At 44.7% G+C, this 288,358-nt stretch overlaps 13 protein-coding genes across 13 annotated transcripts; 6 read left to right on the forward strand and 7 right to left on the reverse strand.

The window, feature by feature from the left end:
- Positions 1 to 21,437: 21,437 nt before the first annotated feature.
- On the forward strand, positions 21,438 to 180,924 carry LOC128707190 (homeobox protein homothorax). Its single transcript, XM_053802139.1, has 14 exons — positions 21,438 to 21,519; positions 44,157 to 44,410; positions 53,416 to 53,557; positions 70,066 to 70,116; positions 70,280 to 70,330; positions 79,467 to 79,652; positions 130,176 to 130,302; positions 153,602 to 153,610; positions 164,399 to 164,497; positions 169,017 to 169,037; positions 170,920 to 171,071; positions 176,490 to 176,566; positions 179,223 to 179,281; positions 180,770 to 180,924. The coding sequence occupies exons 1-14, from the start codon at positions 21,505 to 21,507 to the stop codon at positions 180,922 to 180,924; spliced, it is 1,398 nt and encodes a 465-aa protein (XP_053658114.1). The 5' UTR covers positions 21,438 to 21,504.
- An 8,544-nt stretch (positions 180,925 to 189,468) lies between these two features.
- On the reverse strand, positions 189,469 to 190,289 carry LOC128708468 (exosome complex component RRP46). Its single transcript, XM_053803447.1, has 3 exons — positions 190,184 to 190,289; positions 189,875 to 190,110; positions 189,469 to 189,804 (listed from the first exon to the last, which is right to left on the reverse strand). The coding sequence occupies exons 1-3, from the start codon at positions 190,287 to 190,289 to the stop codon at positions 189,469 to 189,471; spliced, it is 678 nt and encodes a 225-aa protein (XP_053659422.1).
- Positions 190,290 to 191,500: 1,211 nt separating this feature from the next.
- LOC128710042 (neuroendocrine convertase 2) lies at positions 191,501 to 196,214 on the reverse strand. The gene is made up of 11 exons (XM_053805081.1): positions 196,005 to 196,214; positions 195,610 to 195,717; positions 193,492 to 193,750; positions 193,369 to 193,406; positions 193,194 to 193,270; positions 192,649 to 193,126; positions 192,479 to 192,579; positions 192,157 to 192,390; positions 191,928 to 192,092; positions 191,736 to 191,853; positions 191,501 to 191,662 (listed from the first exon to the last, which is right to left on the reverse strand). Exons 1-11 carry the CDS (start codon positions 196,212 to 196,214, stop codon positions 191,501 to 191,503), a joined length of 1,950 nt encoding a protein of 649 aa, XP_053661056.1.
- Positions 196,215 to 198,066: 1,852 nt separating this feature from the next.
- Positions 198,067 to 199,915, reverse strand: LOC128709459 (protein YIF1B). The gene is given in 7 exon segments (XM_053804456.1): positions 198,067 to 198,288; positions 198,608 to 198,870; positions 198,949 to 199,072; positions 199,144 to 199,502; positions 199,581 to 199,709; positions 199,776 to 199,866; positions 199,868 to 199,915. Coding segments are annotated over 7 exon segments (1,236 nt in total).
- Positions 199,916 to 200,709: 794 nt separating this feature from the next.
- On the forward strand, positions 200,710 to 202,080 carry LOC128708965 (uncharacterized). Its single transcript, XM_053803947.1, has 3 exons — positions 200,710 to 200,767; positions 200,827 to 201,879; positions 201,950 to 202,080. Exons 1-3 carry the CDS (start codon positions 200,710 to 200,712, stop codon positions 202,078 to 202,080), a joined length of 1,242 nt encoding a protein of 413 aa, XP_053659922.1.
- A 490-nt stretch (positions 202,081 to 202,570) lies between these two features.
- On the reverse strand, positions 202,571 to 206,829 carry LOC128707480 (WD repeat-containing protein 20). The gene is made up of 5 exons (XM_053802433.1): positions 206,431 to 206,829; positions 205,640 to 205,822; positions 204,741 to 205,570; positions 202,900 to 203,971; positions 202,571 to 202,630 (listed from the first exon to the last, which is right to left on the reverse strand). Exons 1-5 carry the CDS (start codon positions 206,827 to 206,829, stop codon positions 202,571 to 202,573), a joined length of 2,544 nt encoding a protein of 847 aa, XP_053658408.1.
- Positions 206,830 to 209,341: 2,512 nt separating this feature from the next.
- On the reverse strand, positions 209,342 to 235,863 carry LOC128708758 (inhibitory POU protein). The gene is made up of 7 exons (XM_053803738.1): positions 235,627 to 235,863; positions 232,135 to 232,191; positions 225,320 to 225,487; positions 212,006 to 212,159; positions 211,760 to 211,894; positions 209,926 to 210,157; positions 209,342 to 209,531 (listed from the first exon to the last, which is right to left on the reverse strand). The coding sequence occupies exons 1-7, from the start codon at positions 235,750 to 235,752 to the stop codon at positions 209,342 to 209,344; spliced, it is 1,062 nt and encodes a 353-aa protein (XP_053659713.1). The 5' UTR covers positions 235,753 to 235,863.
- An 18,197-nt stretch (positions 235,864 to 254,060) lies between these two features.
- On the reverse strand, positions 254,061 to 256,489 carry LOC128709460 (nucleolar protein 58). The gene is made up of 8 exons (XM_053804457.1): positions 256,445 to 256,489; positions 256,222 to 256,298; positions 255,516 to 255,953; positions 255,283 to 255,452; positions 254,976 to 255,206; positions 254,474 to 254,901; positions 254,335 to 254,406; positions 254,061 to 254,249 (listed from the first exon to the last, which is right to left on the reverse strand). Exons 1-8 carry the CDS (start codon positions 256,487 to 256,489, stop codon positions 254,061 to 254,063), a joined length of 1,650 nt encoding a protein of 549 aa, XP_053660432.1.
- A 522-nt stretch (positions 256,490 to 257,011) lies between these two features.
- On the forward strand, positions 257,012 to 258,048 carry LOC128710150 (NADH dehydrogenase [ubiquinone] flavoprotein 2, mitochondrial). The gene is made up of 5 exons (XM_053805190.1): positions 257,012 to 257,038; positions 257,148 to 257,273; positions 257,358 to 257,633; positions 257,695 to 257,814; positions 257,878 to 258,048. Exons 1-5 carry the CDS (start codon positions 257,012 to 257,014, stop codon positions 258,046 to 258,048), a joined length of 720 nt encoding a protein of 239 aa, XP_053661165.1.
- A 520-nt stretch (positions 258,049 to 258,568) lies between these two features.
- Positions 258,569 to 260,302, forward strand: LOC128709366 (ubiquitin-conjugating enzyme E2 G2). The gene is made up of 6 exons (XM_053804364.1): positions 258,569 to 258,611; positions 258,773 to 258,854; positions 258,919 to 259,037; positions 259,255 to 259,314; positions 259,381 to 259,461; positions 260,184 to 260,302. The coding sequence occupies exons 1-6, from the start codon at positions 258,569 to 258,571 to the stop codon at positions 260,300 to 260,302; spliced, it is 504 nt and encodes a 167-aa protein (XP_053660339.1).
- A 3,252-nt stretch (positions 260,303 to 263,554) lies between these two features.
- LOC128708237 (uncharacterized) lies at positions 263,555 to 264,814 on the forward strand. Its single transcript, XM_053803197.1, has 4 exons — positions 263,555 to 263,633; positions 263,703 to 264,140; positions 264,214 to 264,510; positions 264,642 to 264,814. The coding sequence occupies exons 1-4, from the start codon at positions 263,555 to 263,557 to the stop codon at positions 264,812 to 264,814; spliced, it is 987 nt and encodes a 328-aa protein (XP_053659172.1).
- A 794-nt stretch (positions 264,815 to 265,608) lies between these two features.
- On the reverse strand, positions 265,609 to 267,054 carry LOC128719555 (LSM12 homolog A). The gene is made up of 5 exons (XM_053813182.1): positions 266,874 to 267,054; positions 266,498 to 266,631; positions 266,168 to 266,287; positions 265,742 to 265,858; positions 265,609 to 265,680 (listed from the first exon to the last, which is right to left on the reverse strand). Exons 1-5 carry the CDS (start codon positions 266,995 to 266,997, stop codon positions 265,609 to 265,611), a joined length of 567 nt encoding a protein of 188 aa, XP_053669157.1. The 5' UTR covers positions 266,998 to 267,054.
- Positions 267,055 to 268,064: 1,010 nt separating this feature from the next.
- LOC128707549 (KH domain-containing protein akap-1) lies at positions 268,065 to 270,807 on the forward strand. The gene is made up of 4 exons (XM_053802506.1): positions 268,065 to 269,198; positions 269,321 to 269,708; positions 269,770 to 269,903; positions 270,748 to 270,807. The coding sequence occupies exons 1-4, from the start codon at positions 268,065 to 268,067 to the stop codon at positions 270,805 to 270,807; spliced, it is 1,716 nt and encodes a 571-aa protein (XP_053658481.1).
- Positions 270,808 to 288,358: the final 17,551 nt, after the last annotated feature.

Genomic DNA, 288,358 nt, shown 5'->3' on the forward strand with positions numbered 1-288,358 from the left:
TAAAAACCTGTTATAAAACGATCCATTTTGGATGGGTACGTCGCGAGCGAATTTTCGGTAGCAAGGTCGAATCGGAACCGAGGCCTGACATTAAAGGCTGTTGGTTGATGGTTCTGTCCGCCCGCAAAAGATGTATACATTTTTTTTGTTTTAGACAAATGCAATATTTCATCTCGCCTGTGAGATCCTTTTCGAACGGTGGCCAAACCTCTTGCCACCGCATGAGGATGATGACGATGCTGACGGGCTAGTTGCGCGCTCACGCGCCGGTCCGCTTACAGGGACATTAAAATATTTTTATGATCTAGTTTGGACATAATGATTATTATTTTCAATCGCTGTTAACAGCTCAACTGACTACGGGTGTCGGTTTTGGGTCCCTCTTCTACACACGCGATTCACGTTCCTTAATCCGCCACCACCGTTCTCCCAGCACGGCCGTTGTTGTTGATTTCCCCCTTTGCGGTAAAAGACGAACGCACACTGATAGCGGCTATCGATGCCGGGAACGGCAACTGCCGCTGCAAGCAAACAACCGCTGAGCCACGGCAAGCAAGCGGAGACTTCCCGTCGCAAGCAAGTGTCTGCGACACTAAAGGTTATCGGGATCCGGTGGTTCGGGATTTACGCTCCGGACACCGAACAAAACCGGCCGACGGCGCTCGCTCCGAACGGCGCAAAGTTTGATGAATGTTTAATGAATTTTAAATAAAACCATTTATTTATCTTGTCCCGTACTCCCGGCCACGACCCTCTTGGCTCACCCCAAGGATCTCCCAACGCTGTTAGGGAGGAGGAAATTTAAATTTTTGGTATAATTTTTACATGCAATAAAAGTCTCATCACTGCTCATCGCCCATCGCGAAAGACAGAAGAAAAGGCACACTGCTGATCCTTGCCGGTGGTTCCCCAGGGGCTTTACCCCTTCTGCTTTCTCCCACCCGTTCCCGTTCCCGATTTCGTCCAGTGTTCGGGGGTGATATGATTTTATGACTCATTAAACGCCAATTGCTTTTTCAAAGGATTAAGCAAACGCGTCCATCCGAGCGAATGGTTTTGTGAGGTGCGTTTCAATTTTCAAAGGCGAAGACATCATTCGTCCCGATCCGGTGCGCCAGTTTTGCTACCGCCAGCCGAAGATAAACATTTTATGGATTTGTGCGCTATTTTACCCCCGGGAGGGCAAGAATGTGAGTGTTTTTGCTCACAGGAAGCTCTGGGACGAGATTTCGTGCCGACTGTTGGCTGGCTGGTGTGGCCATTAATTGTCAGCATATGATTAGATGAGCCGTACGGTGGAATACGGTACGGTAGGGTGGTGTGTGCGCATACCGATTGCCATCGGAACGGCTTATTTTGTTATGAATTTTGATATTTTAATCGCACCGTATGATGCTGCAAAATGGTTGTAAATGAAACCGGGAACCCCTATTGTAAAACGGGCTAGACTGCAAGGTGGCCACGGGGGTTTCTCGAGAGGAACACGAAAAATGCGTTCTTAATTAGTTTAGAATTATCCCCGGGACGTGTTGGAGTTGGTCATAAATTTGAATTTAATTTTTAATGCTGTAAAGTGAAAACTACAACGCGTGCTACTCACAAAAATTATCCTTAGGTGTACATGAAGTTATAAAACTATTCTAGGTAAAATCGTTATGAAATCATGATTTTATTTCATTTTTGTTTTAGAAAAATGTTTTATTACATTGTGTAGCATCATAAAAGAGATTGAATAAGATTGATTCATATGCTTTTAACTGAAAGTCATTTAAAAATCAATTTCAACCGAATTAATTTCTGAACATCGTTCTGAAAAAAAAATCCAAATTCACCTCAATACGTTCTAGTTTCATTCGAATAGTATCCTGAAATAGATCCAACATTGCCGTTAAAACATAAATTTGAACATATTATTTGATTGTAAATCTGTAAATTATTGTCGTCTGTCAAGTTTGCTTGCAAAAAAACTTTTCCCAAAAAGAATCTTATGGACAATTGAAAATCAATTTTCCCGCATCATTCTTCAAAACTTAATTCTATTAAGCACCCCAAACATTTTTACCCAACGAACAAAATAAAATAAATTAAACACATTCTTTACAATGCCGTAACGTTTCTTTGCAACAAGTTAAAAACACATAAGTTTACTAAATAAACGCTGTTTCTAAAAAGGCACATTCCCAAAGCTGGAAAAAAGCGCGCGTGTCCTATCCGGGAACATTGGCTTGTTCGTTTTGCTAAACTCCGAAAACTTTCCCTTTTTCCCGTAACCGAGGGAAAAAAACTTTTTTGTCGTATTTTCAATTTTCACGCTCTTTACAAGCGTATTACTTTCATTATTTATTGCATTGTCGAAACTTTAACAGGAGCAACAACAACAACAACAACAGGAACGAGATACAAAACAAAAAACCTCGCCACTTGGAAATGCTTCTGAAATTGAGCCAAACTTCAAGTTCAATTATTACTAACCGCCTCGTAGGATTACTTTCGACACTGTTTTCAATTTGACGCTAAACAAGAACCGCTTCCGTCCCGTTCCTCTCGATCGGGTTCTGACCAGCACGCCCAGCTAGCAACCGAAATAAAGATAAAGCAAGGCTGAGAAAAAAAAAACAAGGATCCCTGTGCTGGTCTCGGTTAGTGTTCACCCCCGCACTGAGATCGCCACAAGACGTTACAGGAATTTTAAAATAGTACCCGAAACAAACCGCGCCAAAACACCAGCCCTGTGAGTAGCAAAGCGAAGAAGGCAATCCAGCGCGCACACGCTTTGGAAGTTGTGTTTAATTTATTATCGATTTCTGCTCCTTTCTACAAACAAATCGAAGGTGAAGCACTTTTGCCTCCGCTCTTTCTTCTTCTTAGGTCGATCGTCTGCAGCAACCTCGACGCAGGGGGGAAAGAACTGGGATGAACATACACACAAGCACACACCCGGTGTGTGTCTACTTTACTTCATTTTCTCTCCACTCACGCTCGTTAAATATATTAAAAGTTGGCAAAGTTTAAATTATTACGGCACCACGACGTACTGGCACCGTGGTGGGGGCTTCCGAGCCGCCATTTTCCTAGTGGCCGGCAGCCAAACGGCGGCGTAAGCAAATGGTGCCAATGCCATACATTTCGCTTGGCCGCCCATGCCGCCGTCCATCTTCCGCACCGTGGGCCAATTCTTAATCGAAACCAGTGTGTGTGTGTGCGCGCTTTTTTTTTTGGTTCAGTACCATTTGCGCCCCTGCAGTTGTTGTAAGTCCAATCGATGATATTTTTGAGTATTATCCACCTTCACCTTCCAACCCAACTCAACCACCACCCGCCCAGCTGGTGAGGGGATGGGTACTCCATTCCTTCTGGCGGGATGCTGATGATGGGTACCGTGGTACGTTCAGCTCGTTTCAGTGAACCGTTTAATTGCATATCGATTACCTGCTGTTATTTGTCAGTGCCGTACGCCTTAATTTTAAAATTTTGCCTTTCGGATTATTCGCTCGGTGGGGCCGCTTTCAACTCTGCATACCGGGAACGGTAATCGAAAGATTTAAGGAAAACTCTGTTTAATCTTATCCAAACCAACAACCCAAGCAAAAAAAAAAAATTACGCAAACCTCAACATGTAACTTCAACAAGAAGCTCAGGATAAGACGTGTACGGTCTTATAAGAGTAGAAAAAAACTTCTGGAAACAGGGTTTCTGGTGCAGGGTTTTCAAGATTCAAATAGATGCATAGTTGAAGGCATTCCAAAATTCGATTCTGCTCAAAGCAATCAGGTATTCAGTAGAATCTAGAACTGGTTAGAACTTTACCATTCAAACCTCGTAGCTCCTGGAAACTGACAGAAACGTCAAATCGGAAAACGTTGTTACTGTTTGAATATAGAAAGTAGGAAGAATTACTTTGCCTTCTTCAATATATTAGAGTTCATCTTGAGTAAAATGTAGAATTAGCTGCAACTCAACCACAGGAAATAGTAAGGAGAGTTTGAGATCAACTACGGTACATTCCAGATTGTTTTGAATAGAATCCAAAAATGGTTTCAGCTTTGACAGATCTTTTGAACTTTGGCAGTTCTGCTAGATCCTTGGAATCCTCATGAGATAAAAGTATCCGTCGTGTCAACTTGGTAACGAATTCGAATTCTATTTGCATAGGAAATTGTGAAGAATTTCATACCTAAAATAATCCAGAAATTACTTCATCTTGTCCAATCGAAGCATCGGAAACCCTGTCGGACTGTTTAAAGCAAAACAAAAAGGATTCCAAAATGGAAATGTTATTAAGTCGAACCGGACGATATACAGAAGCCGTTTATGTAATGAAAATTATCCTTGCCGAGGTCAACGAGCGTCTGTCCGCGATTCCATTCGGATGGGGATAGGCAGGGAATTATGTTTTTTTTTTCGACATTTTCTCTTCTTCGGTACAATTATTTCTTTCATGTGCCTTTAAGCGGGCCGGAAGGACGGTATCAGCATCGACCAGTTAGCCTCTTCCCGTGTCCCCAAATCTCTAGCACAGCATGTGACAATTTCAGCTTCCTGCTTGCGGAAGTGGAAAATTGCGGAAACGATATTCGCCGACATTCGAATGAGTTCTTGCGTGAAAAAAAAAACGGAAAAACGAATGAAAGACACGATGGCCCATTCCCGGCAGGTCATAAAGCAGAAAGTCAACTGCCCTGCTTACTCCTTACCTTTGGGTCCCACCGTTTTCCTACTGCCGGAAACTTTGTTTTAACGAGATTAATTTCACGACGACATTTCATCCCTGGACGCATCCATCCGCGATTCATGCACACTCTGGAAGGAACGGCGCATCCCGTTGGTGTTTATTCGCAGAACATTTAACATGCAGATCTGAGATGGAAAACTGGCCCCATTCTCCCGCAAAAGCGTATGATCGCTTATCGTATCGCCACATTAGAAGCGCCGAATGTGAACGCCTCGATTGTTTGACTTGCCGTCTTGCCTCTGAGCCGCTTTTTTGTGTGTGGCCCTGCTCTTTATTTTTTAGTGAATTCAGTGAACCTCGTGCCACCGGGTTCTGCGGGTGGAAAATGGTTCATAAAATGCAACATTTCGTGGTGGCATAAAATTATCCTCCTGTGCCGAGTTGTGCAGCTGGGGATTTTTCCTGGGCGCACGCCACGACTGCACGACGTTGATGGGTTCTCGTATCAGGGATTGTCTGGCGGCATTGTGGCATTGTGTCCGATTGTTTCCTCGGGATTGCGTTTTGCATAAATGCGTCGTTGTTGTTGGTGCTGTTGTTGCGATTTTCTCGAATCGGGTGTTGATGATGATGCCGGTGATTGCGATGATGTTTGCCATTCGGTCTGTATGGGTGTATGCGTGCGTGTCGGTGCGTATGCGATGTTGGCCAAGGAAGTGGAAATGAGTTTTTTATTTAAATTTCCTTTTTTGCCCCCGTTCAAACAAGGGGAAACACAAAGCGAAAAAAAAGAAAGAACCGAATGCAAGTTGGTGCCTCAAATTGAATTCATTTGCAAGCGAATAATGGCAGTAAAACGTACTATAAACGCTTGTACCAAACCGTCTGGTACACCGGCTGGTCTGCGGAGGCCCAGAGGACGCCAGAGAACACCAGCAAATTGGAAAACACGCTTACTTACTGCTTTGCTTTACCCTATGCCACAAAATGGTCGGCGTCTTTAGGGGGTAAAAAGAATCCATTCCCAACCGTTCAGCCACATTGCTGCTCCGATGGGACACAAAAAGCGTCACCAACTCTGGGAAATGGCTAAGGGCAGTCGGGAAAAATCGGATGTAAAAACAAAAATACAACAACACCAGGTGACGCCATCTGGCGGTAATAGACTGTAACTTTTATTCCCCAAACGTCAACCGGGAGTTGTCGGAGTTTTTCCGCACTTGATCCCTCGTTTGGCGCAAGGCATGGCCTACTGCGTGCCATGGATGATAGTACAGCGATGAAGATATCACATCAGTACGGTCTGTACAGATACCGAGAGCTGGTACAGCTGGGAAAACTTTTTTCACCCCCGCACGCACGCATACACACACACACACACACAACAACCAGCGTCGGAAAAATGGAAAACAAAATAAAATCCACACCCGGCAGCAACGCACCACCACTGTGCGCCATTTGCCATTTCGGATGCTGTCGTGGCAAAATGTGGAAATTTATTCATCAATAATGCGTTAAAAATGGACACTTAAATTGAATAAAACTGTTCCCTAACGGGGACTTTAGCCCAACACGGTCGTCCTGCGGTCCAGCGCGCAAGCCGCCGCCCTCGGTTACGATTGTTCTCACTCACCCTACCAGCACTTGGTGGACCCGCCAAGTAGTCAGTTTTTAATCACTGCTTTGAATAATTTAAAGGTTTATGGTATGCCCGACCCGGATGGGGAGATTCCCATGCCCGCTATCTGCACACAAATCCCTGTTTTTCCACCGGTTTTTCCGGATCTCAGATGTTTCGCTTCTTGGGCAATTGGTTGGTCCCTTTGGATTTGTGAATTCACCCCGCCTGGTCCTTCTTCAGTTGCGGGTGCGGGTTTTTGGGAAAAATCCTCCACTTCTCTCCACCCTGAAAGTTGATGGCGTGAAATAGCGTCTCCGCATCGGCTGATAACACCCTAAACCGTACTCCACCATGCGGCAGCACCTGGGACACCATGTCAGCATCCGGATGAGGCCACGCTCCGTAGCGGAGGAAGGCTTACGCTCATTACGAAAAGCTGACGCCAGCAGCACACGGTGTCCTTTTCCTCCCCCCGATCCCACCTTCACTCCGTTCCCCTGTAACCCTTCCAGACAGGATGTACAATTAGCTTCCGTGGTAGGGAAATACGGAGCGTTTGTTAGTTGCTACTGGTGCTGCTGGTTTCAAAATTAGAAACACTTCTTCAATCCGGTTGACAGGCGTGTTGGTGGTGTTGGCCACCACCTCCTCAAACCTTTCGCGGGCCCTCGGGAATCATCTAAAAAAAGGGGTGCTCTATAATGCTGGGCTCTCCGGTCGAAAACGAAGTCACTCGCTGCTTATTAACTTTACAACCATAATCCTAAAACAATTCTACGAATGCCTTGAAAGTAGGCGTGAAGGGAACTGTTGTGGGAAAATTGAGGGTGGTATAGAAGGAAGCCCTTCGCCGAATGACGCAAAATTGATGTATAATCAGAGCTCGCAGCAGCTCGATTACGCTTGAGCGAATGAAGCACAACCATTTAGAGCGTGCGATGCGGAAAAAGCCACTGGAAAAACACTTCCGGAACAGAGCAAAACATTCGCACCCAAGGATGCTTAGACATTGAAGGATCTCTCGAAAGTGTACCGAACAAAGTAGCACACAGACGCAGAAAACAGACAAGTAGAAAACAAAACACACAGTAGGCGTGAATGTGTATCTCATCGGTGAGATCTTTCCCTAATCCAGTGCGAGATATGGTGGCGTGCGGTGCTGCTTTGGTGAAAGTTGACATTGACGAGAGCTCGTCATGTTTTCTGCTGGTCCTCTCCTTGCTTGTCACAGACACAGGGTCGTGCGGTTTGCCGAAGGATACGTGAATTGAAATCTGCGACCATCGGTTTACTCGCACGGATAGCGATAATCATCATGCCAAACGAGGGAAGGCCCCAAGAAGTGCCACTTGAATGCTGTGGCGGACATCACGTGATGCGAAAGAATCTCATTCAGGATGAACGAGAGTGCTACAATTTCTGCTGTTGCTTTTCTTTCCATTCACCCCTCGCATTTCCCCAATGGTTCAGTTGTTAGTGTTACGCGTCTAATCCATACACGCGGACCGTAAGAAGCGGACCGACATGAAACGGTACAACACACAAACACACCCCACGGGCATCTGTCCTTTGCGAGTTTTCGCACTGGGAAAGGGGAGGTTTTGTGTTGCAATTTTACGACCGATTCCGGAACCGAAAATTGTCGTCAATTGATGCAGATAATCTACACCATCATCAGCATAAAATAAATTTTATATCGACACAAAGACGCGCGCACCAGCGTGGTCTGGTTCGTTCGACCTCGCGCCGTCAGCTAATAAGAGCACAGAGCTCCAGCCAACCAATAATAATACCATAAAAAACACTAACTTCTGGAGTCTCCTTAGGACAGAGTGCAGGGTGGTAGAGAGTGCACGGGCAACCGATCCCAGGATGCTACGATTTTCGCACCCAAACCCGGTTGTTTGACTTCCGTTTGTTGTTGGGTGCGCAAATTTCTGTCCGACTGTTGCTTTTGCGATCGATCGAATGTTTGCGCTGCCAGTTTGATTGTTTGTTTTGATGTTTTTCGAGATGGCCCCGAGCCCCGCACCAGCGTATGCGCCGGGTACGCGTGAGCTTACGGTGCGCTACGTGAATTGATAGTTTATTTTATTTTTCTTCCCTTGTACACACGATTATCCCGAATGAATTGTTGTTTGACGCGCGTCCGGGCGTGTCCGTACCAAAACGGGAGGGGAAAAACCGAACGCTGGGAAACTGGGTGGTGGTGTTCCTTTTTTCCCTACCCGTTAAGAACCATGGGAAAATTATGGCCGATAGTGCTGCTGAGGCCAACGGTTCGAGTGGTAGCGCGGTAGCGTTTAAAAGGCAGTTTCTGATAAAATTATGCGACATTTGATACCGCAGCGTAAAAAGGATTGCAAGGGCAGTTATGTGTATGTATCGAAGGAACAAAAACACTGCATTGAATGTGCACTTTAATTGCGATCTTCATTGCCTGCTTTAAAAGGGTACACACTGAAGTAAGCGAATCATTCGCGCGGATTGACTGTCGTTTGTCGAAGCGCACACATGTCGATTCGAATCGGTCTCTTTCAACCAATTCGGGATTTCAAAGCCTCGTTGTCTTTTACGTGACATAGGAGCCCTAGTGGAAAACGTAATTTTCAAGTATTGTTTATGACGTAAAAACGTGTGAAAAATGCACCAAAGAACATCCTAGAATTAACTTACATGTACCTCGCAATTCTCAACGAATTGTTACGAACGAAAGGAATTTTTAAGATCCTGTTACTCAACAAGCACATCATAATTGTTAATAAAACTTATTCAATTAGTTTTTATTTAGTTTTTTCAATATTATTGTAAGAAATTCACTTCAGAAATTTCCAAGTTCACTTTGTGTGTTAGCTGTATAACACCTTTGAATTATTATTAACTTAATAAAAGTAACTTTTTTGAAGTTCTGAGTGCTAGCTCACTTCACCAGAACGTTACTCAGGAATGTGTGAAATTAGTTTTCGTCAGTCGTCGTTAAATCGTTTAGTATTTATGCAGTAAGTTCATAAATTTATTCTATATTGATAAGTGTTCGTTGGCGGTCATATAATAACAATAATACTAAAAAAAAACCTCGTCCATGATGCAACCGTTTCGCTCGAAACCAGTAAAAAAAACAGTGTCCTTTCCGGATTCTGCAGCAAGGAACACTTTAAACACGCATCGTTAAAGCATGTTCAACAATATCGATTGCATCTCGAGCGGGACAGTTAACAACGGCGCGCGAATGGCCGGACAGAACACAACTATTACAACAAAACATCAAACCTGCCTATCATTTCCTCAACATGAGGATTTCGTGCGTTATCCAGCTACTTATCCACTACGGTGACCTCTCCAGCGCGCGCCACCCTCTGCATCGGTCAGCAAGTCACACCAGTCAGTCAGCCTCGGTCTCTTGACTATAATACTTCATTTGTCACCTGTCAACTTGTCAACGAAATCGATGGATCAATATCGATTTTTTCGAGCCTTTCGAGTCCGTCCACCCTTGTGTTGTGGTGAGGGTCCGGTAAGGATCCACCGATCCCACCACACGGGGCTTTCGTCCTTTCGGTGACCGTTTTGCACTACACACACACACACACCCTCACCGATGTGCGCAACTTATTCTGGTTAATAATCTGATTTTCGAAAATGTTTCTTTTTTACGGTTCTGTTTTTTGCCATCGATTTGATGCACCCCATGGCTACGAATGGGCAGATTTCTTCCAAAAATATGACTCCCGGCACAAGAGAGTTCCAGGGGAGCAGTTTCCAGGGGAGTCAAGAAGTGATGCATACATGATGGATCCTTGCATTTGTTTTATTGTGCTCCATTGTGTGTCTCTCTTTTCCTCTATCTCTCTCTCTCACTTCCTCTTTCGTGCCGTTTCAACGCCTTCACCACACAATTCGGGCGAGCTCAGCGCTAGCGCACAACATTTATCAATATTTCATCCGAGATCCGAAACCGGAACGCCGTCGAAAGGCACGTCAAAGTTCGATTTTGGATGAAATTTTTGTGAAGCCTACGGGCCAACGTTGCATACCCGAAAGAGGGCACACCTGACCTCGGGGGCCATACGCAGCTTTTTTTGCGCCGGGGTTTCCACTACCTTGTTATGTTATTCCGCTTTTTTAATGTGTTCTTCTTGCATGGGAGATTTCAGTTTAGCGATTTGCATTCAGTTGCAGTTTTTGTGCGACTTCATTTCTGACAACCTTTCAAACTTTGTCCGACGGGCCCGATCTCTTCCATCGCGATGATCTGGCTTCACTGACGACCTACTTTAATTCACCCATACAAACACATACACACATTTGGACAACCGAACGAAAGCGTCCAGTTCCGTCCTGTCGCGGGTCCTTTCGGTTCATTAATTTAGTGGAAATTTATGAAGTGTTTGGCGCGCCAGTTGATCGATTTTTTGTTTGGGAGTGTTTTTTCCCCGTGTGTGCATGTTTCAGTATTTTGTTTGCTCTATATCTGGTGTGGTGTTTTTTAGGTTTTGCCACAACTTCATGCGACTTCAATTTATCTAGTGCGCAACGCCGGTAATAGAGTTGCTCCGGTGTGTTGTTGTCTTTGGCGCTTATGGGTGTTTTGGCGCGAATCATTGACCGGCGGTTCGGCGGTTCGATATGGAAATGAAAGCATAAATGGTCAATAAAAAAAACCCCACACACTTACACACCGGCAGACAGACAGACAGACAGAGAGCCCAATTTGTTTTGGGGGCTCGCAAGCGGAGCTGGTACCGAGATTTTCCTGAACAGTGAGACAGCAGCAACACAGTGTGAAGCACGGTGAGCGAGCAGACACGGCAGCATTGTTAAGGAGGCTCACGGGTGAGGTGAATCGATAAAAGGTACCACGGATGGAGGTCGTGACGATGTGAAGGCACTTTAATAGGAATAAACGGCGAAAAATGTGTTTCCTTTTTGCGATTGTAATTGGGCTCATATTTTTTATTCGTAGTAGCGAGGAAAAATCGATACAAACGTTTGGTTGGATCGAGACGCGCTAAGTTTTGCAGTAGTGAATGATCTGGTGTTTTAGGTTTTCGGGGTAGCTTTAAGAATTGGGTAGACTTGGTGTGAAATGCCGGGCATAAATTCACAAAAACACCGCGACAACATTCGACTTCCGCTTGCAGCTGTGTGTTAAATAAATTAAGCTGAAACTTATTGTTGTTCAGTATGTCCCATAATGCTTTCGAGCACGATGTCTTTACAAATAAAAATATTATAGATAGTTTAGGATTTGGATTATTACATTTCAGCACAAAATGTTTATGTATTCAGGAGAAATATTATTAATTTATTTTAACCAAATATAACAAACTTTTCAAAGATTGGTAATGATGATTAATTTTAATAACAACTAGATCTAAATTCTTTTCTTTCTGAATCAAAAGAACAATAATAATTTAAATGATAATTTTATAAATGGTGAGAGACTGCATTAACCCTTTAAAAATGTTCAATGCTTAATTTAACACATTCAGACTAATTTGAGGCGTAGCCCTCGAGGATAACTATTAAAACTGTAAAACCATTTTATTCTGCACAGGCTTTCAAATCGCATCAAATACAATCAACAATTTAATGTGATATTCAAACATGGTTATAGCAAAATATTCACCGTTAGCTTAAGGATTGAGGTTTCGAATTTTTGCATCCAGCTGTGATATAAATATTAATAAACAGAAGAGAATTGTTATAAAAAGAAATCATTATTAATTAAAACAAAAAATAAGTTTATTGTTTTTCTAAAACCTTTCCGAACGCTCGCATTAAAGTATAATATTGCGTTGTTGCTCCACTTTTTATTATAATTGCCTGAAAATCAAAACAATTCACACACACACACACACACACACACACACACAAACGTACGTGGACATTTTTCACAAACAATGACTGTCGAAAAAGTGGCTCAACCACAAAACACTACCGAGCATTACCGTTTCTTCCGCTAGCTAGCCCGCTAGAAATGATGCTAGAAATTTCACCGACGGCCCAATTTAAACTTCTCGCCGCGTTTAATATTTCTTATCCGAAGACACGGCCAAAACGCGCTCTGTAATGCTCCCTTTCGATGCCTGCCAAAAAGCATGCCCAATAAACTAACGCTTCCCCCACGTTACAGGGCTACGGGCAATTATGGAAAAGTTTTCCACCACGAATTCTGCATAGATGTTCGGTACGTCCGTGCGTCATGGAACCGATTTTCATCCCAATTCCTGCGTTTTTGTGTGTGTTTGCAGCAGAAACACGTCAATGGTGGAAAAACAACACCTGCACCGCAGGAGCAGTGAATATGAGAAGTGAGCTATATTTGTTGTGCCATATATATATACGTGTTTTTCGAAGGTGGTACGAGTTGTTGGAACGCCTTTATGCCAGAAGACGCGTTGTGGAGGCACTTAGTTTGTGCAGAGGTCCCCGGCCGGTTAGTCGGGGTAACAAGAAAGCAGAAAAGCTAGAATATTGGAAACCGTGTCGTTGTTTTGCTGTTGTTTGCCATCATTTATGTTTATCGTCGCCCGGTTCGTCGGGGTGACTTCCCCTTTCCCGGCGTGTTCCAGCGCCCCCGAATGTCCCGGAACTCGCTCAAGTTCGCGGCCAATTTGGCAGAAGTTGGCTGACGGTGGTGGTTCGATAAATTCGGTGCGACGGTGGCCCGCGTGCTCGGAAGTGAAGCTTATTTGATTGTTTGCTTGGTGGAACTATGTGCCCCCGAAATGCCCCAACCCTCCCGAAATGCCCTTCTGATCGGAGTTTCTTTTGGGTTTACCATCCTGCCTATTTAACCGTATTCCCGTACGTACGTACTTCTAGCACAAAACTGGCTTTTTCATGCGTCATAAACAACAACAAACGGTCGGTTTTTGGGTGCTTGAAATTCGTATGCCGGCTGTGCTATGATTAAAACTTGCCATTTTAGCACCAGCACGACGCGTTCTGTAATTTTCTGCGCGCGTGTAATGAATGTCACATACGCAGACACGACTTGGAGACCGTGCAGCTCACCCTGATAAGACGCACGCTGGTTGAGATTTGTTCCGAAAATCCCGCGTTTGCAATGTGTCTTAAATTATCCACCATACAGCCCACCGGATTTGTCATAAGCGGAGAACGACGGCAAGCGAGAATGCGACCGTCTAACATTGAAGGGAAAGCACCATTAAACATATTGGCGCCATTAATCGTAATTCATTACTATGGCACACAGGGCGTTTTTGTGATCTTTTCGCTGCTTTATCGTGCGGCTTTAACTGCGCTTTCGTGCGTATTTTTGACAGACAGGTTTGTGGGCTGGGATAGTATAACAACACCAGCGCGAAATAAAAAACCGAATCCAATTCCCCATTGCCCACATGGTGACGTACGTAACGAGGCGAAAAAAAGCCAAATTCTGGAAAGGTGGTGGTTAGACATATGAGGTGGTGGTTTCAATATTTAGCGGCGCACAATATTAAAGCACATTCCTTTGGATTTCTGTGGCATTCCTTCACACCGGAATGAATATACGGGTGGATTGGGATAGTTGCTGTCCGAAAAGTAACAACATTCCGACCAATTCGTACACGCTATCTCTAATGCATGTGTGAAGGTCGATCATCATCTTCAGCGACGGCATTCTGGGTTGGTATGGCGCACGCCAACCATTCACCAGTTCGGAATGATCCACAGCTATATGTATGCACGGCCGAGCCATATGGGTCCAGAGGATGCTCGCGGGATAATAAATGCTGCGTTAGTGCACGGGTTCGGATCGCAAATGAGTTCCGCCAACTTCAGCATGTGTGGGGTACACTAACACCCGGCGAGTCCCGGTCGTCCGGGTACGGTGTGAAGGAATTGCAAGGTAAACACCAGAATCGTCCTGCTTTTTGGTCGAGGCTATGGTCACAATGGACGAGGGCACAGGACAAGGCGCAACAAGACAGCATATATTACAATCTGGAGTACAACATAGTGACGCACGACGACGACGTCGACGCCGCCCGGTGACATCTGCTATCTCGCTCGTGCATATGGTGTCCATGTTTTGTTTCACGATAGTGTTTGTGGACCCCCCCCCCAGTATATGTGGCCAAGTGCGTACGCTTGTGTGTGTGTGTGTGTGTGTTTGTGTACATATTTTCTCTTCCCTTCACACTCTGCTCTAATGTTTATGGATTGTTAGTAGCATTACTCTTGTTGTTATTGTTTTGTGATGTTGCACAGCATGGCGAGCCTTTTCCCCGTTGTTCGTTCCCCTTCGTGCCCTTCACACGCGTCACCACCACACAGGCTAGGGCCGAACGAAACGGACGGTCTGTTGCGTGCTCCTCCGGTAACAAATTTTCATTTGTCGTGCGCTATCATTAGATTTAAATAATTTTGACATCGTACATCACTTTCGGTGCACGGCGGCGGTGCGAATATCATCACCATCGCAACCGTGCGCAACGCCTGCCTGCTTGGTGGTGGTGCTGGCATTTCAGGTGGGATTATTATGGGACCACATAATATGACGACAGCAACACCATGATCGGTCGTCGTGCGATATCCTGAGTCATCTCGACTCGTCGGGAATGCTCCTTCTTGCACAGGAATTATATGTGTGCCCCGTTACCACAGGAGGGGGATGCAAAAAGTGCCATTGCACCCGCCCGGTGGTGACCGTGAAGCAATTATTTTTATTATTACAACTTCTTGCACTCGCTCGCTCTATTAAATGCTGCTGCTGTTGTTGGTGATGCTGGGGATAATAGTAATGATGCTGCGTTGGAAGAATGGAATGTTCTATAATTTCTTTTCCTACAGCGAGCACGGTGAGATAAGCGAGTTTGCCTAGCTTGGAATGGGGGAAAAGATTAAGAAACTGTTGCAGCAAAGGAACAGCCGAACTGCCGACGTTTTCTCCACATTTTCCGAACCTTTTCAAAGCTCCAAACTATGAAGGAAAAAGACTTTGCTTTATTTCCACTTTTTCCTGTCTTGCTTTCCTGTATGCTGATACTGCATTCTCGTTACGTTTTGGGTTTATTCATTCATCCTAACCCCCGGCCAACGGGGCAGAAAAGAAAATTAGAAGGAGTTTCCTTACCCGGGGTGTGCTTCAGGCACGCGAAATTGGTTTTCCTGTTTTTTTTTGCTTGCACCAGCTCCTTCTATTGCTTCTTTAGTTTGAAAAGCCATCGTTAACGGGTTTTCGTTCGCTGACGATGATTTCCGCCGGGGAGGGAAAGAGTTCTTTTCTGGAGGAGGTTTTGGAGCAAAAGGCGGAAAGAAATTGGAAAATAAGGAACAGAAACGCAAAGACCAGAGCCTCCGAGAGCGAAAGAGATGAGTTGTGTGAGTGTCAAAGCCGATGGTAAAGCAACAATGAGTAGAAAAATAAAGAAGTACACACAATCTCCACACCACTCTCCCCAAGAACCCAGGAAAAAGCCTTTGGAGCTTAAGGAACATGGTAATGCAACAAACAAAAAAACCACCAAGAAGGAAAAACGAACACTTGCCGACGCACCGCACAGTCGTCCACCCCCGCATTGCCGGTGCGATTGTATGAAAAATTCACATTTGCGCAGCTCTTATTCTAATATTGCAGGATCTTTTTGGCCGTTTGCGTGCGTATCTCTCTCTCCCTCTCACTTTCGGCCTTTTGCACAGACATTGCCTTCTCGTTCGCACGCGTCTTCATCTGCTTCCAAGCGTCTACTACTATTGCTTCGCGGATTTGAAGTGTATTAGGTGGCAGCGCGCGCGAGTGTGTGTGTGTGCTGTTTTTCTTTTTGTTTTGGTTTTTGTTGTAAGCTTTTTTTTGATGAAGTTTCTCCAGGGCCGCCTTTGATGCCGCCTTTCAGATTCGCCCAGCAAGAGTCAGAATGGTTCGGTGTGTATGTGTTTCTGTTATCCAATGTTTTGCGAACTCTTCAGCAGCATTCTTTCCTTTTGGGGCCGAAACTGGTTAGCTGGCCTTCTCTTCATGCTGTCGTCGTCATTTTGGCGAACACATTTTCTTGAAGCACCCGGGATGGACGGACGGACAAGATGATGTCACGCCTGACTGTGTATGAGTGGTTGCGACGCGACTCACAGAACCTCGATTTCTCGTCTGCTCTGAACTGGATGTTGGAATTCGCGCGCACGTGTGTGTGTGTGCATGGGGGGTGAATATTGACCCACCAATCTCTGGCCCATAACATCCTTCATTTCAATCAGCCGTATAAATAATCCGTATACTGCCATCACTTTTCATAGGCCCGATGTGCGCGGGCAATAGGCGGAGCCATTTTTTCAAAATGATACCCCGCCCCCCTATGGCTCAGCATGCGATGTTGAAAAGCAAGACGTGTGTACACAGGAACGGTGGTACACTGTGAGGAACGGGGACATGCGATGCGCGAAGAGAAAAAAGCGCGTTTCAACACACACACACACACACACACACACACATTTACCATTCCAAACACGCGGTCACGCATTCCACTCGTTTACTCGTTTCATCGCAGCGAAAATGTATTTCCGTCTCATGCATCGCTTGCATCACCAACACTAACAACACCCGTCACAACCTAGTGAGAAGCAGATGAGCTGCGGGTGCGGGCTGCTCACTCGGTGAGCAGCTTTTCACTTCCGAGCTGTCATCGTTGATCTCACTCGTCGGCTGATCCATGTTTTTGGCGTTCGTTTAGCGTCTGTGTGTGCGTGTGTGAGCGCGTGTGCGACCGGCCGGTGAAGAGGCGGGACCATAAATTTTCCTTCATCCTGCCGTCTCGCTCGCACAGTGCCCTGGGCTGGGTGTCGGGCTCTCTCGCTCGAGCATCCCTGGCAAATTGCCGTTTGCTCACCCCCACCCGCTGAGATGGAGCCGCCACGGACGGATGGACGGTGCGGAGATTCCATCCCAAGTATGGCCCAGCCCCCCACAATACAAAACCCTACAGTTGGCGGCAGAGGCTGGGCAGAGATAAATGTTGATTGACAGTGTATATTTGCCTTCGAACCGCGTACGACGTGTCCACGACCCGACGACGGGCGAGTTACCGAACCGTTTCGCACTGTGGCGCGCGAAAACATCAAGCACTCCATATATTTTGTATTTATATATATCTATATATACACACGATTTTAAAAATTTCGCAAAAGTGCGCACAAGTGAGCGCGAAGCCCCGCGTGACGACACTGGACCGGGTTGGTTTATCGTTCTGTTTGTTTGTGGCCCGCTTGCCTCCCTCGTTACCTCCTGCTCCACTTCAGCTTGCTCCTTTCGGATCACGTTGGAGCACGCGTCTTTCCGATCTTCCCGCCCTGTCCCGCACAGCTTCCACCGTTACCGCCGTCACCACCACTACCGCACACCACGCACGGCTCACTCCTTCTCACTGCGCTCATCTCGCTCCGCGGTGTGTCTCGTCACGCACACCATCGCAGCAGCGATCCGACGACGGTACGAGAATCGAGCCTCGCTGCCGAAGGTGGCACGAAGCGGAAGATTGGCCATTTTTGGGCCGAATAGCGGGCCGAATAGCAGGGTTGTTTGTTCCATCGAGGGGGTGTGCAAGGAGGAAGGCACGAGGAAGTGGCTCTCTCCCGAAACGCTCTCTCGCGACAGCGCTGATGGACGCGGTCTCGCACCACGGCTGCGCTTCCACCACACCCCTTTTTTCGGATGTGAGTAGAAACGCACGCACGGAACATTTTATTCCATGCACATTTGCTAGTACATCAATTTTGGTCGAGAAGAACCGCATTCATCATACTGGGGTCGCAGCCGCATTCACACTCTTCACTGCACTTCGCAACTGCTGAGAATTTGTTATAAAATAGTAAAACTAATCGTGGCTCGATCGACCATATTAGGTTTACTTGCCATTTTAAACCAACATCCTTGGGTTAGTCTTAGAACAATCCTCACGCGCACTTGTCTTCGACGCCGCCTTTGACAACTGCGCGTGTGTTTGCAACAGCCCAAGTCTCAGAAGAGCGAGAAGGCACGAGAAGCAGCCGTGTCGATGTGCGACAGGGATGGGAATAGAATCTCCGAGAGAGCGCCGGAGTTTGTCGGTTCTGTCGGTGTGAAACGCAGTGAAACGGTGGTTGCGGGGTAAAAATGGTTCCTTGGGTGGTTGGGTCGTTTCGACGCGTCATTTATTATCATCATAGCCAGCACACACCACACCACACTAGGCAGCGCGCACACAGGCAGCAAGCTCGCCCAGAGGCCCCCAGTGAGAGCGGAGAAAAGCAGCGTGCGTACGTGTGTGGTTTTGTGTGATTTTTTTGTCTTCTACTGCTGGTGGTTTGTTTCCGTCGTAATCTGGCGCAACCTCGCGCGCCTCGCGTTCTTCTCGTTTGAGGTGCCATCCGACCGTGGGACTGACACTCCCCGCGCGCGCGTGTGTGAGTGATTGTTTTTTTTTTTTTTGGTTTGGTTTTTCGGGGGCCACTTCGGAAAAACGGCCCAAAACACGGCCATCCAGCGGGCCAATCTCGACGAGCGCAAAACACCGAAAGTCCGACGACTTCGACGGGCAAAAAGGTGAACAAGCCAGCGTGCGCGTCGCTCTGGCGTGTTGGCCGACTGACCGGGAAAATATATTGCCGCCGCACGGTCGCACTGGGCTATGGAAATTAATATCCTCTAATCGGGCGACATAAAAACAAAAACATCTCGCGAATCACCCAGCAACGCGGCAACAGCAGCAGCATCATCAGCAACAGCAGCAGACCGCAATAACAATAACATCGCGCACAGCACAGAGGGTTTTTTGCGTTTGTTTATTTCGGAGGCTGCAGTTTGCCCTTAAAAGTAACTTCGTTTCGAGTCTGTGGTGTAACGGCCATTTGTTCATTTCGCGATCTTTTCGGGATATTCCTTTAGTGCGTTTATTTTGTTACCGGTGTTCTGTTTGCAAATTTTCCACCAATATCCTTTCGTGCTGTTTCGGTTTCTCGATCGGATCGGTGTGAAGTTTTGTTTTGTAATTGTTTTACGCCTTTTTCGTTAGTCTTCCGGGTTTATGCGGTTGCATTTTCGTGAGTGTGTTGTGTGTGCCGGAACGCCGCGTGTATTGATATTAGTAACAAGTGTCCTAGTACTAGATTTTCATTACTAAAAGCCAGTGTTTTGTGTGTTGTTCTACTCCTCTGTGTTTTAGTTTCGTTTCCCCGAATTGCATTCTGATCACCATCGTCATCATCATCGCTAGTGTGTTGGTTGTTCGGCATCCGAATTCAAATATAACCGGGTAACAAACAACGAAAATTCGCGTGCGTGCGTGCAATTCCTTCGTGTGACATTCGTGTTTTGGGAAAAGTGTGCGCATTTTCCAGCGAGAAGTTTGTTTTGTAATTTGCGTGCAAACCGTTCACCGCAGTACCCGTAACGCGGCCAGCCGACGGCAAAAACGGAGCCGTGTTCGCCCGGTGAGGAACCGAGCAGGATGTGATTTCGGTTCGTGTGCAACCTAGCGGGATACGTGTATCACCGTTTCCTACAACAGTATACGGCATTTTTGCAACCACCAAACCACCAAAAACAAAACGGAAAAGAATAATCACCAACAACAACTACTACTACTACTACTTGCAAGCATCGAAGAAGCTGGCTAAAGGGTTCGACAGTAGAGCGAATTAACACATTTTACGGCAAAACTATTGCTGGAGCAACTACTACTTACTTTTACTCCATCTACTATTACCACAAGCGCACTGATACGGAGCGACAGAGTCGGCAACTGAATGCTTTCATCACGCCTAGGAGCACACAATCGCCCGCGGTAACAAGAACAACAAAGCAAGGAAAACCCCCACTTTAAATACAGAAGGTATACGAATATATTGTAACACAAAGCAGGACACGCGGACGTCAAAAGCAAAAGCCAAGGTGTATACAACAGTTGGCCCGCGAGAGGAAGGAACAAAAGCGTAGCTTTATTTTTAAGCAAGAAAAAAAGTTTACCAAAAAACAACGATTCACAACACCCCCCTGCTCTATGCTGACCGCACCAACCGAAACATTATCGACCGTGTAGCGACGTTACGCAGCCCCCAAAACCCATAAAATACCCCGTGTTCCCGGCTTTCTCGGGGGAAAAAAAAACCAGGACTTCTCCGTGGAAGTCGAGGGCCGCAATGTCGATCATCCGGTGATCGAGGTAACCGAAATCGAGCCGCAGGAGTAACGCGGAGGAGTAAAACAAAACCAAGTAAAACACACATGGGGATATGCCTCCATAAGATGGCCGCGGTCTGATGTGAAAGTATACGAAACTGATGATAGATTTAGATGCGAGAAAGTACCTTCGGCTTGTAAGCGCCTAGGGCAAAAAGGGAGTAAAACACGCAACCACACACAGAGTGAAAGAGAGATATATATACAAATTATACATCTATACCCTTTATATATACACCGCAAAACCAAGCAACAGCCAGCAGTGAAGTGAGCTTTATTTGCCCCCCAGGAAAAAAAAAACGCACTATTCTAATCGTGTGGATCCGTTTGTTAACCAAATAAACATACACCAGCACACACTGACACGAAGAAGAAGCAGCAGAAGATCTTGAGGGGCAAGGGTGTGCTGCCGGCAAAAGGGGGCAGGAGTTGTGGCCGCTATCGCGAGGTACGCCAGATGATCGTGGTCGATCGCATCTGCATCGGAACGCATCTGTCGCAAACACAGGCCCCGAATCGGTCGTAGTAATGCATTCGTCCGGCAGTGATATTGGGCGGTGAGCGTGTGTGTTTGTGCACGCGCGCGTGTGTGTATGTTTGTGCGCCCCGGACGCATAGTTCCGACGGCAGCAGCAGCAGCCGCACGCCGGGAGATCCGTGTTCAAAACAGGGAAGTGATTCGCGCCCAAACGGCATGCATGGTGCCACCGTATAGAAGTGCGTTTATATATCGCGGTGCCTGCAGGGTGCGAAGAACCTGCCACTCCCCCTCCCCCCCACGTATGGATGCGTGTATGTGTGAAAAGTGTATGTGTGCGGTGTAATTGTGTGTATACGAGATAATAGGATCTTCCTGAGAGAGAGAGAAATAAGTAGAAGAATAGCGCAAATATCAGTTCGCGGTACACCGAAGAGTTATAGTAGCCTGTGTTCCTTGCGTGTGCTGCTCAGAAAGAAACCACAGAACCGGCTTGTCCCGGCTTACCTACATACCTAGCGCAACGGCGCACAACATTCCGGCAACAACGACGACTACTTCAACGATCTACACACATGGCACAGCCTAGGGTAAGTTGTTTGTTGGGGATGAAATTTCCTGCCTTTGGAGCAGAGTTAACGCTAGAGTTAAAACCCTGGACATATGAGGGTCTTTTAGACGATCATTCGCGATCCTCTCGAATCATCATATTAATGTCGGCACATTTGTGAATAGGATTAGGTGGTGGCACTCGCCTTGTCTGGAGTTCCTCGCGAAGAACCCGCCAGAACATGCGACAAAACGGTGTTGGATTTTTGTTTTTTTGGCCACTCTGCGGACCCGCGGCAACACCGCAAAATGGGACAGGTCAGATCCGTCCATCGCGTCGTTCGAGAATTCTCAATTTAAATGCAAATTTTCCGTACCGCCATAATCTCTTTCGGCGGAACAGGGCTCTGGGGCTCGGGCGGGATGATGTTATAAGATGTTTTTACACACATACACACTCGCGCGCAGTACACCTTTCTGCCGCCTTCTTTTCCCTTCCGAGGGCCTTAGAGATTCCAAGAACTGGCCGTCCGGCCAGGTAGTGTTTGGTGGTGTCCTTCTGCTCTTGGTAAATAAACCTCCAATATCTCTTCGGAGCGTGTGCGATGAACCAAACAGAAAGTCATCCAGAGTGTGTGAGAGTTTGTGCCAATAATAAAAACCCTGATTATCAGTGCGTGTGTGTGTGTGTGTGTGGGTATGTAAATGCCAGCGGGAGATGTTCATATTAGTTTTGGCAAGCAACAGCGCGCCACGACCCTTGATTAACTGCGGGCACTGCCAGCAGGAGTTCACCAAGGGATGGGAGGACTCCTGGCAAAAGAGCGATCCTCACTGCGATGGAGGTGATGGTGACCGAAAGGTGTACCGAAGAGAGGAATTTCGGTTGACCTCCTTCATCACCCCAGGTACAATCCCGCTGCTTGTCGGCAAAGTTCTGACTTAATCCCGCCGAAAGAAGAAAGCATCGGTGAAAGGCGAAAACAAGTAAAACAACACAAACTTGATTGGATTTTCGAAAAGCCCCTCAAAATGGCAAATACCGGGGGCGTAGAAGAGAGCTGATGGTAATTTCTTGGGACGAAGATCTACCTGAGGTGCCGAGGGACGACGGGAACACCCGAAAGGATACGCACACCAGGGATGATCTTACGGTGATCGTAAACTGGTCGAAGGTCACATTTGTACCGTTTGGTTTCGGGGTTTCGGGCACAAATGTAAAGCTTTTTCTGTGCAGCCGTTTGGTGGGCGAATGGCGAAATGACACTCACTCATAACACCATAAACAACACAAATTAAAAGTCGAACCGAGAAGAGTAAATAGCACGGGCATCCCTGAGAAAAAAAGGGAAACGTATCCAAAAATTAACTCTTTATGATGGTGATTTTCGGGTGATCGTAAACTTGTCATAAACACGCAGGACACACACATCCCGCTGTGGGCTCGCAAATCATTATGGCATGGTGAAGCTGTAGTGCGTGCACTGAAGCAAAAGCTACGTGCATGCCTTTTAAGTTTGTCTCCTGAGTTGCTGACAGAAGATATACAGAAAAAAACACCAGTGGAACGCGTTGTTGTGCGATCCTTGTGAGATGAACTCTCGAAATGGTGGTCGTGATGCGACGGATATCACATTCCCCATGAGAAGCAAAGAAATGCTCAGCGAATGTACTGTTCGTCTGCACTGAAAATCGTTGAAATCCAACCACGGCCTAATAATGATTATTTCGTGACGGCTGGATTTGGTGAAGTTTCTTTTTGCATTCACAGCAGACTTGTCCTCATGCTCGAGCGGTCCCCGCAATCAAACTCCCGCAGCAAACATGTCGTGTTGGATTGTAAAAATGATGAAACATGTAAAAAGGTTATATTTTACCAAGCGGGGTTGTGTTACGAATATCATGCGTTGGTTTCCTTCGGTCAAACTTCTCCACAATAAACAAGGCATTAGTGGCTGACAGTGAGTGAGACCTTCCGCATCCCTTTCGATCGCAGTTTAATGCAACTTTATTTGCACGCATTTTTATTGCATTGCCATCATCATCAGCATGTCGATATAAAACTGTGCTTTGCAAAACAATGATTTACCTTCGAAGAGCCTGCCATGATCGGTGCCTGATCGAAACTCTGATGTCTATTTCAATCATTCCGGTTGGTTGGCCAGTTGAGCGGGAGGGCCGCCTGGGCTTCATATTTTGTACCGCTCAATGACTTAACTACAGCTTGTGTGTATCGTTTTGCCCTAAACCGCCCTCTCCCACGTAATGTGCAACCGGCCGGAAAGCATTTTCTGTTCAAATAACTTCAATGCGCGGATTGTACGCACAGAACCGGTGATCAATTTGTGTTGTGTGTCCGATTGCCGTGCGCTGATGTTTCGCTGTGATCTCACAGATTCAATGCCGTGTCGTGTACTTTTTCCCTTGCGCTCTCTCTCTCCCTATCTCTCACTTTCTCTTGCCTGGATACGAATTAAACTCGAGAACCACCGGTTAACGGACGATGATGACGATGGCTTTTGAACGGGTAATTAAATGTCTAATAGGGAAATGCAATGCGAGCCGAGTGACACCGCGGGCCCGGGCGAAATTGAGAGATTGTCCTGCGTAACAAAAAGAAGCAAATGGAAATAAATCCCCTCACCGATCTGCCGAACGCCCACTTAAGCACACCAAACGGCGCACAGCATTTGATTGCGAACCGTGATGAATTATTATTACGTTCTATATTTAGTGAGTGTGTCCGTTACGGAGGCGAACTCCTGGCAAATCCTTTACTCTTTTCCACCATCCATCCGTGAATTATGGTAGATGTTGTTATAATCTCAAACTCCTCAACGAGATGTGTGATGTTTGAAGTTGTGTTAGCAATGGATTTCAATACAAATCCAACAATTCTCCATCGCCGTTTCTTTTGTTTTAAATTTTGCGATATTCTACGACATGAAATGTTGCGACGGGAATACGTTTTTTCCCAAAGTTTCATCTTCCCATTTGCTGCACCTTATGCGACGGCAAATATTCTTGCCCTCGGCAGTAGGCACGCACACCAAACTCATCCAAGCGACGGGATGGTTTTTCGCTGGTTGGGTAATTCTTTTCACAACCTTCTTAACTATCTCGTCTCGTTTTATGACAACATTTTCATAAAAACATAATTCCCTCCACATACACTGATAGCGGCAGCAGTTGTTGCTTCCCTATTTGCTAAAACGCTGCTGCTAGTCTTATGGGATGTGTGTTTTTTTGGTGTGGTGCCCTACTCTCGATGCTGTATTTTCCCGATTACTAGTAACCGTCAACACGTATAAACGTTCAACGCGAGAAAAACGAAGATCGTAACCCGGTATTGGCCATGTGGAAATTTGCGTTCAAATAGCTTCGTGTTCTTTTTTTCTCTTCCTCGCTAAACTCCGAAAAGATTGTGTTTGCATAGCATGCATATTTGTGAAGCGTCAATTTTCTGACGTTGACTTATGCCACGGCTTAGAGCCGGTAATGATTATTATTCGCCGCCCGTTTGCGTCTCCGTGCGGCAATTGGCAACAGATGGGCACGAATGGTTTTTTTCCGAGGGGGTGGATTTTGGTGCGTACCAGCCATCGTTGGATGTTTATTAATATTTAACTAGTTATGGATGGCAATTGTGGCCGAAATGGCCCCGTTCTGTGTCTAGAACACCTTTCGAAGTTTAAAATGTGATGAAATGCACGAAAAAAGACGGAATTCCCTGCCTGGAGCGGGAATGTTGGACGGGCAAGAGATGAGGCTGCGATTGTCGTATACATTTTAATCAACTTTAATACTGCAGCTGTGAGGCTATGCGTGGCAAAACATTGGGTTCGTTAGGAGAAGTGCAATTTTCTATCTATTTCGCATACGAAACCGCCATAAAAATGGTTATGGGACGATTTTGCGTCCCGCCCAAGCGATCGCCGTTTAAATAATGCAATTCACCGCGTAACTGTTCACTTGCCAGCCGGTTAGGACGCGTGAGATTGAATTCTTGACGGGAGTTGTAGCGCCTTTCAGCACATTGATCGTATATTTCTTTCGGGTTCCAAAGTGTTGTTGTCTTTCCAAAAGCTAGGCAGTGAAATAGTGGCAAGTAAATGATTTTACTCCGTCTTAAATCTGATTGATTAAGTGTGAAATGTGCTGCCGAAATAAAAACCCGGTCTGGCAGGCCCTTCAGGACGTGAATAATCAGTTACCATTACAATCATCGAGATCTTGTGTCGGTTTGTTTGCAATCGATGAAAAATAGTGATGTAGAGTGTGCAATCTGCCTCTGCCCGGCACTCTCCAATGCGTGATGATCCATGTTTAATGTGCTTGTGCGTGTGTGTACTCATGTGTGTGTGTGTGTGTGTGTGTGTCTGTGTATATAGAGATTAGCAGTCGAAAGTGATATTATTCAAACCGAAGTTTATTATAAATCATTACACCGCGAAGGTGATGCCAGAAATCCATCGGCAACCCAGAGAGGCGCATCCTAAAAATTAAAACGTTTCTAACATTTTTGTTTACGCAAACATTGGTACACCTCACGAAAGAATGCTCATTTCACTGTTGGTTTTCGGGGGGCCGGTTGTACCAAACACCACAAACAAATTTTATGAAATACAGCTCCGTAACGCGAGTACGACGGAGGCGAGTACCCTGTTTTTCGCTCGCACTCTGTCGAAAACATCAATCGGGATCGGAAAACGTGCAAGTTCTGGGTTTTGGAAAAACCAGACCACCACCAACACTCATTCGGTGCCATTAAAAGAAGTAATACCTATTTTTTTCCGACCGATTCCCTGCCCTTCAGGACTGGATCGGGACTTTATCGACACCAGAGGAAGGTGTGTTTAGTTTTTCTCCAAAGAAAACTCGTCTTGCGCTAGCTGCAATCCCGCCGGACAGCAGCGGCAGTTGAGGCCGTGGCGGTATTTTATTTTTGACTAACGATCGGGTGCGGGAGGAAAAGAAAACCCCCATACATATTGCGTGAGGGCCACTTCGGAACCTACTTACGACAAACAGCGGCAGCAGCGGCAGAAGAAGAACCTGTGGTTCTCACCTGCCGAAGGGTACCCCTGTGCTCGGTATGATTATTACGCGCGTGATCGATTGTATACAATCCTTGACGAGATAAACATCATGAATATATAAATTATTATTTGTTTAATCTCCCCGACTCCGGGCCTATCACTTCCACCGCCGGAGGCTGCATTTGAAAGACGCTTTGGTCGTCCCACCACGGTCGTCCCACTTTATCCGTGTCGATCCGTGACGAGTGGGAAGATTAGTGCGGGAAAAAAGGTGAAAACACCCATTTGGGGAAAGGTTTTTCCGTGTTAGAAAATAAATTCCACTGGGAACCATTTTGCTTCCTATCCGCCGGTGTTAGTGGGGATAAAAATAGCCCGGTCGCCCATTCCCGGCGATCGATCGCAATATGGCACTCGGGGAAACTCGGGGTAGCGTTAATCATCGACCGATCGCCGTCGTCGTGGCGGGAAAAGGCCAAAAGATGGATATTTGTTGCATTGCATCACTCGTGGTGCCACCGTGCCAACACGCTGCCACACAAAAACAGTCTCTCAAACACCGCCGCATTTCGTCCGGCGCGGAGAAGAAGATCGTACCAGATCCCTCCGAATGCCCTCCCTCCCTCCCTCGAATGCGAATGGTCCCTCCTGCACGGACAGCACAGTTGAAGATCGAAAACTCGGAGGCCCTGAAATTCAATTACTGCCTTCCGCCTCGTTTGCACGAGGAATCATTTTTCCCTCATCGCGCATCGCGCCACGTATCTCGGTGGAGCGATAATTCAAATGTTGCGGTTCGTCCACATCCACACGGTGGGAGGTGATCGGTGTCGAAGTACGGCAACACAACGGCTGTCGATGCTAAATAAATGCCGCCGTTTGTAATGGGGCCCGCACTTGGTGTACCGGCCTGCGCGAAAGACCTTCTTAATCCGGAGCACATTTCTCATCGTCATCGTCATCATCGGTCGCTTTTCCGTCCGTTTGCCGACGGTCCCGGGTGTTGTGGCGGATGATGCGGTGCGATACGGCCGAAATCCAGCCCTGCTCAACCCGATCCGAGAATCGTGCATTCTCTGGAGCACGCTTTGGCAAATGGTTCCACCCTCGGCACCGCAGCACCTTGTGTCTGTGGACTACACGGAACGGAACGCGGGTGCCATGGGATCTCCGTAACGCTCGGATGCCATGTCGATGACGATGGTGATGATTTGTCTGTCGTTTTTTGTTTGCTCTGTCTCTTGCTCATGCACGGGCGCGGATGGTGATCGCACACTCGCGCGATCGCGCCTCGCATGGGTGCCGGCTGGAAATGGTTCGAAAACCATTCCGACACGGCGGCATTCCGACGCATCTGATGCAGACAAGTGTCGAAAGGCTGTTTCGCGAATGTGCAAAACCCACCAAACCACAGGACCGTTGACGGAAATGGTCAAACACGAGCATATTAACCGATCTGCAAAGGGTGTTGTTTTGCTAATCTGTTCTAAGGAAAAAATGATTCCATTTGAAGGCTTGTAAAATCCATTCATCGGCGAGAGCAACACCGCTTTCGTACAAACCAATCTTGGATGCTTAGTGAAAGCTAGTGGAACACAGCGTCGAAATGTAAAGAATTGCATCCTAAAGAAAATAAAAGGAACAAAACCAATCCTAGCATAAGAACATCCAATTCGTGAACGACGACGACGACGGGGCTGAGAAGTAAAGAAACGAAAAGCGAAACTTACGAACAAAACACGATACACACAACAAAATACGTATAATTATGCGGTATAAAATGACAGTCGTAAAAGTTTATCGTTATTTGATGGTTGAAAAAGGGCGTTGATCGGAATGACAGGGTGTGATTCTAGCGCTTAAAAGTTCATTTCATTTGCCTCGGAGCGGAGGTTTTGTGTGAAGATGAAGCGCAACAACAAAAAACACATGCCGGGGTATCTCTTTCTATCCTCGGCCAGGATGCAGTTACGAGGACGAAGCGAGCAATAAAATTATGAGCTCAGGAACGAAGAGCCGACGAGATGCTCGGTCCGCTAAGAGGTCTAGGAAACGGACTGGGAAAATTAAATAATATGCAGTTAGGAAATTATTATATTACTGTGAATGATCTTTCATTTCTGTTGCTGCTTTGAGCTGGTCTTCGTGAGGCTGTGGCGCGTTTGAAACATTCGCAGGCGAAAGCTGCACGAACCGCGATGCCGTTTGTCGTTTTTTAAGCTGGCAGGTCCAGGTTTGAGGCAATTGCAATAAAATTCCTTCCAAGGTCGTCTCACTGTCTAGTGGCTGTAGCTCAAATTTGGTAGCCCAAACCGCGTTAGTTCCTGAAAGCGTTAGGAATGATTTGTGGCTGGCTGGAAGATCGATTGTGTGACAGTAATTTTACGTCGTTAGTGTCATATTTCTAATAACGCTAAAACCAATCGATATCGCACTTCAATTATCTCTCGTCCTTTGGCTTACATTGTCAACTATCGAGCCAACAGATCTTTTCGCACTCCCTGCTGCAACCACCAACTTTATCGGATGATTTGCACTTGTAATGTCCCTCATACATTCGGCGAATAGTTGAGAAGGAACACTGGGAAGGGTGGCGAATAGATTCAATCGAAACGTTTTGCACTGCCCTAGTAGCAGGTTCGGATTCCCGCGAGCACCCATGCAAAGGTCAACCCCCGGGTCTGGCAACCAAAACAAGAACCAGCGCCAGATCGCCTATCGCCAGCGGAATCGCGTACGGCGCGTAATGAATGCCCCGGTACCCCGGCGGGACACCACGCCACTAAAAATGGCTAGCGTTCACACGAACGCGCAGCAGGTTTTTGGTTAGCGATCGTTAAATCGCTGCCGCAGACCGTCTGTTACCATCCGGGGGTACCCCCATGGTGTCCCAGATGCAGATAGGGATGCCGGCGTGCAGGCGCAAAGGGTCACAGGAACAGGAAATAAATCTAGTGCCGACGACTGCAACAGTACCCCGGCCGGTATGACGTTCGGTATTCGGGAGAGTGTCGTTTTGTTCGGCCCCCTTTTTCGGATCGATCGAAATACCTCCCACGAGCGCGCCGGGTCAGCGAGTTAAAAAGGCTTCCCGACGGTGCTACGGCCTGCTACAACCGGTATGACATAATGCGGTAAAGCTAATATCTGTAAGCACACAGCCCCGGGCCCGGCCGTAATGTGTTGTCGAAACAAAAGCGGGTCACTCGAGCACACGGGGAACTAGGTGACAAAACATGTGCACCAACGCGGCAAACGATTCGGGACGTTCGGGAAGCGGGTTGTGATAATAGATCACGTAACATTGTAGCATCCGTCAGCCATAGCTGCGGACTGTCGGAATGGAGGCAAATGGTTCTCATATGCGGAGTCAGAGAAAAAAGTAATCACTATGGGCACCAAGCACCAGCTAACAAAAAGTGAAACACACGGGAAAAAAATGCACATAAAACAGGAATCTTTGTGTCCCGCGAAGATTTGGACGACGAGCCTTTCGTACCTGTGTGTCGCTCTGTGTTGTTTTGGTTGATGTTTCTTGTCGGATTTCTTCACCCTCGAAGCTCCAAACCGTGCCCTCTCCGTCCCAACACCACACAACACAGTGTGTCATAAAGAGGAATGCTTCGTTTCGTTACGCCGTTAGACGGAATGGCCTGGCGTGAAATGATTTTTGGGCACATTAAATCCTCCCAAAATCTGGGAGGCACGGTACGGACCGGTGCCCTTGCACCATCGGGGACCGTGGTCTCAGAGTTGTCGGCAACGAAGATGATGACTATAATATTTTATATCTCTCTTGCCTCAGTCGCGCTGTTCGTCCGAACCCGTGGCCGAATGCTTGATTTTTGACAATCCCCTTAATGACGTTCCCCGATGTTCCGAGCGGGGAAGTGATGTTTTTCGTCCCGACGGCGGTAAAGTCTTTTCGAGGGTGACTATTTTCTCGCGACCAGTGTAAAACTCATCCCGCACAGACAGAGCACCGGTCCGGGGCCCACCCAGTTCTAGAATGTGTATGGTTTTTATGGTTCTAATTCCCTTTAAGAATGATTTTTTTTCTTTGGGTGTTGTTGCGGGTTGTTCTTAGAATTGTATAGATATTTTTTGTGAGCGTTTATTCGTGTCCGCAAAGGTGTCGGAATGTATGTCAACGACCAAACGTGCCCATGTGATATATACCGCCGGAGTCGCTGACATACACCTGAGGAAAGGATGACGGGCGATGAGATTGTTGTTGATGGTGCTGCTGCTGCCGCCGATGATGATGATGATGTTGCTTTACCGAACCGATCCTTCGGCGGTCACTTTCGTGGAACGGTGGGAGGGTGAGTTTGTGTCCCCGACCCGATGATGGCAAAAGCCGTTCAATTCCGCGGAAGAACACTTCGCAGAGAAGGACCACTTTTGACGTTCCGATGACGTTTGTGACACTTGAAAACGGTGTCGGTGTTGATGAGCATGAGTGCGTACTTCGAACCAGCATCCGCCAGGGGTGATGCGATGCGAGACCCCTAAAAAGCCGTGCCCGAGCAACCGAAACCAGCATGCACGGCACACTGGCACTGCCGGGTCTGGTCAGCCTGCGTTGCGTTCGTTCGTTCACATCAATTGACGACAATTCTGCTGGCACACAGACCACAGTGTTTGGCGGCAGGAAAACGATGCACGCGCTAACGATGGCTCTCCATTTCAATTGATCACAATTTTCAAACAACCGGCCACCGCTACCACCATGCCAAAACCCCACGAGTTTGGCAGAGCGTTTGCCGTAACGAGCAGAACCAGAATCTGCTGTCCACCTCTGACGGAGCCCCGGAGTCAGGAGCGTTTAGTACGCTGTGCGGCTGAAACGGCTTCCGTTTTTTCATGTTGCCTATCATATTCAATTTTGAGCACTTTCCAAAATCTCGGCAGCCGCTAATGGTGAGATGCCGTGGGCAGGCTATCGGTCAACACCCCGGGGCCGGATACAGTGTCGTGGCTGGTGATTCGATGCAAAGTTTAATAGCAGAAGTAATCAGAACACCGCGAGATAAAATACTATTGGACGGATATATATTCTTCCATCTTACGGTGCCCTTACCGGTCGTGAACTCGTGCAGTACATGCATGAGCGACCTGATAAGACGATGATGATCAAAACGCACCAATCGAGTTGTTTGGGAGAGATTCGAACGCTGTTAAATAAATCAAACAAACCTAACATCGTATCTCGCGAATCGGCCGGTCGAGTGATATCAGATTTGTTGAATTATTTTATCCACGCTGCTGGTTGCTCCACTCCATTTGCCGCTGCCTGTCCTTTCGCGCAACCCACACGCTACGCTGGTCATTGCTAGGGCTTCCTGTGTTTCAAAATAAGCCCCACAACTGAAACGACGACATCGCTCAGGTGACAAGCAGAGGTGTTAGAATTGCTTGCTGATAACAACCGTACCGAGTTGGCACGGTTGGCCGATGATCGTGTACGCTAGACAAACTGGCTGTACCGAAATACTGGAGCTCCCCACGCTCCTGTTCCAGCAATCGCCAGTACAGTAGGTGCGATATGAAATCGTGTCTTGTGTTTGCGAAAGTTATCATTTCCAGGTCCCAGGCCTGTTCTAATCTCTCCCGGCTCTGTTTTTTTTTGTTTTTTTTGTTTGGTGAAGTTGACGCTGTTGTTGGCGGAAAAGAACCCTATCGAAAACCGTGTACCGTTGAGTCGAGCTACCACCGTCGATGAATGGAACTGATACGGCCAAAACCAACACTTTCGGGGCGCACCTTCCTCCGCCGGCTCCTCAGAAAACAAGGGGAAAGTTCCAACATTTTTATCAGCGATACGGCAGCGCTCAACTTGTTCGACTAATCGACTTTCGAGAAGGGCCCCAAACAGCTTTGAGGCTATTGAGAAATTTCGTTTTCCTGTTCAGAATCGATACACGGAGTGCGGCAAGAACGGCGAACGGGGGACCATCTAGATACAGGATAGGAGAGGCAATAGGAGACGGTACTCATTTGTTCGACGGGGCGAACGAGTTATCACAGTGATGATTCGCGTTGTTACAGAACAACATTCCAATTTGGCAAAACTTTTCGCCCAAAATCCGTTCTTCCATCTCTCCCATCTGGCGCGCTATGTGACGGAGATTGGGACCCGATTTGCGGGATCTCGGGAATTCTGGAAGATAAGTCTTGTTTCCGGTGGCGTTAGGGGCTTTGCAGGTTTCTCAACCGACTCCAGAATTCCTGAACCCTCCCCCGTGCCGATCGCTAGTGTAAGGTTGTGTTTGGTTTAATTCCCTGCAAAAGCTTATTAACGATGTTTGCGGGAGCGATGCGTGGGGTTGATACGGCGATACAAAAATTCATCCGAGCGAGCGCACGATTTGCCACTGCCACTTCAGCTTCAAACTGCTGTCAGTTCCAGCAGTTTTGCTGTCGTCTGGTGCGTTTTGCGCTCTAGCGACACAGCGAAACCGAGGGAGCCTATTTGCTGCTGTTGCTTTATTAGTTTTACGTCGAGTTGCCGTCTGAAGGCTCCTCACGGCGTTCGGCAACGGCGGGTTGCTGCCTGCGTATGGCATGTAAGTAATGAATTTCAAAATGGCCGGCACAGCGCGTACACCACACGGCCAAGGGGATAGAATTGATTGATGATCCTTTTTGGCTCCGGGAGCGCGCACGTTCCCTTCATTCCAGGACCTCCAGCAACGGCTTCCCTATCCTGGTGTGTGTGTGTGTGCGTTTTTTGTTCCATTTGTTGTTTGTCGTTCATTTTCCGTTTTCCCTTCGGTTGTCGGCTCTCTGTTACCAAGTTTGTTATCTTCCCTGGCTTTACATTATTATTCCCTTCGATTCGATCCATTTAACAAAACTAGGGACGACACTGTACAGCACGGCACGCATACGCATGCGTTCCGTTTTCGAGCGAATAGTCGGTCTGGGTTTTGTGCTCTGGTCGTGCAGGACTCGAGCAACACTACACCAGTAGAACGTGCGTTCCTTGTACCTTTACCTAGGACCAAATCCACCCTGTTGTTGGCGATTTCATTCACCGTACACAATTCCTCCACGGTGGCAAAACTCCAAACTGACCAATGCGACCGTGCGGCGTACACAAAAGGGTGTATGTTAATTTTGAGGCCCACTAGCAGAAGGGCCCTATTTCCTATCCGGCATCTCACCACGAATTGTGTTTCAACTTCGCTGCCACTTCGTGCGTCCTGGCCGGCTTTAAAGCCGGCCACATTGATTCGGAGTGTCGCATAAGGCCCACGTTCGGTGCTGTGCTGCTTGGTTGGCACTGCATTGCACAACGCAATGAGTGTGCACTTTCAGTTTCCCAACAGCTGAGTCAGTTCCGCTCGAGGGAACGCAGGACAAAACACAGCAGGGTTCGAACCGAGCGACGGAGATGAGTTGACAAATTTTATAGTCCGTACCATCACTGACGTGTCTACCCACGAATGTCCTGAATGTCTTTAAAAGCAGCATTAAAGAGTCCCCAGGATAGCGTGCATTGCGTGAAGGTTTCTCCGGGTCATGTTGCTGTGTTGTCCTATCCGTTCCTTGATTGAAATGGGATTTTTTGTGCCAAGTCATTCACGATCACGCATTCGTTTGTGTGAGAGCCCGGCGAGGGCGTAGACGGTAAGAACGCAACATTTGGCGCAATGAGACATCGAAATGCCAGAACCCTTCCCGTGCGTTGAGTCTCGCATAATGTTGTGAACGCATATCTGTAAGAATGCAATTTTATCAACCAACTCCATCTCATATTGATCGCTTGTTACGATCGAACAGTCGTGGGTAGCTCGTACAAAACGACGCACCATGCGTTCGACTATATTGTGCACAGTCTTATGTATAGAGCACTGATCGATAACATCCAACCGTTCAAGGCATGGCGTGTGACTAACACATTCTAGCGAGCATTTTTTTTTTCTAGTTGCCCCCTTTTACACCCTATCGATTAACCCTCGGTGGAACTGGGCGACCCCCACACACATACACACACACACACACACACACGTACCGTTGCAAGGGGTGGGAGTGAAGTAATTTACTAGTGCTGAATGGTGAGGTACGTACGCCATCAATGAACGGTCGATGAATATTTAATGTTGCGTGAATTATGCCTATTGGAAAGTCGTTGATTGTAATTTAGGCATAAATGTTTAAAAAATGTACAATTATTACCTTCTTTCCCGGGCTGGACCTTGATGGAAATGTGTGTAGAAAAATGTATCGGGAGAAGAGGGTCGAAACCCGCACAGGGAGGTTCATCCGTCGGTATCCCGATATGTCAAATTTCTTCACCCTACTACGACGGAGTTGGACGTACGCCATGTACGCGGAAATGCAGGGAACTCCTGTCAATGTGACGTGACACGCACGCTGGCGAAACTCTTGCAGAAATTCTTGGGTCGCTGAAAGGCAGTGGTAATTCTGCGAATTACCCAGAGGTCCGACCCCAAAAGCGATCGGGTCGAAACGATTCGAAAAGGGGCATAACCCCCCGGTTGGCCACCATTATGCAGGGGGTGGTTTGGGTGGTCCGTGGGTATAATTATTTCCTATCATTTTTGTGCAGGATTTGGCTGGACATTAATGCCCAAGTTCCGTCCGCTAGCGGGAAATGGTCCGCAACGGTGCGGTGAGTACTTTACGATGTTTTGCCGATATTTTATTTATTACTTGTCATCGCGCGCTAGCGTTCGGGTGCATCGGACAGGTGGACAGCGGGGTCTCAATATTTTATGGCACATTAATATAAAATTATTTCACGTACACTCCACGCGTGGTTTTATGTGCGATGCGGGAAAATGTGACTTTTGTCTGGCCCGTGCTTAGAATTGCTGCCACCTGTTCTTCCAACCTTGTGACCCACCGTAGAAGGGTCGTCTGGGAAATTACACGCCGTCCAATGTTCTCGCCATCGAAACGGTTGTCTCCGGCATGCCAAATAACTGCAAAGCATCGATATGAAAGGGTGGCCACAGAAATTACAACTCTGGTAAACATCCCCAAGAAAAAAAACAACAATATATTCTGTCCTGCAAAATAAAACCTGCCAAACCGGGGAATGGGCGGTATTTTCGATTCCGGTGCGTCGGATAATAATTATGCATAAATTTCGCGCACACGATTTTACACATTTTTGCCTCCAGTTTTGTTTCTCTTTTTCTGCTTTGTTTTAATTGTGCTTAATGTGCTTATACACACACACACACACACACACAGCCACACGCTCGCACCCAAACTCCCTCTAACCCAGCGGAATTCGGAAACGGCAAGAGATTAGCCACGCGTAACCATAGCGAAATGGTGTTTTTGCCTTTTTGTTTGGTTGTGGCCATATCGTTTTAGCGAGGAGGTTGTTGTGTTAGCAAAATTTTTGCAAAACAACCCCCCACCCCCGCTAATTTCCACCCGCTGGTGCACGGGAGTGTGGGTAATTAGGCGCATTTTTGGCCTAATGGATTTTCCCCGGATCAGGACAGGGCGCGTGGAGGGCCTCCATTGTGGTGAAAGATAACGGTGGAGAACGGGCCATAAAACTCGTCCTAAAATTATTATCGGCGCCGATCGGTGTTACGGTCGGCGGTGGCACGGTGAAGTGGGGTAGCTTAGCGTTGAAATAATTAGTTAATTAAAATAAAGTTCTCAAGTTATGTGATTTTGGGGCGGGTGGACAGGAACTCGGGAAGGTGCGGCGCGGTGTGCTGGTGACGGTGATAACAACAGAACTTTGCGATGCTCCGACACCACCAACATCTCCGCCAACCCAATTCCTGTCCGGTCCGGTTGGACATCCCACTCGATCCCGGTCTTTTGTAGCGTTTAAACACGCATAAGAGCAGAAGCGGCCAAAATTACACAAAATACATCCTCCCGAACCATCACCCTCCGCATAGCGCATGATAACAGAGCAAACACCCAATAAAAATTCGCCCAAGTAAACGCACCAAAGTCCCGCCTCTCGACGCAACGCGCGACACTCGACCGCGACGGAGAGTTTCTTCTCTCGCCTTGGGAACTCATTTGCATAATTTTGTTTTTAATAATCCATTACAATAGCTGCGGTTTTTTGCTAAAGCCCGTACGAAAGTGTACATGCAAAAGAAAAGCAATTGAAGTTTCTTTGGGTGAACTGAGGGCTTTTGTTCGAGAAATGCCGCCCACTCGTTCGTCGACTGGAATGCTGGGGATGCTGACGATGAAAATAACTTCACACCAAGACGATCTGAGTTGGATACGCGAGTTGAAGTTTTTGCTCGGGAGTTTTTCATTTCGCGCCCTTTGCGAAAGATGGCTAAGCTGTTTGGTGGGGATCGGTTGAGGGGTCCGGATCACGGAGGATGCCCAAAGAACGTAGAATCTAGCCGAAGGTAATACCTTTTGACTGGTTTTATTGAATTTCTCCGACCGCCCTCCTGTGCGTATGGGCTGCTTTGGTGGCTTTGTGCCGATCAACCCAGGGAAACTCTGTTAAATTTGAACGTGAGCGTAAATGGACTATGCCGGGCCGCGTCGGAATTTATTCAAAAACTTTACCATCGCCCAACGCTGGACAAAAGAATCGCCCACGAACGGACGGGCATCGGTTCCAGATATTATGGCACAATATATAATAACTCGACGGGTGCCTGCCGAAAGGAGGAAATTGGTAGGTGCGTGAAAGTGTACACTGTGGCGCTGTTTTCTTTTCCCTTCCATTATTCGCTGCAAGATGCGGCTGGTTTTAAAATGATCAAATTGATTGGACAACCCCAAACGGGTCTTCTGCCGGTATGTGTCAGTTGCACGCAGCTTATAGATCGCGATGGGTATTTTATTGGCGGTCTTTCAGAAGCTCGCAAACATCACTTTACGGGCTTACAAAACCATCGCCAGACGGCAAGACGCGCCCGGTTCCGACGCGCTGGCTCTCAAAAATCATAAGGAAAAGCCACATATAAAGGGCGCTAGCCCAACTCTTTCTCTCTCTCTCTCTCTTGCTCTTTCGCTGTTTGTAATGGTATGTTGAACCGTAAGCTGAAGGTCTATAGAAAATTTTGACAAGTAAGAGTGACTGGCCGATTTTGGTCGATCTTTTCGCTGCGATGGAGGTCGATTCTAAAGACAGCTTCGCCTGGTCAGCATCGAACAGGGCGAAAATCAATCACGCGCTTATACGGATCGTCGATCGAATCGAGACCCCCAAAAGAGGGGGTGACCATTTGGGCGTGCGTGACATGCCGGTTTAACTCCGAGGTCCAGAGAGGCTTCAGCAGGGAGGGTTCTCTTTACATACCCTCCCGCAATGCGACGCTCATTGTGTCCAGCGGGAACCATGGCCAATGGAATTTATTTGCAGCGTAGACACACATAGCGAGCGATGGAAAAGGTGTTCATGATTTGTAAAAATCATTCCCGCTTTTCATTTGCTCTGCCTTTCATCTTCCCCGTGGCCCGATGGCGGGAATTTGCGCACGATCACCACTTAAACCTGATCCTGATCCGCGGTCGATCCGCTGCGATCAAGCGACGACCGCGCTGCACCGCGCTGGCAACAATGTTCGTGTGCATTTAATCGAGCGATCAATCGAGCATGACCGGGAAGAATGTGAAGCGAGAAGGGATGATTCCCCATCCCACCTTGGCAATGGAAAGGGGATGAAGAAAGGGTGATCAACAGGCAACAAAAGCAGCTGGGAGAGTGTGAGCATGTGGGAGAGGTTGAGAAGGGTACAAAAGGAACATGGCGTGCTTCGAAATCAATTAGAGCTTTTTAAAGACTCCACACACACACACACACACACACACACGCTCGGTTCTTGGCCGAGTTTTGATATTTTCAAGAGCTGCTTGAACGGTCTGGTTAAAAGAAACACTCACACAATTCCACGGAATCTTTCATAGGTCGTAATCGATCCTGTATGCCCTCTTCCAATCCCTTCGTGCTCCTCCATCACCTCCTAACCATTGGTAGCGATCGTGCCGATCCGACCACGAATGCCACGATCCGGTTCAAATTCAGTGGTGCTCTGAAAAGCGAAAACAAAAACCATCTTCAAACTATATGGCACTTTAAGTAAGAGGGATGCGATTTAGAGGAATTGAAGTAAAGAAAAAAAAACATACACTCACACACTCTACATCCCATCCCTATTCACCTTTAAGTGGTCACCCCCAATGCGTGAAGAACCTTCTATTTCTTGTCGTGAAGTAGAAGCCAAACAGCGGTGGAAAAAAAATCTCCCCAAAAGCAAAACATAAAACACTCACTTCACCGAAAGAGGATGATACTTGTGTCTTGCCGGGGCTAGAGAGCGACACAAAAGCACCAAAGGAAAACATTTCAATTCGCACGAAGTGCTTCTTCTGGCTGCGATGGAGCACGGTCGATAGGCGATACTAAAAAGAATCTCCATATCAACTTGTAACCAGCCTGATGCTGGGTGGAGGGCGGAACACCATAATTGGCCATTCGGATGTGTCGGTTGATTGGTTGAAAATTGGAAAACTTCTTAAGGAAAACCCCCCGGCGTGAATTTCCCGGGCAGCTCCACGCATAAAAAACAACCCATCGTTGTCACTGCGTTTCAGATAATATGCATGTTAATGTTTGGTCTAGTGGCAGAGTGGGTGTATGTAAGTATTTTGGAGTGGTCGTGATTTTTTGGTTTGTACTGTGATGTCACCGCAGCCATTGGGGTGCGGCCAGACTTGTTCCGCCGGTGTGTGAGCGTGTCCTAATTTTATGCAAATGGTTTGACGGTCGCCCGACGGCGTTCTAGTCCTAATTGATATAGATACTGGGCACAACCAGCGATGGAATGAACCGGGGCTGCCGGGGTTCCCAAGACCTGGCAGACCGATTTCCTAGATGAGTCCGATGTTTCTTATCACGCCGATGCGGTGATCCTTGGCTGGGAGACCGTTAACTGAGGTGGAAAAGGTCAAAGGGATCAGTAAATGGTTGTCTGCCTTTAGCCGGCTATTCGTGCTATCCGGATGAGGGTGGCTCGGGTTTGTATTAATATCAATTACTCGACTATTTACTGTCCGCAGTTGAGAAACCCTTTCGCTCTCGTGCAGGAAGCGACATTAGGCGTGTATGTTTTGAAAGCGATATCATAACGGCTTTGCTTTGGGAAAGCGGAGTAATGGAGTTGTGAGTTTTGCTGACGTTGCGTGCGGAGCACTCACTTGTGGGTGTGGGTGTGTGTGTTCTTGTGAATCGAAGCTCTTCAAAAACCCCTTTCCCATTTTATCCCTTTTCGGGTTTAATCGGTCAAAGCAAATGACCTGATGGCATTCCCTGCTTTTTGGGGTGCACGAGCTGGAATCTGGAGCTGGTTGAGTCTTCACCATGTCCTGGGGATAGTACGGCACGAGTTCATTTGTACAGCAAACACTTTTCGGACCACATCCAATCTCGTCCCTTAGTTTGCTTTCGAAAGCGGGAACTCCACCCAACACCCAGACGGGGTAGTGTGTCGTGAGGGCGATGAAACGGGTATTGGGAAATTAGTTATGTCGTCGTTGTGTGATGTCGACGAAAAACATGAGATTTACCTCGCTTTCACCATCACCAGCATCGCCGAAACAGATACCGCCCGCCGATATGTGGCCCCGGACCGGGCTGCATACGGTCGCACAGATCCGTGGATGGATTCGAGGGTTTAAGCTGCTTGAAAAATGACTTACTCTCTCCCGGGAGACATTCGAGAGTGTCAAGTAACAAGCGCGTCCAACAAGGGGTATGCATGTGTGTTGTCCTGCATCCTGCACCGTCGCAGCGGATCATCCCGCGCGGTGATCTTTACCAGATATCTGAGGCAAAACATACAGCCACAGTACCCTGATGATGATTATTACACTCCGGTCTGTCAGCGTACCATGGCGACGTCCCGATCCCGCGGGCCGGATGCGTTGGGTGCGGTGGTTCTTTGGTTGCACATGTTTCTGCGCGCACCGCCGTAGAGGGCGACGCAAGCGATGGTTTGTCGCGATGACACCCCCGGTTCGCGACAACGACAACGATCCGTGGCGACAGCGAAGTGCGATACGATGAATGTGCGACCACGGCACGAAGAAGCAGCATCCACAACTGCATCCAACACTCGACAGCCCTGGTTGTCGAGCCAAATCCAATACGCACACAATATCTCTTCTGCATCTCTGGTGTGTCATCTGTGTTGCTCGGTTTTTGTTCGAAGGTCCCGAACCCAGGGTACTGTGGGTTGTTGTTTTCGAAAATGTCTTCCACCATCTCCCTTTCGGTGCGAGACCACGTCTCACGTTTCCTTGTTGATTATTTCCTCGGGCGAAAATCCTGGTGTCAAAATCTACCAGAACATAATCAATCATCGTTCCGAAGCGCGCTCCCAAAAATATCTTCCCAAAGTCCCTCCCCATGGCTTTGCTCCAATGCGGTGCTGTCGGTTTCTTCCACATCTTCCTTTCGTTTGCGTTTCCCAAATCGAGATGCTCATTCTCATCGGGAATGTTTCCAAGAATATCGTGGGCCTGCCTGAGGATCCTTGGGAAAACATTTGGATATCGCATTTTTTCTGCATAGCTAATGAGCGACACAGCGATAGCGCGTTCTTCTTGTTGGGGAGTTGTTTAAATTCGTAGCTCATTCCCCGGTTGCCGTTGCGATTGGTTGTTGGTCGCGATGTGAAGTATATGGGACAGTGTGCTCTGCATCACCGTATCCGAGAACTGGTTCCACCATCAATTTTAATCGAGTAGCATCCAAACTTTGCCCATCTGCTCGAGAAGATCGATGGAACCGCGCATGGGTTAGGAATGTCCGTCCCAAGCAATCATTCAAAGCTTCGCTGTAAATGTACGCTAAACTGTACTGTTTCACAAGATCCTCTGATACGCTGAATACGGTTCGCTTTCCTACAGCTCGTGTAACTGCTGGTGTAAACAATGGCCGGAAACAGCAGCTTTGCTTAAAGATGGCGTTTGCGAGATGCGTGAACGTTGCGACGCATCAGTACGAGCATCATCTGCGGTGAAATGAATTTGTTTGTGGAAATCACTCACACACGTCTGCAATACCATTGTTGGCTGCGTGGAACGGATGTTATCCTCTCGAGGCTAGGACACGTTTCTTCATCACCGTTCGCCTTGCTGCGTTTGCCGGTCTAGCGTTTAGCATTTCCGGAACATCGGATTTGTAGCATCCGCTCAGCATCCTTCCATTGCGAGCGGTGAAGGGAGTGGCGGCCCTTTTCGTGCCGCAGTTTTGATATCTATTTTTTCACCAATTCATTCCCCTTCGGTGCTACCCCCTGAGGCCGGTTGGATGGGATTTGGTTATTCGTGTATGTATATGCATTTCTGTTCTCAACCTCTCCTCTTTGTTGTAATCAAATGGGCCGCACAGAAATTCCGCTTAAATGCGGAGCAAAACACAAGCAGCAAAAGAGGAAAAGCAAAAGAAATCGGGATAATACAGCAATCTTTCAACCCTTCACGGTGGAATCGTTCCGACCGGTCCGGATGCGACCAGCGACCGGAGCGCTTTAAACCCATAGGAGGGCCAATTCAAAAACAGCCGATTGGCTCGGTGTAGACCCCGGCACAAGGGGTGGCAAGCAGCGGCATACCGACACGACGAGCACACACAGACAAAATTGCACAACAATACCGCCGGGAGATATGATATGCACAGTTGGCCGGTGCCGTGGCGTAGCATCTTTTCCCCATTACGCGGTCGAAAGCATCGAATGGCGAAACTGATTCAGATTTTGCACAATAAGGCAAGAAATAATAAAAGGGGTTTTTCAATGCTCTCTTGGGAGAAAACTGAGTGCGAAAAGCGGTACGCGAAAACCGTGCCGCGGTGTGTGCCCGGTACACCATTTTTCCGTCTTTTCTGGCTACCAGTACGCGCAGTTGCTTTTGTTTCACAGCGACCTCCGAGTTGTAAAGCGGGAAGCGCGAAGATAAAATGGAGTTTTTTTCTTCTGTTCATATCGAATTGATGATCAGCCGTTGCTTCCCGCATCGTTCCAAGTGGGGATGCGTATTTGCGCCGCTGGTCGGAAGTGGAAAAATCCATTTTCCTTCTACCCACCAACGCGCCGGGCATAACGATGCGGTGGGGAATTGGACCGAAAAACATAAAATGAATGTTTTTCAATTATGGCTCCACCCTTTCTTCCTCCCCCCGGCGAGTTGGATGCGGGAAATGGGAAAATGGAGTCTAAATCGATTCCGGCGCCGTACCGGAGATGTAAGAAGCTCGGCTCTAAACACTTACAGCAACAATTTTGTTATCCTGCTCTCCATTCACACGCACGCACGCACGTGCTCGTGCAGAAGAAGGGCCACCTTTTTTACTTAACGGAACTGGCAAATAAAAGAAAGGAAAAATGACAAATATTCAAACGACACATCTGCGCATTCGGAAGTACTCGCACTCCCTAACACGAGTTCTTTACCAGCCAAAAGGGGTGTTGCACGTTGAGCCATTGTAAAATCCTTGCACGTTTCGTGCAACACAAATTGAAATCGCGTTGCGTGTGGGATGCATGTACCATCAACATTGTCATCATCGCCGTCGGGATCATCGGTTGACGTTGTCGGGGGTCGTCGGAGCCCTTTGCGCTGCTACAAAAGGTTTTGTAACCACCCGGTGGATATAAAAGCAACCCGATTCTTGCGGTTCGGTAGTAAAATGGTGTAAGCAAGTGGCAAACGGTTCATACATATTAATTTTGCGAAAAGCCGCACGATTCCGATTGATTACAGAGCGGTGTTGTGGAGGTGGAGAGTTCTTCATCATGGCCAGCGCTCCCAAGGAGGAAGTCCTGGTCGATAATGAGGGTCCGTTTGTGGAGGTAATTGGAGTTTGTCGGTGTTTTGGGCGGTGGATTGCTAAAGTCACCCGAGATGATTCGGTGCGAACCCGCTTTTTTCCCTTGCGTCACGTGTTAAGAATGCGTGGCGGGTTTTGTGTACATCCCATCGGGATCAAAACCCACAGCAAGAGGATACGGCAACTTTTATTGCTCACAAATTGTTGAAGATGCCCTCCCGGCTGATCTATTGTGATGGAACATTATTATCCTCTTCATCATCATCATCATCATCACCGTGGCCGCTGTCGTATTCGACCATCAAATGCAAGATGTTCACTCCAGCAATAGAGCAGCACTTCTCAACACTCTTCACTCAGGCATAAAAGAAAGGTTAACGCTTTTATGGCCGAAAAACGCAAACGCTCGAGGTTTTTGGTCTAGTTCGTGCGGTCGTAACAATCCCAACACGGTGAAGAACGGCTTTGCGCTGGGTGATGGAATAGAAATCGGTGTTATTCTTTCTCACATTCGTCAGTATTTTCGAGCTGTTTGGCAAAGGGCGAAGTTTGAGGCAGGTTCGGCCGGTAGAAGATAATGACTTCGAGCAGAGATTTAATAGGATCAGCCACCCCGGTACTGCACGCAACATACGTTTGAGTCAATTCTTTCGCCCTACGTGTGTCCACTACACACTGGCACCACCAGAGGAAGAGTTTGCAAATGAAGCAATACTATTAGATCCCATCCCTTCCTTTGGGGGCCATATTTTATTATACTCTTCCACCACTTCTCGAACACACACGTGTGGTAACGCTCTCGTTTCTTTCCTTCTTTCACTTACAGTACGAAGATGGCCTGCATGGCTACGGGATGGACGCGAGTGCCGCCGGAATGTATGACCCACATGCCGGCCACAGACCTCCGGCGCTGTCCGGCCTACCACCACATCACTCCCCGCACCTGAACCATGCGGCCGCCGCTGCCTCGGTCGGCATGCACGGTTATCACGGTACCTCTAGTCATGTTTCACCGGCCTCCAGTCACATGGGCGCAGTGCAGCCCGACATACACAAGCGAGATAAAGAAGCTATCTACGGGTAAGTAGCAGCAGATTCTTCGATCAATCAGTCACCAGCCGAAGGAAGGAAGGAATTTCATTTATTAATACACGCACGACACCCCGGCCATCTGTACGATCTCCACGCTCGCGTGTGTCCAATGTGGCAAATTCCAGTAATCACATCCCTTCACGCCTTCTGCAATCCGGGGAGTCCGGTGGGAGCGATTGAAGTGTGAAACACTTCCCCGACTTCCGAAGTTGTGGTCCGCCGCAAATTGACTGCACCAGTCGGCCTCCAGACAAGACTCAAAACAAAGAACTCCTTCTCATCGGCGAGATCCGCGCTATCTGGCCAGCGGAGAAACATTCCGGGACAATATCTCTAGATCTCTAGATCAATTCGTTACGGATGCGGCTCTGAACTCCCCGGGTCTGAAATTAACCGATAAAACACACACACACACACACACACACGAGCGCTCCCGCGAGTCGCGAATAAAGGAGGATCCTTTCTTTTTCACACTTAATCGCATCTCAGTGGACATGGTATTGAGAGAACGTGCCACAATGAAGTTGATGGGCCAGCCCTCCCTAAGACAGACCCCAGGACAGACGGACCGACTAGATTGGATGGGAACTCTGCATTAAAAACTGCCCACAACTGGTGGAGGACTTTTCGAGGCAGGTTCGTCACATTCGGCTCGGCGTGTTAATACATTAAAAAGCGATAAATCATTCCGTTTCTGCTCGTGTGCCCAGCGGTCGTTGTGATGAAGAGAGAAACAAGCCATCGGTTCCTTCTCGCTCGCCATACCGACCAAGATCGGTCGGCTTTACGCTTCCGACGCTGTTTCGCATTGATGCCAGCAAGGATGTGCCAAACAAGCTGGCCGGAGTGAACAATTTAAGAAAACACGCATAATTACTGGTTTTATCTCGATTGTAAACATTTTGTAGGAAAATTATAACGTTTGCCGGTCGGACTGTGTTTTATTGGTTGCTTCATGCCGATGATGCGAGTCTGCATGGGGTTGCTCTTTTGCATTGGGGCCCCCCAAATGATCTGCAATCCGATTCTGTTCCTTCTCCTTGGGGGGGATTTTGGGGGAGGGTGAAGCAGCCCTAAGTTAAGAAACCGAGCGATAAACGACGATCAAGGATGAATCCGATTAGTTTTTCTTGGACGGATCAAAACCCAAAAACGGTGGACCGTTTCAGTTTGATCGCTTTTGGTGCTTTTTTGTTTCAAAGGGTGTGTGTTTGCAACGGTCATAACAAATTGCAACACGCCAGCTAATTATGATGATTATGAAATTGCGTAATAACACCTATTAAATTGGGCTCTCTTTCAGATTCCATCCAATTCATTCATTCATGTTGTGCGTGGTGTTCGTTATTGACAACTCTGGAATGCATGAGTGTGGAGGGACCACCATTATGCACATCAGTCGCACGGTGGACACACCGTGAACAATAAATTTAAACTGTGATCAATCTATTAAGCTTAATTACTAGTTCTGGATCGGTTTATCCGCCTATTTTTCGGTACACTTACTCGCAATCCTGATTTAGCTGCTCTCCTTAAGTTTTGGGCAAAACCGAAGATCATCCCACAGATCGTGTCGACCTTACTGAAAGATATGATGTATTCTTTATTCTTGTTCCAGCACAGATGGTTTGAGCCCATTTGTAGGTTTTGAATTATTCAACATCCCATCAAAAAGGACCCAAAACTCTTCAAGACTTTGCTTTCCCCCACATGTGTGTGACACACTTGGTTTCCATTTGTGGGTTGTTTTTGTCGATCGTGTCCCAGATGGAACTGAAGGGACAAATGTGTGTCGGTTCGCTGGGTTGCATATTGATTGTTTCGTTAGTTCCTGGTACCCTCCGAACTGTTGAGGTCCTTTTTTCGGGTGCGAAAGGGATAATTATGCCCGATAAGTATTTTGGTTGTCCGGTTTGGGTGGGTGGCTTCAAGGAAAGACATGGAGGGAAAGGTTCTTCTGGGGAGAATGGAATACAACGCAAACGCCACCACAATTTGTCCCAAAGGCGAGGGTGACGGTGAGTGGGGCGATGTGTGGGCCAGTTGCAAGCCGTTATTATCCCATTAGTGCGCGTGTGGCTGCACACAATCTGATCATCCGATCGCTACCGCAGCATTTTATTATACACATTATAATCGAAAACCAGCACACCCCCGAACGAGCCGCGTACGTGGTTGTGGTTGAGAGAGTGTGTATTCTATTTTTTGTTTGCTTGTGTGGTTTTTTTTTTGTTTCAATGTTCGGTTTTCGAACATTTGGTCGCTTTGAAGAGCAGTGTTTAGTTTAGGGGGGCTTTTTTCTTTATTTTATGCTCTACTCTCTTTCTCTCCTTCTCTCTCTTTCTCTCTCTCTAAACCCTACACCCCTGCCAGCCCTCGGAACCGTAACTGCTGTTTGAGTCGGATGGAAATTGATTAAGTGCTGGGCGTTCCGGGAAGGTGGCCAAGGGAGAGAGGAAAGGTGTGCCCGTTGTGTCCACACGAACGGAAGTGATCTTTTAATTTGTACACTTTTAATGCACACAACACTCCCACCGCATCGGAAACGATTAGGAAGCGAACGCGCTGTGAAAGTCATTAGAACATTGATGGATAAATGATGGGGTATGATGGAATGGATGTGCGGGAGGTAGGAGTTGCATGGGTGCGAGGAGTGTGAGTGTTTTACAAATTATTTCTCCACGACACCTGCGACAATGTGAAATGATAAGCCGTAATGCGGTATGATTAAATGACATATCTAATTGCTGTATTTCTGTTCGCTTGTTTACCTTCCCCCGATGCACTAATGCATCATTCTACGACTGAATGAATATTGATAAATCCCTGTTCGGAGGTGTATATTTAACCAAAACCAATCAAAGAAAGTTGTTGATTTAAATAAAGGGTAAACAAATGAAACAGCGAAAATGGTGCTCCATCCGTTGGATGTTATTAATATTTGCATTCTCCATCCCAATTGACAAATATTGACGAGTGCAATAACGGCCGGGGAAATGTGCAATCGGCGCAAATAAATACGTACCGGTTCGATAAGTCGTTTAAAACATCATAAACTCATGGTGTGTGGGATATAAACCCCACGTCACGTACACATGACACACAAACGACCATCGAAACGATGCCACGCGCATTAAAGATGCATTCGACCCGCGTAAACATCACTAGGAACAGTTGTAAAATACGACAAAAACCGTGTTCCATTTTTAATTTGACATTTGATGTTCGCCTGCTTTTTATAGCCCCTGTGGATCTAATTAACAAGCACAAGAACGGATGTACCTATTTGATGTATATGTTCATCCCGGGTTTTGCCGAGCCACTGGTTGGACAACTTTATCAAACTCCGCAAAACTCCGGTCCCGTCGATGCTGCGGATGGCCCGTTTCGTCATCTCATCTTCTATGCCATTTGATTGCCGGATCGATGGCGGAGTTTTATTCGATCGTTAAATGAAGAATGTCGTTTTCCCCTGGCTCGCACGCTCGCCAGCACGGTATCCGCATGCTGCACCGACCGAATGCGACGAACAAGTCATTAATCTGGAATTAATCGTCGTCCCGTTAAGCCTGCGATCGCATTTATTTCGGTTCGACGACGGACTCCGTGAGAACATGACGGTCGGGGAGCCTTCGACGTCAACTCTGGCATATTTCATTCACTCGGTGCTGCATTTCCGGTGCAGTCGATGGTCGTCTCACGGTGACAAGTGATGCTTCCCCCGCCACCCGGGGCTAGGAACCGGCCACAAGGCCTGGAGGCGACAACGGTCGGCAAACGGCGAGGAAAGGATTGCAGCAATTCAAATCACTCCAAACGGATTCCCTCACCGCTCCCCACCACTCCTTCCCCACCGTGGAACCGGTAACCGGTTCCGGGAGCGCGTACGGTATAGATGTGCCAGAATGTGCAAAACGAAACTGAGTCCGTTGCAGTCATTTTAAATGCCAAAATGCAATTCTGTTTCATTAAAAATTCATACTTTATGTATGACAGCAACCTTGTTGTCTACCAGCTCGGTTCGCAGTGGAAAAGCGATGCGATGAGGATGATGCTGACGGGCTGGACGGCAAACCCGAATGTGTTGATCTTTTCCCATTAAGTGGCATTTCGCGGCACTGCAACATTGGTGTAAAGGGTGAGAAGAGTAGCATTTTTGGGGTTGAACGGAATAAACGATCATCAGGGCATCAACATCGCGAGTCTTCCCGTTCGATTCTGGACCATGTCAGCTGTGTGGCTGTGTGCGTTGTTTGTTGGGCGAAAGTTGGTAGCAGGAGGTGGGACAAAAATTTCATCTTGCCGCGAGATCATTCCTCCGATGTCCAGTCCCATCCCTGGTCGATGTTTGTGACAAGGTTTCCATCGACTTCATTCCCAAATGGTTCTGGAGGTTCTGAAGACCTGAAGATGATGGCGAACAAGAACGGCAATCGCGACTTTGTGCGTTGCGTGTGGAAGATGTGCATCATGCACCCGGGCCTGCAATGATCGTACCGTTTACATGGTGTGCGTGATCGTGGAACGAATGATCGCGAACGAACCGCGTCCAAAGTTCACGCGCAAAAGACGATTGCACTCGCCAAGCTGCTGTTCTTTGTGTGCTGACGTTACCCGCGTCTTCCGTTTTCGCAAAAGGTACTCGTCGTGAAGATCTATTCACCGTACCGTGTCGCGTCGGTGCGTAATCCTGTAGCAAAAATTAGCAAAAACAAAACCCTCATTGCATACGAGTGATCCGGGGCGAGTGTGTCTATTTGCATCGAACTGCCATAAGGACAGCTTGACGAAGATGACAGTTAATCCAGTGGTGAAGGCAACGCGCGTCGAAGGTGTTGGACAGTACATTGGCGAAGCAATTTCGGATTTAATTTCCTCTTTTTTCTTGTTACTGCTACGTTTTATTTACACCTTCCACCCATCTCGCGGTGCATCTCGTTAGGCGCGTGATTCACTGGGTTTGCGCTCAGCCCGAGTGACAGGCGAAGAAACTGAGAAGGCTAATAAAATGCAGCAATAAAAGAGTGGAAGAACGACAAAACGGAAACCTCCACTCTGGTCGGCTTGCGGTGTACGCATACGTATGGGATGAATCTTTCCCCTGTCGTGGCAGAGCCTGGAGCTACCGATTGCTACTTACCCGTGCAGCTGCCTCCCGAATGTGTGCACAGTGGAACGCGACCCAGAGGAGGAGTACAATAACATCGTCAAGTCGGGCAAGATCAGCAATCCGGGGGTGGATAACAACGAGCTGCTTCCGTTCCGATGCCCCCACCCCCCCCCTCCCCCCCCCCCCTAGTTGCCTCACTCCTGACCCGGATGTACCGGCAACGCAAGGACATATTGGTGATGTCTTCGCGCTCAAGCGGCTGCTGTTGCTTCCAATGTCTTTCCGATGATCTCGCCGGATCAGATGCATCCGCTGGCAAGGGAAGAAAGCATAAGCAAAAGAAAGATTCTCCAGTGCATTCAGGGGAACGGTTCGATGGGTTGCACTGTGTATATTTACAGAACACTTTCCACTGACGTATGTGCACCAAGACCCGGGGCGCGTATGTGCACGGGTTGCGTTTTATTTTTTCAGCGCTTCAACAACAACACTCCAGTCATGCGTACTTACTTTTCCTTTCCTTGCGTTGGTTGGCCGTGGCTGCAGATGTGGATGATTTTTCAAACAAAATCTTTCCCTACCGCGTAGGCAAATGTGGCAGTCCGGATCGGTAGACATAGAGCGTCTTACGATGCAGGATGAGACATTCGGAAAGGATATGTGCTCTGCATTGCACAGGAAACGGTCAAGTAGCGTTTGCTTGGATAGTGCAAGAAGTAGTTTATTTGATTTTTGCGATGCTCCAAAATGGTGCAAATAATGCAATAACAGCCGGTCGTAGGATGCTCTCGCCGCTGCTGTGCGCAGTCTAGGCCGTGGCTGAACGGCATTCTCCGCGTGCTCCGAATACCCATGCACCGCTGCACTTCTGTTCGGATTGTTGGACAAACATACGTTGGTAAAATATCGTACAAATTATATAAACAATTCCCGTGGGCACGGTTGTGCGGATGCGGTACAATATTTAGTGACATTATCAAAATATTTACGTACGCTGGCGTCGGTGTCGTCGCCCGTACCACGGTTGCTCATTCCCAAACGCATGGCCCCCGTCGGTAGGATTTGTGGCCCGTTTTTTTTTTTCTTTTTTTGGGGTGTAGCAGACGACGCCACGGATGGTTGTGACCTCCTGCGGAAGTGAAACGATGCCACAACGGGTCGTGCTGTACCACAGGGCACCGACTTCACGTTGGCTGCTCAGTTTTTCTTTCTCTCCGGAGAGCTGGTTAAGAAGCTGCCACTAGACTTGTCCACCGCCTGCGCTGTGCTCCAGTGCATACCGAGGTGCATTCGGCATGTGTTTACTTGCGTGTGGGATGTAGTGAAGATCGCCTTATACAACCACAAGCACCCTTGTGGCGGAGAACGCGATGAGCTCGTCGGTTCTGCATATCTGAGCCGGCGGATTGCTGGAGCCCGCGCTTCAAGCTGCCGGAGTCTGCTCTGTTTCGTTCGGTTTGTTTATCTACACTAAACAACGTTCGACATGTACACACCGTAATAATGTGGTTGCTAGACGGGGCTTGTGCTGCCCACGCAACGGTGCACAAGCGGAGCAATACGAAGATTAGTGTTCTTGCCTTTTTTTTCGTTGTTGTTTTGCCTCCCCCGTTACTAAAATTCCACTCCAGAAGCTGGAGGTCCCCATTGACCACAAAATGTGTGCAGCTAGTAGTGGAACTTGAGTGCCTCCACACAATTGCATGCTCACGTGCAAATGCGCTGCTTGGTTTGGTGGAGTAAACATTCGATATAGACATCAAGCTGCACGGTGTGGCGGACCGGGCCACCCGAGGTAACCGACGAAGCTTTGTGCGGAACTCACCAAGCTAAGAGCAAGATTCTTGACGAATCCGCTCAGGGCAGCAGCACCTTGAGGCGACGGCCGTGTCACCAAAGCCGGACTTAGTCACCCTGGGCTGAAATTCCGAAGCGTACTCATACCCCACATGGTGACGGATGCTGTGTCACTTTGTCCATCAAATGCCGCAATCTGTTTCCTTTTTCTGGTGAAGGGTTTGTCTCCTTTTGCGCTGGAATGTTTTCATGCACTTTCCAGCACAACTTCCAACATTGTGTAACACCTGAAAGGATGCTGTTACCACGGCGTTTTTTTTTTTTTGGAAAAAAAACGCAACAACGGAGACGTTCAAAGCCGGGGAAACGAACCATTACCACTCGTCATCCTTCGACACGATCTCTCGGCACGAGCACACACCACGGTGACGGTGAAGCATAAAGGCGAACATCTGAAAGAGGCGAGATGCTTATCACACCCGTTTAAATAAATCCATCACATGAATAAGACCAAACATGGGTTTGCTCATGGGGATCGCATTCGGAGCACGAATGCGGAATCTCACCCGCACAGATTCCGATTTGCTGACCCGCTTTGAAGTGTGACAGCACGTGGAAGGAAAAGCACTTTCAGAACACTTCGGTTCGGGCCTGGTTCCACTTGGCTTTTATTGAGGGTTTTATCGCAAACATCTTTCTTCTACTCTTGTTTACGGTGTCGCGAAAGGGAAAAATAAGAATTTTGGGCACGATTGTGAGCGCGAAAAGTTGGGTCGGGAAAGCATTCAGTGTGGAATTGTGATGGAGTTATGTTGGAGAATTCATTGCAGAACGATCGCGTGTATCATTTTATCGTGGTGAAGCACCTGGATAAATCAGTGACCCTTCGTTACCTCCGGAAGGCGCGTGGTGTTAACGCATTGTAGGCAAGTCAATATCACCCTGCATGCTATCTATTCCAAAGTCCCGGTACCCTCATGTCGACCGAAACCCAATACATCGCGCCATAATGTCTTAAATTGTTCCAAATATGCTAGAACCCCGAACTTTCCGTACTGTACCGCGTGTGCGATGAATAAATGGAGTTAGATAAGGCACACCACACGCGGTGGTGTTGGGCCGAGAGAAAAATAATGGAAAGTAGTACAAATAAGTAAACACAGCACCCTGAACGCAGCCCTTTACTCTGAGGTGAGCGATATACGTCTGGGGGGAATGACTTTTTCGTTACCGTTCTCCAATGTGTGTGTGTGTGTGTTTTTAGGAACATTCTAGCTTCCTAGCAATCTCTGTAGGGAGGAACATGGCAGTGTATCACCAGGGAAGGACGCAAGTGGAATAGTAAACAGAAACCGAACGACTTCCGAAAGTTTTCGGGCCTACTCCACCGTGGTGCGCGTTTTTGATAGAAGGGACGTGATTCAACATTTGTCAAACGCATAAACTCCTAATGACATTGCCTTTCCCCGTACTGCGTGTGGTTTCCCTGGGAGAACCCACCCAAAACGGTGGATACATTTGACGGTGGTTATTTTGATTGTTGATCTCCATAGCTCACGCGGGCTGACGGGTTGTTCGCTTGTTCGGATTGCTTTATGACTTGGCACGGCAACCCAACACGGCAATCGGAAAGCAAACACACATTGCGTGGAAATGGGGGAATAGATTTCTTCTGTTCTGCCTCCACACACGATACGTACATTAATCCACTTTCGCTGAGTTTTCCAACTCGTTCGCTTGGACAGCACACGAAACGCATATATTTGGTCGTCTTCCGGTCTGGTTGTCGAGCGCACTCCGACACCGAAGCGCCGATTACGAGGCATATTTTTAATACAACATTAGTGCGGCACCCGAAATTACATGCGGCATTAGTGGACGTGGGGTATTGACGAGGTACAAATCGCGCGGATGAACTCGAGCTTGACCGTACAGCGGGAGTGACAAAACAGTTTTATCGCGCTACAAATGAATTTCCTTCCTAATGAAAATGGAAAATGCGGGCGATCCTTTCGGCCTCGGACTGTATGTTAATGATGTATGTTACTCACCTTATGCTTTTTCTCTCTCTCTCTCTCTTCCATAGACACCCGCTATTCCCGCTGTTGGCACTAATCTTCGAAAAGTGTGAACTAGCAACCTGCACCCCTCGAGAACCGGGCGTGGCCGGTGGTGACGTTTGTTCGTCAGACTCCTTTAGCGAAGATGTTGCTGTATTCAGCAAACAGGTACGTACGGTTTTACGTTAAGCATCGTTGCCGCAAACAATTGTGGTCTCCTGTTCGGTTGATGAGAATTCTGTAGCGACGATGTCTAGTGGAATGCATTCTGCTGACCACACCGGGGCATTGTGGTGCTCCGACATGATGTTTAGCACCGCCGCTTTCCGGGAGTCGTGTGCGTGTTTGTGTTGTTTTGGGGCAGTGTGATATTAATCAAAGTCACGGGCGAAGAACCATATGAGGTGCTTACCCAGAGGGAGGTCCCCGTTGATTGCCGATCAACAAAGTAATGCTTAATGCATCCCACGATCACGAGAGCACTCACACACAATGGGAGAAGAAAGGCACCCAACCAACCTCCAACCAGCAGGATGATCGTGTGAAAAGAAGCAGAAACGATCGATCATTCATAATCAACCGATGGTCGTATCGCAGCTTGAAATTGATGGCCGTGGGGTCCTTCGTCACACCGTCTCCCGTTTGGCCACGTCGTTTGTTTGTCATTTGTTAGCAGCAGGCCTGCAGGTCTTCGCCAAAACCCCATGCTCAGCGCCAGCCAGGCATGCCCGGCTGCTAACTATAGCGAGCAGAGCGGGGCAACAACTAACACGGCATTGCTCTCGGTACACCATCGCGACTTTGCCTTTTGGATGACCTTTTCACGCCACGGCCCGAGATGATGTGGCGTCTTGATGGGAGGCCATCCCGAAAACACTCCACCATGGGCATGGCGTTGGTAGGGCGAAGGGAATTGGATACGCTGCCCTGGTGTGATGTTCCTTCGTGCACTCCCAGGGTTCCCCATGCTCGTGTCAAACCATGCAGTTCGGGCGTTTATTTGCGTTTGTGAGCCGCGCGAAAGTCGATTAATTAACGGTTTTTATGCAACCCACTAGAATTCCGTGCGAGCTGCCGCGAACTCTGCACGGTGCATCTTCTTGCGTGCTTTGTTTTCTTTTAAAATCCATTTACCCATTTCCTGGCGCGCCCTGCGTAAGTGAGATGGATTTTCACGCACACCAACACGTGCGTTCCGTCTGGGCGCGCTGTATCGTGGCGCGTTAGCACGGGAAGCGGCAAACAGCCGCGACGTTCCTCCGATCCGAGTGAGATCGCACTTTTGGCGACACCGGAATGCTTAAGTGGTGCCATAGCGTAACGCGTCGCTTACCCCGGCGTGCGCCTGGTTTTGTGCACGGCAAATGAAAAAAGCGCAAGGTCGCGTCCCACCATCCGCAGCTCCCCGCTGTTGCAGCCTTCCAACAACCACGGCACGACTCGACAACTCGTTTGCGCTCGGTTCATTCACAGAGAGTGTGTGTGTGTGCACGGGGTTCCCGAAAGTTCCCCCAATAAACAGCTGCGGCAAGACTGGCGGACGGAGCGCGAAAGTCATTAAAATGTGCGGGCCCAGTTTAACGATCGGCAGGCGGGACAAGGCAACGGCGTGGAGGTGTGCGATGCAGGGTCGGTACCGTACCGAATCCACATCATTCCCAAGACACCCGAGAAACACCCCGATGGCGAGGAAGATCATTCAACATTTTATGTCATTCCTCAAATCGACGTGTCCCTGAGAGCACTCTTGATTCCATCGCCGTTGTCTCCGCGGGTATGTGTGTGTGTGTGTATGAATCGTATTTTGTGTGCACCAGGGGGGAAAACCATAACCGGTCCCGGAAAATCTTAACTCCCGGTCTCGTCGTGGCCGTGGTCTGGAAGAGAGCGAGAGACCAGGGATACAGACGAACCAGATCAGGCAGAGCGAGGGCGATAAAACGCGAGCGTGCGCGCGGCATTCGGACAACTTTATGGCCGTTTTAAGAGGCTGTAAAAAAGGTGGCAAGGCGTGTGCTATCTGCCCGATTCCCGTCGTGTCGACTGTCTTAGCGCGCCGACTCTTGCCGTGCCGAGATTCGGAACCTTGGTGTGTGTGTGTGTGTATGGTTGGATATTTGGTCGATATCAGGTCCTTTGCGACCTGCTGCAGTGAAGAAGTCGTGGTTGTGAATATCTCGCCACTCCGCCCCACAGGACATTCTATAGAACGCAGTTCCCCCAAGATTCGCTTTGGTGCTCTACGAAATTGGTTGTTCGTTTTGTGTTTTTTACAGTGATAGTTTGTGTCCGTATCCTGTCCAGGAAGAACCCCGAGTAGATCCAGAATGACCGATGGGTTGATACTCGAGAGGGCTCGCTTTACAGTCCTAATGGGGGATAACGAACACAAGAGGTGGGAATATTGATTGATTCTAGGTCATTTCTAGTCTGACCGTAATCAATCCCCCGGGGTTTTGCCGAGAAGCAGCAACAGCAAAGAAGACATGACGAGGTGTGGGTATCTCTGGCCATCGTACTGTCCGGGTCATTACCGATGTTGATGTTATTTTGTTATTTATTTCGTTCGCCCGCTAGCACTCTGGCTGCGTCATCAGAGCAGCATCCGAGACGGGTTCGAGATGGGCGTAAGAGCGCCCACGCCACTGTCTCGGCGCATTTGGAACGCATGTTGACCGTCTAATAAAGACGACCCAAGTAATAAGGTAAAACCGAAATTTACCTTCCAGTTTTTGAAGATACATGGCAGAAAAACAACACAAAAATCACTAGACGACACTCATCGTAACCGCAGATGGGCCTCGTCGTCACGCTTTGGAACTCGATCCCTACACACCCGGCGATGGCTGCTTGTCTTTTATGTGCTTTAAAGAGTCTTGCATTACACTGACCCGGTCGGAAGGGACAGATGGATGGATGTAGACGGCCTGTCGGAAGGTGTTTACCTCGGCACAGCCCACATCATTTCCAGAACAGACGAGCCAGGAGGAACCGAAAATCGATAACACAATGTGTGCATTGTTCAACGCCGTCTGGGCGACTATTGTTGTGTTGCGCGTATTTCGCGAATTCCACAGCCACACATTCCACAGTGCTGGACCTCTGTGGGGACGAAGCAGTACGCAAAAAAACTGTAGCGGATCATGATGTTCAGCATCAAGATAACGGGAGGACACATCACTACCGTGAGGCTTCACCTCTTTAGGGTACGATCGCGACACCAACTGCAGGTCAGGTTTACAATTTTTGGGGCGGTTTTTGCTCCCGTTTTTCTTTCGGCCCTGGCAGGCACGACTGCGTGACTGGACAAAAATGTAAATTTTGTTGATGACCCATTCCTTTCTGCGGGGTCCGTGCTTGGCTGGAACGGCAGGTTTTCTGTAGCTGATGGAGTTGAGTATTGTACTGCTGATGTGCGAATAAGCGTTTGTTGGTGTAATTGTCCTCTTTCGAAAGTACCAAGCTCATCCATACCTTGTCGTGGATTTCTGTTACTCATAGGACTCAAGACTACAATCGTACAATATTGCTCTACCACACGCAAAAGGATAAATTGTGAAGATCTCGTGCTGGCAGGTGCCAAACTGAACAAATCAAATAAAACTACCTTGCGAGTCATTTTAACAATCTTCCCCTGGCTGTCCGTTTTGCTGTCTACTCACGCCTTACAGTTGGATCGTTTTTCTCCTCATCATCCTTCAATGATTCATCGAACGTTTCGTTTAGCAAAAGAAACTCCAAATGACCGCAAGCGATAATTATAGGCTTGGTCTGCACTTAAGTTATTTTCAATCAAAAGATATCATCAAATTTCGTTTTCATTACGATCTAGCAGCATGGCCAGGTTCATCTGCATATTTGGCGGGTTCATTTGATATCAAAAAGGTTCGTCTCGCCTGTTCGCAGGCCTTTTGAATCGCTTTTACTCCAACTGTCGAAAACCTCACAGCACACGTTGGGACGTTTCGGGACGCTACGAGTGTTTCATCAGAATTATGATGTCGATGGTACAGATCTTCAGGTTGTCGATTCCATTGCAAAGACGCAACCAGGGCCATTCTTCAGGCGAACACATTCTAAGCGGCATTAGACGCAAATGTATTGCTCTTGCTGCCTACCGATCATTCGATGATCCACCCACCGTTTACGAGGCATCGTTTTGAGGATACCCACCGAGGAACATTCCGCGCTGGAATTTTACAAAGCCAAGGAAGTCCAAGTGGCGGAAGACCACAAAAACCAGGCATAACATGGTAAACGAGACGGTTAAAGAAAACGGAACGAAATAAAATTTCTTCCAGATGACACTAATCTGATTTTCTTCTTGATGCGTTTTTCAAGCTTAACACACATTCTTCGCTTTGGTTTGTTGATCTTCACCTTCTGTTTCTGGCCGTGTTTAGGTTTTTATGGGCAACAGCAGCGAAAACCTTTCGGTTCGTACGGACTTTTTTGGAGTTATTTCGTTGTTGTTGTTGTAGTCGGAAACTTATTTTCTTTCTTCACTGTTTTGCGCTCTGTTGTGATTGTTGCAGAGTTTTTTTTTCTCTTGTTACACCCGTTTTTCGCCCGTTCTGCTTGTTAGCAGGGTAGAGGACCCGCCACAGCATCCAGAGGTTGCTAGTTAGAAATGTTTGGACCGTCAGCTTAGCCGAAACCGAGACTGAGCGAACGTATAAATGCTCCCTCGGTAACCCTCAGCCGGGTTCCGTCCATTCGTGAGCCATTTGCAGTACGTTGGGATGCTGTTGTGTGTGAGTCGGGTTTTTTTCAATTTCTTTGGTATGTTGCGGAATAAAAAAGCGAATCGTTCTTTGCAAAGCGGGACGATATTTTAATGCCGTTTTGGTTTTTGGTTTTGTTCGGTCGGTTAAAGTGATCAATGCACGGATGGGTTTTCGTATCCAACCAACGCAAAAGGGAAGGGCACACATAAAAGGCAGAAACAGCAAAAATGAAATAAGAGATAAAAATAGAATAAACTTTACGCTTGAACGCACCATAAAAAAAGCACACACACATGTACACAATGATAGTGGCAACATAAGACAAAGAGAAGATTCAAAAAGAGCAAAACGAGCACGAAATTCGGTCGGAGTTGGAGTCGGAACCAAAAGATGTTTGAAATTTAAGATGATGTCGAAGGTTATTTTCACGATCACAGTGAAGTGTGTGAGCTAATCGAGTACGGGTCCGAGTGGTGCATTTGATTAAGGTCATACTTTGTGGGTTGATCAGTCTCTCAACCGCTGATCACCGATTGCCTTGAGCGATGCATCCATTTCGGTTAGAAATCTGTATCTTAAAGGCGGAATTCTAATTTACTATCACCACGATCGGTTGGAATTCGCATTCGAAGTGTTGTATACGACATTTTTCTGTGTTGGTGAGTGTCTTGATGATTTGTAGTGTGTCTAGTGTCGGCCGTAGTACGTTACGCATTACGTTACCGCACACCCGGGGTCACACAGAACCGCTCCAAGATTGCGCTGGATCAAATTCCACCGCGCAGATGATCATCTGAACAAAGGCCCTCGGGGGTAAATAGAAACACAACCAAGAGCATATGTTTCTGGCTGATCCGGTACATTCGCGCTTACGTTACCGTACCTCAAAACTAGAAGGATTCGCCCCGGTAATGGTTGGTATCTTCTCAATGTGCTCCTCAGGGTTGGTGGATCAAGACGATCAAGGTGGAAGAGACGAGCTTATACCGTCGTGACCCAACTCGTGAGCCCTACGCAAACGGCAAAAGGGCCGCAGGAATCTAGCCCGAACAGGGTGGATAGAAAATGGAACGTACGGTGTACATGGCATGCTGTACACGCATCCACCACAAACTGAACACTTTCCATTATGGATGCGTAGAGAAAAAGGAATAACCCCCTGGGAAGACTTGGCACAGAGGCGAAGGCATGAACGAGGAGGGGAACGGAGAACACAGATGGGATCAGTGAGCGGGAGAAATAACACAACACCTTCCACTGAAAAGGTCTGAATTCTTGGACCCGTGATCGTGACGACGAAGATTCGAGCAGCGAAGAGGCGTGTGCGATGCGCGGTACGGCTTTCGGGCCCTTGGCACACAATGGGAACACAGAAAGGGGGAAAATATCGAAGATTACAATTATGTGATCAAAAGAGACTTTCAATTTTGCTCTTATTCATTATGTCGGATCGGCCCGGTACCACACCGAACCCTATTTCTTTCTGCTCTGCTTTCTTCCTAGTTCTGGTCCATCATTTTCACTGGCGAAATGTGGAAAAGGGAGGGAACACATAAAGGGAGCTAGAGGAGCACTTTGGAGTGTGTATGTTTCACTTCACTGATGGTCGATGCGACCTTGGGTTGCTAGATATCTTGGGCTGCGTGCGTCACTGAGTTATGTTGTTCTGTGGCCCGTTTAAGTCTAGTGGTTTAGCTACATAATTTTCATTTTCCTATTCGATTATTTCTACCTGCCCTTAAGTTTTGAAAGAGAGAGAGAGAAGGAGCTTCAGAGCTCTTTCTCTCTTAGACAAACGCATTTTAAGCTCTTCCAAATCAACAACAACGACCTTCGCCTTGTGATCCACGTACGTTAGGCCCTGATGGTTTGGAACTATCTGTTCCATCCTTCCTATTGCCGGCAAATGAAATCCGTTGCGCTAGGGACGCGACCCTTTCGATCAACCCGAGGGGGTTCCAATTTGTAAAAGAAAGGCCCTAACCCGCTCGGCAGGCTGGCTGACTGGCTGCATCATGTGCAAACAGCCAAATGACAGCCCGGGCCGGTTCCCGCAGCGCACCGGAGGGCTCCGTTTCGTTCTGCCGCTTTTCACTTTCCTCCGGGGCGATCTTTTTCCTCGATGATCGTTGATCGCACGGGGTGTTAGCATTAGGGACCTCCTTAAGGGTTTTTTTTTTGCTTCGAGCATAGACTCTTCGACGTACAGGATGGGTCTAGGATTGGCACTGTGTTTTTTCCCCCTTTTTAGGCAGACCTTCTTGGGACCGGCAGTGTGTGGTGTTGGCCGAAGAAAGAAATACACAAAAAACGCTACAACAATCCACGGGGTGACATTGCTGGTGTGTGTTTGTATCGGGATTTTGGGACATTCGTGTGCCGCAGACTAGCCTTTTTAGGAATTTCATTATTTTCCTGCTCTTGGGTTTGGTTTTCGTTTCGTTTCATTTAAGTTTTTGTTACAGTTTTTTGTTGTTGCTGTTGTTGCCTCCTTTGTGTAATGCCTCGTTTTGCTTTCGATCTAGGCGAATGGAACGCGCGAAGATCACCCAAACGCACTGCTTCATTCTCCGGGCTGGTTCATTGTTTTTTTTTTCCTCTCCATTCTTCCTTATGAAAGCAGCTTAAGCTGCGGCGGATGGTTTTATTTTTCAGCATCTCCCCTACCCCCCCTCTGTCCCACCATCTTCCTCCTGTTGTGTGTAGAGGAAATGTAGGGAACATCCTTTTGCGCCCTCCCGGTGAGATCGATTGCTTTTTTGGCTGCTAAAGAGCTGAACGCGCGAGAAGTTTTGGCAAATGCAACAGGGGGACCTTTTGATTTTGTTGTTTTGCACAAAAATCGAACAAACGAACCACTAACGAACTTACGAACGAGTGAAAAAAAACCCATCTCAATATCCCTTGCTTATTTTCCCTATTAGCTTTTTTGCTCGCACGCTCCCTTTTACGCACAAGCGTAAGAAAAAATGATTAAAAAATATTAAAAAAAACTCCAAATAAACCGGGCTTTGTATACTTTGTAATGTGAAAAAGTATGTAGCAGTAATAAAACAAGATGGCATTAGGCCAAAAACACAACATGCTAACGAACAGGACGGGTCAGAGTCCGTTGCCGTCGGGTCTGGTCTGCGCTACTGTTCGCTATTTCTTTGAGACATTTTTTGCCACTCTTCAAACTGTTCTGCAGCGCAAGCTGAAACCGTGCAACTTGTGCATAGGGGAATTCCCTAGATTTTGCCTTCCAGTTTGGAAATGGAAGTGTACACGGAACGGTTGCTGTAGAAGGTACACACGAACGCATTTGATTTAATTATTGCGTAATGGTCTCTATGTGCGTTATGGTACGATCGTTTTGCGAACAAAATCGGTTCGATGGCCTCTTTATGTCTAATTGTTTCTTCCTGATGGTGGTACACCGTTCAATACCCCTTACTTATGCAGGAAAAATCCAAGGATTTATACAGTTCCCCTTAAGGAAATAGCAGTTTGTTAAGCTGGCAAATCTGCCAGATCATATAAAAACAGTAATGGTGACCAAAAATCTAAAGCAGTGTCAAAAATCCATTATCACTAACTGAAACCCGCAAAAGAAGATCTCGAACACCGCTCTGTGTCCGATCGTATATGTCCAGCTCGCCGTGACACATCCGGGGGACATAAGGAATCCTGGCAGGAATGAAGCTTCAGCCATCATAAAGAACACAAAAGCACCCAAAGCATTCCCGTTCGTCACTTCGTGTTCCTTTAAGTCTCTTTTCCTTTGCTTAGGGAATAGTTTACGTTCTACATAATGCCATGCGTTATTCTTCTCGTGTTAAGATCGTACGGTGTCCTTTCGATTTGCCGATGTCCCAGTTGGTAGTTTTGGGATTGTTGGTTTGAGAAATCTAATCATTCACAGCGCGCACAAAGAGAGAACCATGAATTCGATCTCCGGCCTGTTGGTGATCTCAAGCTTTTCCAGTGAAACCCAAACGAAACCAGTGCACCGAGTTGAGTGTTGCTTTGGAACCTGTCGTAAGGTTGGGATTTGGAAGTGTTTTGGACATTCCTAACATGTAGGGATGGTCTTCCAGGAATTGGGAACCATACAACAATCGCTAGCAGCACATCTTGTACATCTTTCAGGTTTTTCTCTATTCCATATCCGACAGCATGTTTTGCATCGTATTTGGAAGACCCGAAAGCATTAGAATTGAGAATTGTAAAAAAATCTGCCGAGGGAAGGTCATCTTGGTACGTCAAATTAATTTCTTATGGCCGAACACATGGGTTGTAGGATCCCAGAGTTCCTTTCTTCGTCCAGTCCGTTCCCATGGCGTAGTAAAATAGGATTGCTACACAAGCTGGGGTGCTGGAAACGCAATCAAACCGAGAGAAGAGAAAGAGAGAGAGAGAGAGAGAGAGTGGAAAAAAACCTCTGCTGCCATATGCCGTTTCTCTGCTGGTGTGCTCCTGTGTGTATCCGGCTGCCGACAACAGATTTCGTTGGATTTAGCTTTTCCTTTCAAACTTCACCCAAAGAAGCGGAGGCATCGAAATGGGCAAAACTGCAGCCTACAATTGCAGATGCCGATTTGCACAGCAACCACAGTAACACAGCAGGTAAATGTGGCAGGTCAAATCATCCGTCCTCCGTTCAGCAACAGTTCCGCGTGCAAAGGACCGGATGGCCAATGCTATTTGGCACAGGCTACCTCGATGTTTTTTTGTTATCTGGGTCGCGTTTCTTTGGACTTTTTTTTGCTCCGTCTCTGCTGCTGCTGCTGCTGCACATCTTGCATGGAAATGTGCACTTTCAGCTTCATTTGTATTCGCCAAGGACGACCACACGGGTCCGGGAGCTAAGGGGGAGATATTGTTTTCTTTTTTGTTACCTTCTTTCCGACGGTCGGAGTTGGATTCAGCTGGATGAGGTCATCGAAATCGAATTCGTCACGCATATGCCATATGTGTAGCTGGCCCAACTGCATGTGGTAACAGTCGTTGCCGAGAAGCAGAGGTCATTGATTGCAAATCTGTTTCTGTCTGAGAAGCACCAAATGACATTTAATTGGAGTTTTATTCCGTTACGTCTCGAGGAGTTTGAAGGAACGCTTCTCCGTTGCGTTCGCAGCAAGAGCAAGCGTTCGCACACCCTAATCTTCGTGCGTTTGCGACCGAGGGAAAGATTTATGCGTTACGTGAAATCGTTTCCTGGTAGCAAACGCTGGTAGCCCCCCGAGTAAGGTAAATTAATCACTTGACCACAAATAATTAGTGCCGAAAAACAAAAACATTCACACTGCACCGACCAACCAGCCAGCCGGTTGTACAAACAAACAACTTAAGCAAACTTTGCTCGAGTCCGGGTTCGGAAGGTAGAATAAATAACGAAATGGGTTGCTTCGAAATGGTTGCAATAAAACAGAAGTAAAGCAACGCAGCAACTGCTCACGAAAGAAAGGAAAGGCAAAAAAAGCAGCCTCCCTACGACGTGCATCATAAAAAGGCGTGAAAGTATGACGAGAATTTGTTTGGAAATTTATGCAATCATCAATGAGCAACCGAAGAGAAGAGCAGTGGGTCCGGGGCGCGAATGGTGCTTGGTCATACACAAAACACGCTGATCTCTTTCTCACACCCGCAACGAAAGGCTTTGAAAAAAAGGGAATGAAAAATCTGCAATCAATACTCGATCTACAAACAACAACTATTTACAACTATATGCACACTTGGCGCGATCCCCACACATGATCGCACGTGGGGCTCTTACACGAACACGGCGATGGGTCTGGTCCGGTCTGAAGGTCCAGAGACAGACAGCGCGAGTGAGACAGCGAGACACCGTATCCCCAACTCGTATGCCCAAGATGCCCTTTTTGATGATGGAATGTTTATTTTGGTTTTGAGGTTCTTCTTTTATTTATCTTTTTTTTTTGTTTTGTTCCCGTTTGTTTTAGTGCAGTCTTGCACATTGGATTTCGTCCGATCGTGGCGTTTCGCTCACCGTTTCGAGATCGTCCTGCGGAATGAGTACACGGCGTTGGGACCTGCAGCAGCTTCCGCGGCTGTTGGGGCCCGAACGATAATTTATGAGCCTCACTTACATCTATATACGTGTGTGGTAGTAGTGTAGCAGGCGCCATCCGCCTCCATCCATCCACTACCACCACCACCGGCCCTGCACCGTACTCGCGCACAAGGGTAGAGCATATTTTATTATGCCTATCTCGAAACGATTTGATTATTGTTTTGATCATAAATTTGACCAAAACCAACCCAATACCGAACAGCATTCGGCACCTTCTCACATTCTCTCACACCCGCATTAACCGGGTGGCGCCTGAAAGGAAGACGTTTTTCTTTCTTTTCTTTTCTGTTCCTCCCCAGTCGAAATGAAGATTGTTTAATGGTACGGTGCGGGTATTTAGTTTTCTTCGGGGGTTTCGATTTCTCGATAGCAATTAGCTGCAAGAGAGGGGACAAACGGGGCGCGTTTTTGGCAATTTGGGATGCTGAGCAGTGAAAGATATGTTATTTCCGGTTATCGACAGTCGATACACGCGCAGGATGATGAAATTAGCCCGCGTGCCTATTACTGTGCCTCCGTGCCTCGTCGTCCGTGTTGCCTGGTCCGCGCTATCGGATTAGGCATCGGAGAGCAATCCAATCGAATCCGAACTACCGATACCGACCATTAAGGAATCATTGTCGTACGGCATTTCGGTTTTTGCGGGCCGTTCGATTTCTGCTTCCGCCTGGGAATTAAGAGACCGATAGTTTTGGCCGTGTGTGCTTCGATAACTCTTCTGACTTCTGATGAGAATTCCGTTTCGAACCCGATCCATATCTGTGGAACAAAGCGGATAGAAGAACCAGAAGAAGTAATTACTAATTACCATTTCTGAATGCGTTTGGCTTTCGTTTCATTCCGATTTCCGAACCATTCTCGTCTACTTCGTCCCGTACCGATGGGCTTTGGGTACGGGAATTATCTCATCAGCAGGTCCGGCCTCCCGGAATAACAAAAACTTGTCTCGCTTGCTTTGCTGTTGCTCTTATTTTATACTGGCTGGTGCTGCCTAATGACACATTTTAATAACATGTGCCGAAAAGGGAGGGATCGTTCAAATCGCCGCATCGCGTAGCACTAATAAATGCTCATAATTTATGTAAAAGCCGTGTGCACCAGATGTGAACGATGAAGGCACCGGTAGGAAGGGCACATTTCGGGAGGTTTTGGTTCCCTTGGTGTGTCTTGATACGATCGTGCGTAGCATGAGAGATCCGATCGCCCAAACCTTCGCCGACGTATCCTTTCGATCGCAGAGCTGTTTCTGTTCTGTTCCTTGGTAGAGTAATTTATAGCTTATCCCTAAAACGGCGTTTTAATATACTTTAACACCCAAGACGTGGTCGGGGTAGGGAAGACACTCTCTAACAAGGTCGAAGCTAATCGGGTTGCCTGGTCTGCCCGAAGGTGGACAGTTTCTGAACTCGAGCGTTAAATAGCGGCTCCACCATCGTTAAGTCGATCCGCTTAAAGCACCAGCAACATTTGCCTGCCCAACACAGTTACACGGGACGACTTTATAATTGTTCCATGTACTGTTGGAGAATTAGCTCCTACCGCATGGAGGCTTCCTGAGTTACGGACGGTACGAATGTCCCCAGCGTGGTGAAGAATATTTGGAAACTGTTTTCCACGGGAATCACTACAAGTCACGGAAGTTCTCTGTACTGCAGGCCGCGTGCTTCATGCTTCGACTTCACATGTTACCCCCCATTACCCAGGATACAGCTTGTTTGATAACATCAACGAATAGTTTCGGTTTGCTCGCAAGTGGAATTCGTCTCAAACACGCACACTTGCCGTATCTGTAATCGAATTGCGGAGTGCTAAAATGCAATCGAGACAGAATGATATCTCGTCCCGGTTTGCAGCACTCCCGGAGTAGGGAAATTTGGAAAGCTAATGACAAATTACGTCTAATTGCCGTTCCGCATGTCGCAATTAATAGAATCCTTATCGAAAACTTCCTTTCGATTCGTTGAGGGAAGTCATTTAAATTGACTTTCAAATTATTCGCTTTCCCATAAAGCGGTAATATTCTCCGTGCCCATAAAATGGCAAATGAAATCACCAAACAAAATCGACACGAAACGTGAACAGATTTCTTGAGTCCCGGAATCGTTTCCGGCTCAAGATATTGGTTTGGGAGCTCGGGAAGAAATACCGGCACTGGCTACCAAACCGTACGCATTACGTTCTTGCCGTTGGCTTGCTGTTGCTGTTATTATTTGGTACGCTGTTGCAGAAATAAAGTTATAAATTTATTGCTCCGTAAAATAAGCACACACAGAGGGTCGAGAACACGCAACGCGCACGCAGTGCACAAAATCCATTAGGAATTCCTTCATCTCGCGCGGTGGATGATGATATTTCATTTTTCCTCATTTTTTACCTATTCTTATGATGGCCGGTGCAAAAAAGAGCCGGGCGGCGAAAAGAAAGTGCACTCAGCAGCAGCAGAACGCGCGGCTTATCCGTGAAGAGGCAAGAACTTCTGCGATTGTGACGCGCAGCCACAGCAAAACCATTACCGAACCCTAATGGCATCCATTTCCACTGGCTACACACGGGCCGAAAAGCCCGAATTCCCATGAACAGCGAACTTCTTTAGCAGAGGGAACGAGAAGCCTCACATAAGCTCCCCAAAAAAAGGATATTATTCGACTGTTTCCCCCGTTCAACATCGCAGTAATCCCTCCATAATGCCAACCTCGCAATCCCAATTCGACTGCGACCGACAACCACAGTCCGGACCGCGTCCCTGCAAAAAACAAATGGGGACGCTTCACGGAGGGAGGTCACGGGCAGGACTGGGGGAAGTGTGCGAATGAAGTTATGAAATAAAATAGTCCTGTACGGTTATGCTATATGCTGGGGGGGTGGGTTCTTTACAGAAAGAGGTTTTACTTTTGCCGAAACCTTGGAAGAAACCTAGCGTGGAAAAATGCGAATAGAAGCACAGACATTCGGTTCCCTCCGCAAGAGTCGATACGCCTGGTGTTAGGCCTGGTGTGGCCCTTTGGCTTTTGTCAATTTACCTTCAATTTGTAGCAAAACGGTGTACGCATTGGCAATTCCAATCCCGGCTCACTGACCCGTGCATTATTACGCCATGAGAGCGGATCAGCTTCCCGGGCGCGTGTCTTGCGTCTTCGTTGAACCTGGGCCCGATGGTGTCCCGCTGCGTATGTTCCGGCATATTTCGAATCGGATCCGGATCGTTGTGTCCGATTGGGTGGTTTGCAGTTCTGTTTTGGGGTTTTTCCTTCTTCCCCCAACTGTGAGCAGAAACTGGCTGGCAAAAATGAGAAGAAAGTATATTCAGTCGGAAAATGGTCGGGAATACTACTTTTATGAATTTCCTTCCTCGGAGGGTTTGTTGCAGAGTACGTCGTCGTCGTCGTCGTCGTTTTCCGTCCAGTTCCGGTCCAACTCCGAAACATCATCGCACAGTACAAATCCCCAACTTCCTTGTTCTGCGACCATTGTCACCGTTTGCTGGTGGGTTTTTGCGCTTAGATACGCATTTGGCCCCTTATTTCCGGAACCTCTTGCCACTTCTGGCGTTCCGGCGTACTCTTGATTTTGGGCATCCCTTTGCTACTCTTAACAATGATCCGGATGTTTCCTTTTTTTGTGACATAACACGGGTCCCGTGTTTCCGTTCCTGGTTAAGAAATGGTCGCTTCGGTGAATGGGAAGAAATGAAAAACTGTCACTTTCTTTATCGCATCGTCTGTTTGTATGTTTGTGGCTTGCGTAACATTTTCCTTCCCGGTTTGGTTTTCCATACGAAGCTCTACAGTGCCGTGAAAATCGGGAGCGCAATTTTTCCCTATTGCGAGCGAGTTATTTTATTTTTTTTGCTTACCAGCAGATGGCGGAAACCGTAACGTACAAATGTACTGCCGTAGTATTCTGTCAAGTGGGTGGGTACGGTGCGGGGTTTGCTTCCCACTTTCGGTAGCCTATTTTCCCTTCGGACGACTTCCTAGGTTGGTGTCCTTAATTTCCGGAAGGAACGGGATTGTAATGGCGAAAGGGAAAGCAATACGGGGACCGCACACTTCAAGTTGAAGGCCTATTTCTGTTTCCTGAGGCAGAAAAATATGGACCAGAGCAAACCCCGGGCCGACAATTGGATGACGGAGGTTTTGTGCCAGTTGAACTGTGAAATAATATTGTAGCTCCGTTAGGTCCGTTTGCCCTGTTCTGGAGAAACGGCCGGGTATCGGGGTCGGTTGGGAACCATTTTGGGGTGGTTTGGTACATCGTTGTCCGTATTTAACGAAGCGATGATGAGAGTACCCGATATGGTCGTAACGGGACCACTAGTGGGAGTATCTAAATCTGTGTGCTTTTCTACTATCAACAACCATCCAATGACTGAAGAAATGTAGTAAAGGCAAAAGAAGCAGCCGAGAAAAAAGGATATGACTCCGGAAACGACAAAGGACACAATTTGCCGAGACATCAGGCTAGACCCGGGGTTTTTCCGAACAGATAGTTGCCTTCCAAGTGCAGTGCCCAGGAAACCGGTATCATGTTTCCCCGAAGACTCATCATCTGGTGGGCAAGTCGGGACAGTTAAATGTTCCATTTCGATCGAAAGCAAATTACCGTTATGGGGACTGGACTGGAGCCTGGGCGGTAGCGTATTACCATGAGATCATAAGGCATGATGCTTCAGCATCCAAGTTCCTTAATCACCTGTTCAGAAGGTCGATAGCCGCTGTCGTTTGATGCTTTAAATCGAGCAAATGCCCTTTAAGGAAATTGCGGAGAATTAAGGTCTTCCATATCTTTTTTCCGGCAAATGACAAGAGGGCGCTTTTAAATTCTAATCATTTCATAGTAATGATACTTTTGAGTAACTTATGGGGCAAACTGTCCCCAGATCAAGCTTTAAAGCGACAGGAACCAATGGTAATGACGGACTGCGAAAACTTTGTTATCAAAATAAATGACTCTTTTTATTTCCTTTACGGCTTTTTTTTTTTTCATTCGTTTGATGCCCTTTAAATTTCCCTTTAAAAGTCGGAAAATGGTTCACGTGCTACGGTTATACCGTACCATCAGTTGTTATAAATCGTGATTTAGCAACAGTGAAGTTGTACGGACCGTATCTATTCTCTTCGTAATTGATGCGATTAAGGTTTTGGTGTACCAGTGGGATAAGGTGTCCAAAACATGGCTTCGAACATGGCTTTAAGAATGCGGCACATCTTGCACACAGTTACAGTATGCTAGCGCCACCGAGTCCAATGACTCTTCAAATGTGGGTAAACATGGCGTGAAGACAAAGCAACAAACAGAGAAAAAAACCTCACCCGAGAATAGAATCAAAATAACAAATCATCGTATCATCGTAGTACCGCTCAAATGTGCCACTGTGCGCTGATAATTTTATGACTCATGACTTTTACGACGGTTCCGTTAAAGAGGGCCAGGAGAAAAAAAAACACGAAAACCACGTCTCTTGCGGCAGGGTTACCCTGCTGTAGCTGCTGTTTGGTGTGCGCTCCTGGACAACGACGGTTTTTTGGAAGATTGAGGTCATAAATCCATGAAGTCTGATGCGCCATAAAAACGGGTGGCCACCGGTTGATTTTACTAACCGCGTGTGTGTGCACGCGGTCTGTGTGTTTTTTTTTTTTTGTTCTGTCCTCTTCCTTGGCTGCTTGTAGCTCAATCGCCCAACATGGACGGGGCGTATTTGTTTGACTACCAAAAATCACACCTACCTGATATTGCTTCCAGCTGATAATGTAGTATCGCTCCTCTCGCTGTAGTATCGTTAAGACCGTCTCGTTATCGTTCGTTATAATGTTTACTGTGTGTTTCTTCTTTTTTCTCATCCGTTCTCTTTCTCACTTGTGCTCTTCCTACAGATTCGGCAAGAAAAACCCTACTACGTAGCAGATCCCGAAGTGGACTCACTTGTAAGTATCATCATCAGCTGTCTGTGTACAGAACACAATGTTCCACTCCGTACGATCGCATCCACGCATAGCAATGAGGTCATACAATCGGGACAATCGCATCCATTTTTACCGGCCAATACTAATGAGTGTTTCATCCTTTTTCTTCTCCCTTTACCCACAGATGGTGCAAGCAATTCAAGTTCTAAGGTTTCATCTTTTAGAGCTTGAAAAAGTAAGTACTACACAAAATGACACACCATTAAAACAAAAACGATCAAAAATTGAAAACAGAAACAATCTTTGGAAGTTTTTGGAAGGAAAAAGTTTTCGTACTTCCGACTTTCCTTTTCTTCGCGAAAAGAAAATATCAAATAACTAAAGCATCAAAACATCCGGGATACGAGGACGAGAAACCCTTTTTTGCTTACATGTTTCGAGAAACCCTCTAATGCGCGGATTGATCGTTATTGATGCTTTATATTATGTTATTTTCGTGCCTGCACATGCACCAACCGCATTGTGTATCGGCCATGTTTCTAGCGATGATCTTCTCTTGTTGTTTACTTCTGTTGTTTTTGTTTGAACCACACGATCAAGAGATGATCTTAAGACATTATGGTTGTTTCACCTGATGCTGGGGTGGTATATCGATATTCGATTCGACCCCGCTTCATTTTTGTCAACTTGCGGAAAAAAAGGTTTAAAATACAATTTGTAACAGTCATTCAAGAAGGATGTAATATACAACCGTATTGTTTTCAATACATAAATACACAAACATTTGAATTAGCGATTAACTAGTCGAAGCTTCGGTATGAAAAGGTATTATATTGTTGTTAAGACAACAACAACTTCAGGATGAGAAATCTGATTAACCTGTTGTTTGTGGGTTTTTTTGAAAAAGATTGCATTTTCCAGTTTCTTCAGTCATATCCCCATGTTACTCGTACCCGTCGGTCATCAGCAGTAAATAACAGAAATGTGTTGATAGTGTTTGTACTAATGAAGCGAACGACATGACAATAACCCTGTTTCGCCCAATGTCACCAAAACAAAAACATAATCGAATGTGAGCGTCACATTAACCTTCGTGTTTGAATTATCGTCGTATGTGTTATGCTATTTTTTTCTCGATGTTCGTTAACAAGCAAAATGTCGTCCAGAACGCGGTCCAGATAGTCTATCGGTTTCTAATTATGAAATTAGAATTTGTATCTGTCCATCAAAGAGCAGCGCAATAAAAGCATTCCGTGTTTTTGTCCGTTAACTTTCTTCCCTTTTGTGGTGCCGTTTTGCTGCTTTGCCGTCGCACACGGGCACGCTAACGACATCGATCTCACTTTTTTCCACCTGTTTTAAGACAGTTCCCCAACGTAAGGGGAAAGGGTTCCATCCCGGAGTCCTTGTCCTGTGCCTGTGTGACCGTATTTATTAGCATCAATTGGGAAACTTTGTGCACCCAAGCAAATGTCCCGAACGAACGGCACGTCGGTACTGTTAAATAAGGGCAGGTCAAGCCGAGCCTCGCTGAAGGTAAAAGCTAAACGAAACTGAAGGGTCGACGAGACAGTTGCAAACTCGACTCGGGCACCAATAAACGGGGAAACACGGCTGGTAGATTGAGCTCTGCCGATAAGCCCGATAGTAACTGGCTCCAAAAACTTAAAACTTGGACAGGGAACTACGCATAAGAGACCTAACAAAATATGAAGACACACAACAATACACCGTTCCGTGCGTTTTTCAGCGTTGGCTCTTTTCGTGGCGTGCGTTCAACTTGAACGGCTTTTTATTATTTCAATTCCTTTCCCAAGGAACCACCGGCACATTCGGATGGCATCTGCGTGTGCGTGTGCGCGAAGGTGCGCGCGCGCCCGGCCACGGAAAACGCTACTACTTTTGTTACGCAGCAACCGGCAAACCGAACGGAGCTGGAATAGAGCAGCGCCTACATTTATTGACCATTGGCCGGTGCGGTAAAACTGTTCTTCCGGAACAATCGTTGGTGGAAAAGGTGGAAAACAATTGAAACAAAAAAAAACAAGGGGGACCAAGCGAGGAAGCGAACAACTTCTCTCAGCAACGAGTTCTAGCGCGCACCGGAATAGAAAATTGGTGAAATGAAATTCTAGTCATGAAAATGTTAATTAATTTTACTGCAACAAATTCGTGCTACTAATCTGTTATACATTTCATTATCATTTTAATTACACCGGGATTGTTTGGGAGCCGGTGGATTCGGCCGGAATGAGTTCTTGGTTTGATTCTTTGTTTGTTCGCCTACCTCAGCCCGGGGGACGTTGGTTGGCTTTTGAGGTTCCTACCCAATTTGTAGGGTGGGTTTAGGGTAACAAACGGATGAGTAGTAAATTATGTTCTTCCCCCAACCCAGCTGTTCAGCAAAGGATCAGCGATCTCGTAGTCCAACCACCCGTTGGATGGGCCGATGGAGAGTATGTTCGCGATGTTGTTCTCATTTGCTCAGCCAAACGCATGTACATTGCAATGGAATTTTGAGTGTTGGAAATTAGAGAGTTTTAGATCCCCGTTAATTCTCATTACTCTGCAGGCAGGTTGGAGCATCAAATCTGCTCCACACTGCAGGTTTTCGATGATATTTGGGTGCTTAATGTTCCGTTTAAAAAGCAGCTTCTCAGAACTGCTTCACAGCCATAACTCATGGGCCGGGACTGAACGTGACGGATCATAATTGTGGCGCCAATAACGACTTGGTGCAGTTGATGGCGCGAAAATAATCAAATAATCCCTCGAATTGGGTAGTTGATAATAGCAGTTGACCCTTAACCGTCCGCATGTTATTGAGCTGTTGAGCTGGCATAATCAAGCTTGTACTTGGCGCAACAACAAAAAATAAACATCGGCAACGAACAAACCCAAGGCGGGAAATAGTACTAGTAGTAGCAGCAGAAGAAGCAATTAGGGGTGCGCACATTAACTGGAAAAGGTCTCCCCATTATCAGGCGCTGATCAGCTGGTTGTGGATTTGCGCTACACCCATCTTCCGCCCGGTCGACCGTTTTCCGTTATCCGGCGCGATTCCGAAAGCACCTTGACAAGCATCGTCGATTGCATCGTCGGATCGGATCGGATTGAGCCCGATGATTGATTGCAATAATAATATTAGTATCAACCTCGTTTCGTGCCCTTTCCGTCGGGCCCCGTGTGCAGCGCGTCGCACACACAAATGACACTTTGATGTACCGACGCAATTTGTTGGTACGGCACGGGAACCGTTGCGATTAGAGACCGCGTCCAGCCTTTGATAAAGTGCAATCGTAGTGCAATCAGCTGAGCGAAGAGGGTTGGAGATGAAAAATCATCTTTCAATCGAGGTTTTGCTCCATGGATGTGTTTTTTTTTTCTTCCTCCATTAGACCTTCCCTTTTGTGTGGAGCCTTTTGTGATTAGAGTTTCCTGCTCTCACGGACCTCATGATTCTCGGATGGATCCGGAACAGGGCGCTAAGGGAGTGTGCCCACTAATGCTTAAAATATGTAGCTCCATTTTTCCATGTTTTCCTATTGGTGGTGAGTTCCTCCGGTTCATGTGCTTTTTTATCTTCGAACTGGATTAAACGCGTGTGCCCAGCTGCATGATGATGGTGTCCGTTGAAATTGGTACGGGACATGACTTTGCTCGCACACGGAGGCTGCCACAATATAGGACATCAAGGGAGGATCAATAAAATCTCCCGATTTATGGCCACGACACGACGAGCACTCTGCCCAACTCTGCCAGTTCCGGTACGAGTATTATCACGTACGAACCACGCGAGCTGTGTATGTGTGTGTCTGCGTAAGGAATGTCATAAAAATGTCGAATATATGACACACACCATGTACTGGGCCTGCTTTTTTAGTTGTTCAGCTCTTGCATCCTGGCATCCTTGCTGTGCAAAATGGATCTCAGTATTGTTGTTTTTGTTGCTTTGCGTGCAGCTTTCATCTCCTTTCCCAAAATTAAAAGGTGTCAACTGGGGGTCTTGTGGAGTGCATAACTTTTCCATCCTGAAAACCCTTTTTGGATGGTGAAATTAGTGTTGCGCCGTGTCGCTTTTGCCGCCTGCCGGTGCGAATTATCACGGGGACAATTAATTGGGGTCCCGAATGGACAGCCCCATTTGGCTGCATGTTTTAAAGTTATCCGTTTAATTTTGCCGAATGTCTTGGTAGTTGCGAATGCCACCTGTGGTGCGTAATTTTAGCATTTTTAGCCCTTGATTACACGCGATATTGTTAGAGGCCGCTACGGAAGAGCTGATTGCAGCACTTCTGCAATGGTGCTGAATACGAATGATTTGCGAACAGCATTTCACGGTACGGTTTTCCAGCAGGCAAAGACGATCAAGTACCATGATAACAGAGAGTCTCGTCTTGATCGTTGTCTTCCTACTAGCTTCTGGGAGTCGCACGTTGCTCTTACGCACCCCTGATGAGCATTCGCTTAGTGCGCTTCGTTCGTTTGGCTCGCTTGGTTCATATGCGACCACCAGCTGGCCTGCGCCTCCACCCGAACCCGTTCCCGCCACAGATCCGAACGGGCGGACATAAAATATGGATTCGATTCGGGTTCGGGTTTGAAACTCGAGCCGAAGGCGAATATTGAAAAGCTGTAATGGGTTTTTTGTCCCCTCCGGTGCGCCCGACAACGACACGGCGGTATTGGGAGCCAAAATGAATCAAAATAAATAAAACTACGGCGGCAAAACCGCAGCACTAGCAGGAAGGTGATTTTTGGTGCGCGGACGCGAAGAATATCGAATGTACATTTGAATACTTCAAACACACACGGGAAAGGAAAAAAAGCTCCACGGACACACGGAAGAGGGACACCCCAATGGCGGGTGGTGGCCACCCCATTCCCCACAAAGGAAAGGATAAACGATATCAGGAAAGGGAATATAGCATATAAATATTGTGCGAGAAACCGAATGGACTATCTGAAAGAAGACCGAACAAAACAAAAGCTGAAAAAAAGCGATCTCCCCCCAGAAACACCAAAAACAAAATAAATAAATAAATAAAGAACACAATGAAACACTACATGAATTCGGTTCGGCCGTTCGGCGGACGACGACGTTGGGTTCGCTTTGGCCACCCGCGGCCACCCAACCCGGGCCACCCCTATCTTACACCACCCGTTCAACCTCAGCCCAGCGCGCCGTCAATCGCAGGCCACCAAACAAAATGGGAAAGAATAATTTATTTCATTTCGAGCCTTCGATCGCGTCCGCTTCTGCTCCGTTCTGGTTCCAGAGCCAGCAGAAAGGGGCCCCCGCTATGGAGCTCGTTAGTTTTTGTGCGTTCTTCTAACATTTTCGGCAAAACAGGTTTACCTGTGCACTGTGTATGTAGACAGAATTTTTTGTTTTTTTATTTTGCATCTGTCTGTTTTGTTTCCATTTCGTTCACCGTACGAAAGGACAAACTCTGGTCCGAAGTCAGAGCGTTGCGCGTTTGCGTGTGTTTGTACCGATCGGAACGATCTCGGTGCGAACCTCGGTTGAAGTTGAATATGGGAAAACGGTACGGCCAGACACAACGCTTCACCAGTGCTGCCCTTTCGTACCTTTTCGGATGTTCGAGATTTAATGTTGTCCGCGCTTGGTGGGCACCGAAAAACCCTTTCAATGTTTTGATACGCAACCCGAAATGCTCTAGCCACCCGGCCGACGTTTTGGAAATGAGCTACCAAACCATCCATCTGCTGTGGTTTGGTTTATGTGCGTTGTGCGCTCCATATCTGCCACCAGCAGATAAATACTGCTCCGCCCGAAACCCCCCGCCGGAAAGATGACAGGCCAGGTTTGTCTATTTTTATGGCGAAACAATTCCTGAGGACTTGTTTGGGGCGGAAGGTTTGAGAAAAGCACTTGACAGCTCCGGTTGAACAGGTCAAAAGGGGTTTTTATGGGCACGGGATGACAATTTTTGTCGTACGTCGACAAAGCGCCGTATGCTTGAAATAGACGTACATAAAAAGCTATGATTGTTTACGAGGTACACCGCGTGTTCGTTGCGAGGAGTGTGTGATTCGTTTGATATCGGTCTTTGCATATTTCCAAGCACGGTACCGGTGCTTGGGCTGCTTTTCCATACACCGATAACATTTATCGTTGAAGTTTATTTGATTCACCTGCCCTGCTCTGCCCTAGAGGGCTCTGTAGTTGTTCCAGGGGAACCTTGAGAAGAGAAGAAGGCCGGGGGCTGTGGTAATGGGTGCTGAGTTAGAAAATGGGAGGAATGGTGTAAAGCGGATTTGGCACAGTGTTTCAAATTTCCTGAGCACCAAAATGGTGGAACGGTCTGAATGATTCCGTCCCTTAACACGGCCAACACGGTGCACGATGATAATCGGCCCCCGTTCGGTCGGGCGAATCCGTACACTCTTGGGGAATGGCTATGCGAGGGAATTTCCATTATTGTATCGCTGCGAAATGTATCTGCTCATTCTTTTTCCACTGCGTCTTTGCGTCTTTTCTCGTGGCACAGAAACATTATAAGTGTCCGGGTGCCGGTTCTTGCGTGTGGATTTCTTCTTCCATTCCAGCATTTCTGTGCCAATGCCAATGCGAGTTCATCTCCTTATCCAACCGCTGTCGAAAAGGTGTTCCCCCAGGTTTGGAAAGGATTTGCAGGCCCAAAACGCCAACAAAAAACTGAACAATCAATCCGGTTTCCACCACTCGTCCATACCAACCGGCCTCCTTGCGCATGACTCCTAACTTATTCTAAGGTGATTAAACTTCCCCTTTGGAAGCCTTTAAATTCTCCGGATCCCTCGATGGGGGTACCACGGTACCGGAAGGCGAAGGACAAGGTGACGGTTGTGTTGCCGTGGAATGTTTATCGAAAAATACTTTGAAACGCGCTCAAAACTCATTGACTCCTGCCCTTCGAAACGCTTGTTATTTCTGATCCCTCTCTGTGATGGTCATTCGAATCGAAGGTGATTTCGTGTGGAGAAGGCTTTTTTTCCCTGCTTTAATTTCCACCAATTGATTGCCGTGTTTCTCATACGAAGTCGGTGCATCAATTCGGTGCATATTTTTAACATGCCCACACCGTTGATGAGGTGTGCGTTTTGTGTGTGCCGAGGTGTGGTACCACATCTGACGCTTGGAACATCCGCCAAAAACCTTGGAGTGACTTGGGCCACGAAAGATCTAAATCCATTACGAATTTGATCGAGCGCAACACGTTTTCGTTTCCTTTTTGATCAGTGAGATGAGGTGGGAGATGTGGGATCTTTGTGTGTAGACATTGTACAAAGGCATACAACACACTTCTCAGAACGAACGATAAACTTATACAAGTTTTGAATCAGTCTGCCCAAGGTTTTTTTTCCCGGCGGATACTCCGAAACCATAGAGGTGTAATATAGGAATTCAAATTTGTACTAACACTGTCGCTTCACTATCAAACACTATCAACACGCTGCATTCGAAAATCGATCTGCTACGAGAAATAATGGACGAGAGAGACGAAGATAAACTGATGACAAATAAACCGGAGATGGAAACAAAAGAAAAAAACAAAAACAAAACATAGCATGCATCAAGTGAGAAACTTGTGAAATGCTTTGGAAATTCTAAATGCTTACACTCGTTCGCCGTTAAAGGTGGTGTGCGAATTATTTTTATTTTGCACTGAACGCGATCCCATCATTTCCGTTCGGCAGAACGGAGATGTCAACCAAAAAACATCCTGCATAAGGAATGTCAAACAATTACGCCAAGACGAACCGAGCCAATGGGCCAATGGGTTTTGAGGTACGGAAATGTTTTTTTTTGTACCGAAATTTTGCATCATATGCTGGTCGCTTGTATTAAAAGATCGAGATTGTCAGAGAACCCCCAAAACCGGCTTCTCCGGGATCACATTTGCCGATCAGATCTCAGGACAGGAGAGCTTTTGAAAAATTAACTTCAATTATCTCGCTCACTTCGTCACCTTTTTGGCGTTTGGGAATATTTGGATGCCCACAACAACGCCAACATGAAGCAGAAACCACAAAATGACAAATGGTGCAGGAGAGCGTGCGAGAAAGTCTCAAGAAGCATTTGATGACTCTCGACAATCGACAATCGCTTTATACCGTGAGATATGCTCAACATGCTGGCGATTCTGACGATTAAAGCCTTCTGACGTTTAAAATGTTGTAACCATACTATGGAACAATAGGTCAAGACACCATATTGGACACCATATTGGAGAACATCAAGGTTTTACTAACTTTCGACGGATTCAAACATAAATCTCCACGAATGAGCAGCTGTTATCGGATAACGCCATTCAACCATTCAGATCGTCACAATAATAATGGTAAATGATCATAAAAATTTGGTTTTATGAACCGATTTGATACCCAATAACAGTAGCAAACGAAATGGAAACGATCAACTCGTACGGTTTATTTGTGTTCGCCCGTACAGGAAACACGGGGATATGATATTGATTGAATTGAGTTTTTATTTACGCACCAAATACAGTTATTATCCCTTTTTTTGTACACCAGTATTGGTGATAAATTATGGCTTTGGGGTGGGTTCTGTTTGTTGCTGTTACTATCCACACATTTATGACATTGGGTATTGAGTTTTTGCTATCCATGATGATGTCACGGGATGTGATGGATGTGAAAACCTGCAACAATGATACACCTCAACAAAGGCTGAAAAACTAACATTTTAAAACACCGAAGCTTCGCAAAAAAACACACACGCAAGTAAATAGCCAAACAAAAACCCCTTTTCAAAATGAATCGCGATAAATAAATTTTACGCCAATCGAACACGATTGCGCAATAGAGATCTGAACGTGAACCACAACCAAAAACCTTCCAAAAGAATGACAAAAATGTAGCCAATATTTTATTTGCTGGTCGACAATATAAATATCCCATGCAGCATTGAAACACAACAAAACAAATAGCCAAAATGGCAAATGTTGGTGCATTTCGGGTGAGCCCGGGACATTCCTCCTTAATGCCCGGGTCTTCAATTTCCACCAGTGTACACACTGTTATGTGTACAGCCGGAAAACCGAAATGTGTAAACAAGCAAACATACAAAAAAAAAGAAGTATTTAACACAACATTCGAAGAACGATACCAAAAACAAAAAAAGCATATATTACAAAAAAAAAACACAATAGAAGATCATAGCGTCCTATGGAAACACGGGCCAGGCAGCCGGAAAAAGGCAAGAGAAGAAAAGAGAAGGGAAGAAAGAGCGAAAATGGGGTTGCAATACACCCTCCTCACATAAAAAAGCGCGCCAATATTGCCGTTACTTGCCTTTTTTGTGACACACTTTCCCTTTCTCTCTGCTTTCTCTGTTGTTTCAGGTGCATGAACTGTGTGATAATTTTTGCCATCGATATATATCGTGCTTAAAGGGTAAAATGCCAATAGATTTAGTGATTGACGAACGGGACACCACCAAACCACCAGAATTAGGCGGTGCCAATGGCGAGGGTAGAAGTAATGCAGATTCAACATCGCATACTGATGGAGCTAGCACACCAGACGTTGTGAGTACCCCCTTCGCGGGAGCACATGGTCCTATATTGGCGAGCTACAATGCGGTGGTGCACCCATGTTCGTAGTACGACTATGACCTTCTTGCAAAAACGAAGCGGGTGCTCACAATGCCCTGGGATAATGGCCAGAACTTCACTTGATCGCGCTGAAGAACTTTGAATAGCACAATAGAACAAAACTAAAATTAAAAAACAAACAAACAAACGCAAAAACTAAAAACACACAAAATATATGCTAAAGCAACTTATGTCAGAGAAGAGTAACCAGGAATGAGAAGTAATAAAACCAGAACAAAAAATCATACAAGAAAAGCTACGAAATTAAGCCTAAAACAAAACTAAATCTCATATGCATATACATTCTTCACACTTCGTTTACTTTTGTTTTTTTTTTTCTTTGCGAACAAAAAGATAATACAATGTCTTTTGAAACCAAAACCAATATAAAAGAATGGAGAGGAGAGATGCACAGAATCCCTGCAGAATACATTAACGGAACATAATGGCGAATCGAAATGAATGACCGTTTTTGGAGATGAATAGTTGCGAAAGCTCGCGCCGCCTAAAACTTAAACTTAAACAGAAAAGAAAAAAGAAAACCGAGCGTATTACTGTTGAAACCGAAAACATGGGAAATGATTGAAAACCCACATTTCCGTTTGCAACCAGACAACATACACAAATTACACGCATACCAAAAATTAAACAAAAAAAACAGCCAACGAAACAGATACACTACAACATCTCCACTCCATTTCCTTAACGTTAGAGCAGAATCAGGAAACAGAACAGCATAACAGCGAAACTGAAACAACAACAAAAAAAAAAACCTACAGTGCTACGCATGTATCGGTGCTGCCTACTTAGTTCGTATTGATGATGATTGCATTTATGATTTCTTTTCTTTTGTACTTTGCAAACTGCTTTGTACACAATTGCGGGCAACGAGGAATCGCGCTTAAGGTGCTGCCTGGGAGAAGTAAATATGTTCTCTGATCCCAGATGCCTCAAGAGATGCTTTACCCCGGGTCCGTAAGGATCAAGGGACGTGGAGGGAAGAGGAAGAAGAGAGGTACATTCACAGGAATGCACAATTGAGTTGCAATGCAGAATAGTAGTAGTAGTAGTAGTAGTAGGTCGGTTGGTACGTTCACCATACCAAGATGCCTGTTGGTCAGGTTTTTTTTTGCCAAAGGCAGCTGTGTGCCTGCACAATGCCCGAATGAAATGAGATGATTAATGAAGAGTTTTGCCTCACGTACAGAAGCTCCGGGAATTGCATTCCGAGACATAATATTAAAATTAAAAGCTCTTGCCCAGCACCGTCAGGGCGCAGCATGATGTGCTTGCTGTGCCGGGCTGGGCGATGGAGACCACATCAGCGGTCTCCCCAAAACTCCTCCGCCATTCTGAAAGCTCGAATTTGCATTCGAGATCTTGTTTGCTGTTGGTTCCATTTTTTGCGCTCCCCTTTAAACCTGTGTTTGATCTGTCTCACGTAGGCGAAGAACACGATATAGCGTGCGTTTATTATGGGTGAGCATGATTCGAAAAGCGGGGCAAAATTGAAGATAAAGAGCATACGCGCCCGACATGGCTGTAAAAGAGGCCGGAAAGAAGACAGGATGACCGATGATAGAATTGAGTGCTGTGCGCGATCAGACAGATCGAAACAGCAACAACTGCTACGGGGAAGAGTTTTGAACATGAGGTTGAATATTTCAAACCGATTAATAAAGCGCATAAGGGAAACTAGAAGCACAAGGACATGTGTTTTATAGCAGCAAAACCAGTAAGGGAAGCAGCAGCCGATGGACTAAGATGGAAAAGCCTCCGGAATAAATGATTGTTTTTGCACCTCTTTTTCGAGGATCGAGGAGGATTTGCTCTACTTGTGCAAAGAAGAATCCAACTTCTTTCACTTTTTCACTCTATGTGCAACGTCTCATACCTACATACCGTACAAGTAGAGCTCAGTGGCCGATAAATGCGTAGTACGTTGTTGGACGGTTGGAACCACAAACACACCATACCTTCCGCGAAGAACTCACGAACGGAGAATGTAATGCAGTGCAGAATGTAATGTAAAGATCTAAACCGGAAATGAGAGTCAGTGTAACAGTCAAACAGAGCCCGACAGATAAAGGCAGAAAGCATTAACCATGTTCTCCCCCCGGTCGTGTGATTGTGAAAATGTAAATAGTATATTCCCCGCGCATCACTAGAACTAGGCCAGAATTACACGCTCATACAGAGATGCAAAACATAGCATGCGTTTATAGTAGTAATGGCAGCCGACGGCAGAAGAGAGCAACAGCAGCGCAGTAGCAGCGACAAAAGCGAAGACGTTCAGCCGCGCCAGGAGAAGTGTTTCAAGCTTTCAATGGCAGCACGAGAAGGCACTGGGAGCTAGTAGTGAAGGAGGAATACAAATGTTAGCTAAACCGAAATCAGACTAATGCATCAGCCTGATGAAACAAATACGTAATTAGCGTGTAAGATGAGCAGACTGCACCAGAAGAAAGCTCGAATTTTGAATGCAAAATTTAAAACATTAACTATTAATCCTCATGCGTATACGTAACACAAAGGCAAGCCACTAAGGATGTTTAGCAAATGAAACTAATGAAAACCCAAGCAGAAAAACGTAAAAAAGAGCAGAAAGTACCAAAACCAAGAGAGTGCGCATACAATAGGAAGGCGTTTTGGCATAAAGATTATCTAAACCACATGGCAAAACAAACAAAAAAAGAAACATATTTAGGTCTAACTCGAAAAAAGAAACAAAAAAACAAAACAACATCAATCGTTAGGGCAGGATACAAATATGCAGCCACAGCAACACACCACAAGAGGCACATATGCATAGCCCAATATTTTGCAGCGGTTAGAAAAGCATAAAAAAAAACACAACAAGAAATAACAAAACACCGGCAAACAAAGCAAAACAAGAAAAAAGTAATACCAGCGAACGAACGAGATTAGTTTTGTAGCACTTCGTTTTTGCAAGAGGCCCATATAGCTCGCCAATAGTACAATTTTACCATTGACGTAACAATTTGGCAACAATATTTCGTATCCCACCGTGTTGGACCACCCCCCCCCCACCCCTGCCCCCTTCCAAATCTCGCCCTTCTTCATGTGATGAATCGAATCCTTGATTTATTGTTCTAATATGTTCCACTCATTCAAAAACCCATCATCTCCAAATCTTGTTTTTTTTTTGAGTTTCAGGTTGTACATTGCACGTGAAACGACACTCAGTGTAACATGTGCGTTTTTTCTACTATTTTTCTCTAACCTTTATGGAGTTATGGAATTTCCGCAATACAACCGTACCTGTTTTGACGCATGGTGGTTGTTTTATGGATTATTTCCCAACATGCCTGCTTTGCTAACATCCCATTAGCTCATGCATTGACAGTGATTGGGTTCTAAATGTGGACCACTCGCTAGTCGCGCTGAAGGGCCTCGGAATGTCCACCACCAAAGAGACACTCCAGCCCATTCGCTCCACTCATCTTTCGACAGCATGGTTAATCAATCTTCTACTTTCAGCCTGTCCTCATTCGTCTGCGTGCAATGTGATTGTAAAGTTCGAAGAGTCACCCTGTACTGGGCTTCTTTCGTCTTCCTACTTTTTCCCTCGATCTAAACACGGTTCGGAAACAAATATTTCACTGCCAAATTGTCACGTAATATTTATTTTATCTTTAGATGTAGATTTACTCCCCTTTTTACACAATAATTTGCATGACATTTTTAATGACTTCCTAAATGTACTAGATTCGTCTTGCTTCAATACTCCTCCAATTACTATTACTCGACGTCTAATGACTTATAAAGCCGGTTTGCACTGGCCATGTTCTTAACTTCTGACGCACCAATTAGCACATTCGTTTGTCTAATTGAGTGGGCCATTTATGTCAAATTATGCAATATTGCAAACCTTTTCTCGATTGACAGCCATATATTTGATGTTTTGGGGGTATTGTTTATATGAACAAATGATGAAGGTACTTTCTTATCTCTCAAGGGATTGAAGCCGCCATAAATGGGCTTATGTCTCCAATATTTTGTTCCATTTATTCTACGGTTTCCTCAACATTCAAGTCGGTGTACAAACATTTGATTCGATCGATCGGAGACCTAACTACCAGATACTTTCTCTTCTATGCAAACTAAACGAATGATCAAACGAATGTATGGGCTCGTGCGTACGAAGTGTTACTGATTTTTTTCGGTACCTTTAACAAACGATTGTTATTAGCTTCAACTGTGAGATTGCATCGGTTCTTGTCGATTACAGCAAAACACACGTAACATTTACTGCTTTTGAACAAATTTTCTGTTACAAAATGCCAAACGCCAAAGTGCAAAACGACAGGTCATAAACGTTTGTGTTTTGTTCATTTTGTCGAAAAAATAACAAAAGTCAAGCGCAAAACTAACTTTCTTGATTATCAAAATTCACAACATTACATGGTGCCACATTTGCACCACCTGCAAAACAAAACAAAAACCTAAAATACGTAAATTATGTGCGACTGACTTTAACACTCGTTCTCGTTCTCAAAGAGAGTGTAGGAATTGCATCAGTAAACAAAACATCACGAACGAATGGGCAAAGATAGGCTAATCTAAAACATATGTAGCGGGTAAGTGGACGGAAATATATGGTGGCATTGCGCAGCACAGCCAAGTGCGAATACAAGTATCCTCGCCCAGTTGTGGTTATGGAGGTCGCGAAAAGTACGATTAAACAATTAAACATGACTAGAGAATAGTACTGAGTTCCGAGACCCCGAGCTGGGCAGAGCTAATACGCTCGACAGGACGGGGGTGTAGGGCTCTGTGTTTTTGTTTTCTTTTATTGTTAGTTTGCGTACGGTTTTTTAGAAAGCGATACACTGCGTATCAAGGTGTGGAAATGAATCAAAATGGCAACACAGAAAACAAAAAATGAAAGTGAAACGAAGCGCAAAAATGTAAAAACAAAATAATACCCATTTAAGCAATTGAATGAGATCAAAACAGTGGTGGTAAAAAGAGTATACGATTTTTAAAACAAAACTCAGCTACAAAATGAAACATGCGGCAAAAGAAAACGAAACTAAACAAAACTAACTAATTCGAGTATTAAGCTTTACACTTTTGTTTTTATTTGTTTATCATTTTACTAAATACCATTCGGTAGAGTATTTTAACCGCAGGGGCCTAGGGAACACAATGCATAAACACACAAACACAGAGAGAAAAGGTAAATAATTGAACGGATAAGCATAAGCGTAAGAGTAATGTGTAAGATCAGGATAACAGAAGGCAGTATAGAAGCGGGTTAAGCAGCAATTAGACGATTGATATATCGGTTGCAAAGCATCCCCGCGATGATGCAACCAGCGTAAGGTTAGGAATTATTATCTTACCCAATATTCAATATATTTATCGCAAAACGGAGGAGCGAGGCGTAAATATTCCAACCAACAGGCCAGGCCAGGATCCGCAAGTCAGGAGATTATATTGGGGGCAGAAATTATTCTTCTGTCCTATGCGTCAATATGCATAGCTTTTGGGTTATATTTTCATGTTTTTTTTTTCCTTTTTGGAAATCTGTTTTACGCACACACTAACGCTCGCGAAGTTGGGAATGCATTTAAATAGAAAGAAAATGGAAAACGGCTTGAGAAACAGGTGGAGTTAGGTAAATCAAAAATAAGAAAAAAAAACCCGAGATACGGAACAATACCAACAAAATACATACGTATACCAAGAGCAACAGAACGATAGCGTGATTGATTGAAATTGTAAATGTATACCTAATTAAAGTATTTTCATAAAGAAAAAACATGCTAAAACCGATGCAGCTGATGTTGATACAACGGTTATGGCTTTGTTAAGCAAGTTTAGGCATATAGGGCATGGCGGTTAGGGTGGCGTACGATTTCGATGTTACATTTCTCCCAAACCAGGCCTAGGAACGGCGGTATCTCGGACACGATCGCTTCCGAATCGATCGTAACGAACGGCAGAACGGGACGCTAATGTACTCTTACCTCACTGTCCGGTGTGTGGTTGATGGCCCTACCAATGGCACGGAGGGAAATGTTTTATCCATGTCGAAGACTAATCAACACAAAGAAACGCGCGCTTTCCTACGCGTTGATGCTTGATGACGTGCCGCAGAAAGGTTAGGGAAAAGCGGGAAATGGGGAAGGAAAAGTACTAAACGCAACACAACGTATACGACGAATGGCTTTCATTTATCAGTGAATGAAAGCTAAACCAACCAATCAAACGAAACCTTTAATTCATAATTTTCCATCGATACTAACCATTTACAAGGGCTCGGTACGCAGTTCAACAAAACAATGTATCGACCACCCTCAACCCTTACTCCCCGTACTAAGTTTTGATCAGCTCAGTTAGCAATACTTGTAAGTATGTAATATATTACGTAACAAAACAAAATAATTGATTAATGGCGTTTCGCAACGCGCTACCGGACGCATTTTAATGCCAGTAGTATAAAACGAAGAAGCAGAAATGATTATATACGTACATAAATGTAGTTTGCAAAATGCTAAGGAAACTAACAAACCTGTAAATGGAAGAAGTCCCATTTCAGCAAAAGCTCCCCGCTCTTTACCTCCCCCTTTAGTGGTCCTGCCACCAAACTTTATCCTCCAATTGTCTCTCTCTCTCTCTCTCTCTCCAAGGATCCATCCCATTGCACACCAATCCACTTTATTCTTCCCGGGAAAATAAATAGAATCTCGTGATCGCTCGCTAAAGCTTTTACAGCAACGTCTGCAATACTTTCGTTCTTTCCTTCATTTTCCGCTGCAAGTTAAACATGTTTGAAAGCAACAAAGTATCACTTAGTTTACTCATTATGTCAACAGTGTATACGAGAGTTTGTTGGTTAGCGCACGTTAAATCTTTCTGTTTCTGCGGAATATAAAAAAAAGTTAGCTGAAATGAGTCGCGTCACTATGTAAACGTCAGCAAAGATAAGGTCAGGGTGTTTGCCAGCAAAGGTTTTACTCAAAACTGGGTATAGTTTCTTATTCGACACTTCTGTCAGGCATGTTTTACTTACGCCGCGCATATCTCTCGTACGGACTATTGGAAACCTCAAGCAAAACAGCATTTAGTACATACGCGATACGCAAGCGGTATTACATAATTAAGATACTTAACACCACGTAGTACACGCGCCCACAAATACGTAAAAAGCTTGTTCGCCGACCAAGCGAACAAGCGGCGAAGAAACGTAAATACGTAAGGTACGTCACGGTAAAAGGCGAATGTAAAGGCGAAAGGCACTAAATTATATAGACTGTGGCAGATTTTTTTTAGCAAATGTTATGTTTTTTACTCTTCTTGTCTAATATATTAATTGCTACAATTTTTATTACCAAACTGTCGTTTTTTTGTGTGTCTACTGTTTTGTTTTCTTCGAAATTAATAACGAAATAAACACTGTTATAAGATGAGTAACCGAAGATCTCCCTCGTGAAAGTGTGTAAAGGATACGCAAAACCAGATGGCGAACCATCTCTCCACATCTTCCATCTAGAAACGCACACGCATACCGATCAGAACTGCGAACCTGAAGCTATGTGATGTACAGTAGCCATATTTAGAGCGTAAAAGCGTGAAAACTGTTTCCCGATCCAATTCGTTGAAAATTGTAAAACAGACAAGCTCGTAGCAAAAGTCGAGAGATTGGAACAAAGTCATAAGCAGTAGCGAAATCGATTCCCTCAGCAAAATGGAGCAAAATGGACGGATGTGCATGGGGGTGGAAAAATCTATTTCTTCCTTCCGTTTCGTTCTTTCTACGAGTCAGCTCGAGTGCAAACAAATACAAAATAGTGAGTTCATGATGGAGGAGAAAACAACAAAGCTGCAAAAACAAAACACTCTAATCGCTCATGTAAATACACTTATTATACGTAAAATGCTCGAGCTTTGATCACAGTCAAGAATGAAATAAGAAAAGCATAAAGCAAAGTATGTAACCATGGACAGAGAAACAAAAAAGAAAACAAAAGAAACTCCTCCAGCGCAAGCGACGAACCCGATTATAAAAACGCAAAGGTACAAGCTGTTTCTTCCTTCCTTCTTGTCTTGTAACACGGATGGTTTAACTCGTTCGTTTCTTTTTGTACTCTCGCACCCGGACAATGCAAGAAAAGTGTGTGGAAAAACAATGCCAACCACCAACAACTGTACAGAAGGCCCAATTGTTGTCAGGAGCAGTGCAGCAACGGGAGTAGTTGATACCAAATGTAGTACAGAAACCAATGAATCTCCGTCGATCCAATTCCAATTACTACCACTTCAGTCTTATGCTCAATGCTGTAGGGAAAATGTAATCTAAACGATTTTCTTGCATCTGTTAAGAGGAAGGGGAAAAGGAGTAGAACAAAACAAAAGAACAGGACACAAGGAAGTGGCGAAAAAGGCTTGTACCGTTTAGGATGCTTTGTTTTCCTAGTTACCGATCCGCGTTTTCTGCTCCATTATATCCTTTCCTTTCACCACGCCCGGCCCAACCAATTCCGCCCTCCCACACCCCAAGCCCGTGTGGTCGGATTCTCGCTCCTTCCGACGTACAACACATTCCCGGGAGAGACGGGAGAGAAAGCGAGACGGAGATAGCAAAGGGAGAGTTTTCATGCAGAGTTACGAATCCTTTTTCCAGAATCTCCTTTAGCATAACTTTTTTCCAATCATCATATACCTCCTACATAATAGGGTATTATTAAACAAAACAAAAAAGGATTAAGCAAGAAGAAAGCAAACTGCAAACAACAACAACAACAACAAACAACAAATCTACGCGATATAACAAAGAGAGAAAAAAAAACGAAGAAAATACAACACAAAACCCTTCCATGTGCTTCCTATATTTTTCCTTCCTTCGGTACGTTTCCGTAAAATCGAATTACTGTACGAATACTTATGCTTTTCTTGATGCGCTTTTTATGTTTCCCATTCTCTCGCATGTTAGCTGATTTACTTTCCTCGTCTAGTTATTTTGATGAATGATGATGAAGAACGATGATGATGATGATTATTATTATTATAATTAATACTACAAATGTTCTCCTGATTTAAATTACTTATATGTGATCGAGTGTGAACCGATCGCATCGCAGGGTACGAGCGATTGAAACGTGGCGTAACTCATGATATTATGTATTTTGTCTATGAAAACAAAAAAACACAAACTGAAGCAAAACATTATAACTAATATTTAAACTATTTTTTGACAAAATAAATGTTTTGTTGTTGAAAATAAACACATCAAGAGCTTATTTATTCCTAGCGTTTGTAAATGGAAACGGCAAAAGATCATCGACCTGCAGGCGAGTTCCAGTTACGCGGTATCGTCCAAAAAATGAGAAAATCCATCACGCAACACTCGCCCCGATACAATCGTTTGTTCATTCGTTTCGTTCAAGAGTTGTAGGAGTGATAATGACCGGAATTGTTTTCCGGTTTTGTAGCCGTTCGATAGTGTCCAGCCAGTTATTCACCGCAAAAACTATGTTCCCACATCGATCTCGCATCAAAAGTCCACTGAAAAAGCAGAAATCCTTTTATCTCTCATCAAACGTACCTATCTACATTTGACGCAGCGCAACAATGTTGCACCAATACAACCTGTTTCAGTTACCATGTTACTGATTGAAACATATTGGGACGGGATTTTGTATCCATCGGCGGTTAATCGACGTCAAGTTTCGTTTAATGTCCCCACAGCACTGCGTCCTCCTTCTTCAACCGAGCCGTAAACCACCGTCAACGACACGCACTGCGTTTGAACGTTTTATGCTGCATCATAAAACGGTATCCGATTATGAAACATTGTCACAGTCGGATTTTTTTACGACACACTAGCTGCAGCTATCTTGTTGCGTTCGTCACCAGCTCTCTCGTCACCCATCCGCGATCCACTGCGCACTAATCGTCATATGTTCTACTAGCCCAAAACCGATCAAAACAGCTTAGAATGTAAGACCAAGAGAGAGCAAAAAAAAAAACGAACTGCGAAAGGATGCCCCCAACCCAACCAAACAACGTGCTGGTTGCACCAGCTGCCAGCTCTCCCATCGTTATCCGTGCTCATTTTCCGAAAACAGTACTCTTGAATGAGTCAGGTTTGAACGGCCAACCGGCGATCCTCCCAAAACGGTGATGAAGGCGGCGGAAGTTTTATGACTCGCGTGTGCGAGTGCGATCGAATCCCATCGCAGCTAATCGAAATCGTTTGATAGCCGTCATAAAATTTACAACCTCTTCACTGCTGCTTCGGCACTCGCTGCTCCTGCGGCCACATCCAGCACCCATTAGCTGGTTGATAGGTCATTTTGTGATGTTTTGTTTGGTGCTGGAGCTGATGCTGTTTGTTTATACTGCAAACAAGAGATGCATCTCCGCATACACTGCACTCACGGCCGTAAATGCACCCCGTTCCAGTACACTAAGTTGCTATAAAACACAGGTGGACAAAGTATGGCCTTTTTCAATCAACGGGAATTCTATGTGTGTACATGCGAGAGACCGGACTGTGTGGATCTGTTTCTGTAGAGTGTCGTCCCTGACATAGACAAAACTTGAACGAAGAATTTCCTTGTCACAGCTGCCAGCTGCCGGCACCTGCTACCGGTTCCTCCATAGGCCATTTGTTGTTTTAGGCCGGCAACAAGTAATAAAATTTACAGTCAATTTTCATCAACCGAGTGGGTAGAAGTGAAGAGCCAAAAGAAAAACCACACTCAATTGAACCATTCTGACTAGGCAATAATCGGACGGCAACATGTGGTAACATCTGCGGTAACATCCTCCCGGATTTGGATGCAAAAACATTGTTGTCTTGCAGAAATCCGCCCTCGTACCATGGGAAACCGGGCAGGAAAAAAAACCGTCAACTCATGCACGATACACAACTTTAGCACTTGAGCCACAGTGAACCAACACACCGAAATACTTCAACGGAGAAATTTGAACTTGTAGACAACTTGCTGGGTAGCACGAGCAGGAGGACACCATTTGTATTTAAGGGTGATTGTTTTACCGTTCGATGCGTTTTACGATTCACCATTCGATACAGATCGCAGCATAGCGCAACCAAATACGCAAGATGATGGTGCATCATCGTCGATCTAATCCTCCCCGACGGAGCGTTTTTATGACTGCGTGGTTTACTTCATGAACTTCATCCTTTATGCCCTTCAATCCTGCATTCCGCCAATGATGACTTGCCCCGTTGACCGAATCTTCATAGCTGATGATAGCTTCCGAAATGATGGGCATAAAAACCGAAGGATCAAGTTTTATAGCACCCCGAAAATCGGATATACTCACATACCGGCTTCCAGCACGAGTGATTTGAGCGGAGAGTGTGTTGAAAATCAAATCCGCAGTACCATCCTCTTTTACTACGCCAACCGGTAGGTGGAGGTTTTATGATTGGCTTCTTCGGGGAAGCGCATCAAACAACGAGCAAATTGTTTGTTTACGTATGGTTAGGTTTATTAGTTCGTGCCTTCAAAAACCGACCGACGGATCATGACCGAACTGTCTTGCCGGCTTGCGGTTACCGACGACATCGTAACATTTGACCGACAGCCGTGCACTTTTTGCGTGGTTGTTTTGTTTTCTCTTCACCCCGAAGCAACATTTGTTGTAAGTACCCTTTTCTGTTCATGACAACAAGATCATGTGCGCTGTGTCGATGCATGTTTGGATGCGGTTTTAAACTGCATGAAGATGGACACCAAGAAGAAACTCCCAGGACAGGGCGATTGGGCGAACCGGGGAGGGTTGAACATCAACTCCGGACATCCAGAGTTGCGACACGCAATTTTGATATCATTCCCCGGGTTTTATCCCCCTCGAGCACGTATTGGCCTTAGCGTTCGTGTGCAGCATGTTTAGTTTGTGGCGGTGCAATTATTTGCCAAATAAAATGCTCTTATGGCTTCCACTCTGGCGAATCTTCGTGTTTCATGCCGGGACGCACGATCACAAATCACTCTCAACCTCTCGATTCGACAAATGCACCCAGAAATGCGTATGATCCGGATTGTATACGGTGTGTTTTCGCTTTTTTGGGGTAGTTTTGTGTCTTCAGCCTGTCGCGTGGCCCTGGTTTTATGTTACACAAACTTGCATCCATGCGTGCATGCGTGCACTTTTTCGGGAAAAGCCTGACCCGAAACTGGGAGGGTTTTGAATTACGGTACTGCAAACGCAACCGGCGCAACCGGCCCGGTCTGCAGTTGGGTGCATTATGCATGTGAGCGCGTGCACGATCCGGCACGGCATCATCATCATCATCATCATCGTCGTTGAGCCACTTTGCGGCATCATGCAACCCGCCGGTATCGGATGGTAATTGATGTTTGGAGCTGTTGAGAGCAAGGACACATCGTAGGGCCATCGGTGGATGGGGTTCAAGAAAGAAAAAAGAAACACAGCCGCTCTGCCCCCTGCCCCGAATGCTCTGCAGGCCGGCGCTGCTGGCTGCTAATTTTCGAAACGGGATTCAATGTCACTTTTATTTGCCCGCAGGATGTATGATGTGACCGATACTGATCGTCTTTCGAGCATGAAATTGCACTCCGGACGCCCATTAGACGATGGGCCTCCTCGAGACCGGGGTGTGAAATTTAATGCCCGCTTTTCGGCGAGAACTGAAGCGAGTTCCGAGCCGATGGGGCTTTGGGGTAATAATTCAAGCAAAGAGTGTTTTTCACCTCTCTCCTACTCTTGCCTTTGTGCATGAAATTCATCCGACCGCATTGCTGCTTATTTTTGCATGCTTGCAGTGTTGTTTCAATTTTAAATACCCATCATCCCGGACCGGAGTGATTGATTGAGGAAATTGGCTGTAATCGTGTCCATGATCACGATGCAGACATTGTCGATTAAAGGAAAATAGCAAAAAAGCACCGGAAGTCCATCCTGAGATAGCGTACAAAACTGCGCACAGAAACTAGAAAAGAACTCATTTTCCTGTCCATTGGAAAATTGGAAACTGGAAGCCGAACCGGACTCAACAAGGACAACTCCGCAACGAACCGAACCGAGACAAAAACACCATTAATTTTAACGTAATAGCCACCCAGCTCGTCGCATTCTTGTCACATGGTTGGGGTGGCCTCCCCCACCCCCTGGAGAACAGCGCCATGGGCTTTTCGTGTCGTGTTACGGGGGACAGACATTCTAATGTCCACCGATAGTGGCAGAAGCGATAAATGGGTGTCCGAGTTCCTGGTGCTCCATCCAGTCGAAGGTCCCCAGTGTGGTCGGATAATTGATCGCTTGCCAAAGCGCCAGAACACGGGCGGAATGGTTCAATGAACGGTTGAACGATTTTATTTAGACAAGGAACTTTCCTTCCAATTCGCATGCGACTGGGAGGGTTTGAAGGTGGGCGTATGTCCAGTGGCGGCACTAGTGCACACCTCCATCCTTTGGCCGAAGGTTTGTTGTTTTGCAAAGCTAAAGAATGTCATTAAACTGTCATGTAGCAATAGCGTGTATGCGCTTGTGGGCCCACTTTGCAAAGAAGGGCGGGAAGTTGCCGCGTCTTATGGCCAACAATCGGCATTATGGGCTTGTTGATCATTCGGCTTCTTGTCGTTGTTGTCTTTGCTGGACACTCACCCTTCTTGAACGGAGGTGTCTCCATTGCGAGGTCGCTGCAATTCCATGAATCGTGAATCAATCTTTACGAATGCAAACAGAATGTTATCTCCTGACCCGTTTCATAAGTACACATGTTGGGTGTGTTTGTCTTTTGGCTAAGCCGGAATCCGAGGGTTCCTGCCTTATGCCCAACATATGTTTCGTCGATGTGAACGATGCTACACATTTCGAATGAGGGCAAAACGGCTTAATTCCCATTCGATAAACACGGCACTCCTCAAGCCCCGGACTGCTACCGGTTTGGTGCTGTTAGTTGATTTGTGCGGAAAAGGATTTAGGGCGATGTGATGCGCTGTGTGCAGTTCGTCCCTGTAAAGGTACTCGAGAATATCCTCCTACACTGCCCAAGACGGGGGAAAGTTAGTGATGTTTTCTTAAAACTTCCAAAGACAAGACACTTATCCCACTTTCTCCTCAACTAGAACTAACGCCCCCAGCGAGCATGACAAGCAAAAGGACAAATGAGTGTTGTCGCTACACATCCAATACTCATCTCAAAAATCGGGGAGTGTGTTCGTCCATCAAGAAGAGCAATCTTTTGACGGACAGATTACTTCCTTGTGTTGCGAAAAGGACACTTGACGTCCCTCTTGTTGCTGAATCGAGATGACCACACGTGGTCACGCTTGATTGCTTCTAAACGATGTCAAATCGGTCCAGAAACGATGCACGGATTGTATCACTCAAACCAACGGACAGACATCGGTGTAATGAAATTCCAAAACCCACTTACCACCAAACACTGCAGACACTGGATCATACTTCTTCGGGTTTGGGAAGAATTTCATTACCATTTTCCTTCACGGAGCGAATCGAATTTTCTTCCCAACATGCGAATCCTCATTCGCCGGTTCCGAGCACTGCACAGCGGGCAAAGCATCGCGACCCATGTTTTAGTATTCATCCAATGTTTTTGCACACAGTTTTGTCCCAAAACTGAATTACCAAGCAATTATCGAATTTCCGTCGGAATTCCTTAATCGTCTTCGGCTGTCGGTGGAAGGTTTCGGTTGCCCTTTTCGTGCGGCGAATGGACAGAATTAATGTCCCCAAAAATGTACCTCGAACCACGTGAACCACGTTCGAGCTGCAGATTTTCAGCTGTCAAAAATGTAGGGTTAGGAGGGTTGCTATAGCAACAAAACGGCTGCGTTCTAGCGGCTTGCTTTGTGTTTCGGGTGACCACGGTAGACCTGTGTGTCCTTTAATGTCCCCCGGGAGGGAGGGATATAGACGCACGCACCGACACGCTCGATCATACATTCTTCGTTCGTTCGGGCAAAACGTCATAATTTACAGACATACTTATGCTACGCACGTAACGATCCATGTGCCCACGGACGGTAAACGTGGCGTGGGATGCTGCATCCGTACGACCGTGCGAAGCAGAGGCGTAATAGAAGGTGTTCCGAGTTTTCCTCCAGGGCATTTGCTAAATTCTGTCCACGCGGGCACCTGGCACTGCCTCGCAAAACCTTATCCTTACCCTCGCGCGTAACGCATGACGTCCAATATTGTGATTAACGCTAATTATAACCGAAACACAGTGCTTAAATCACTTTGGAACTAATAACAATAATAATGCCAATCATAATTCCCAGCATAGTCCCCCACCTTCCCACCGGCACGCCAGGTTCCCTCTGGTTAACACCCGTAGGGGATTTTTCGCAGGGAACCCTCGCTAGATTGAAGAATTTTCCCAATCTCCCGTGTTGTGTCCTTGCTGAGGATATGACAGGAGTAGTACGACTCCATTCGATGACGAGAAGAAAACGAACAAAATTGCTATCGAACAGCGAGCTTCCATCCGGGTTCCCTAGGACACTACACTTTGATCTAGGATTCCAAGAAGAAAGGCGAGTCCCCAATCGACACACACTGCAAATGATTTGGGCCCAAGTTAGGTTTGCCTTGTATCCCCAACGAAACCGTGCTTTTCCTTTCCGATAGAATAGACCGTCTCCGTCACGTGACCAATTTTTCCAATTTGCCCGTCTCTGCTTCAAATCAATTGACCCCAACAACGACGACATTCCTTCGTAAATCCAGCATTTCATCGCTTGCGCAGGCCCTTTTTGGTCCTGGCATTAGAAGGCTGTACCGGCACTATACCACGCGAAATAACATGAATGGGAGTAAAAGTGTTCCACTGTACTTGTGGTGCCGGGAGACTTGAGAAGGAATTTCACCGTACTCCACCCGACACCTGGCAACGTTAGTTTTGCAGGATGTGTTTTCCTTGTACGAAGGCTTCCTTCGCATGAGGTAAATAGACGCGCGGGCGCTTTGCAACCATTAGTTTCCATTCTTTTTCGTTCCATCATTTCCACGACGTCGCCGAAGGAAGACCCGTTCCCGCGTGTTTCACCCTCCTTTAACACGTCACCCCGGACAGGAAATGCGCGGTAGACATGAAAATTATGAAATATGATCGCATCTTACTTCGGCTTTCACACTAATGCTTTTCTGATTCCCTTGGCCCCCGAAGCAATAGGAGAAAATTTCCATTATCGTCCTTTCCGAGCGACACCAGTTGTTCCCCAGGGAGTTTTGGCTTGCTTTCGTCGAGTTCGACGCAACCCACGGGCTTCGTAGAACGGCTGTGGTGTTGGCGTAACAAACTCATCCACTTTGGCCTAACCATTAGGCGGCACAGGGAAGCTGTTTTCGGGGCGATCGGGGCGACACCTTCTAATGGTGATGGAATAAGCGCATGCAAAGGAGTTGAAATGAAAGTCCCTCGAACGGAACAAGAATTGGTTAAGAAATTACAGTATTCTTTGACAACATTTAAAGGACTTTTGTGTTGACCTTTTATTTGTATCTCATTATCACTGCCGTTGCTTTTTTTATCAAAACAAACCACCGGCAAAAGCAGAAACTTACTGTAAAAAAAAATATCCACAAACTTCAAGTGCCTTAGTGTGTGGCAGGTTAGCAGTTAGCATGGCTAATATTAATAGAAAAACATAAGATTTCGATTATGCTACCACATTTCCGTACCTCATCGAGGAGGGACGCGTTTATGGGATGCTTTTTTCCTACTCCCGCTGTTGTTGTGCTATTGTTGCGCTATTGTTGTTAATACCACCGCGTACCGTAACGCGTTCCATCTTGTCTTCCAGTGCCTTCTCCCGGCACAAATCAATTTCTCCCCTTCGTCAAAAAAAGGAAAAACGGTACAGGGCCCAATCAAATGCAGACCCTTCCCGTACTCGGATGCTGCCGGAACTGCTGTTGTTTTTCCCTCCTCCTATTTCCTTTTGCTGGATTTGCTGCACAGTCCCAAAATCCCAGCCAAACCCCTGCGCCTCGGTTCCTCGGGTCGGCCAAAATTCTTCCCACAAGAATCCGTGGGCCGGAGGAGTTCTATTCCCGGGAGGAGTTCGCGCGCGCGACTCAGAGTGTGTTGCCTGCTATTGACTGCTGCGGTGATCGAAGTGGCAACGTCTGCTGCCACCGGTTATGCTATCTTTATTATTTTTATTTTTGTTTGGTAGAACACGGTGCGAAGAGTAAATTGACGCCAATTACCAGCCGGGCGCTTGCCACCCTCAACGCAGGGCATCCGTGCGCCATCTGCAGACGGCAACATCCTTGGTCCTTTACTGGAGGGGTTGCGTGTTTTTCCCCCTAACTGAAAACGGCCTGCCGGTCTGATGGGTTTTCCCTCATTTTCGACCGGTCCCAGGGGCCGGCAACGGATGGAGGGAGGGATGAGAGACTAAGAGTAAGCTGCGGCTGAAGGCTTCGTTTCGGGAGTAATCCGGCGATTGCGTTCCACGTTTGCAGCTGTGTTCCCCCTCAATCCGATGGGAAATCGGTCTCAAATGGCCTCTAAAGAGGGAAGCAGAAGCAGTAAGAAGGAATGTTAGCGGCCACAAATGCCACTGCGCCATGCCGGCGGGAACATTGGGCATTTGAATCCGACACCTACCCGGTTGATGAAGGGTGCGCTACTGAGTTCCAGCAACCAGCAAGCAAGACCGGTTCTGGTAGATTGATCACCGACAAGGGTGGGCCCGGAAAAGTGCCCTGCCACAGCGCGAAAAGTGGTATTGTTTCTGAGGCGTTATTGAAATATTTTCTTTACTACCCCCGCCAGAAGACATTTTACCCCGCCAGGACCACACCAAAACGGAAGTGTCCAGAAATGTAATTAAGCAGCGCGGAGAGCCCCTGAGCATCGTGCTTTCTCTCACTCGCAATGGGCAGCCGTGCAAATCTTTGTGGACTTTGGACACGGGATGCTGGAATCCCTCACCCGAGAGGGAGGAAAAACTTTTTCCACAACAAACAACGAAACAATGCGTAACGTTTCGTGGACGACAAGGGCAACAAACAAATTAAGGAACAAACTGTGGCCACGTTCGCTACGGCCGGTGTGTTTTTGTATGGAGAAACCCGGGAGAACCGGGGCAAAAATCTCAATTATTTTCATTATTAACATTCCCGTTCGCCTTGCACTGATAACCGTAAATCATTCCGGGGTTGTGTTGCTGGGCTAGCAGCTACACTACACCTATTTGCTGGATGATGGAAAAGTTTACCCAAAAGTGGTCACTTTGCTTTGTGCGGGGTGGAGTCTCCAGTTGCATCTGCGTCAAATGGGGATGGTGGTGAATTAGGTTGTTCCATTAAATCTAGTCCAGCCTCTAATGGGCTTTTCGTGCTAATGAAAACTTATAGCTATAGCTTTCATCACAGCACCGTAGAACGTGTCCGATACGGTGGATTTTGTGGTGTGTACGCATAGCCTGCTTTGAACACTAAATTCTGGGATGTTCCGTTTACTTAAAAACCATTCCCACCATCATGGCAAAAAGCTTTTGCCAGCTCTGCCCGGCAAGGTCGACGAACGGATACATTTTGTTGTAAAACGTCTCATCCCAGCCCACGTCCATCCGTACAAGTCTCTGGTACACATTGTCCTACGATGTGTATCGTGTTTAAATCGTGTTTCGGTTCGACTCGATCCCCTCCTCTTTTTTGGCCTTTTTCTACCATCATGTGATTACATGCGGCCATGTCACGGCGATAGAGGATGACATACAATTATAACACAATCAGATATTCATGAAAAAATCCCATCAGATAACACAGCACCGGCAGCAGCTTCCGAGGTTTGGCATTGGAGCACAAGGAAATGACTCCCAGAAATTGCAGTTTGATACTATGGATGTGCATCATTTGAATAAAAGCACATCGTATTGCTGTTGGAATCGGGCGACCAACAACGGGACATATTTTTTTTTTTTTTTTGTTTGTTCGCCCCGCAGTATCTTTACAATTCGTTCCATTTTTGATGGCTTTGTTTTTGTTTCGGTTTCTTGCGGCCCGACTTCCTGACAGCGGACATATCGTTTGTCCATTTGGTTTTATCATCCCAAACCATTCAGACGACCGTTCGACATTCGCTTCAATCGCAATTCCCAAAAACGAGCGGCCTTTGCTCAATTCGCTCCATTCGAATGGTGGACGACTCCGCGCCATTACCGCAAAAGGTTAATGGTGGAAAAATTGCTTTTCCCAAAGACATCGGAATACCAGCAGCAACAGCATTCGCGCACACCGCGCTGCCAAAGTACTCGCCAGTATCGCAAATGTCGCCGCCATTTACCTTTGCGCTGATAATGATGACGTCGTACGGAGGAATTGATAATGTTTGTTTCCAAACGTTTGTTTTTCTACTTCGTTCATTCGCTCGCTTTCTCGCATTACATTATCATTGCACATGCCAAGTAAAGCATTCAACGGCAAAGATGAAATTTTAAGGGACTTGATTTTGGAACAAAACGAAAATAAATAAAATTCTCGCAAAAAAAAGGCCACATTTTCCCCAAAAACCATCACTGGCACGACAACACTAATAAAAAAAAATGTCCTCGACCGCCGACCGTGCCACAACCTGTGTCATCGTGTTGTATCTGTGGACTGCCACCAGTGTCCTTGTATAGTAAACGACCGGTCACAGAGGATAAAGGGAGCATCGCACACGGGGGTGGCACTCGATTGATCAATGCCGCCATGAAGGACAGACCGTATAAAACGGCATCGGCCCTCCGTCCTCCGAGGGCCGGCATCCGTCTTTTGGGGTCCCTTTTTTGGCATCGCTCCAGAAATCGGTTAACTTTGGGGATGTTTTTTTTCCCATTCGTAAGGGAGGTTTGTCTTTTTTAATTCACCCCCACTCGTACTCGCAACGGCCATTGTCCGGCTGTGTTGTGTGGTTGTGTTGATCGTACTGCTTTTGCCGGTTGGCGCATGTGTTGTCGTTGGTCTCGGATCGGATCGGCATATGAAGTCGGCATGAAAAATCGATCAGGCCTCCATTCTTTACACTGCCACCGGATCGATTTTCCGGCCTTTGTTTCGTGAATTTCCGAACAGGCACACATTAAAGGCGTTCGGGGCTTTCGGCATAGGAGGGCACAAACAGCCAGAATCATATCTTCGCGTGTAACGAGCGCTTTAAAGGTGGTCTCCCGAACTCCCTGGCATGCAAAACACACCACTTTTGTCGGCTCTTTTGGGGCATCATTATTTTGGAACTTTTTTTTTCACCAAAATTATTCCTTCACCTATCTGTGACTGTAGGGGGTTTGTTAAAAAAATGGCCCTAAAACCCCGGACTGAACTGTCTGGACTGCCCGTGCCCGTGTGGACACCGAAACAGATAGCATAACAGCAGTTGATTAACTACTTCGGCAAATGGTGGAAAAGTGAAATTTCCCTGCCGGGTTTTCCGATGCGTAAAATTATCGATCGGCCTAGTAGATGGAACGGATCGACCTACCGGCCACGGACCGCGCATGAATGAAGGGCACGGTAAAGTTGCCAACTCATCTGCCCGGCCTTGGGCAACCGGCCCCCGGTATCGTTGGGCTGTTGCACACATACTACGGCACACTACGCATCGTCCCACGAAAGGTGTCCGGCATTTCGTACATGAACGTGCTTTGTCATTGTCACTACAAACCTTTCTCAATGGGAAATTTCGAAGGCACCCCCGGTAGAAAGGTGGCCATAACCGCCATAAATGGGTGGTGGTAGTGAGGAGGCCCGGAGGTAAAGAGGCCATTGTAGCTGTGTTCTCTTAAAGAGACGCACTACCATCACCACGTGGGTAATAAAGGAGGGCTGCGTCATAAATTTTCGCGCCATCCCTCCACGGAAAATGCACCGAGCAGCGTCGGCCGTTAGTTGCCTTCCTACAAACCACCAAAAATGGGTGTAAAATCGATTTTTCCGTTGTGTCTGGCAGGTCTTTGTCTACGTTTTGAGAAGAGACGGCCAAAATGAAGCACGAGCCCGGCCGACATTTCAAGAGACCCATTTTGCATGACGTAGCAGTGCGTGCTACGATAATGGCCACCAGGAATTAAAGATCTTTGAGTTGGGATGTTAATGCTATGAGACAAGGAATCCTCCATGCTTCGCAAATGATATAACTGACTGTAACGCTGCCCAGGAATTAAAGAATCTTGTAGAAAAATAACCATTAAATTTTGTCCACACGTCCAACAGAAAACCTTCCTTAAACACCGCTCTTTCTTCTTTCACGCGCTCGTGTTTGCCACTTTTCTTCCCGTTTTCCCGGGACACATTTGGTGCACACAACCAATTCCCACTCCCCGGATGTGACGTTTTGTCTAATTAAAATACTTTTCCTGCCTGAATGCTTTGTTTTTGAGCAACTTAAGCGTCTTCGAAAACCGAAAACCTTTTTCCGGGAATGGAAAACTGGCTACCGCTGGTCCACCGTGGTGTTCTTTGCATGCAAGGGCCCAAGATGGAAGATGCCTTTTTCTTAGCTTTTTCCACGTTCATCTACCGCCCTGCTCACATTCAACGCAAGATGGCGTATGCGAGGCACAGTTGGGGGAGTAAAACAGCTCTTTCTTTACTTTCCACGGAATCCCGAAAAACATGGACTCCGCTTTTTCCTTCGCGCGACAATAATCAGTATGTAATAAATCAAACTGGTGACGTACGGATCAAATAACCCCTGGTACCCCGGGAGTGGAACGGAAAAATATCACATTTTCCACGAAATTCGGGATGGGTGTGCCGCCGCGAGGTTGCAAGCGACCAGCAGGGCCGGGCCGGGGACGGAAGAAAACGAACCGAACCTTTAAGTGTGGGAGGCAGAAGAAAAAAGAAGAGAAAAATACACACACACAATTTCTAGTCAGCAGCCGGCGGGTGTGTTTCTCGTCAGCCGTGAAAGAAAAGTCGTGCAATGTTGTCCGCAGGGGGGAACCGGGTGGAAGGAAAGCGGCCGGTTCTGTTAGGAAAAGTGTGTTCCTCTTTTCTACACGGCTTTCACCATAGCACCAGAGCGGCTCTGGTGGTATTTAAGTGTATATTTTTGGGTTCCGGCAGCTTCCTAATACAGAAGGTATCCGGGCAGGATGGTTTGTAATCCCCGGACCAATGCAATATGCTTCCATGGCTCAAACTGTGTTGGTCGATGTTCGAGTGGAAATACCACAGCTACGAGATGTCACTGTCACTGCGCCATCCGTCCACCTGTCTATGTTTCTTCCCTTCGTTTAAAGATCGAATTTGGGCTGCGTCATGCAGTTGATCCTGTTTTTAGAGATTTAAACAAAAAAAACCCATTGGAACTCTTAAGAAGTTGCACTATAAATGGTCTTTACACTGTACGAGGTACGATTTCTCATCAAATAGAAAATACATTGTTAACAGATCTGTACATTTTTACGTTTAAGTTAATTATCCTAATGAATTAAATATGTTGCTACAGCCATCAATTATTTGCAACATTCGAACTTCATCGTACCTGTCCGTTAGCTGCTGCTGTCATTTTCATCCTCCAATAGAGACGACACGGACAGCATAGAAGAAAATCCGTCTGTCAGAATTACTTAAAAGCTGACAACGCAAATTTTACTACCATTGGAGATTTCGACCGACACTCGTAATGCTCGTCTAGTCATTCTGCTAGGATCAGCTACATCTTCCCTCAATCGAACGCTGCTGTCCTACGGGATGAACGCCACAAGACCCGTTCTCGGGAAGCAGATCAGGTTTAGCTGCACGGTTGACTAAACCACTGCCAAAACTCCGTGTCCCGAGTTTGGATCCGACCTCCAAAACGAAGCCAATCGTGCGGAGACAGAATGTCCCCGATGCTACTTCCGGACCGTCCGGACTTTCGTTCGCACACTATCCATTCCATAATTGTCCGGAGCGTTTTGTTGGGCGGAAGCATGCTCGGACAGACGATACGGACTTGGCGTACTGGTGTGTTTTGCTGAGTTGGCAGAGTTCTTGTGCCACGTTAGCTATAAAATTATTTTTCCATCCTCCCTGTCTCACTCCCCATTCAGAGAGGTCCGTTTGTGCCCAGAGTACCAGGGTTTTGTTACAGCAGGAAACCATCGTAGCAAGAGCATCAATCCTGGCCCGATGGCGCCCCAAAAACCCCGCAAGCATCGGTCGGGCGAAATTGAACGGACTGCTTGTCGTCCTACTTCAATTCGTCCCGGAGTTTTTTTTTTTTTGTTGCGAAAGGATGGATTACAACCGAACCGAGCGGACGCTCGGAATGGGACGCGGCACACGTGACGTGCAGGACAGCACGAACACGAAGGCAGCAGGCAGGCAGTAAGCAGTTTCGCGCATGGAAATAACCATTTTACCTCGAGGTGGAGCGCAAAATGGCGGCCTGCTTTTCGGGGCACGTCGTTATAGTCGTGTGTCGGTGTCTACGTTGGGTCGGTCTGCTGTGCTGGGCGGAGGAATATGGCCATCCATCCATCCGCTCATCCGTCCATCCAACTCATCCATCCATCGCGCACATTCGCAGTCCATCTTTTACCCCACCGGGTTCCTCGAGCTCCCCGGGTCTACCCACGTGTACGGTCGCCACCCATTCGCACCCGAGCACGAATCCGGACCTACCGAACATCATGTAATCGAAAGGAATTCCACCATTCCCGTGTACCATAATGGAATCGGATGAAACGCACATACAAACACACACATACACACGCTCGTCTCGGTCTCTTTCTCACACGAGTGGAGAAACAGGTTTGCGTCCCGTTCGCACGCACGCGTACGGTACCTCCAAAGCTCTTGCTTCGCAACTCGACTCCGCGCGAACGGGGTGTTTTACTCTGTTTCGTTTGCTTTCTTGTTCTCCACACGCCATTCCGAGCAGTGCGTTCCTTGTGTATCCTTCAAGTCTTCATCCTCCCATACCTTCAAAATGCCCCTCCCCACCACCACCACCACCACCACCTCGCTACCAGCTACACATGCAACATGCAATTGCAAGCTGCATTAGCTTGCACACACTGCACAAGCTCTTCTTTACGGCAAGAAGAAAAATTCAACACCACTATAATGGCGCTCCAACCGATCGGAATCTTGCCGACATCATCGGCCACGCCATCGACGACGACGCCCCAAAAACCCGATAGAGAAACTCGTCGTTGAAGCGAAATGGCGAGATCGTAACCGTGCTACACCGTCGAAAAAGCGTTGCCTTTCAGGATGATGGCGATGATGATGGCGATGCTGTTGCTGCTGCAGCCGCTGATGCGAATGATGTGTGCCTTCCCGTTCAGCTCGAGTGTTTATTGAGCACTAATATGCAAATTCAATCGAACAGTACTCGGCCTTGTTGCAACTTGGCTGAGGCGATTAGAAGCTGGCACCAGCACGGAATGCAACGATTTTGCATTGGTCCGATTGGATTAGAGCTTGTGCGAGATGCACCGCCACTGGCGGGAAGAGACCTTCGAGATTGACAAAGAACATCACGCTCTCGCGTCGTCAAAATGGATGATGTTGCAAATAATTAGATAAATTGCAGCAAACGTGTTTATACACACGATTCGATTATATGCAACGAGATGCGTTTCTTGTCTCACCCCTGCGCTTGTACACACAGCCAAACACACGTCATTCGATGTTTTGCAATATCCCCAGCAATAATATATACAATGTTCGGTTTGGGTTTCATCACTGCTGAATTTATCGTAAAGTTTATCTTTTTGTGAGATTAGCAATGCCCCGAATTGCGCTCGAACAGCAGCAAGCAGTGCCTGTTGGCTACTCGGAATAAAACACACAAATTGACAGTTTGAAAAGCTTGTGACTATCTGATACGATTCTAAAGGACCTGATCGGAAAACACTGATCCGATCGATTGCGTGCAATGCAATTCCTCTAAAAGTGCTCCATTTGCATGCCACTCGATGTAGCATCGAACGAACGTTCCTTCCCATAATTGGTCACAGGCTGCATGCATATCCCGCTGTAACCGATGCCCTGTGTCTAGAACACACGTTTGATTGCATAGTGTTATTCCTATCAGTGATAATTTGCTGTGCTTGATTACCGGACCTAAAACCCATTCGGAACTGCACCGCACGGGCACGAACATTGTGATGTGTGCATCTAAAAAGCCCTGTCAATTTTGTGTCCAGCATCCGGTCGGTGGTCTTCAGTGCCTCGCTCAGTGCCCCTGGCTGAGCAACAGCAGTCCTTTCACGCAGAGTGACCATTGGGACAGTGCAGTAGGGCAGAAGATAAAGCATAAGCAATGTTTAGCACCTCACCGGTGTCGGTTTTTCCGTGAGACGTGTGCCTTCTGACGAGATGAGGCAAGATGCAAGGGAGATGTTTGGGGGTTAAACATTAATTTCGAGCCCATTTCCGGAGGTGCTCCCATGTATAATGCAATGCGAGCGAGCTCCAACGGGCAGTTGACGATGACGGTGGCGAAGGCTGATGAGGCGCCTTCGGGGCTAGAGCGGTGAGACTAATGGGCTAATGCATAACGAATGGAACCCGAATTCATAGTCGTCGTCGTCGTCGTCGCAATGTGCACTCTATTCTGACCGGCTACATGTGTCTGCACGGACAGGCAGATGCAGAACGGCCGGTTTCGAGAATGCAATAAACTTCATCCGAAACCGCATCTTGCTTCTGTTTGTGCGGCCGGAGTCGGACACACCCGTTGCCCCAAGGCCACCTGAGCGCGTTAAACCATAAGAGCTAAGGCTCTCCCACACGGCTTCCTTTTCTTTCCACCGGTGATAACATCAACCCCAACGACACACATGTGTATGCACGTGAGCTGGACACGGTAGGGACACAACGTGTACAAACATTCGGAGAGGATAGATAAAACGCCACCACGGCCACTACCATTCGGATGTTTTCAGTTGTCTTCAGTTGGTTCCCGGGCATCCTTCTTCTGCGTCTTCTTGGTTTTGAAGGAAACCTTACGGAACGCAGCGGAAGACGAAGATGAATCGATGCAAACCTGAATGCCCGGGGCGCTTTCGGGGCATCTCATCACCAAGGATCACCAGGGTAGCAGGTAGTTGGGTGGACAGAAATAGAATTGCAAATTTATGCATTGAAAATACAAAATGCATCGACTTAAAGTAACACTGGTAGTAGTTGTCATAGTGGCAGTTCCAGCAACACCATCACCCTGTGTCACTGCAGCGGCGCGTCGCGGGGAGAATTCCATGGAGGCGGTTTTATGAGGACGTGGCCAGCGGTCCCGTGCTGCAGGAGCTGCAGCATATTTTACAGCTTCATTTGCAAACTTTCGGTGTGCCAGCTCACTGTCCCAGCGCGTACACTGACCGCTTGTTCTGTTTCGATGAGAAAAATGCTTCAAGAAACGCCGTTTCTTCAAGCTTTGTTTTAAAGGTTGGTGTTTGTGCGTAGCCCGAAGTCGCGTCTCGTGAGTTGGAATTTTAATCACATGCTTATATGAGCGCGGGCGCGCGCTTACACACACGTGAAGTGGTTGGGTAATTTTTGGGTGCATTTCGAGTGCATCTAGACGTTCGCAGAGATACCTTCGGAAACAAACGGCGAAGAGAACAAAAAAGGCAGGAAAGTGTTGAGTGGCAGAAGCCTTCTGCTTTGTGACATGAACGTGAAACAGTCCTCCAAATCACTACTTAATAGAAGAAGGCCTCTGCGGTACACTTGCTGCGGGGGACTTTTTTTGTTTTTGCTAAAGAAAGGCCGTATGGTGAAGTTATTTATAGCCCGAAGTGCTTAAAAATTCGTTTTGGAAAAATCGCATAAATAAACTCACCCTGTCCGAATGGGGCGCGATGGAAATTGAAAAACTTTTCACGCAGCCTTACGCACCCTTCTACCTTTGCCCCTGTTTTGCAAGGCACTGAAATCCGCCAGGTTCAATGCTTGCACGTACCACCAAACCATACAACAAACGACAGTTCAGCGGGGTGGGCATTTCAGTGTGTTCTTTTTATTTTGTTTCTTTCGTGGTGAGAAAATTGAATTTTCTTACCAAAGTTTAGGCGGTTCCGGAAAGGGTAGCCAAAACATCGGGTAGAAAACCTGCTATTTGATTGTGGTTCACAATACACTTAGGGGCTCAATATCTCAAGTGTAAAACCGCCACCGGCAGTTCGGCTTGAGCGGTCAAACGAAATTAAACCACTCCAGCCAACTGTAGCAGAAATCACGATCTTCCACGCGATTGGTAGCGAAAAGCAGGCGCAAAACCCCCTACCATTCGCAACGGTTCCCGGAGGGCAATTTCGAACTCGCATAAATTGTAAACGCTCCGAACAAATTGGATTACAATCATTCATATCGATCAAGCGCCCGGGTGCTTAATGTAAGTAAGCCTGCTCCTTTAACGGCAAACGAAAGGAGTGCCCGTTCGGGGTTGTTGCCGACATTAAAACATCGAGTTTTGCAACCGAAATCAGCGCTGGGCCGAGGGCATGAACACACCAACCTGAACGAAACATCATCGCATTTCCGTAATTTTATGAGTGCCCATTATGCGAATTTTATGTCCTTCTTGTGCCGCGAAAGCGTCCGTAAAACTCTCGAGCATTTCTAACCGGTGTTTTGCGCCGTGGTCTCGTGAGAGGGTTTTCACCCCTACGGGAGCACATCTCGCCATTGGGCAAATGCTTGTGTGAAGTGGTTCTTGTCTCCGGTCGTAATTGTTAATCAATTAAAGTAACTTAAAATTCGCTTTCCATGATGTGCAACTGTGCACAACATTCGATAATCGCTTGTCTCCTGGCTCGAGGAAATCGGGAACTAAGCTGGTGGTGGATATGTTTTTCCATTGCATAATTTATTGCATTTCCTACACTTGTAAATTTTAACTCTTCACATCGTGAAAGGTGTTCCGATTCCCTGTTACCGTGAGTGGTGGTGTTCGGTATTAAAAACCACTTACAGCAACAACATCGTACCAAAGCTATTGCGTGTTGAAAACACACTAAATTACATTCAAAAACATTTCACCTTCGCATAGAAGCATCGTTGCTAGCGATTAAATTGCTTTTTCATTGTAATGACTTGATAACACATGCTCTCGTGTGGAATTGCTTTCGCACATTTCGGGGCCATTCGGGGCCATTCTGGTCGGGTGTTATAAAATAGAGCTCAATCGGCAAGCGAAAAACTACAAATAACACACAGCAAACTATCTCTAGTTCTCAAAGGAACATAAAACCCTTTTCAATTTACATAGCTCTGCCAGTGCTCCGAAAGGACGGGCTAGCCAAATCACCCAGCAGCAGTGCCAGCAGTGGTGGTAGGAACGTTTTACGTGCACATTGTCCCTTATCAACGGTCAGCCAAGCCCATCCGGAAAGCAATGGACTAACATCGGAACATACGCACAAAAAAAGCCTTGATCTCATTTTCCCATCCACCAAAAATAAAACCAACCCCAAAATTGGTTGGAAAAGATCGATATCAATACGATTCGAAATGGTTCAGCGCACTAAATTCCTACCCTATTCCGATGGGACTGTACACGGCCAGTGTCCGAGTGAATCAACCTCAAAAATCGCTCTCGTGCCTCGGAATATAACGTCGATTGAGTTCGGGAGGAAATTGTTTCGAATGAATTCCTTTAATTTTTAACACCAACTCCGGAGGGAGAATTAACTCTGGACGTTCGCAGTGCAACATCAGGTCAACATCAGTTTGACTCCATCGTTTAGAAGAGTTTGTAACACTCACACGCACATATAGAGGAGGAAAATGACCTTACACTAGTGTCCGGTGATACGCAATTCGTTCACCTTGTCCCCTAGCTTCCAGAAGTCCAATGCACTTTCCAGGGTTCCAGGCAGAGTTCGTCACCGAAGTACCGAGCACGCAGTAGCAAACACCACGCAATCTATCGTCCTCGAGCATCCCGAACGTAACGCCTCGCACGCAATTATCAGTACGCAAAAAGGGAATTGCTGGATAAAATTCATCCAACCAGAGGGGATGAACATCAATCCTCATGGCCTGGATACTGGCCAAGCAAAGGGTACGGATTAAAGGGTGTACCGATTGCAGACGGCAAATGTCCCGGGCAAGTCCACAGTCCCGGTTTTGCAGTGAAGCGAATGTAATTCAAGTGTTACACTCAGCTGCCACGAAGTCGAATGGCGGGTGGTGACGGTTGTGGCGCGCAGTGGTGGATGAAGATTGATTGTGCTTCGGACCATTGATCAATCTGGCAGATCTGAACCAGTAGTGGCTATTTCCAGAATTTGGGGTGCAACCAAAAAACGGACACTGAATACTCTCCACTGTCCGGTAATTATTCTAATACCAAAGCCTAAAAATGGCACCCAAATCCTACGATACACAAAATTGTCCGGAAAAGGATTAGGTACGAGCCGGTCGGACGCCGGCCCAACCAATACCAATACCAAACGAGCCAGCCACCAGAAGTGTACATTCAATTATAAAATTATTTTACACTTGCTGCCACAGGGCCGTTACAGGCCGTTAGATTTAGATTACCATTTACCCGGTGGTCCTATTTTCCTGCTGCTCGTTCGTCCTCAAATACCGTATGCGTTGCGTTGAAGGACAAAGGCAACCGTTAACGATGCCATTTACGCGATAAAACACTTTCGTGATCCTTTTGCGTAGCGTTTTTTTTTTTTGCGTCGAGTTCCCTCTATATTCGAAACGTCGAGACAGGGAAAATCCTGAAATGAGGGACACGTTCAGGGATGGTGCCTGGAACCGGGGGCACCGACAGGGCATATTATCAAGTCAGCTTCTAGGGGTTGGAAAATGGGAAATGCACCCAAAATCTGCTTTATCTTTTAACCAAACACGCAAACAAACCAACTACCGACCATCACCACCGTGCGGCTTCAGGGCGCTGTCAGGATTTAGTCAACCACCTCCTACGCAAACAAACTACGTTTCCGATGCCCTTGTCGGAATTGTACGAAAGGGGATGCCCGGAGTTGAATATTTCAGCTAACGCCAAAGTGAATGCAAACTAACCTAAAAGAGAGCTGGAAAAAAAGGAAGCCACACTCCCTAACCAAGAGGGTCGGGCTGTCAGGGATGCTGTGGAAGCTGTGTAATATTATCCTCCCTGGATCACATGCCACAGGCGCAGTCCGCAAAAAGACACAGATCGTCCTCTGTTTGCATTACCAGCATACCCGCACACGGCGGTGGCGCTGGGGTCCCGTCATCCGTATTGTTCTGTTTTTCATCGATAAGGGGTAATTATGCTGAAAATTTGATACTCTCCTGAAGGAAAACGCATTCCAGCAAAACAGCCTGCAAGGTGCGGAATGAGGGTGGGGGGGCGATTTTTCAAATTTATCGACTTACGGACTGTTGACAGTGTGAAATGGCACGCGCAAAAGGAAAGCACACTCACAACGTACCTGGCGGCTCCATCAGATTTCGACCAAAAAATCCCGTCGTAACTCGCCGTGTCAATATCGCTCGATCGTTAATTGTTCTTGGTCCCAAAACATGCAACGCTCGTTGGACCCATGCTGGGCTCGTTGTTTGCTCATTTGTACGCGGAAAGTAAGCACCTACGCTGATTAGAATTAAATATTCAAATCATTTCATGACTGGCTCGGGGTTTACGGCCCCACGTTGGAAGGGCCCACGGTAAAGCTTCCCAATATTGCATGAATAATTGGTATTCATTTGACAATCACATCAGCGAAAGGTAGGCAAAGGGACACTAATCGACGCCTTCTACGGTCACCCGCGTGCGAAGCGAAGGCCGCATATACATCTTCGCCGTGGCATCAAATTACAAATTTACCTAACATAATTAATGCCCAAATTTAAACATTGCTTTCCCATTTTCTCGTACTCGCCCCTTTTCGTGCTCGCCTTCGGAAAAGCTCGTCGCATTCTCACGCACCATTCTAAAGCGAAAATATCGCCTCTCCTGCCATCCACCCCTGGTGTCCTTCCAACAGAGAGTTACGCTCCTAATGTTTTATTCGTTTACCACATTTTCCACTACCCGTAGAAGAACGCGGGCGAGGCTGGACAGGAAGGAGCATCCAGGAGCGGGGTTGATTTCACTTTTCATGTTAGAAATTACTTTACCCAGGCCCAGAAAGTCAGAAAGCCAAACGTCCCACTCCCAAATTCAGCCTCCCCAACCCGCATCCTTCTATCCATCGTCCGTTTGACAGTTTTGCGCGTACCCTCGTTATGTGTGGGGGGTCGAACGTCCATGAGGGTTGGCAGTGGCGGAGTACGGCTGAAATTGTGTAAAAAGGGAAACCGATATCAAATATTTAAAATGCAAATCCAATATTATCACGTTCTGCGTGGCAGCAGGCAAGCCAAACCACCGTCAAGGATTCATTTTTTTATCCGCCTCTTGTCGGTGCCACAGCCACATGGACATGGGGGCGGGCCTTCGTGCGTGCGTGCGTCCGTGCGTTTTGGCGGTATTTGCTCTAAGGGCGAGATCCGCAAAACTTCGGATTTTGCTGATTCCTACGCTTGAACGCTGAACGAGCAAACAAGCAACGAAAACAAAAAAAAAACGAACGGGAAAAGGGCTGACGTAGGACGAAATGCGAAAAAGGGAATAATTAGAGTAACGATGTTGGGCAAATGTTGCGAAGGCGGATCATCCTTCGCCCCCTGGATCGCCAGCAGCAAAGGCAAACAACAACAAATCAGCCAGTTCGCACCCGATGTGCGGGAAAATAAGGCGCTCGGGAAAAATCAACAGCACAAAAAATGGGACGGTCATAAGTCAAAAAGTTGACTTGTGTGTGTTTGTTAGACTGGTCTGGTTTTTTCACTATTCTCTGCGTTGATAAAATTACCGTTTTTCGTTTGTTTTTTGTTTCTTCTCTTAACAGTGAATGCGCTTCTAGTAATTTTTACAAACTTTTTTTCTTATCTCAGCCCGTTCTTTCTTTAATTGCATTCTTTGTTTTAAACATTTCTTTCATTTCTGTGCTCGCTTCTCAAGAAAGTTCACAATTATTTACCTTCTCAAAAACTTCTTCTTTTGTTTCGTTTAGTGGTCCAAAGAAATCTTTTATCCCTTTCATCGCATTGTGTTCCATTTTAGTCTTCAGATTTTTTTCCAAAAACTGCTTTCCACCAAATAAAACTTCTTTTGAAATTTGCGGCATATTAAGGTGGCCTAAAAATGGTGGATTTGCAAACGTTTTGCGTGGCGGACGCTATCAAATTCCCACCAGAGGTAGAGGTTGTGTATGATTTTTTTATGACAGCTTGGTGGCGGTCGGCACAATTTAGACCGGGGGAAGCAAACAGCTCGTCGTCTAACCGGGGCGTGCGCATGACCGTGTTGGCGCTAGAGTGTGATTATTATTGTTATTATATGGTATCCTATTATATTATCGGTATTAGTATTTTATTGTTATCGTGCCCTGAACAATGGCTTTGTTTGGCGGTGTACAAGAAGCACCTTTAAAACCATAAGCCGGGGGAAGTTGGGTGACGTTTACGGGGGCACAGGGTGCTGGAAAAGTCCCGGGGAAACCGGAGCACCGAAGAGAGCAACACAAACAAAAATTAACATAATGCAAGCCATATGATATTCGTGCGCTGCACGCTTCTTGCCTCGTTTGATACGCTCGATTTACGTGCTTTTTGGGTGAATGATCTGATTTGTGTTTTTGTACACATTGCTCACTCTGTGTGGGACGAAGATGGAATAATGGGAAGTGGTGGTTTTGTTGTTAGAAGAAATTTACTTCCTGCAGTTATTAAACGCATATAACAATATAAAAAGGGAAAACAAATCGATGTAACTTTGTTGATTGAATCAGTAAACTCTTTTTAAAAGACCAGTTCCTTTCGTTCGCCTAACTTCCATAAATCCCCAGCTCCGGTAATCAATAATCAACACCCTCATTTGTGGTTAAGAGTTTGGCTTTCTTTCCCAAACAAGGAAAGAGAGAAAGCGAACAAAAACAAGACGCTCCCAACCGTGTGGAGTAAATCGCTCGCTTGTCACTTTACCCGCAAACCGGTCGCAAGTAATTTTATTATCTCCCGGATTGTGCAACTTCGGCTTCCGAGGCAAATCCCGAAGTTCGCACGATGAATTCCAAATTAGCTTCTTGGGTGCGCCGTCAGCACCCGCCGCCATGCGATCGATCCTCCGGTGGAATTATTTATTGCCTCGCAATACATCAAACTGTCCGGATTTCAATCAACCACGCACCAGGACAGCCGACCCCCGTTACTACCGGCTTTCCATTGCATTATTATTATTCTACCTGATAAGACGCAGATTTGTCGAAGACGTACGCGACTTATCGGTTCCATACCGGTGAGAACCCAGTGGACCGGTGGGTTGCTTCTTACGCTGCCGTGTGCTGGCTGTTACATCGTTTTATCCTTTACGAAGCGGAGACCTACGAGCAAACGAACAGAATAAGCCACAGCATTCAGTTTGGGCCTGTCAAATTGAACTCCAAAATCTTGTGCGTATTACACATAGTGTGACGCCCGAACTGGCCAAGCAGAGATTGAGCAGTTCAATAAATTGGATCCCAGGCATCCCAACAAATTGTATCGGATTGGTCGGGGCATTGCGTTTAGGGAGCCGCGAGAAGCTACTGTGCACAGTCAGTACGGCTTGGACATACATTATTCATGATTATCCTCCTTCTGGCTGGCACATGACACCCCCACAGACACACAAACGCATGAGGAAATTGGAAAGAGGACATACACAATTGCCCAGAATACATCCAGTTTCACATCCATCCGTCTCCTAGTCGGTAGTATCTCCCTTGGCGGCAATTGGGTACACCACCACCAGCACCAGCAGTAGCGAAAATGTCATTAGGACGATGGTTTAATTAGGGAAAGGACTGTAATGCGTCCCGTTTCGTTTGCGGTCCGTCATCCGGTCCGTACAACGACGCTGACGATGGGCGACGCGGGTGCAAATGGCATTTGCGAAAGTGAATTTTTGATCAATTCATCACTTAGCCGTATCACTTTCCTTTCCTGCACTGCCGTGGTCTCCCTCCCCAAAAAAGGATGATCCTTCTCCCGAAGGGAATCTAATGTAATGTGTGTGTGTCGCTTGTAGATGTGTTCCGTGCTGCGTACGAGAAGTTACACCCAACCCGAGCAGAGATGCAACATCGAAACAACATTTACGGCAATGAACTAGCGCTTTCTGACGTTCGATACCTTGCAATGGGGGGTAGTTTACTAAATGGCTTTCCCATCTGGAGTACGCGAAACACGAAAATGTAATCATTTGCTGCGACATTTTGCGAAAGCAGAATTTCCAACGTAAACGGTTATCTATTAAGGCAAATGCGATTCATTACGCGGCATGGTGGAATAGTTTCGAAGAATTCCACTCAAGAATTGTGCCACATTTTAGCCACTTGGTTGCACTGCGCACCACGCTAACGAGCCGGAAAACGATCGTCGAACAAGATTGGAGTTCGCGAGATAAAAAAGGCCCCTCGCTAGTCAAAGAGAACAAATTAAAGTCCCCAAAATGCCTCCTTACGCCCCGCATTGCGACCAAAACGCATCACAAAAAAACACAATTTAGCGAAAAAAAATCCTCTTCACACGCGGAGTAAAACGGAAACCAACCAGGGTCATAAATTTCTGCATCATTTTCGACTGCATCCAGCTACCAGATGAGATTCAGAAACGGCTGCAACTCCACAAACCGCACAGTATCGCCATCATTGCCCATCACACCAAAAATCGCACACCAAAGATGCTTATTTGTTGCGGAGCGCTATGGTTTTCGTTAAACCTTCCGCAAACTCGTAATGGAATGATGCTCCGGGATCCCTGGAACTCGTCAAATTATGCTACAAATCATAAAACTCCACCATCCAGCCACCCTGTTCAGATTCAACGCCCGGGGTTGAGTTGTCGCTGTCGTAACGATCTTCACCCGATCTTCGCGTTGTGCGTTCGCTTTCGTTTGGAGTGAAAATGACCAAATCCGCGAGTTTGTTGTGAGAATACACATACGCAGGCCCCTGTTTTTGGGGAATATTGCTGAATGAACTACCATCAGCGGCCGCTTGTCTGTTGAGGTATTTTTTTTATCCGTCCTATACTTTATGGGCAAAAGAGCTATTTTTACTAATTTCTACACACATGTTCGCTACGCAAGGCTTGGCACAGTAAAATACACTCATAGCGTGGTTTTTATGCATTCTTCGAAGCGTCATCGAACGTCACCGGCTTTGGTTTGGCTAATAAGGGAGCGTGTGTGTTCTTTATTCGCTTTCCCAGCCACAACGCCGATGTAGCACACGTATTTTAAGAGAACTCATCCTCTCCTACCTCACTGAAGGTGGAGCATCAAACTGCAGCAATGGTAAAACAGGGGGTTTGTGTTTTTATTTTTATGGTGATTATTTTACGATCCCTTTAGTTCTCTCGGTCGGTGCGATTTGGTTTGGGAAGTGGTTTTGCGTTCCGAATGAGGAAAACTTGTGTTTATCGCCTTCGAGAAGTAATTTCCTTCCCAATAACCGTCTCAGTGGCTTCAGATCTTAATTTGTCTACCTTTTGTACTAAAATGTATATTTTTTCCATACCACCATTAAATCATATAAAAACGTCAAAATAAAAATTGTTCATTGCGCTTCGATCGCTACATTGTTGTGAGTGTGATGGGAATTTAAAAATAATAAATACTTTTGCAATATTTTACTTAAAAAAAAGCATTCAAAAGCACGTGTGAGTGAAAAGCGCGTGCGAAAAACAGCTGTCAAAAATGTGATGCTTGATGTTTGGAATAGTTTTGAGCGCAGGCAGGCACAGTGATGCGGATTTAGACACGGAATTCGAACACTTCAAAACCAGTAAACACTTCAGCTCTGCTCAAGCGAATCATCGTCATGCCAACGAATAGTAGTAACCATGGGAACTACGGATGTACGCAATCGCATAATGACAGCAAACGGCGTGCCTTTGCTGGTGTCGATTTGGCTTCTTTATGTCAAAACCTAATCTTAATATGACGTGTTTAGGGAGATAACTTGAAATATCAAAAGTGTGCGGGAAAAAAATACCTTCATCGTTAAAAACCTTGACGATGTAAACACAGAGCTCTACACACACACACACGTTCGTACGCGCGCGCGCTCTCGTTCCGGCACACACGCATTGATTTCGACCAACAACATGACTGATTCAAAACCTCCACCCCGTCGGGTCGACAATGGCGTCAATGAAGGAAAATGGAAATAAACGAAACGAACGAAATTACCCCATCAATAAGTGTTTGATTAACGACACTCGGGGCGGCCAACACGAGACCTCGGCATTGGGCTCGGAGGTCTACCCCGCGATGGCTTTGAAAACCGTGGCAATCTGCATCCCGTCCTCAAATGCCAGACGGCAACGGAAAACCTATCGTGCTGACTTATTTGCTCGTTGAAAGGCCATAACGTGAATCGAGGGGAGCCCAGGAAAGCCAAAGGCAAATGAGACTGCACAAATTCCCTTCCGTCTGGTTTCGGAATGTAAGAGTGTGTATGATCTTTTCTCCCTTGGCCTCTGTTCATGCGTAATGACTCGAACAGTCTCCTCGCTGCATTGCCTGGTTCCTGGAGAACAGTTCTCGGGAGCAATTTCATGCTTAAGCACGTTTCGCAGACACTAGTAAATGACAAAAAAACCCGACCACATACCACCGATTCATGCCAAATGTTCACTCACTCGGTCACACTTGACGTAGACCAGAAATGTACACCAACGCACACGCTATGTGGGTGGTGGACTTGGATATGTAATTACTGGCCGCGAATGGTGTCATAAGGAGTTCACTTCGGGCAGTTCGCGGGCAATCGAATATCCCCCGAAAAGCCACGATATACGAGTTGATGATAAGTGTCCAAAAGGGCTGGGAATAACCCGCAAGATAACCGCTAAATCTGTGCTGCTTAAAAATCGATCATGAAATTATACATTGATAAAGCCAATGCGAAGTAGAAGCGGGGACTAGACGACCGTGAGTGTTATGTCTTGACGCACGGGGGTACCCCAACTTCCACATCAGCTGCAACTGGCTTCACCGGAGACCCTATCAACTGCATCAAACAGCAAGAATTGACCAAGACAATTCGAGGTGGTTAAGATAGCACACGCACAGAAAATGTTACCCACTCCAGGGCATAATCCCAGCTTAATGCCCTCCCAAACACAATTCACATATTACGCTTAATCCGTGGACGGTTGGCGTCTCGGAAGTTTGCAATCCAAAGGTAAACATGTGGCTCCGGCATACCGTTTGCTTTAGAGTTTGGGCGACGCGAAGCACATGTCAGCGATATAGAGAGTGTAGCAGTCCCAAGGCAGCGTAGTATGTGTTTATGAAAGGTGTCCACTGTTTTCTCCTACTGGTCCTGGGGAAACAACACCTGTGGTGAGTTATAACAAAATATAGCTCCGATTATTTGACAGACAATTTCCGGTTTTCTTACGGTATCATTTTTTATATGTTGTGCAACAAATTTCCTGAAGGTACTTGGTCTAAATTTGCCCAAAAATCAAGCAATACACACCAAAAAAAATAATCCCTCTCTCGATAGAGCTTTGGACTGTGTGTGGTCGTTGTTTACTAGCCAGACAACGATTGTGTTGTCTATTTGAACTCCAGTACGAAACCCCTTCGGGAAGAGGAAACTAGACACATCACAACTAAGTCACTAAATTCGTATCACGCTATCTTGGAATAAGATCGGCAGCACAATTCCTTCTCGTCTTCTGCCTCATTGCCCACCCGAGTGCACCCGATTTTTGGAGAGTAGGGAAAAAAGGGGGGTCAACTATTTGCATTTCCAATCCCGCGAGTCGCTGTTGGAGGAGGGGGGACAATAGAGGCGCCAAACTCCTTGCCATTCCCTTGTTCCCATTGCCACGGAGTTGACAGACAGTGGTGGAATATATTGCTGGTAGCAAACATCATTAAATGCTGGGTACAAAAACCTCTCCAAAAAGAGGAAAAAATGTACAAAAATATATAATAAAGGTACAATGCATGTGTAACGGCGTGAACTAGAACTGGGGTTGAAGCAGTTGGGGTAAGGAGTCCCCACCGGCCAGTTTCTTTATCTACGAACCTCGCGCGCGCATTCCCGAGGCTTAGGAAAATAAATGTTTACTGGTGCCAGCAGCAGCGGTAGCAGCGGCTCCTACAGCATAGTATAAGCCATTTTTGGTTACAAAACGATTGTAAGCAGTGCACAATCGCGATAACGATGACGATGACGACGAGCGGATGGTCTTAGTCTATCCTGGGGACACACGATACGCTGCCTCCACTGGTACATGCTTCGCGTTAGCGGAGAAGCCTTCCAAACTGGAAGGGAATTCAAATCAACCCTCCTCCCGTACGATTGCTTCCATCCGCTGTTGACGCATGACCAGGGGCCACATGACATGACAAAGTCGGGCGGGGATGAAATGAAATAAGCAATGATCCATCATGATTGTTGCAGCAATTCGTGGAAAAGTTTTCGATTCATGTTTAAAGCTACTCATGCTATGAAATATGTTTTTTTCTGTTTCCTGTGAGTTTTCCATCTTGGGCCATAGAGTGAAAACTTCCAACTAGAGAGGCATCCTTGCAGGCAACATCTTTAAAAATTAACGAATCTTCCTGTTTTGGACGAAAAAAAAAGGACAATTATGTGGCCATTTGGCTGACAACGATGCTATCGGGCAGTGTCTGTCCAGCTCTGGCATTGTATTTCGCTTAGGCGGCGCTACACTGATCTTACTGTTTGCCAATTCGCTTCCCCGAATCGCTTTTCCCGCATTTCCCCGCAAGCTGAAACATTCTTTGAATGGAAGTTTGCTGTTACATTAAATGTCGACCTTGGCAGAGAGAAAAGGAAAAACCCCGAGTGGGAAAAAGCCATTACGGAAAACCCAAACGGCAGCACCAGAGACGCAAAGCGTTCGAAGGAGGGCGAAGGATTCATTTTCTGGCTAGCTTTTAGAGAGGCAAATAGATAGATGCACATAAATCACCCTTGCCTGGGAACGAGGATGAATGGATTCGGAACGGGGACGGTGGGACGGGTGGCCACCCCGAAACGAGGACGGTGCCAAGCGCAGTAGCACACGAACGGCATTATGGAATAAACCAAACTTCGGCAACTTCGTTACGAGGACGGCGTATTCGGCTGGCTGAAAAACAGGACGAAACCACGGCTCGGTCCACAAACGACGTAAGACGTAAGACGTTTGAGCTACCCGCGAGAATAGGAGAGTCAGGGAACAAGCAGCAAAATGCGCCGGTCTGCGAGGCCAACCGAGGAGGAGGCTGAACTTCACCGTAATGTATATAGAGAGTTTGCTGTTGTGCGAACGTCTAGAAAGACACTCCCGTCCCGGATGACGTCCAAATGGGGAAAGGGCTGCAACGCTCTCCAATATCCTCGCGAATCCGGAATGAAGCACATCTACATCAATAGATGATTCGCGTGTTGTATGTTGTTTGCAAAAACCCGAGCCGGAGACGGGTTCGGTTCGGCAGTCGGTCGTTGTTGCGCATGTGTCCCCCGACGGGTCTGTCTGCGAATGCGGATGGGGCCAATAGCAACGATGCGTCCCAGGCACCGGAGGACGAGGATTCTTGAAGGGTGACAGCACGGACGACTTTCTTCCTGTTCTTTCACCCATATGTGTACGTGTGCCCATGTTTGTGTCCTGCACATGCGCCCTGTCCGTGCGACGGAGACAACCCGGAGTCACTCTCGGGTTCGCACTGTCTCGCTTCCATCTGGACAGATCCACCTTGGTGGATTCTTTCACGGATGGTATTGCTTGGGAATTGTGACTAACGTATTCGGAGGATTTCTTACCGTGTCACAATCCGACACACACACACACTTGGGCCACCCCAGTCAACGACCCTGCTGTGCGATTTCGCGGGTACGATGGCGGGTGGCAAATTTCTCAGCAAGTACCTCTGGTAGTCTCAACATGATGGGATCCACCATTTGCCACATGTACTACACCACCCCACACCCTGAAGCAAGAGGGCAGCACTATGTAATGCAATCGTAATGAGGATACATAATATAATATTCTTGCCTCAGGTACCACTACTACTGCTTGGGCCTGTGACACAAGACGGTCGTCTTTGTACGGTTTACGGTTATCCTGTTTCATCACTCCTTTCATCTGCCATTGGGACAGCAGCAGCAGCAGCAACAACTCTCAAGCATCTCCCAACACGCCTAGAGCAGCGCACTGAAATACGAAACCAATCGAGACGGCCAAGGCTGGCAACTAGACGACAGACGGTGGCAACGCAAACGCAACGCGGCCATTGCGGCACTGGCAGACGTTTAATGAGACCACGGTCTTTATTAATCATTCATTCGATTTATCGGGCCCCGGGTTAAATCTCATTCGATGCGATGATCAGAAAAGGACGAATCCGCACGTTTGCGTACGACGTGTAATTAGGCCCGATGCTTCGATCCGATTGCGCTCTGCCTTGCATGCGTACTTAAATGTATGATTTTTCATCCCGTCCCGATAGCTAGCTGCGAATGAAGTCAGTCGCTTTGCTCTTATGCTCGCACTCTTTCGTTCTTCTGCCTTCATGCAGTTGATTCTCTTTGTGCTTTGTGCATTACACTGTGCGAATGTAGTTTCGATTCTTTTTTGTTTTATGTATAGCTCTTCTTTTCTGTTATCTTTTCCTGTGCTGTTCTTCTTTTCTTTTTTTCTTTAATTTCCTCATTTATTTCCATTTTTCCTCTCTTGTATTTTTCATTTACTTTTCAATCAAACAATTTCTTCGCCATTTCGGTTTGTTTTATCGCTGGTTCTCTTTCTCGCGTGTACGGTGATGCATTTTTTCCAACACTTTAATTCGTTTCTCGTTTTGCTGTTATTGTTTTGCTTTTGCTATTATTTCATTCTTCATTTTCTCGCATCTTGAACTGTTTCTCACTTGTTTTTATGTTGTTTTTTTTACCGTTCATATACTTCGTTCGTACGCATCATTTCGTTTCGATCGGAGTGCCTCGTACGGACTGTTTCGCTTTTCTGCCGTTTCTGAGCGAGCTGCGTTTGGAGCCACATTTTGTTCCTCCTGCGCTAAGCACTGCAGTCCTGCTGTCTGTCCGATCTCTTACCATCCCTCATTATCACCCTTCCCCGCAGGGGTGCATTTCCTCATTCTTCCCCCGCTCGACCACTGTAGGGGAGTGGGGGTTGAGCTTGAGGAGGCATGGTCAATTCTTTTTTTTTTATTTCATGCCTTACTCTTTATCCATTTCTCTTCACATTTTAAAGCCTTCTTAACCTTATTATTCCGCATCCAATTGCGTTTTGCGTCCCATCTCGAGGTCCCATGGTCCGAATGGTCACCTCGGCTCGTCGACGACGTCATCTCATTCCACCACACGGCTCACGGCCACCCTGTTGATCCACCCGGACCTGTGATCAGGCCGGTGCGCGCGAATAGAAGACTATCTTACCGGATAGTCGATCTTCTACCCCCCATTTTCTCTCGACTAATTTATGTGAATAAACTTCAACTCGCTGATTCTAATTTATGCGTGATGGTTTTACACGAAGCGGACCATGACACAGCCGTATCTGTTTTCTTCTGCTTTTCTTTCAACTCTTTTTCGGTCACCACCCCATTGGCTTTGCTGTTAGCCTGTTGGGCTCTTGCGCGGTTTTGTTAAACTACGCCTTCAACTTTCACGCGCCAAAGCCCCATGCGCAGCCGTGCGCTAGCGTCATGCGTTTCTGATTTGAGTTCGCCAGTGTGTCGCATCTTTAAGGGAGTGCGTGTGGGAGTGTGGAGAAATGGACCCCAACAATAGGAACTCCACCGGCAGAATTAAATCGGGGGTTGCGGTAAAAACAAGGGGAACCCAAGTTACAAAAGATATGAACTAAAGCTCGATCTCAAAGGGGTACCGAGAATGGCGCAAGAAGAAGGAAAAGCGCCTGAGCGTTAAAACCCCCAAAGACACCCCTTTAATACAAACATGGACCACTGCGCACCAGGTTTGTGTGCTGGTGTTGTGCTAAAGAAGAAGAAGGAAACGAAGCAAAAATGAGCAATTATAATAGACGGAACGATGGTGGACGGAACCGTCCGATGAGACCGTCGCTAGTATCCGACGGCCGAGTTGGAGACGCGCGAATACCACATTATTATGTGGTCCACCGTCAATCCTTCTTCGATGAGAAGTAAAATAAAGAGGGGAAGTAATGGAAGGGAAGATCAGTTCGAATAGCTCCACGGTTGCTTAAGCCATCCTCCAGCTTTAAGCCTGCAAAAACACATCTCACGGCCACATCGCACGAGAATGTCTGCGTGGTGCACGGAGTATAAAACGAGCTGCTTTACTTGTTTAACCGACGGCACCCGGCACACACGGACAGTCACTTGTGCCACCCAACCATATGTATAGCGAACGCACACGCAGCTTATAGCTATAACTGTGCATCACGACATCGTCACGTTATCCAAACATGCATAGCCGGGCGCAGCATCACACAGCCCGGTCACATGGTGTTTGGCGTCACCCAAAAACAAACACCCATTAGATGCACCACCAGATTCCACAGAATTCCAGGGGCAACTCACAAAAATTCCTCCAATTCACCACAAGCTTTACTACGCTATCCCAACCAGACGGGGTAAGGAAAATCGATTTTCTCTCCCCAGGTTTTAGTTGGCCATCAGTTGGGGGCAGGGAGAAAGCACTCGCCAAAAACGGAAGACCCATTTAGCAACCAACAGGGGTGCTGAGCTCGGGCTGGAGGATGTGCAAAAAGGGACACATATTGCTCCCCCGCACACACCGGGTGCGGAGGTCAATGAAGGTTTTATTCGTCATAAATTTTACGAAACGCACTTTAAACGACCAGAACACTCGGGCTGGTCGGCCCGAGTCTCTAGCATAGACATTACGCGATGTCCACCCTTTAAATATAGCGATACCTTTAATACTGGGCACACTTTAAATAGTGAACTCGGTGCATTGTGTGGTGAAGGTCGTCCGGATGGTTGTGTGCTGCACAGATTTTCGAGTTTCCGTTGTTTCGATCGTTAATTAAAGATGGCTCGAGGGCTGTTTTTGCATTTAATCAAACTGGTTCTTCCTGGACCATACACTGCACAGTTCAAAGTTCGCATGCTCACTCATTCCATTATGTTGATCTCCCGAGAGGGGTGCAAGAAATATAACCAATATTTTTTGTTTTGTTTGTCCTGCTAAACGGTAATACATCAACGCTAATTTTTCCATCTTGTAGACAAACATGCCATCTCTTATTGCATCTCTCACACACATGGAACTCGCAGCACTGATAACCGTTTGCCCTCGCGACAAGCTGATTATTTTATAGTATTTCGAAGTGCGTTGTGCGGCACAGGCGAGAAACTTTAAACATTCAATCAATCGGCTGGCCACTGGCAACTGGCTGTAATCGTAAATTATTGATGCATGCAGCAGGCCCATCGGTATCAGTGGGAAACCGATACGGCAGAATGAAATGGACTACAAAAAACAAGAACACGAAATAAAATAGAATCTGGATCATTAACTCGACAGAAAATGATGCTGAATAATTTATTTTACGACGACCGCACCGATACCCTGACACAAATGCCCTCGCAGTCGGATCTATACTCGCCCACACAGATTTAGTGGTTGTTGTTGGTACAGTCTTACTCTACCATTTCTTTTTTCTTATAGTCTAAGTAAACCACAACGGGGTGTCATCTGTTGAATTAATCAATTAAAACATTGTGTACTTTTAAGCAACCGATTTCGGGTGCTCTTTTTCAGAGCTGCAGAGTTCACTGTTTGTCGGACAGTAACAGCGCAAAAAAAAAATGCCTGAAACAGAACTTGTAAACACACACACGCCGTTAGCGGATGATCTAAAAAAATCAAGACAAAATCCCCATCGAAAAGGGGAAAAACTGCTCAATTGGGGCGAAGTTGTGCCCCATTCGGAACCTGGCCCACATGATTAAGTGTACCGAAACAAGAGCAAAGTAGTTGGTAGATATGCTTTTGCGTAAAACAAATAATTGTTCTGCGTGATTCGGCAGTTCGTTGGTAAAACGACACCCTCTCTTTACCTTTTACCTACAACCTTTCTTCCCGTTTTCCCCACCGTTGTACGCACCACAACTTACTTTGGTGTTGAACGAAAAATGTAGATGCGCGTTGTCAAATTGTGAAAAAACCTTACAACAACAGAAAAAAAACAAAACCATGAAAAATCCCGGGAGAAGGCACTTAAAATATTTACCATGTCACCACAGAACATTCAGCCGGCTTCAGCGCTCGGAAAAGATGCATGTGTGTTTGGTTGATGGGGCCGATGGAAACAAGAGGGGTTCGAGGGAGGGAGTAAGGAAGGGAAAAAACAAACAAACAGACAAACAAAACAACAATCATCACGCAGTGCTGTTGTTTTTCCACCCGCCCCACATATGCACTGATACATTCACTCACACTCGTTGAGACAGGCCGCCATTTGTACTGTCTCCATGCCGACGCCATGTTTTCTTCGATTTGTGTGTGTTTTTATTTTTTATTTTGTAACTTGTTTCGCACAAACCAGCTACTGTCACTCTGCTGTGCTGCATTGGTTCAATTTTAACTTTCCTTTTTGTTTTTAAACATCCCCCAACAATTGGAACTCAAAAACGAAAAGCAAACCACTCAAATACCAGAACGGTAATGAAGTTGAAGGATGTTTTCCACATTTCCATTCCCTTTTTTCCAATTGGTACACATTGAGGGGTTGAAATTAAAAGTGACACTTTCGAGCAGCTTTTCCGAGAGGAAAGAGGGAAAACCGACACAAAAAAGCAATATTAAATCGAATAAACAATCAAACATCATTTACCTGGTCGAGCGAGAACGGTTAATTTAACATTCATACGCTACAAATGTAGCGGAAATGCACTTCCAAAATGTGTCTAATGTTTGATGAGCGCCGTGTTTCATTGCACCGAAAACACTTTTTCAGCTTTTTTGTTTATTCGTTCTGGTTCGGGTTTATGTTTGTTCTTTTTCCATACCTTTTGTTTCTCACCATCGAAGCATATCGTGAATATATTCATGGAAAATGGTACAACACAATGTGCAAATCATTATGTTGTGCTCGCTTGTCTCTGCACTCTAGTTAAGGTTGGAAAATGGAATGCTTGGGAAAAAGGGTGGGCAAGGAAAATCGAAACGAATCCACCACACAGCGATTCGGCAGATGGAATCGATTTGCTTTTCGAGCTTACCAAATATGAGCCTCCACCGAAAAAAAAATAGCAGGAAAATAACTCATGTGCCGGGACAAACTGGTGGAAAAGACTTCACGCTCAGTCTCGCGTGGTACAGTAAGAAGAAAACTAAGAATGGGGGAAAAAGACACAGACAGGCCTGAGAAGATCTAAATTATAACTGACAGGCGGTTCGATGCGGTTGTCAAGGGAACGGCGCTGAAATAGCATATGAAAACCGAGACGGATTAACGAATCCTTCTTTTCAATAAGATCATTTCGTTTTCACACTCTTGATCAACACTCATATAAGTGCGCACCCGCGCCTAACTAAGTGTGTGTCTGTGTGAGTGTGTACCATTTCAATATGAAACCAGGCAATATAAATATCGCTGTCTCATCGTCCCACCCGAAACTCCAAGCTTGTACACCCGTACCGCCCGAAAGTCGGTACAGAGTTAAAAATTGAAAATTAAAATAAGCAAAATGGATTGAAACAAAAAACAACCGATACACTTTAAGCATTTCGAGCGGCAAAGCGGTTGGTCTAAGACTCGCTACAACTCCCCGTGGAGTTGTGCGCGTGCAAAGCGCTTAGGGGATGGAAATTTTCCCGCCATTCTGATACTGGGGGAAAATGTAGAATGGCCCCTTCCATTCCAACCGACCGCATAACGATCGTTTAGTCGCCACCTTCATCGTCAAATGGGGGGAGTTCTCTGGACGTCATCTTTTAAGAGGGTACTTTTTCCTCCCGAAAATTAAATTGCACTTTGGTGAGAAATAGGAACACACACACACACTCACTCAGCAGTAGAAGAAAAAAGGCTGTAAATAAAGAACCCATCTTGAGAGAAAAACGTGTGTAAATGAAGAAAAAACTTAAACAAGACTTACAACCCGAAACGTGAGGAGAAATCTTAGCAGCAGCTAAAAGAAGGTTCATTAACATCGAAGATCCCCCGTGTCCCAGAGCAGAAGAACACGAAGACGTGTAGTGCGAGCAGGACAAAAAGCAGAGCACTCACATACACACACACCAGAAAAATATAAGGAGCATAACTTGTCCCCTTGTCCTTTCGTTTCTCTTCGTTCTCCCTTGCGGTCAGCAACACCGTTCTCCCACGACACGTGGCATTAAAACATTGGAAAGCGATGTGTATCTATTGAAATTAGAAAATGCGACCCACAGCCTGAGTTATGTGATGGCAGCCAGGAAAACAAACGTGGGGCCCCAGTTGGCTCCCCTTGAACAAAAAAAAGGTAGCGAACAGAACAGGGTGGAGATTTAGGTGAGAGCTACAAACTCCGGCGCACTTCGTCGAGCAAGCGGGAAGCTGGGATGTAAGGGAAAGAACTAATAATAGAAAAGAAGATTCTTTGAACGTGAAGCGAGCGGACATTGAATCCAGAAGAGGAACGAAGCGTAGGAGTAGGAGAAGGAGGCCCTGAAGAGGGAAAAAAGAAAACATCAACACACATCCATAACGAAGCGCAAACGAAGAAACTGAAATTGGAACGGTTTTTTGATTAGAATTCTTTGTTTTTCCGCCTGCCCGAAAGCATTGTGGAGGATGATCTGGGAAAGTGGGTGAAGATAGAGCAGGAATCTTCTCTCTTTATCCATTCCGGTTCTAGGGGATCTACGGGAAAGGGTGGGGGAGGGGGGTTGTATGTGTGGAGGGGGGGGGGGGGGTACCACAGGGAAAGGATGGGAGGACTTTTTCCGGTTTTTTGGTCGCCACAGCGGAAAACGGCACAGCGGAATCCGAAAGCCCGATGAGCCGGAGCATTCGACGACGGGGACAAGGAGGAGGATTTGAGGTATGGGGTGATTTATGGCGGACTCATTTCCTCCCCCAACTCCTTCTACACTTTCCTGCCTTCGCCCCCGGTGGGATTTGAGGCTACGTTATGCCGGGGTACCGAAAAACCCTTGGGGAGAAAAGATGAACGCGTATGGCACCGGGAACGCTTCTTGAGAGCCCAAGAAATGGAAAGGCTCGGAAAATGATGCACACAGATGGAGAGCGGGCTGGGAGGCGGTGCGGAATGACGCAGGGAACCCGTTCTAACTCACAGGTGAATTTCATAGTTGACTGGTTCAGGCTCTGCGTTGCTTTTGCTCGAGTAAGAATCGCTTATTTTCGAATAGTCGGAGAATATCCCCACATCTTCGTTCTACGGGCTGTCACGGGTTTCTGGCTGTTGGGTTCTTTTATTTTCCCGGACTGAGGCCCTTGCTCTGCGGTGCTCGGTGCTAAGTGGAGAAAGTGCTCACAGGGGAACCAACAAAACAGACCGTCTGTTGAAGTGGAAGCCAGTGTGCGGAGATCGGAGGAGGTACCATCTCCACGTTCACACAGAGGACGAAGGTTTCCGAATTGAAGCTGTCCTACATAAATATGCGCTCAGCATCCTTCGCCGGTTGTGCCGATGGTTGTGATGCGGATGTTCCCGACCCGGGCTGCTGGCGCTCCTCGGACTCCTCGTCCGGAATCCCGCCTCTGCTCGGGCTACGGTTGTCTAATGGATGGCAAAACCACCATGGCACCCTGTATCCTGGGATTAGGTCGCTTACGCTGCAGAGAGACATCATCCTTCCACAAGCCATGCCATTGCTGTTCCATCCAAGCACGGGGTACTTTCTCCGGCTACGTAGACCACATTTCAGCACTCCCAAAAAAAAAGGCAAAAAGGCCCCCAACAAAATGGCGCTGCTGTCAGACGAAAAATCCCACTCTGTACACTCGTGCTGTTGGTGCTGGTACACCGAACTGTGCGCCAAACGCCATCACCTCCGTTATGGCCACGGTAACAAGGAAGCAGACGCTGGCATTGTAGGCAGCTATGGCACGGAAAAGGAGAGCCCGTTTTTCCAAATCAAACGCTCCTGTCATGTTTGCTAGGGGTGACACATTGTCGTGACATGCCTTGGGAAAGTATATTTATATTGGGTATCACGGAAAGGATGCAGCATGTTCTTTTATCTCCCCAAAAAAGTGTACACAGCGTGATACAAAAGAATTAAACCAAGTGCTATCCCAAACAAAAGGTTATTTACACTCATTCAACGCTACTCTACGCAATAATTTCTAATATTTCGATGATTCCTGATGAACTATTGCTGAGCTGTGCATACTAAGATCATTTGTTGGGGAATCTCTTAGAGCTCCAACTGGAACACGAAGCTGGACCACACTTCTGTTGTGTGTGGAACTCCCACCAACTACTAAGAAAAGCCTTCCAAATCTATAATTATATGTTTTATCGCCTCACAATAAATGCGTGGTTGTGAAGTGAAAACCCAAAGGGCTAACAACGTCCAGTCTCCGTCCAGTTTCAACGCGGCCCTGTTTGTTCGATGTTGCGGTATTCGTTTTATATTGTTATTATCATCAACGGGCGTTATTTGCTGCTAGTGCTTACTAGCAGCGTCTCATTGTCCAATATTGTTGTTGTTCTTATTATTTATCTCTCTATTTTTTCACCATTTCAACTCGTTAATCGCCGCATTACGAAAGGGCCCCTGCCAGGGGTACATCGAATTATGGTCCCCCGGGTTTTTTTTCGGGGGACTCCGTACGGTGCACCGCAGGACTCCGCACCGCTTGAATATCGCCCTGGCCCGCCGACCATGTGCCCGAATTATTACTATCCAATGGAACCGAAAGAAACCATTTAACCGAACCGAACGCCGAACAGGCTGAAGCGAAGAAGCAAAACGCAAAACAATATACACGGCAAAAGGAAAGGAAAATCCAAACCTGATCCCCGATCGGTATCAAGCGAGTCATTTTAACGATATCCCAGTGGGATACTAAATCATTGGATTTAGAGAGCAGGCATCGCTGAGGTCCTCCGTATCCCCCTCTTAACCGCGGGTCCATATCAGTTCGATGCTGGACGGATTTCTTTCATTCTGCCTGCCTGGCTCTGTGATTGTGATCTTCTTGTGCCGTGGTGCGCTTTCTTGGCCTAGCCTAACCAGAACCAGGCGTTGGAAGGCTTCATGGGGCCCCGTATCTTTTTGGGCTTTTTTTTTATTTATCCCTCCCTCCGTGGAACCCTCATCAACCCCGCTTTCCCTGCTAGTAAGAATCAACCCCTTTTTTCCACTGGCAGAATCTGGCCATCAGGGACGTCCTGCCGGGAAACGAATGTTTTGTTAGTTAGCGACCGGTGTGTGGTGGCGATCAAAACGCGGAACTCGTGCCATACCTGATTGTTATAATCAAAAGCAAAAGGAACACCATTTTCTACCCCTCACTCGCGGAAAATGACTCCCCCTGGAGCGCCCGCAATATCATGAGCACCGTTTGAAGAGGGTTTGAAGGTAATGGTAGTAGACAGAGAAATAGAATAAAAAAACCTTGGGATTGTGTTTATTAAATTCCACCATATTTTCTCCCCGCACACACGCAAAATTATCGCCAACACCACTCACCACGCAGCGGCAAACAAACCCCTCTTCGCATCTGTATCGAATCAGCGAAAATTTTCATTCAATTGATACGGCGAGGGCCTATCGCTGATTCGGGTTTTCCGGCGATATGACGCTAATATGCAATCGGGTGGAAAGGCTTTTCCGGACCGTACGCCTACGTACCAACCCGCGGATTACGGGTTGTATGTGTGCGTGTGCCAGGGTAAACAATTCAACGACGTGCGGTATCGGTTCCGTTTGCGCTTTTGCTCAAACAAACCCATTTTCCTGCCCCGGTAAAACATGTTGGGATGCTGCTGAGGTTGACTTTGGGAGCGGCATTTTGGCTAAACAGCACAAACTGGCTTGTGTACCGTGTACACAATAGACCAACCATACCACGCAAGCCGACAAATACGAGGGAGACAAGAGAGAACTGAAAACTCGCAATTTGACGTGATAAATTTCGCATCAATATTTTCTGCATCGCTGGCCGCGTGAATCGCGATAGCCCACGGATTACACCGGAATTTACTCCGACCTCACTGTCTGCAGCGCGATCTGAGCGAACCCGGAAAGCTGTCAATTTCGATTTTCAGCTCCATTTTCACCAGGCATCACGATTACGCATCACGCGCATTGTGAAACAAATTTGTTGCCCGATTGTATTGCTCTTTGTAGCGCAATTTACCGAGTTGTAAAAGTAATTGGAGTAGTTTAGCGAAAAATAGTTAGTAGCATGCTTGCATTAACTGGTTCAAATCGATACTAATCGAATGCTTCTTGCGTTCACCCTTTGTAGAGACCGCCAAGTTCATCGATATCATACACCGGGCAGCTGAACGACGATGTGCGGTCACCTGGTTCCGGAAGCACTCCTGGACCCCTGTCAGCACAACCTCCTACCGGAATGGATCCCGCAGATGCTGGTAAGTAGCAGTTCAAACTATTCTTCTTTAAGTCACCCCACCCCCATGCTTCTAATCCCTTATAATAATAATCACCATCATCATCATTATCATCACCATTACCATCATTGTCGTGTCGAAGTTAAGGGAAATTTTTTAACTGATTATCTGGGTATTAACATAAAAATTTCTAGTCAACAGGAAATCATTGAGACGGGGACCGTAAATTGCTTGGGAATCGAAACTTCTTCGGAGTTTCGTCGGAAAAATTACACTTATAGCTTTACACGCAACTCGTCTTTACCGATAAATGCTCTTATAAAAACACATCTTTAAACAAACCTCTTCCAAGCTGAATCATTTTTTTTCTCGTTGTTTATCAGTCACTTTAATATAATATTTCCGCCTTCCTTCACGCGCATCACCTTGTAAACCCGTTCCCACGAGCTTAACAATCTCCTGATTCATGGGATGACACAACGCAGTCCAATAAAGAGCCAACTCGTTCGTCATAGGATTACGACGGTGGTCATAATGGCAAAGTTCGTAAGATTCCCTATTTCTGTGACGACCGCATGCCTCACCTCATGGGGATATCGCTTGAGGAATCGTCTTGTGAGGGTAGTGTGAAGATAAGTTACGATCGTCACACACACACACACACACATACGCTTATAGTTAGTGACCGGGGTTGCAATTGTTTGCTTGTTTGTAGCCCCGGCAACATCAGTACACACCGTTTTGCCTATTTACGAGCGATGTTAAATCAAGCTGATCAGTTAAATATTAATGTTCAACACGAGAGTCAAACCGGTGAGCAACACACCAACTCCTAGAATCGAACCGCAAAGAAAAAGGAGGCAAAAGACAGAACTCTTTAGTGCATTGGAAGTTAACGAGCAAAGTAAATTAAAAAATATTCATACACACCCGTTCTCATTCTCAGCGTCTTGCGCGAAGTTTAATGTCTAAATGGTTTTTTTCCGGAGTGAGCACCAAACACACTAGCGGCATACGCGGGTACACCACCAACAGCGTTCATCTCAACGGCATTTTAATGGATGTTACTATCAATTTTATGGGAAAGTAAAAGTGTTTTGTTTTCCCCCGTCTCTTAACCCACTTATCTCCTCCCGTCGCCGCAGTCGGGCTCTCTCAAGGCGATCCAGTACGATCGGTTTTTATCATTCATTTTTTCATTCTTTGAAAAGATCAAGCGATCAGAAAGCAGGGGGTGTTGCAGAGTTTATGCTTTTTCCACACTTCCATCTCTGACGTCCTGCTCTGTTTAGCCTTTCCTCGACGAGTTGTTTTATTACTTTAAGAAAAATTAAATGCCTCTTCATCCATCCTCCTTGCCTCCGAGCTCTATCTTGCCTTCCGTTTTAGTGACGGTTTTTTCCTCGTTTCATCCCTTGTCTTAACAGCTATAAAACTGATGGTTGACGGATGTATAAAAACTTGTTTCCGTTTTTATGTTGCCGTTGTGGGTACTGCTCTCCACAGAGTCCCGCAGCGATCATCCCAATCGATCATCACATTTGAGGTTAAGATAATCTGTAGTTTGTGCTTGTAAAGCGGCGGAGGTGAGATGTGGTGTTGTTTTTACTTACTTCACTTGACACGTACAAAGGTGCCTCCGTAGCAAAGGAAAAAGAAGATAGGTTCAAGTAGGACTATTATTTTTTGACGAAAAGAAAAGTGTATCATCATCGCAGCAGTAAAATCAGCTGGAACCGATCGATCGATCGATCGCAACTGGGTGGATAATCATTTTCTCGCTCGAAGTCCATGGCACATTTTGTAAGGGGTTAAGGCACGCTTTCCCTTTCGTTCGTGATGAGTTTCAGCTGAAAACAAGCTGAAAAAGTAACCCAACAAGCCTTTGACCGCGGCACACAGAACACACCAGGAAAGACGTTGCGTTGTGCGTCGCCTCTAAAACCCACCAGACTAGTGCACATAACCAAACTTTGCAGCGTAATCGCGTCACCATTGGGCCCGCCATTCTCCCCCACCCTAGCTGGTCAAACCCCGCGGGGGGAATTTCGCATAGAATAGCGCCTATTCACGGTCAAGGACACAGCCGTGATGACGGATGAACACGAAATTCGGTTAAAAATAACGATCAAACACCAACTCCATAAACCGCCATCGTCCGGGGCTCCGAAAAAGTTCCCCAGTACCCTCGTGGTGTAAAAAATAAAGACTCGGGAACCTTGAAAAACGCGACACCGAAACTGCCAGACGAACGGGAAAGATGGATGGTTACTCCTGGTTCTCCTTCCCGCTTTTCACCACTCCGAATGGCGCTTCCCGGCGGCTCCTCCTGTTCTCCCTTCACCCCCTTCTCGAGGGCTGGAAAGGGGCCAGCATGAGGTGCGCAAAACGCACCCAAAAAAATGGCCTACGCCTAGGACCGGTTTCTGCCGAAAAGTATCTATTAATCAAGTTAAAGTGGAATCAGCTGTTATAATTCAGTCGGACATGACTCGACTGTCTCATGACTTGAACGTTGCGTTTTTGCGTTTATGCGGTTTGCGTTTCGGTCGTTTTCTATGGAACGTGCCCTCTGTCCCCCGGTTTTCTGCCCCGCCACCCACCAAGCGATTCCCGTTACTATTTACTACTAGAAACGTTACAAACTATTGACAATTCGTTCGTTATTTTGTTACGCAACCGGGCGGGCGTGCTGCTTGCGCTACGTGCGTATTCGCTTTTTTTCTTGCTGATTCGTGTCGAGTTTATTTTCAGGCGGACTCCCTCCGCTTAACACGGGGTGTCATAAACATAGCCGAATTTATGCCATCGGCCAGTTTAAGCGACAAATTAGAGTACGAGGTTTGTTTGATGGTTGGTGTCCTTTTCGTTGCCGTTTTGCCCGCTTTTCTACAAGACGTAAAGCGACATTCCCGAACGAAGGCTAAATATTTCATCGCAAAATCATCGAAGCACAACTGTCCCGTCCTCACTAACGCGCGGTCACCTCTCTCACCCTCGGTTGGGCGAAAGTGTTCGGGTGAAATAAATCTGCTCGAAACATCGTGACCGGGATTCCGCACGAGCAGGACGAAGCAGGGCGGAAATGGCAGGGAAACTCATTCGAGCAGACAAACGATCAATCATACCAAACAATGGAGGGATGATTTCTTTATTTGTTTGCTGGCTGGCGTTCATTCGCAACACGCTTTCGGTCGGTCGCCGGATTGACGTTTGGTCGACAAAGAATATCGACAAAATGTCACTCAACCTAGGCGCTCATGGTCAAGGATATTGGCCCTCGAGCGGTACCGCTTGCGAAAAGCTTTAAACCCCGCCGGGGTTTTAGCATATTTAGTATGCAAAACAAATTCGACAATATGCAATCATATGCTACACATGATTATGCGGATTGCTGAGTCGGGGAACCTGGGCTCATTGGCGTTTTTTTTTTTAAATTCGCCAGTTCCTCAGTTCGGACTCTTTGACGGTGCCATACACACAAACGGCCGCTGGATTACTGGTGATTCACATAAGTCATCAAGGGGACCCCGAGACTTCAGTGTATTCATGGGCATGGTAATGCATCATCAACGAAAGGTCTGGGTTTTTTCGATGGACGTGTTTGGACACATCATTCTACATAAATCCAAATTGGATGGCTGCGAACATTCATGAAGTGTTTTGCTGTTGTAAAATCGATTTAAATTCTCACCTCTAACAGTCAACCGTTCGGTTTCCGTTCGGTTTCCGTTAGGCTTCCGAATAGGAAGATGGTCTTCACGCTTCATATGCAATTTATTCTGCATTTCTGCTTGAGATTTGGTTAGGAAAGAGAAAAGACACGACCAGAAAAAAGATCCACGTGCAGTGCGCAGTAAAGCTAGGAAATAATTCAATCACACAAACCCCCTCAAGCGGATGCAAGACCTTGCTGGCTGAGTGTAGAATTATCGCTAGCTTGTGGTGTGGAAAGCAGAGCATTGCAGCATTTGGCCGGATGGTCCCAGGGCGGGAAGAAATCCCATATTCCAAACTGTCACATCATATTTCCGCACAAGACCTGCACCGAGATCAGAGTTTTGGCTGATGATGATGATGATGGTGCTGGTGGCGCTCTATCCTCCATCTACGTTCGAGGCATTTTCAACAAGATTCTCCAACTCAACCATGATGAAACTGCATTAGTCACGATGCACTCAACAAGCAACGACGACGAAGATGACGCTCTACCAGCAGATGAGCATGTTTTATATAGATAGAAAAACGCCCGGTCGGGCTAAAAATGGTTTCCCATCTCACTGTACGGAGAAGTTTCTTCTTTTCGACAACATGCCGTCCCATAACCTTACCCCGCAACTCTCTGCTACTCTTCGGAACGCAAATCGGCATTAGTTGAGGAGTCAGAGTCTCTCAAAGTCTTCATAAGTCGTGAATGGAGGGCAGTAGCCCTAGTGCTGGGTCGACCCATTGGCAGACGCACTCGCGTCGTTGCATGACGCGGCGACATCATCAGCAGCAGCGCCGTCCATAAATACAATTTTTCTGCATAATTTTACCTCATCGCACCCGGGGGGCGACCGACCGAACCGGCACGTGAAACGAAGTGAAAACCGAAAATTAACGGTGCAGGAAACGCAGGACAACACACACAAACACGAGACAGAAATGTCGCTTTACGTGGTACACCCGCATCGGCAGATGACATTCCGGGGCATCCGGGGAACCGGGTTTTACGATCCGTTGCGTTGGAGGTTTGTAGGGACCGTAGGAGTCACCAAACGAAAGTGATGCGAAATTCGCTCCCTCTCGCACGCACATCCATTTTGCCAGCTAGGTTGTGCTTAAAATGTGCGTTAATGTGTACCGTATGTGGTTGTTTTTTTTTAACCAAACAACGCCTTATCTGCCAACACATGATCACATACGTTGGCGTATTTTGGTCTCCACACCAACGATATGTGGTTGCATTGAATAATTTTTTGTCTACTTATTTCTCGTGTGAATCACGTTCCCAATGGAATAGTATCAAAATCTCGCAGCCTTCACATTAGGTGTGGTTAGACGCGAGTATGAAGTTACCTAGACCGCATTGTTATACACCTCAATAGTACTACATCCCATATTGACTCTAGTGATATTCGATACTCTAGTGATATTCGGGTCTGCGTAATAAGTATATGACAGCAGGTTCCATTGAACACTTTTAAAAGGAATCGCTGTTTAGTTGATGTGGATATACAGACAAAGATCTAGGAATATACTAATGAATGACGAAATAAAAGCCCAAACCCCAAACTCATCATCGGGCTTTGTTCAATATTCAGACATATTTTTAAAACGTTAACGTTTTGCAAATCAACATCCAGAATTCGGCGAAAATCTGTGAACCTACAAACATGAAGTTCTCATCGGGTGTTCTTTAAACAATTTACTCAAACGCAACGAGAGTTTTTTTTTCTATTACTATCTCTATTGATATTGGTTTTAAAATATCTGAAAATACTCTAAAAATTCAAAAATTAGAGTCTGATGAGCTTCGACAAAATGTCCGGCCTAGACCTCGTGAGGTTGTTGTGCCGATAAAGAAGAAGTCAGCCGGTCCGCATAATTGGGTTGCAATTTTCTCGCTGCTTGTTTGCTCGCAAATCAAGTAAAGAGTCCACACTACATTTTTACCCTTCTTCCCAATCACACACTCACACGCATGAACGTCCAGTTCCGACAAGTGCGTGTTAATGTTGTCGATGAAATGATTTTGACACTTGTGGTCAGCCGAAGCGAACCTACAGCCGCTTGCCAAGCGATACGAGCATCGGACGATGAAAACGTTCACATGACGACAGCATCAAAAACCATCATAATCATCGTTTCTACCCTCTTCCCGCTTCGGTAATACTTGCCACACTTCTACTCCTCAACAAATAAAACACTATTTCACCGGGGTGAAGTCATCAAAGCGAGTGTTTTGTGACCTCACGCAGGTGAAAAGAATGGACCTGTACGCGTAAACACAACCTACAGAACTAACGAAAAGTTTAAAAAGAAAAAAAAAACAGCTCAAACGTACATACACACACACCTTACGTCTCGCTGCCATCAACCTACTGCTTGCGTCTAAGCGGTTGATGTGGCCGCGGCCACATAAGGTTTTGTCTGTGGTTTGCACAGATGAAAGGCAAGATGACTACAATTATCGGACGGGTCATTTGGGACGGCCGAGCCTGACGGACGTCCCTTCACTTCGACACGGGCGGGTGTGTGTGCGTGTGTAAGCGTGTATTTTGGATGTACTCAGTCGAATGTCCGTTTTAATCCGCAGGCGAGATCATGAAACGGTCCTCCACCAAGGGGATCCCTGGCTGTATGTTGCTGGGTTCATTCTCCTCGCATTCCCCCATCGACAATAGGTACGGCTATTAGTTTTGATGATCTTGTATAATTGAAAAGCAATTATTCACACTCGTTTGCGGCTGGCCCGACCTGGTCCGGCTCGGTCCAGAGAACCGAAACCGTACGCAGTACGCAGTCATAGAGCGCCACAAAGCGCGTTTTTCTTCAAGCTTTTCTTTTTTGCTGTAAAGTCGAGGGCTTTACCTTCCGAGCACCGGTTGTGCGAACGATGGCAATAGAAAGCATAGAAAAGCGATGCTCCTTCCCAACGAACCACAAGATCCCCGTACCGTCGATTGAGTTCTTCATCGTCCATACCACCTTTATGGACCCCGATAGTCGACACGTACCTTGAACGATCGACTCGTAACAGTTTTATTCGATAGATCACCCAATGAATAGAGTTCGAAATTGATTTCATACGAATCAATAGAAAAGAAACCAACACAATGGAAAAATAGAAGCCCCGAATGCCCGATCCACGAGCCCCCTATCGTACTCAAACGGTCGGACGAGTGGTTGAGACTTAAACGAATGGGTCCGAGAAATCTCGTAGCAGATCCTAAAATTACCGGGAATTGTTCGGTGCCCAAAATTATCGTAAGCACTCGTCCATTATTATTTCATTTAAATGGATCTTGTTAATCATCCACCAGGGCAGCTGAAGCTCAGCTCGTTCGAAATAACGCTCGTCACGGACTAGCGGTAAGAATTGCCATCCTGCCACGAGTCCTGCCATTCGCCTTCCAATCATTCCGGTAATGATGGGTATAAAAAGGCTTTAACGTACTGTCGAACGAGAGAATGCGGACCATCCTTCAACTCGTCCAGAATAGAGGCTCAATTCCTCCGACTAGTTTCTTTTTTATTCCATCCCTTAAACTATTCAACTCCCATTACAACGCAGGCATAATCACCGGAATGGTGTCAATTGTTTCACCCGACATTTCATACCATTGCAGAGTAACTTCTCCAGACACTCGGCCATGTCCGGGCCCCACACCCTGTAGCACCAACCGAAATAAAGCACGGGAAGCCTTTTTATGACCTTCTGACGTATAAGAAAAGAAAAACTCCCACCGACCTCCGACACTGCACCGTTGTCGCAGTGCCCTGTTGTTATTGCTGTTAAATACTTTTATCTTATTATCAATGAACTTGGACGTGGTCGCACTTGGATATGTCCACAGGATGTGGGATCCTTCCCGGTAGCTGCCTTGCCGCCTGAACTGTGAGTGCTTAGTTCCTTCACTCTCTGTTCAACAGATGGCTTTTTGCGTCTTCCTGTCTATTACTCACAAAAACCCTCAGTCCGGTCGTAAAACACTCCCCTTCGGAACCCGATCGCGCCTAAATTCCGGACAGCTTCCAGCGAATGCCACCATCTAACTGCACGACAGCAAGACACATTTTTTTACACGTTCCTGTACCAGCCAACCAGTGCTATCGCTCACGTTGTAAAAGGCGACTAGAAGGTTGTAAAAATCTCATCACCGCGCATCAAAACCTCACCAGAGCTCACAGAGCACAGTGACAATACAACGGGGGACGGAAGGGATCAAACTAAATAATACCGCAGCGCAGCTCGTCCCGGTCGCGGTCAGCACCCATCCTTAAACGGTCCAGTTTATCAATCATCGGGCTCGTAAACATTCGGAGCATAAATTTTTAACAGCTTTTTTATTATCCAAAACCGTTTCGTGAAGTTTATCCCAAGCCGCATCGGTCGCGGTTTTTCAAGGGATGCGATGAAAAGCTGTGACTTGTCCGCTGTCTTGCCAGTGAAGCAGCCGAGCGCGGTATAAGCATTTTATTCATCGATATCACTAACGGATGCGGTGCACTGTCACGACAAAAGGATACCACAAGGCACCCGACAATCAACGACGATGGAGGTTTGGCGTTGGGATATTGGAAAGATCGTGGGAGTCGTCTGGGAAGGATAATATCTTCCCTGCATGGGGGATCTCTGGTTGGACGTGGTCGCGTGGAGACGTGTAAGAGGTTTAATAGCGGAAAGCGGAAAATTGAAACCACATCATCATTATCGCCATGTTGCCATCAGCGAAAGAATCCCCACGGTGGATGGGACTCTGGATTCGTGTCGTGCTCCCAACATCATCATCACCGACACCGACTCAGAATCTTTGTTGCCAACAGTCTCTTGCACTTCAATGTGCCATTGTGCGCGCTTAAGATGGTCGATAATAGATAGGGCGGTATTCTAACCGTCATTTCCGTCGTATAACTTCCGTCTCAGGAACCCCAACAGCCCGCTATCAGGCATGTGTGATAACGTAACGCAAATCGAGTTGTGGTTGTTGAGGTGTGTAAAAATGTGCTTCCCTTCCACGCGCATGAAGAAGAGTTTGATTTTCCGTTCAATTTCTTATCAGCCGGGGTCGAGACCGGGATGCTAATTTTCCCATCCGATACCGCGCGTTTGGTGTGTGGCAACTCACCGGTGGAAATTCGACTCGACCCAAAAGAGATAAAGTTTATGGCTGTTTGCCATATTCAATCGTACACCGAGAACGCCTGTCGATTGCGTCAATGACGCCAACGACGATGATGATAATGCCGATGATGATCATGATTAACATAAACGATATTGCCTCCCCCTATGGCCATCTTCCCAACCCCTGTGTCACGTTCCCAGCAACACACACTCACACACACATTTATTGATATCGTCCTATTGGCTTTGTGCAATCACTAATCACTATTACCTTTTTTCCTTCCTTTTGCAGATGGTGAGTTTCTGTTTTCGGTTTTTACAATGGATATGCTTTACAACGTATACACTCACTCGGCCTCTGCACGGTATCGTGCTGGGCAATAAAACGATACCGGCGAGCACAGACACCGTTGGATCGACAAGCAGTTCTTAGTGCGTGCGGACAGATTGAAGGTATTAATCGGGCTGAAAGACCGTAAACGTTGCCACAGCTGACGACGACGCTGGTGGTATATTGAGCTGTGTAAAACAATAATAGTGCCAAGTTTTCGCGCCAACTCTGGACTGGCGGGGTGGCCAGTACGAACCGAAAAACGCAATCATGCAATCGATTTCGGATCAAAGACGGGTCGCCAACACTTCCAGCGCTTGGTGATGATTCCGATTTTTATGGATTATCTTGTTTTTTTTTTTTAACGAACAACCATTTGAGTCACAATGTCATTTAGTAATCCATCCACCCTCATGGCACGGAACGAACTTATTCTCCATGTTTGGCACCGGCACAATCTGACGCGCTGTAATGAGCTCTTTTTAAATTTTATTATCTCTAAATCGTTTAATCACATCATTTGTAACGTCATTTAGTTTTAGACCGGCAGGGTCGGATCGAAGCTTGCTGGCACGATCGTTTGAAATAATCAACCGAGGAAAACAAAGCCCAGTTCGCCCGAATGTATGCAAACTCATGGACACGATTTGCCTAAGGGCGTTTTGCGTCAAGGGATGATTTCGGTGGAACGCATCCTTTTCGGCTTTAAAAGACTATCAAATTCCAGATAGGGGAACAATTTCTATGCTTTGTTTTTCCCGTTCAAATATGTCTACGTATGACCAGATTTTTTACCAACATAGCATAAAAAACCATTCGTTTTCCTATTTGCATTTACCACCAGTTCATCATATCAGCGGAAGGAAGAACATGACATCATCCCCATTAGAAATTCTCCCTTCGGCGAATACTTTAATTTATGCATTTAGCACTTTAACGATGGAATGATTTGAAAGCAACGCGGTTTTTATCTTAGCTCGCATTTCTTAGTTCGATAATCCACGCGGGCTCCTACCGCACCCCCTTGTCTGTCCCCGGGAGTGCAATGTTTAAGAGAAAAATCGCCAAATCGCATTGTGGAGAAGAAGCAACAGCTACAAATGCTCCCGAAAATAGACAAACAAACCCACCAACAGCATAATGCATTAATGCAATCATCGATGTAGTATCAGCAAAACCACTTACGACGCCCTTTCGACTTGTCAAATTGGATTAAAAAGCGGTCCGTTTCGTTCGTGCGATCGATGGAGCGTCCTTTTCTCTGTTTCGCCTTTGTTTTGAAGCGCTTTCCTTGCGCTAGAATGTTGCCATCAAATGCACCAAAGAACTCGTACTCATCTCGCGTGTCCCCCGCGTTCGTCCAAAAAGGACGACTGTGCGTATCAAACGGTGCCGCTGAGCCGGTGTGTGTTTCTTGTGATGCAAATCTAGTTTATTCAAATTTTGCCAAACCATCCTTTCGCGACGCTGTAACGTACACCCAACTTTTGCACCAACGGTAATGGATCCTTCTTTCACCCTCTGTCGTGGTCTCGAACCACTCATCTATTGGGCACTCCCCTTTGGTGGTGGGCGGATTGTTTACACAGAGCAATGAATGGCACAAAAGCCAAACAAAACAACAATACTCCTCAAACAATACGGTATCCTTGCCATGCCCACGGGCGTGGTGTTTTCGGGGCCATGGTTTTGTGTGTAAGTTCCCGCACCTCGCCGCAATTTTTGTGTTGCCCGGGTGTCCTTTTGTCGCTTTTGTTTGTTTCGTTTCGTAAGACCCACCAATTCTCGGAAAACAATAAAAACAATAATGGCACAACTAATAGCAGCAAAACTTAAATGCGTGTCTTCCGCCGTCGGCCGGGAACTTTGGAAAACCATTTCCCATTAGGGCGTCAGTTTTTTAAAAGGATGGCTTACTCAGGGTGCGTTTCCTGATCACCCCCTGCGCGGACGTACTGATCACTCATGTTGCAAATGAGTTCTTTGAAAAAACAAAAACACCCCGGGAGCAATTCATGCTCCGTTCAACGATTGTCGGCGATGCCGAATGTCTGTCTTGTTTCTTACCTTTTCTCCGTGGCTTGCTTCATTTGTCGCCGCAAAAACTAGTCTAGAGCTGTAAGCGATTTCCCCGCGGCTTTTCGTTGCGGGGCTGTTGAGCCTTAACGCGAAAAGAGGACGTAAAACAATGCCCTTATTTAGCCGATGGATGTGAGAAACGATCCTCAGGCCATTGAGCGCATCTCCGTAACAGTAGCAGCAGGTGGGTGCATTTGGTGCATCGAGCTAAGACAAGCGACGGTACGACAAGACAGCTCCGGCAGGTAAAACAAAGTCCGCATTAAAGGGCCAGGATCTTCCAACAACAGAGGCCTGACGTACACGGCAATGATACAATGATACAATCATCATCAGCCTGTATCTGCCGCTAAAAGTCCACGGATATATTGCGAGAACAATCGTGAATCTTGGGACGGGGAGGGAATGGGAAGGTGCAGAAGTGCAGCGACGACGGATCGCTTACCGAGCGGCATCCTTTGGACTATTTTTCGGCCAAACAAACCGATCACACTGCTATCCGCTGCAGTTACTCCGGCAAAGAAAACGAAGGATGCGCGGACAGACGTGGAAGGTTTTATTTGTTGTTTTTTTTTTGTTTCATCCCTAAATTGGAGAAATTGATTCCATGCGACAAACGGCGATGGTTTAGGGGCGTAGCGTGGTTTGGTGAATGGACGGTGGAGAAACTGGACAACTGGAAGGTTGCAAGCGAATGTGTGCTCGCGTCTCAAATTGGCGATCGGCAAACAACAGTCGCCGACGTAAAGTTTCAGGTCTCCGGAAGCTCTTTTTTCTCCCTTCGACACCCTGCCCACCGTTGTCGCATCCCACAACGGAACGATTGTCCTGCTTGGCGTGCTTTCACAGGGTTCTTCGGAACCTTGGAACGGGAACTCTTGCTTCCACAGGATGCTGTTTGAATGTTCCACCCGTTAAACATTTCCGTCGTTCCGGCGTACGGGTTTACTTTTATTACCGCTTTTGTGTGTGCGTGTTGTTGTTTTTGTCCCCATTTCTTTATTGTTAACTCTCTGTTCTGAGGTTTTTTTGTTTTATTCCCCGCTACCCGATCCCCCTCATTCGGTTGTGGCGTTCGCATTTTTCCCTAAAGCACTCATTCATCAATTCAATCTGCAGCTCCCAGGCTCTCGAGAAGGGATAAAATGAATCGCGTTTGCCATGCATGTGCCGTTTGTACCTTTTTTTTGTTTCCCCTGCGTTGATCGTCTTGTCTTGAGCTCACTGTTCCATCCCTGCAACCCTTCGACTTCGGTTTGGCTTTAGCTTTTGTCAATTGCAACCGAACCAATTCTTCCATTCATCGGGCGACGGATGAAACTAACTTTAGAGCGTCGTTTTAGAGCGCGTTTCCAGTGCGTTTCCTTTCTTCTTTCATGTTTTTTGTGTCTTAAATGCGCTTCCGTTCATTAATTCTTGTCAACAGCTATCCTATCTTTGATTCCTTTCGAGGTTTTCTTTTTTGAGTTTAATTTTTTTGTCCTTTTGTACATTTTTATCATCGACAAGGGACTTGCGAATGGGAGGTGATTTTACTTGCCAGATAAACCCGACTCTGGTGTTATTCCACGGAACTACCATGTCGGTCTGTCCAACCGAGGGAAGCAGGGCGAACGATTTCATTTCCGTTTGCCGTTCTACGGAGCCGTGATTCGAAAGCGTCAGTGTAAGCAGCAAAAGAATGAACAAAATTCGAGAGAAAAAAGTGTAAAACGATCGAAATTGCTTCAATGGTTTTCATGTTCTAGCAACATTACCGGTTGTATTATCTTACCCAACCTGATCCATTTGCTTTTTCCGGTAGAAACCTACTAGAAATGCTATTTTCGGGGAAAAACAAAACACAGAAGAAGCCAATCACAGAAAAACTACAACACCCAATCCAATTCGCACACCCATCACGATACCTGGCGCGGTTTTCGCTTATTTTAACTCTTTTCGCTTGTAAAATTTCCAATTACACGATAACGGACCAAACAATGAAGGGGGGGAGAGTGCGAGGAGACAGAAGGAAATGGGGCGAGGTGGAAATACAGTGCGCAATATACATAAATCACGGTGGCACGTTTTTGAGACTTTATAGTTTCGTGCGATGGAGCGATCGCAGTGCTTATTGAAGAAACGGGTACGAAAAATGATTCATTTTTACGTTTGTGTTTTTTTTTTTTTCACTCCCGTTATTTCATTCATTCTTGTTCACTTTAAACGAATCGGTTAAGCGCAGTTTTATAGTTCCTTCTGGTTCCTTCACCCCCAAGAAGCTCTAAAAGAGGGCCCACCCGTGCTGGTGGGACGCCGTCACCGAAGCGGACGCACTCCCCGAGGACGCCTCAAAAGAGTTGTAAAAATTGAAATATGGAAACCCATCAAAACAGAGTGACCACCACCGCAGACCGCCCCCATCCACCATGAGGGATGAGTATAAAGTGCGAACTGGCAAACAAAAAGCCATAACAAAAATGTATTACATTCTGCCAACGGGGTAAATCACATCCCGGTCTCGGGGGCTCATTGAGGGGGGGTAATACATTAACGTATGCCCTAATGATGTATCGTTTCTGCGGCTAAGCGACTATTCCGTGTCGTGATTGTTACACGATTTGCAACATTTGGCTAAATTTGCATCGCGCGCTCGCTATCGGGAGCCACTTACAATTGCCTTTAATGAGACAGCAGTTCTTTAAGTGAATTCAGTTTAATGTTCTTTGGGTCAAAAGTAATGGTTTGACTTAATATCAAGCAATAAACCAATACACGGGCATTTCGGATTTTTGGCCAAAAGTAGCAACATTATTTTTTATTCATGAAATCATGCTCTGCTACTATTATGAACACAATTGTACATGGTGGCCCAATTTCTAAACAGCAGCGCAAGAAGGCGGGCACATTATTTTCTTAGCCGTACGAAAAAACACACGTGATTGGCATTGATTATCTGACGGTATTTGCTAATATCTTATTTCGTTGCAAAACCATCTCTCTCCGGAGCCAAACCAGAGATGCAACTGCAACAGTAGCCGTTGTACTTCGATACGTGCTGTTGCCCGCCCCGACACGGTGCAACTGCTTACCTATGAAGACATTCCTGCTTCAGGGTTGGAAAGATTTATTTTCGACCATTAAAAAGAAACAGGTTTCGCTAAACGATTTGACCGCCCCGTCCCCAGCTTCCCACATCCGTACCGTGGCATTTGTAAATCCTCCAGCTTAGTGTATCTTAGCTGTGTGAATTGACAGTACGTAACGCTCCTTGGCTTCCTTTTGTGCCCACCCCGTCTGAACCGCCACTGTCCCTGCATGCCACGGTTAATTTCTAAATCCTAGTGCATTGCACTGGTCAGGCCGCGATGCATTTGCACACTCTAGCCTGGGACAGTCGCCGGCCGTTTTGCTTGGCGCCAGCATCACCACAACTGAACGATTATTTATTTATTCTGTGCTTTTTTTCGCTTTTGCTTTTCTCTTCAACCTCGCAACGAGCGAACCCTTTTACTTCTCGATCTCTAATTGAAGCCGAGACCCCCGTACAAATGTGACTGTTTAAATGATTCGTTTCATTAATCAGCATTATTTTCGATCCACGCCGGCATGAACATGCCGGTGCACCGGGCAATCGCTGTGAATCGCGAAATCGCACGGGATCGGATCCCCACCACAGCGGGGCTCACGGTTTCGATCGAAAGGATCTGATCTGATCGACCGGAAAATGGCCTTTGACGGCCGTCCGAAATGTAACCGTACACCTTGAACCGTGCGCCACTCCGGGGTACACTGTCAGGACGGGCGGCCGTACGAGAACGGTCGGCATGATGTTTGAAAAGGCCATTTTCAATTTCGTCTCGTAAACTATGTAATGATGATTATGAACAACGAGCCACGACCCACTCGGCTCGATCGATTCCAGTCCGTCCATCAGTGTGGAACGGTCGTAAATTTTCAGATGAAAAATACCATTTTCTCGCAAAACTGCGATCCATGCACAATGGTCTAGCGGAATTTGTGTGGTTAAAAAGTAAATATTCTTGGATTTTAAAACCAAGTGAATGTATTCCAAGTAGAATATGTTAGGGCAGATGGTTGTGCAACAACTACATTTAAAATACTTATACTTTCAATACAATCGTTTTGTTGTATATTTGATTTTTTTATTCATTTGCGCAACTTATTGTACTTGGCATGTTATTTTATTGTGCGGATAAGCTAAGTTTTTGATTGAGATGAAAGCATCAGTAAAATATATTTTTGAAAGTGAATACTATTACTAAACATTTCTTTAATTCAAATTATGCTACATCTTTAGAAGATCGGTTACTAGTGATGGCATTATCACGATGTCCAACCAACAGTATTATCACATCCAGTTTCACATCCAAACAAACATTAAGCAATAAACGGCATGTTCACCGATCAGCCTGGACCACTGTGCCGTGTTCTTTATCACACGGAACTAGAGATGCATGAGAATGGACGTTGCAACTCGCAAGCAACTCAGCAAAAATGACGGCACAAATTATTTCCCTATTCCATAGAGCGGAAGACGCTTCCTTCTTTTCTCATACTCCTTAATCACGTGAGAAAAGATTGAACTTTTCCCTTAGAAAACGAAGAAAGGGCTTTACTGCGCTTTGTGGCGCCCTTGTTCTTTTTCCTGTGCGCCACCATTCCCCGATTGGGAATGGTTCATACGGCACACGCTCAACTATGTATGCAGATTGCTGCGATGGGTTGCAGGGCAAATTATTCCATCCCGTTGAAAACTGTCTTCCGTACTTCGATGGGTTCGATCGATTGATTCTTTTCATGATCGGCAGCCCCCGGCGCCCAGCGCGACCACAACCGTACCGAGGACCGGGTGTTGAAATTGCCTTTAAAGCCGTGGAAATAAATCGCTTTTTCGCCAAATCGCACACAAAACGATAAAACGGTACCGTAAATTGCCAATCATTCATCCCACACTTCTAACTCCAACCTGACGATAGCCAACCAACATTACCAGTATGAAGCCGGGGCAAACACGACCAAAAGCAAAAAATGGCACTCCTTTGTGTGGCTGCGGCCAGTTCAGTTGTGTGGCCACCACCACGGGCATGAATTTGATTTTTCCTACAGCTCTCAATCGTTCTTCGCCCGTTGTTTCTTTCGCACGGAGTGGAAATTTAATCGATTTTCCCCAAACGAATCTTCGCTGTAGTGTGGCAGGCTTTTACACTACCACTACTCTCGGCAGGCTTTTTTCAAAGGGGTTGGCATTTTCGAATTTCTTTTTTCCCAACACCACATCACACCAAATCATCGCTAGTTCAATCGATTTCTTCGGCCCGATTGAAAAGTGAATTCATTCATTTTGTTTATCTTGGTAATTGATTTTTGATGGGCGCTCCAATTTTCATTGGGTCTGCATCTGACGGCATGCCGAAAGGTGCTAAATACAACAGCATAAAACGCTTTTTGTAGCCAAAACTAAATCAAATGTGCACTGTGTGTAGCTGTCGCCATCGAAGAAGCTTTTCGCACCTTGTGCGGAATCGTTATGTAAGTCATTTGTTATAAAATACCTTGCTAATTTAATCGATCAAGTAAATTAATAAACTGATCGAGAAAAAAATGTGCCACGGTTAGATGTTTTTTGCTTAATCAAGCAAACTAAATGGTCCACATTTAAGGATAATCAAAAACCTCCAGCTAAAACAGGTGTTCTAAGCCACGGGATGATTTATGTGTCCGCAAGCTACACGTCCGTGTTGGATGGGAACAACAAAAAAACACTACCCCTTACTACTATAACAAATTATAATTATAGGAATCACTCCAAAATGACAGACTGCACGATGCTGAGTTTTCGAGTTTTTTGCTTTTCATCCGCATTTCTGTGTGTGAGTTTTTTTTTTCATTCCCTCAGCAGACTCATCAGCCACCACCACCAGCATAAACAGTGGTTTTACATGGAAATAATTTCTTCGATTGGATGAATCATAAAATAACCTGTAATTTATTGATGCAAAGGCGATTAACTGGGGTATGATTTTACTTAATAGCCATCAGCTCTTCGGCCCTCTCCAGCTCCCTCCCCTGTCCTGCTCCACCATCCACACGACCGGCGGAGAGATAAACATTGTTAAACGAAAAAGGGAAACCGATCAAGCGCTTTGGTTGATCGCGAGCTGTTTTTGTTATTGTAGCTCAACTCACCATTCGCAGACAACGCGATCGGTTTCGATTCGAAAATGGCAAGCCTATTAGCGCCTGTGGCTTAACGACCATCGCGACACAACGTCGACACACAGCATCGCACACGCCCCTAACGCAACACACGATGGCTGCCGCGGGGGAAAATGCCGGGAACAGCATTCCGGTCAAAACGTCTTTTCTCATCGCGATTATTCCCCATATTGCACGACGTTTTCCGCCCAATTGGCGTTAAATTCGCAACTCCCCGTCTGCTGCCTACCGGACCCATTTTGTGCGAACCCGACGCAGCATGGCTGGCTGGCTGGGCAAAAATCGTGAGTGCAGTACACAACAAAACAAACAGTCGCTGACACGGCAACGAACACAATGCGTCGAACCGGTCGAATCGTTTTGGCCAATCCGGACCATTGCAGTGCGTCAGATCGGCATGATTCTGGTGGAGAAAAAACAGGGTGGAAAATAAACACGGAAATAATAATCATCCTTTCTTCCCCTGCTTCCCCACTCTTGCCGCAACGCCGGAGAAGTTTGCCGAGCAGCAAACGGCGATCTGTTTTCGAATCGATGATCGAATTTATTTCTCGTTTGCTCGGGTTTTCTGCGATGACTCGGGACGAATGTGAACCGACTTTAATTGAGTTCTAGTTTAGTGCAAGTGCAACTTCAACTGCATCCGTACTGCACCTGTATGAGGAGAAGAAACCAGAGGGAACCCCATCTAGGTGCTCGGATGCACGGCACATGTAGCACGATGCAAAACACGTTGGCCGCAGGCTACCCGCGCCATGAGCATTCGGATATTGAGCTCACCGTGTGCAACGTTTTAGTTGCAGTTTCCGTACATCTTTGTGCTGCGTGCGAAGCTGATTTGTTTCAGTTTCTTTTTTGGTTTTGCTCCACAGCAAAAAAACCTTGGCCCGGTGCGCGTTGGTAATATTTAAAATGCACAGTCGGAACTCCACATACCCGTGGAGCAGAGATTTGTGCTTTTTTTGTGTTCTTGCTTATCCTTCCTGCTTCGCAACCCAACCCGACCGAAGTCTAATCAAGAACCCGGGCTGTAGAGACCGTTTCTACTATCAACTTTGTATTCTCCAAACCCTGTGAAACCCATCTATATGCAAACGCGCCGGCACTATGATGGCAATTTCGAATGTGTCCTGGGGTGAAGCTCTCGGGGTTGATTGAAGAGTGCACTGTGTGTTTCGTTTAATACACGCTACATTCCTCCCGGTCGCAGCTGTAGCTGATGCAGCGTCGAAATGGGTTTCGGGTGGCAAAATCCTGCTTAAAACCTCCCCCCAACCCTACCGTGTGCGGGACGTGCCAAACACGCCGAACGAATAATGAGAGAATAAAATGTCCCACTTCCATTCGTCCCATCGGAGCTTTCAACGCCCTCGAGCGCACCTTGGGAATTGAATTCTTCGAGCGCAACAAAACGCAGCAATAACAACGGCAGCAGCAGCAAAAAAACCTTCGCAAATAACACATCCTTTAAAGCTCACTCAAATGACATAAAATGGATGGAAGACGACGGTGCACCGTTCGGCACCTGGAGGGCTTTTAAATGGGGTCTTGTGAGCCTGATTGACTTATGCGTCTTGCTGCAAATGCCGACTGATGATGCACTCCAGTTCCACGATCGCGGCAGATCGCGCCATACCTCATACCGTAAATAATTATGAATTCAAAGGAGGAGCAAGCCAGAACAGCCTAAAAGTCTAACGAAAAAAGAAATGAAACCAATCCATCGAACACCGACCTGGCCGAAGACGAATGGAACGCAACCACTCGATGGCACACTTGCCTGCCTGCCCTTCCCTTCCTGGCCGAGTGCATTTGACCGAACCGAAAGCGAAACAAACGCACAAACGAACGTTTAACGATGTGCATTTTGAAGACATTTAAAACAAAATCGTTTCGCGCGGACCGAATATGATACAGATAATGCCAAATTAAAATGCGATGTGCATTTCTTGCTGTTCGCTGATCTCGCAGCTCTTCGCTTCCACTTTCGTTCACACACCTCCTGGTTCAAGCTCCAAAGTTACAGTGCAACTTTAGTTGCTTCTACTGTAGGGCTTCCACGTTTTTATTGTAATGGCCAGCGGAATCGTTGAAGAGCCATTTCCATCGTGCCACTTCTTCATTCACGATCGTTCATTGTCGTACACCCTGAACCCAGGATGGTGCATGAATGAAGAGACGTGCGCTCTGGTGTGTAGCAAATTATAATTAGCATATAGATTAATTTTGCATTTCGTTACTTTTGGTTTTGTGTGTCTGTGTGTTTCTCTTCGTTATTCGCTTTATGACTCTACTGTTGTACGGGTTGCTCCTTCATTAAGGCTGTCCACAACCGTATTCGAATTCTGTTTACTTAAGCTACGGGCTTAAATGGAGAATCTATCAGAAAATTGCCCGAGAGCGATTGGAAGATGAACGGAATCGGTGCTCCAAAATGGAATGTGAAGCATCATTTTTTGTTTTAAATAAAATTGAATGTCTTACTGCAACTCTTAGAACTTTAGGTCGTTATAAAAATTTACAGTTTCACAAGCGATAGTATCTCAGAAGATCAAGGTCTGGCGAATACCTGGAAAGAAGTTCTAGTCTAAAGTCTAGTCTAAAAGTTATAGCCCAAACAATTAACACATCTTCTTTGAACATACGCTTTTATTCTATGTTCAAACGCTTATTTTACGAAAATCAAACGAAGCACGAAATCTCCCAGCGTATCCAAAATTTCATGAAAATCTGAGTACCTTGCGTAACCTCAGAAAAATTTCTAACTTCTAATGCGACATAAATTGCGGTCTAATTACGGCCCGTAAGTTACTTATTTGAAACAAATTCTACCATCATGTTTGGTAAAATCTTGGCTGTGGAAATTGTTGAAATGAGTTCCACAAATCATCGAGTGTGTCGACTTTCTTGTGAAAGTAGTTCCATACCTGTGTTTCAGGTCACTAAAAATAACTACTTTTGGTGAACTTCGGGATGAATTCCCTAATTTGTTTGGCATTATGCTTTCCGGATTTTTGAGAATGGTCTCGATTTCGGTCTGATTAGCACAATCGGAACGAAAGCTTTAGAGAACCCATTACTAATATTCATCAATTTTACCGTCCCGAGCATCGCGTTTGGACAGTTTTTCAAAATAAACCCTTAAAATGATGCAATCAACACCGATATGGCACCCCGCAGGCCGCGGCACACACAACGAAACGGGGAATCGAACTGAACGATCGTTTAACATCATTTGAGAGTTCCCTCTGTTTGGCGTTCGATGTTCTCGCTTTCTCCTGCGCCTTACCTGTGTTGCGTTAAGCGATCCCCACAATCGACAGTATAACAGGACAGTCCAGATCGGTAAATGCCTCGCCTTTTACGCACAAGATCAGAGGGTTTTCGAGCGGAATCTTCACCTTTACCTCGGGCAAGAAATAAAACGGCGAAGAAGTAAACGCATTTGGACGTTCAGACGTTTGGATTATCCTCATCCATCTTGCGGCACCCGACCAGGGGGCCATTCTTCTCTGATTCTCTGGTTATGTGTCAACCGCTTACCTATTTCGATGCCGCGCCGACCCGAAAATGGCTGCCGGCGCGAACCATCATGCCGAGACCCACAGACCTTATCGAATTATCGGTGCGATGGCACCGGACCCCGACCCGAACCCGGCCTGGACGTTACGTACGTACGGCGGAACGAAATGGGATGGAATGAGACAATTTTTTGAAGTGAATCTGTCCTCCTGCGTTGGTCAAGCGGTCAGACATCACAGAGACATTTGGCCGCTCGTTCGTCCGTACAGATCGGTCGTTTTCGGTCAATAGTCAATCGACGGTGCCACACATTTATACGAGAGCACCTCAAGTATGCACGCACCGCAGGGGGTTCAGTAGAAGAAAGGCAAGAAATACGGTCTCGTATGCCGAATGCCTTTACACGGTCACTTCATATGGCCGGCGGATCGGTGTGTCCGCCCGTTCCGATTGTTCGAATGCGTTCGCTCGCTTCGAGTGACAACCGTTTCTTGCCTGGTGCACGAAAGCCGGACGGTGCGACATTTGAGACTGACCATCGTTATTACAACGGTGACCCCTAGAGAGGAGGGCCCACCCAGCGGTGTTGTGTTTTTTTTACTCTTCTTTCTTCATTTTATTACGCTTCCTGACACACGGCATCATACCTGCCCCTGGGCCATGCCTGCGTTATCGGATCGGACATGTTTCGTTACACATTTCCATCCATCCCCGTTTTGCATTAAGCACTTGGGCGAGGTCGGCTGTTTTTGCGTTTGCGCCACCTGGAGCAATGATTTAAGAGCAAAACTCACCATCCCATTTGCCCGGTAGAGCCGACTCTTGAGCGTCGCCAGAAGGTGGACATGCAAAACCAACCGACATCCAGTGGCAGAGAGGTCTTTGTTCTTGCGCCAGCGTTATTTTCTGCAGTCTACGATGGTGGAACTGCCATGGTAAACCCCGTCAACAAATATCAACAGCGCCGCACGGTGGAGTTGTCCGAAGAATTGGCGAGGACAACAAACACCGGGATGGTTTGTTTTTCTTGGAGCGCAAGGAAATGTGCTCCACTCCACACGGAGGAGTTGAGTTGAAGTGGCGATGGGCACAACTCTACTCCACAACGCAGAGGAAACGCCGCGGTAGTAGCACGTTGTCCATTTTGTGTTGCACTCGCAGGAATAAAATGGAATTTTCGTTCCATGCGACCATTTTGCTATTATGAACCTTTTTTCCAGACGAAGCACCAACCTCACCGCAAGTGTCTGTGTACCTCCCTGCCACTATCAACAATGCACAGATCATTTTCCGAGAATTCGTTTGCGTAAAGCATTTCGGCTTTTGTGAACGTGAAAAACCCGAAAAACCCCCGAAAGTCAACCCCGACCGACCGGCGCGGGAAATCTCATCCGAATAATCTGTAATAACATTTTTGCCAAGCCATCCACAGCAGGGCCGAAGACCGTTTGGCGCATTCTTTCGCAATGCTGACCCCGTATCCGTTTTTATCATACAATCACATTTTCCCTCATCTGGTGCCCTGTGCCCGGGAAAGTTTTTGTGGACACAGAAAAGGACCATACTCCACACACCGCGTACACCGTACCACCAGCAACTTTCATTTACCCAAGGTATTACTACAGCCCGGGCATCTGAAAAGTCCGAGGAAATTGCTTTTTAAATCATCGTTTTCCTCCCTTCATACACACACATGCGTCGGGGACGCAATTCTTTTCTTCTCCGTCGACGGCCGGACGCGCCACCGAAGGATGCGACCAGCATGGTAGGAGCCCATCTTTACGTTACCTTGTGCTCAAGGATCGAAAAGCAATTGGCAGTAAATTTCGTTACGCTAAATCCTTGGCGCAATCGCCATAAAGCGTTATTACAATTTGTTTTGATTGACCACGAACGGAACCCGAACCAGAGACTGAGAACCCGGTTGCCCGGACCAGGAAACCAAAGCAGCTCGATGCCGGAGAAAGTTGCTTTTTTGATTAGGCATCTTTTACGTGTTTAATTTCGTTCACTCCTCATCCCACCGTATGAGCAGCCAGCGGTTGTTTGGGCAAATGGCTAATGCGATCAATAGCTCATACATCTAATGACAATGCCGATGGCAATTACAGGATTACATTCATTCTGGTGTAACAAATGAACATTGGGCCGGGTTGTGCAGGCCGGTGTTGATGCATTCGAGATAATTCCAATCGGAGGGAGCAGTCGACAAACTGTCAGCACTGGCGCGGAGTATGATTTAAATTATCTTTCAAGACATTGGCTTCCACTTAAAAACGGGTTGAGGTGCACACTAGTTTCGTTTTTTTTCTTCTTTCTATCGATAGCAGGGTTATCAGAGTTCCTCGGTGTGGCTTAAGATGAAGAACGCGATACCATTCTCAACTGTTACACTCAGATGGCTTCGGGCACGGCATCTCTATCTTATTAACAAGATAATGGGAAGACAATAGTCCATTGAAAAACCACAAAGTGATGCTCCTAGCAGGGACTGACAACTTGGGTGAATGGTTTCCAGGGGGAATTCTTCCTTGTTTTCTCAATGTTTCAAATCGCCCAATCACCGTGCCGATAATAACGGCTACGTTTCAATTGATACCGGTACCGATTTTCAGTTGCTTTTGCCATAATGACACGAATGAAAGGACAGAAATCCCTGAAGAAATAGACTTACAAAATCAATCCAAACCTACAGAGAAGGAAGTATCGAAGCCTCACATAAAAACAAGACCAACCAAAACGTCGCTCACCAGAACACATAAAGTAATTTTCAATACACTTAATGCTCATCCCTTCCCGGTGCCAAACCACTCGATGTCGTAACCGGGATGCTGGATTTGATTTGAAAAACAAAATCCTTCAGCCCGTGCTCTGTACATCTGCAGCGTGGTTTCGGTATGCGTCAAGGAAAAAGGACACACTGGGGTATCATTCCGATGCCCACGGTAACGGCCATTTGTGGGCACGGTGGCAAACTGCAATCAAACCAAAAAAGAAAAGAAATTGGAACACAACTTTAAGGTACTTGATTTTGTCCCGATTTCTTGTTATTTTTTTCTACTTTCGCTCGTTTTCCCCGTCAGGGGTTTGTTTTGGTTGTTTTCCTTTTTTATATTGTCTGCAAAATCCATTCCATTAACACCGTCACAGTTGAATTAATTGACGACTGGGACGACAACGTCGACAGCGCATAACATTGCAAACTGTTCGGATCCCTCGAAACCCAGGGGCTGAGAGGATGAGGATGACAACAACTAAAAGAATTATTTTTCCCCAATGTACCATTTCTTTTCGGCACGCAAGAAGGTATTATACGCCGTGAAAGCATTAAAAAAGCCAAAGCTTCGGGACGGTTAGTCTTGCGTGAGGAAGCAAACAAGACGGTGTTTGGAAAGTTAAAAAAATTCCACCGAAAATTTTCACCGTCGCTTTTCGAATGGGTAGGAAAAATCTTACCTTCAACCTTTTTCCCTAACCTATCCCCTACAAGCATAAAAAAAGCAACTCCCTTCCCGAAACAAGGGGGGCCTGGGTACAAGACAAGACGAAATTGACACATGCACATGAAAAATGTTGTAAAGCACTGTGCTCTTACTGCCACCAGCGGCGCACAGGATGAAATTCCACAGCGCTTTGCAGAAAACCGGGCGGATCGCGGGATCGGTAGACACACGCCCGGAAACAAATTCTTGCCGCCCCGGGAAGGTTCGCGTAGGCTGCGAACATTTCGATCACACGGTGTAAACAGCGAAATATCACCGACGGCCGTTGGCTGCCGGCCTACTGCTCGCTGTCATCGCGAATCACGCGTGTCGCCCGTTGGTTTGGCTAAATTACAGAACGACAATTAATACAGCATGCAAATATGGATAACACTCGAACATGCTGCGGGGAGTTGGTTTCTGTTTCTTCTTTCATCTGGTTTCTTTATCTCTTTCTTTCTTTCGTCTTTTTGCGTCTCAACGGTATATTTGCTTGTAGTTTTTAAATGATTGCCTTTCTGTGGCGGTTTTTCCTTACCTTCCGCTTCCACCGATGGATGGTTTGTTAATTTTTCCCGATCTTTATGTTTCTTCACCGCGTTCAGATGCGCTCCGGTCCGGTTGATCGCGGATGCGCTCAACGTACGTAAAGGGACAACCTCGTGACAACGGTCGTACACCGTCACTTCTTCACGTCCTCGGTGTATTTATTTTTAGGCCACCGACTATATACGCGATATGCACGCGAGTGTACACGAACGAGTGTAATGTGTGTGTATGTGCCACACGCAAAACGAGAGCCCAAACGACTCGCATTAATGTCGCCTGGCACGGCGACACATATTGGCAATAATGCGATGCTCTGCCCTGCGAAAAAGGCAGCTTTTTCGTTCGGTGTCAATATTAATTTAAAAGACTGCTCACACTCGCTTCATGCCTTCCGTCGTCGGGGATTTTCCTGTGCCTTGCTTGATGGCGAAGGATTCTTCAGCCCCGGTGTTCTTGTGGTGCCATCAACGTCACATGTCATCCGAATTAATTACAGAATTTTACATGGTACGAAAATATTACTACACTCCACAACAGTGAGGGCTGCTACGGGGCTGTATGACGCTATACGCTAAGACACGATCGTAGATGATCGAACCAAAATCAGGTTTTATTCTACCAGTTTCTCTTCCCGGGATTCGCGATATACGCGAATTCACCACGGCACTTTGTGGATGGCTGGAAATCACATTTTACAACAAAATGCTTTGCAAAAGGAGCGGATTTGTAAGTTTGCCACCGTAATAACAAAGTCCAACTCTCTGTCTCTCTCCAAACGTTGGCGGTTACATTGAAATGGATTGTGATTCGTTGGCAAGTTTTCGGATGATAGGGGAAAATAAAAGAATGCCTTCAAGGACTGTTTTTTCCTCCCTCAGCTCAACTTGCAATCTCATTTGAGACACTGGCACGAAAACTTCCAAAACTCCTTAATAAGGAAACAAATCCTCACAAACATAGCCGCGCCATTTACCGCAACTTGGGATGTTCTTTTGCAATGTAATGAACTTTTGCACCAACAACAGTTCTAAGAAGCCCGAAAAACAGAGAAAATAGCTTAAGCTTTACAGAGACCCGCTGTGGCAAGATTGAGAAGAAAATCCCTATCCAAAATCCCACCGCCCTCTGCCGGTTCTAGTGCGCGGTAGTAAAGTGTGTTTGCAGCAGAACGAAAAAAGTAGTTACTGTAAACTAGCTCACCACACCGTTAGAGCGGCAGCAATCCCGAAACAAGCCGAAGGGTACGACAAAACGACCATTATCACATAGTTTATATGCCAACAAATTTTGGTCACTGCCGGGGCCCAGCCGGGGTGCCAACTATCGGCCAACAAACACACAAGATAAAGGGTGTATCTGTGCAAGCTTCTTCTCCTAAGGTGTATGTGGTAGGATCTGTAAATTCTTCAATCTAATATGCACGCTCACGCTGCCATACATTGGGCCAGGGTTTGCAATGTTTGCCGTGAGTGAACCCAGGTGCACGTAACTGCTACGCGGGGTAGGTAGGTGGATGAAATTCAACCAATTGCGGAAAGGATCGAGAAGAATTTGCCCCAAGTTAAGACTGCCAAAAAATAAAAGGTTTCAGACGACACCCAGAACCCGGGGCAGGTTTCGTTCGCAAAGATTTGGGTTTAGTTTATTCGCCTTTTTTTACTCTTTGTTCCATGCTGTGCGTTCACATCTCTAGCGTGCTATTCCGAGCAGCAGCCGAACACTCTGTGCAATGCGCTCGTAAAGGATTTTTCATTTCGTAACTCCATGAACGGCACCAGTCGTAACATTCGAAAATGGATGGGTTTTAGCCCCAAAAACCAAAACCCTTGAGCACGAAAATGATTCCACATCGCAAAAGGTGTTTTGGGGGGATGATTGCTGTTTGTAACCTCCAGGCCATTGGAATGGAAGGACACCCCCACCTCGCATAGGATCCACACCACCTGTATACCCCCCAAAAACGCGTTGATTCTTCAACTTGTAATAGTTATTTCAAAACTTTCCGCCAAAATACCAAATAACTGCCTCTCCACCTTTGTGACCATCATCTATGAACCCGTTTACAAAAAAAAAGTTTCCAATCCATAGGACGCTTCACCGGTCGCACATCTTTGTTTTGGCTCGTGGCGGGAACAGTGGACCCAGTGGGCTAAAACACTTTACAGCTTGTTATGACGAGGGCGAAAGAAATGCTCAAAAATGATTAATGCCTGTTAGCCCGCGTTGCACGCACCATGGGACCTGGAAGCTGCCCGAGGACCACTGTCCGAATTTTTAGACGAAACGTCAGCGAACAAACGGTGCCATGGCACGTATAGGACGCCTATCTCTCTATCGCGCAGAAGGGTTTCAATCAAAATTTGGTATCGGTACTGTTGAGCACGGCAAAAGGGCAAACAAGCTGACGACCTTTTGCGGGTTTTTTTTCCTCAACCCTCAATTTTAGTCGAAAGATCAACGGACCCCCGTCGGAAATTGGACGGCCTAGAGAACCGTTGACGGGTTTGGAGTCTGAAGCCTCTTTTTGCTCGTTGTTATTTTCACCACTTCTTCGATCCGGACTTGGACAACGAAGATAACAAATACTGGTAAGATCCCACGCTGCAAGGTGCAAGCCCTGACTCGTGGCAGGCATAATGAACAAATAAAATCAAACACGAAAATTTATACAGAAAATAAAGCCCCCGTACGCAGCAATAAACCAACAGCCTTTTTCACGCGCCAAAGGTAATCAATTTTGGACAATGTTTTTTTACGAGGGTTGGAAGACGGTGGACGTTTCTGTACATCCAATGCTCCGTAACTTCTCCAATCATGTCCCTTCCTGGGGAGAGACTCGCTCGGACGCCAGCCGGCACTGTCTGGTCGGTTTCGATAGTTGAAAGTTTGTGATATTTTTTTTAGTTTCGTTTCCTACTCTTTACACTCTACTGATAACTCGCACAAGATTGACTGCCAAAGTATTCACCCATCATCTCCCCCTCCCTACGGCACAAGATTGGAGTTTGACAGGCCCTGGGTACTCGGGGTGCGATTCGATGAAGTAAGTGTTAAAGTTTGTTTGTTTGGTTGTGCTAGCGGACAGTGTATTCTTTTTTTACCAAAGTTTTCCACGCACTGATCACTCCTCAAATGGGCTATCTTGCAGTGCGTATCAGTTCATGCCTCCATTCTCCTCCTACCGTATTCACCCTGACTCACTGGGGCGGCTACTGACTTATAGCCATCGGTGTCTTTATCGTTTCTCAACTTTCCGGCCAAAAGTGTCAAAGCTCGAACGCAGTTGCTTCTTCACGATGAAACTTCCCAGTAAGTTTCTCCAACCGGGTCGTTTAGATACTGTTTTGGTGTCGCCAAGTAGAAAGAAGCACCCATGTGGGGAGACCCAGTTGGACAACCAATTCCTCCAAGGCAAACCATATCCGGTAAAAGTACCCGGTCACAATTCTCGAGTTCCGTTTGTTTACATCCCTCAATAGTGCTTATCAGATAGATTTTTTTTTGATAAGTGATACTTTGGACCGATTGCTCCAACCACAGGATCCGCATGAACGACACCAGTTGTAGCATTCCAAAATGGTGAAGATTCAAAGATCACATACAGTGAAGATCACACACACTCCTGGTTTACTGAGGTTGGTTTCTGCACGTTGAAGTGTTATTAGAACTGCTGCAATTTAAACATTGCTTTTCATCCCTCAATACAACGACATCCTTCATCTTCGAAGCTACATTTTTGGCAAATTCTAATACCTGTTCTCCCTTTGACTCCCCCTCCAGTCTCTTATTTCTTCTTCCTCTCCAAATACACACACGAAACAGCTGCCCCGATGCTGATTCGATCCGAACCGAACCAATATCCTTGCATATTGTGGAGGTACACCCGTGCCTTACTTCAACGGGTTTCAGAGTTTCAGTTTCACGTTTGAGTTTCCGTTTTCGGGTTTTACTTCTTCTTTTTTTGAACTTTTTCCCTTCTTCTGTCCCTCCTAAACCTGGCCCCTTTCCTCCGTTGCGCCAAGGTTTGGAGTGTGGGGGCCGTTCAGAAATTAGCATTTGTGCCTTTCGGTTGTGTTTTGTGCCTGATTATATTCTTCTTTCGGGCCCTGCTTGGTTGGTTCAAGCCCTGCTCTTGTTTCCTCGTGTATGCGTCCATTTCCTTGCCTTTTTTTTGTTAGGTTCGTTTGTGCTGCATGTTATTAGTGCTGTTATTATTGCTATTCGATTCTGGTTTTTATTTCATCAGCACCGCGCCAGAACCGTTCTCGGCCCCACCGAGGACAAGAACGCACACACGTGTGTGTGTGTTTGTAGGGAGGTTCGGTTGTTTGCTGCCTTCTTCTAATTTTGCCTCAACAAGGGGCAATTGTGTAAGCAAGAGGGACCTCGGGAGGCAAGTGGGAAGTTTAACTCTTCTTGATGGAATCACCGACGGCCCACAGCAACAACAACAACACCGTGCCGTGCCATTATTGGTTGGTTGGTTGCCTTATTTTGTTCGGTTTTGTTTTATTCGACCGTTGTTTAGTTCCCCATTTTAACGAAAACCCGAAAAACTCGCGTCAAAATGGTTCCCGGTGCGCTGTTTTCGTACCGACGGATTTCAACGTTTACCTTTTTGTTTTTGCTTGGAACGGTTCTTGCGTCCAAAAATGAGCCATACTGTCAAAGAAAACTTCCCCCTTCCCCCTTCACATACACACACATACAAGTTTTCTAATAGGGGTTGGATTTTTTTGTTTCACTCTTGTTGTTATTTGGACGAACTCACTTTACTATTGCTGCGGGGGTGACCGAGTGTGTGTACTCACGGAAAAACAAGGAATGTGAAAAGAACCAAAAAATAGTTCAAACGAACAGCACAAAATCCTCGTCAGGCAGAGGGCCACAACTTTTCATCCCGGTCACACACGAATCGAAAAAACAAAAGGCTAAATGAATTGTTTGCCTAGCTGCCAGTAAGACTCCATCGTATTCTGGCATGTGTGTCCGTTCTTAAGGCATAACGGTCGTCAAAACGAACGATGACGGTTGGCTGCCGCAGTAAAAGTAATGTTCCACTTTATGCCGCGATCACACCTGCCTGCGTAACGTTGACGCTGGTTTGGCAAGCGAATATAATATTGTACGGGCAAATCAGAACTTCCTCTTGCTAAGTGGCGAAAACTCCATCTAGTTGCCATCTCTCAGGAGCAACGACTCCACCTAGGGAACTCCACGAACCACCCGGGACGGCCAAACAGTGGATACGTTGCTTAATTCGTTTTTCTGTATCCCATTTTCCATCGACTTTTCCACAGGGGTTTAATTTTTCACCGTCGGCTCGAGTTTCGACCACTGGAACAGTTACGCATCAGATAGCGCAAATCGCAAGCTGATTAGCTAATTCTCAACTCGCGATTCTAGTAAAACGGGAAACCATCTAAGGAATAATTTTCTGCTTTCCCAAAAGCCTTTTCAAACACCAACAACACGCCCGAAAGTTTCATATGAGGTTGAAAAATTCAAGAAACAATCGCTGCCTAGTACGTATGTTGAACAGCAGGGGAATTTAACTACGCAAGATTAGAGAGAAACAACTTCAACATTATTATAATCTCTATGAAGTTGCTTCCACGTGCATGGCATCCGTGTGCCGGCGAAAATTCGCTGATTGTGTGAATAAAAAGAATTTGATTAAATTCTTTCACACTCATACACGTACACATACAGCTTCGAGTGCGCGGTCTTCGTTTCCATCAGGGAGTGGCACATTTTCCATAAAAATTACATCAATTTCTTTGGAGAATTTTCTACGACTTTCCCACTCCAGCCGTGGCACCCTTCGATGTGGAAAATTCACCGGCGAAAATTTGTTTTTCCGCAAGTAAAATTTGCTACACATGCTCACGCGCGTTTCGGCAAAAGGTGTCCCAAACACCCGGGTTCGGTACGGTGAGCGAAATAATTGTCCTGGGGGGCACAAGTTTAACAAATTTCCATAACATATAACTCGACGACATGGCGATGATATTGGTTTTGGGGAGTTTTTCTTTTTTTTCCTTCTACCCATTCCCCAACATTCCTTCAAATCATGTTATTTTAAACCGGTGTACGGTATGAAAGCCAATCTTTTAGCATTAAAATGTTCCATCCAATTATTATCGTCGTTCATCGCGCGCGAGTGTGCCGTGAATGGGAAGGATTTAGATGAAGAAACCATAAAACTGTTCCGCTGTTCTAGGTGGATGATTTTTCACACAAAATTGCCAATCTAAGCGATTAACTGTATTCCCATATCTGTACGCCCAATTGTTTCGCAACGAAACTGGGTAGCAAAAATTCTCCGTCCGTACCGTTCACAACACATACACACAAGAGTTGGAAGCTACTGTCTTCTACTATTTGTGCTGATTTACTATCAAAAACTTGCTTCCACCCCTTGTGTGTCAGTCTGCGTCGAAGAAAAGCTGGGAAAAATGGAAGAAAAAATAAAATCACCCTCCAATTCCAACAGCTACGCTCTAAATAGGCCCACTTCCGGTAGGTTTTAAGGCAAAGGTTGTTTTATTAATTTATCCTAACCATGGTGTAACCGTTAATAGGCGAACGGAAGCGACGATCAAATATTCACCAAAAATTCAACACTCACTGACAGCAAAAGCTACGAAAACAAAAACCCACCATCGTCCATCAACAGCGCTTTTTTCGATTGAAAATTTCATCTCCCACCGAAACCGAGTGCCTGGAAATGGATTTGTTTATTGCCAGCAAATTAAACAATAATGTTTGCCCATGATCACCACTAACATTAGCGTTTCCTTCAAAGAGTTACACGACCGTAAAGAGCAGTTGGAACGCAAAAAAAGGAAAAGAAAAGAACCTCGTGACCAACAAAAACTAACATGCAGAGAGAGAGAGAGAGAGAGAGAGAGAGAGAGAGAGAGAGAGGAAGAGAGGAAAAAATACACCGACAAACGATGAGATGGACACTTTGGGAAAATATTACTTAAAAACACAAGCGACCATTTCCTGCCAGGCCATGAGCGCCCCAAATGACATGTGGTTCCGGTGGAAAATCCCGCCTGGAAAAGCCGCACCAATGGATTTGATTGAGTTGTGAATGTTTTCATTGCTTTGTTGTTTTGGAATTGAAAGAGAAAACGCGCCAAGAAGCCCCAAGAAGTCGTTTTTCCCGCCGTCAAAAAAACACTTCTAACACGGTGACCCTCACATGTTTATATGTTTGTGTATATGTGTGTATGTGTGTGTGTGCGTGTTAGGCCAATTGAACATGCGAGGTGCAGATAGGGTTGGGAGGAAGAATTTTCCTATTTTTAAATTTAACCATCGATGGCAATCGTTGTCTACGCATTTTCCATACAAACACACACACACACACACACACACGAGCGAGCACCAAGGTGAACCTTGGTGCGTCAGACGATCATCAAGCAACGAACGCGTCAAAACGATCGTCGCTTGAAGCGTTTTTCGCGGAAAATGTCAAAAAGGTTCGTTTTCCCCGGACGCGTCGGAAAAATGCTTCGAAAATGTTACAACATCATCAGCCACGTTTGCTGTTGCTGCTGGAAGAATTTCCGTTCCATTTTTCCAACAACTCGTCTCTATCGTCCGTGTTGTTATTAGCTCCGACGGTTTTGAATTGTTTCTACTGGGTGGTGAATTGTATCGCCCCGAAAAAGACACAATTTCCACGAGTTCTACGAAACGGACCATTATTAAACATTTGATCATGCGTGTTGTTATTTGGACAAAACGCGGAGAAAGATGTATCGAAATGCTGGGGTCATCCAAATCTATTCCTGCCGGACAACCTTAGACAACAAACCAACATAAAAAAAGAAAACCCGACAAAAAACAATAAAAGAGAGGGAAATTAAACCACAGCAATAAACTTAGCGCACAGGATCGCAAAACAAAAGCCCCGACCAAAGGGAAAGTTCGGCACGATCGGACCAGACCAGAACCGGCCGACGACTTCAAACAGTTTTCTTGCTTCATTATTTTTTGGCGTTTATGCGTTTTTCCATCATCCGGAGCGCGCGTATTTTTCCGTACGGTTTTGGCTGCCGTGGTTGGGTGCGCTGCTTGTGACCACAAATACACCATTTTGTAACGTACTTTTGCGTTCGAACGGGGTTCTTTGGTGCGGCATTGCCCGTCTGATCTTTCGCAGACCAAAAGTCCGCCGTCCCTCCAGTAGTGTCCAACGCATGGTGCAACCGAACTGTGTGACACATAAAACCGTCCACGACAGTGCACGACGAGATCTATCTTTCGATCGTTTCCGAAAAACGATACGATCCCTCGCCATCGAATGTTTGGCCAAAGCAAAAATCGTTACATTTATGGCGCATTTACAATCGTGGCGCAGCCGTTTCCAGCCCCGTACGAAGCTCCCCGGGGTTTTACGCTGCTGAAGAAACGCTGGTAAATGAAAGAAAACACCCATTAGCAGCACCACTTGTGCTCACCGGCACATGGGGGTCGTCGGATGCATTCAAGCAGGCGTGATAAATCGAACAATGAGTAATCGATTTTAACCAGATGTTTAGGCGAACTAACTGACTCGGTGGGATCGGTTATTCTTACCAGCCTTGTTCCCGGTTAAGTTTAAGGGCAGTTACAGCCCAGTGGTGCGGAAGGCGAAACCGGGATCGGAAACAACCATTCGATGCAGACAAACAACACATAGCGGAGAAGTGAATGATTGCTTTCAGTAGAAGCTGAACGAGTGATGGTACTTTAGCAATATGGCTGGAATATTATAAAAATATGTAATTACAAACATTGTAGCATAGCCATTATAAGGCTTAAAAAACATAACGCTCAAAGTGATATAATTTTAGAGACATGGCAGCACACCAATACTACATGAAACGCATTTGTCAATTTAATATTGCCAACACTCTTGTTTGATGAGCACTATCCTACCTGAAGCGCGTTCATACGTAATGCACAATAAATCATGTGAAGATCCTACGATGGAACGTCCTTACAGTGCCCTGGATCCCGACACGTACCCAACATACTCCTGATACAGCGATACCAATCTTTCCATCTCTAACCGTCCTTTCTTTTCACCATTCTCATTCACAACAGGTCGATGGTGTTCGAGGCGAGAATGGTCATCGCCATCCGACGCCCGAGTCGATCAGTCCCGGCGTGTCCTGTACTCTTCAGTCTTCCTCGGCAGCCCAGGTAAGTGTCCCAAGCGTTTCGTTCTAGCACGGAAAATCGTACACTCCACCCAATGGTACTGATGACAATGATGATAGTGTACTTATCCCACACAACCACAATCACATCCACTGCTGGATATCCCCTCCAGGACATCCTCTTCTGATCCATCTCTACCGGTCTGCGCCAAAGGATGCCTACGGGCAAAGAACGTGGCCGTTACTCGCTCGTTGCTATACATGTGCATATCTGTCACATACCTTGATAGAAGCACACGTACAGTGTCCTAAACCGTACGGTGTGCACGTGTCTGCGTCCAGAAAACCTACGCCCGTGGTAGTCCTCCCACCTAGCCGGCTGATCCCTGTTTGTGCCGGTATGATCTGGCCCAAGTTCGTTACTCCAACAGGGCCGAATTTCCGTAGGGCATGGAACGTAAAATGAGATCCTTCAACAAAAGGGCACAATGAAGCGATTGAACGGAAACAGCGGTACAGGGCTATGACGAAATTTCCCTCGCTCGAGAAATAGGAGTTTTACACAGAGACCCGACGGGGACTCCACCGGTGTAGAGGCGCTTTTGTTCGTGTAGGCCAGCCGCTTAGGCTAAACGGTGAAACGACGCGCACTCGTCTGCATCCGTCATCTGCACGAACGTCTGAAATTGACATGTTACAGCGAAAGGTGGTTGAGAAATTACTCTTACGTGCGGGGTTCACTCCCACGTACGCAACCGTCGGGTTTTTACTATCGCTTTTCATTTTTACCACCCCGGCCCGATAATAGCACAACCAGCCCAGGAAAACCGACCGATTGCTGGTTTTATTTGGCTCTGCCGTTGGCCAGTTTTCTTTTTGCACAAACGGAAATGGAATACCTCGAACTACATACAAACACAAACTTCAGCATTTGGCAAGAGAGAACGTGCACAGACGAAGTAGCAAAAAAAGGGTGCATTCAACCATTTTGGCCACATTCTTAGGGAAGGATTCTTTACAAACTGGCACCATAAAGTGGTGGTTGGTGTCGGTGTGGGCTGCATACAATGCAGAGAAAACATCTCCGTGACCCTTTCGAAGCGTAGCTGCCTGTGGGCAAGTACACGTGTAATAAGTAGCCTACAAAACCGATCGGGGGTTCGCCGCCAGTATGCCGGAAGACTCTTTCGATCACACACCCCCGCAACATGGCGCTTGGGAGCGTTTTGCGAAACGGGCGCGGCAATTTCGCACCGGGGATTCAGAGATATGGTTGCACCAATCATTCCGCACCATCCCGACCGACATACGCCGGCAGGCCGTCAGTTGGCTGTGACTGACAGGATTTCAAAGTCAGGAAGTATTGTTGGTGAGTTTTTGGCGGTCGTTTCCGAGGGTGGATTGTTCCGGTGCCCCGTTCCGGATGGAGTTATGTTTTTTTTTTATTTCGTGTTGCTATGTACAGGAAACATGGCCCACCAGCCTGTGTTTGCCGGTTGGACAAGCTTGTGCAACTTTTGGGTTTTGGTGTTGTGCAAGATGTCGTACGGTGATATAAATAAAATCATTACACGGATGATGACTGAAATAATAATTCAGTGCAGTGCCGATGGATTGGTTTCTGTGGGCCTTTAAAGTGCCTTTTCTTTTGGAAATAGTGAGAGAATTGTACGTGTACATTTTTATTGTGAGAAAATATGCAAACTATCCAGGATTTAGGAAAAAATATCTCATCACTGTTATCTGATCGTATTATCTAATTCAGCTCATTTAATTACGAAAACACAGTCGGATATGTCAACAGTATCAGAGGCTCATAAATTGGACGTGGAATAGAAGTTTTTGATATTTTTAGAATCTACGATACCGTTTTGAATACGATCGCATACACAAACGTGTCCGCGATGAACATCACAAAATGAGTAGAAATAATCAGATAAAATGGGGAGCGGAGAAAAAAATAACAGGCAAAGATTTAAGCAAACACAAAACGAAATGAAAAACAAGTGGAAGACTTGGTGGTGGAGCAAATGCAGCAAGAAAAAAAGCAAAACAAAGCGTAAGCAAAAGTAAAATAGAACAAAACAACTTTAAAAAAGGGAACGAGGGAACAAAATGAGTGAAAAATTTCAATCCACCGATACGGAAAGAAGCTGACGCTGATGAGAGAGATTCATTGGTTATCGTTTATCGTATGCCCAGCACGAAGCAGGAACGAACGGTGCTGTAAGATTAACCGAGACATTTATTTTGCTTCCCTTTTTCCGTAAGGTCTATCCACCAAGGCAGCAGGTTTCCAGATCGATCGCTGATGGTCGGTGCGCGCAGTTCACAGCCGTTTCATTCCTTTTCCTTTTTATTCCCGCTAACCAATACGCTTTCCATGCAGTTATCTGGTTTTGTGTGTTCTTCCTGCCCTTTCGTTCTTTCGTTGCCTAAAACGACATGCGTGCCACTCCGAAGCCATTCGCCCATTCTTAAGGTGATCTTCTTTTCGCGTTCTCCCTTTTGGTACGGCTCCGAAATGGAGATCAACTTTGATCCATCTCTTGATTTGAATACATATTTGTTTGAACACTTTCCCAGCTCGCCTCGCTCGGTGATGCCTCCCGAAAGAAGTCAATTCTTGGTGGCGTAAGGAAGTCCCCGACTATGGCACTGGGGACTGGGCTTCAATCCACGACCCTTCCGCTCCGCTCATCTGCCTTCTCAGTGATCACCGCTCCCAAATCAAACCAGTGTGTGCATTCCATTGTACCTCTTGGGTGGATGAAGATGGAGGCAAAGAATATTACAAATCATTTTATATGGATGAAGAGCGAGCGAAGGGACCAGGAAGGCAATGTCGAAGCCATCCCTAGCCTTCAGTCCACCGGAAAGTGATCGCAGGCGAAGGAAAATACATTCTTTGGAGGATCGATGTTTGAGGCACGGGTTTCAATTTTCCGTCCAGAATCGTGGACCCCGCGCGGATGAACACAAGCACACGCAAAGAGATCGGTGGGTAGATTTTTCCAGACGACCGGCACTGGATTAAACCACGACGACTACAGTGGAATCGCAGTGGAGTCGTAGCACCGAAGCAATCCACCACGATGGATCTCGTGCGCGAGCTTCATTCTGAGAGGCCGAGCAATCGTTCGCTTGATGTGCTGTTGCGTCGGTTGTTGCGCAGCCTATTGTGACCATTTGCCGGGCCCGATATCATCAAATTGTGGCCCGATCGGGAGCTGCGAAGGATATGCCGTCTTGCGCCGTCTTGCGTCGGGACAGCAGGGGTCGGAGGTATTCTGAAATGTATTTAATATATTTGACAGACAGACGACGCTTAAGCGGTTGCGTACAGGTTTTTTGGTCTACCACCGTTTTCGTTATTTTGAATTCTTCCGATCCGATCCGATCCGATTGTTTGGGGGCCCCTCGTTTTCAAAGTTGGCTGGGGTCGTTGTGTTTTTTGCTTTGTGACTCTCCTAATTCGTATGTTTCGGAAGCGGGGAAAAAATGGCTGGGTGGAAAAGAGTGGCTGGTCCAGCTTCTTTACATTCTGTCAAACGTGTAGGTGAGCACACCGCAAGAACGCAGAAACTGCCGCACGACTCGCCTTGCACCGACTGTTCCCGCGGACGACCCGTGAGACGAAAGTTGAGGCGGCATCAAACATTGAAAGAACACAGCAAAAAAGCACACCTTACGTGTGCTACCCACGATATCGTCCCCCCGAAATCCCCAGAGTCCCAAAAATCCCAACAGAACAGAGAAGAAGAAAAAAAACACACACACCACAGTGCTGGGGATGGAATGAAATAAAGTCAGTTTTTGACGAAACAATTCATAAAAATGGGATGAGAAATCAAAAAAGCACCCAACCGTGACCGCACGGCCCGTGATGAGATGATTGAATCGCGTTTAAATTTGAATAAATGAAGCGAACCGAGGCGACCAAACGAAGACCAACAAAAAACTGGACCCATCTAAGCCTGTCCATTTCGAACAAAGTGAGACGCGGCCGTGTGAAGGCTTTTGCAGGATAAAAGGAAACATTATGCTGCGTTTTGGGGCCCCTAAGGCTGCTCAACCACTTCGAGGTCCGATTTACCATAAACAGTTTTTTTGCCTCTTCACTCCCTTGAAATTCACTCCTTGTCGAAGCTGGGATTTAAAAAAAAAACGTTCACAAGGCACAGAACAAATAACAACAACCGAATAAAAAATAATAAACCGAATTTTTAAATTAAATATCTACGATTTTGAAGACGAAGCGATTGTATGCGTACGGGACCACACTCACTCAGTTCACCTTCAACTTTAAATCACGAACATTCATCGATCGATCTTTTATTCGGACAAGGGACAAGGGATAAAAGGGAGGAAGGGAAGATAATGGAGAAACTAGAAAGAAAACATGTCCTGTCCAGAGATCTTCTTTATTGTTTGGTTTGTTTTTCTTACCTCAATCTCCCACTCACCACCCTTCTTAGTCTTCTATACGGAGCTGCTGTAAATCGCATTCCAATTATGAGGGGATGGCGCACAGTTTGGCTTTTTTCTTTCGTTGATAGAAGACAATTTCATACGGTCTTCTTCAATTTTAATTTGCATATATTTCTTCCAATCAAAAATATGCTCACTGATCACCGTTTAAAAGGAATTATCTAATCATCCGCCAAAGACCCCCAAAAACCATTTCGCACTACAACACAACATACCGGGCTTGTACGGATAAAATATTCGGCTGAGCGAATAGTGACTGCAGCTAATTTTCTGCCCAACAAATCAGAAGTCCCGACTCGGACCAGACGCCACCACCATTGACTGTGTGTGTGTGTGTGTGTGTTGTGTGGATGGAATAAATTTAAAAGATAAATTTAAGCTGATTTGTGTCGAAATGCATTCACGGCCATGTCGGGGCCTACGGGGTAGCGTTCCGGACATATGGTCGACGACCGGTGCATCGCTGCAACCGAACCAGCGGGTTTGAAATTCGATCAGCGATTCTCTCTCGTCTGTTGCTCGCACACCATATGCTTATCAAACCAAACGTCACATTAATAACACACTGTGGTCGCACTGGGTAAACAGGGCAAAAAACCTGGACCCAAAAGACATTACCAAATCTACACAATACACCACCAAAAACATCGCAAGTTTTGCATTATAGCGACCACATTTGGGCACTCCGATGGCGATGCCGATCGGAAAGCAATGTGTTCAAAATATATGCGCTTGATTCACGTTTCATCTGTGGGTGATTATCTACCTTTGGGAGGAGCCAAGGAGGAGCAGACTAGTCGTTGAAGCGACGAACCCGTGGCAAATTCCCACCGTTCGATCACCCCATTAACTTCCAATGTCCGATAAAACTCCACGCAGTGACCCTTGGGTACATTTCGCTTCTCCGCCTTCTTCGGGCCACCATTAACGCCACCGTCTTGGTGCTAACTTTGTCCGACCAGACTCGATAGTTTGCAGAATGTGTAGCAAAAACCATAACACAAACACGTCGTATGAGAAACATTTTAACCCCCTCGTATCATGCCGCTGAGGGTCGAGTGGGAGTCCTAGCTGACTAATGGTGATGGTGCACTTTTACCGTACAGCATTTTGGATGAAAATTGAAACGGAATGAAACAAATTACATCCCGAAAAACCGGGCCGCAACTTGTCCTTTTCTTTCCATACGCGCATTATGCTCACATCACTAAGCTATTTTTCTCTACGCAAAGGGATGTCTATTAGGTTGGAGGTTTATATTTTTATATTATCATTATTGCAACTTGCTCTCTTCTGTGCTTGAAATGATGGCGCTTTCGGGTGAGACGTGCAACGCTGGAGTGGAGACGTTTTAATGCTAAAACACTTCTCATAGAACTATTTTCAGCCCTCAACTTGCCGACTGTCAAATTCACACCCATTACATGTTGATGCGTATTAAAGCGTTACGTCTTTCAGTTCTACCAATCTGTCCTCCCTGGTCGCACGTCGCGATACCTACCCCACCTCGTAGAAGCTGCTTCTTATCCAACGATGCTGGGCCCCCCATAAACATAAGTTCTCTAGTTAATAATCTTTATATCACTCAGCCAGCACTAACCATCTCCGTCATGGCAGCATGGTTATGGTTTCCATTTCGAGAGAATTTTTGCCGCATTTTCCTTTTTTCCAAGGGAACCGTTTACTACAAACCCCACCACTCCCTCCCATCCCATCGAATACCGAAACTCCCGCCATTGCAAAACTTTCAAATCACACAACTTTCGTGGGAGAGCGTCGTGCACGACTAGTGAACACATATTTAACACATTTTACTGGCCGATTTTCCACACATTTTCCTGCACGCCTGTCCGCGGGGATACTGCACGGAACACAAAACAAGAAGCAAAAAACAAAACTCACTTTTTCTTTTTCACACTAGCGATGATTCGTTTTACTTAAATTCTTTGCGCTTTTTTTTGCTACCTTACATTACAGGTGATGCCAGCAATACCAGCATCGGCAGCGGCGAGGGTACCGGCGAGGAGGATGACGATACAAGCGGCAAGAAAAACCAAAAGAAGCGGGGGATCTTCCCGAAGGTGGCCACGAACATTCTGCGGGCGTGGCTGTTCCAGCACCTAACGGTAAGTCTAAGATGCACTGCTATGGCTCCGCAAGGCGCTAGCCGCGATACCCGACATTGCGTCTTGTGTTCTATTCCCTTTTGGCTGGTGAGATTTTTCCCGCCAGCCGTTAAGAATGGTTCAATCTAGATCGTTGTCTATTGCTGGGGCTTTACTTTACTGCAGCTTCCCATTGCTCCAAGAGGTCATGCAGCTTTTGTACTCATAGCCATTAGGGCCGTAATTGAAGCATCTCGATAACGACCGGCTTGCGAAGGATAATCGATACTCGTTGTACTAGAAGGGGCGTATAACCTCCCGCACAACACGCCAGCCCTGTTTGATTCCCGTCCCCCGTTGAAATTCACTTGTTAGAAGGCGTGAGACAGATGTACACTTTTTATACATTTTCTCTAACTGATATAAATGATTTCATTCTTGCCAAGCACTAAGATTACATACTTCTCTGATCAGCTATCTAGAGCTATGTAAATGGTTTTTATGCGTCTTTAACGAGGAAGAAGACACAGTAAAAGGTGGAATAACAAAGCAGTTCAATAGCAGAGAGACATATAAATGTTTTAATATAGTTATAAAAACGAATGAAAGGATGTAGGAAAAATTAGCTTTCATGAACCACACATTATTTTTCCAAAAAAGGGAGAAAAAACGCAAGATTGCACAAAGTCGATTGGGAGCGTCATTGTCGTTAAAATAGAGGCTTTTATCCTGATGGTTTACGGTTGGTTTATTGAGACATTTTAGGCTTCTGTTGAAGATGCTTTAGAGACACCTGTACTGATTTTTTGACAAACAAATATTCGACATTGGTTAGACTAGAGATTCTTTGTTATCACGTTGAACTCATCAGTATAGTAAAGCCTTCCCCAACATTTTCGAAAAGGCTGTGGAAAAACAAGTGAAAATCGATTGTAATTGTTATTAAAGAAATGTCACCTGTTTTCTTTTATGGCACTTTACTATACAGTATAGTAGCTGTATATCAAGCAAAGCTCAAGCAATAATATCGATGCTCACTTATGGCATTCAACTATTCTTCATGTAGACATGCAGTACTGCGTTTCTTGGTAAAACGCAAGTCCTTCAAAACTTTCCCAACATATCTTCGCATCTCGCATGGAGAAATACTCAAAATGTACGCGAATTCGGAGTTCTTCACGTGCCCCTCGTATCGAATCGTTCGCATCCTATCGCTCAAGTGATGCGTTTCAATTTCCTTGATGCGTTTCGTCCCGCTCGTCCGGTGACAGTTATAAATGTACTCGGAATTGACCCGTGACAATCTCCCTCATTGCGCCACTAACAAAAAGGGAAATGGGCTGGCTACATTAGGTACGAGACGACGAGAGTTGCAGCTTTGTGTGTGTGTGTTTGTGTCGAAATGAGAAACCCTGTGCAAAGCAGCATCACTGCAAGGATACGCGCAATCGACACTTGAAAACATTCGCTAATGCGTTCGGCAGAACGGCAAACGGAAGGCAACGAGAAAGTATGGCAGAAAGTTTTCTATCCAACAAAGAACTCCACTCTCGTGAAGAGCCAATCGATCAATCGGTATCAAGGGGTGGAATAGATTACGCCACAGGGCATGGTACAGATACGAGTGCTCGTTCGACACGTTATGTTGAAGTTTTCCGTGCGTCACACACTTTGGGAAGTTGGGAAAAAGGGTCTTATGACAAACACTGGTACACGGTAGCAAACAAAAATGCAGAATGGATTATTCTTCAGTAGCAGGACAAAAAACATTGAAATCTTTATGCGAATTCTGGGATCATGCCATTGGTGGGTTTTATCGAACTGACCTCCGGTCACTCACACTCTCACCTTAGTTCTGTTACGCAAATCATACCGAAATGATCGGATGTCAACAGCTCTGCAACAGCCCGATCAAGAAACAACAACACCAAACACACAATACCCGAACAAATAGTACCGACGGGTGACGGACTTCAGCAACGAAGACATTGCTATGGGGTGTGCAGTAGCGCTTGTGACTAACCCGCGAACCACTCCGAAAGCATATATGCGATGCAATAATGCAAATTTATTCCAACATCACATCATCCAGCATTTGTTCACACTTTGCTTCGGTAATAGGACTTTGACGGGTGTTTTGTTTTACGTTCCGAATGTCCGGGCATGCCGTGGCACGCTAGAAGTGGCAAGAAAATAGACCCTGTTTGCTAATTAAATCGTCGGTATGCCAAGTAGTGATGTTGCTGATGTTGTCTTGTCGTTTTTTTTTTTTGTTTAGTTGTTGCTTGTTACTCTTTCCTCGTCTGTACGATGTTCCGATGCTCCGCCGGTAACTACCCCTTCCGTATGGCCAGTGGTTCACTGTTAAATAAATCATTTGCCTCATAACTTAAGAGTCGTAAAAGTGTAATAAATTTCATCCATTCCCGGTGTATCCATCCCTGAGGGAGCTTCAGTGTTGGGGTGTCGGCAGACATCCACCCATCGATGGATGTCATCCAAATAAAGCCGGCTGGCACGATGATCGATATCGTATTTTTTGTGTATTATTAATTTAACTTCGTTTTTTATTGTTTCTATCAGTTCCGGTTGGAATACATTTTCACGATCGTTCATCGGTACTGAACGGTCATGGAGGGAGCGGGGGCTCGCTGTGGGAATTTTGAAAACAAAAAGAAAAACGGCTTGCACATCCCCCATCCTTCCGTGATCATCGTTTATGCTCATAAACATCATCACAAAATGTGTGATCTGCTCCCCTAACGTGAAAAATATACTTTTACACCCGAAGCTATCTTGCTCGCTTTTACTCATTTACTATCTATGGAGTATGTTTTTTTTTATATTTCCTCCTTTTCCTTCCCATCCGCCTCCTTCTGCAGCACCATCCGTTCCGCACGCGGCAGATGATCGTTTTATTGCATTTTCATTGCCGGAACGATCGATCGATTTGGCGATCAACCGGTGTTTTGTTTTATTGTACTCTTTTTTTCTCCACATTCACTGGGGAACGCGAACCGTATGAAGCCGAGCCGTTTAATGTATTTTTGTTCCTTCTTTTAGGGCTTTTTTTCTTCGATCCCCTTTGGGACCTAATTTTTACTACTTTACATTAAATTGAAACATTTGACATTAATCCAATGATCGGTTCCAAAAGGGTAAATCTTTTACGCTGCCTTGCCACGCATTGACCGATCAGTAAAGAAATGGAAATGAAGCTTGTTCTGGTCTTTCTTCCCGCCCAAAAGTCATTTTCCGTGCCATTGTGTACAATGACACACATAAATACGATCGATCGTACGATTCGATCGATCACTCGCTACACCTTGCACGATCCGTCGCATTCGAAACCATTCATCCCGCATGGTGCATATGATGCAGCGTTGTTGCAATTGTTCTGCTGCTGATGCATACTCATGGTAAATGCATTATGCCAGCTACCCACTCTCTCGACACGACTGATTTGTTCGCGTACCGAAACGAGAAGAGCTTCAGCTTATGCACGCCAAAACGCCACCCGCAACCCAGAAGACGATAGTGGAAGGAGGCTGCAGGTTGGCTTGCGTACTTGCGCTACCAGCAAGATACACAGTACACCGTTCGCTTTACTGCAGGTTCATTCTTGAACCTGGTGCATAAACAAAAGCAAGCAAAAAAAACGAAAAACAATCACCAATCGACTAATAGTCGTAGTAATACGGTACTCTCTGGCGGACAGTCCTCCCACCTTTCATTACACCATCCCGGTTCCCCAGACGATATGAGGGATGGCCTCGAAGGTCTTTACGGGTGCTTCGAGAACGAGTGTACGATTAAAATACAAACGGTCCTACAAGCGGCCTTTCAGACGCACTCCGTGCTGATCCGGTTCAAGAGAGAGAAAAACAAACCCCCAAAGAGACACCAACACGATGCGCACAATGCAGGGTAGGAGGCATCAAGAGGGCAAGGCAGGAACAGGCCTTTTTTGCTTATGCATTCCGCCATGGAATATCAATGACCGTCGACTGAACGAGCGTAGATGGAGCCTTGGAACATTCGCGTTCCCGGCCCCGGACTCTCGTGCCGGCGGAAGGATCAAGACGCGGAGCCATGAACCTCCACGAGGCATGCAGAAGCGAAGGAGTGGAACGAGTAACGGCAGCACCAGCCCTACCCCTCTCAACTGCCACCGAGTGCTTCGGGAGAATCCGCGATCCAACCGCGGCCTGCATGGAAAAAGGACTGATTTAAGAGCATTTTTCGTATTTTATATGCATATACATGGGCAATAATTTGCATTACATAAATATAAATGTCTAAAAATATTTGTCAGTCCGTATTGACATTCACGTGGAAGGATAAGATAATTTTTCACCCTTTTCACTCTTTGCTTTGCCGCACCGTCCAGAATGTTTATCCGAGGTATAACCGAAGGGTAGTAGGGGGAAGGAACGGTGGAAGTTGCGCGGAAATGGAGAGCCCGTGATCGTGGGCTACATCTGCTGATGCACATGCACACGCGGCAAGTCACAATAATGAAATCACAAACTTGTGTACCATCCCTCCCATGTGGTGTACATGTTTATTGTTTTTGGTTTTGTTTTTAGCTGTTGTTTCTACATGTTAATGTAACCGTGGTGCCGTACCCGGGTCAGGTTGCCACGGTGCACGTACGTAGGTTTGTCGGCTGTGGCGCTTTCGCGAGATCCTTGTAATAAGTGTGACCCTGGACACAAAGCAGTTGTACACTGGTACTGCGCACGAATGTGCGTGGCACGAACAGCCGATCGGCCGATGTTGTACAATTGAAAATTATTAATTGATTCATCACAAACGGCGGATCAAGGATGCTTGCATGAGATGCCGAAAATGGGAAGTAAATGAACAAAAAATTAACAATCCTCTGCTAAAAATAAATTTCTGATTCAAACATTGTGGTGGATGGTCTGTCTTCTTAGGTATTGCAGAAATTTGGGATAGATTCACAAATTGTCTTCTGGAAGACCACTAGCTAAGAACTAGCTAGAAACTACTTTGACAAAAATTATCGACGCAATAAATACATTCCATCTAGTTTTAAGCGACGATTAAGTTATAATGGTTAGTTCTCAAATTCCCCGACACGGTATCACGCTATCGGCAATAGGCAAACGATCTAATAAGACCATCCTCGTGCCGCAACTAAACGCCAATCCCGGCATCCTAATCGAGCTCTCAGATTTTAATTAACAAACAATCCAAAAAAGATCAGCCTTCAACGACGCATAGGGTGTGCCTGGGGTATGCTCGCTACATGCCTTTAATCGGGAAGGGTCGAAAAGTGGCACTTGAATTGTTGGTTTGCTGCTGAAAACACACACTTTATGCATTTGTTATATAAACACACACCACCTTACAAAATACTGATTTAATTTTGGTCTTTCTTTCTTTTTTCTCACTCCCTCTGCTTCCCGGCAGCATCCCTACCCATCGGAGGACCAGAAAAAGCAGCTAGCACAAGACACGGGCCTGACGATATTGCAAGTTAATAACTGGTAAGTGCTTCTACATACGAACTCCAACACGCAGAAGGGCGCCCCGGTAAAACAGTTCGACAGAAGTTCGAAACCCAACCTCAAGGGCCTCGTGGGCGAACCACCGTATGTTCGGCGCATTCTGTTGCAAACCCCTTTACACATACTAAAGCTGCCGCTTCTGATGCTGATTGTTGTGCTGTGAAAAACGTCGTCCAAATCCCTAGGCAGAAATGTTTGGTCTCTATATCGCCGGTATCGTAGGGTAAATTATAAGCCGTATGGGGCCCGATGAAGGCCAACACAGGCAAATTTGTTGTTTACCCGTGTTTAAAGCAGACACAGGCGCGCGTCCGCACCAGTTCAAAGGGAAACGGTATGTGTACATACGGCGGCACTCACCTGCATCCAACCTTCTCATGCGAGTGAAGTTTTCTTTTGATTCCTGCTGCGGTGGATCATAGACGGGGTCCTTTTGCTCGGAGCCCCGATGGGTTTTGAATGGTGCAATTGTTCAATTGATGTTTACAAACCGTTTAGCTATTTTCTCTTAAATTCCACTTCATGTCACCTTGTACTCGTATATTTCGCAGCGCGTGGACAAAGTTTTGCGTGAACAACGTGTTCTAACCGTGTGGCGTTGATTATTAGTACAATCAAGCCCCTATACTTGAGCAAACACCCTAACCAAAGCTTCAAATTGACTGAGGGATGTTTGATTGCTGCAGCGCGAGAAATAAATACCGAAGCAGGCGTGGAAAATATGACAGCTAAATCGTGTCCCCGTGATGAAAAAGATCCGGGAAAGCGCCTTTGTACACATTTACCACATTCCGAGAGATTAGAGATAAAAGCCTTTTTCCGGAAGAAGGATTTTTAAATGCTCATAAAAATATTATCATAAAAAAGGAAGTTAATTTTCCGGTGTTTCATGTCCTACGCAAATCGTTATTCTTTTTAAATTCCAAATATTAACCGTAAGCTTTGCTGTATACAAAAGAAAACACAAATTTGCTTAACCCCTTCTCGGCAGCATATTAGTTTCTAATAGTTTGTCCTACTGTGTCCTAACTCCTTACTGTCCTGTTGGGATACACGATGAAGAAAAGGCATAAATTTTCCCAAGCTTTGTCCTATCGAATTGGGAAACAATCATTTTCCCCCGTCAAACCGCATGCATACAAACACACATGCACACACATGTAGAGAGATGACCCTACGATATCCTGCCGAAATTCCATCCTTACTGGGTCATTTCAAATTCATACCAAAGTTCTTGTTACTTTCTTTCTGGTTTTTTGCTCTTTCCATAATTCTGATTCTGTCCCCGAATGAATGACCCTACGTGTGTGTCACCCCTTCGATGCGGATGAAAAGCAATTTTCATGTTTAACTTACGACGTTGCACAAACAAATATCTAAACAAAAATGAATTCCATACCCTGGCGTCCGCCCGTTACGGTCCGCCCGGTACTGGTCAATCTCCGCCATTTACCCGACTAACATCAACGACCGGAAGGAGAAGCGTAAGCCATCCAGCAGTAGGGAAATGAAAGTAAGAAACCAAACCGGGGTCGGAAAGGGAGAAAATACCCCCCCGGTCGTGGGTTTGGTAGATTCAGACCAAACTTCCACAATCACTAGATGAGGTGATTTATTATTGTTTAATTTCCATAAATCAAATAAACTGTGCAATCCAATCCGAATCGCATCCCCCGGTGCCGTCGCGTGGGTTTTCTCTGCGCTAGGGGGAAAATCCCTTCCATGCCAACAATTTCCACCCGTTGCCCGTTTTGTCGACCCGATAGATCCGACGGGTTTCTGGCAGCACGTTTTCGGTGGTACTGATCTGCCACCGATAGGAACGCCAAACCATTCCTATCCAAGATGTGTAATTCGGGAATGGAATTCTTACCGAAAACACGGACGCCTTGTTTTCTCGTGCCTTACGCTTGTTCTTTTTTTTTTTTTGCTGTTTCCATCCGCCAGCAGCAACCCCCACATCAGCGAAAGGAAGTAATCTCTTTTTTGGGAAAATTTTTGGGTTGGAAATTACAGATTCTTATCAGTATGAAACGCACCCGTCCACCTTTTTCCCCAGCTCTTTCTCATTTTCCAAAGTCGTAGAACCCGAAAACGAGAGCAAAAAAAGCCCACTCCTCCTTGTTCTCTTCCTGCCACCCCGCTACTCTCTTTATCCCACTATCTGACGAATACGGACGAAAAGAGTCGGGTTCAGGCAACCAGTCCTACCGAAACGGCGTGTCACACAGCGTTTTCCCTTTTGAATGTTTTATCACCTCGCGCGCTCGCATATAACCAACCCCCCCAACCCCCGTTCCCCTCTCTCTCCCCTTTCCCGTCAGCGGTTGTCCTTGGCCGGGCGGAAAAACACGACGCGATATCCTTCATCCCTGGTTCGGTTCAACTCTAATCATTTCACTTCACTTGATTAATGTGTTTGTTCCATTTTCTCGAAAACCCAACCAACCCCTACTACCCAGCGGATTGCGAGCTATACGTTCCGAGGCGTACAACAATTCCGTTCCGTTTCGTTCGTCGCGGGGTTCGTCGTCTGTCTTATCCTTTATCAGAACGTCGTTCTCGTCCTCGTCGTTGTTTTGTTTCTGTTTCTGGCCGTTCGACTCAATGTTCTTCTTTTCTTTCCCTTCCGCAGGTTTATCAACGCGAGGCGCAGAATAGTGCAACCCATGATAGATCAGTCCAACCGTGCAGGTTAGTATCAGAGTGAACCCGGAGGCCTTCGTTCTTCCGTAACCGTATCTTCCGCATACTACACGGCCGAACGGCTGCCTGTCTGCCTTGGTTTTGTCCTTATCCGCCGTACCGTAGCTAATGGTTGTTAATGTGTATTGTATTTACGTTTGTATTTGCGGAAAGTATCACAATTTTATCTCCGCCGAAAGCCTTAACATTTGCCCGCTCTGAAGCCCCAAGGATTGCCGCAAGACAATCGCAAGAGCATTCTACATTTATTTGCAACACAAACGAAACCCCCCAGGGTTTATCGAGGGAAATGGCAACGTTTTGAGTGTAGTAATGGATATGCCTCTTCATGTGAATACAGGCAATTATTTATGTTTAACATGAGCTATTTAAAAAGAGAATTCATTTTGGAATTCATCTTAAAAAACCATCTACATGCATTGTCCCAATTTCTGTAATACATCAATGAATGCCAGAGCACAACTTCATTTATCACTTCCTTATCATTGCACCTAATAATAGAAAAGCATAATACGATCTTCAATGGATCAGTCAAGCACTTTTAATTTACTAGCCTTACACGTTCCTTTCAATGTATCCCTCAGAACTCCGAATTTCCCAGTAACGCCCGATTTTACACCATAAAACATTGTCGCGGAGATTGCCGTTATCAGTAGCGAAATTTTCCCCGTCTAATGAAACAATCATTCATTCAAAAGCCTTTTCCAAATCGTCCCTTACTAATCCCTCGAGAGGATTGGTACTCTGTGTACTCCTGCCGCACCAAACCAACCTTAATTACCGTTCCGCGACGGCAGACATTTCCATTATTCATGAAGCTACAACGGACCACCAAACCGAGGTTTCGGGGAGGTTAATAATGTGAAATGGAAAATCTATCTCCCAGACACAGATTTGCGAAAGTATAAATTAATGTGACAATGAAGCCTTTTCCAATGAGATTGGCTCATTGGGCACCCATTGCAATCGGTCCAATATCGTCGAATATCTGAGTAGCTTCATGGCTTTATTTTATTTTTCGTTTTGGGAGGTAGATTTACTGCTAACGGCTATTCATATGAGAAGAAGAAACGTGTTTATTTGTAGTTGTTATTCTTTTCTTTCGCTTTCTTGAAAATCCAAATCTCCATAGTTGAAATAGCAGCGCACTAATGCTACTACACCACATTGCTTTTCTCTTTATGATACAATTTACCCAAACAGCTTGTCGAGGAGCAAATGATGGTTTGATTAGAAACACATTAGAATTAGAAACCCTTTCTAATTTCCCGACTTCAGAAAAATAAACTTTAGGCTAGTATTTTTACAGACATGTTTTCGTCTTGTATGGGATTCCTGAATGTTTCCGTTTCGTTTGTCGTCCTTCGTCCTCTCTTTTGTCAGGTCGTAATGTTGAAGTTAACTGAACCGCTCGTTCTTTTTCTTCTTCTTCTTCTTTTCTTTTTGGTTTGACTTCAGTATATTCTCCGATTTCAGTGTATACGCACCCGGGCCCATCCGCTGGCTATCCAGATGCGATGAGCTACATGATGGACGGCCAGGCACAGATGATGCACCGAGCACCGGGCGATCCAGCTTTCCACCAGGGCTACCACTATCCACCGGCCGAATACTATCCGCATCATCTGTAAGGTGCCACGAACCGCGGAACAAAACGATGATGCCGATGAGTGCGCCATAGTTGTACACCAACCAACAAGAAACACACCTTTCAGCCAGCGAGCGATCGATCCGATTGTACATAAAATAGGTGTACAGGCGCCAGCCTCGACACTTCACGATCGAAAAATTCATCCTCGATCGGACCGTAAAGGATGCGTTTATGCAAAGGTATGTGGATGACACATTCGATCATGATCTTCATTGTGGTCATCACGACCAGGATGCGATGTTAGTATCTGCAATTAATCACTTTGCTCTCTTTCGCTTATACTTTCAGGCAGAAGCGAAGCATTTAAGGCATACCCACACGAGAAAAAACACTTCTCATTCTATTCACACCCACCCATGTAAAAAGCCCCAACAAACACACATCGAATGCCCACCGCACCGGGTGTATGGAGCATAGATCGGATCACAGTGTAATAAGGATCATCAGTCGGTTGGATCGTGACGTGCAGTAGTTGAAGTTGATATCAACTCATCAACGCAAACGTGGCCATTTGAGTAACCAAAAACAAAAAAGAATGCGTAAAAAAGGAAAACAAACGTACACCGTGCACACAGGCATGCGGATATACATTGAGCGGGTTGCATCCGATCGTTGTTCTTACTATCGTCCTAGTGAAGGACCTTGGAAAACAATTGGACAGCAATACAATATGTACGATCTCATTTCGCTTGACTAGAGGAGGGGGATATGGACAGGACTGGTGCAGGGGATCACACTGTACGGTATCTTTAAGCTCATCTCTTCATCGTCTGTCAATCATCACGACACAAGTTGTTGTGTGCGCGTACTACTAGAAACTCAAGTGTGCTCAAAGTGCCAACAGTTGCCACTATTCGCTTGTTCCCGTTGCCATCGCCCATCAGGACCAGCATCCCGCGTTTGGGCGAGAAATTTCTGCACCTGTCCCCTGTTTTCCCTATGGGTGGAACTCCTCCACTGTGCTTTGTTGTGGCGTGCCGTACGTAAAAGCGATATTTAATTTCTACACTACCATTAGACGAAAGGCAGTTGTGTTAGGCATTATTGTATAATCCGTTACGAAAAACACGCTCAGTGCGCAAGGGTGAAAGTGATACACATTGTTAACACACAGGTTTGACAAAAAGGTGTGATTCCCACTCAAACATTCACACACAGCAGGAAGAAAAAAAAACAAAACAAGCAAAACAACTCATGTGATTGGGAAGTAAGCGATACGAAGCGTTCGGATGAAAGAAGAAGTAGTATAACAAAAGCAACAAAAAGAAGAAAAAAAGGAACATGTAAGAAAACAATATATAAAATGTGAATATCAGGACGTGAGAAAGCAGGAAAACGTGAGAATAGAACAGAACGGGACAGAATTAGTGTTAGTAAGCGAAAGGACAAAGCAACCAAGAGGTGTGTATACATAGGGACGAAAACTCACACGTGGTAAAGACGATTACTATGGAAATCAATCACATACAGACAAATACACGAACACACGCACCTGCACGTTGACAGGACAATTTTCAAAGCATACTTGGATGTTACCAAACGCGAATGAAGAGCTAAAAACAAATCGATAAGTGATAAGCGGTGTATACGAGACACATTTATTAGCGTGGGGGTTTTGCTAAAACGCTTACTATTCTTTGCAACTGTATCACTCACACTCACACTGTTACCTGCTCGGTTCGAATACTACTGTGCAACTGCTTCCCGCCCAGATTGATCGTGGGTATCTCACGCACACTTTCACCCTAGTTTAGTGTTTGGCTGGTTGCTTTGGTTTGGAACAGAGTGATGGGAAGTTCTAGGTGGAACGGTTGTTCTGATCCAATCCAATAATATGGGATCAAATGTTCTGGGATCACGTTTCTATGGTGCATCCGTTCTTTTGCGCTGCGAAATCCCTTTTGTATAGTAAACAAACAAAGTGAAAGGAAACTTTAGTTGGAAGGGTTGTTAGGCTTGGGTTTCTTAGAGAGTGACATGATCTGATCCTACATTTTGGAGCGTTTCTAGATCACTAGTTTGGATACATTTATTGTTGTTGGTTTATGCCACTACGTGATCTTCGCATTGCGTTCATGGAAGCAGCCATTGTTACAAAAATTGAACGCTAACATGCTTTATTTTTTTTTTAAAGAATAACAACAAACAAGCCATAAACCAAACCATCACAGAGCAAAACGGCTATTTACCAGCTTCTGATACGTTTTTCATCCCGAGTTGTTTCCTTTTTCCTTGCGCACGAGAGCACACTTATTTCGTTGCCCAGGGACGTGGGTTAACGAAGCCGTCAAGCGAAATTGGTGTGAAAATAATTTATGTAATTAATATACACAACAACAGTAGAAAGCAAAACAAATAAAAAAAAACCTTTCCCGGTGAATAAGCTGGCCGGCAGAGAGGTAGATGTACATTAGGGCAAAATCAGATCGGTTTTGAAAACAGCACCACTTAAACCCCAAAACATCAACGAATTTAATTAACGATAGACAAAAAAACCATGTACACAAAATCACGCATACAAACACACGTACACACATACATCATGTAAAATGACACGAGATTATGAATGGTATCCTTTCGTTAACGTTAGTTTTTGGATTAGGAAAGATCAATGTAATAAAAAACAAGGGTATGTAAGTACGATTTATATTAAATTCAAGCAAAAACAAAACAAATACGCGTGCAGGATGTGGAACAATCGAAGCAAGGCTAAAAAAGGGAGCCGAACAAAAGAAAATCAATTGTGCGATAAAACACAAATACACGACACATAAAAGCAAAAATGAATGCACAATGAATGAGGTTAAGAGCAGGTTGAGCCGCAAAAACTGGTAAAGTGAATGGTACAAGTGAAACAGGAAAGTGTTCAAGTGATTAGTAGACTTGTATATTTCACTTCTTATTTTCATGTTTAAGTTTTTCGAGCTCTTTACACCCTTTGGCGGCAAACGCTCAAACAGCATTTAGTTAAACAATGGCGCAGAAATATTAGAGCCAGAAGCTTCAATCTAATCTCACGCCATGGGCTCTTCACATCACATCAGATCCAAAAAGGGGGCCGTAAAAGTTTAGTAAATTGGCGGCCAATGTAAAGAAAACCAACAAAATGGCGATCGTAATTGATAGCAAATAATAGTAACGGTAATACCACTAGACCATAGGTACATACACACACACACCAGTATAGCCAAACCTTGGGAATGGCCAGATCATTATGAGAAGAATCCAAAAGCCCTACCACCACCACGTCCCTCCACCGGGGGACAATATCCTACTACTTCTACTTCTTCATCTCGCTGCAGCCGCATTTTAGGTGTAGTGATTTTTTTTTTTGTTTTTTTATATAGCTGTAAAAATGCTACCGTTCTGTAATGTTAGTTGTGTAATGATGTCGTATAATAATTGCTTAAGGCCAACCAAACCACAAGGCAAAGTTTTAGTTGTTAGCTATTATTATTATTATTATAATTAATGCAAATTATTATTATTAACATTATTGTAATTGCTACCCGGTAAATACTATTTTAGTTTCAATTGCCGTTCACCTTCACCCCCACCATCCGGATTAGAGTGATTTTTTTTTTTACCATTTCTTAATGCTGATATGTCCTACTTTCTCAAAATAATCCAATCCCTTGGCACCGTTACCTAACGCCACGGCCCATCCCTCATTCCTCGGATGTCACGCGCGTGTGTGACAGCGAAATGTAACAATGTACTAAGTTCAGTGTTATCTATTGAACGCTAAGTGCAGAAACGTATTTGTCGGATAAAGTGTCGGTAAAGAGCAAAAATGCTACATTCACGCTCCACAAACACACGCCCGGCTATCACAATCACAAAATCAATTGCTTTGGCTTGTGTAAAAAAGAAAACAAACAACCGGAAGGTTCTAAAGTTTTGTGCTGTAAATATAGTAAACCGGAAAAAACGGGGGATAACATGAACCGGAAAACGGTGGTTTAGAAAAAGTGTGCAAAATAAAACCGGAAAACACAAAAAGGGTAAACAGCAAATGAAACGTAGACAATTTTGCATAGAAAAAAGAGCAACTGGGTCTAAGTGAAAACTGTACACTAGTAAGTAAACGATTATGCCGAAGAAGAGAACGCAACACACACACACACAGATTAAGAAAAAAGAAAGAAGAAGGTGAAGAAGAAAAAAACTATATCGAACACAATCACTGAAATAAAAAAGAAAACCTTTCAACATTATTGCTTTATGGTTTTGTTGTGTTTATTTTTTTATGTTACTATGTTTAATTTTAAGTATCTCTATCGATCTTGTTGAACGCCCTTGTTTCTACCATTCACTATTCATCTTTTATTACATTATCTTTCTTATGGGATCATTTCTAATTATTTCTTTAACACACTCTTACATTTTTTTAACACTTTCCCGATTTCTCTTAAGATGATTGTTTTAAACACACACAAAATTCTATCGTACCGATAGCGGGAAAACACAACCGACAGGTGACACTGTGATGATCGTTTTAGAAAAACAGTTCAAATACGTACAGAAATGAACGAGACATTCGAGCATTTAAAGGGGGATATGTTTCTAATTGCTTTCTTACAATTCACTTTCAACAAGTACAGTTTTCATGTAAATTTCGCAGTTCTGAAACAACAGGAAAACAGTGTTGCTTGTGTTTGTTCTGATTTTGTTTGCTCTTACAGTACACTGCACTCTAGCATTGTATCATACTACATTGAGCTGAGCTGTAATTTTCGAAAGCAGTGATTAGTTGCATTGAGGCTTTATATTTACGGCGTACCGATCGGTCTGATAGACGGCGAAACAGGCAACCAAAAAATACTCCCACTTAACCACAGAACGATCACGTGCGATAGTTCACGATACGATGACCGCACCGCAATTGAAGTATACGAATTCGCATTAACGATTGGGCTTTTTTTGTACATGAGAGATTAAGAATTTATTGCAAAAACGAACAAATTCATATATACATATATTTAAAATCATATACATATACACGTATATACACGTAAAAACAGATATTTAATACTGAAATCCTCTCACTGATGAAATCGTGGTAAAGCACGGAACGCATCGAGGCAACACAAAGAAACAGTAGTAAAGCGCACGCTGAACCGTCTGTCTGTTAGATAAGGAGGGTCCTCTACTAGAAATACCAGGGATTAAGAGAGAAGGAAACCCCGGTTCCCGGCAGAGTGTGCGAACTGTTAAAAGCGAAGGAAGTACAAGTATCAGTATCGCAGATCAACAAGGAGTGTGTTACACTAGTGAACGATGCTTGGTTTTCCGACAGTCCGAACTAGCGAACTGTCGCAAGTCCACTAGCCGCCTTATTCAATGTATACGACAAGCCAGACATGGTCCTTCCGACCATAACATACAGCCTGGCTTGCACAAAAAAAACCGATTGTTCGAACAGAGGGATGCTTCTCAGCGCTGAGGACAAAACTGAAACGATATATTTGGTGCACGAGCAATCTACGAATGATGTTAAATGCAAATACTGCAACTTTTGGTTTTGATGGTTTGATTATTCATTGTGTTTTTTTTGCCATATTCTAGTGTAGAGATCTTAGAGGTACGCGTACACTAGTGTAATAAGAGGACAAACGATGCTGCATCTCCCACTCACAAGAACGCACGTATACATGTTGTAGTAGTGCTATCGTGGCTATTGCACCCCTCACCCCCCAGAGCATCATTCAGCATAAGTAAGGACATAAACCCGGATATTGGATAAGGAGCTAAACACACACACGCAGCAACACACTATCCATCGCTTATACAACACACACCTACCCGTTGTTGCTGTGTTTCTGTGTGTAAAGTAAAAGTTTCAAAAGGAAATCAGTAAACATTCGAAATTTTGATCTAAACCACACTACTAAGCATCCCTAACACTTAGCAAGCAATCGAGCTTGTAATACGATGATATAAAGCGTTAATGTTAAGGGAAAACTGTTAAAATAACAACACAAAATCTCACCAAACGCTGACTGCTGTGCAATCTGTATAGGAAACAAAAGGGTAAAAAGGTACTTACTTAATAAGCAAGCTAAGATTTGTGCAAAAATTCTAGTGTATTGGATGTATGTGACATAAAAAGGAAGTAAAACATCACAAAAAAATAAAACTCACAAAAACTTCTACTACGTCTATAAGCTACCGAACTACTACTGTCAAGGCTTTAGAGAATATGAATGTTTTCTTTTGTGCCCCTGTGCGAAATAAAGAAATAGCAAAGTTAGAGAGAAACAAGTAAGCAAAAACAAAACACAAACGAACACCTAACAACACAGAAAACAAACCACTGAAAGAGGAGAAAAACTAAGCATGGGACAAACAGGGGGTAGTGAATTGAGAACAGTAAAAACATACAAACAAACACAAGATGAAATGGAACAAGCCATCTATTTTCAACTCGAAAGCAATAATAGCGTCACGTAATTTTTAAACCTAACCCACGTGGCGTTCGGTGTATCCCAACGATGGATAATACACGATTCGTTTTTTTTCTCAATCGTTTGGTAAAAGAAAATAAGGGATTAGGTGCAAGATTGTTAGCGAGGTTTACAAAAAACTTAACCAGCGGAGAACTAAAAAACATATAGTGAAAAGGCTTAAGAAACAGGGACATAGAGTTTGAGCGTGGGATGGGGGCTACAATACAGCTATAAGTATGTATGTATGTGTAATGTACGTGAGCAGAAATACACTGCGCACAGTGGCGGAAAGGATGCGATATTTTAATTTCATTACATATCTTCTCTATCGCGCCGAAACGGTGAAAAAACGGCGCGCAGAGTACGGAGTACAGATAAGGTAAATCGAATTATTCGTCTGATCTCATAGATGCAGAAAACGATACACAGCAGCGCAACATGCGCAACTGGTGAAGACACTGGTAAAGGATAATGATGAACGTGCACGTGCGCATCGATTACTAAGTTTAAAGGGGCTTCAAAGCTTTAGGTCTCTCGCTTGGTGATTGTGGGAATGTTTGAATTGTCCCCCCCCCCCATTGTCTAACTACGTTGTTCTACTGCGCTGTTCCACAAAAAAAAACCTGGTAATAATCACATTGTAATGCATAGGACCGAAACCCGCAGAAGAACCACGACCCCACTCTTACATTCTTAGGTTAAGTGCATAGTAGTTTGGTGAAAGGATCACTTTCACACACATACACACAGGACACCGGACACAGAACAAACCTACATACACACCCGAAACCTACAATCGTTACGCAGGTATTTTTAAGTGTCAACTCTGTACATTTGGATCGACGACAGTAATTTGTGTGGAAGGCAAAATCAACGGAAGCGCGCCATGTGAGCACGCGTTCTTTGTCGTGGTCGAGAGACGAGCGAGCTATTATTTAAAGTAAAAAGAATGGAACAGAAACAATTTGTGTAATGATTGTAATAAAATTGTAGATAAAGTATAAAATTGTATACAAAACAAAAAAGATAACTTATTGAAAATAAAGTAAATTAATAATAACTGTCCAACATTACAACGAACATTGAGCTTATCCGAAAACGAACGAACTCAGCTTTTTCGTGAGATGTAAGTTGCAAATATGTTTGAGATCTTTCATACTTTCAATCTTTGGTTAAAATTTACTTGCTGCTTACTGACCGGTGGTTTTTTGGTAGCGGCGCCAGTTTTCACAACAGAGAACCAACCCTCCATACCCAAGACTGATTGTGCAAGATCGGATAAATAAAATCAAAGTAAATCAGAAATGGTAGGCCTAGACCTCTTGAGGTTGTTGTGTCGACATATAAGAAGATGAATCCTGGACTATGCTAACGAAGCGCCACTGTACTCCTGTACGATCAAATTCATTTAAACGAATCCAAGGTTCAGGATGTTGGACGAATTACAAAGAGTAACAGGAATCTCCTGTTGACGGCGACTATTCCGAGGTAGTTCAAGAGTTTTGACAAATTGGTTTGTTCGTAATTTGAGACAATAACATTAGTAACGAAATCCGGAGACGCATTGCTATGATCGTGCCTGCTCTAGGAAATCGTGCCAACCCTGTTGGGTTCAAAAAACTGCAACAATCCAGATCACTGGATTAAGACTCGAAATGTAGCATATATCACACTTTGACATGTCCATTAGATGATGCGGACTATCTTAGTTTAGGCATTATTTGAGAGCAGGGTATGTGTAAAAGGAGAATAAACCAGGAGCCAGTTGAAATTTGTGGCGATCTAACAAAAAACAATCTAACGGTGGCAAAGGTCACAGGAGTTCGAAGAGGATGAGGATGCGCTACCTCATCAAAGTGCGCGTCGGCGACCTATTCGGCATGAGACGTGGAGCAGCACTACGAGCTCGTTCACTTAATTAAGTAAATCCATACTTGCCGTAGATTGGAGGCAGCGTGGAGGTGGAGCGGAAGTGCTCTAGAGCGAGTTTCCAAGAAACGGGTGCGTGATATCGAATTTCATGTGAAAAAAATATTAGATGTGAAAACATATTCTTTCTGCTCTGCTCCGATATATTAACTATCATCTGTAACAACTTTTGTAATGTTTTGTGAAACCTTCCGATAAAAGTTGAATATTTTATCCACTGCCGCTCTGCATACACTCACCACCTGCTCGTATTCTTCAAAACTGAAACTACCATACACGTACGAGGTGACCGTATTCTTAGCGATGCTGTCGAATACAAACGTGAACGAGCTATGCGGTTGTTTCATTTGTTTTTGATCTGGATCAAGAATCATTACACCATCCTCCGTCATTATGCAGTGCACAGCTGCCACCGTAAAGTTGAGCTCCACTCCACTCGTTATCAAAGCCAAACAAGAGGCATTAATTGCACAGGCCAATAGCTGCAATATATAGATACAGATTATCCGTCATGTAATCGAGAATATGACTATTCCTTAGTTGGTTACTTACTCCACCCTTGTCGGTCATCTCCTGAACGTAGATGTAAACGGCACTTCGGCAGAAAGCGGGTGTTGACACAACACGCACGAACGAACGTTTGATAAGACTTTCCATCAAACGGTGCTGTATGTCCTCGTGCCCGGCATTCGATCGGTACTGTACCTCGAGATGACAATTTTCCGATTCAGCATTTCTTATCTTTATTTCCGCGGGACCGTTTGCAGCCACCATTACCTGTGTGGCACCTGGAAAAGTGGAACACGCAACACGAGATTATCACAGTACATTTTACTTCATACGTTTTGCCACAATACGTACCTTGTGAGAATGCTGCTGAACAGTCGGAACGCGACAACACATTGGTTTCACATATCATTCTCCGTAAATTAAGCGAATTGGCCATCGTTTTCGGTTCTTGCACCATCTCGTTGCAGCGTGTTTGGGAATTGTTGCCGGTACAATAACATGCCAAAGTGGTTTACAAACAACAAAGTGAGCGGTGCCAGGATATCTTTTCTGAGTTACTTTTGGCAACGCACATTTTTGACATCTCGCATTTGTCGGAAGTTCAAATTGACCGTTTGAACATGAATCGTTGTTGAGCGGAATTCCGACGAACACGTTTACGTAGACGATATTTTCTAATCGTGCATTCAGTTCACCAAATCACCCTCTTACAATTTCATCAATCCTTCTTCTTCAAAACTTCAAATACATCCCGATGCCACTAGATGTTCAAATGCATTCCTTTATTTGTATTATCAAAGATGAAATTTATTTGTTCACATAATGATTTTAGCTGCTGACGATGTTATTGTTCTTACTGTGTGTTTTTTGGTGATACTACTACTGCCATCGTTGCTGCTACTGCTACTGTTGCTGCTCCTGTTGTTAATTTGAGAACAGTATATTTACCAATTCGTTTGCATTCTTGCCCGACCGGGCTTAATAGTGCTTCGAAAATCATAGCTTGCAAGTGAAACGGTTTCAGTAAATATAGTTTGCATTGTATTTTATACGCCTATATACAAATTAATACGCTTAGAGGACGAATGATGGAGTTGATACGGACTAACAGATGGACAAAACCGAACCGAACGGAACCATTAATAGAATCTTCATGAGACACAACGGGATTTTATGTTTTCGTCTCCTTCATATAAATAGACAACAATCAGAACCAGTGCCCCGCATAGACACGCTTGTGTTTGGCTTCCCTTGCCATGAGCATCCCTCTCACACTTCCTTGTCACATCGCTATTGGAAAAAATGCGGACCAGCATTTTTCTCGTGCCAGTTCACCTAAACCTCCCTCTAAGTAGAAGGCCAATAGGTTGCTTTATATCTTGTGTTGTTCGTGCATTCATTGGTTAGATGTTGGAAAGCTGCTCTATAAGGTAAGATATTCCTTACAGCTACCCCCATGAACATAAATACTACAAACATCCATATGTATAAATATATATATAGATCTATATATGCGCAATGTTGCCATCCTGGACACCATCGGTGCGTATTTGGTAGAATGTGCTTCTGTACTGTTTATCTGTATGTATACGTGTGTCTGTCTGTGGTTATGTGTTCGTGTTGGTATGCATCTTTTCTGTTGTAATGCAGGCGGCAAAAGATTAAATTTTAATTGCCGTCCTTATCCTCGTGAGCTTTCTTTACAATGGCCAACTTGGAGTGTGGCGATGCCGGTGACAGTGTCTGGTACGGAGGATCTTTAGTACCGTGCAGCACGAGCGAAAACTCTTTGATCCATCCGGTGCGGCTTTCCTGCGAATTGAATGTGGCCTGGAAAAGAAGACACACATTAGCATAAAGATCATGACTAAAAACAACCAGAAATACAGTACAAAAGCCCTACCTCCAGCATCCAAGTTCCTTGCGGATATTCGCCCCAGGTGTGTGTCGTCATGAAAGGCCATTTCGTAAAACCATCCCGACGATCATCATCATTAGCCCGTTTGCTTAGTATCATGGATCTGAGCGAGTATTTAAGAAACGCGAAACTTGGTTAAAGATTCTCCCTTCGAGATCGTTACATCATCAACAATACCTTGTGCCCATTGGCGATGTTAGGAAAAGCTCCAGATCACCGCGCCTGCTAGCGTTCGCGGTAATGACGGCTTGCACGTGTTCTAGGTAGCGTACTTCCGTGTCGGTTCCTTTGCACGCGTTTGTCTTGATTGGCAGGTACAGTGAACCCGACGAAGGTATCCGGCTGGAAAAGAGAAGATTGACCACTTTCACATTCTGCACCCTACAGGCTCTAAAAAAAGACTTACTGCATCTGCGTGATTGCACCTGCCTCGCAGTGATATCGCGGCGGCACTGTTCTCCATTTCTTCGCCAACGCTACCATCGCACCGGCATCCAGTACACCGAATCCGAACAGATGGTTAAACTCTAATCCGACACCGTTCATCGTCCAGTGGAACCGGTTTTTGGCATCAAACAGTGAATTCCGCTTGGACGTCAGCACGGTAAGATGTTGCATATCGCGCCAGGACAAGGATGGACTGAGTGATAAGATAGCAACAGATAGGAAAAGGCGATTGGTACTACTAAAGAGAGAGACCATCTCAGTAATACCCGATGAACACTTACTTTGCTTCCAGTGCTAATGCGAAAACTCCTGCCGCTTCCGGTGCTGCAGCACTCGTACCCGAATGCGTTGTGGTACATTTGCCGTACAGATCCGTCGTGGCCTTTCAAAGCAAGAATAGTGACGAGGGTTATACAGTGGAAAACGAATTCGTGAAGGATATTCCGCTTACCACGCCGGTGTTTGGATCCTTCGCACCATTGCTGAATGTGCTGGCCAGCGTGGAGCTACAGCTTTCGTCATAGTGCGCATTCTGACCATCGTTGATGGCACTGTTGATCGATATGGTCCACATCGATGCGGCATACCCGTCACAGTTACAATCGTCCTCCTCGCCGCCATCTCCCGAAGCCCACACGTAAATGTTGCCCAACCCATTGCGGCCCTCATTCACACCCTGTACGATCGCTCGCATGGTTGCATTCCGTGGGCCATCGACCGTTTTCCCATCGTCTGTCGGTCCCCAGGATGCGCTGTAGATGTGTATCTTGTGCGGCTCATGACCCATCGAGTTTGCTTCAATCAGATCCGTCATGTACGGTTGGTCCAGCATCCGAATACCGGCTATTTTTGAATCGTACGCCACACCAACACCGCAGATACCGTTGTCCCGGGCAGCTGCCACCTCGCCCGCACATCTCGTACCGTGGCTGTACGGTAAGAACGGAAAGGTTATTCCAACCACATTCGCAATATCTCAACCCATTTATTACGCACCTATTGAACCAATCGTCCGTATAGCGAGGATATGGGAACGGATCGTTACTGCTGAAATCGTAGCTCGCTTCAGCATTCTGTAAAAGAACGAAATAAAAGCGCACACATCAAGTTAGCTAGATCCCGAGACGTCGCAGTTCTTGCCACGTGGAGAATTGCTCCATCAATTACATACATAATTAAACTTCAGATCTGCATGCATATAGTCAACACCTACAACGATAATCGAAAGAAAACACGACACATTAAAATAGATCCCGATTGTTAGAGCGCTAACCGAAAACAGCTGGCAACGTACCGTCGTCCATGATGGCGGTAGTAATGTTTTTCCCGGTAATGCCTTGGTCCCACGCAGCTAGTACATTTAGATCGAGTTTGGCTTTGCCGCCATTTTGCCCTGTATTTTTCAAGTACCATTGAAACGGAAAGTACGGATCGGTCGGTACATTTTCCCCACCGTATCCGGGTGCCTTATCCGGAATGTAGTTTAGCGGGACCGCATGTCGGAAGCCACGCTTGACGCGCTTAAATCCCGGTTGCTGTAAAGCCGTGTGTATCTGAAAAGGCAAAGGAAAATAGTAAGTTGAGATCGGACGGCAACGGAACGTCGGGCATTATTGCGGAGGAAAACGATTTGGTTTGCAACCATTTCATTGAATCTACCCTCATTCTAAACGCCCACAAGTATTTCAAACTATCTGCTTTTTTTTATTCAACCCTCGCGGCAACTAGAGGTCCTCCAAGGATTTCTCCTTCCGTGGTCGTTCTTCAACATCTTCCAAGAAATCTTTCATACATGCTGCAGCTTTTACGATGCCATTTTATGAAGGCCATGATGTGTAATCGTTTTAAAGATGGCCAAACGTTTATGACGCTTGGTGATTGAATTTCATGCCATAACTCTATATCCCTGACGGTGTTGTCCTTCGTGTATGCTGTCGTGCGCTGCGAAATCCGCTGCTACCATTACCCTCGAGTACGAAATCTACATAATTAAAAAGATAACACTATCAGCCGCTTCGTGTGCATGGCGGTAGCCCACGGATCAAGGAATTTATCTACATATCGAACGGATACAGCGATTAGAGCTACCGCGTTCGCTAGCAATCTAGTACCAATAATGGAAAACACCGTTCACATCACATCTAGGTCCGTTCACATCTAGTAGTCTAATTAACGTTTTCTCGCCTTTCTCCACAACCTACTTGCAGTCGCTGCGGTAACGTTCATTTACGTACGTCACTAGAAAGCGGACGAGACTAGCAACAACAAGAAGGAAGCGTTATCGTGGTGCTCTCGAAGACTCGAAATAGATTTACGCTTTCTTTTTGTTGTCGGCGCTCCGTAAGCAGAGTTTTCAATACGGAATCGATGGTTTCTATTGCACTGAACGAGCGGGAAATGATGGGTTGGAATCACGTTTCATGGTTCAAGAGGCGCGAGAGGGTTCGGGTTTCCGTGCGCTTTTTTCCTTCACTTCCCTCCAGTTGCCTTATTGCCCCCCCAGTAGATCATTTTTTTTAGCTTTAAGAACCTACGCTTGGTTGTACAAATTAGGATAAGGAAAGGAAAGGTTCGCACGTTGTTAAGACCACGATCACATGCACCAAGCATGCACGTTCCTTCGTTTGGGATTGCTGTACGTAACTGTAGGAAATAGCTTGTGTTTCTTGATTTTCTCAATCACGAAACTTTGTCAAAGATGTCATCAAATGTATTGAAACGTAGCGCTACAGCCACGAGGCAGTAATGTTCCAGCGAGGAATTCAATTTTCTTCATGTTGCCCTGGGTGCTTTGAAGAGATCATATCAGTGATCCCAATTTAAATTATCCCAATAATCTCGCTCAGGCTCTTACGCGCACCAGCAATTCCACAATACTCATTGCCGGAAAAATGTCCTGACCATTACAACTACCCGGCAAATATAACAACCCATACGAATTGTCAGTACGAAAACTCAGTAAACGTTAACTTTTCTGTATTCCGACATCCTTAAAGAGGAATAGCTCACTTTGCAACAGAGTTTCCATCACCTAATTAGCTGTTCATCTCGAAGGACACAACAAACCGGGGAGAGAAACAAATCCTATCGCAGTAGCCGAACGACAGCATGCGACGACGGTGTCGTGACGTAAATTGCTACGTGGGAAAAACGTTACGCTAATGGCAAGAAGGAAAGCAGGAGGGGAAAACGCTTGAAGGGAAGGAGGGGCGGGCGGTGATGGCAACAGAAATGGGGACGATAATGGAAAACAACATAAATATACACGAGCCGAACTTTGCGGCTGCGTCTATGACCCTTTACTGTTTCTCGTAACACTCTGCATGTTGTCTCCCTTCAATCCTCTCCACCCTCCCCCCCCCCCCTCCCCCTCCACTCATCCACCCACCCACCCCAAAACACACACACTTACCAGCGGTTCCTTTTTGAGCACTCGCGTATGGGAGATGCTTCGTCTGGTGCGTACCAACGGCAGGGTCGTATGCTTGAAGTGAAACTCCTTGCCATCGCTGCCAGGAAGCTGAAAGTAAAATTGTCACAATCAACAACACACGCACACTTTCTCACACGCTTCACAACCACACTCCACGACCTTTCATGGCCTTTTGTTGCGCCATATGTTTTGTAATATGAACTGCTGTTTTTACGTGCTAAAGGACCAATGGCTGCTAAGTCCTCGGTCCCTTCACTATACGATTTAACAGTGGCGGGGACACAATGAGCTTTTAATCTTGATGTTTAACAAAAAAAAACGCGCGTTTCTTCTCGGGCAGCGGGCCATGCTCTCGGTATTGGTCATGCTCTTACCTCCCCCAAATTCTGGAATCCATTCCGGGTGGCAATATCGTGCACCAACTGCTTGTCCAGGCTGCGCTTGAACCGAACCAGAAAGGAACTGGTGAACACATCGCCTCCTCCACCTATCTGCTGACCCCTGCTGTTGCTGCTGTGGCCAAGCGTTGACGCCGTGCAGCTTATACCGAACAGGGCCACCAAACAGACGAACTTGACGGACATGGCGGCTGCTTCAGGTTTTCGGGGAGTTTTGTTGGGCCTTAGGAGACTTTCCTGCGGTTTGGGTATTGTTGTGTTTCGGATCGACGTTCTTTGTTCGGTCCTCCACTGCTCTTATGGCATGAGCGTAATAATAGTAGGGACTTTACACACAGACACAAACCACACACTGCTGCTACTATTACCCGCTACTATTGCTTTGCTGCCGCAAAGTTTATTATCGATTGCAAGAAATCATTTCCCATTTGGCAGCTGTTACTTCCGCCCCCGTCGTCCGGATGATGATACCGATGTGCGTCACTTCCTGTGCGTTTACAGGTTTTTCCAACCCATATTCTAAAGCTCGCACAACAGCACGGGGTAGGATATGCTGGAAGTTAATTTCCACCCTTTATGCAAGGGAATTCTCAACTTTAAATTACGGACACCCCAAACACCGCACAAAACCACGGCCCTACACGGCCAACCGTAGACTGACGCGAATATGAAGCTTTTTAAAGGACACTCTTGGAAGCTCTGAAAAACACGCCAACCCCAACAACCCGAACTCTGAACAGTGAAACGTTTGTGAATCGACGTGTGGACCTTTTTGTGTTTCCCCCTCCAGCTCCAACTTTTTCCAATTCATGGACTTGGTGGAAAACTTTTCTACTGAGCGGCGCAAGCGCACACCGTTGGCGAATTTCAATTTCCGTATGGAGTTATACCTGTTACTGGCCGGCACTTGTTCCGGCGGTGAGGAAGGGTCCGGTCGGGGTTTTGGGGACAATACTTCCCATCTTGCTATCTCGCTGTCAATTGTCCAACCGTGTGTGCGTGCTTCTTGTTGGGATGGCTTTTTGGTGGCGGGTTGTGATTTATGAGCACTGTCGCGGCAAGGGATACATTTATTACAGCTAAGCTTTTCTGTGCCTGACAAAGGCCCTTTTGGCGAACATAAAAGGTAGAGGAAGAAGAGGGTAAAGACTCACATGTTGACGATGGGACCAGTGCAACACAGTCGACGGCAAAAGTCACACCGGGCGGCAGGATCATGTGTTTGATCACAAGAGCAGCTTGCCCTTAAAGCATCTTTAAGATATTAATCTGAATCACGAAACTACATAATGCTAGGTGTATCTTATTCAGTTGCATGATTCATAATTAATCTATGATCTGAATAAGTAACTTTGCATCTTTACACTGACGATGAATTGATTTATCTTTTTTTCTTTTCTTTTTCAAAGTTGAATGAATGAAACCACTAAGATTCGCATAGAGATCTTTGCAAGATCCGCAAAGATAACTCCTTAAAGTTTCTTGATGTACGAAGAAATCTTAGTTTTGCCCAGTTTTCGTGACTCTAGTTTCTGAAGGAATAAGCATTTTATTCACGCACCATGTAGCCATGATGTACCCAAGTACAGCTAGAGTTCAATTGTGAAAAAACGAAGTTTGATCAATCATTCAACCATCAATCATGAAAATCAACCATCGTTTGAGAGTCAATTATTATTATGAAAAGCTCTTCACTCAAGATACATATGAATGACTTATCTCTGCAGAACTAGTAAGCGCAAAACTAGTTGTATAACTCTAGAAACCTGCCCAACTCATCCGCAATTAGGCGATCGTGTCAAGAGAAAATTTAAATTAATTTATTAAATTCGTTGCAAATACCTAAGCAAGGTTGAATAAAGAAGTTTTAGTTTGTGATTTTGCGAAATAACTTAAAAATGATAACCGAATCTAATTTTGGATACGACGAGCATAAAACAAAATAAAATTGACTTACACATTTATTTCCATTAAATGTTCCACATTAAACAGCACTGTGTTAATCGTGAGTGGTGTGTGTACTTAGCGATTCTTTACATTACGCACTTGATACCACCGGCGTATCGTTCACAATCAGATGCACGGTAAGCCAAAACGCCAACAGCGGTTGAAGCCCGGTAACGAGGAACAGGAAGTAGAGCTTACGTTTGCGTCCTACGTTATGATCAGAGTGTTGGTGCTGTCCACCGTACGGATCATATCCAACGGCACCGTGCGTTTGGTCCTGTCCGGATAATACCTTCGCCTTCATGGTACGCAGCTACACATGGAATAACGGACAGATGTGGTTAGGGACACTTTGTTTTCTGTCTCTAGGACCAGACATGTCAAACAAACGGCTCCACAAGGTCTTTTAATCGATCCCCTCAGATGGAGGAATATTTGGAGAGCAAAATCGAAAATTTCGTTTAATATATCAATGAACCAGAATATATGGAATGTTTAATATTCGTAATGAACCAGACCATAGACTCGAAACCCGGGTGTGAACATTAACATTTTTTACATTAAAAACGGACTCGCGACCAAAAATCTGTTTGACATCACTGATTTGAGAAACTGCAAATCGCCGAACTTACCAGAAAAAGTGCTAACATAGCGGAGGAATACAGTAGTGCCAAATAGTATCCCATTCGTTTCAACAGTATCGTACCGGCTACGGTCACAACGATCGCTGCATACTTATAACCGGTCAGGGCAAGTAAATCCAACGTACTTAGCGACGTTGATATGTTTCCTATGTAAAGCGTCAGTGTGTAGATAACGATTTCAAAAATGCTGTATGCCAAAGCGCTAGACGCCTGGATACCCAACTGTTCCGAGGAGAATCTATTTTGCATGCCTGCGATGGAGAGTTGAGAGAAAGAGTACATGGATGGATTAAACGGGGAATCCGGAGTACATCAAACCAATCACTTACCCAATGCAATGCCCGCTAGGACCACGTAGGTTATGTAGCTCATTGACGGAATATACAGATCCGGTGCATTGATATCGTACCGTGGCTGAACCGGATTATCGTGATCGTACTTCATTCCCCAGTCCTGCATTATAAAAACAAAAACAAGCGTAATCCCCTCAAACACACACATGAAATCTACCTTCCGGATCATACCTTTTGCAAGAATGGGAAGAAAATGATTTTCAACTTGTTCACCACGTAGCTATTGTCCACCGAGAAATAATACTTCAGTTTAGACATTGGCAAGTACTTCTCGATATGGCTGTGAACAATCTCCTTGCCCTGGTCGGCTAGTTTCTGCCCATACTGCATGGCCATATCTTGGACGATGGGTTGCTGAAACATTGCGAACTGACCGCCCGCCATACCCGGGCCTGGAGCTGACTGTCCCGGTTGCCGGGGTACATTGTTGGGTTGTGCTTGTGGCTGAGGGATGTAGTAGTTTGGCTGCTGCTGTTGATCCATCGGGAATTGTTGTTGCGGTTGCGGTACATATTGCGGCTGTCCGTAAACTGTAACAGACGGAGAACATCACATGGTAAGGAATCGATCAGTTCATTGATAGTCGCTATTGCGTTGCTTTAACTCACGATTGTTAGGATCATTGGTCATGTACTGATTCGTCGGGATTTGTGATGTCATCTGTTGGTACGGAATGGTGGAGCCAATAGCATTTACATCGCTTACTCGTTTTGGCTTCTTGGACACCGAACGATGTGCTGCAAGATACGCGACGGAGGTGTTAAATGGTTTGGTAATGCTGGAATTAGACACCGCAAACTTACCGCGACCATCGGCACCAGCTTGAGCATTGAAATTCATGATTGCAAAAACACTATTCGCCCAATAAAACGATATTTTTCCCACAACCAACCAACCAAAAGCCAACTTGCCAGTTTTTAACTTGCTGGCTGACATATGTCATAATAAAGTGCTGTCATGAGCTGGCTAGATAAAGCTGCATTTACACTGCTCTGCTACCGAACACAGCTCTGCCGCATGTGAATCAGCCGCATGTGATTCACATGCGGTGAGCAATCGTGCTCACAGTTCTTACAATGTACGACAATGTAATGCAAACATACGGCATGTCTGTACGACAATATTTTTTAAACCGTGAGAAAAACGGCGTACAAAACTATTTTTCCACTTTGTTTCCTTGCATGCGTTATGAATTTATTATCACATATAGATGATCAAAAAGGTTTAATTGAGCTTGATTTATTATAATACAGTGGAACGCCAATTATCCGTGCTCGTCGGGACTCGACGGTTGTCGGATATCACGGATTACAGGCATATCAACTTATAATGGGTCATATAAGATAACGTATGATATAACGATATATTGAGCTAGAAACTAACTCAGTTGTCAAATTTCCAAAAACCGTGAATCTTCGAATCCCCGTTTGAGAGTTACCGTTTATCTCGAGGTCTACCTGCACCCCGCCTTTTTATACTGGTTGCATTAAAAAATAAAACATTGTTCAGAAAATCATCGGTTTTCGGTGCAGTATAAAGAACGATCTGTTCCACGAATTCCAAATGAGCCATCACTACCAGACGCGCACCACTCAGAAATGTCAGCTGTCAATCGCAAAACGGAGAAATAAACTCAATGCTGTAAATCGAGCTATTTATACCGGCGGGCAATCGAAAACAATTAAGCGAAAGCTGATAGGCTATGTTATTTTACGTTCTTCCAATTAAATTTCCAAAATGAGCAGCCGTAAAAGTAGACTGAGTCTAACGAAAGATCCCCACAAGGATAAAGATGGTAAGAATGTGTGGTGCTTTTTTCCCCTTTGTGTTTTATCCCTCGATCTTTCATCGTAGTGAAAACTCCGAATGCACGACGGTCATTGGCACGCACGTCCAAGGGCAAAATAAGCCCCGAATCGCAAAGGATTGATGAAAATTATGAAGTATCCCCGTCGCAGAGTAGCGACTACTCGCCCATGGTTCCATCGACGCAGGACAATTCTTTTCACGCCATCAACGGTGTGTCGTGGGAATGGAACAGCCCTCAGCGTTTGCGAGATCAGCAGCAACAAAAGATTATCGCAGCCAATAGCTACAAACACAACCCTCCACTCAGGCCAAAATATTCCGATTTGCCAGACAAGGTACCTAACAAAAAACCGACCGGATTCAACAAATTCATCTCGAAGCTAAATCTTCTAATGGAAAAGGAAAATATCGTGGATGATCAATTGAATACGGTCGTATCTGAACCGACCCAACAATCCGAGACAAATACTGTGACGGAAAACGAGAATGTTGCGGAGGATCAATTTAACACAGCCATATCTGAACCGATCCAACATTCCGAGCTTAATGAAGAATCCTGTTTAATCGATGAGTTTTTCATTGCAAGCGATGAAGAGCAGGGCTTTACACTAAGCACTAAGGGTGAAGACAGTGATGATGATATCTTCCAAAAACACACAATTGAAACTCCCGTTAAGAAGAGTGCCCCAACCGGTACTGATCTGGATGATTCTAAGCTGGACTTTTTGTTAATTGAAGCAAGTCAAACAATAGAGCAACGTTTAAACAATCCACCATGTCCTCCACCACGGCCAATGACGCATTCACCGCCGCAAATACAACAAGAGCCTGTTCCAAGACCAAAATCAATCCCATGCCGTCTCTCTATTCCAATTGAGATGAATGATTCGGACATGGATGGGTTCCTGATACAAGCATCATTGATGGTTGAAGAAAAGTTGAGCGATAGTTCACAGGAATCAAGTTCGAACAGTAACGCCCAACAAACAGTGAATCACCCAACATCCGGTATCACCAGCTATGCTCAACTTGATGGTCCAGTTCCGCCAAATGATGACGATAAACGGGACACAGCAACTTCAACTGCTGCAACTAAAGGTAAAGTAATTGCACCTTTTAAGAACAAGGAATTAATTAATTTTCTTTCTGGTTGGTGTGTTATGTTAAGGTTCGACGAGCGAGGCGATGTCACAAGAAGAACTAAAAGCACTCATCGGGAAGAAGCGACAAGAAGCGCTGCGACGATTGCAAACCAATCGATTGAAAAGGGGCATAAAAGGCACCAACTCTCACGGATAGTACTGGACCGAATAATGCTGGATTTTAAAAATCTGTTATGAATAATGATATAATATAAAGTATATAATATCCATCGTCCTTAACGTAGCGTGGACATGTCTTTCAACATCGGTGTACATTTTGTTCCTTTTTTTTTAACAGTGAGTTTAAACATCAGTAATGGCTAACTGATTTTCACTTACTATTCTCTTCTTAATATACATTGTTCTGATCATAAGACGAACAGACGAAGTTCTCTGGGTTGGTCTAAACAAGTTCAACAGCCTCCAACATGACACACAGGGAACTAAGCTTAAACGAAGTAAAGAAAACAGCTCCATTTGATAGGTTACGTACTTATCCTTTACTTACTCGTACGGATATTAAAATGTTTGTGTCTTGTTTTTATTCCGCAACATAAAGAACATGTAATAGGATTTTCCTTACTTTTGGATGGCTAGGAGAGAAGGGGAAGGTTTTCTTGTGAACATTCAATATTAACTTAAAATATTTACACTACCGTTCCCCCTGGAGGTGCCGAAGGTGTTGAAGATAAATGCTGTGGAATATTCTACCGACCGGGCCCGTGGTGGAATGCAAACAATGAATTATGATGGGTACCGATTTGTGTGTTGCGTTGAATTTCGCGTTGCGTTGAGATACGTGGTGAAATGGTGGCGTCATGTTGATGATGAACAGGGGAGAAACAGAAAATGAAAAAGAAACAAACAAAATGAGCATTACACGTTCGCTCCTTGGCTCCATCTCACGTGGGGGCATTTAAAACTCGGTCGGCCGAACCGCCGCCCGTAAGATGGATGCGGACGAAGAGCTACTTACAACAAAGCCCGGCCGGGCCCACGTGTACACGAACCCATCCTGGCACGCGGTCAGAAAGCAGTCCTCACGGAAGATCAGTGCCGTCAACCGTTCGTGAGCTATCTTTTTACAGATTAGCGGCTCTAATACTGGACAGTCGTCGAAGCGGGGACAGGCCGGCGTACCAATCAGCTTCATTGGATCGTACGACGAAACGATCCGTCCACAGGGCGCAAAGCCACCGGAACCGATCGCACCACCGCCGCTCGACCCTTTACTCTTCGTCAGCGACGACGTCATGATGGAGGTGAACGTGCTCGACATGCCGCCACCGCCTCCTGACGGTGAACCGGACACCGATTGGTTGTTACTTATGATGCTGCTGTTTAGAACATGATGATTGTTATTAAGACTATTGCTATTGCTGTTGCTGCTAAAACTTTTGCTGCCGAGCGCGATGATGCTGCGCTTGCTGTTGCTGCCACCGCCGGCCGTCCCTTTGCTGCCCGACTTACTGTCATTCTTATCACAGCTGCTGCCGCTGCCACTGCTGGTGCTGCTTGTACCACTGCCACCACTGCCGAAGCTTAAACTAGTCAAACGTTGCGTTATGGAGTTAAACGTACTGCTGCTAGAATGCTGCTGCTGCATGCCACCACCAGCACCTCCACTATCGCCACTTCCTCCCTTGGACTTTTTGCCACCACCCGAGGACATTTTGCTACCGCCAACGGAGGTGGTCGCGTTGGTGACCGGTGTCGTCGTTTCGGCCTCACCAGCATTGCTGTTCGCTCCAGATCGCTTTACAGTTTTACTATCGACCGATTCCTTATCACTGCTACTGTCGCTATTAGCTTTATCATCACAATTCATATTAGCGTAAGTGCTACTACTGCTAGTGGGTTTGATGCTGCCGCTATACAAACTATTATTTCCAATTGCGCCTAATGTAGGGGGGATTATCTGTTGTTTAAAGCTAGCATTATCAACTACATCCTCCGTCGGTTTGTTGCCTTTGGTGGGGCCACACTTATCCAACTTGCCCGCCACACTTTCACTCTCCCCGTTGGACAGCCCGTTTACCATCACTTCCCTGTGCAAATATGAGGAGAAACAGTAGAAACAATGACAATCAGTATAGGTTCAGCAAATAGATAAGGCACGATGATGTAGGGTTTCCGCAATAGGATAGAATACAAGCGAAAATGCACTACACAATCGAATTAGATGAATTCGGCTGTTTTTAACAGCTTCTTCTTCTTCTCGTTGCGAGAAAAAGTGTAACTCCCTATACTTGTCTCGATTCTCGACTCAACTCCCACTTTCAGAGGCTTACTTTCTCTGTTATGATTTCGACAATCTGGAGTCATCTGTTTAAACAGATTATTCAGAGTCTCGCTATAGCATACCAACAACAATCGGTGGATTATTGCTGCAGCACACTTTGCTGACTTAGAGGTAGACAAAGAAGATAAAGTTAGATATTAATGTACGTGCACAGTTTAGTGAATGGTTTGTATAATCATCTTCAAGAGTTAAGATTCAAACGAAGTTGGAGGCTCATAAAACAATTGTTTTATGCGGTTTGAAACAAATGATGTACAAATAAATGGTTAGTAACAAAACAGTACAATCCTGCTTATATGTAATCAAATTTGGTTTCAAAGGTGAAAAATTGTGTAACATCACAGCTAAACTTTTTTTTCGTTAGTACGGCCTGTCCGTTTCGCTTCACGTTAATAGTCACTAAACTGTGCACATGTATCAATATCTTATTTGCCGAGTCAGTAAAGAATTTGATTTGTGCTTCAGTATTATATCTACTGCGAAAACCCTGTAACTGCTGTCTCCTTGTTACTTACTTTTTGCCCGTATGGTTGGCTGATTTGACAACACGGCCGAACGATTGCCTCAGCACATCCTCCGTTATGTCCCACAGACATATCTGAGTATCTTGGCTAACCGAACCGAGCCGGTAGCACGTGGCCAGTCGGTTCTGTGCGGCCGCCAACTTGTCGGTGCATCCGGACTGCTTCGTTGTCGAATGTGCCGTACCGTCCGGAATACAGTACCCCCCAGTACCGTGATGGTGATGGTTACGCTGCTCACCGAGTGATACTTCCTCATCGGACAGATCGTCACCCTCGAGCGCACTGCTGTACGAGGTGGTGTACGGATCGAACGCTACCACCGACACCCACGAACGATGACCCTGACCGCGGGCGACCACCCGCTGTTCGTGCAGTGAAAACACCGTCACCAGATCGTCCTCACCACCCACCACGACGTACTTGCCGTCCGGGCTCCAGCACACGCACAGAAAGCCTCCGAAGTAGGACCGCGCTATCCCCACCAGCTCCATGTGCTCGTAGTGGAAGATGCGCAGGAAGCCGTCCTGCGACACAACGGCCAGATGCTGACCGCATGGCGAAAAGCAAAACTCGTTGATGCTCGCATTCTCGTGCTGGCCAAAGCACCATTTGTAGAGCGGGTTTTTCGTTGCTTTCGATTTGCTGGCCAGCACCACATACCCGTCGCCGGTTTTGCACGGCTGGTAAGTCGGGGTAGCCGGTGTGCAGGGTAGCTCGTCGTTATACAGATATATACAGCCACTTGCGTGAGAAACCAAAAACTGATTCTGAGATCCCGGTATCCACTTTAAGCAGGTAACTTTAGTTTTGTCGATATTTCTCTGGAAAAGGCAAACATGAGAGTTTTCGGTACAGTAACGAGAAAATTATCTATTTTGGGTGTAAATTACCTCTTCGTTGAATAATTTTCCCTGTTCCCGGCGACCTGGATGGACCAACTGTATCTGTCCGGTACTGAATCCCACCAGCAGCGGTGCACCTTCGCACGTTGCCGCCGTTGCGTTGAAGTCATGGCAGCTAGGCGAGGTTCCTTTGTAGAGCTTCTTATCGATAGGCTTGTTGAGGTCCGTTGCCTGCGTGTTGGAAGCGGGAAAAGAAGGAAGGTGGCAGAGGAAATAAAGAAATTGAAAATAGAAAGTATAAAAATTCTGGTGGAACAAAAAAAAGGCGAACTAGAAAAAAAGAACTGACTGCATGCAGTCATTCAATTAATTTAAATAAAGAACCGGCTTTTCAAGGACATTCAAGCGAAAAATTGTAAGCATGTAACAGCATGAACACACATTTTACAGCCTGCATATCGCCATCGATTTCCCTGATGAATATTCACTACCGTCAGGGGGCCTCCCAATACAAAAAAAAAAAACAGATGCATTATGTCATCCATATCTTACGATTTTGATAACAGCGAATAGCAATAACAACAAACAACGACACTATCTCACGGCGAAGGGTTTCTCACGGGGATACACCCCTAACGGCTCATCGGATTTTTCGTCGTGGCACGTTGGAAAATTTTGGCAAACAAAGGCGTGAACTGGCAAAGACTGTTTTTGTTTAACATTTTGTTGTGTTTGCTCCATTTTCATGACCTGATCTTATTTATTAAAGCCATTCTTGCAGCTGACCGATTCCATCGTGTCCATGAACAAGCACATACACAAGCACAAGCACACTTTACCTTTTTCGCACCCCGGTACGAGTAGACGTACAGTTCCTTGCCGTAATTGAAACATATCCGATCGCCCCCGACCGGTGTACTGTATCCGGACGCCGTCTGATGTTCCAGGCCATTGGTAAAGGATTGCTGCTTCGGCAGGGTGACACTATTGCTGGTGCTGTTGGTACTGTTGGTGGTCGCTCCGGCCAGCTGACCACCACCGCCGCCGATGGGTGGGGGCGGTGGCGATGGCAATGACACGATCGACACGCGCACCTGGGGACTGCTCTGATTGTTCTGATACCCGACACGATTGGGCCGCGAGTATTCCGACAGTGTCATTAATCTGTACTCTCCTTCGCGTGTGGCAAATTGCGTTTTCAAATCATCTTTTCCGCTGGTGTCTAATTGCACAGCCATCTTCGGTGCCGCGACTCAGGCTTGCATAAAGAGGGTGAATGTCGTCGCCACACAACTACGGCAACGTAACGAGCCAGAAACGCGCGCGCGAGAACACTTATTTTACCATTGCCAATCGATCATAAACAAATGTTTCTTGCGAAATTAAATACATTTTCGTCCCATCGGCACATACTTTTGGATACGTCAAACGTTATTTGATTACTTAATATCGGGAGCACACACCACTCACTGACAGCTGCGGTACGGGCAGTGGTGGCAGGCGGGCACGAATTCACCGATTAATCCCACCAGCGCGAGTTTCGTTGTCGCACGAAACATTTTTGCAACGGAGTAGCCCGACCTCTACAGCTAGTTAACGTAATTAAGTGTACTTTTGATTGATGAACTCTTGCCTTGCTGCTATTGCTGCTGCTGTAAGCACTCTCCTTCGTATTCTTTTTCTTGTGTCGTTATGATTTTTCCCTGTCAGTGGCAGTGCTCGGGCTGTATCATAATCGCAGATTTGACAGTTGGAGGTGCAAAGCAGACACGACAGTCAAGTTTTATTGCTATTGGCACGTGATGCACTAGACGCAACGATCTGTTTACAATAGTGCATTTTTACGTGTATTTTCACAAACTCCTTATTATGCGTATAAAGAAACTCTATCCATTTTCATTACTCTTTTTTTATCTTTTTTGTTCCGTTTATTTGTGGGTTCGTAAATAGTGTCAGATCGTGACCGAAAGAGCTACCTCCACTGCTCATGAGCTGCAGCTGGCGTTCGGGTACCATTGATCCGGGTGTCTGAATCAAAAATTAATCTAGGACCCAGCTCCCACCTCTTGTTATACACACAAATTCGAAATTTAGAGAATTAAAAATTAAATCGGGCTCATTGCTCAATTTGGTTAGCATGAACGGTTGATCCAACACTGTTCGTATTGCATAATAAAGTTTATTATATATTTTTGGTATCACGTTAGTTCTGCTCTCTCATTAATATAGTAATCACTTGGGACATTCAATTTGGCGATAATTAAATGTGATTGTCTTAACTTTGTTTTAGATCACATTCGAAATCGTTAATGAAATGTCAATGTTTTGATATCACCTTGAATTAAAATAAAATGACGTTTGGTAGTTTGACATATGCTTACCGTGGGGGTTTCCTTATTTGAATTGGCAGTTTGAGTGTTTTTTTTTTGTTTTTATCACCGATGGACTAATGTTGTTACTTGTTGATACAATAAAACTTCATAAATCGATTAACTATTCTCTAACGAAACACCAGATAGAAGACTCGACTGGTTTTGCGCGAAAAATCCTTAAATATTAAACCAAGCCATAACGATCGAATCAGAACAAATTAGGATACATTGCCCATCGAATCCAAGTTTCATTCAAAGCATTGGTTCTATGTTGAATGATTTATTATCAGATTTATTTTGCCTTTTTTTTGTTCCTCTCTAATGCCTTTTTGTATATAAAAATTACATTTTCCAATTTTATTGTTTTTTTTTCGTTTAGTTTTGTGTTACTTTCTTGTTTTATTATGTACAACTTCGCTACCACACAAATTACAAATAAAAAGATTCAAACCAAAATCACTGTAACGGTGTTTGCTTTTTTCTGTCCCTTGGCTGATGTTGCTGTTGATTTCTCGTCGTTGTCACTCGCAAGATAATCAATCTATGCTTTCTCTGTTTTGGTACATCATTTTCGCATTCGTGTGCTAAGTGTTTTCTCTGCTTTACCTTTTCCTTCATATGCACTAAGATGTTGCTGTTTTTTTTGTGTATAAGTTTTTTCTGTGTTTTTACAGCAAATATTCTACTTATCTCGCATTACATAAAAGTTGCTATCCGTCGTTATATTGCACTTCGTCGTCAATGCTCTTCCAGGTTCTCCTGGAAGAATCAAAAACCTAATCCCACACTATGCCAAGAGGTGGGGTTTTACAGCATACGCTCTCTGCACTGATCTTATTGCTACAATGCTGCTACGGATTCACGGCCGTGTCTCCTCTGTTTAGATGCGTGCTTGCTTTTATTGTATCGTAAAGGTGAAGGCTTAGATCTACATCAACTTAAAGAAAAAATCACAATCCTGAAGGAGTCGAAAACGAAACGCTCTAATCATAATTCATTGCTATTGCAATCTGTTGCAATCTTCTGCTGCTGCTGCTGCTGCTGCTGCTGCTATTGCTACTACTGCGGTTGATTGATGCCTATCTTTACTGCATTATTTTCATATGTACAAGACAATCCTAGAGCTATCTGTTTATGCTTCGATTGGTTCCCGGTTCTATATTATGTGTCGTAATTTGCCGCCACGCGTGGTTCGCCTGTTTTGTAATCATTGTCAGGCCTCACCTCCGGTATTGCTCTTCGGTCCGGGCAGCTGCCCGATTGCCCGTGACGTGCCCCTACACGCTCCTAAAGTAGACTAATATCCAAAACCAGCTACGTTGCTACCACTAGTAAAAGTCACACTATTCCCTAACTCGTGCTGTGCTTCCTGCGAAGGTCAGTGTTGGGCCGCAAACTTCATACGTTTCTGTTTCTGGCGCTGGTTGCAGAACCAGACGCGGACGACATTCTTCTTCAGGTCCAGCTTTTCCGCTATTGCTGCGATCTTCTCGCCCGAGGGTCTCGGTTGGACGGCAAAGTATGCTTCGAGGGAACGCTTTTCCGGTGCAGCAATGGAAGTCCTTTTTCTTGAAAAAAGACTCGATATAGATTACTTTTATTAAAACAACAGCGTTCTAAAAGAAAAAAGGACAGTGTGGTGAAAGGCAAGAAGCAGATATGGAACAAAAATCACCTGGAAGAGTGCTGCAATGGTGCGGAGACGCAATGAGAAAGGAAAATAGAATGCAATCTAAAATGGTTAACAACAAAACGAAAAAATAAAACACACACAAACAGAACAACAACTGAAATTAAAAGAGAAACAAGAAAAAGAAAGAAACAATTTTAACTGAATAATCAAAAGGACTTATGGACACACTGAAACGCACAATACGCCACTAACAATCTACAGCAGACGGTAGCAACAGAACGACAAAACAACAGGAAAAACAAATGGCTGGAATCGGAAACCGGCGCTACCTTTTTTTCTCTCCCGCCGGAAGTACGCTTGGTGCATCCGGGTCCCTTCGCTTGTTCTTGGCCTGGGCTTCGGCTTCCTCCAGCCACGCCTGTAGGATCGGTTTCAGTGCTATCATGTTGTTGTGGGACAGGGTTAAGCTCTCGAAACGGCAGATCGTGCTCTGCGATAGTGCACCGACGCCTGGTAACTTAAGGTTTGCTAGGGCCTTGCCAACGTCTGCCTGGGTCACACCTGGAAGGCGATTAGAGAAAATCAGAAAGAAAAATCAAACATCTTCAGGGATAGCAATTGCTGGGATAATTATCGAGTTTTGATTGGACAGGCGAAGAGATCGAAGCCGTTTTTTTTTTTCATCCAAATTAGAATATCTGGTGATTGGTGGACATATCCACGGCATCACTTCATATTAATTTGGGCAGTGTCTACTACTATATCTGTGTAATGTGGACGATCTAAGGTTCGGTCGGTCGGCAGTGCCTAATTAGCTTCACGATAGTGAATTCGAGCTCGAGAACTGCCAGCTTCTATCTATTATCTTGCAGGCAGTATTGGAATATCCTTAAATTTAGAACAAACCAGCTCATCTATCATCGTTGATGTCTAGTAGATCAACTACTAAAATAGACATGCAACAAAATACACCCCGTTTTAATTCAAACCCCTTCGATGAAAGTGATATTCATACAATTAGCTGCGTCTGTTTACTAGTGAGTTCGTATCCTCCAATCGAATTACTGATTCTCCTTTCCGTTTTAAAAGCGGCGGCATCAATTTTAGTACCACTACAAAACACCAAAAACACACTCAAAAGACGATTCTGTGGATGTTTTTATTGCTTCCGCTTACCGCCAACCAAGCAGATGGTTGCATTTTATGTTTTATTGTCAACCAGTCAATGATAAGTTATACTCATCGCAAATTACCCCGAAGGCAGATAACAAAAATCCACGCCGAGCAAAACCCGCAACGCAAGTAAGGAGTGATATTTTCTTATCCACGGAATTCGCACGGAAATTGGCTGCGCGATTTCCCTAGTGAACGATCGAACCTTTCGAATTGCAACTAAATTATGTGTTGCAAAAAAACCCTTCTGTAGGTGAGTGGCTTTTTGTCTATCGATTTACTGTCCTCTCTTCCCGTGCTTGGTTGCCCTTGGAAAAGAGCAGAAGTTACGGTGAATTATATCCTTCGAACAGGATGCTAGACGCCAGACCATACGATGCGTGTAATCTTTCCCGTGTTTCACAGCGGGAAGCGACACCAACCCTAGTCACCGAAGGCGATTTTTGGGTGTCGACTGGGAAAATGTTCCAACATAACAACCGTAGTGCGCGAAAACACCATCAGCAGGAGGGAACGCATAATTTCGCTCTAATAAACCGTCGCCGTCTGTGCGGAAGGAGCGAAATCAATTTTAACGTCCTTGTTAATGTTCCTTTTAAGGTGAAATTGTCGATTCGTGGCAACAAATTAGACTCATCCGAGCGGGTAGAACAACTCATCCCTCATCTTCAATATTTATCAATATTCATTAACCACGATTCCTGGGGCCACCGGTTCGTAGCGTTATAATTTAGATGACAAACATATAAGAGCCATCTTCGATATGCATATGCAAGTGTTTCATGCGCTCGCCACCGGGATGCAGTGGATGCATGAGAAATCCCTTCGCAACATTGCATTTTGCAAATCTTTGAAGCACCTGTGCCGTACCTCGTGTGTCCCTGGAATGGCACCAGGATCCAGGATGGTTACGCTAAATCTCCGGCTAGCGTTGATTAGATCTTGGAACTATAGCTATGCATTTGTGCAGGTCCGGTGATCATGTCTTACCTAGCTTTATTCGCCTCTGCTTAAACCGTTCGGCGAACGCTTCCAATTCCCTTGGATCCGTATCGGTGTCCGGGTGCAGACCGGCCGCTGCCACTGCGGCCGCCATCGCCGGATGATGGGCCCCCAGGAAGCCATCTGCGAAGATTGCATTATATGTTGCATTAGAAACGCAACTCCCGGCCGCGCCCGGGTGCTCCCGGTCCGCGCCCGCATCCGTACTACCTGGCGTGTGGTTTCCGAGGTGACTGCTGTGATGGTGGCTCATCATGTGATTCATGCTATGGTAGGAACCGTGCAGCTGGTGATGGGACGAGGTGATCGGCGTTTCCGCCATCGGTGTCAGCGTCGTCATCGACCCGGACGGATCGAGCATATCGATGCCGTCCATCGTATGATGCATCTGTGCAAGGAAACGAACGAAACGGAAACGCCATAATGAATGGATCGGTTAATAATACGGGAAACATTGAGTGTACTACGGGAAAGTACATTAATGGCAGGCAGCATAGTTAAGAACATTGTTTTCATGATAAATTCATAATAAAGCGTGAAAAATGACTTCAATTTCCAGCTCAAGGTAACTAAAACAATATTTTGATATGAAGATCTTTTTTTCTAATAAGTGTTAAATTAAAAGTGAAACGTAATAAATTAAACCAAGAGAGAGAGAGAGCTGCCAGCTTAAGATTAAACGCAGCATTAACTTATTGGTAAAAACCAACTAAACTAATTCGCTCCATTATTTCAATCTACCGCTATCGGCCGACCTTGATATTCTTGGGAAATGCTTGTCTGCTGTCAGGAAGATAATTGATTCAACTCAGACATTCAAACATGTGCATTGTCGACTTTACAATTAAACCGGATTAAAACTATTATCGATTGTTCTACTTATTTATATGTTTGTTCATAGTTCCTGGTATGTTTCCTAGTACATAGATTTATCTTAGACGAATGGTTTGTTTTAAGATTTCAAGACAAAGTGTCCCAATTATAGTTTAAATGAACCATCAATAAATAGCATTAAATCTTCCACGTTAGAAATTCATATAAACTCTGGAGTTTTATTTTTTATATTTCAAATCTTTGTGCAACGACCCAGAAATTGTATGTGTTAGCATAATAAAAACCGAACGCTAATAGTAGACAACCAAGGCTAGTTGAATAAGTTACTCCTGTTTAAAGACAATTAATTAAAACAAAACAGAAGCTGTTTACCATAGCAAATTATTCGCCGTGAAGCTACGCCTCTTTGCCTGAATACTCAATCGCACCACAACTGCTGGAGCAATTTTAATTCGCCCACTTCTTAATTACGAACCATTTCATTTCACCATGCCCACTAACTATCACACCACCATTAAAAGGATGAACAGGCATTCACAGGACGGGAACTGGATTATCCACAACGAGCCGAGCCGATATAACTCATGGGTCTCCCCGGCACCGGGACCGGGATGCATATTAAAACGGAACCGCAAATATGTTCCCATTTGCGGGCACATGACCGACCGATACATGGGTTCGGTATTATTTGTAGGGTCATTTTCGAAGATGTATTTTCTCCGGTTGGTCAAAGAATGGAACTACTCCCGGGCAATTTCAGCGCTTCCCGTTTCGTATCAACGCATCCAACCCGATAAGTTTATTAATTTATGCCAAACGGTATGCCTATAAAAGTTAATTGATGTGTACCAACTACGCAAACTATTTATAATGTTTTGCCTACAGTGTCCATAAATATGTTGGCCCACATTCCCAAACACATTTCCTGTTCAGGAGCTCTAGCTAGCAAGAAAAAACATTGAAAATCATCGTCGAACCATTGTGACCCTTCGTTCGTGGCTTTGTGTCAATGCACCGGCTGAAGAGGATGCATTTCCCGGAGTACTCCCGGACAGTGGTGACTTTGTGCAGTGAAGCTTGTTATTTTTGCGCAACCAATTTGGGCGATTCTGTTGCCGTCTGTTTGTCCTTGCACCGTCGCCATCTTCCCAGCATCCAGCGGTGGCCACATCTGCCGGACTCCCGCAGTTGCCTTCGACTTTCTGTGTCTGTTTGCCTTTCATTAACCTTGTTTAACCCCTCTACTCGAGCCAGTATTCGTTTGGCGAAAATCGAGATAAGAAGTGTGCGGAATTGCGCGGGAAACCTATTGGGAAAATGTTCGCTGCCTTTGAGTACAAGCAACAGGAATCTAGTTGGAAAGCGGATTTCTATCTCTCTGCATCCAAATGCAAAGGGAAGGAATATTCACCAGTCCAAAAGAGGGCGATAACCACCACAGACGAACCATGGGACGATTGATTCCTGCTTCCATCTTCGCTCTACTTAGCCGCTACAGGAGCGAGGCAAGGATCGTACTCGACACGGAGAGCATACGTCACACATTACGGTGGTAATTTGTAAATAATGTCTATTGAGCTCATGGTGAAATAAAGGATAATAGCAATCGAATTGGTTTGGGGTGCGATGCCCGTAAAATCCAAAGACCCTTCGGAGTTGTTGCACCACTCTCGAGTGGCCTTCGAGAAAGAGAGCGAGAGAGAGACTAGATCATGTTTTAATCTCATCACAATCGAAGGAAAAGTTATTCCCAAACGTTTTAACTACGTACAAATTACAGCCAAATCGACGGCACAACCTGCCACACAAACGGCAAGGGGTGTAGCCGATAGCATAACCGATACCGTTAGGGCGCAACACCCTTTTGGCTAGGTCTCTCTCAGGATTTTGGGTAAAGTTTTCCCGCCACCTAGAAAATCGGAAGGGCGGTAAATTTATTCATGGCCCGGAAACAAGTTGGTTACGGATAATGCAAAAATATTGTAGGACACCAGTTGATCAGTGCCGACGCCGCGTCTATCCTTATGGCCTCGATGGTCTTTGTTATTTTCCTTTCCATCGTTTTGTGTGTTTTGTTCCACCGAAAAAAAAAACTAGTGGAAAACCTGTTTCCCTTTGCGTCACGTTGCGCTCTAAGAGGGAAAATATGTTACCAGATTTTCCCTCGCACGCCTATCGCATCGTTGCGTAGGCTCTTGGTTGGGCCGTCTTGCTCAATGAGACGGTTGGACGGTACCACGACAAGTCTCTTGTTTTGACTAGCCTTTCAAAACTGTTGATAGTGTCTTTGAGACGGATGCAAACAAAAAACAACCTAGTCCTCTCTTCGCACATCAACTTTTTTCTTTCCAATCAGCGGATTTCTTTGCTCGTTGTCTCCCTCGTTAACACCATTGAAGAGCCCGTTGCGTAATGGATGACAGATCAGCAAGGAAAGAGCATTTGGGATGGGCCACTTGAATGCTGACAGATGTTACCGACCGTGGGCTGTCGTGGGCGTAAGATCATTCGCATACACACGCGCAGATTATCGGCTAGCACTTTTGCCAAGCAAAGGGGGTTGACGGTCATCTCGTTGGCGGCCAAAACACGCACAAAATCATACTTTAATCGTATTTATTACTACTATTGTATCCTCTTCTGGGACACGGTAACGTAACATTTGTAATTCTTTTCCTGTTTCACTTTGTGTATTTGAATCAAAACACATTAAGATGATGTTTTTGGCTTGGTTCGATGTGACTACGATCCGACGGAAAGGTCAATCCGTCAATCCTGTTGGTAGAAAGTTAGAATGGACCATGTAAGCCGGTGCACGGAAAGCCGATTACAGGTAGTCTTTGCTTTCAATCCATTTACGAAAGTACTCACGCAATCTTAAAATCAGCCAGAAGTGCAAATGTGCTATCTACTGTGGGTGAGATTGATATGCTAAGTGGTATTTACACAAAAAAAACGCGAAGGAAAAATTGTTGATCCGCTAGGAAGTCAGTTTTTTCTATTCATAAGAATGGTTATTTAAAAATATAAAGTTAAAAGCTAAATAATAGCTAATGATGAAAGAGAAAATTGTTGCTTTGGAAATGGGACGTTCGGCATAGTACACTAGAGAGGATGGAACTAATAGTGAATGCCCCGAAAGGACTCACATATGTTGCTGAGACATCGGCTTCTCAGGAGGGGTTTTGCCCCCGTATGTTTGGAAGGACAATCGAACTCACTGTAGTACAATGATTTTAACTACCTAGGCTGGTCATGTCATTAGAAAAATACTGCGCGACCCAATCCCCAAAGGCTGTTTGACCGTCTAAGGGCCAAGTTGAGATAAATAGTTCACCAGAAAAGCCGCAACAGACAACAGCGCTCCTCTGGAACAAAGGGGGTCAACTCTTCTACCAGGCCAAGACCGAGAAGTTGGAAGGTATTCTGCATTGGTTTTGCTATGTAAAAACCAGGACTGTTACAAGTAAACCAACGATTATAGAATATAAATCTACTATATAAATTATGAGTCTGTTATAGTACGATCGTTAATCTAACAAGACCAAGAGGCTGTCCCAAACAAATTACTAAAATTAAGTATGTCTAGTTGTGTTAACAATCTAAAACAACAACTTAATCAACCACAAAATCCGCCCTCTTTGAATTTCTCAGTTAATCGATCAATTATTGCTTGTTTTCCTCTTAACTGCTTTCTACAACGCTGCACTGTTGGTTATCCGCTTCCGTTGGTTATCCGTCCGTAATGAATTGTTTTGTAAATTAATTACACTCATCATATGGCTGCCGGTCGAGCGGAATGCTCATTTGTCAAAACCCAGCATCCACCCTTGCAGTTGTCGACTGTTGAAAGCTTGCAACCTCTAAGACACGCAGCCCGACCTAGACAAAACCCTTAAAAGTGCTCTAAACTGATGAGCCTCATTAACTTGGCACGGAGCAATTATTAATCTGTCATAGTTGAACTTCAACAACTTACTCCCGAACAATTTCGTGACGCGTTTCCGGGGAAAAGAAGATTAATCATTTTGTCGCCGACTATTTGTTGCAACGCGCAACAGGCGAAAAACCTGTTGTTTTGCGTACGTTTTCGTCTCGCATTAATTCCTTTACAACGATTCTTAACCGAACCCGTATCGGAATACGCTTGCACGAGCTCATTTTCACCTGCTTTGAGACGGGCGCTAGAATTGGAAGCCGCACCGGGACACCGCGGGCGACTACAATCCGGACTCTAATTGAAATAAATGTATCCTTTACGAGGGGGCGATAATTCGATCCATAAATTACAATTACAACAGCGGACACAAACACCCACCGACACATACCCAGAAACCAAGGTAAATAGAAACAAATGCATACCTTGAGAGTAAATTTTCGTCCTGATTCATTTGCCCCGGCGAGACGTCCCTCATTGCAATGGGGACTTGTCTTTGATGTTACGTTGGTGCTGCTTCAAGTTTGTTTTTGCTACAACGATTGTTTTTATATTCTCTCGTTAGCACACCGCCCCTCCTTCCCTGCCCATGAAAGGCAACAGAACAACCCAAGAAGTCACCCTCCATAGTCTCGTTAGTGATAAAATACTCTCCCACTGCCACGGGCAGTCGAAATGAGGTAGGAAAAGAAATACGCACACAAATCCCTCCGTAGTTTGATTGTTGTTCAGCGAACCGTGCTCACCACCAGTTGCCGTGAACGGAAACCACATTACACCACCTGACAGTTTGGGTGTACGAAACGATTCTCTGTGCTTCGGATGCTCTTGCAAAAGAAAATTGCCCAAACAAACCGAGGCGAGGGGTTCTGGGAACTACATTTTTACCATTCTTACCGAACGGAAAGTACCATGAATCTTGCCAGTCCCCAATATACTGCTGTTGCCACCCTCATGCTACGCCTGCGGCCAGGTGTATGCGTGAGGAAAGCGCATATACGCACGAGCCTTATAGGGGACCACTGACTTTCGAAATGGCATCTCATACCACAGTTGTTGGGCGGGATACATCACACCGCCAACAAATGGCTGTTTCCGATTGTTTGGAAGTTTCATTTCCGACACATTCCATCCATCCTCGGGTCCTTGGGAACTTTTTGTTGCAGTAAAAATGCAGCCATCTCGCATAACAAAGCGCAACTAGCTGCTAGCGGGAACACTAAAACACTGGAAGAATGGGAAGAGTATAGGGCAAAACGGGCCACATAAATTGTTGCCAAAGAAATCGAAAAAAAAAACAAGATCGCTGACCGTAATCCGACCGGTTTTACGATACTTAAGACGGTCTAATAAAATGCCTCCTTCAGTCGAAATTCCTTTCCCATTGGGCACGGAGATGGCATGGAAACACTGAGGTGGTTTTACATCTTTATTGGAAAACAGAATATACACTGTTTCGACTGGTCGTGTCGAATGGCATCTTTGACCCTTTTGTAAGTATGGGCAATGTGTACGACAGAGAGTTCCACACTAGTACAGAAGAATCCTCTTGAAAACTCCGGCAATCCTACACGAGACAGAGCAAAACCATTTGTGGATATTTGTTGCTGTTGGATGTGCTTCGCCTCTTCTTGGTTCGTGTTTTTTTTTTTCGTTGCAAAAGTATATTCTTTTCTACCTATAAAAGCAATTGAGTTCTCCCCGGAGTGCATAATCTTCGATGTACGATGGGTATGTTTCCTTCTTCTTTGAACGGACTAGATATCCTTCGGTACGACCTGAACGTGTACTATTATGTTTCTTGTTTTGACTGGTAGCGACTGCCTTTATGTATTTTGTCTTGTTTTCCTGCCAACTCCTCTTTTTTGTCGTTATTGCCGTTGTGTTTTAGCGCAATCTGCTCAAACAAAACAGATAACACTTGCTCGCTTTTCCCCTTTCACGGTCTATTTCCAGCACAGGTTGCCTTTCAGGACAATGCTTTCAACCCCTGCGTAAGATAAACCCCCGCTTTCGGATGGATTTATTTCCACAGGGGTTTGAGACCCGGGGTAATTCTCCGGCAGTCCCATCTCCCGTGCCGAACCCGGCAATTAGATCAAGCAAAGCTACGAAGCAGGCGATGAAGGAAGGGTGAATGTAAAACAGCAAAAAGCGCATCTGTCCGCAACGCATGCTCGAGTGTCAGCGACGGCAAAGTAGTGCAAAGTGCACAGATTGATAGACAGGGAAGACAAGATCATAGAAATCCTATTAGCGAACGCATCATCAAGTGCTTACAGATCGGCATACACTGATATACAAGGGAAGAGGTGGATTGTGAGGTTACCCGAGGGCGGAGGGCAATAAATCTGGCCTATATGTTGTGTTGCTTCCGTATCAAATTGAAACTTATCTTGCGATACCGATCAACAATCGGTACAAAAAAACACTTTGAACTGGTACTTACAGAATTCGCACCAGATGAATATTTTTATGAGGAGTCTTGAATTTGAATGTATCTTTCAACCGGATAAATGACCCTGCAACTATACTATGTGCATTCATGATGCTTTCTAACATTTGAAGAATTATAAATAACAATGGTATCCAATGATCAACTCAGCTAAACCGGTATTCACAACCGTAGTTTAGCATCACTTCTCATATCTTCTCATTACTCTTTGCTAAACTTCTCATAATTTAAGCTCAGCACTGGTAGTTCTTATCCTTAGCTGAGCTACTCGCTAGGTCAACTCTTGGCATGTAATGGACTAAAAGAGTGTTTTCAACCCTAAGGGAGTAATCATTAAATTACCCTCACGCCCGCCAAAAATGGATTGGCCAAAAACTCCTACAAATATGACAAATCCTTCAACTCCAATCTTCTCCGGGCCTTCTATTAAGCACCATTAGATGCAACATAAATCAGCAAAACAAATTGTGTAGTGTAATTTAATTTAATGCTCTTCAGTTTTCAGCAATTAGCTCAACATTAAAGTGCGATGAATTGGATGAAACAAAAAAAAAGGTACAGACATAAAACCTTTGCCAGTTTTTTTTTTGTTATACCTGCTTCTACTGTTTTCATCACCAATTCCACAATTGTCCATTCGGAACCGGGCGTTATGATATTTTCATTAAATGGATATTTCTTCCGCCCTGAAAAATAAATTCCTTTCCAAGATCTTTGCTTAGAGGGTGGGTGAGCCTTTTTTTGGCACTTCTTTTTTTTTGCTTTCATACTATATACACTTGTCGTCACGTCGTGAGCAGCAACAACAGAGGCACCGGTCACCCTCTCGGTTCGTGGTCCAGGATGATGTTTTTTTTCGCGCGCCTCCACTTGTGTTCTTTATTTTAGAAACTCATTCTCGTTTTGATTCCGTTTCAATTTATTTTATGCTACGGATACCTTTTTTATCATTTCCTTTCACTCTGTGTGCGTGTTTTTCCTCTTTTCTCCAATGACCAAAACATATAAAACAGATAAAACGGCAGCGAATCGAAAATGGAACGAGATGCCATTGAACGGAATGGCCTGAACATGAACACGATGCCACGACGTGTACATGGCACGGAATGGCCATTTCCGGGCATCATTCCGGGCCATGATACAAATGGCAGAAAACTCGCAGCATAGAGCAAATAGAAATCCGGCCCCGATCTGGATCCGACGATGGAGTTGGGACGAACAATACCAGAGACACAATATGCACGTTGTGTATTGTGCGTTCGGGGAGTTTGGCCGGCAATTGGGGGAAGGGAGTGACAAACAAGGTTCGAGTGGGGTACGACGCGCAGACGCACTCCGGACCAATCATCCCGTCGAATTCCCGTCCATGTCGGCACAGTTGCTGCTTCCGGTATGCTAAAAGGCTTTCCAAGGGCTTCCCTTCGGCTCGCCCCACCTAGAGCGGCCAAACCGGATGGATGACGGGTGTTTCGACCCGCTTCGATTAGTTTCCGGCCGGAGATGCTTCGCGCGCACAAGCACAATGCGGAATCGGACCAATAGAATAGATTTATTCAAATGATCCTGTCTACTGCTGGCGGAACGCGAAACTGTGGTAAATGTGGACGAGAAACGTACTACTACCGTAATGGAAGCCTCTTTCCCATGCATGAAATCGTCGCGCACACTCGCCATCCGTTCCATCCCGTGTCGACAGTTTCGATTTATTTACGCACCAACGGGGACAAACGCACACATGCTGGTGGATTGTTATTATGTATTGTTCATTTGGGGTTCATTCAGATGCTTACCTTGGGCTAGAAGGAAGGTCCCAACAATGGTAAGAACCGCAAACAATTTCATCATCATCTGCTAGCTCAACTGCCGCCATCGTCAACTGTGTCCATCCGTTCATTGGCACTCACGCAACATGTAACGATTTGATCCCCATCTTTTAAAACCTCCGTGATAAATCATCATTGTATGTTCGTCAAAGTTTTCCTCAAACCGAATTCCCTTTTCGAGGTGCAACCCGTTTCGAAGACCGACAACGACAACCACTCTACCCACTCGGAAACGATATCCATAGTAGAGCAGCGTCGCCACTTAATTTGTTTCATCTTTTCCACCCGTCGGGCTTCACCGACTCTTGATGTTGGTATCGATTTTTCAAAATCCCCACCCGGCCTGGCCTGGCCTGGCCCTGGTTTCCCTACCGTGGCGTGGCTCCTCCACCGTCCTACTACTCGTCCTAAACGTCGTCGACGGTGCCTTCGTCGTTCATTACTTATTTATGAAGGCTTATGCTTTTCGACAACTCCTGAGGTTGCCTGGGAGTACATTCGAGCAACATTAGTATATTCCACCTTGCCCCTGGTGTCTGTGAGACGCAAGATGAGATTTGGTTTAGCTGCTAAGCAAGGTAGCACCGCCACAGCACCGGGACTCCCGGGGTTATGCAGGCTTTGTGGTTGCGCTTTGTAAAGCTTGCCACTGTTGTTGCCCCGAGTATTCGTCTTACAAGACGCATTGATTAGTGCGTGCACGTTGCTTGGTGGGTTGAGCTACAACGTGCATAGGTGTATGGATGTGTGCATGATTTGGCGAAGGATTTATGAAGGGCTTTGTTGGATATAAACAATGACTACACGTATAAACAGAAGGAAACACAAACAATTATTCCATTCGTGGAGCATGTTGCAACCTATCAACCACTACCACTATCCCGTACGAGTTTCCATGGTTGGACATAAATAGCAACAAGATGCGTAATAATACAGGCTGAAACATGCTATAAGTAGCAATGAGAATCTCTGGTATACAGTGTAAGTCATGTACAACCGACCTATGTAATTCTCAGAATACGCGATCAGAGTGTACCGGCGGTATCGTGACCAGCGTACACCCACCTCGAAGGATAGTCGTTCTTTAGTGCTAAACTGTAATATTACCAGCTATTTTGTTACTTCGGCAGGTAAAAATATTACCTGAAGAACTATAGACATAATAACAACCTTCAGGTCTAACATCGCGAAACATCAACAAATATCTAACCTTCAGCCTTTTGCTGGCCATTCACGGCTCTATTGTGAGAATATCATTCTTAAAATAATGGCACAAATAAACAAAAATAACGAACCGTCTGTTTTAATATTGTATTAATCGAACTTCAAACAAACATTTCACTTTCCTGCTCTAAGACACAGCTTCTATGCACGTATTAGTAAATAGTAACAAACAGAATAGTCGCACTGACCAAAAGCCTTCAAATATCAAAATGCTTTTAAACAACTAACAAAGCAAGTGCTCATAACAGTGTACCTTAATTTCACTATTCATTGCCATTGTCATTGCCCAAACAGAAACATGGGACTTGGGCACTCGGTTGCACACTCGCCCCCTAACAAACCGATAGTAAAAAAGAAATAAAAACAACTATAAAACAATTTGCAACGACGGTACGACCAAACGCTAACCGTGAAATTTGTGTGTGTGTGTGTGTGCAATCGACGAGCCGGGCGACCGTGGGGACAACCACAAATACGAACTACCGCAAGTGCGAACAACGCGGTTCCAAACGAAACCTGGCCGATGCCGGTGTCATGTAAAGTGCAATTTAGGTTTGTTTCTCATTACCGTAATTGATTTTGTTTGTGATCAATTACAAGCGAGCGGGAAGGAAGTCGATCGACAAGAGCCGTCCTGTGTTACCTCTCTTCTGCTTTAAAAGGACGTTTAACCAAAGCAAACCGCCTTATGTACCGACAATCATAAATATCAATTGAAACAAAATATCTTTACACTCCGGTTCGTTGGGAGTGTGTGACGGGAGTGACTGGAGAGGGTCACGTGCCGCACACGTGGCAACCGTGCGGATAAGGCCACGGGAGAATTGAGATGTCGTAACGCGAGTTTGTCGCGTCACCATCGAGCATGGCGCACACACCCATTGGCGCGAGCAAGCGACTGGCAAAGCGACTGCCGGTGCGAAAGACAAGAGAGTCACCAGCCTGTCGGACCATGTCGGAAGGTTCGACTCTCCCGGCAACTTCCCCCATTCTCAATCAGCGTTCCTCTTCGAAGTCCTTGAAAGACACTCTTCGCACTGTTTGATCGGCCGCACACGCCATCCATACGCTTATGATAAGCGGGAGCACATTTGAAAATGCTTTATCAACACAAACCTTCATTGTTGCGTTATATTATGCATTGAATGGGCCCTTTGGGGATGGAACGGAACGGCTACCCTCCCCCATTGGTCGAAATCCGTCGAACGTTCCAAATTCCCCAAAGGTAATAATGGGTACGTTTTTTTTCCGTTGCATTGTGCATATATTCCGGGTTTCTTTGCGACCAACATGCGAGACCCGAGATGCGGACCGAGGGAATTTGTGAACAGGTCCTATCCCTTGTTTCCTTGCTTCATTGTTGGGCATCAAATGGGTGTTTGCCTACGGGATGAAGAAATCTTCTGTCGGACCCAAACGCCCCGACGGCACACTGTTGGGCAATTGAAGGTGGGTAATTGTAATAAAAGTGAAACGGATGGAAATGTACAAGTGCCATGAGACAAAGAAAGACATGGCAGGGTGAAACATTATAACGCTTGAAACTCCCTGGCCCTACAGGCCGGCGTGTGTGTGCAACTTCTACAAATGTTTAACACATTTTTTGTTCTTTCCCTTTTAGTTTCCGAGTTTATTTCCCGTTCGACGTTGGTGTCTCATTTGGATACGGACTACGCAACCGAGGGAAAATAAAAACCCATACACACTTGTTGTTGCGCCTGAGTGTAGCAAAAAAGCCTCGCAGGGGTTCAATCGTTGGCACTCGACCGCTTTTGGGTAAGAAACGTGCCACGTCAATCGTGGCAAATTAGAATGGGAAACGCACAATTTCCTTCCAGCGATTTTCCACCACCCACCCTTTCTTCACCCTACCGTTGGTATGTGTGTGTGTGTGGAGTGGGTGGTTAAGGCCCAGGGCAAAAATCACATTTGTTACGCCACCAGTTCGTTACGGTGGTTAGTAAAGGCCAAACAACGAACCAGAAGGAACAGCGAAATGTTCCGAAGGGTATTGTGAGGTACCCGCTGACGGAACCGAATCGCCGGGAGGAAATTGAAAATTATTTTAATCCACCCAAACCGATGAAAGGGCCCAATGACGCCTAGACGACTTTCAAACGGCGACAGCAACGTGGAAGTGGGCGAACACAAGATTACGATTGGTTTGATTGTTTAAATTTCAATCTTACAACAACGAGCAGCGTGGCAGCTGGTTAGCGCGGGAGCGTGTACCCGACCATCTCCTGGTGTGTTTATTGTTTTCTGCCGAAGGGTACGTGTAATGGGATAATTATAAAACCGTTGCAGTTTACGCTCCCGCACTACCCAATTGCTTCGAAACAAACGCTACGATTACGATCAGCTATCATCATTGGAAGCTTCTAATCGTTTGTAATTATTGTGAAAGATTTAGAATAATCCTGTGCTTATTGTCCTGTACGACTGGAAATAAGTATTATTCGATAATTCTAATTTGAAATCAGTCCTTTTATGAGCGAAACAACTTTTTATATTAGTGATTGGTTGAACCTTTACAAACACGCATTACGTGTCTTTTATGTAATGCAGAGATAGTGTAAAGAGTCTACAGAACAAAAGAGTAAATTACGTCTCATTAGGGTAACGCTCTCTACAGAAATCTTAAGTGAAGCAAACAAATTGATTTATTCGACATCTGATAAACAATTAGAGACCTCGTCACATGTATAGATGCGAATAGTTAGAACTCGGTTTGGATGGATCGATTGGAACCAACTTCAACCAAACACTCTGGAACTATATTTTATATTTCCTTTCAAAATGAATATCCTTGTACAATAGTTGTACTCTACAGCTGTAATATTTGATAACCTGATCGGAACAACCGGACGACCGGAATAATTGCCTAACTGTTTGAAATTCTTTTTCTTTGAAATTCTTCGCGGAGTCAGATCGTTATAAATTTGAATCCCTATGTTTGTAGAATGGGTTTCGTTTTATGTATTAAAACCGTACACTAGTTTTTATATGTTTTACTCACTAATTGTGCTTCCTAACACGTGTAATTATAGACCACGTGTTCGGTCAACTCATGGAGACGCCAGGTGCTTTGTACCGATGCGTTTTCGTAGTCATAATTTTGGCATGTTTTAACCCCAATTTTAATATTTAATTTGCAGTCAATAAAATCTTGTTTCATTATTTTACTTAAAACATTATGATTGGAGAAGCAAACACAAACTATAAATCATAATTGGAAAGTATCCCAGGCCTTTGCAATGGTTTTGTTCACCTACCTGTAGCGGCCTCTGTGGAGGTGCTCCCATCCCGTGATGGTACATGACGTCATGCTTTAGCTGCGTGGCCATCTGTGGATGATTGTTCTGATGCTTGCCAATATCGACGGCGGCAAGCGCTTCCGCTCTGCTCAAAATTCCATCGTTCAAACCGGAAAATATGTCTCCCTGAAACGAAACGATCAAACCAAACGAACGAATGAACGACTGGTGTGTAGCAGCGCAAAGTGTTAGATCCATCTGCATAATGTATGTGCTCCAGGGTTCCGTTCCCGACCCGTTCCGAAAAGGATCGCCATCCTCGAAAACCCAAACGAGAAACAAAACGATATTTTCTACACAATTAAAAATCTACACGCTCCCGTTCACCATAAATTTCCATTCTTGTGTAATGTGTCCGTTCTCCACGGATGAGAAACCCGGTAACCGACCATCTGACCATCAAATTTCATGCTGACGCCTTTCTAATTAACGTCAACAGTCCCAGAGGAAACATTTTTGAGCAGCAAAATCAAAGGGTTAATTGTCACTTTTCGGTTTGGTGAAGCTGATGATGATGATGACGGCATTATAGGGGCCCAGCAAAGACTCAAATGCCCTTGCGCAAACGCAGAATTCCAATCCATCGGTCGATGGCCGGTAGGGAGGGAAAACCTTATTAGTTATCTTGTAATAATTTTACCACCATATTGCCAGCTGTCTCTCGGTGAACTTGTCAGTTCACCGTTTCAGATGTAGTCAGGAATGGGACGAGCACTTAAAACCTGTCACATTTCGATTTTAGAATCAGCTTGAGGGATTTAACCCTCGCTATCATTCCTTGTACCATCGGAAGGGTAATCTGAAATGATTTAAGACCACAAGAAAATGCTACCTGTGGATGGATGCAGAGTTTTCAGAGAAGTTTCCTTGGATGCGAGGCACGAAATATCTGAATTAAAGTAATTTAACTGAAAGATCAACACATAAAGGTGCTTAAATGTGTATGACTTGAATCAAACTTGTTTAGCAGCAAAATCTGGCCTAAAAACAAGTTTTTGACTTGAGAACACCCTTTTCTCTTCTGTTCTTTGTAAGTTGTAGTCTTACTATTATTATTACATTTCCGGTCATTTGTACTGATCGCTTCAAACATATTGATATCACAAGATCTCTTACATTCTTATATTACTCTTACAAGATCTCTTACATTGTGCTATTTTGTAGTTGAGGTATAGTAAACACATATTCTTTATCGGCAACAACAACCTCTGCAATTTCTGGCATTTTGTGACTAGGGACTTTACCCATAGTTGGATAGTCAGTCCTGCGTACGGGGGACTGGTCCGAATGAGATTTTGGTCCGGTCCGTTCGTGTGAAGACCGGCGCCGCTACCTTCATGCCATTGAAATCGAATGTATCGGAATAAAAAGCTCAAAAGAAAACGGAAAGAATACAAAACTGTTTTATCCGGTCAATCAAAATATCTACCTGTCCCTATATTTATGGGTGGATGTCTTACCCATAAATTGATTATGGACAAAGTTCCAAAGTCCAGTAATACTGTCAAACAATAACAAATCCTTTGGACATATGCACCAACAATAAATCTTAACAAACCAATAAGTCAAAACTCGAATGAAAATCTCCACATAAAACTTCATCTGGTTATCCACCCTACTTATAACAACTCCGTTACCCGATAACTGGATTTTAAGAAGCTTAACCAATACTCCTTGAGCCAATTTGTCATTCCTTTAAGCACTGCGGAGCGGCACAACCCCAAAAAATGGCGAGCAAGAGCAGTGTGTAGGAAAATCCATCTTCCGACCACGTACAATCAAACCTCAATCAAACCAATCCGAGGAACCATGCTACCCCAATCCATTGGTGTCTTGTACACGCCCGATATGTTCCTTCGCCTGTGGGGACTGTACCACAAACGCCACTCCCGTAGTTCGAAGCCGATGCACAAAACATGTATTGGCATTAGCAATGGTAATCCTAATTTAACGGGAAAACTTTCACCGGAACGCGAGCGGGAAAGGTTTATCGTACGAATCATTTGATCCAATTTCAGACGAGTAGCAATATCCCACTTGTAATTTTCGTAAACCACCTCGGGCTGCGGGAGCATAACCAGGTGCGTAAGACCCGGGCCGTTTTTCGTGCTGAGGGAGGTGGGTCAAGCAGGATCCCGAGTTTCGTACACGGGACACACACACACACACGCTCACACGCCAGATGTTTGATTTTTTGATGAATGATGAAGGTTTCCGGGTTTTGGGAAGTAAGGTGAAGGAAGTATGCCGCGCTTCGTTAATGCCAACCTGTCGAATCGATTCCCGGACGGTACGTATGATGCCCGCTCGTCCACCAACCAAAGCCACGCGACCGGATGTTATTTGTGGTTTTTCTGTTGCTGCCCTTCTTTGTTACACAGGCGATTTGTAGTTGGACCCTGCGTGTCCACTCGAGCTGAAACCCCGAAACAACCACGCAAAGTACATGGTTTGTGATGGAACTATGTTTGAACTGCAACATATGCCACTGCTTTAGGACAATAAAACTTATGTTCTCGCTCCCTGTCCTTATCTTTTTTGAACTAAATGTACCCTTTCTTGTAACAGTGTACTTCTATTTAAGTGACCCCCTGAAAGGAAGGAGTTGAGTTTTACAGCTGATAGTTGCCTACCGGTAAAACGTTTATTGTTCAAGATCGATATCAGCAGACAGGAGGCGTTGAGTGCCCATTGGTTTCTTTTCCCCCTCTATCGTTGACGAATCCTACCCGGCATTAGGAAATGAATCATTTTCCTGTCATGATTTACCATGGGGCAATTATTGTTACACACACTTATCGTTTCCTCTCGGTACGAACCATAAGAGAAACATTTAAAAAAATCTTTTTTGTACGAGTGTGAAGAACCTTACTTTGATGTGGAAGCAAAAAAATCGCTTCTTGCTTGCAAACAGGTAAAATACTCCGGTGGTAAGAAAGTACGGTGGCAGTACATTAAACGCATCGACATTCATCGTGCGAAGTGCTACATAAATTTGTTAATTATCATACAAAAGCACTTGATGTCAAGAATCTCTCACCCCGTTCGTTCCGGCCACCGAAAGGGGACAGAGAGTGCACCTCTTGTTGTTACCCCACCCCACCCTTTCACCTTCCCTTCCCTTCTCTCGAAGGATAGGGCGAAATTTATTCCGTGCCCTCGGTGCTCAAGATACGTAACACATTACCGTGGTGACCCGAAAAGCAAGCAGATCGTTGCCGCAACGGCCCGGAAAAGTGGGAAAAGCGAGAAATCATCATCGAGCGAAAAGACAGAGGGAAATAAAATCCCTCCCGAAACCGAAGAAACTCCCGGGGTCGCCCATCGATGAACACAACCCTCTCGAAGGACAACCGTCCTTGGTGGGATTTAGGGAGCGAAAGCCCATTTGCTCCGGGAAGCGGGAAGGAAAGCGGTAACAAAAAGAAAAAAAGGGTCCGTGTCGTTAACACGGCTCTTAGGCTGCTTCGTATACGTACGCGTGGTTATATGGAGAGCAACAGCGCCCATACCCATCAGGGAGGCCCGGCTCTATATCATGGTTTATTTTCCGCAGTGAGTTTATTTTATTTTTATTGAAGGACTTCACCCAACAGTAACAGGTGTATTTATAGGTTTATGAAAAAGCGGGGGGAAATTGCAGCTTTTGATGGTGGTCGTTCCCCGTCCCGTTTCGTTCTCCGTCAGTTCTCTTCCATCGTCCCTCCATTTACTCGGCGATTCATCAAAGAGGACCCTAGACTCGGTGGTGGAAAATTTTATTTACACTTGCTGCCGCTCTCACACGTACGGGACACGTTCGGGAACTCGGGCTATTATTTGCTGCTGAAACATATTTTCGTCCCTTATTATTTCAACATTGATTTGCTACCGACCTCGATATCCGGGCAGCGGACTGTACGAATGGTTTTGCAGTTTTCTCTAAATCGATGTCAAAATTTCTGCGTCATCAAGTACGCGCCATGTACTATGTATTGCAGTGGAAAAAATAAACAACACGGACACCCCAAATACATCCGTGTTGGGCTGAATTGATTCACAAACGTTCACGGTGCGTCGAAGTGGGCGAGCGTATAATTTGGATAATTGAAACATGTGCCGCCAACCGGATGGAAAACTGGATCGGACCGGGTTTCGTGAGATCCCGGGAAATAGGGATACCCTCATACCAGGGAATGAACCCTTTTGTTCCTAGCCTTTGGGGTTGGAACATTGTTCCCCGTTTTCCTCTTTTCACTCGATATCCCAGTAAAGCCCTTGTCCAGTATTGTGGACTGAAATATATTGCTCTAATAGTAAAGTAGGGTCCAAGGAAAAAACGGCTTCAAATACATCACGATACACGTTAAGCAAAATACAAAAATACAACTACGAACAACTCTTCGTCTGACCGAAACTTGCAGCCACCTTGTCCTCGATGGAGGAAGTTCGTGGCAGGTAAAACATACGAGTGACATGTTGGCCAGTTTGGTCAGACATTTATTATTTTTACCACCTGTCACAATCGAAAATATTTCCTCGACCTGTAACCCTCATGCGTCAAAATGACCACACACTACGCTGCTCGATGGTCTGTAACGAAATTTTGATAACCGCATCATATATCATCTGTATTTCAAGCCAAATGTGTTCTAGGAACCGGTGTAATACCATTAAACAATGTCAATACGGTACTCTGGCTGCGGTACTGCCACGTGTCATTGTCATTGTGTTTGTCACCGTTGGTCCAAAACACACGGTTGGTCAAGACACGGAAGCCTCGAACCATGACCAGCAGCGATGACAGGTGGACTAACATAGGAAGCGCAAGTTTTCTCACACCACGGCAAAGACAACATTAGGATCAATCTGTCAACTCATTGTTTTTATTTTCGTTTTCCATTGTCAACACCTGTCTCGTGAGTGGAGTTCACTAATGTACTTTCATACATTCCAGTAGGCGCTTCTTATTGATTGAGTTATATGGTGGTGATACCAACCTACACTTATTGTAAGCAGCTAGAGTAAAAGCCAGTCTATAATGTTAGTACATGAGACCGTTAAAACAAATTCTAAGCATTGTCCAATCTTACAATATAAATATTTTTAACTAGGGGTCTGCACGAATATCTTAGCTAAAGCCTTAAAGCTGCCATACGAAAACAATGCTCAATAATTACTAGCCAATCCAGGAGTTGGAAGATCAATGCTTCTCTTCCCATTGCTATCAGTTCTTCATCACTACAAAACAAGGAGGGCAACACAATGAAACACCCATTTGAAATTGTACAAATCTTGAACAATTGAGGTGTAGTAAATTTTAAATATGTAAAGCAATTTTAGAGAAACTGTCACCGAACATGACACACGATGTACTATGACGTTTCAACGGATAATTTAAATTTTAGTAGGATTTTACTGGTGTACTTTTGCAAACCATTTCAACTCGATTTTGTTATTTTTGGCTTTTACTCTGAAAAGTTTACAGATTACATATTGATGGCGCCTGAAATATTATTCCTCATCATAATCAAGACGTTTTAAAACCAGTATTGATTCACTTTGATTATTTTACGTTGGCAGAATCTATATCATTCTGTGATTTTTTTAAACTTTTCAATGCACGAACATTATGTAAACTTCCATAACATGATCATATGATTGTAATTATCAGTACGTAACAATCCGTGTACTGTTGCAATACTGCACGTACAAACAGCATTCAATGGATAGTAACCCAATTCCGGATGAGAAAACTGTTTCCCGCAATGTTTCCCAGCCGTATGACATATGTGTCATGAAGGGAATAACACCGGAAAGAACTTAACGTTATCCCACTCGATAAATGTCAACTCTCGGCACCGGTGACAGTCGGCAACGACATTCTCGATCAAACGACACTTAAAACATTACAGTAATCAATAAGGAAAGCGATAAGACTGCACAAAGTTGCCATGAGCAAGGTTGAGAGGGGAGAGAAACAAAAAACAAACCAGCCCCAAACGTATCAACTGTCGAAAGAAAAACCTGCCATGTGCTCGCTTCTACGTTTTCTTCCATTTGCCTGGATGGAGACGAAAACACTCCAACATGATGGTGGTGTTGGTGTGTGCCATTTTGTGTTGGGCAGCCCGAGTCCGATCGATACTGTGCTGTCCCGTGCAGGCCAGCAGAATAGGAAGCTCGGTACGGGTACGGAACTGAGATCACGGACGGGAGTAACAGTAAACTTTACTTCCCGAAGCGAAAAGAGCAAACGCAGAACAAGTTCGAACAAGTTTGTTATTTTTTGTTGTTGTTTTCTGTTGAGTACATTTTAGGCCTTCTGGGTTTTTTTTAAGACTCCATTTTACTGGTTCCTAGGCAAGAGGATCCTGTCTGGAAGTTTTCACCAGAACCTTGGGGTAAAAACAAAAACAAAACCTCAACATTTTCAAGGGTTGTTACTTCGCTGCCAGCGTCATGCGAGGTGCTTTTCCAGGAAGCGTTTTAGAATTCGTCAAAAACGAGCAGATATATAGCAAAAACATAAGAGTATGGCAGGGGTTTCCGTTTTCACAACTCATTGAAGTTCATGTCGATGGAAAACTAGTAGCACATCGGAAGAAAAATAAAAGTAAACAAAAATACTTTACACTTGTTTTTTGTTTTGCTTTTTGGTATACGTCTAACTTCACTAACCGTGTTTGGGTGGCGTCGTAAAAGGTTCGTTACTTTAGTTTGTCCGGCGCTGAATGGACAACGGATTGTGTGTACCTGTGTGGGGTAGGAGAATCTAGTGCAAATATACTTACATTATGCCTAGGTGACCAGGAGTTACACATCAGCGATGCATCCTCCAGAAATCGACTCTGAGAATGGAATGTGTAAGCAAAACACGAGAAGATATTATAAATGTGGCATTTACAACATAATTAAATAAAATGTAAAGATGGTTTCATAAAATGAGAGCCAAGGTGTTTGCATTGAGCGATCCACGTTGTCCCCAAATAAAACATGAATGGATGGATACACCTGAGTTTAGCTGCTGGATAGTGTATAATATATTAGTTGGTACGGTTTATCTTATTATACTTAGTGGTTTATTGGCGCAAAAAAAATTATTTTGTTTTTGGAGCTTGACTACAATGTACATACACTCACAACTAATGCCTTTATTACCTGTCGTTATGGGTGTTAAAGGTACTTTATCACATGGTTGCTTATTAGACACTTGGATGTTTAATGTTTTATGTTTATTAATTAATTCGTCCAACGGGAACGGTGTAACGAAGATGTAAACACATACAATAACATTAAACGCAAAGAGTTTTTACATTGGGATATAGACATTGTGAAATCGAACTGGTTTGAACATCGCCATGAATTGCCTAATCATTGGCTTAGAGCAATGATGTATTTGAATAACCTTCAAATGGACGTTCAAATGTAGGACAATTGTAAGAAATTGGTAGCGATACTATACTTTAACGAATGCTAGTTCTTACATTATGCCAACCCAGAACTAATTGAAAGAATGAGATTAAAATTATTTTATTTTTTAAAAACATGTCCACTATTGTACACTCAGCACCACAGCCAACAATTATCACCATACGGAATGTGGCATTGGTAAAATTTTCTCAAGTGCAGCAATTTGTTATTTCCAGCACGCTTAGCATCAGGAAATGGATCACTACTTCCTGCCCAGTTCACGTCTGCTCAAGCGTAAAATCAAATTTTCATAAGCTGTTCAGTACCGTCAGCTAACCCATCCGCCAAATCCCATGTTCTGTTATCCGACCCGTGCGCCAATCCTTACGTAAGCGTGTCGCTCTAAGTGCAATTGCCTAAGAGTGTTATGTCCCCAAGCACGTCCCCTCTACCAGGCCACCACAGTCAGGACGCTTCGTGTTGATGATAATGATGGTCGATTGTTGCCACCACGGAGAACGGGGAAGAACGAAGAGGTGGTGCTGCGGGAAAGCAACTCCGTCATGGACGGACATTTGGCCGGATTGCCCTATTTTGGCGATGAAATAGCAATGAATAACCAATGCACGGACCAACACTGCTGTTACCTATGCGTTTGCAATCGAACGGATAGAAGGTGGGAAGTGGCCACCGAGAAGGGTAAAAGTGAGATAAATATCATCGTACGACGGCGCACAGGAACGCGCACCAATGCGGCCACAATTAGTGCGGGGAATTGGTCGACCCCGTAAATGGCTCTTCTCGCTTCATTAGCAAAATTAACAAAATTAATCAGTGTCTCCCACTGCGTTCGGCCGTCAATCTTCGTCTTTTGCCACATGCTGGTGCTAACGCCACTTTCAGGTGCGGCGCGTGTGTGCGGACCACGAAGAGATGGAGAAGATCACAATGAGTTATGAAAGAAATTTGTAATTTTTGGTCGATTTGCCGCAGAATGAATTAAACTAAATCTAAAATGAATTATGTAATTTGACCCTAATTTTTTAAGCAATCTACGTCTAAGCCTGAGTGTGAGCCGTTGCTGTATTATGTGTTAATGCAGAAACAAGTCCTAATTAAATCATGCTCTACAAGGAACAAAAAGCTATTCGTCAAAACCCCAAATAATGCTGTGGGACTCTTTAAAAAACAGAGTAATAAAACACATAGGATCGGTCAGAAGGACACGTTTCCACCATCAAATTGCGACTGCTGGAATGACAAGCTTCGATATTTGCGTTTCCCGCATGAAACCCGTAAAGTTTCATTGTCCGCTGTCAGGTTGGGTCCGGTTCCGGAGTTGCTGGTCCGATTTATTGTTACACTAAATTGATATTCTTGGCTTTAATTTTTGCGGTCCGGTGTTTTGATGGTCGGTACGTGGCCCGCAAGTTCCTCACGTGTAGTGCAACGTGGAGTAGTAGCTGCCATACCACACCGGTTCAATTGCAGTATAGCTGTAGATGGGTAGGATTGGTTTCGTCGGGCGCCATTTGTCAGCATACCAGCGAAATAATTACGAAGCAATGGGCATTTTTATTAGGTGATTCTGGCAACTGCTGATCCCGAAACGTGATCCAGTAAACCAGCTTACTTTTGAACCCCATACGCTATGCAAATCAATGGCGACCCGTGCAAAATGGATGCTGCACCAATCGGAAAGAGAAAACTGAACGGCCAAATAAATCAATTATATAAAAAAAGCTATACGAAAACCGTGAATATACGATTCCCCAAAGACGGTAAGTTGGCCAAGTAGGTGAAATTCACTTAAAATTTGGTCATTACCCGGGGTGACAAAACTACCAAACATAAAGGAACCCCATTTACAGGCGGTGCCTACTAACCAGGTTTGGAATTATCCGTGGTGTAGGCAAATGACAGTTACAAAATGTATTTTACATAGTAATTCAAAGACCGAAATCGGCAAAAAACAATGCAAAAGTAATAATTACAATATCCCCCAGTTAAGCGGGTCTCTTCTTTAAGTAACGACCCTTCTAGAACATGCCTGACATCTCTGGCTTACTAGATTTATTTTACCACGTAGCCGAATAATCAGTCATCGCTATGGTGGAACGGTCCGGATGTGATTTTGTGTCGGTCTTTTCATGAGGAACGGGGCCGCTACCAAGTATTTCACCGGGCCGTCCCGCAGGTCGTGCTTTTTGCAAATAAAAAAAATTCCCCAAGTTCCAACAAAAAAAAAACATTGTTCATCTCTGTGACAATAATAAACCACTGCGTATAATAAGGAAATCCTTACCCGCCAATCATTGTACTGTTCAACAAAATCAGAAGTATCTGTTATCCGTATCCGCCTAATAGGCCAGACTTGTGTCCCAATGAGCTATCCACTATACCATATAGTCAAACATTTGTACTAGAGTACTGGAGTGCGAAAGACGGTTATTGGTATCTTCAAAGATAATATTAAAAATTTGCATTGTTAATTTTATTTTGGGCGCGATCCGGTGGTGTTTTGGCGGCAAAACCCCTATCCAGATCGAACTGACGTGGTAAAACAAATCGATACGGCCTGGCCGTTCTAACGAAAACATGCATTGCTTATTAACCTGATAGATTAAATCTTGTCTTGGAAAAGGCTTGCTCAAGGCTGGTTATTGCAATGCATTAAATTATGCTTCAAGTTTTTTCCCCGCTTTATGCTCGCACAAATCTGTTACAAATCACTGTAATGTTTTAGTTAGGATACTTTGTTGTTTATTTGCAACGCGATTTATAATTCCATATGATTTTATTGAAATATTCATAAAATTTGACATCAACAAAAAAATGAGCAAAAAATTGAAATAAAAACTAAACGAACTTACCGATGGGTTCGCCATACACCGTCGCATCTGCTCGGGCCCCCTGTAGGTGGGGCTATATCGACCGGGAAAGCAGCTGGGAGTACTCATTTTCATTTTATCGGCTGACGGATAAACGGGCATACTCATGCCGGTAAACTCGTCCTCCAGCTTTAACGCCTTGGAGGCGTCTAAAGGCGTCGGTGAGTAAATCTTGACGTCGTTGTAATGCACTGTGGACACGGCACGAAAGCGGATGTTAAGAATACGCGTACGCGTTCACTCCTGTCCCTTACGGCAAGTGCGAGGAGCTAACACCTTCCTCGGCTTGCCGTATAGTTTATCCTTTTAGTATCCTTTAGTTTCCAACACACAACTGGAGTAAAGGTATTCTACTTCGCTTTTAAATACACTTTGTACGCGCTCGAATACAATTTTCACTGCCTCATTGATTGCCCTCAAACAAGGTCTACAAACGGAGAAAAGTAAATTAAAAATTAAAACACGATTAATAACGTGGTACGGTAGTAAAAAAGAGAACGTTTTAAGATCATATGATGAAATTAAATGTAAAACACATTGATGAGATGAATGAAAAGTTCATAATATCACCGCTTATCCTTGGTACTTCGGTATTATGACATATGAAAAAAGTCAGTTACAGTTCATGCGCGTTTCTAGTTAATGTCATGAGAATTAAATTCAGGAGCCACGAAGTCATAAGTTATACAAAAATCTCAACTGAAAACACAATCCAATTGAATACAATATTTCAAAACACTCAAACATACAAACCAGAATGAATCAGAGAGCGGTACATTAAAAGAGGTGATAATAAAACGCCACTCAACAAAAACGGATTGGAAAACATTTAATTGAGTGCCACCTTTTTTTCCAATCCGAGCGGAATGCGAGTAAGTTAATTGCGTTTTTTTCGCGGCACATCGTTAGGATAATTTAGTGCCACCAGTAGAAGCCCATGCATGTATGTGATAAAACCACATGGCATGGGTTCGATACCCATATCCAACCGATTGTGAACCGTCCATTGTAGTGTACTTTCAAGTTTGTGAGTCCTTCATAAGCAAGTTGCATCATGCACACGTTTCCAGTAATTCTATCCCTACCAATGCAAATTGAATAGCGTAGCCACTAGAGCAGGAGAGCAGATCTGGCTGAGTGCATTTTTGTGCAGTTTTCCTTTACAAAGCTGCTCACTGTTTCATCAGAGTTTAACATTCGCATCACGCAAACATGGTACATGATCACGCAAAAAACACGCATCGAGAACCCTTCTCTTTCGGGTATTCTGTATACAGCTGGTTTCTCAATCACTGTGTTGAAAGTTTCGCGTACAGGATGCTACAACCAGTGGCAGTGAGCAGCAACCGTTTCGATACAGATGCCATAACACCGGGTAACTCGCGCACCACGACAACCACTCGTGGTTTTCGCTTAGATTTGTGGCCGTTTGCTGTTGTTGCTTGTTTCTGTTTTATCTACGCTTGGTTTCGCACTCAACAACAACAACAACGACGACCAAACAGATTAATTATTGATGCTTTTGATTAGGGGTCATGATTATATTAACCATGCCATGGTGGTCATTTTCGGTTGAACCAGTTACCGACGCCTGCTGTAAACAACATCCTCCAAAGCAACAATGCTTTGAGTGTGAGTTTTTTTTTATGTATCGCTTGTATTGATATTGGTAAAGTTTGCTTACAATTTAGTTCGTCCTTCGTGTTTCTTCGTGTTTTTGTACAATGGTCGTTCCCTTGTGAAGGGCGGAAAGGGCCTCGACACCTTAGACAGCTTGAAAAGAAAATTATTCACTAATGAGGAACGATTCGATAGTGATCATGTACCAACAGTGGATTGGTAGATTGAGATTGTTCAACATTGCTATCGATTGTTAGAAAAATGTAACAATGTTTTGAACTAGAAAACAACCAACGAGTCTTTGTGAATGTACGCGGTTGTTTTAACTATAAAAAGATTGATCGAAAAACGAAATGCCGCTACTCGACATTCAATGTATGTAAATTGATTCTTCACTAGGCGGCGGATCTTGATGCCTTGTGCCATCTCCTTAACAACTTCAAAGCCGCAGACTATAACTCAGCTAGGGGGAAACTCTACATTCTAATGGATTTCGTTTAATCACGTGCAAGTCTGTCAGACTCGTAAGAATAGCAACAACTAAAGTATAAAATAGGCTAGATGAAGAGAACTGTCAGAGCACTACTTATGAATTGACGTCAATGAGATGGGCTAGTTTTTTTTTGTATTCTATATCTGCTCTGTTTGTACATACCTTTAAAACGCTGATTTAATAAAAAAAAATCACATTTTTATAATTCTGATTGAATGATGTCATTTCGAACTTCGCGTTTACTATTTTCAAGCGATATCAACTTGGACTGGCTCGACATTCGCTACCCAGGTACAGTCGAACCGTATGAATTTTAAAGCATCACCTCTGTTAAAAAACTGCAACAAAGAGCCAAACTTGCAATGTGATACCCCCACGGTAAACGAGCTCGGACCAAAAAGCCCCGAAGCACAGATGCGTATACCGTTTGTTCTGTCGATTCCTGTGCTGTGTGCTGTATATTTTATATCTGCATCACGCGTTATCCCCGTTCGATAAATTTCGGCTAAAGGTTTCGGGCGTTCTGTCTAAAATGTTAGAACTAGACTCCAACAAAACAAGCACATATGAATCGAACCAGAATCCGTAAAGTTCACGCGGTATGTATCGTTTCGCATTGCCTAAACAGTTGCCGAAAACCGCCAAGATGAAACGGAATTCTGCTGATGAAAGCGCCTTGTGCGTAATGTTTCATGTCGTACCATTGGTATACCGATCCGAACTATGTATGCCGTGCCGTGTATTCTTCTAACCCTGCTCAGTTGTGCGCTCTTGTGCATAATCAATCATTGCGCGAGCGGCGGAGAACCACTGAGGATGTTTTATAAAGGACACGTATTGTCTCTTGGTTGTGATATTTGATGCGATGATCAATGATACACACTGATAGCTACGTACGTTGCTGTGCGATCGAACTCTATTTCCAATAGGAGATCTAACACAGAAAATATATTGTCATAATTTGATTTTCCTTCAGTTCCATAAAATATAAAAACTTATCAGTAGTCTGATTTATTGTAAAGGTAGCATATCGCTATAAAAAAATCGGATTTTATAGCTCATAAATACTATTTGCAATAAATTTCTCTTTTCTATTATCAATCTTAAAGCCGCTCTCGCCCACGACACCAGCGCAGAATACGTTGCTGAGGGGAAAGAGAATCAAATGCATACGGTACGGAACGTCCGTTTCCATTGCATTGTTTTTCACTTTTATGGCAGCCAATTATGTTACGCTCGTGGCGGTATAGCAACCATAAAAATCGTTACAGAACAATCCCGCGATGCTGCCAAGAGCCAGCTATGCTTTTTTACACGCTACTGAAAGAGTTTTCTTCTGCTCTCCATTTCATACATTTGTTGGCCTCTTGCTCCTTGTAGAGCTTTTTTCGGGTTTCGTTTCCCCAACATTGCTACAACATCGCCCCCGATTGGTTGGTAGCCCCTTGCAATAGCGCGGCTGTATGTTGGCCACCGACCAGAATGCATTTATCATCTTACAATTCCACCTTCTCGGTGTCAGCATACCGGGAAGAAATAACCATTGCACCGTTTGAAATATGTTTATGGTTTGTGGTACATTCGGTACACGTGTGGCTATAAATTTCTTCCCGCATCGTAGCGCTTTCTTACAGCCAAATCTCTTACGGGGGTTTGTGCACGATTGTGTTATTGCCGAGTGGAATTGTTTGTTTTTTTCTTAATTGTTTGTTTCCAAAGATGTTCAAAACATTTTAAGCACTTCAATAGTTTTATACATACAGTCCGATGCAAACAGGGAAACCACATACTCAAGCCTTATTTGTCAAGATTATCTGCCTTGTCGATGAACTACTTAACCGAGTTGCTAAACTTGAAGGGATGGTAAAAACGATATTTTGCATGCATTCGATTTGTTGATGATTTCTTAAAGCATTTGTCAAGCATTTCACTCCGAATAGGCCTCCAATTTCCTACTGATTCATTTTATTTGGAAATTCCATGCTATTGAGCAGAGTCTTTTGATCGAATTTCATGTCGATGTTTCAGTTAAATTGCTTGTATTCGTAGGTGTTTGAAATATAAGATAAGATCCCGATGTCGATTTCTAAAAAAATGAAGATTATTGCATAAAGAAAAGTTATATTCTGTTGGGAGAAATTTTCTGGCAGGTCTAACATATTGCCTATCATGAATGAATTCATTCTTTAAAACGAAGAACTCTGAGAAATGTTTTGAAGATTGGAATTAAAATCAATTGAATCCGTTAAGAAAAAATAAGTTTCCTCAATTAGAACGTTAAACGATGGTAACACGGAAACGCCGTAAAATAACCGAAGCTCCCTCACAGTGTTGACAATTGTTAATCAATATTCAATAAACTGATGCAGTCTAACCGAGTGGAAGTAATTATGGTTTGCGTGTCGCGTGATGGATCTTCCGGAAACTTACGCCCCATAGTACACACCAATCAACCGAGTACTTTCCGTAACTGTATTTGGCCATACTCGTTGTTTGATCAGTAAAGCGATCGAGGGTGTGTTTGGGTTGCAGTTTTTCCTCGTTCTAGCGTCCAATATTACCTGTCATTCGAAATTAGTTCATTTTTGCACTCGATGCTAACATCAAACGCACAGGTCGAAGGGGCACATCCCGTCACATCCACACACACGTCTCGCACATCGCAATCACAGAAATGGAGAATCACCCCATTTTTTGTATCGAAAAATGGTGCCCGTTAGCAAGCAAATAAAGAAAAAAAAAACAAGCACACAGTTACAGCAAAAACCACTCGCAAATATTAGCTCATTAGCGAAATGTTCAATCGGTTACGTAAGCTTCAAATTCCATGTTTTTCCACCAAACCCTTTTCCACCAGCTTTGCGCCAATGGACCAATTGTACATACACACATAAAACATTTGGAGAGATGGCAAATTTAAAAGCATCACAAAACGAGAACAAAGTACGATTGTGAAGGGATAGCAAACAGAAGGAGAAAAACGGTACGAGGACCTTTCGCGTCCCCCGGTGTCGTCGAAAAGGGACGTGATTTTGTCCCCAACCGGGTCCACACCTATCCCGACCGGACCGGATCGGGACCGGTTTCCGCGCGTATGTATAAATGAGTAGATGTAAGCGGCCCACCGCTTGGCGCGTTCAGAAATGCATAAATTATCGCGCAAAAAAACACAAAAATCTAGCGCCCTGATGTCGTCTTTGTCATCATCGGCGGTGTCGTCTTCGTCGTCCTCGTCGTTGTGTCCGCCGTTTTGCCTATCCTGCCTATTCTACCGACTTTGCCATTTTCCTTCCATATTTTTGTTTTTCCTCCCATGCGGTTCGGAGACCCCCGTCGTCGTGCTCGAGACCCAAGCCCACACTGTTTTTTTTTCGGCTGTGCTTTAAGTCACCGTTTTCAAAACAGGCGCAATGGAGCACGTGAAGCAAAAGCGTTTAGGATTAAATATTCAGCGCCGTATAGAGAGTCACTGATTCCACCTTTAAAGTAAAAACCGTGGCACACATACATCGTACAACGGTTCAAGTGAGGTTATACACGATTGCTAAGAAATCAGTACAGAAGTTTTGGTGTTTAAAATTTTAACCCACAGCTTCTTGCCTGACGCTGATTGGGATATCCGCTTGTTGGAATTGTGTAAGAGTTTTGGAGGAAGGCTATTTTTAAGCAATTTTATTTATTTAATTTTCTCTCTAGAACGGCCAAGCGGTATAGGCTTATTTTACCGCGTAGCCGGCTAGTCAGTCCTAACTACCGGGAGACCGGCTCTTGATGGGATTTTCCCTTGGTCCTGTCGTGTAAAGACCGGTGCACCACCACCGGACCACACCATTTTTAGTAATTTTATGTTGGTGTAAAATTCTGCTTGGTGTAAATTTATTTTCATATCTTTCTAAGGTCTTAAGCAAGCTCTTGCGATACGTGTAAGTCTCGTTTCTTATTTAAACAATTTTTTCCTTTGGCTAAAAGCCATGTCGATAACCAAGAATGGAGTGATTTGGGCCATCGTTAGAATATAATGCGGGAATTGTCAAAATTGTACTGGTTTTCTGGTATCTTTGCAAGTTGAAATGAAATGTGATGAGGTAGTTGAAAATCTCTACTCAGATTCTGTTTCTTGATCAAACTGACAAATCTTTATCAAATGTAATATTGTACATGTCAGAAAGCTTTGTAAACGTGTGATTAGAGAATACTTCACATAGAGTAAGTTTCACCTTGCAAAAGCTCAAGAATACAGACAAGAATTCTCATCTTACCCACTTACTTACTTATTCGGATCACAGCCAAGTGCCGTCCAATACTCCGGCCTATCTGGCGGGCAGTATCTAGCATTTACCTAGCTTCCTCTGCCCTTGTGGTAGACCTAAACGGACCTTGACTTTTTTTTTTAATTCCGTGAGAACGGAAAGGTCAATTTACATTTTTGTTTCATATAATTTTATTTTTATTTGAAATATGAAAACTCTGCATTTAATTTTAACTAAATAAAGCAATAATAATAAAAGCAGATTAGCAAAAACAACCTTGTGTCAATAATTATTTAACAACCAACATTCAATTCCTATTTACTGAGCAATTGGCACGATCCGTGTAATTTAATCAATCGGCCAAAGTTATGATTGACAATTTTATGTATTGTAATAAGCATTACAAGCAATTAGTGACGCCCTATGGCTGTTAGTGGCTGTAGCCCTCAACACTAATCAACTTAAAAGTATTGCGCTCCAATACACTTGACTTAATTAGAAGACCGGCCTAGAAATTACTTCGGCACGCTCGAAACGTCAACCATTGTCAAACGAGTTGCAGTCGTTCGGACATGAATGACAATTTATTATGATAAATGGAAATTTCAAACCAACACAACAGAACCATATACTATCCTGCCCTGCCAATTGCATTTGGAACGGAATCAAATTGTACGTTTTAACTGGCATTACCAAACCACAAAAGGAAGTTTGCAGCAATATTAGACAGCTATATCAAGACATTCGAGCACTCGAGCCTTCGAGCCTTATGCGATCGATAATGTTGGCCATGTTAATATGACGTAGGGGATTGGTGGCAATGGTAGGAGTGTCTTTTTATGGGGTGAACTTTCCTAAGTAGCGGTTCTAGTAATAAACGGACGACTAGCTACGGTACAGCACAGGTTTATGATTGGACAACCGTTCGCAATAATCACCATTCCCCTACCGTAGTACCTGGCACCGCAGCGGGGCACTGCCAGGACCGTAAAAATACCGGAGTGGCTGTTACAACTTTACAAAGCCTAAGCCTAACTCATCCGAATACTCCCCACAGCAGCACTGTGTCTGAGTTCTCGTACATACTCCATTTTCTATTGACTTTCCTGACGGGTTCGTTGGTGCCTTACTATTCCATCGACATGTGTTCCTATCCAATCGGGCTCACCAATACACACATACACAATTAAGTACAAGCTTCATCCCATAGGAAATGGGAGATTGAAAGGATTTCGCTTTGTGTACGAAATGCTTCACTACACAACACATGCAAATAAGCGAGAAAATGATGCATTTTAGGCAATGGTAATTATTTGCTCACAAGGCATATGTGGATGGAGGCGAGAGAATATTGATCATCACGTACGGTACTGCGGAGGAAGTGGGACTTTAAGCACTGTCCTTCCCGTAAACGTAAGTATCCGTAAACCCATTGTTGGAGCATGAAGAGGTATTAAGGGCAGATGCGCATGCGTCTGCTCGGAACGCACATAGGATACACCGACATGCTGACACATTCGTCGTTTTCCACTTGCTGAAGCTGGCCACATACACACTGACAATGAAAGGGATTTAAGGCAAAGCACAGGGAGCTGAGGAGCAAACCGAGGGGTTAGCGTGAAGCAGCGTGTAAATCAAGCGAGCGAAACGGAAATCGTGAATCGGAAATGGAATGTCGCTCGTTTTGGCGTAGCGACACGGAAAACCTGGTCGTATTAATTATGAGCTGGTGCCATCTTTTTACGATCGCTACCACGCATCTCGTGTTGTTTGCATTTCGATGTCCACACACACATGCACACACTGTACGGGAATCGGCATAACACAATCAAATTAATAGAACCATGACAAATTTATTGATTCGGCAAAATGTGCACAAAATATATGAGAATAGTTCCATGGAAGATGAGGACCTTTCATGGAGAGTTAACAGGATCAAACAGGATAAACTATGTTTTTTTCTATTTTTTTATAACTTTATCCCAATAAGGATTATTGTTTTCTAATTTATAATACAAGAAATACGGCTAACTGTGATTGCCGACAACATAAGCATGTTAAAGATTCGATCTGAGCCAATACTGATACTGAGTGATACTGTGCCAATAGCCAATAGCCAATACTGAGTGATACCGTGTGTGTAAACTATGATTACAATACCCATGAAAAATTTGTTGTCAATAATCTTGAATGTGTGCTATTCTTGATTGTGTGATCGGAACAACTCAAAATCATGTCTGATTTTGGATGAAATACACTGAACTGGAATGTCTAATCAACAGGATGGCCCGGTGGAATAGCATCAGTGATGCTGATCACCGTAAATAAAAACAGAATCATCCAGTCATGAAGAACTCCACCAACAACTGCTCTGAGGTTCCTTGTAATTTGAAGTTAAGTATTTAGGCATAGTTTAAGAACAATAAACTTTCTTCCGCTTTGCAGACTTAAGGAGAGCTCCATGTTAGGTGTGTTCCTAATTGCTGTGGATAATCCTAACTCAACTTAATCCTAATAATCCTGAGATCGTTGTCATAATGTTTATTTTTTCTACTTTTCGAATAAACTGATGAGGTCTCAAGCGGTTGTTATATGAGCTCATTCTAGCACACGGTTAGTCGTAAATTAAGAATAAAATAGTTTAATTGAACAATTTCATGACTGTTTGTCAAAGCCATTGCAATGGACGAGAATTTAATTCCTAATTTGTGCCATTACGACGACCATTAGTTCGTATGGTCCAAAGAAAAATATATTGCGTTATATATTTCAATATTTGTAACCACTATAACCTAAATGGGACTGTCAATTCAGCAAAAAGTTGTCTTAATGAAAAATAAATCAATGGGATGTAATAAATGTCAATGAACTGATTCAAAAATGTAATATATAAATATTAAGTACAGCAATAGGTAATGATAAATAAGTTAATAAATAATCAATTCATTTGAATCAATTTGAATTATAACCATTGTATAAATGAATGATAAACCCAATGTTAAAACGATTTGTTTCGATCAAAATAAATCTAGTTATTGTATGATTACATTACCTTATGCGTGATAGTATGAATAAGCCCTGCGCTTACTATACTTAAAAAAATGCATTTAGATATATCCATTCATCTAACGACATGCGCCACGTTACTCCGAGCTGATTAAATTATGGTCAATACCAGCGTAAATGAAGAAAAGCACAAAAAAATATTGTTTAGAACAAGGAATAAAATTAAAAACAAAAACCCACAATTTACCATTGACAGACTAACCCTGAATTTATTCTACTAAACCTGTTGCCAGACCTACACAACGATTGGCAGCATTTATTAAACATGTATCATTCATTCATCATTCAGTGAGCATTTATTGAGGGTTTTGCGGTTTAAACCATGCATCAACCTCATGCAACGTGATGACCACCCACCATCATTCATTTACCCCAGATAGGCGTTTTCTGCTTTGACTTAGGTGGGTTAGATAAATGTTTAAATGATCTTGCATAAAAGAAAATAACACGCACGTCTGCCATATACACTAGATGTCTGTTATGAGCATGAATCGTCCAAGAAAAATTGAAGACAAGCTCGAAACATTAGAAAATAAATAACTATTTCTATAAACCAGCAGCTTTTAGTTATGAGTTTACTGATCATCTTTTGTTTGGTGAAGAATTTAAATGTTTTAATCACTTTCTTTCGACACAAATAAGCGGATAAAATATTTTCATCTTCATTATCGAGAGGTCTAGATTTGCCATTTTTGGATTTCTTTGAATTTATTAACCCAAAGCTGAATAGTCAGTCCTGTGTTCAGTGTGTGGTATGCTGGAACCGGCCGTGTTAAAGTTCCAAGCATCCATCTTATTCCAACTTGTTGGCAAACATATTCAGTTTAACTTTTTGTATTTGCTATTTATCATCATACAACGTTGTTGGTTGTATAGCAGATTAAATTATCTCGTACAAAGGTATTGGAACCGGTCCTGTCGTGTGAAGACCGACGCCGCTACAAATACACCACATCGGGCCCCCCAATGACATTTTCAAAAACAAACATTTTCACAATCGACTTCATTGAAAAATAAGAAAAAATATGTAAAAACCACTGCTAAGCATTTTAGATTTGACTAATTGTGTTGATCAATTAAATTGTAATAAGCAAGTTAAGTGTTGAAACATGATGTTTGATACTGATCAATAAATAAACACATTTACTCTTATCACCAAAAACACACACGCATTTGCTCCGTTTGTGTTGACCATGCCTGCTCACTTTTACCAGCCACGTGTGTTTATTTAAAGTAATTTGTGCGCACACGAACAAAGTAAATACATTTACCAACATGAGGTTTTTTGATGGTACAAAAAAAACTTGATACATTTATTTAACATCGATACTTCTGTTTCACTTGTTATCTTTAATCGATCGGACAAAATGTTTTATAAACAGATTGGCAGTAAATTATTCTAACGAGACGCGACAAAGTTAAACTGGTTCAAAGCATCTAATTATAAAAACTGCAAACAGCCAGTTCAAAACACACATTTTAGTGTAAAGTACAATTGGAACAGCTTAATAGATAGAAAAGTTATACAAGTTGAAGCAGATGAAAAAGGATTTTTAGTTTGTTATAAAACCAGTCGTACCAAAAGTAGAAAAAATAAATTAATCATACAAACGTTACAACAGCTAAAAACAATTGACAAATTTCTACAAGAACAATGCTAATAAAGAAAAAATCATGACTAAAATGGAGTTGTTGTTGAATTAGACTGATTGAGAAGTATTATTTTGCCGATAGTATTTTAAGATTTATCTACGTTATCACTGCTGGCGATATGAAGACCATATAGCAATCCATAGTTAATTAGTTTTTCACAAAAGTCAAATAACGAGCTCGTCACCAAGACACAGTTTGTTGTATCAACAAACTAATTAAAATTTAAACAATTCATTGATGATTAAACTGTTCCAGTTGTTGTTGAAGATCGTTATTGGCTGCAAGCATTGTCATTCGAAAAGTCCTGTTATAGCGCTTATTATTCTATTAACATTATAAACACTACTTTCACTCACTTAAACACTGGTTGTGGTCGATATAAACAAAAGCAAAATTTTTGCCTTCGGGCATCACTTAAATACTGAATCGAAAGCAAATACAGCGTTGAATCCTTTGATAATCCATCAAACCATCGCTTCTCAGCGGGAATAATACACATTGCACGCGACGGCACCGAATAACCTTCCTACACTATTGTATTATGCGTCGGATTGCTTTCGAGGTGAAATTTAAATGAAATGCTGTCCACAACAATACTATCGTCCCTCGGAAACGTCAAATCCGATCCGCGCCAAACGTCAGGCTCGAGATGGCATCGATCGATCGAGTAGCCCTGTTTCTGTTGCGCTGAACACTAATACACCTTTATTCCATGACAAGCATGCGAGGGAGGACAGGAAGGCATGAGTGAAAGAACGCCTGTACTACAATAGAAGGATACGCACGCGCACCAGCAGCCCCACTGATTGTAGTCCGTGCGTTCGAGTATGCAAATCATTTGTAGGAATCGTTCAACGTAGTCCTTTCTTCTTCTTTTTTTACTGCACTCGTCGCAACAATCACCGTTTGACACACCTGTCAGACTAGATACAGTGATTGCTTCGATTTCGGACAGATTTCTTGATCCATCCAAGTCTATTCGGTTTACTTTCAGCTTAAACAACGTTATGGTGTCAGAAATAATTTGATTCAGATAATAAACACGGATACACTTGTAGATTCGGTTGCTGACACACGTACCTGTTTCATTATCACTGGATCGATTTAATTTCACCAAACAAATTCAAATGAACACCTCTCGAATATCAAAATCGAAGCGAAAACGTATGACGTGATCACAGGAGCAGGAGATAAAATTTCATACCTCTAAATTCCGACACTAATTTCGTTCGAAGGATTGGCCTGTCAACAAAACTAAGCAACGGCCATAGTTGACAATGCCCCCCTTTCTTCACGTTTAAGCTAGGACGATCCGATGTTGTAGTTTACGTACAATGTGTAACACATCTCACGGTGCTGTTCGTGTCTTTCGAGATGGTCAAGCTGTAGGACGAAGGAAAACATTCACACACACGCACACATCCACACACACACACACACACGTCCCGTGTGGCGACAGGTGAAATCCGTGCGACGACAACAAGGAATCCCCCGAAAACTTCCAAACCAAACCCGATAACACGATTGTTGCAACTGAATGTAATTTTCCGCGTTTGTATGAGGCGTACCGCAGCAGTAGCCTCGTACACAACAAACACAACGTCAGGCACACGAGGAGAAGAGTAAGGGAAGGGAGGAACAAAATCGGACGAGAAAAACCCCGGCAGGACATTCACACAGCACCACCAGACGGCAGAACAAAACACAACGAACAAACAGTTAATGTGAAAGGAGCCCTCGAGGGAGCAGGAGAAGGGACGTACGGAAGAGGCCGGGTCGATTTTCTAAATGGGCTAGGGGGTGAAGAATTGAACCGAACGATTGGTCGGAAAAACGGTCGGCGGGAAAGCACACACACACACACTCGTTGTGAAATGAAGCGAGAGTGAAAGAGAGAGAAAGAGTGGGAGAAAACTATTTCCTCCTGTCGTTTCGTTTGGGTGAGGGTAAGAGGGAGGTGGGGACTGTACGTTGGAAAAGGACGAAATACACTTCTAAAAATATATTGCAACTCTCCGTACCAGTAACAAAACCCTTTCATCCCACCCACCCCACCCTAACTTCGGGACAACAATAGAACATGACAACTTGGATGTGGATTGAAAGCTTCAACATTTTGGAATTAAACGTGGATCTAAAACAGTAAAAGAATAGTGCTAATGGTATGGATACCATACAATTCCTTCGAAAAGGATGGTTGAGAATACTAGTTTTCCCCCACATCTCTTCCCGCCTTCCTCCAAACAATGTGTGAAAGTGAGAGATATCTTTGTACGGTAGCGGCAAAAACATCAACAATGAAAGAAGCAAACCTAACGAGAACCTCCTGCTATGTGAGGTTTTATTTTCCACCTGATTTTCCACATGCAAAACAGGGTGGAAATATCCTTATTGCCCTTTTGTATTGTGTGCAGGAAATATTTATAAGTAGGCGTTGCCAGAAAGGATCGAGATTCGTGTGAAGGCTCTGTAGCCGTACTGCTCTAACCATATGCGACTTTGGCTAAGTGATAAGGATAGCAGAACGATGAAAGAGAGAACAAAGAGCCAGCGATGAAACAAAAAGGCTGTTCAAGCGAATAAACCAATACGAACTAGGGTGTAAGAGTGAGAGAGTAGGGAAGGGGTTTGGTCACGGCGTGATTGCTCTGTGTACGCATGCGCCACACGAAAGGATACGGCCGCACAACCTGTCTCGCCCCTCCAACCTGCTCCGCACTCTTTTTCTACGTCCGGAATCCCGAGAGCTTTTCACGTTCATCGGTCAGTTCGAGCGCGATGGCGCCAGCTAACCCGGTTTTTTGTTTGTCGCGCTTCAGCACATCCACATGCCCGGCGCGCGTTTTCGATCGCGCAAAACGAAACCGTCAAACATTCGCCGTTTTGCTAACTCCTGGCCAGAAAACGGAAGCCAGGAAATTCCTCCTGAAAGCAGGACAGGAACGAACCACGTCGCGCGGGACAAATAAAACGGTACAAATCTAGCGTGCAGGCTAGGAAGGAGGCAGCTTTGTGGGGACGTGGAAAATCTGTTCGATTTCGCTTCACATCACAATATCAATGGCACAACCCGTCCTGCACACAACCAACCAACCTTCTCCTGGAGGTCGAGAAGCAATCCGAGCTAGGGGATGGGACGTAGTAGTGGAAATGAAATGAGATGACAAAATGATTGGTCGGAATGCATATTTCAAATCTTATGCTAATGAAAAATAAAATCGTGAAATCTATCCATGCCTTTGCCGTCAGACAGATACACAAACACGTACATAGCGTTGGGCCATTATGGGATCCTCAACTATTGCGAAACGGCGAAGGGACACAACAACGAATTGGGTGGTGTTCGCAAAAAAAAAACTGCCGCTCACTGTTGAAAATGAAGCGAGCGAATGAAAATTGGATCCGAAAGCCGTAAGAACGGTAGTGGTGCTAGCGGAAGGGGAGGGAGGGGGTATCCAGCCCCCCACCTTTACTCCACGAGCACGAGTCACACACAACCCTTCCACTTCACGATAGCCGAACAAGGTGCTGGAAGGAACCCTTGCAACCGACATCACAGGTCACCGGCTGAATACGTTTACTGAACGTTCGATGCCGATGGTTTTCCATGAAAGGAGTTCCGTTCCGACGAGTTTGGCCTTTGCCCATTCTAGTCGGGGAAGGACTTTATACTCATCCCGTAGAGGAGAAATATTCCATTGGACCGTTTAGTGGAACAAATGCCGACGGGATCTGTCCGGTGTGTGATGGCTGCCAACCAGCCGAAAAGACTCCGTTATCCGAAAGGAAATGAGATACTTTCGAGAATAAGGGGTTGATCTTCATGGTAAATTAAATACCATCTCAAATAACAATAGTCGCATGGATCTTTTGACCGTTTTATTACATTATGTTGAACAGGATTTTTGGAATTTTGGAGCAAGATAAGAAAATGCTTAATTTTTTTGATGAACGTAATACTTAGTTCAATTTATGTTTAACACTAAAACTGCTTGATTTCGACTGATTCCACACAATGGATTTTGAAGCAAAATGATTCTAGGTAAGTTTATCCGTCACTTTTACATATCTTTTCGGAAGTACGCATAACCTAAAAAAAATCTAACCTAACAACCTAAGGCGTTAAACGTAAAAAAAACTAACAGTGTAATGTAAATAAAATTATAACAAAAAATAAGATTTTTGACAAATGTGACAATTTTGCACACAACACATGAACTACACATTTAAAAAGGTGAGATTTAAAATAAATTGACCAAAAAAAACAACTAATCACAGTAAACTTATAAAGGTAAATATGAACAAAAGACGTATTTTCAACGAAAACATCAAATACAGGAAAATTATGGAATAAACTTCATGTAAAGAGTAAAAGAATCCAGAAGCAAAATAAAGCTATAACAGACTGCATCTTTAACTGTGCAAAACAAACAAAAATAAAAACAAAACTACACCTTCAAAGCGCTAACACAGACTAGAGAGAAACCGTTTTTCACCATCGTAAATTTTCATATTTCATGCACAGGAAGGTTGCCGCTTGCGGTTAAACGGTTGATGACACCCGACACCCGATATGCTTTAGATGATAGTTTGGTCTTTTTTCCACATTCCCAGCGCCTCTCCTCTATATAAACATGTGGATGCCCAGAAGATGCGCCACCTACCATACTCGGAAAATCTCGTCCTTTCATTCACCAAAAAAGGAAAAAACAAAATCAACAAACCTAACCTATGCATCTCGTCGGTGATCATGTGGGCACATGAGAGTAACACGTGTCTTTTGCGTTCTTGAACTGCTGTGCAGTGCGTATGTACTCTGACACAAAAAAAAAACATCTAAGGAGGCTAAAAAAAGCCAAAAATTCTGAAAGCTTCCGTGTCTTTCGCGTGTCCAGGTGAAATTTGTTACCAAAATTAAAGCCAAGCTGCGCCAAGCCAGTGCTTAATGTTTTGATTTTCTTCCATTTTTGGATCTTCAGAATCCTATGCGAAATAGGACTGTAATGCGTAAACAAAAGATTTTTTTTACTTCTAAAAAACAACTAATTAGATAATCTTTTTCAACCTAATTAGCATTACTATATATGCAAAATTTACAAAAAAATTAATAAGTTTGACCTTGTCGACAAAAAATATAACAAAAAACACTGAAAGACAGAATACAGACACCGTAGTAAATAATAATCAAACCAAATGTTTATCACATCATGTCTTCTCGCTTGCAGCTAGTTAATTCCTTACTCACCCCCAATACCGGGCAGTAAAGAGTAGCTACACCGTCGCCGTGTAGCCCCCTCCAATTGCACCTCCTTTCCGTCCTCGCCTCATGACACCTCCGGGGATAAATCGTGTGCATCGGGCGAGGAAGAATGTTTTGTTCCATCACAGATAATGTTCGATCATTTTGCCGCGTGTGTCTTAGCACCGATAAGGCTCACAAGCATCACTCAGCTGGGAAATTACGCGCACAACCAGAACCGCCTCGATATGAAATTTGCTTGAATTTTTAATCGACCCATTCGCCACTCGTGACCCAAGTTTCCCTTTTAGTAGACGAGTTTCTTCATGGGAAGCGTTACACTGTCGTCGAAACTTCTTATTCTTACCACCACACACCCGTCCGCCAGTCGAAGATGCGTCGTTCGTCGACACTGACTAACTTCTCTTGTCATTGTCGGTGTTATTACTACAGTAGAACATCGATTATCCGGCGCATGATTAACTTGCGGGTGGATTATCCGTGAGCTCGAAAATGACAACTAGTAAAATCGTTTTGATTTTTTTTATCGATTAACAGTTATACCCGTAAGGGAATCGAGAGTTTTCTTTAAAGAGTTTATCGAGTGAAACTCCTTGGAAATTGTTTAATATTAACATAGTCATTAACGTTCAATTGAAGCGATTAAAAATAACTTCTTATATTATCATCGTTGACTTTTCATTATCTTCTTCAAATATTACACGCACTAAGCTGAATTTATTTTATTTGATAATTGGTGGAAATCGTTTAATGGCCCGCAGTCACCCGGATAATCGACGTTCTACTGTATTACTGACATTAGTGATAGTAATAGTAGGTACACCTCTTCAGCTTCGCATACGTACTATAAAAAAAAACAATTCCACCGCTTTCACTGTTACGATTAGTTACTAATTTGCAGTCACTTTTCAACTGCTGCCGGGGTTCCATTTACTAGTTTCGCCATCAGTACACGGTACGAAGTAAAAAATATCGTGCTCTCTATCAACCACTTTCAGCGCCAGCAGGATTATGATTGGTAATGGTGGTAACACCAGGAGAAAATGCGTTTTCATTTAGTTCCTTGCACGGTTCCGATTTATCGATTTTTGTGTGCCTTTTTCATTTTGCTCTTTATTTTATTTCTTGTTTTAGAACAAGTGTTTCAGGTGAAAAATCCTACTCATAATTTGTAGGCATATGGCCTCATTTGAATTACAACGCGCGGATATCTAGACAGCGGATGACGACATATGAACTTTGCGGAATCGCTTATTCCTGCCGTCCTTTCGCCTTTAGCTTACGTTAAAATTCTCACGCCATTTCCCCTGCATGTGCTGCCACGACAAGTTTTTACTTCCCCTGCATATTGTCGTCTTAGTATTGGTGAGATGGCTGCTATTCTTACAGCGATGTTCAAAACAATCGCTATTTGTTTGTTCTCAAGCTTTTCTCTGTAATTCCCTTTTTTGAATACCCAAATTAACAAAAAGGTAAAAAATGCATACAATTCTATTTATATATTGTTTTCAAATGAATATTCCACTTTACAATTATGTTAAACGGTACAGAAGATTTATAATTACTTCTAAAGATAATCTTAGCAACTGTTCTCTTTTACACCACGTTTGTAGTGTAAATAGTGTAAATAGCGAGAGCGCCTGAATGGTAAAAACATCCCAAATAAAAGATTTTAATAAATTCTGCGAGTTAAGTAAGTTAAAAACTTGACTGAGACTCAGCTATTGGCCTGCCTAATATCTACTCTTTCTAGCAATCTGTGACTTATCCATTTGACCCATGTCAGGGTAGTAAATATTGCCTACAAAAGAATCAACGATATTCAGACAGGCATGATCGAATCGGTTGGTTTGGTCATACACTCTAAAGAGTGTGATGGAAAATAATAAATGATGTACAAAATGTAGCACTGCCCTGCATTGCCTTTCCTTCGCATACACCCATTTGGTAAAGGAGAGACAAAAGGCTGAAAAATAAGATTACAACCTCTTCTTCCACATTACCCATAGAAGAAACATGTATAACTATTACGTAACTTTTAAAACCTTACCAACCATTTTCGCTACATCTGGTTTTACTCATCCTCTTCTTCAGTGGCTTTTTTTGCTTTCGATTTTTTATTCTTCTTTCCGGACGCAGGCGTTTCGTCACTTTCGGCTATCATACTTTCATCAGCCGGTTGTTCCGATTCGCTCTTGCTCTTCTTCTTCTTCTTCTTCGCGGAACCATCACCCAGCTCGGGTTCTTTCTCTACGACGGATTCCTACGAGTGAGGACCAGTTAAAATTATTAAAAAAATGTTATGAAAATCCACAATGATTTCATTATGAAAGAGACCAATTCCTTACCTTCTTCTTTTTCTTTTTCGTAGCGGATCCTTCACCCATTTCGACCTCTGGAGTTTGCTCCATATCAGCATCCTATCGAAAAAAGATAAAAGACCAGTTAATCTTCCCTCCACGTAAGCCTCTCGAAAATGATGATTACCTGTACTACTTTCTTCTTCTTCGGCGAAGGTGCATTTGCAGCTTCATCATCTGCTTTTACTTTCTTGGAAGAAGACGACGGTAGCGTACTGTCGGTGGCGACTTTGAATGTTTTCACCTCGCTGACGGCGTGGAATTTCTGCAGCTTTGCCTTCGCCTTCACGCCGGACAGTCTTGTACTGTTCCCTTCCTCCAGCATGCGGAGTCGGGTTTCTAGCTTCGCCCTATGGTCAATACCTAGCTGCATTGTGACATCATCACCGAATGCGTCCACACGTGTGGCCAGTGAAGCTTTGGCAGCCAATGATCGAGAAATACGTCCCTTGTTTTTGATACTGGCTGAACCGACCATGCTGGCGTGATAGATGAGACCATACTTCGGTGTATCTTTCTTTGTCTTCAGCGCACGGAACAGAGCCTTTTCCGAACCTATATAGCAGATATGAAACAGGTTTCAAATGACATGCTTGCTTCTTATAACAGAAACCTTTCTTCTCACTAACCCAAAATTTGAAGTGTTGAGGCAGGAAATTTTGCCAAATTTACCAACGACCCGGAGTGTGCAATCAATCTAGCGCCTACGGTTTCTCCGACAAGGACTGTCAAATTAGGTGCCATGGCCATCATGCGAGCCTTCAGATAGTCGCTCAAATGTGAACGATATTCATTGATCGAGATGATCTCATCGCAAAGACTTTGAATGTTTGTAATGTCGTCTTCCGAAATTTCCGTACCTGTAGAGGATATTAAAAACCCATATATTTTCTATACGTCTACTCAGAACAATAGAAGATGTATAGAAAAACTTACCCATTGAAATTTCAGCCGCTTCCTTTACCTTCTGTTCAAGCTCGTCCATTAAAATATCGGACAAATCTGTATCTGCAATGTTGTCCCTCATGCCGATCAATTTGATGACCTTCACGTATGCTACGTTATCAGTCAGAATCTTTCCCAACTCTGGGAAATGCCAACCGTACCTTTTGACGAAGAAAATAAAGTGAACTAGTGTTCCACTGCTAACGGTGGATGCGATTGCTTACCATTCTCTCACTCGCATCATGTAGTTGTTCAGCTCCTTGTCCAGATCGTCCAACAAACTTTGAGCCTGCACGATCATCGTATCGATCTTGTCCGGTGAGAACTTAAGCTTATATCGGGAAAGCGAATGGGCCAAACCAAGTGACATGGCCGTCATCTCCTTCTTCGGCAACCCAGACAGCAAGCTTTCCGATTGTGAGCGAATGCAACGCATCAGTTCCTGCACCGATGTATTTGCAACGCACTGTAACGCAAGCTTTTCTTTGATCGCATTACCAAGCTTGGCATCAGCAACGAGCAGCTGGTTCTGTACATCATCTACCACCAACTTCTTGAGTGCTTTCTTTAACGACTTCGATAGTTTCCCCTCAACAGCAGCAGTAGCGGCCGAGAGAGCTTCCGTTGTATCGGCAAATTTTTCAAAATGTTTCAACTTAACGCTGGAAATATATTTCGCAGACAAATTTAACGTAATGAATGGTTAACTAAATTCTAATGGTAATAAACCAAAGTTCAAAAGGAATAGAATATGTGCATGAAGACAAAATTTATGCATCTGTTCGCTTGCGGATGATAATGTGAATAATTCATGCTATCGTTAATATTAGACGCGACTAAAAATTCCACCATTTACTTTAGATGGTCGAATGGAACTTTGCGTCTGACTGTATGTAAAAGCTTCACCGGCTTGGTGAAATGACAACTTACATCTTGTTCGCCTGTTCTGGAGTTTCGAACTCCAGGTACAGATTGTCGATCTCCTTAAATTTGTTGTCATCCAGCAGCTAAACGAAAGCGGAAAACAAATGTTTCATAACCATTATAACCTCAACACACGTTCTCTATAAGCTATCCGACATGGCTTTGATACCAGCATATGATGCTTTCTTCAGAGCCTTGACCGGTTCACGAACTAAACTGCATTATTTACCTTGAAGATGGCATATCCTGCTGGTGTTTCGTAAAGTATAAACATGATGCTATACTTTTAAACCCTCGTCAACGCTTTAAAATGATTATGCGGCTAAAATTTACTGATTTAGGCCAGATTCCGACGCGCTCACCCTGGATAAACCAAACCAATTCAACAACGTGCTCTCTGTCTGACAGCTGCAGGCCGCATGCATCTGACAGCATCATTTCGGTATTCGTTTATGACTAGCGGTTGTAAACTAACGTGATTCTGCTGAATGAAGAAGATCTGCTGAAAGATGAGGAGATGGTTATCCCTTTTTTTCTATAGTAAGCAGGAAAATCATAAAAAATGTGTTATATTATAAATGTTAAACCTTCCGAAATAATCCCCTTTAAGCAATGCTACCATTTTATTCCCTCTTTTCCCACGAGAACAGAAGCTCATTTGTCAGTTGTCAGTTGAAGAAAACACAACATTGGGTAACCAACAGCTGTCAACAAAAGAGCAATTTTGCGACTGACCAATTGCTCTAGCGGTGGTAGAAAATTCCACCGTCCTAATCGATTGTCCGGAACCGCAGTAATGTTGCGCTTGTTCGCTAACACCCTGGTAAGCGAGCGCAATCATCATTTTAGTTTTGCAGCTCAATAGTCCGCTGTGGCTCTTGTGTTGATAGCGGCAGTTCCGATATTACATAAGTTTCCCTACTCCTTTGCAGCGACTCGGGGCCACCCGGCCTCTGAGCACGTCAACGGTGAAGCTGAGTGACAATTTGTTCGTGCATCGTGATACTCCCGAAGATAATCCGAGCATTCTGTTTGAGTTTACTGCCGATAATCAGAAGGTATTTTGGGCCCAAATACTTCAAATCAAAAAAGAGCCGATAAGCTATTCCTACTGAATAATGTTTCATCGTGCTACGTTGCAGAGAGCCGAAGCCATTTTGAACATCTATCCAGAGGGACACAAACGGGGTGCTATGATTCCGCTGCTGGACCTTGCCCAACGGCAGCACGGTTGGCTGCCAATCTCGGCCATGCACAAGGTGGCCGATATCCTGGGTCTACCCCATATGCGAGTGTACGAAGTGGCCACATTCTACACAATGTTTATGCGAAAACCGACCGGAAAGTATCACATTCAGGTGTGCACTACTACCCCGTGCTGGTTGCTAGGATCCGACGAAGTGCTGGAATGTTGCAAGGTAAGAGAAAGCAAAAAAAAAAAGATGCAGAGGGCATAGTACCATTCTTAATCTATTTTAGAAAAACCTGGGAATCGGTGTTGGAGAAACTACTAAAGATGGTAAATTTACTATCTCCGAGGTGGAATGTCTGGGTGCTTGCGTAAATGCTCCGATGTTGGCAGTGAACGATGATTATTACGTTAGTACATGCAGTCACATGTTCTGGAGAATTAAATAGTAATGCTTTGATTTCTTTTTGCAGGAGGATTTAAGTGTAGCTGATACGGAAGAAATTTTAAAAAGTCTCAAACAGGGACAACAGCCTCGCCCGGGACCACGCAATGGACGATTTGCCTCTGAACCAGTGGGTCAGCTGACCTCACTTACCGAGGAACCGAAAGGTCCTGGGTTTGGACTCCAGGCAGGACTGTAGTTTCGCTAAACGTTATTCTATCGCGTCCTAGTTGAAGGAATAAAAAACGCAAAAAGCAATCACCTGCTTTGTACAATATATTGAATTACAGTTACAGTAAGACATCACAGTTTAAAAGCAGATGTATCAGGAAATTGTGTCCATTGTTTCACAGGATGGTGAATATTTTTTTTACTGACAAATTTCGTTTACAAACATGGCATTGACCTGGTTAGTCGGTCCAGCAAAAAAAAATCTTATTATCGATGCACTGTTTTATTCCTCTGCTCACACATTCACCCGCAACCCAACCCACCTGCCATGGCGGTGCACCCACCCACTGTTGCAATTGCGCTTACTGACGACGTAAACAAACATGCGCTGTCAAAATCGCCACACAGCAGTACACGAACATGAGACGTCAAAGTGAAACCTAGTTTTTTTACGTTCCGTTTGTTTGCATCGAAAAAGAGAAATCTTCACTGTAATCGGAATAGTTTCGTACAAACGTTTACCAAGATTCCGCTACACATTACCCAGCATGGCAGGTTCCGCCTTAAGGCGCCTAATGGCCGAATACAGACGTAAGTAGTATGGTGCAATCAGTGTTATCATCAGCACCTTGCGATGGCAGCAGGCGTTACACTTTTGCCATGAAGCAAGCAGAGCACTCTCTTGGATGTGCCAATCGGTGCCTAATTTTATCATCCGTCCGGGGCGACTTTTGTTTCCGGGCTCTTTTCAGAACTCACCCTAAACCCTCCGGAAGGTATCATTGCTGGTCCGATCAGTGAGGAGAACTTTTTCGAATGGGAAGCCCTAATTACGTGAGTTGCCTTGTTGGTCAAAGTTCAATTCTCATTCGCTAAGCTCGTATCACTCTCATTCCAGCGGTCCGGAAGGAACCTGCTTCGAGGGTGGAATTTTCACAGCCAAACTTGTGTTTCCGCCGGACTATCCGCTCAGTCCACCGAAGATGAAATTTACGTGTGAAATGTTCCACCCCAACAGTAAGTTTCATTAATGCCTGGCGTATGAGACAAATCTAATACAGAGATTATTTATTTATTTATTCCATAATGACGGCATTTGCCGTATTATCAACATAGTGTTGAGTTTTTACAAATATTTCAAATTTTACAAGGCATTTCCTCCTTGCGAATAGCCTTATACCGGACCTCTACTCGATTGTAATACAGAGATTAATGGGTTTTTATTTTGTTCTAGTTTTTACTGACGGTCGTGTCTGTATATCGATTTTACATGCACCGGGAGACGATCCGCTAGGTTTGTCGAACAAAAATAGCAGGCGTGTGCAGGCAGTTTAATGACGGTTCTTTCTCTTCCCATTAGGATATGAATTATCAGCTGAGCGCTGGAGTCCTGTACAAAGTGTGGAAAAGATCTTACTAAGTGTTGTTAGTATGTTGGCCGGTAAGTTTGAAGCCTTTATTTTATCACTTAAAAAAATGATCCTACTTCACGATGATTATCATGTTTTGAAATTCATTATTAAAATATGGATTTAATTTAGATCTTACTTTGGTCATGTATCGAGGTTTTCCATAATTAATTACGAAGTATTGCATTATAATAATCTCCCAAAATAAATAATAACAGCTATTGTATTCGAAAGTTATTCATATTGTACCATACCGTATTTACTTTTGAAAATATTCCAAATTTCGGACGCCGAGTGCTAACTATGAAAAAGCTTTCTATGGGATTCGGCAATGTATCTCTAGTGCATATCAAGTCCTGCAGTCTAAATCTGAACAACAACTTTTATTGCATTTGAACCCCAATCGAATAAACTGATGTTAGTATAAATTGCCCAAACAAGTCGTCTGGTTCATATTGAACGCACTGCAACACGCCTTTTCTTGCTAGTTGTAATGCCATCCAAGCGAGCCAACATTCAAAGTTAATTCCATTGAAAATTAATTCTTTAAGGACTATCATCGATTCTAAACGCTTTCAAATTAGACTTCTTTAATTTAATGTAATAATAGAGCGAAGACTAAATTATCATTATTATTACAATACCTACTAATATTAGCAATGAGCAGCTTCAACTGAAAACAAAACACCAATAAGCAATAGTTGCTGCTTCGTTTCTTTAATTCGTTCACCGCTTGCTTCATTTTTTTTTACAGAACCAAATGACGAATCCGGTGCAAACGTGGATGCGGCGATAATGTGGCGCGAAAACAGGGAAGAGTTTAACAAAATTGCCCGACGTATCGTACGCAAAACGTTAGGCCTTGCATCCTAAAAGCTTCCTGTTCCCGTACATCACTCCGACCATAACAATCGTGGCAGAGAGAATATAATGGGGAGGCCATCGAATCGAATTTGGCAATCGTGTGTAGTTGATCTTTCTTTATGTTTGTTGTTTATGGAAGCAGAGTACTACTGGCTAATGCTTGGATTTAACGAAACGAAACGGTAGACAAATAATACATAAAAAGCGTGTGGTTTCGTATACTGTGTGTGGGGGGAAAGCAATGAATGAATAATTGTATTAATATTGATTTGTTTGTTCTCAAGTTCTTTTTGTTTGTTTCTGCGTACGTTTTCTTATAAGTGGTTCTAAAACCACGCTTTGGACGATGACTTCGATATCGGGGCTATGAGTTTTTCATTTGGGTTGAAGTTTTATTCATATTGCGGACCAAGAAGTTTTGTTTTGTATCACCCTATTGTATTAACCATTCCGTTAAAAAGGCTACCACCATTAGATTGTTTTTAGTTTGCATGTGATAATAAAAACGAACAAATAAAGCTACAAGCCGCGTGGAGAGTCTTTCCATATATATATATAATATACTAAAATCGAAAGTATCGTCCATTTCCATCGATAGTGTACTTACAAGCAACATACAGTTTACAGGAATGGTTTTGCCCATGAAAAAAGGCCATAGCACAAATCGTGCAACACGTCCACAAACCCCCTTGGCTCAATGCAGAATATACAAGCCAATATCAACGAACGACACGCGTTGCACACGGTAAATGCACACACGTGCAGCAAAAGGTTCCTCGCTTGGAAACTTCCCTTTCACTAGTGAAAGCTTTTTCAGTCTTTCGTCCAAACGTTTCCGGATAAAAAAGGGAGAAAAAATGTCCCCAAAACTCCGTATATGTACTTACGCGAAATTGACACATTTAACTCCCTTGTTGGACGGAAAGCATTACCTATACTACGAAATCTGACCGATTGGCATTTAAATCTCCGAATAGTCGTGCTGATCTTATGTTGATCGCGTAGAACTAACAACTAGCGTTATGTGATTAATGAATTTGGCACCGACAATAAAGCCATGATCATTACCATCAACCACCTGCTGATGTACAGCTGGATCTTGTCAGTAGATCAGCTTTTTCTTTGGCTGTATCTTACTGTTTACAGAAAAGGGAAGCAAACGCTCCAAGCTCATGATAAGCCCCGGTTGTTGTGGAAAGCTTAATTGTATGTGCGTGTTTTATGCTGGAGTGGTACCACCGCAGAGAACACCGTTAGAATCGCACATCTAACGCTCACGCGTCTGATAGAACAAACAAACGAATGTAAGAAACGAACAAAGGAACCAATCAAATCGAACAACCCCAGAAGGCAACACACTAACGGCCACATCATTCCCCAGGAGGGTGCGAGAATATGCGCGGTACCACCGGATCCAGATGGGAACGGTGGTGAAGCATCGGACCCATTGGCGCTGCACAGTGGGGAATGAACGCAAAAATTGTGTCACGGGCTGCTTTCTTCCGATCATCTGCTTCGTGGTTCATTCGATCGTGAGACGTCGAAGAGAAAGGTACGGTACGGCTCAACCAGTGTGATCAATCTGGAATCTGTTCAGTGTTAGTGTGGGTTTTGAATTCTTTGCCGTGAAGTTAGTGGTTATGTGCGCTTTTTTATATACAACATAAATCATATCTAAATACCGCTGTTTGATTTCCTGATCCATTGTAAGAAAATGGGGAAAAAACCCGTTACGACGTTATTGTCAGTTTTTGTTTATTCTCGTTGCCTCTTTCTTGTTTTACTGTCCTGTTGGCGTCATGTTTGGATTTTGCAAACACTTCAATTGGAAGGGTTAAAACAAAAATCTTTAATCGGAGTTCCTTCATGCTTCTTGATCATTCCGACCAACACGATCACATGGGCAAGTTTCTTTTTATGTTTTGCTACAGCTGCAATCCATTCTGCCTAGACACACGGTAACGGTGTTTAATGAGATAAGGCATTTTAACGGTAATTAGTAGAATCAATCGAGCAAGCAGGCACATAATGCTGCCTGGTCGATAAACCTAGACGTTGGAATTGTGGAGTTGCTGGTTATGGTACATGAAGTTTTTTCGCATATATACTTCATCGCTGGATAAACCGGCAAATATTTTCAACTTTGAAACTTTCTAAAGCGGGCTAGAAAAGAAAATCTAAATAGAAAAATTAAAGTATATTCATGAAACCGTTTAGATGGCCTTTTTAAATGACTATAAAATTAATTTTAAATGCTAATTGGAAGAACTTGGTGCGAAAATCAACACTAATAAAAGCGTTTCAGCCGTCTGAAACCCCAATAGTTACATTAATCCCGTTTTCATACCATGACAAATGGTTAGCCATTCATTCAACGGTTTTTAATTATGATTCCTCAATTGGTAAAATTTACCGGTGCTTTCCTTCAGTGTTGTAGGTACCATGAAAAAGTGGAAAGATTTGCTCTATCACACACTATTGGACACGCTTCTCGATGGTACAACGGGCCCGAGCAAATGCCGGTTTTTTATGGAATAACTTAGCGGTTCAATTATGGACCTAATTGTGATCGCTCGTGTTATTTAGAATTCCGGAGATCATTCGCAAACTAATCCAATTGCTCCAGTTAGCGGTTGTTAGTCGTGTGATTAGCGGTATATACTTATACATACGGATTAACCGTTTAATTGCTTCCCGCCATTACTTTCTTGGGCGCTATACAGTTTATTAAGTTCATTATAGATTTTTTATTACATTACACTCGATCGATGCTATGGACAATGTGGTCGGTTAATGTGGTCGGTAGCATTAAACAGGCGCTCTGGTAGCGAGAACACGGCGTGAAAGCTTTCGAAAGGTCCGATCATCCGAATCCCATCGGCGGCCCATCGTTTGGTTGGTCAAATCCAAATTGATTTGGTTTTCTTTCCCCTGACAAACACCTGTTCCTGGAGGGCGGAACGACGACGACGACGGGTGCGATCGAAAATTTTCGTGAAAGTTTCGGTGTCTGGAAACATTATGCGTATGTGTGACCTCCTTTTGTTGTGGAGGCGGTAGTGTGCCACAGGGCCACACCACCTCCGTCTGGGGTGGGTACAAACAAGGATGGTGATCGATGCTGCGATCAATGACGACAATCGCGCACGTTGGAATGTGCACGGCTTGGACGACTTTCATTGTTTGAATTTTCCAATATTGTTTCTTTTTGGAATTTTAATTAAGTTCATTCTTTAACAGCATTTTTGTTTTAACTAAAAGATGAGAATTTCTTACACCCTTTGGACGGCGGTCGTACTGTGCTCGGCGCTAAGCATTTCTTCGGCGAGAAAGCTTGAAAGTGAGTCACCTACGTAAAGCAAGACCCAAATATATTATATCTAACCTCTTTTTTCTCTTTTTCTTTTAGATATTGCTTCCAATATTATACCCGGTAGTAATGGTTTGGGACAGCAGAAGCAGAATGCGGTCGACACGTACGAGGATGTATCGGGTTCGGAAAATCAGCAAGATGTGGGAAGCGAAGCACTGCCGGAGAGTACGGAAACTAACGAAATTGAAGATGAAGTTGCCAGCCCAGAAGTGGTAAATGAGGTGTTGGAAGAATCGAACGTTGTACCACAGGAAACGGTGAGCGAAGCGACCGTGGTCAATATGGATGATTCGAGTTTAATAAATCGATACTGTCGGTGCACGGCGTACGAGTGTAACTGTTGCCGGGACATTGATGTACCGCTGTTTCCAGTAAAAGGTCCTGGTTGTGCCGTGATACAGTATCTCGATGGTGATCGTATGTCTGTTGGTGTGAAGTTTGCCGATCGTATGATCGTGAATCGTGTCATTTCGGGTAAAATGACTTGCGCTACAGCGGTATAAAAAAGGAAGTACATAATTAAAATTGAGTTTTTTACCACTTGCAGCACGAAGAGCAACTCCAGTCTGTTTGCCACTGCCCGGTGGATATAATCGATTCTGTGGACGCGTTTACGGCATCTCACGAAAGGCTAACGAGGGCTTTAAGGCTTGCCTCGGGCTGGAGCTAAGGGCGGATGATGAAGTAGAAGCGGTGCTGCGAGTGTCCTGCTTCAAGTTTGGTCCCCGTGGATTGTCCGTCATGGATGCGGAACCACTTCCACCGGTTGATGATATCGATGTGGGCGACGAGGACGATGAGGATGAGGAAGATGAAGCGGAGGAATTATTCGGATTTTCGCTCGGTACGTATACCTGTCGTATTTAACAAGACTTTCGAACTCTCGAGTTTTTTTTTAAAGAGACCAAACATCATGCTGGATAATTTAATTTAATGTACTATTGTCTTTTCTTCATTTTGCTTCAAAACCTACAGACGAAGACGACGAGGAGGATGATGACGACGAGGAAGATGACGATGATGACGGTGGTGCCGATAGCGTGCAGGAGAATGAAACCGATGCGGGCGATTCACCAGACTATACCGGGTTCAGCTTTCTCGATCGTGACCTAATGGGAAGCATATTTGGGGTGAAAAAGTTTTGGTAAAGCGCATCAAGGTAGCTCTAAGTGTTAGGTAAATAGCAATTTAAAACATACCATCCCGAATTATAAGCATCGACTAGCGAAATACGAACAAAATGAAAAAAAAATCTAGATTAGGTTACATATAGGTATGTGGTGTTTATGCGTTTTATCCTCGGTATGTTTGTTTCACACATCGATGTTTGTAACTACAGTAGGAAACCCAATTGAAATGCATTCAAGCCGAATGTAAATAGTCATTACTGCAAAGCAAACAGTTTTTATAAGTATTTATGAAGTGCATGAGTATTATTTATTGCTAACGAAGAACGGGCCCCGATCATCAGCTGTTAGGTTGAATAAATATAAAATATAAACGAAAAAGGAGCGAACGAAGTAAGGTTGTTTTTTTTGTAATTCATTACAACTGTTTTCCTAAGTTTTGTTGCATTAGTGTATTGTTTTTCGGAATTTACCAGTCATACAGTCAGGGCCGTACGTCGGAACAGAACCTAGAGCATGGCGAATAATTACCTTTTCACTGTTCACATGTTTATTGTTTTTTTTTTGTTGTTGTGATTTTACTCGATCTATTCGTCTCTAACCGCCTAACCTTGTCCAGATCCTAGCCCATACCAAACCCCATTCATCATCAATCAAACATACTGTGACCCCGGACCGAAGAATGCTTCCACCTTTTGGTACCCATACATCCGCACAAAGTACATTCACGGCTTGATCCTTGGCTCGGCGCCATCACCATTCACGCCCGCATCGTATCCGTACCCAAACCAAGATATCCAAATGGTTTGGGCATCTCAATTCGCAGCTATGTCTGCCGCCGATGTGCTTTGATTTATGTTGGCTTGATCGTTTTCGTGTTTTTCCACCTGAAATAATCCAATGAGATTACATAACGTGTGGTTCCGGATGTATGTTTAGAGCACTTACGATCTTCTTCACGTAGCTCAGCTGCCGCTGGTCGGAACTGTTCACGTTGTCTACTTTGTATGGAGGTGTTATCGTTACGTCTTTGCAGACTACAATATTTGGACCGGACCAGGTGACCTGAAATGAACAATAGAAAGAAAGAAGTAAATAGTTTGTACATATTCGTACAGGATTTTTTTTACTTTTTAGTTAGGTTAGTAACAATCAAAAGCTTCCAATGCTATCGATGATTAGATTGATCTGCTTGTTGTCATGGAAATTATGAATTCAAACGTCGTAGGAATAGATGATGCATTTTCTTTTTAGTAGTTCAAGCGTAAACAAAGCTTTGGCGCCGTTTTATATTTTATTTCATTCGATAACAAGAAAACCCTCAAGCGAATGAATTGGTACAAAAATAAAAAAAAAATAAAATGGCAAACTTACCTGTTTGATAGTGCGTGCGATAGCCATGTAAAGGTTCTGACCTTCGGGACTGACGCCGGCCGAAAGCGCCGTAAGCTGGAGTCGTTTCTGTTCCACCTGATTTCTGGTGCGGGTGCTCAACTGAAGGCGAAAGGAAGCATTCGTTTACTAGCGCGAACGTGCACCGAAAAAGTATAACAAAACACGCAGATCAACCGTGTTGGAAGTGTGAACAGCGCTGCAAGTTGCATCAAACGACCGAGTGTCACTCTTGCAGCAGCTAGCATCAGTAGCAGCAGCGCCGAGTAATGTGTAAGCAACCGGGAAAAGCACCCAGAAGGCGATACTTACGCGCTCCAGATTTAACGACAGCGGTTGCTCCGGAACTATGCAGACTTCCTTTTTCACCTGAACATCACTGCACATTGCCAGATTGACGATGTAAACGTCGTTCAGTTTTGCGGATTTACTCGCCGAAGGGCATTCTGGTTTGGTGAGAGGGGGGAGAAAGCTAGTTAAGGAAAATCTTGCGGGAGCTAAAACGATAACAATTGAAAAAATGAACAACATTCATCGAGGGGCATATGTTCTGCATCTCGAAACATAAACAAAGAATCATTGCAAGCACACAATCAGATAGCTTGTTGGAGCACCCAAGCGATACCGAACCATACTTGGTGGTTCCCAATTGCTTTGGTTTACTTTCACGCCACTTTGAAAAGGATACTTAGTATGAGCATTTTCGTTTGCTGATCAAACGCCAACACCTCGCCCTCGATGTTGGCATTGTAGCAGGTCGTGCACTCTACCGTGCTACCGATAGAGAAACAGTCCTGGACCAGGCCAGCCATTACGACGGTGTTTTTATTTTCGGTCGAGCGCTGCAACTTATTCGCGTTTCTACTGCTGTCGTTTCTCTCCGGGCTGTACTTTCTCAATCGTTCATTTATTATTATCAGAATGACAGAATTGCAGTTTTCTCCACAACATGACGTTTGACAGACAAAGGCGCAGCAAGCGAAGGTGACGGTTCAGCTTTTCTGCTGTTCAGCCATATTGGATTCAGGAGTGCTGAAAGCACCGGCATCAATGTGCTGAAAATTTAAATTGCTGATCAAAACAAGTGTCCTCGTAGGCTGTAAAACAATTAAATTACACCAGCAATCTTTTTGCTGAACAATGTTCCGATGATGATCGCAATTTTGCAACATTTAGTTCCACTGATTCCGACATTTGTTCTTGCGAAAATACCTTGCAGACGAACAACTTTGTACTTGGACACCTAGAAATGTAGACATATTTAAATTCCTGGTATAAGCTCGTCCACCGAGCCCAATGAAAGCAGACAAAATATTCCAAGGACAAATTCCACAGGAACAGGAAGAATAAAGTGTTGTACTAATTTTTTAGCACAATTCAATTGCTGCAGCAACTGCTGAGCAGGAATTCGTCGGAGAGGTTTATGCGCGCTAGTTGAGCTGTTCCTCGGTGCGGTGTCGTGCAAAACGAACGTTTCAACATCAGCTAGTAAACGCCTCGAAATGTCAGGCCGGGTTTGGCAGGTAGAAAAAATGCTTGCGGCAGCAACCTTCGTCCAAAGAGAACGGCAGCCGGTATTCCGAGATCGCCATGTTTGTATTAGCCAACATAAACCTCAATACACGTGTGCGTTAGTTGGGGGTTTAAGTGCGAATAAAATAGAGATTTAAATTCCATTTTAACCAAATATAACGCTTATCGTAGATATCAAGCGTAAGTATCAGCCGGAAGATATAATCTTGCACCAGCCAGTCGTATTTCGTGCGATATTTGCGCATTCGCCGGGTTCACTGTGCTACAGTTGCTCCGAAGTACATGTACATGTATAGAGCGTTTTGAAATTCCGCATCATTTCAGTGCCGCATTGCAAAATCCAATAATGATTGCCGGTCGTCCACTGCTGTTCCTATCGCTGCCGAGTCTTGCACTAATTGTGGGACTGGTTTGGTACCGCCGCAAATTTAAGCCGGACGCAGGTGATCGAGGTGGAGAAAAAAGCAAAAAATGTGAAAGTGCGATCATGCCATCGCGCGGTGTCTCTGCAGCAGAGCTCGAGCCGGACATGCGACAGAGTTCCTCGCTACCAATACAACAGTCGGCCAACAGTGGCAATGGAGTGGAAAACTGGGAAAATTGTTCGGGTTCGGGTCATTCGTCGGCCAGTTCGTCACGTTCAGCCCCGATAGACATCGTGCCGAACAAGAGTCCCTCCAAGGGCGACGATACAAACGACCTGTTGGGCCGTACGCACCTACTCGAACATGATAATGAGGAGTTTAGCTTCAGCCCATCGATTGACTTACCTGGCTCGGTTGTTTCACGCTATCCGACCAACCTGAGAAAATTCAACCAAATGATGGAACCGACGAAGGAACCGATCGTGATACGCCCGACCAAGGTGGCGTCACTGCAGAGTGGACACTTTCGAGTGTCGGATGAAAATGGTAACCAATCCAGTCCGGACGCTTCCCCATCCCAGAAACATACGCCACAGCAGCAAACACAAAACAATGAGAGTGACCGGGTGAACGGTAACAGTGTGACGGTGGGTGACGATACGACCAATGGTGATGATACCTTTGACCGTAAAACGGAACCGTTTGATGAACGCAATGAACAAACCGGTAGCCCTCCGCTTAGCATTTGTAGCGTGCGTTCCGAGGACTCGGGTAAGGGTTCCAGCCCGCCGCATTCGGTCGGACCGTCGGCGTCGATGTACGAGTTCCTTGTGCCCGCTTTCCTCGTAGCCGGTATGCTTGGCAAGGATGGAACGTTTGTAAAACACGTCAAAAAGAAGACCGGTGCCAATGTAATAATCAAACGAAATCCGGGCACACACGATAGCAAAATTTGCACGCTGGACGGTACGCAGCAGGAAATTAAGAACGCGTTGGCTGTAATCCGGGAGAAGTTCCCGTTGAAACGGTTTCCAACTCTTACACTGCAGCGCATTGAAATTAGCCGCGTCGAAACGGTCATACCAATATCGTTGATGAATGACACGTGTTCAAGCGTAAGTATTGTTTTTAGGTGTTTATTTACAAATATAATCGCGCCTTGCCTTGTCCATTGATCACTTTGCTATGGGTGTTTCATATTGGTGTTTTTTTTGCGTTTGCGTACCTCCTATTTTAGCTGCCGCTGGTCGAGGGTATCAACAATGACGTCGCCATTAGCTGTATCATAAACGTGGGCCATCTGTTCGTACATCAACCGCTGCATCCAACCCACCTGACGCTTAACAGTATGCAGCACTCTCTTAATCAAAGCTACACGCTCAACAAGGCTCCCGCATTGCCAGAGATCATTCCGAACGCGGTCTGTGTCGCGTTCGTCGCCGACAACTGGTACCGGGCGCAGGTCGTACAACACATCCCGGAAAGCAATTTGGTGTTAGTGAAATACTTGGACTACGGTGGTTTGTCGATGTTGCCCCCACAAAACCTACGTCAAATCCGAACAGATTTCATCTCCGTACCGTTTCAATCGATAGAATGTGTGCTGTCAAACATTGAACCGATTGGTAAGGATTGGTAATTTTAATGATTTTACGAATTTTATTGATTTTACTGCTTTTATTTCAGATGAGAGCTGGTCCGTGGAAGCTACCGAACTGTTCCGTAGGTTAACAAACAGTGCTATTATGCAGGCACAAGTAGCGGGCTATACTGAGGAGGGTATTCCCGAAATTTACCTATTTTCTTCAATAGCAAAAGATGTAAGTTTTTTCAATACAAACATTCCTTAATTACATATTAATGATTCGCTTTGAAATACTAGTGTAAAATGGTCCATTGTTTGAAGCTAATCGTAAAATTGGAAACAAATTGGTGTCTCAAGTAGTACATAACGAAACGAGCGAACGAAACAACCAAACAACCTCACTAGCTTATCAAATTTAAGTTTTAACAGTGTAGATGTTTATAGCTTGCGGTTAGATTGGCGCCCTTATCTGCGGCGTCGCCTCAAATCCCTTCCTTTCCTTAAGTGTGGTACCGTAGGTGGCAAAGGTTTTGGTCGCTGCAGTTGCGGAAACTTAGCGATAGCTTGTTTGATAGTGAACTATGTTTTTAATTTCAAACTTTACTTGTATTAGTGCAGCAACCGTAAGGAATATTATTCGTGCAATATTGAAATATTCCTTTGTACTGTTTGGTTATTTTCAATGGTAATATCACAGGAATAAGTGGTAATTTCGATCATAACGTGTGCAATGATTAGATAAAAATTCTTGTTTTGTTCAATCATTCCTACCAAACACTTTCTTCTTCTTAATCGGCACAACGACCTGAAGAGGTCTAAGCCTGTCATTTCTGGCTTTCTGTGACATTATTTACCCGCAGCTGGATAGTCAGTCCTGCGTACGGGGGATTGGTCCGAATGGGGTTTTGCCCTGTCCTGTCCTGTCCGTTCGTGTGAATACCGGCGCAGCTATCATCATGCCACCAAAACATTACCATGTGCAAAAATTTCGATTTTTAAGCTAGTTTAATTTTATTTATTCATAGCGACGACCCGATTTTAAAACTTTCTATTTTCCTTCTTATCTCTTTATCTTCCAGAATGTAATTTTCATAAATCAAGAAATGGTTGCTCGCGGCTATGCCAGATGGATTGACTGAACTGTGTGAATGCAAAGTAGGTGAACAAATTAATAACAAATTTAAAAATGCATATATAAGGAAAACAACACGGTGAGATTGAACATAGGGAACGCGTTACGGAGAAAATGGGGGACTGATTTTTTTTAGCAAAGAACGAACGATCTTCAGACTGTTTTGCGTTGAGTGGTGGTGTGAAGGACTTGAAATAGCAGGGAGGATGAAAGTATCTGCACAATCAGAAATATGTGACATTCGATAAACGCGACATGGTTTGTTTCAAGAAGCCAAGGTTCCCAAAATTTACTAACCATCTTCTCGTGCTCTGGTTGTCGATCCGGTACCTTAAATCTGTATCCATTTTTTGGGTAACGTGACTGCAACGTATTATTCTAGCCATACCTAAACTTGGGGGTGCGCTTTCATCAAACCATCAGCCTATATTTCATGTCTCACATGCATAAAAAATAACATTCTGTTGATCATCGTTCGCGCTTGGAACTAACCGTGCGCCTCTTTATTGTCATACTCTCATTACTACAGTCCTTCCTCGTTACTGTTACATTTATTAAATGAAGAAACTTTGTGAATAATACGTTAAACAAAAAACATAAGAATGCAAAAACCTGTCGTTCAAGTTTTCTTTTTTTTTCTTCACGTGTCTTACCAGTACTGCCCGCTAAGACACTTTATTATTTTAGTGATTTTGTATAAGGGTATTTATGAAATAAATTCAACAAAATTAATTGATCTTACGAATACCCTTGTTGCTTCATAGTACGCAGGAAAGAAACCCCTCGTTCCCCGGTGAATCAGCGAAAGAAAATCTTTTTCCTGTCCACACAATGTGCTGACCATCGGGTTAACGAGACAAAAGAGGAATTTGTGGAAGCGGTATGAAATAGGTATGGTCACCATGGGCGTATTTGTTAGTTCGTTCAAAGTTGTTAGCTCAATACGGTACCGCACAGTTACACTGAAAATACGGATCGTTCTAAATTTAGTAACCGCTCTGCGTTAATTAGGCCAAATCCGAGTGTCTTCGACGACGCTTGTGCAATACGGATGCGTATTTTGTGAGGAAAAAGAATAGCATACAATCCCCCTACAACGACGAATGCACGAGACATTTCAAGGTACGCAGATCTCGCCACAGCCAGAATGAGAAAACGAGAGAGATAGCACAGAGAGACTTAAATTCGTCAGCATCTTTGTACACTTGTTTGAAGATGTAGTTATTTTTCCTTATTGGAAATGTAGTTAACTTTTCCATCATGTTTGCAGCAATGTTAAAACCAACTATTTAGTTTAGTTGTTACATATTTCCAACCCAAAAACCGTTTACTGTCATCTTACTTCGTGTTTTTGAATAGCATCGTGTATCGCTTAACTTTCAGAAAAAGTCATTTGGCATAGGTACCTTACTTTCAAATATTTTGTACATTGGGGCCCGTCCCATGTGAACACCACCAACATGTGGCAAACAACGGCAGCCGCGAGTTCAACTTTCCAAAAGTCATTGCGTCTACTTGTGTTTCAGCTATCGTTTTCTGCCCGAAACAGCAGCAGGTTACGGTTTTGACCGGTTTGGCGAAGATTATTGTTACGTTGTTATGTGTGCTGCTTCTTTTTAAATATTAATGGGTCAATGCAGTCTCGATATGAATCACGGCACCATAAAACAACATGATGAACGGAAATACTGTTGCGTGGTCGATGCTGTAGCCTGATTTGATTGATCACCCGATCACGAGGCGGTGTAAAATGTTTCGATAAAGTTTTCTCGTCAGGGTATTTTGCTTGTGCACGTGCGGTGCGGTTTGATCAACACGTACGATGCAGCACGTCGTCGTGACATGGTCCGGTCAACAATTATTCTCCAGGATGCTCGATCCCTGGCTAAAGCTTCCCATCCATGAAGCCCCGATTTCCGATAGGTATTGCTTCACCTGATCCACTTTCGCTGTCGAACACCTTCTTTGTGGGGCATGAGTCCAACATCATCCTCATATCATGCCTCAGCCATCGTATCCTTCCGGTTTCCGCCACCGCCAGGATGTCCGATTCGTCGTACAGCTCGGCAAGTTCGTGGTTCATCCTTCTCCTCTACACTCCATTTTCGAACACACCGCCAAAGATGGTTCAGAGAATGCGTCGCTCAAACACGTCCAAGGCGCTTGCATCCTCCGCTCGGATGGTCCAAGACTCCTGTCCATAGAGGACCACCAGGCGAATCAATGTTCGATATATCTCACATTTTATGCGGTTCCGAAGTCTTCTGGATCTTAGCACATGGTGAAACGATTCACGATGGTATGCACGATTCCCCTGCACATTGCATCTTCGAATTTCGCTGGTGATCCTCGCTGGTTTTCTCGTTGCCTCCCAATTTTGCCCTATCACGGGCTGAACCTACGGTTGCATTTATTCTCAATCCAATTCTTGCTGCTTCACGTTTGATTCTGGTGTACGCCTCGCACACCATCACTGTCGATTTGCCAATGATGCCAATGTCATCCGCCAAAAAATTAAAGAGACCGGTAGAATATCATGCCACGGATGTCTAGCCCCGCGCTTCGTATGACACCTTCCAAGGCGATATTGACGAGTAGACAGGAGAGTCCGTCACCTTGCCTCAGACCCTTGTGAGATTCGAACGATTCCGACAACATATTCGATACTCCCACCTTACACTGCATCCTGTTTATGGTGGCCTCCAACGGTCGGATCAACTTTCCAGAAGAGTGGTTCCGCTGCATGATGTTCCATAGGTCCTTCCGAGCTATGGTATCGTAGGCCGCCTTGAAATCGATGAACAGGTGGTGCGTTCTAGTAGGGATCTGACACTCTCGCCACTTCTGGAGGAAAATTTGGTCGGTGGTGGATTTGCCTGTAACAAACCCATGGCTCGAAAATTCGAGCATTCTAGCTTGGCGCTCTTTTTGTAGACTGGAAGAATGACACTCAGCTTTCTCTCCTCCGGTAGCTCTTTCTACTCCCAGATTGCCACGGTTAGTTGTTGCATTTCGATCGCCAACCTCTTGAAGTGTTCGGCCTCCAACCCATCACTGCCAGCAGATTCCTTCTTAAGCTGCTTGATGGCGTTGACAATCTCATCCAGAGATTGCGGAGGCATCTCGTCATCTGCACTATTACTGTCGCTGGTGTTGTCGTTGTTCTGCAGTTGTAGTAGTTGCCTTATTCTGCCACTTGCACCAGCATCTCCTGCCTCTGCTCCGTTCAGGTGTTCTTTGAAATATCACTTCCAGCTTTCGTTCACCTTTTGCTCTTCTCTCAGGAGATTTCCTTCTGTATCTTGGAACATTGAGGTTTTAGTAACAAATTCGCCCCGAGCCTGCTCCTAAACGGTGTTACTTGTCCTGAAAGAGCAGGGTCTGCTGCCTTGTGGTGGGCTGACTCAGTTGTTGTTGACCACGGATAGTTTCTGGCGTAGTTTTACCATGAGCAGGAAATGGTCCGAGTCGACATTTGCGCCGCTGTAAGTTTCGACGTTGATAATATTCGAGAATTACCTTCCGTAAATTAGAACGTGCTCGATTTGGTAATATCTCTGCAGTGGTGATCTCCAGGTGTAGCTGAAGCGCGGTAGGTGCTGGAAGAAGGTTTTGAGAATGTTCATGTGCTTGGAGGAGGAAAAATTGATAAGCCTGTGGCCGTTTACGTTTGTCAGTTGGTGTGCGTTGAAGCTTCCAATCGTTGGTTATATGCCTCCTCCTGTCCGACCTGAGGATTAAGGTCTCCGATGACGATCTTCTCATCGTGTTGCGGGCAGGGATCGTACTTCCTCTCCAGCTGCGTAAAGAAGAGCTCAATTTCTTCATCGGTGCTCCCAAGGTGCGGACTGTGCACATTTATGATGCTCAGGTTGAAGAATCTCTACAAATCCTCAACCTGCACATTCGTTCGTTGACCGGCCACTACCCGGTCACCCTCTGTTGCATAGCACGCAGCACCATGAACGCAGTACCGATCTCGCGCGACTCTCCACCACTCTGGTAGATAGTTCAGTTGCTGCGATACTGACGCACCATCGTATCTTTCCAGCTTAGCTCCTGAAGTGCAACTACCCCGAAGCCGCGGGTCAAGACCTCATCTAATAATAGTCGGGTGCTTCCGTTAGATGTGGTATGTGGTAACAAAAAAAGGATTTTCTAAGTAGAACTAATATTCATTTATTTTAGTATGTTTCTCTCATAATTTAATTTTTTTATTCATATTATAATTTTATAATACTCAGAAGAAACAATAGAAATAATATCGTTGCCTTAGGGACTTATGAAATTGGTGTACCAGCAAGTAATGCATAACGGAAACAAAACACCACAGAGCTGTGATTTAAAGGAATGTCTTGCGGTGGAAGATGATGTCCTGACAAACTACATAAATCGAACCAGCAGCCAATATGAGACTGTTCCATGGAATACCATCAATCGAGTTTTGTTTGAAAGAACACGACAAATGGTGGTGTGAACAGTATCTAGAGTTTAGGACACGTAGGAATATGCATCGACATATAATTATGTTACTCAGCAACAACTGCCTTGTATGCTTTTCTAGAATCGTGCAACCGTCGCTGGCTGTATGTCCACAATGTAGATTCGTTAGCTCAAACAGCAAACATTGTTAATGATAAAAACCTTGGCCAGGTTGTCATTGCGTGAAATCGAAACGAGTCTTATGTGCTTCTACGACTATTCTAATATTCCATACGTCGATGATCATGAAATAGTCGTAAAAGTTCCTTAGTGATTTAAACCGGTACGATTCTTCGTGTGATTCTGCTGCTTTTGCTGTGTAATTCTAGAATCGCCTGTAACTAACCAGTAAGCAAAGATGATTGTATAACTAAAACTCTCAAGCGGCTTACTATCAAGAGTTGTCGTCGAAGGTCGCCGGGACCTTCTCCGTAATCTCCGCCGCAAGGGCTTGTTGGGATGTAATTGTAGTTTTATTTTTAGTTTATTGTTTACTACCTTTATTTCCTATATCCTACGGGGAGTTGAAAAAGTCAACTTTATTTTCTACAAAATCATCCAAATGTTTCCTTCGTGTGCTTTGGTGCTAGTGGACTTTTCATGCCAATTATCAAAGTTTTGAATGCGGAAACAACCAAATTTGTACAAGCATTTTGTTTTTATTTTTATGGGTATTAAGCATTACTGTTGACTGTAGGTAGTTGTGATTAATACTCGTTTTTAAAAGTGTCTTTAAAACCACTTTTCAAAAGTCCTCACGCTTGCGGCAGCTTATTGAGAATGAAACACCACCCAGTGCATCAGTGCATTGGTCTCCTGTGCACATCACGCCCATCCGTTTCCGCGGGTTCTTTTGTCTTATTAGTATATTTTAAAATTTAATGCGTGTTGCGCTATCCTTACGTGCAATTAATTATCGTGTGCCCCCGCGACCAATCTCAAAAACTCTCCCCTCCGCCTACAGGCAATTTATTTTTTATCGAATAGAACGGAATGTATTATATAAGTAGTTTGTGGTTAAACATTATGTAAAACCATCCTACATGGTAGGTTTACGAAAAAAAAGCGGTACAACATCCCAAAAATCGAGCAAAACAGCCAAAAAATACAATACCTTTTTTGACGATGGCATGTACTGATATTTCAACCGACTCCGTCACAAATACGCCAACCCTCCGGCTGGCCCTATTTTGTGTGCACCCCGTTCCTAGGGTGAGGTGCGACCGGACCAGTGCACCGCATCTGCGAGTCACGCCCGGTTATATGTGAGTGCAATAAAACATATAAAGTATTTGCTCGGACTAACCAAACATAATCTACGCCCGGTTGGTTGGCTCAGATGGGTACCACAGCTACCTTTCCCATTCACAACGGGAGCCACATATTATTATATCCTAGCATTCGCGGAAGCCCCAAAACCGAATGAGTCCCAAAAAACACCACCCCCACAAACAAACACGCACATATGTATGCACTACACAAAAATTAACAAAAACGAAAACAAAAATGCCTGATGAGAACCAATCGAAAATGTGCAGTAAAATAATAAGAATTAATTATCACGGAAACAACAAAAGCAAAATAATTATGCACTTATGCAGAGCTTCCCTTGTTGTCCTGTGTGTGTTGGCAAGCATCCTCTCGCTTCCCGTTCCATTTCGGGTGCGAGATCCAAAGGACGGAGGCCCGGGTCCCGGTAAAAAGGATTCTCGGGCGCATGGGTATGGATGGATCAGGATATGCGGCTGTTGATATGCAAAATAAAAATCGCGTCACGCATATGTCCGGTCCAACCATCGTTCAAAAAATGGTGGTGTAGTGTGCTTGCAAATGCGGGAATTCGGCGTGTGACAATTTCGGGTAGTAAATAGTAGTTTTGTGTAAATAATTATTTTCAACTATCCTGCACTAGGTGCACCGCTCCAGTTTGGTGTATATGTTCTTAAAAGTATCAAACATTATCTTTCTGTTTTGTGTCAGAACTTTTAAATTTCTTTTTTATTTTGAAGAACTTTTGATTTGAATGAGCATCACAGTTTTAAAATCTAAACCAACTGTAATAGTGTTCGGCTATGCAACATACCTAATTTACTTATTTATACTTCCAATATGACTGCTTTTGCCGTATTATGAATGACTCTTGTGTTAAATTTAGAACAATTAGTACAAGGCATTTCCTCCTTTGGCTACGCAATGTAATTAATGTAAAAATTGTACCATTTCATAGCGGACAACCAATTGAGGCCCGGCTTGCCATATTCCCCAAAAGCCCTATTCCTCGATTCTGGATTGCAATAAGCTGACGGTGCACATAACATAAAAAAAAAAAACATTTCTTACCAAAAAGTACATTGTTGCCCTGGCAATGGCAATTGACTTTGGAGAGTGCTTTGGCACAACATTCAAAAAAAGCATAACCAACCACAAAACACATTCGCTGCAATTCACAATATTTGTCATTTTTGATATTCATTTGCACTGTGCCCACGATCGATCGGTTTTGATGTGCTGTGGGGATTATTTTCTTTCAAATGAATTATTATTACCTCGGCTTGTGTATGAGAACCAGATCAGCGGGAAATGTGCGTTGATGCGAGTTTTTTGTTGTTGATTGTTTTTGTTTTGTCCACTATTAAGTTAATGCTCATGCAAAATCTTACAAGAGAGGATTTAAACGTCGTCGTCGTGTTAATCTCATGTTTTACCACTGTTTGCAATGCTCTTGAACAGCAGTGGGAGTGATTATTCGTACTAATCATTTCTGAAGTAGCTATGGAATAACGTTTTGCAAGATTGTCGATGTCAATCCCTTAAAGTACTGCAGAGCTTCTCATATGGAGCTAATTTATTGGCAACGCTAACCTCTCGATTCTGTATGAAGCTGTTACACGATGCTATTAGATGCCCGTCAGATTGCATGAAAGTTATTGTTGTATGCTACATTGTTGTCAGAGCTTGCATGAAACTATCGCTCTATTTCTAACCACTTGTGTGTATGTTGCATTTGTATTTTACGTTTGAAGTTCATTTGAAAAATAGTCTCAATCTATATATACGTGTCTTTTTTGCGTCAAAATTCCTTCCGGACCATTGCGCCGTACGCAGGACTATCCAGCTTCAGGTAAATAAAGTCGAAAGAAGCCAGATATGGCAGGCATAGGTCTCTTGAAGTTGTTGTGCCGGTAAAAAATATGGAAATATGTATAAATCAAAGCGAATGACATAGTACTGTATCCTCCAGGAAAAAATATATAATAGTCAGGATATCTAAGCAACGTATAAACAACATTAGACCTGAGACTAAGCTTGCAGATTAAGTTTTTCTTTAAATTGTATCTTACGATTCTTAATCGAACATTTGAAATCGAACAATCGAAATATTAGCTTAAATGGAGAAATTGTCCCATCAGTGGATATTATACGGAGAAGACATGAAATTGCGTTATAGTGTAGATTGTGTAGAAGATTCATCTATTAACTAGCAAGCGAATTGATTATATTCTATTGTATTGCTTCTTATGGGAAAAATGTAACAAAGTGAAGAGTGAGTGAGTGATTTTTCAATAATATGTTCATACTAGTAGACAATAATTTATATAAAGGCAGTCCCCGAGATACGCGGTTCCTCTTATACGCGGGTTCGGGATACGCGGTTTTTGGAAATTTGTCAGCTGAGTTAGTTTATAGCACAAAATCTAAGCGGTGGTGAAGGTGTAAAGGTGGAAAAAGGTGGAAAAAGGTGTAAAATTGGTTTTAAATAGCTTCCTTTGTCGTATAAAACATTAGTTTTTAGTTTATTTTTATGGATTCTACAAAAAAGTAGCCTGATTTGCTGAATTAATTAAGTGCAGAGAAGGAAGTCAACTATCTAACTTTGTAGTATAAACTATTTTACTTCCGGATTCGACTTAAGCTGAAATTCGAGATACGCGGATTTTTTCTAGGTTATAGCGGTCTGCTATAATGACGTACCTCAGGAACTGCCTGTATACTGTGCTATAACTGTTCAGTGGTCTTGACTCTTGACGGTGACTTGATCATGATCGAGAGTAGTCATCTAATACCGGCCTTTATAAGTGACGCAACAATGCCATCACTTCATATCAGTTTGATCCTACCACACACCATTTGTTGATGTTGATGATTTAAACCTTGAGTTGAGTTGAAAACCCTTCATAGGCTGAGTCGTGAGATAGATGGTGTTCTGATGAATACTAGACTAGTCTTTCCACTAGAACTAATATTGGTGGTTAGGTTTGCCTTACAATAGATAAAGTAACACATTAGCAGTGTGATCGCCTATCTGTACGCCATCGAAATTGTACGTTACTGTACGCTCCATTATAAATTAGGAAAAATATCTTACTTTTTGAAGAATTGTCGGACAACAACCTAACGAACGAACTTTATTTATCCCCAGAATAGCTCGTCAGATCCAAAACTGTTTGATTCGAATCGGAAAGATGTCTCTTCCAAAAGCACACCACACATTAAAATGATCAGCTATTCCAAACACGTCTAGACCATTGAATAACGTCGGGAGAAAAAGAAAACGTAAACCTCCAAACAAACCGATGATGATTGTGCGAAAGCTGTCTAATTTGTCGAATGACCTACTTTGCGGGAAGAGCATACAACAAAGGCTATATGATTCAAACCCGTTTGCGCTAAAATGCAATTTTGTAATCTTTTCAACAAATTACGGGACCGGGCTCGGGCGCGTGAAGTGTGTAAAGAATGGAGGATTGTTTCCAATGACGCACCGTCTGACTATGTGTGCAAAATTGTCACACTTTCGCTTTTTGTGTGTAAGAAACGATGGTAATCAGTGGCAGAACGTGACAGTATATTCGTTTACTAAAACGTAACGAACTGAAGATTGATATTTTTGTAATTGTTATTTGAAACATATTGATTCAAACACGAATAAATGTGTAGTTTTGTTAGGTATGGAGTTATCAGAGGTGAATCTTCCTAAAAGCGGACTGAGCGATAGCGGGAGCCCTAACCACAAAGAGGCCTCGAGTTGGAGGTGCAACATTTGCTTCCAGAAAGCATTAAATTTCAAGTTTATTTTTCGAAAATTCTTTTTTTTGTCTCTGCACATATCAGGCAATATTGAAGCTAGAGACCAAGAATCGAGAAAGTCCAGCCAACCAAATGGTGTTATAAAGGGCCTAGACATTTGGTGGGTCTTACAAAAACACAAGATCGTTTTATACGTATTTTTTTGTGAATTAATGTTCTAATTTCATGAAGATGTATTAGTCCATGCACCAGCCACCCAGATACAGTATGGATAACTTAAAAATACGGTTTTAATAAAGTTTTATTACACCCACTTCTTATTTAGGAATAATGTTCATGCAAGTGTGCAACACGAACAACGCTATGTAACCGAATTGATTTGTCTAAAAACTCGTAGTCCCCAGCAGCTTCGGGATTATTTTGTATTTGGCCTGTTCGCGAAAAAATGGTCGATGCTGGTTAATACAATAAATTTGTTAAATCGTCTGCCCGTCGGCCATTAAGCTTTCGTTACATGAAAAAGAATGCATAAGCTTAGGTTAGCAATATTCCACAGTACAACAGATCACGCATTGAACTCTATGATGAATGCAGGATGTGCTCGATGTCAAAGGACCATTCTTATGCTAAAAATAATGTGTGTAATCTTTGATACTACAATTGCCCTGCATACGAACAATGCTTTTGAGGGAAAATTTCATTTTCTAATAACATTTTCGGCGATATGTTTCAATTCAATATGTTTCAAGACGTATATAGCAAGCTTACATTTATAGCTAAAGGCTCCGTAAAAACCTCATTCAGCACATTTACACGATGCACGTGTTGAGTACGCCAAGCATCCACGTTTAATTCTTGCTATCATCTACAATTACTGACACATTTCATTTCCTCTTTGACGTCAACTTCTAAAAGTTACTGCAGAATATAAAAAAGTCTTCTTGATTTTGCATTTAGAATTTTCCATCTAAAACAAAAACGATAATGAGCTTCACTTATTTTGCACAACTCAAAAAAAAACCTCGTCTAAATTCCCGGTTAAAAAATATACATATTTGAAGGCCGGTGCCGTATGTATATTTATTTATTTAAAGAATGTATACAGTTCTCAGTTCTTACAATGGTTCTTGCTTAGTTATACTATTATTTTACTGAACGCACACATAAATCGAAGAAAAAATGTTTCACTTTAGCTACAAATCATTAACAACTAAATAACACTCATGCTCAAAAGATACGACGGAACCGCGATCAAACGATCGTCGATGTGTTGAATTTGAAAATTGAAGTCGCGTGTGCATTATTGATAACATATTTCACATGATTTACTTTTCAATAGTTTCAACGTAATGCATTAGCGCTGGTGGTAGTACAATCCCATTGGTCCATTCCTACCCCGTTCCAGTGTATTCTTTTCATGGAAACGGATTTATATTGCCAATGACAGCTTCATAAGGACTTTTGAATGCATTGTTAGTGAAACGTGTGCTACAGTTGCATTGCATTGAATGTTCATTGCTTAATCAACAATTAACAAACACCAAAACTGACAGCCATTTCCATTAGAAAAGATTGTTACACGGTTACATTTAAATTGGGTATGAAATAGGTTTGTGTGTACCACACTTTGTTAGCTGCAGGCACAGTGGCATAATAAATTGGATGCTTTTATTAAGCTCCATTTTTTTCTGGGCTTTGTTACTGTAACATTTACTATGGACCGTCTGCTTGAGATACGTTTGCTGTTCATGCGAAATGTTGTTAGTTCCATTAATCGAGATATTGATGTTGACATTCGTGGCAAGGCTTTCTGCGTGTTCAAAGCGTTTCATTAATTAAAGATACTCTTTGGATAATTGAAAAGTTCGCATACTCCATTGAAGTACAATAAGAACCTACAATTGGAAGCAGCTGATAAGGAGCAAGGCTCCTTCATCGTCATTACAATGCATTCGGCAAAGCAAGTGATGATTTCCGTTTTCCACACGTTTATCGTGTACCTTGTACACGAAACTCATTCGAGGGAATGCATCTTCCAAGTAACGGAGCGACACGAAACTGCAAGCAAAAACAAACGTATAATTTCGTACCAGTTTTGATGATTGTTTCTCTAGCGTTGCTAGTTCTCCTCTCCGCCGGAATGTCTTCGTGGCGGCTCGTTGTCGAGACATCAAACCATCAAATTTCAAGCTGGGCGGCCAAGTTGGCGGCAATGATTAATCTTCGAATTCGTGCATCGAAGTATAGCGCTCCCCTCGAATATTATCCACACACGTCCATCCACAGTGCAGTACGTCTGAATGCGATCCTTTCGTTACAAGCCCCAAACTAGCTGCAATAGGACGGAGGAAGCAGTCCTGCAGAAAGACTCCACTGAAAAAAGCTACATATAGCAAAGAAACTAGCGGCACTTACGACCGGTTTGCCAATCCACATTTTATGCCCTTTCTTCCCCGGGCCGCAACAATCGATCGCATTGTTTTCGGTGGTTTTCGGCGAAACGAAACGATCATTATGGTGCACCCTGGTGCATGAAGACCAGTTTCCTTTTGGTACGGGTGTGTTCCTTTTTGTGGTGGACGCATGACATTCGGGGAAGAAGGGAAAGTGCGCAGTTGGTCACGGAGAAGATGGAAAGCAATTGCAATTCTTCTCCTCTCTCGCATTGCAATCTCGAATGCATCTTTTGCGATCTCTCACCACGTCTTCTCGGCCCACCACCTTCAAGTAATATTCAGCGGGAAGGTACGGGGCATAAAACGCCCAAAACAAAGCCATGACACGGTTGCTCGTACATCTTAAAAAAAGGAAGGAAAAAGCAAGCATCACACCGCACCGTGTCCCATTTGGAAAAAAATAGGACCTCAAACAGCAACTGGCTGCCGCTGCGTACACGGGTTCGTCGTTTTTTTTTAAATTTCGCGTGGAACCGTGTGTCCTGAATGCTAGCATTTTGAAAGATCCGAAGACAAGCTGTTTTGGAAAGCGAGGTGCATGTGGACACGATTGGAAACGAGTCGAACTGCTGCGCCCCAAGGCGATAGCGAGAGGTCATATGTGGCGTGGAAAGGAAAGTCCATTCGTTTCAGCTATCCAACCACCGAACACGCCACAGGATGCTGGGGTAAGTTTAGTTTACGAGGCCGGTAAAGGGACGCATAAGTTTACGGCCTTTTAAAATTGAGCTTGCGTGAATTTTGCGCACGGAAAAGGAATGTACATGATATTGATTGGAAAAAAGGAATTGCCCTTAATGGTTGCTCTATCGTGCTTTAGCGAAACCATTACTGACAGGGTTACCGCGCAGGATAAAGTTTTGCTACAGAAAGGTATTGCAATAATTGCAATACAAGTTGCGATAAATCGGAAATACCGTCTGAAAGTAGTATATTTCTTCCTGCATAGATTCTTAATTGAATGTTCATTAAGCTCGACAACTATTTGGTATTGGTCTTCACGCGACAGGCCCGGGTAAAAAGTTCCAATTTGTATTTTGGAAAAGAATCGTTATGTTTATCTTAATGATCATAACAATCAAATCAATAATCAAATGTTATGCCTTTCGTATAATACGCAGTTTTAGGTGTTTATGAGAAAAATAGAAAAAAAAAATGCTTTTCAAGATTCATATATCAGCTTCCTTTTTGTTTGTAATGATTATCATTTGTTTTTTTTTAATTCACTTCCCTCGATTCGATGTGAGCATTCCTTGATCAACATTGAAATTTCAAAACTTAAGAGACTTTTTCCAGCGTCATTGAAGGACAGATTTAGTCAGATTTTAACCACATTGCTCAGCTAAATATACTTTTAAAAAATCAAACAATAAATAAACGAATCATTTTTTTTAATACCACAAACAACAACGAACTTACGCCAACATGAAAAGTAAAAATAAATAAGCTATATTGTTTGAAGGTTTTCTAGGATATGCATCAAAACGTCTGAACACACGTGTACCGACACAAGCTCATGCAAGATACACCCACCAATAGAACACATATCTGTGTTTAGCCGAGGGCTTTTGCCCAATCATAGTTACCTAGCTGAAAGCTTCAGAAACTTCAATGCTAGAAAAGCGACAAAAGCTTAGCTTGCAACTAGTGAAACTATTACTAGTGAACTAGGCTCGAGGCTTCTAGCAAAAGTATGGTATTTTGAGTGCAGGGTTTTTTTGCATATTACATTTATGTTGCGTTTTGTTCCACGCTACTTCTTAACCACTAAACTATGAATCAATTACGCGAAAGCACCTTTAATAGAGGAACCCGGATATAATGCGGCGGATGTTGCAAAAAGCATATAAAACAGAACATCATACAACACACATACAGTTGCATGAGGGTTCAACCAGTAATCAAAACGAGACAATGAACATTTTGGCGTTTTTTGGTGGCCGTCTTACCACCGAAGCAGAAGGGAACGACTTTCAACTCGATCCTTTCCGATGGGAATCATCGGTTTGATCTCGACTCCCTCTGTGTGGTACAAAGGCTGGAACATGCACAACGTACACAGAACTGAAGAAGGGGAGCTTTGGTTTGCCTCGCTTGCCAAACAAAGGTGTAACTGGAGAAAACGAGAAGAGCTGAATAGAGAAACAAACCTCAAGAAACCTCGAAGATCGGCGCTATAACGAATGCAAACGTCGCTCAATAACCCCCAGAAGTACCCCCAAGCCCTCGAAGACGATTCGATGTTACAGGGTCCAAAGGGGTTGATGGTGTATTTTATTGTGTATGTTGTGTCCTGCCTCCTGGGGACAGCGTCATCTCCAAACCTCCGGAAAGCTTCCAGAGAGAGCAAGCATCCCAAAACGTGGTCGAACACACGAACAATCCTCATTACGCGGCTTCAATTTCAGTGATCCAACTCGACGGATCCTGGAAAAAAACCTGCAAATCGGTACTCGACTCTCACCTCTTTCGCCTATCGGCGGCTCCTTGCCAACAATTACTGGGGCCCCTTTTCTTCTCGCTCAAATGTGCCGTGAGGATCTTTCGTTCCTCCAAATTTGCCTTTTCCTTTGGCCGTATCAAATCCATCGTTATTCTTGAGCTTTCTTTTTATGCATTGCATTTCATCTTTCTTGCTTCACTTGTTTCGTTTTGTCCTTTCGGGGGATTTTGTTTTTTTGGTTGCTTGCAGTATCCCCTTTTAAACAGAGATAGAAAACTTCCGAAAAGCCTTTACCTGTGCCCCGTTGTGCTAAAGCCACCCGTTGAAAAGGGCACCGGGGTATAAAAGGGAATCAAACATTAACGAAAAATAATGCGTTCCATGCGGTAGATAGGAAAAAAAGAACATAAAATGCAACAACCACCACCAGCACTGAGCCATTGGTGTTGGTACGGATGGGAGCTGGAACTGGTCCGGTTTCTTTTCTCCATTCTCTCGCTCTCCCTCTCTCTTTCTCTCTCTCTCGCTCTTCCGTTCTCTTTCTTGCATGCCATCCCCAGCCAAAAAGTTGGATGAGTCGTTTTTTGAGGAATAGTTAAAATTTTATTTTTCACATTTGATGCGAGCAAAGAGATTAAACTTGCACCAGTAGGTGTTTCGCCATTATTGCTGTTATTATTATTATAATTCTGAGAGATTTTTAGCTACACCACACTGGTCATCCCACTCGTTTTTGGATTTCACCTTGTTTTACGTTTGTTTTAAACGAAGGGGCAACATTTGGGGAGTAAAATGATGAAAAATAAAAGTTTCAATGCAAAGGCGGCCTGGTGCTGCTCCGCGTTGCCATGTTGCGCTACATTTTTGCAAGGGATCTCTTGGCAAAGAAGGGGGGAGGGGGGGGGGGGGATGTTTGTCGAATTGCCGAGTTCCTTTCCAAACGCACTGTAGCTTCTCTAAACCCTCTCATGAAACCTTCCCAACCTGCAAGCGGTACATAATATGAAATTTATAATTAGTTACTCTATGTGCGTCAGCAGCAGCAGCAGCAGTTGGCTATAAAGCAAATGGGAACGGGAGAGCAAATGGTCATAAAAATGATGTTGGGCTACGCCACCCCGTTTTTTCCTTGTTTTCACGGGTCCGGTTTGCTGATTTGAGTCCCATCGTCTATGTGTGCCGCGGTAGATCCTTCCCCACCATTCTCCTCCTTCCCTTCTTGCCGCCTGGCTTACTGATATGGTCACAACCTTGACGAATTGTGGCGCAGATGTGAATTTTTTGGGCGGATATAATTATCCGAAAATGCCTCCCTCCGACAGGAGTACGGGCCCAGTTCGGGATCGCAATGTGGAAAAACGAGAGAAAAAATAAAATATTATAACTAAAATAAAAGAACAAAACAGAACAAAAAAGAAACACATATACAACCAGCACTATCAGGGGCAACAACAGAAGCAAATGCATAACAAAACCCATTACCAGACCCCAGCTTCACTCTCCTTCACATGCTCCTTGCGGCTTCATAGGAGTTTTCCAATGTTTCCCCGAAAAATAAAATAGATAAAAAAGCAACCCAAATTCAAAAAGGGAACAAAACAGCATAATACACGCACACATGCAGCTTGCAACACATCGACAAGTATAAAAAATAAAATGCATCCCAATTTCTCTCACCGTCCCCTGTGCACCTCACACCCGTACACCTTGCATTTCCCGTAGTTGGCCACTCATTCCGATACACCAGACACGCACTAACGCATGCACAAAATATCGTTCCATCGTGAAAAATAAAATAAACCACCCGACAACGTCCCACCCACCATCTGCACTATCTCTCACCCCCATCGCCATCATCCAAATAAAAAAAAACCTATCGAACGAAAAAGGACGCAAAACCACCACCCAATTAGTTCGTCGCTTACTTGACACCCAGTCGTCGGTACCACATTCGTCTCATCGCACGCCTCATGCCACATTATATTTTCGCTAGTCGCATAATGAGACGAAAAGAGATAGAGCGTGAAAAATAAAAATAAACTGAACAATCTCCCTCATATTGCTACTTTTATTTATAAAAAATCGTTTTGTTATAAATAAAAGTACCAATATTAGGGTAATGTGACAGAGATTCTAAGCTTTATTTTTTATTTACGATTCTTGAACACATTTCACGCAATTTTTTTTTTCAGAAGCATTTAAATCGCCTACCGCGTGAGTTTGGGAAAAGCTTTGAATTCCACTCATAAAAGCTTTCCTTCTTTTTGTAAAACATAAAAAGAGCAATTCAAATAATATCATTAGTATCAATTGGCACATTCAATAAACCAAACAAAACTGCAATCCTACCGATTTAGGTGAAACGCTTTTCTGCGTTTAGTTCCTGCTGCTGTTCTATTTTTTTTTTTTTTTTGGTTTTGGTTTTTTGTGTGTATTGTTTTTCTCCCTTTTCCGGCAATGTACGGTGGGACCATGCAGAACGCATCAGTGGACATTTTATATTTCTTGTGAAATATTGTCTAATTTATTGTGTATTTCCGTTACTTTCGGTTGAAAAACAAAAAAGTGATGGGAATTTTGATATCTCAACTGCTCCGCGATTTATCGTTCATGAGCTAAAATTTTGTGTTCATCTTTCACTCGTTTGGTGGCCCTGTTTAATTTTGATGAATTTCGACTTGCGAATCTACAAAAATATACCCAAATGAGCCGAAGGCAACCGCCTCGATCATCCCCGCAGCGAATGAATGCGATGATGCGGTGTATGTGTTTAGCTTCATTCTAATTGGTGCTCATTTTTAAAACTATGGCCTTTTTTATGTTTTTTAACAAATGCAACTGTTATCCACTCTCGTTTCTTTGAGGCGATCACTCTCGTTTGTATGGACAACAAACACCAATCCAGCACCGGGGTTAGTGATCGTTGCATACCACTGTCTTCAATAAATTTACAAATGTGGAGTGAAGTATGCAAATTTCCTGCCAGGTTACGGAGAGTACAAAAAATGTTAACTGATGCTTTTGTTTGCTCTCATGTGTGTACGACCTAAGTTGATTAGCTAGCACACTGATTCTTTTTTTTTCAAAAATATGTCCAGCATCCAACCCATCGTGGCAATGGACACGGAATCCCAATAATCAGTTAATCG

Source organism: Anopheles marshallii, chromosome 2, assembly GCF_943734725.1.
Source record: "Anopheles marshallii chromosome 2, idAnoMarsDA_429_01, whole genome shotgun sequence".
NCBI lineage: Eukaryota > Metazoa > Arthropoda > Insecta > Diptera > Culicidae > Anopheles > Anopheles marshallii.

Bases quoted from the DNA above. Each gene is read 5' to 3' on its own strand.
- LOC128707190 (XM_053802139.1), top strand. The intron at 176,567-179,222 runs GTAAGTGCTTCT...TCCCTTCCGCAG, and splicing joins ATATTGCAAGTTAATAACTG to GTTTATCAACGCGAGGCGCA. The intron at 179,282-180,769 runs GTTAGTATCAGA...CTCCGATTTCAG, and splicing joins AGATCAGTCCAACCGTGCAG to TGTATACGCACCCGGGCCCA.
- LOC128708468 (XM_053803447.1), bottom strand. From the start codon at position 190,289: ATGGTGCAAGAACCGAAAACGATGGCCAATTCGCTTAATTTACGGAGA. The intron at 190,111-190,183 runs GTACGTATTGTG...CCACTTTTCCAG, and splicing joins TTCAGCAGCATTCTCACAAG to GTGCCACACAGGTAATGGTG. The intron at 189,805-189,874 runs GTAAGTAACCAA...TATATATTGCAG, and splicing joins AGATGACCGACAAGGGTGGA to CTATTGGCCTGTGCAATTAA.
- LOC128710042 (XM_053805081.1), bottom strand. From the start codon at position 196,214: ATGTCCGTCAAGTTCGTCTGTTTGGTGGCCCTGTTCGGTATAAGCTGC. The intron at 195,718-196,004 runs GTAAGAGCATGA...TTTTACTTTCAG, and splicing joins GATTCCAGAATTTGGGGGAG to CTTCCTGGCAGCGATGGCAA. The intron at 192,093-192,156 runs GTAAGTCTTTTT...TCTCTTTTCCAG, and splicing joins GGTGCAATCACGCAGATGCA to CCGGATACCTTCGTCGGGTT.
- LOC128708965 (XM_053803947.1), top strand. From the start codon at position 200,710: ATGAGCAGCCGTAAAAGTAGACTGAGTCTAACGAAAGATCCCCACAAG. The intron at 200,768-200,826 runs GTAAGAATGTGT...CTTTCATCGTAG, and splicing joins TCCCCACAAGGATAAAGATG to TGAAAACTCCGAATGCACGA. The intron at 201,880-201,949 runs GTAAAGTAATTG...TGTTATGTTAAG, and splicing joins TTCAACTGCTGCAACTAAAG to GTTCGACGAGCGAGGCGATG.
- LOC128707480 (XM_053802433.1), bottom strand. From the start codon at position 206,829: ATGGCTGTGCAATTAGACACCAGCGGAAAAGATGATTTGAAAACGCAA. The intron at 205,571-205,639 runs GTAATTTACACC...TGCCTTTTCCAG, and splicing joins GAAAATTATTCAACGAAGAG to AGAAATATCGACAAAACTAA. The intron at 203,972-204,740 runs GTAAGTAACAAG...ATATTTGCACAG, and splicing joins GCCAACCATACGGGCAAAAA to GGAAGTGATGGTAAACGGGC.
- LOC128708758 (XM_053803738.1), bottom strand. From the start codon at position 235,752: ATGAGTATGCCCGTTTATCCGTCAGCCGATAAAATGAAAATGAGTACT. The intron at 232,192-235,626 runs GTAAGTTCGTTT...TTCCATTCTCAG, and splicing joins GGTGTATGGCGAACCCATCG to AGTCGATTTCTGGAGGATGC. The intron at 212,160-225,319 runs GTAGGTGAACAA...TTCCTTGCACAG, and splicing joins CTCCACAGAGGCCGCTACAG to ATGCATCATACGATGGACGG.
- LOC128709460 (XM_053804457.1), bottom strand. From the start codon at position 256,489: ATGTTTATACTTTACGAAACACCAGCAGGATATGCCATCTTCAAG. The intron at 255,207-255,282 runs GTAAGTTTTTCT...TATCCTCTACAG, and splicing joins AGCGGCTGAAATTTCAATGG to GTACGGAAATTTCGGAAGAC. The intron at 254,250-254,334 runs GTAAGGAATTGG...CCTCACTCGTAG, and splicing joins CGAAAAAGAAAAAGAAGAAG to GAATCCGTCGTAGAGAAAGA.
- LOC128710150 (XM_053805190.1), top strand. From the start codon at position 257,012: ATGTTGCGCTTGTTCGCTAACACCCTG. The intron at 257,039-257,147 runs GTAAGCGAGCGC...ACTCCTTTGCAG, and splicing joins GCTTGTTCGCTAACACCCTG to CGACTCGGGGCCACCCGGCC. The intron at 257,815-257,877 runs GTTAGTACATGC...TTCTTTTTGCAG, and splicing joins CAGTGAACGATGATTATTAC to GAGGATTTAAGTGTAGCTGA.
- LOC128709366 (XM_053804364.1), top strand. From the start codon at position 258,569: ATGGCAGGTTCCGCCTTAAGGCGCCTAATGGCCGAATACAGAC. The intron at 258,612-258,772 runs GTAAGTAGTATG...GGCTCTTTTCAG, and splicing joins CCTAATGGCCGAATACAGAC to AACTCACCCTAAACCCTCCG. The intron at 259,462-260,183 runs GTAAGTTTGAAG...TTTTTTTTACAG, and splicing joins TGTTGTTAGTATGTTGGCCG to AACCAAATGACGAATCCGGT.
- LOC128708237 (XM_053803197.1), top strand. From the start codon at position 263,555: ATGAGAATTTCTTACACCCTTTGGACGGCGGTCGTACTGTGCTCGGCG. The intron at 263,634-263,702 runs GTGAGTCACCTA...TTTTTCTTTTAG, and splicing joins TTCGGCGAGAAAGCTTGAAA to ATATTGCTTCCAATATTATA. The intron at 264,141-264,213 runs GTAAAATGACTT...TACCACTTGCAG, and splicing joins CGTGAATCGTGTCATTTCGG to CACGAAGAGCAACTCCAGTC.
- LOC128719555 (XM_053813182.1), bottom strand. From the start codon at position 266,997: ATGGCTGGCCTGGTCCAGGACTGTTTCTCTATCGGTAGCACGGTAGAG. The intron at 266,288-266,497 runs GTAAGTATCGCC...TTTCGCCTTCAG, and splicing joins TGTCGTTAAATCTGGAGCGC to TTGAGCACCCGCACCAGAAA. The intron at 265,681-265,741 runs GTAAGTGCTCTA...GGATTATTTCAG, and splicing joins TGAGCTACGTGAAGAAGATC to GTGGAAAAACACGAAAACGA.
- LOC128707549 (XM_053802506.1), top strand. From the start codon at position 268,065: ATGATTGCCGGTCGTCCACTGCTGTTCCTATCGCTGCCGAGTCTTGCA. The intron at 269,199-269,320 runs GTAAGTATTGTT...CTCCTATTTTAG, and splicing joins TGAATGACACGTGTTCAAGC to CTGCCGCTGGTCGAGGGTAT. The intron at 269,904-270,747 runs GTAAGTTTTTTC...TTTATCTTCCAG, and splicing joins TTTCTTCAATAGCAAAAGAT to AATGTAATTTTCATAAATCA.